At 31.9% G+C, this 262,396-nt stretch overlaps 11 protein-coding genes and 1 long non-coding RNA gene across 21 annotated transcripts; 5 read left to right on the plus strand and 7 right to left on the minus strand.

Moving 5' to 3' along the window:
- Nucleotides 1-7,460: 7,460 nt before the first annotated feature.
- LOC140040253 (centrin-3) lies at nucleotides 7,461-10,258 on the minus strand. 2 transcript variants are annotated; one of them, XM_072086045.1, is made up of 5 exons: nucleotides 10,144-10,258; nucleotides 9,502-9,637; nucleotides 8,873-8,987; nucleotides 8,584-8,775; nucleotides 7,461-8,008 (listed from the first exon to the last, which is right to left on the minus strand). In XM_072086045.1, exons 1-5 carry the CDS (start codon nucleotides 10,158-10,160, stop codon nucleotides 7,965-7,967), a joined length of 504 nt encoding a protein of 167 aa, XP_071942146.1. In that variant the 5' UTR covers nucleotides 10,161-10,258; the 3' UTR covers nucleotides 7,461-7,964. The 2 variants fall into 2 exon arrangements, with proteins under 2 accessions (XP_071942146.1, XP_071942145.1); XM_072086044.1 differs by having other exon boundaries at nucleotides 8,584-8,787.
- Nucleotides 10,259-11,086: 828 nt separating this feature from the next.
- On the plus strand, nucleotides 11,087-32,917 carry LOC140040251 (uncharacterized). Its single transcript, XM_072086041.1, has 13 exons — nucleotides 11,087-11,203; nucleotides 13,668-13,732; nucleotides 13,999-14,053; nucleotides 17,481-17,555; nucleotides 19,436-19,530; nucleotides 21,906-22,070; nucleotides 25,561-25,687; nucleotides 26,270-26,344; nucleotides 26,595-26,725; nucleotides 27,014-27,119; nucleotides 27,476-27,532; nucleotides 27,964-28,176; nucleotides 28,815-32,917. The coding sequence occupies exons 1-13, from the start codon at nucleotides 11,174-11,176 to the stop codon at nucleotides 28,920-28,922; spliced, it is 1,302 nt and encodes a 433-aa protein (XP_071942142.1). The 5' UTR covers nucleotides 11,087-11,173; the 3' UTR covers nucleotides 28,923-32,917.
- Nucleotides 32,918-34,158: 1,241 nt separating this feature from the next.
- Nucleotides 34,159-40,894, minus strand: LOC140040252 (methyltransferase-like protein 27). 2 transcript variants are annotated; one of them, XM_072086042.1, is made up of 6 exons: nucleotides 40,497-40,894; nucleotides 40,010-40,161; nucleotides 39,497-39,619; nucleotides 39,006-39,141; nucleotides 35,650-35,742; nucleotides 34,159-34,893 (listed from the first exon to the last, which is right to left on the minus strand). In XM_072086042.1, the coding sequence occupies exons 2-6, from the start codon at nucleotides 40,121-40,123 to the stop codon at nucleotides 34,706-34,708; spliced, it is 654 nt and encodes a 217-aa protein (XP_071942143.1). In that variant the 5' UTR covers nucleotides 40,124-40,161; nucleotides 40,497-40,894; the 3' UTR covers nucleotides 34,159-34,705. The 2 variants fall into 2 exon arrangements, with proteins under 2 accessions (XP_071942143.1, XP_071942144.1); XM_072086043.1 differs by lacking the exon at nucleotides 39,497-39,619.
- Nucleotides 40,895-42,257: 1,363 nt separating this feature from the next.
- Nucleotides 42,258-49,051, minus strand: LOC140039569 (methyltransferase-like protein 27). Of its 4 annotated transcripts, none has more exons than XM_072085187.1 (6): nucleotides 48,940-49,051; nucleotides 46,271-46,405; nucleotides 45,760-45,882; nucleotides 45,105-45,240; nucleotides 44,696-44,788; nucleotides 42,258-44,393 (listed from the first exon to the last, which is right to left on the minus strand). In XM_072085187.1, exons 2-6 carry the CDS (start codon nucleotides 46,379-46,381, stop codon nucleotides 44,203-44,205), a joined length of 654 nt encoding a protein of 217 aa, XP_071941288.1. In that variant the 5' UTR covers nucleotides 46,382-46,405; nucleotides 48,940-49,051; the 3' UTR covers nucleotides 42,258-44,202. The 4 variants fall into 4 exon arrangements, with proteins under 4 accessions (XP_071941288.1, XP_071941287.1, XP_071941285.1 ...); XM_072085186.1 differs by having other exon boundaries at nucleotides 46,271-46,424; nucleotides 48,940-49,043; XM_072085184.1 differs by lacking the exon at nucleotides 48,940-49,051 and adding an exon at nucleotides 48,079-48,195 and having other exon boundaries at nucleotides 46,271-46,424.
- Nucleotides 49,052-51,037: 1,986 nt separating this feature from the next.
- Nucleotides 51,038-53,430, plus strand: LOC140040257 (uncharacterized). 2 transcript variants are annotated; one of them, XR_011842699.1, is made up of 4 exons: nucleotides 51,038-51,376; nucleotides 52,127-52,228; nucleotides 52,495-52,604; nucleotides 52,876-53,430. It is a non-coding gene; the product is annotated as an uncharacterized lncRNA (long non-coding RNA). The 2 variants fall into 2 exon arrangements; XR_011842698.1 differs by having other exon boundaries at nucleotides 52,556-52,604.
- Nucleotides 53,431-54,869: 1,439 nt separating this feature from the next.
- LOC140039570 (uncharacterized) lies at nucleotides 54,870-64,064 on the plus strand. The gene is made up of 14 exons (XM_072085188.1): nucleotides 54,870-55,011; nucleotides 56,096-56,287; nucleotides 56,440-56,763; nucleotides 57,225-57,362; nucleotides 57,895-58,140; nucleotides 58,487-58,636; nucleotides 58,940-59,206; nucleotides 59,675-59,812; nucleotides 60,054-60,419; nucleotides 60,910-61,047; nucleotides 61,500-61,745; nucleotides 62,166-62,321; nucleotides 62,709-63,079; nucleotides 63,448-64,064. The coding sequence occupies exons 1-14, from the start codon at nucleotides 54,921-54,923 to the stop codon at nucleotides 63,481-63,483; spliced, it is 2,859 nt and encodes a 952-aa protein (XP_071941289.1). The 5' UTR covers nucleotides 54,870-54,920; the 3' UTR covers nucleotides 63,484-64,064.
- A 9,129-nt stretch (nucleotides 64,065-73,193) lies between these two features.
- LOC140040254 (unconventional myosin-Ib-like) lies at nucleotides 73,194-112,986 on the minus strand. 3 transcript variants are annotated; one of them, XM_072086048.1, is made up of 27 exons: nucleotides 112,835-112,986; nucleotides 95,897-96,078; nucleotides 95,335-95,450; nucleotides 94,964-95,058; nucleotides 94,621-94,725; nucleotides 93,574-93,620; nucleotides 91,555-91,618; nucleotides 90,760-90,858; nucleotides 87,431-87,537; nucleotides 86,720-86,867; nucleotides 85,961-86,166; nucleotides 84,127-84,153; nucleotides 82,033-82,098; nucleotides 81,653-81,820; nucleotides 81,289-81,483; nucleotides 80,446-80,616; nucleotides 79,841-79,906; nucleotides 78,153-78,220; nucleotides 77,727-77,943; nucleotides 77,252-77,557; nucleotides 76,962-77,036; nucleotides 76,681-76,812; nucleotides 76,341-76,447; nucleotides 75,980-76,115; nucleotides 75,125-75,277; nucleotides 74,723-74,850; nucleotides 73,194-74,172 (listed from the first exon to the last, which is right to left on the minus strand). In XM_072086048.1, exons 2-27 carry the CDS (start codon nucleotides 96,053-96,055, stop codon nucleotides 74,052-74,054), a joined length of 3,282 nt encoding a protein of 1,093 aa, XP_071942149.1. In that variant the 5' UTR covers nucleotides 96,056-96,078; nucleotides 112,835-112,986; the 3' UTR covers nucleotides 73,194-74,051. The 3 variants fall into 3 exon arrangements, with proteins under 3 accessions (XP_071942149.1, XP_071942147.1, XP_071942150.1); XM_072086046.1 differs by lacking the exon at nucleotides 112,835-112,986 and adding an exon at nucleotides 101,914-102,040 and having other exon boundaries at nucleotides 84,127-84,155; nucleotides 85,960-86,166; XM_072086049.1 differs by lacking the exon at nucleotides 84,127-84,153.
- Nucleotides 112,987-114,733: 1,747 nt separating this feature from the next.
- On the minus strand, nucleotides 114,734-173,950 carry LOC140040258 (thrombospondin type-1 domain-containing protein 7A-like). The gene is given in 29 exon segments (XM_072086050.1): nucleotides 114,734-117,141; nucleotides 117,615-117,699; nucleotides 117,830-117,957; nucleotides 118,231-118,357; nucleotides 118,499-118,594; nucleotides 118,776-118,865; nucleotides 118,954-119,056; nucleotides 119,389-119,538; nucleotides 119,632-119,777; nucleotides 119,935-120,052; nucleotides 120,186-120,431; nucleotides 120,773-120,926; nucleotides 121,134-121,267; nucleotides 121,511-121,686; nucleotides 124,650-124,901; nucleotides 125,365-125,556; nucleotides 125,986-126,299; nucleotides 127,077-127,305; nucleotides 127,977-128,166; nucleotides 129,422-129,503; nucleotides 129,505-129,628; nucleotides 130,049-130,213; nucleotides 130,620-130,768; nucleotides 131,071-131,325; nucleotides 134,173-134,905; nucleotides 140,960-141,290; nucleotides 149,251-149,314; nucleotides 167,133-167,245; nucleotides 173,828-173,950. Coding segments are annotated over 26 exon segments (4,644 nt in total). The 5' UTR covers nucleotides 141,045-141,290; nucleotides 149,251-149,314; nucleotides 167,133-167,245; nucleotides 173,828-173,950; the 3' UTR covers nucleotides 114,734-117,020.
- Nucleotides 173,951-179,442: 5,492 nt separating this feature from the next.
- On the plus strand, nucleotides 179,443-181,666 carry LOC140040260 (huntingtin-interacting protein K-like). Its single transcript, XM_072086054.1, has 4 exons — nucleotides 179,443-179,610; nucleotides 180,064-180,122; nucleotides 180,276-180,327; nucleotides 180,609-181,666. Exons 1-4 carry the CDS (start codon nucleotides 179,455-179,457, stop codon nucleotides 180,702-180,704), a joined length of 363 nt encoding a protein of 120 aa, XP_071942155.1. The 5' UTR covers nucleotides 179,443-179,454; the 3' UTR covers nucleotides 180,705-181,666.
- A 36-nt stretch (nucleotides 181,667-181,702) lies between these two features.
- LOC140040259 (long-chain specific acyl-CoA dehydrogenase, mitochondrial-like) lies at nucleotides 181,703-192,013 on the minus strand. Of its 2 annotated transcripts, none has more exons than XM_072086052.1 (9): nucleotides 191,854-192,013; nucleotides 187,588-187,731; nucleotides 187,366-187,503; nucleotides 185,602-185,766; nucleotides 184,938-185,004; nucleotides 184,181-184,345; nucleotides 183,329-183,544; nucleotides 182,821-182,948; nucleotides 181,703-182,348 (listed from the first exon to the last, which is right to left on the minus strand). In XM_072086052.1, the coding sequence occupies exons 1-9, from the start codon at nucleotides 191,940-191,942 to the stop codon at nucleotides 182,168-182,170; spliced, it is 1,293 nt and encodes a 430-aa protein (XP_071942153.1). In that variant the 5' UTR covers nucleotides 191,943-192,013; the 3' UTR covers nucleotides 181,703-182,167. The 2 variants fall into 2 exon arrangements, with proteins under 2 accessions (XP_071942153.1, XP_071942154.1); XM_072086053.1 differs by lacking the exon at nucleotides 191,854-192,013 and adding an exon at nucleotides 190,123-190,511.
- A 13,215-nt stretch (nucleotides 192,014-205,228) lies between these two features.
- Nucleotides 205,229-213,159, minus strand: LOC140039571 (uncharacterized). Its single transcript, XM_072085189.1, has 3 exons — nucleotides 212,438-213,159; nucleotides 210,727-210,887; nucleotides 205,229-206,721 (listed from the first exon to the last, which is right to left on the minus strand). Exons 1-3 carry the CDS (start codon nucleotides 212,898-212,900, stop codon nucleotides 206,239-206,241), a joined length of 1,107 nt encoding a protein of 368 aa, XP_071941290.1. The 5' UTR covers nucleotides 212,901-213,159; the 3' UTR covers nucleotides 205,229-206,238.
- A 20,359-nt stretch (nucleotides 213,160-233,518) lies between these two features.
- Nucleotides 233,519-245,651, plus strand: LOC140039573 (uncharacterized). Its single transcript, XM_072085190.1, has 3 exons — nucleotides 233,519-233,981; nucleotides 238,011-238,015; nucleotides 244,895-245,651. Exons 1-3 carry the CDS (start codon nucleotides 233,519-233,521, stop codon nucleotides 245,156-245,158), a joined length of 732 nt encoding a protein of 243 aa, XP_071941291.1. The 3' UTR covers nucleotides 245,159-245,651.
- Nucleotides 245,652-262,396: the final 16,745 nt, after the last annotated feature.

The following is a 262,396-nucleotide window of genomic DNA, read 5'->3' on the forward strand; positions in this document are numbered from 1 at the left end:
GCCCTATAGTACTGTATTGTATAGGCCTAGTGCCGGGGTACAAATAGAGAGTAGGCAGGCCTAGCTAGGCTAGTAGGCCATCGAGGCCTCCTAGCCCAAACAGATCGTAGGCCTAGGCTAGGCTACATCCGTTTAGGGATTTTACGCATCACAATTTATATTTGAATATTTTTGTTGGTTTTATGAAATATAGGCCTAGCCCTAGTAGGTAGGTAAGTAAATTAAAACCTGACGATATGTCAATATGTGAAATTAAAGACGCCTCCATCCACAGTGACAATGCCATCGCGTCAACTGTGGTGTGTAACGCGTTACTGATTTACATTAGTGTTTTCTGGTTTAAAGATAAATTGTCCTGAAAAAATGTTTAACATTTTTAGTTGGAATATGCAATTTTAATGTCACATTATTAAATATTATTATTGTTATGCGCGATTTGAACGATTTGCGCAATTTGAAATTGCGCAAGGATTTTCTTGCGCAATTTAAAATTGCGCAAAAAATTTCTTGCGCAATTTGAATTGAAACATGTCTTTCAAATTGCGCAAGCAACGTATTAAATTGCGCAAGTAATCTGCAAATTGCGCAAGGTTTTTCGACAGATTGTGAAATCATGCACAGTAACACCCATATTTTTTTAGTAATTTCTCTAAGAATGATTCAAAATTGAAGATAATATCGCATTTCCTTACCCTCCCGGGAGTCACCCTCCCGGGAGCCCGCCTCCCGGGAGCCAGCCACCCTCCCGGGAGCCTCCCCCCCCCCCCCCCCCCCGAATTTTTTTTTTCGAATAAAAAAAATCTCGAATTCCCAATGGTTCTATAAAATACCATATTCACACATAATATGAGGAGAAGGCATAAATAAATACCAATAGATAATAATTTCAATTCAAATATCAGTACTAATGACGATTAATAAGACTAATAACGATTGGATTTTTTTTAGAAACAATAATTATTATGAATTATTAGACGTTTACTATTTAACTTAAAAATTAAATTTAATGACAAAAAAGATCGACCTTTCGGTACCATTCTCAACAACAAATGAGTACAATAACAAAAATAACAAACAGTTCGTTTTCAAATTGCGCAAAGGTGTCATATTGCGCAAGAACTATCTTGTGCAATTTACAAATTGTGCAGCACAATTTGAAATTGCGCAAGGATTTTCTTGCGCAAGTTGATTGCGCAATTTCAATATTGCGCAAGAAAATCCTTGCGCAATTTGAAATTGCGCAATAATTCTTTGCGCAATTTTAAATTCCGCAAATCGTTCAAATCGCGCATAACACAATTATAGTTTCACCACAAATTTGAAAAAAATGTTAACCCGAATTTCAGATAAATATTTTTTTTTTTCTTAATTCAAATTGTCTATCATCAGGTAATGAGTTTTTTTTGTTGAATTAGCTTATATAATATAATAATAATTGTTATTATTATTTTATCTTTATGTGAAATCATAATTTCTTTGAATATTTTTTTTTTACAAAAGTGAATAATTTATTATTAAAAACTGCAAAATTGCCTATTCAAAGTTTGATTTATGTTATTTGGGTACAATATAATTGTTATCTTTATGTTCAGCAAAAACAAAAAGTTTTACTTATACTATTAGTCGCGTGTGCAACGTGGCTCTACTGTACCAGCTCACTATGTTGGCGGTTGGTCGGTAAACACTAACTTGAGCACGCGACTGCAACCATGTATATGGCCTTGTTAATGTATGTACAATTAGTAGAAGAAAATTGTAGTGTGAAACACATATACAATCGGTCATGCACCACATACGTTAGTCTAGGTTCTAGACTGAGGTTCGACTTAACATTAGTAAAAAAGATAAACATTTTGGCACATATGGCGTTTCATACATATACTACCTTCAGACAAAAATCAAAATGCTGACTGATTGACAAACAAAAAATGACAAATACTAAATAAAGATATGGTGTAAGTCTACATCTGTCTGAGTATTTAGAGCTAAAAATGACCTCACCCTTTTCACCCATGCCAGGGTACCGTGAGAAAAAGTGTTCTTTATTTATTTACATAATCCCTTCAAATATCAATTTAACAAAATAATTGTCACTTGACATGGAGTAATTTTAAATTTAATTAGCATTTAGTAGGAGAGGTTTGCCTGAGAGCATTTGGAGAAATACTGCCCTACTGTACTACAGTATATGATGATTTTGATGAACAAATTTAAAGGGTAGTTTCAGGTCCAAGCCCCCTTTTAAGTGGCGCCAAAGGACTTTCTCACATTTATTGACGTACAATTTACAATTTGTTTTTTTCCCCCTGATTGATTATTCTTTCGATTTATATGCTTTTTCCATAAGAAAAAAATGTTTCCTTTTTACAATGACAGCCAATTCTGTTTTTTCTTTTAAAAAGTCATGAAGCACCACTTGTTACCGTTGATGAAGAATACAAGGGGTTATTATCAATCTTGTTGTAAAGGCTTAGATATTATTATATAACAAACATTTTAAACCTGGAGCTACCCTTAAAGCTAAAAACATGAAAGTGGCCACATTAGTAATTGGCTGATAAAAATTACTGCATAGGCAGCCAGGGCAACACTGTCACTTTAAAAGGTCCTTTCTGAAGTCGAAAAAAGGCATGAATATTTAAAAAAATTGAGACTTTTTTTCACATACAATCTTGCAGAGTTCAGTCTTTTAAAAATGATGTTCAATCGAGAGAAAGATATTTTTCCTTTCTGAACATCAGTACATTTGGTATACAAGATATTGCAGGCATATTAGTACAGATATTATTACTAAACAAAAGAAGAAGAAAATTAAGTTTTCAATTTTAATTGTTGATAAATTTTGTGTAATGAATATATATATACTATACAAACTTCTAGATAATAGTAACTAATTTACATGTACATCTCTTTTATTCATAGGAACATGGCTACTTTGGTGAAAGCGGCCAAAAGTTTTGGAAAAAATGAGGATCTGGAAATGACTTGTGTTGATGAGGCGCCAACTACAAATCAATTAAATAAGCATTTTGAATCTTCTCAAGTTATTACAAGTATTGAAAGTCAGTTGCGTCAACTCGTAGAGAAGGTAACCAAGCCAGATGAGTCGGTTAACTTGTCCGTTACAAACAAGAATGGTTTCCAAGAGTTCCATTCTTCATTTGTCCGACAGAATGGGTTGGTACAAAGTGCACCACCCGCCACAAACAGTAAGCCGCAGGTATTTCCACGTATTCAGTCTGTTACATCACTAGCACCCAAAGTGCTTCAAAATTATATGATTATTAACCAGAATACACAAAATCCTCCAGTATCATCACAAACTATCCAAGGTGTTGACTACCGGTATGTAATTCCAGCATCACAACAGACGACATTGGTAAGACCAGCTGTACCAGGGCAACAATCTATCATATTCCCTTCAAACTCTGTGATTGTACATACAACCAAAGCCAGTGCACCTATTAAAGTATCTTATCAAAATGTAGTTGTCAACCAAGTAAAAACCACGACAACAACGGCAACAACGGCCAAAGCAAGTACCGCTGTTGTATTATCTGCTGTACAACCTCCAAGAGCGGCTGCTGTTGTTTCTGGCACGGCAAACACTGACCTCCAAACAAACTATTTCTACAGTTCTAAACAGGGTGATTTAACATTTTCTCAGCAGAGAGGAAGTTATCCTTTTAAATGTGGCTTAAGTACTTGTAACAGAATTCTTGAATCAAACATTGTATATATGAGTCATATTAAGGGTCACTTTGAAGTTCAGCGAGTGAAAAATAGCAATCGTTCAAAACTTGATTGTGAACATTGTTTTAAAGCTTTCCCACATTCAATAGACCTAACCACACACAAAGAAAAGGTGCACCAGAGTAGCGCATTTAAGTGTAAGACCTGTGAATACACCTTCCCAGATAAACCATCCTTGGTAACACATCTTGGTAAAAGGCACAAGCCTCTTCAGATGCCTTATGTATGCAAGTTATGCGGATTCATGACCTCTATTTACCAGGACATTCTGAGCCACTTCGCGGTAAAACATGATCGTACAAAATACGTCCTCTGTCATTTGTGCTTAAAAGTTATGACTGACGTTCGAAACTTCTTTAAGCATTGTCAAATGCATTATCAATCTACAAACCTTTCTAAAGGCCACTGCAAGATGTGTAAACTAATATTTTTAAACAGTCAAGATTTCAGAGACCACACAACAAACGACCACAAGATTCACACTCTGTCGGTGAAGATACCACCTAAAAGACAGCTACCACAGATACCAACCAGTTCGAATGAGATGTCTGCTGCGAAGAGGTTGAAAACAATACAGGCCAGCTCTTCAAACACACAGCCAACGACACTTTCCTTTTCAAAATGCTTTACGGATTTCAAACATCCTCTGCGTTGTTGCGAGTGCGGAGCTCGTGCCAACATTCAGAATCATTTTCGCACACAAGTTCTTAAGTGTAAACAATGCCGTTATCAGACGTATTGCCAAAGATCGTATGGCTCGCATAGTAACATATTCCATAACAGTCAACGAGACCCACCTGTTCTTCATCCGGTATCTAAAACATACAATCGTAAACTCGTAACTTTAACATGCAACCGTTGTTTTTTCACGACTCAATCTGCATCATTTATGGCATGGCATGTGGTTATATGTCCAAAGGGTTCGTCGATTGTCGAATCATTTTGTTACAGAAAAAACCCAGCTGCCATTACTGAACCAAAAAACGTTGCCGGAAACAAGAGTGATGATCCTATTGTTATTATAGACTCTGATGATGAGGACGAAAAATCCAAAATTACCCCTACTACATCAACAAATGTTGCAGTCAATGGTGTTCATTAAGTTGAAAATAACAATGATCCTGCCCCCGCAATCCACCCACCCTTGTGTGTATTTATTAATATATTACTGACTCATGCTCTTGTTTCAAGGATTTAGGCATCTATGATGCAATGGAACATTTTTTTTTGCCAGGGCTTCCATCAATGGAAACATTTACCCATTAACCTGATTCTAGACAAATTATTTTTTGTTCATTGAATTAAAACAGTAGTGGTAACTATAGAGAAATTGGCTGCTACAAACAAAAGTATATTAAAATATGTATAATGTATGTGCTCCCGTTTGTCTAATTACAATATTTATATAGCTACAGAGAAATTGTCTGCAATGAGAAAAAGGGGAAACCTTCACTATATAATGATGTGTACTGATAGATAACATTTTTGTAATACTTATACAAATAATATTGTAGTTCTTTTAGAAAATTAGCTAGCCAGTATTTTACTAATAATAATAGAATACAAATTGCTTGTTATAAATAGATTAGATTACTTAAGCTATGTCTACACTATCAAACTTTATGTGACAAAAAAATGTGATGTGGACATGATGATGTCATATCTACCTTATTTGGGCACATCACACTTTGTTATCAAACTAGTTTGATAGTGTAGACAGAGCTTTAAAATTATTATGATTGACTAAAAAAAGTAAATTAGAGGTAGTGATATAGATATATAATACATACTGCTATCGTATTCCATTTCTTGTGGAGTATGTAATTGTGAAAATATAGAAATAATTTACACTAAGCAATATATTAACAGTCCAGGGACAAGCATTTGCTACTTGTGTCTGGAATAATTGCATAATCTGCAGCAACAATAAGTACAGAATGTTTTTTAACATTTGAACACCATTTTATGAGATTGATACCAACCTTAATTAAAAAGTAATAACACTTGGATAGATTGATTAAAATATTTAGTGGAATTTGTTTATTTTTGGAAACTTTCTTGGGTGTAAATATTTTTAATCATGTTCCCTTTTAGTGTGCACTTGCCAAGTACTTGTAAGTAACAAAGTACAGTACAGTATCCCCTTAATATGGATGTCCACGGAATAACGGCTGGCTGTAGTTAAAAAAAAATATGATTGTCCCTCTTTCGTTTCATTGAAAAGTGCTCCTTAATAGAAATTGGCTGTAGTATTAAAACATACGTTACCCATTACTCATTTCATGGAAAAGTGTCCCCTTAATAGGGGGTGTCCCAAAATGTATTTTGTGTATCTGAGGTTGTTGTACTTAAGGTGATCATTTACTGATTTAGATAGGTTATAAGCATGCTATTCATACAATGCTTTATTGCTGTGTAAGCAATACATCAAGATGACAGAGACCAAATAAAGTAGAATAACCCCTATAAGGGGATACATTCAGGACTCGAAATGATGTCCAAATAATAGGGGTGTCCCTTTAATAGTGGTTGGCCATAATGTAGTGCATTTCACAGAAAAGTGGTCTCCAGAATAGGGGTGTCCCAAATAAGGAGTTCTACTGTATAATATAAAGCAGCTACCGAAAATGTTTAGGATATACAGTTCAGTAGTATGCATGATACAGATAATAGCCAATGAATTTGTGTGTATATGTATATGCAAAACAGTTTTAAAAAAAAGTAAAAATATTTGTAAAAAGTACAATAATTGTATGTACTGTATATATAATGAAATGAAGAAAAAAAAAAGTTTCTTCAAATAAAAATACTGCACCATAAAGTTTTAAATTTAGTTAAAGTTCAATTTTTTCTTTCTTGTGATATTAATCCAATATAGTAATATTAAATAACTAAAAATTAAATAAAATAATTTTAGTATTTAAAAACTCCAAATACAAATTGTGTGGTATTTACTAAAGGAAAGTCATTTATTTATTTTAAGAAATTGTTTTTGTTTGAGTTTGATAGGTGTATAAAGAAAATGTTTTTTCCCCAAAAATGGTGCTGAAGCTTATTCATATATAATCCCATCACATTTAAAGGTAGTATTATTTTACAATACAGAATTTGAGTATCGCTCCTGAACAATAGAAACAGGCACACATTAACCATACAATAGTTGGCTTTGTAAACATTAAAGCTCTATCTACACTATCAAACTAGTTCGTTTGTGATGTGCCCAAATTTGGTAGTAATATGACATTTTTCTGTTGCATAAAGTTTGATAGTGTAGACAGAGCTTAACATAAGATAAGATACTGTATGACTATGCTATGCAACGCTATAGTATAATTTATGTTCTGTATTAATACAGTAAATAATTGGCAACAGCTCTCCCCAAACATTTAGAATTTTCTAATAATCCTTTTTTCACTGTAAATAATAGGAATCTTTCACTGTAAATAATTATACGGTAACATTAGGAGTGGGGTCATGTTAAAAAGTGATCAGATTGAAAGCTGTCCAAGCATTGTAACTGGTGGCTGTGGCCAACGAAGCTCCCTTCGTGAATCTCATATAAGCTGTTGACCACTAAACTGTACTAGTGTAGGACATTTTCTGTGTGTCTATTAATAGACTTAAATCATTTTGCTGATACAATAATTTATTCTATAACACATGTTATTGGAAAAGCAATTCTTTAAGAAAAACAACAAACAATACTGTATTTTCCAATAGGTATGAAATATTTATTTGCCAATTTAGCAAAAATAGATAATGTAATCATTAAGTTGTATAAAAACATGAAACAAAAAAAAACTAGTACCATACATATTATTTACAAGAGAAACATTTTTTACAACAAAGAATACAATATAAATCAAAAGAACAGTATAAGTATGTCACAATTATTAAGAGGACAGGGACACTTCTTCAATTCAGAGTTTATTATTTGTCTTGTTTTTAATCCGATGGAATTACTAGCCATTGTTTTATCCAGAGTGAGAGACTATTTCAAAGACTCTGCAAAGATCAATATAATAGGTGTGATCATTAACTTCTAACCAGTCTCAAAATGTAAATTTGTACAGTCATTTCTAGTATTGTAAGCTACTACATGTGTATTCTGAATAGATAAAAATAATTTTAAGTGTGTAAATTAAACAATGACATGTCTCTTCTTAGCACCTGCTATGTATTGTTTCCTTGCTTTGTTCATCTTTGTCTCTTCATGTATCTCCGGTCATTATACTTAGAAATTCTTCCGAATTTACTGTAATAAACAAGGAAACTATTAATATCTGCACTAATACAAGTCTCAGTTTTTGTTATGAACAGCTTTGTTGAAGGCAAAGCAAAGATGTCTGTCATGGATGTGCCATAAGCTCTCCCATTTATGGGCAGATCCAGGAGTGGAGAATGAAGTACAGACCCCTACATTTTACAAGGTATCCATTTTAAGAGGTGGTGATAAATTAAGAGGTACTGTGATAATAATAACACTACTACTTTTTATATTGTATAAACCAGTGAAGTTTGGCTGATTTGCACCTGTTCTGGCACGTTTTCATGACGCTTCACGTGACTATGCACCAATTGGTATGCGTATAGCGATGTGAAAACTGAACATTAAAGTTTAATTTGCTGGCACTGGACCAGGTGTGAAAGGCCCTTTAAGCAGACTTAAATTTTGTTTGAGATGTTTTTTTTTAAACGCTATGCGAATATCTACATCACCTCCCCTTTTTTTTAACCCTTCCTCTCCAACAAAATTTCCACCAGCTATTGCATTCACGTTGTTGTGTTGGTGAACTTGATATTAAGGCTTTTTAAGAATTTTCCTCTTACTTTCACCGTCGCCATCTTTATCAAACTCGTCGATCATTGCACGTAGCTCCTCGTCTGTCATGTTCTCGCCAAGTTCTCGAGCAACTCTGCGCAAGTTACGCAGACTTATTTTTCCTGAATCATCGTCATCAAACAATTTAAAAGCTTTCAGAATCTCTTCTTGCGGATCTCTTTCCAGAATCCAGTCCGTCACTATAAAAAAAAATGTTTAATTAAGTACAAATGTAGAGCCTTGGATAAGAGAACAAGAAACTGCAAAAAAATGTTTGGTATTTATACTGTAACTTACTGACTTCGTTGAAATCTTTAAATGATATTTTTCCAGTATTTTCCCTATCATAATCTCTTAAAACCTTCAACACATCTGCTTTTTTCACTTCAAAGCCCAGTGCCTTCATTGCTACCTAACAAAAACAATTATTTACAACAACATTATTTGTACTATCTATTTCTATATATAAATAAAACAATTTTTCGCAAATTATGAGCCGCAACATTTTGTTGAGGTGCCTTTATTTTAACATGGTTTTATCTTGCTGAAAATGTTGGTAAACATATCAAACGCAATTGATATGTGCGGCTAAAGTTTCGTCACGATGTACTATCCTGTGTTAACTGTGATGCGACACAGTGAAATGTGGACGTTATTTAATTATTATTATTATATTTAATCTTCATGTTGTATTTTTTTTTGGGTCCCTATTGATCAGCTTTGGCTAGATGGACCAAACAAATAATCAAGGGGAAACCACAGGCAAACATAGGTGAGGTATTATGTCTACGTTGGTCCAGCTGGGCCGTTTCCTGGTTTTGGGAACAGGATTTTAGGCCGCGAAATAAAAAGTTTGCGGAGCTCTGACATAAAGATGGGTGGTGAATTAAAATTAGGTCCAAGTTAAGTTTGAAACTTTGAATTGCCTTAAGTTCATGATAATCAATTGCTCCATCGTAGTCTGTGTCAAATAATTCAAAGGCTTCTTTAATTTCCTGTTTTTGCTCATCAGCTATTTCTCGTCTCTTTCGTCTTCTTCCTTTGTCTAAATTAAATTCTGATCTAAATATAGTAAAAAAGATACAAAAAAATCATTATATTATTTACTTAAACAATCAATACAATATGAAATATCGGCTAATCTACCTAACTAAATAAGTAATTAGGCCTACTACTAGGCTGGAATAATGCATGGCCTAATAAATAATAGTAATAATAAGCTATACTAGGCCTAGTACTAGGCCCCACCAGGGCCTAGAAAAAGTAAGGTCAAGAAGGAGTAATAAAGTAGTCTCTAGCTAGGCCTAAGCCTGGACTTATACAGAAAAGTATGAGTAGCCTAGGTTTAGCCTATTTCAATCCCATTTAGCATGGCATTTCTGGCCTAGGCCTAGAGTGAATCCGGGACGATTCATCCCAGGTTTGGTGGTGGGTTCAACCTTCCAAGCAAGCCAGCTCTCTCATCTCATATTGCTGACAGAAAGATAGGGCCTCTATAAGCTAGGCCTACGCCTAGCATAACTCTAGGACCTTATGCTATGCACATGCGTTTTTATAAAAATAAATACCTCAAAGATAGACTCATTATAACTAGTAGTACAATAATTTAAGACTTTTAAGCTGCTTTTCTTGGTAATCTTTTCTCCAAATAAAAAATTATTACCGCGTATACTTTGTTTATTTTGAAATTGAAACTTATATAGCGCCACCACACAACTGTATAACCCCTGGATTGAAAGTTACGGAGGTATATAGATAACACTGGTAATAATGTTATTATTATTATTATTATTATTATTTATTGCCAAAAACCAGTTACAAACATACAAAAACACAGAAACTAAGGGAGTAGGCATGAACCTAAAAGTGAACCTAATCCCTATAACAAGAGTTCAGGTTCCGTACTCCCAAAGTAACAACAATGATATATAATAAACTATAAAAAAATATTTAAATAAAAAATAGACGAATCAACAGCGTCAAATAAAATAAAAGGATAAAATACATTATAGTCGATTCAACAAAGTCAATATAAAACATGTGATTTTTTTACTGTATAACTTTTCCAGAATATAATATATATAATTGTTATTTATATGAGAAGTGTCGAATTCTATAAAACTATCTTTTAAATAGAAACTGTATAGAAATACAATTTATCTAGGGCGACTCTCGAAGCCTACGTAGTTATGTGTTTTTTTTTTATTGTATGAGACAAACCGAAGTGAGATATAACTACTGTTATGAATGGCTGATGTCTTCCTATAGCCAAGCCAATATTTCTAAGATTTGTAGGAGTTAGATGTGTTTTTAGTGAATAACATTCACATCAGTAACATAGTTTGTTATATATAAGCTGAAAAAAATCTACTTATAAAAAGAAATTAGTTCAAGTAACGATAAAATTGCGGTGAACTATTCTATTCTGGATGTTGACATATTCCAATTGGACCAATAGTATCGCTTGTTTACCTACTCTGGGTCGAATGTTTATTAAAATACAGAGAGCCATGTTTATGTGAGTTGTTTTTGTGAGTCGCGGCGGAAGGAGGACTCCAATAAATTCTCCTCTTCCAAGTCTCATTTCGACTTTTAAACATGACTAACAGCATAAGAAGTCGTAGTGATGTAAGTTTATTTCATTGTATGATACGTAGTTCCCGTAGTTCTACAAACCCAGACAAATTAAGATAATTTGTACCTGCGCGAAAGGTCGTGAACAGCTGATATCGTGTACGCAATTCATTGTTTTTGTTCGCGATAGGTTTTCGCAGTCAAGAAAGAGCCACCCTGTGCCCGATTCAATTCATGAGGTCCATTTAATTCTTATCTAGCTTAAAATTGTTTTTTAATTAGGCCTATGTGTTCTTTTTGTGCCGTCATCGATGATCCTTTTGGATTACAATAATTATACTAAACTAAACCTTCATATTATTAAAAAAAATATTATTAATCTATTTTCATTCGCATTCAGTCAGGGATTTATACTAGCCTAGGCCTAATTTAATATTATTTTAATAATATATATTTTCTAATGGAATGTTAGGTGTACAGCTATCATGAATGGTGTATGTGTTTTATATACTGCCTTTGACTTGATGTTACCAGCAATTGTGTAAAAACACAAACTTAATAAACAATGCTATTTTTAAACAAAGTCATTTTTTTTCAAAACACAAACTCTTCAGTCTGAACTTATTAGACTTAGAGATATTATTTTTTTCTATGATCTGACCCTTAAATTCTATTTTTCAGGGCCTTGATGAATTTGTGATGCATCAAACATTCATTTCATTGACCAACTTATGTTTCCTACAGAATTCTATAAAATAAAATATGAAAATTGCCCATCAGAAATCATTTATCATCATCTTCCAAACTACATAATCGTGTTCGAGTGTAGTTGCATTATAGTTTTCCAAGACAGGAAGGGTAGTCGATATGTTCAGTTGAGGAAATGAATAAAAAAAATTATTTAAAAAAAGAGGATATAAAATAAATTTTGAAAGAAAGCTGTAAAAATAAAATGCAAGCATATTTTGTGAAAAGTCCCATTTGTAGCTAGCAAGCATGTTGTTGAAGAACAAAGACAGCCTTTTGATACGTTACCTCACAGGTCACATATATTGGTGGTTCAATGGATAGTTTTTATTAGATTGTTTGGAACTATTTAAAGGACACCTCAATTAAGTGAATAAAGGAGTAATATACTTGCACTACGGCCAACCCACATTTAAGAGACCGTTTGTTACTATGCTATCAAAATTGTAATGAATTAAATACTAGATTTGTTTATTAATTTGATTGATAAAACAAATTAGTTCTATATAATATTTGTGGGTTTATCACATCCATTAAATATAATCACTACCTATTTAAAAAAAAATATCGTTTTATTATCAGAATGTTATCATGTCTACAGTCAGTTACTAATTTCAGTTTCAGAGTGTTAATTTCTTTATCACAGCCTGAACAAGTGTCTATCAAGTAACAGATGAATTTTCTATCACAGACATGACTAATTTTACTGATAGAACATAGGTGAAACTGTCAATAACATTTTAGGCTTGTTATTCGAGCTATGCTATATAAGGAAAAACATTATGGATTATATGACCATAATGGATTCACAAGATTGTGCTAACGTATCATATTATTTAATGTTTTCTTATTGAATTTTATTAAATGGATACATGCTCGATTTCAATTATTGTCTCGCTAGTCAATACTGGACTAGGTAACCTACAAAGAAATTTTATACAACTCGAGTCAACTCATTCCCAGCTCAAAAAGTAAGTCAACATTGAGAGGGCTATGTCATCAATTCGACCAATCAGATAGAGTAGAAATTGCGGCCACTATTCAGTTACGCACAACTACACCTGCATTGCCCACATTTTCAACAACCGACACAAGTGTATTCTTTACAGTAAATAAGTCTTTCTATGTTATTAGATATGGTGACCATTTAGAAGAGTTTTCGCATCACTAATCTGGTGGCCAGACGTACAGTACTAATCCAAGCCTACACCCTCCTTTCTCATCTAAACAATAGGGAGGCTTCGCAATCTTACGAATACGATAATGAAAACGGATACGTCACGCACACGTATTCGTTTTTCGTAAGCCAGTAAAAATCTGTTTCGCATGGCAACAAAATATTGAGAGCGCCGTCCAAAATATGACTGCGGTAAATTTAAGCGAAGCGCAGGTACGTGTTGCTTGGTGCTTGGCTGCCTAGGCCTAGCGTAACATCAAAGCGAGTGAGGACTTTAAAAACTGCTATTTATCAAAATTGACCAGGCATTTTAGTCAATTACTTTCAATAAATCTATAATTATATTATAATCATGAATAATTCCTGATTCAAATGCAAAATGTGTAAAATAGATTAAAAACTATACTCGTTTTGTAGTTACGAATATGACTGATGATATTCGTAAACACGAAAACGCTTTACAAATATGAAATGGGGATCAGCTCAAAAGTTTCACAAATGTGTGACGTTTTCGTTATCGTATTCGTAAGGTTGCGAAACCTCCCTAATAAGTGATATATACTGACCATAATGTTTTTTTGTTTGTTTTTCCAGCATTGGAGTTTATCTGCTGACGAGTCGTTAATAAACAGAAAATTACCAAAAGAGTTGACGCTAAGGTAAGGTATTATTAATTATCAAATCTTCAGTATTCCATTTATCCCTGTTAATTTGCAACTACGCAAGACTATAGTACTTTATGTAGTCACCTAGACCTAAAACCATGTCAAAGAATTAAGGGAGGAAACATGTCTAAATGTCCCTGTAAGCATTTGAATGTTGTGGGGACACCAGGCTCTCTAAAAATGCAGGGTCTGCAACAGTGAACCCCTGTCTAATTTACTTCTTTTACCTGAACATTGTAATCATTTTGGTTTTTTTACAGAATTTTCTCTTACCTGGATTTTGTGAGTTTATGCAGGTGCGCTCAGGTGTCAAAGGTAATTAATGAATAAACAGTTTTTGACAGGAAGAATGATGAGTTGGAAAATGGTTATGACAAGTAGTGTGTTGAAGGCATCCACAATTTGTGTATACTCCTTTCAGACAAGTATTGTATATGCCGTTATTGTTGCGGTGGTTTAATGTTCGCAAATTTCGCGATTCACAACCTTTCCGCAAAAATTTCAACTCGTGAAAATTATGCCATATACATTGTATTGTATTACGATCATTTGTATACAATCAGTCCAATTCATCAACCAGGGGGGAGAGAGGGGGGGGGGGGGTAGTGGGAGAAACAATAGATTAGGTTTTTAATTTTAGTGCTTCATTTACTTTTTTCAAGACTTGCACCTTACCCTTTATTAAATAATTTGCAATACACATGATCATGTGTACAAGCTCACTAATGGGTAATACTACTATATTTTTACTTCTTGCTAATTTGTAGTATTACCAAGACGCTGTCTCTTATGGATGTGTTATACAGTGTCTATGAAATTTATACAAAATTTAATAGTACTATATTCTGCATTTTTTCCATTAACACATGGCTTCCTGAAATCACTCAGTAGCAGCAGATTAAACCATAAATTGATTTTATATATTAAAATTAAAAAAAGAATGAATATTGTTTTGCTGTGTATTTTTACAGTAAGCTTTAAGAGTAAGTAACTGGTTATCCTAAATCTTATCTTCTAAATAAAAAAAAAATTAATACCCATCATATTTTAGTAAATTCTGCTCATTACTGTACCCTTCATTGACATACCTAAGCTTAGATAAATTGTCAAAAAAAATTAACCGTCAATGAAATAAACCAGTCCAACAACCAATGACATTGGTTTATTAGTCGGATCAATAATAATAAAAATAATAATATTAAACATGAAATAATAATTACTTTGTACTTGCATACTGTACTTAGATATGTTTTGTTTTGGTAACTAATGTGTGTTTTTTCCTAAATTTTAAAAATTAATATTTTAAATTAACATGCAGTAGACTCAATAGATTAAATTAGCGCCAAAAAAAAAGACCCAATTTCCTCGAAATAATAACTCCTTGGATAATTATTCAAACTCAGTTATACATTGATTAGGGTTTTTTTTTCAATTAATTTTATACACGTACCTTATTACAATCACTTTAAGTCTTGATAAATAATCATTCACTGCAGTACATCAATCATTATTGTGTCTACTACAGTGCCTTCCTTCTAAAAAAATCAGAGACTAGTTATTTATAAAAGAGAACATATGTCCTAATTTATAGTGGGAAGGAAAGAATGTTATTGAGCATCATCCACACTTAAGCTCTGTCTACATTATCAAACTAATTTGACAAAAAAAAAGTGTGATGTGCCCAAATTTGCTAGTGATATGCCCAAAGATGTTAGTGTGGACAGAGCTTAAGAACCGATACATAAAATACAGTTTTAATAAACCCCAATTGATTCTGTTATCGGTCACCAAAACCGTTTTAAAGGGTGTTTCACATCACCTGTGCTCCAGTTCAGGTTTGTGTCAGATGGCAAGTACAGCATTAATTGTACCACACAGCTTTGTGCATATCGAGTAAAAAGAATGGCGCATAGCCATGTTGAAAATCGTAAAAATGAAAATTAAGATACAATTTTATTTACCAAAACTGTTAAAAGATGGGGCTTATAGAATAATACATTTGGTTTATACACAAAATATTAATTACTCTATAAAATCCAAGGTCCAAAATGTAACCCATATATTTAATCTTATCTAAGGGGCTGGTTTCACAAACTTCAAACTTTATTGATGGGCTTATGCCACAATTAGAGCTTATACCATGTCAGTATAAAATTATGCACTAGTTCATAAAGCTATGTCTACACTATTAAACTTTACGTGACAAAAATGTGCCCATATATGGACATGATGATGTCATATCACTACTATATTTGGGCATATTACTACCATATTGGGCACATCACACTGTTTTTGTCAAACTAGTTTGATTGTAGACAGAGCTTCTATGGAAGACATAGTTTATTACAGGTTAGGTTTAAAGATGTATTGTCCCTATGAAAACTAATTTTTTTAAATTTTTTTGTTGAATATGCCATTGTAATGTCACATAATAATTATTGACTTCGACCAAAAATAGGATCGGAAAAAAATGTATTTACCTGAAAAAAATAGAATTTAAAGCAAAAAATGGTCAAATTGGCTGCCAGCCATTGGATTTTTGGTTGAATTTAACCATTTATCATGTTATTTTATAAGTGAAAACATTATTTTTCAGGTTTTTTTTTTCTTGATTAAAACTACAAAATAACCTATTCAAAGTCTAATTTAATTAATCTTCATTTTTCCTGTTTTTGGGGGAACAATACATCTTTAAGAGAGATCCCATATTTTATCTGTACTGAAATTGTTCTCATCTAATTAAAAACAAAAGTGTTTATTAGTGATGACTGTGGCTTCACAGACATTTTATATTAGAAATTCACAACTACAGTAATGAGTGTGTACATTTGTCTGGTTTTTTCTTTATTGCATTAACATTTTCATTTCAAGAAATTTTTAAAACGTAGTTATTATATTATTGTATTGTCAATGTAATTGACATCAATTATCACACTACTGAAATCTAATAATTATTATATGTCCGTGCGTTATATGCTGGTACTACTAATACTATACTACAACTATTATGTGAACATGTACAGTATGTTGTTAATGAATAATTTTTGTGCTTACAAATATTTAGTAGGATAGTTTAGGTTTGATTATGGAAAGCAATGAGAGAGTTTATTATGTGTTTAATAATGTACAGTATAATACACCAGACACCAAATTCAGTTTTTTTTGCAAAATAGGAATTTTGTTTTATGCGGAAAATAATTTTTGTTAAAGGTGTAATAATTTGATAATCGCACAACTTTTGATTGAACAGTTAACTGTACTACTGCAATGAGAATGTATGCTTCTAGGTGCAGTCAATGTAGGCGGTCGAAAAAGACATTCTAACAAGAGGATGCTGAACTCTGGAGATCAAAGAGTTTATCTGTGACTGCAACACGATCAGTTCCACGCCTCTTAACTTACAATGCGCGCCATGGAGAACATGTACCTCTTAACAGACACCACGTTGCGAAGAATATGTACATAGTACAGTACTCTTGGTTTTTGTCACAGCCAGACATAAGATCAAAGGACTGTTTTGTTACGAGTTCTTATCTTGGCAAAGGCGAGCTCAGTGTTCTGTTAGATTGCCTGGGTTGGAAGACATTTACATACTGTAGCTTACAGAAATTTTGGATAGACCCCTCTACACTCAATCTACAATTTTCTGAGCTGAGTCTCTCAACTCAGTCTACCCGTAAATAATGTATATCAATATCATTATTATTGATGTAATATATGCAATATTTTTTTCTTTTTTCAGTACTGGAATGTTCTTGCTTTGGATGGCAGTAACTGGCAGAAAGTTGATCTTTTTAACTTCCAAACGGACATTGAGGTTAGTATGAATAAATATTTTACACCGTTGGCCAATTTCCACCTACAGTCTCTGTGTTGTTTTCCAGGAATGAAGTATAAGCTTTTAACACACTAGGTTACATTCAGGAAGTCTGTAAGTAATTTGGTAGAAGATCTTCCCCAGACTGCAAGAGATCGTGGATTCAGTAATAACTATAAATCATTTTTTTGTGTGGATTTTACGGAAAACTCATTCTATAGACAAGAAAAGACGGCAACCAGGCTATTAATTGAAGGGGTACATTTTCTGGGTACATTTTCTGGCTGCCTTAGACATGTCCAGAGTCCTCAGTCTTGTAGAATTGGTGGCATTCTGGCTGCCTCGGACATGTCCACATGCCTTTGTCTTGTATTCACTAATCAGTCATGAATTTGTGGCATTCTGGCTGCCTCAGACATGTCCAAAGGCCTCGGTCCTGTATTCACTAATCATTCATGAATTTGTGGCATTCTGGCTGCCTTGCACATGTCCAGAGGCCTTGGTCCTGGATTCACTAATCAGTCATGAATTGGTGGCACTCTAGCTGCCTTGAAAATGTCTAGAGTAAAAGCTTCTATGTTGACTGTAAACTGTGAACCAGAAATTGATTCAGTTCAATTTGCAGTAAGAATAATAATTAGTACTTCTAGTATTGTAGACTTTAGATTGAAAGGTTAAATCATTAATATAATAAATTGAAAATTAAAATGATATTTCTTATGTTGTGCATTCTAAAAGAGCGTTATCTACAGGAACATGCCTAGCCTGTCAGTGATATTATATTAATATTATTGGTCCACACCAACTACGCACAGATGCGAGTGAGGCATTGGTAAAACAATTCCTTACCATTATGACAATTCTTAGCAGATCTATAGCATGTTATTTAACATGCAGCAGCAGCATCTAGACTATAAACATACAATTGATCCATATAGTGCATGTATGTCCTTACAAATGATATATGCAGTCAAATTAAGATAGTCATTAAACACAGCAAAATGTTAAATAGCAATCAGTTTTATAAAGGTAAAAAAAAGAACATTTCCATTCAAACAGTTGTTTTAACAACAGTTATATTTTTCCACAATTTTATTATCTCAAATTTATAACGTGGATCTATTTATTTTTTTTCATTTATATATAAAAAGTAGCAAGTATTTTTTTTGTAATTCTACATCTACATTAAAGTTCATTGCATATTTGAAATTGTAAATTTGAAATGCAATATACTTATAGTATTTCTTTACTATAAGTAGTAAAAGCTTATCACTTAAATGTAAATAATAATTGTTACTAAAATGAAAGAATTTGAGAATAATTTTGTTGCAATAGTAATAATTAAGAATATAGATTAGAATATACAGTACACATATATCCTGGGCTATGTGAACTTTATTTACCCTGGAATATTCTGATATTTATTTATATACAGTATTTAACAGGTCATTGAATACTTCCTGGAATACACGGCTTTGTAGATAAAATATACTTTACTTACACTGTTAGTTCACCCATCTTCTATTCTTGAACACATTTCGTACAACCAGTGGCATAGCTAAACCCAGGGGCTTATGGGCCCCTAAGCAGTGCCCCGAGGAAAAAACAGGCATTAAAATATGTTGAAAGAGGCTAAAAACGTCCGAGGCCTCCATTGTTGGAGGGCCACTTAGGGTTCCTAAACCAGGGGCCTCTGGTCTCTATGTTAAGATCTCAGCACAGAGTTTTTTTATAGCTGAAATATACTGTAAATTAGACATTTTATTCTTCTGTAAACTGTAAATAATAATAATAACATAGTAAAAATCACTTTAGGCCTATAGCAAATTTATTATGCAAAAGTAATTAATATTTGTTTCATTATTTTTTTAAATGCATAGGGTCCTGTAGTTGAGAATCTTTCCAAAAGATGTGGTGGATTTCTGAAGCAGTTGAGTCTACGAGGATGTCAGAGCATTACAAATGATGCCATGCGGTACGTTAATCACCTCCTGTGTCCCCTCTAATCTGTGTCAATACAGTGTTTCCAGTGGAATTGCTGTTGAATTTGAACAGTTCAAGAAAATGTCTACACTATCAAACTAGTTTGACAAGAAAAGTGTGATGTGCCCAAATATGGTAGTGATATTCCCAAATATGGTAGTGATGTGACATCACCATATCCATATATGGGCATATCACTATTTTGTCACATTAAGTTTTATTGTGTAGACAGAGCTTTAGAATAATATGAGGGTACATTCATACTGTATTATAGAATATTGAGCCATTTTGGACATTATTTTCTAAAATTTTAAAAAATTGTGTGCATAACATTTCTTTTCAATATGAAATATCTCACCTTTCGCATATCTTAATATTCCATGGCTTAAATGTCAAAGTTAAGCCTATTGAATTACTGTCTTTCTTTACTTTAAATCCATGCCTTAATTATCATATTCTTTTATTCCGTTTAATGCTACGAATCTTGATGTTTTTGTTTTTCATATCCTTTTTAGCTTACATTTGTTAGTCTGCGGTTATTGTACATAGTTGAATTAATGAGATACATTTTTCATTTTATTCATTTATTTAGTCAAATTATGTTTCTAGCATAGCATAACATTTTAATTCTTATGTCCAGGTGAAATTGTAATGCTATCTCTAAACTAATTAATTGATTCTATGATAGAATTGAAACTTCTTTCTTTATTCATTATTTATAATTACTTGGTTAGCATGAACAGTTCTGCGAAATGTTTTTTTCTCAATATTAAATTAGTTTTCTTAAAATGAATGGAATCATGTTTTGCTTACCTGGAAAAATAGTTGTCTTTCTCCCTTCAGTGAAGGAGATTGAAGAAATTTGGCTGTGGATCATGCAATTTTCTATGTGGATGTTCTATTTAAATACAAATTTTTTGTTTGTTCAGGTGGCATGGCCAATGTTGGTTTATCCATGTAATATAGTGATACTGTACTATTAGTTGGCTAGCAGCAGCAGCATCACTTTCTGTAATTTTCAAAAACAGCGTCATGACCATGGTTGATGCCCCTTCCTTTCTTTGCCCTTTTCTACCAGCTATATCTTTCAGTAAATATATATAGGTCGCAGGTTCAAATCCCGCAAGAGACATTTTTTCATACAACTAAAAATATAGAACTTTCGTCGATGAGCTATGCTCGACGCAATCATGAGATCATGTTTCGAATATGAGCACTGTTTAGTAATTTGACAGTATTATATGTAGGACTGTATCGATATCTATCTTTAGCTGCAACACAATAATCTTAAATAGTTCTATTTCTATGTACTATATGACATTTTGCACAAATAGTGAGAATTTCATGTATCATTTGTAAATTAGTCATTTATACTATTAGTTGCCGTGCTTTGAACCTTCCTCTAATAAAAATAGCTCATTAGCATAAACCATTAGTCTTCCGGGATTATTATCAACCTGATCATTAAATTTATCTAGTCACATCAAGGATCACATAAACTTTCAAAATCATTTCTAAAATAGAAATTCAAATAATATTCAACATTTTTTTTGTATGCTTAATTAATTAATAACAAAATTAATAACTTTTTGTACGTGAGAATTGAAAAAAATAGTAGGTTGCTGTTGTTAAGTTGGTATATAGACCAACTGTATTGCTCTTAGGATTGCCTCATTTGCATAAGTGCTTTTTGTTGTAAAATTGAAAGCTTGGTATAGTATTATCATCAATAACAAGACTCATTTTGCTCAGGGTGTAAGATAGTAGAGTCTGATCACAGAAGATAGGATGGGTGTTAACTGTTAGTTCATTATTTAGAGAGGAACATTTATGTAATGACAATATGTGCAGGACATATTATGAGGAAAGGTATTTGACACTAATGATTCTGGACTATGCTCATATTGTATTCATAAAACAGTGATATTTAAAAAGAACAATGGAACCTATATACAATACTAGTAAGAGGACACCTTCAGGATCAAACAAGTGTCCCATAATAGAGGTGTTTCCTGAATAGGGGTTGGCAAAATGTGTCCCCGGAATAAAGTTAGGGATAGGGATGTCCCCTAATGAATAGGGATGTCCACTGAATAGGGATGTCCACTGAATAGGGATGTCCACTGAATAGGGATGTCCACTGAATAGGGATGTACCCTGAATATTGATGTCCCCTGAATAAGATGTCCCCTGAATAGGGGTGTGTCCTGATGAATAGGATGTCCCTTGAATAAGGATGTTCCTTAGGGTTGTTCCAATAAGTTTCTACTGTAATAAGTTAAATAATGATAAATTATTTTCACTGATACACAGTTTCTTCATTAATCATATCGAAAAAATCAATTTCTATTTTTTTTGCTTTTTCAGAACATTTGCGCACAATTGTCCAAATATAGAAGAACTAAATCTTGAAAACTGTAAGAAAATTGGTGATCCAACGTGTTCTAGTCTAAGTAAATATAGCAAGAAGCTAAAGTACCTTGCATTGGAGTCGTGTACGTCCGTCACAGACACAGGGTTAAAATCACTAAGGTATGTACAGTAAACTCTATCCACAAGAAAATAGCAAAATGATTTTTAAAAAGATCTATTTTTTTTTTATACAATAACACGTATGCAGTGCTTCCTTGTATACCTAAGATGGTAAGTATAAATATGTAAATTACTTGTACTCAGCAACCCAGCATAAATCAAATTAAATTCCGAGAAACAGACATTTTAAAAACAGTATTGATTTATGGTTATTATAACTTCATACTTTATCATATATTAATATATAACGCACCTACTTACTTATTGTGTGCCCTGCATTATTTGGATCCATTCAAAATAATGTACGTCGGGAATATGATACTCCGTATCGAAATTCTGGGCATATTTTAAAAAATATTTTTAATGTACAGTACCTTTAATATTCACAGTAGGTGTGTTATAAAATGTTGTTTTTTTTAAATATTTCTTTTATGAAATTACTGTGTGTTTACCAACTAGTTAAATATACCAGTACATCTTTTAACGAATGAAAATATTCCATCCATTGCACTCGTAAACATTTATTATTTATATACAGTTTCCTTGTGTATAGATATGTCATTAAAACTAATATCAATACATTTTATAGCATTTGAATTCTTAAATTTTAAATTTTCATTTTTTTAATGTTTTTTTTTTTAAATTTTAACTCGCAATTATTCAACACAAACAAAATTGTTAAATAAGAATAATTTGTAAACCTCTCTCATGAAGTTTACAGTACTGTGTGTGTTTGCCATTGTAGATGGAAACCCAGACATTTTGGATTTATAAGCAAATTTGTTATGCAGAGATTCTACCCAATAGCTGCCACCAAAGAAGTTATAACACAAGAATCTCCTGTTCGTCCGAAGCGCGTAACAATTTTGAAAGGCATTGTGGGATAGAATAGAGCTAATGGGTGGCGCCATTGAGCCATGGAGAAGCGCGCCCGCATCAAATTAGAAAGTCAAAATCATAGAGGGGGTCTGCTAATACTATAGGGGGGATAGAGTAATTGACTGAGCCCTCTATAGGAATTAATAGTTTCGACTTCCTAGTTTGGAGGGGGCGCTGCTCCATGCTATGAAATGGCGTCGCCCAGTTTGACCTTTTAACCCTGTACTTCCAATACTGTGTTTTGAATGCAAATTGAAGAACAGGAGATTTACTCCACTTCCACTTTAATAATTTCAATATATGCCAAACATACATAATGTAATAATACAGTCTACAGGATGTAATAAACAGTGTATACTAATGTTTTTTTTAAATGCTGAAATAAGATATTGTTTATTCGTTGTTGCTGTCATTTAGAAGATAATATAATGGCTACTGGGCATATTTCAACTTTAATTTCTCAGAAAAGTATTCGGAAAATATGCTTAAACTTTGCCCTATCTTACCTCAGGTGATGTTATTTTCAAGGATATTAATGTATAGAATATAATATAAAGTGTATATTAACATTTTATTATAACTAGATGGCACGCTCGCTTCGCTCGCGTACCATCTAGGTCGTGCCCACAGATGGTTCTCGAATACACAGTATTTCCAGCGAGAAAAAAATGGAGATTTCAAATGTACGTACCGCAGGACTATAATACATTGTCGTTTACAGAAACGAATAAATATACACAATGATTTATGTAGTCAACCAAAATTAGCACCCTGGGAATTACTTCCGAGAGAGAAACAAAATGAGTCAAATTTTTTTATTTGGACTCATTTAAACAAACCCAATTTGTGTTTTGTATGTAACATTAAGGGTTGAGGGATGGGGGAAGAAGATAGGTACAAAGAGGAAACATTTTAAAATATATTCTTATCCACTCAGTAACGAAATATTGTTTTTAATGTTTTATAGGCCTATAAATAATATACCACTAAATACAGTAAAACATTTACGATTTAATACGGTACTTTGTTAAAACTCTCACTGTCATAGTCGATTGAAATAGTAAAGTACATGTAACGATACACCACTACGACGTTTATATAATTTTAAATTATTAATTAATACAAACGTTGAGAAGCAACTGTCAGTAATAACGTTTATTTATTTGTATATTATATGTTTATAATCTAACAGTAGGGCCTACCCACACTCACAGTAATAAAATTTATTTGTATATATTTTTATATTACATCTAACAGTACCAACACTCACAGTAAGAAATTTGCGATTCAAATTGGGATCAAAAGTGGTTAATACCTTAACAGTATTGTACAGCATTGCAATACTATTTATGTTTATTCTCCAAGGGGGCCCATAAATCTAAATCTATACCTCTATGGTTAAACCAAATAATTTGGAATGTTTATTTGTATATTATATGTTTATAATCTAACAGTAGGGCCTACCCACACTCACAGTAATAAAGTTTATTTGTATATATTTTTATATTACATCTAACAGTACCAACACTCACAGTAAGAAATTTGCCATTCAAATTGCGATCAAAAGTGGTTAATACCTTAACACAGTATTGTACAGCATTGCAATACTATTTATGTTTATTCTCCAAGGGGGCCCATAAATCTAAATCTATACCTGTATTGTTAAACCAAATAATTTGGAATGTTCCATTCATCACAAATCAATACATTTGTAAAAACGTATATTTAATGTATCAAAATAGTATTTTTTAAAGAAAATCGGCCTGTCTTCAACATTATGATGCTGTACTCGAACTGTTCAACCGGTTTTCAGCTATTAAAAACAATTATCGTAGGAGGAGATAGGAAAATGCGAAGCCTCCTCGCATTTTTGTAGCGGGTATTTTTCAAGATGGACATCCATTAGACAGTGTATACCACGATCGGAAAACACCCCTATTTGGGGCAAATCGTTGAACCTAAATTCGTTTTAATCGTCAATAACTAATTATCTAACTTAATTTAATTAGTAAACAGGGTTACATCAGGTGGTTAAAATCAGTACCGAAAGTACGAACCAACTTTATATACCATCGAGTAAAAATTCTAGAAGTAAGGCGCGATTTACCGAATTTTGCCCTTACGTAAATTTATATATAGATAATGAAATTAGTGTTACAAGTATTTAAAAACCAATCTATACACCCAGTTTCTGTTCGGGGATTATAGAGATTCTCAATTGAAAAAATCTCAATTCAGCAATAACGAAACGTTAAGACCTTCCCAACCATATTGTATTGACTTTTGGAAACACATGGCATTCCACAAACTTATTTGCCATGTAAAGCTCTGTCTACACTATCAAACTTTAGGTGACAAAAAATGTAATGTGCCAATATATGGACATCATGTCAGTTATTTAGGAATATCACCTCCATATTTGGGCACATCACACTACTTTTTCCAAACTAGTTTGATGGTGTAGAGAGAGTTTTAGAATCGTTTTTCTGGTAACCTTTCTTCTTGATACTGTCACACACAATGTTACAGTCTTAGAACAGAGTAAAGATTTTATTCTCACTTCACTAAAAAGAATGTTGCTTACTTCCAATTTCGTTATTTTTTTTTTCAGTGATGGAAACTCAAATCTTATTCATTTGAATATTTCCTGGTGTGAAGAAGTAACAGATAATGGTGTTGAAGCTATTGCCAGGGGCTGTACCAAACTACAACACCTTATTTGTAAAGGATGTTTTAAAGTAAGACGTTCACCATACTGTTATCCAAATATAAGCCCACCCCTGAGCTTAGCCAAATGTGTATTCACCATACTGTTATTCAAGTATAAGCCCACCCCTGAGCTTAGCCACATTTGTATTCTTGTTTCATTTAAACAAATTATAATAGACAATAATCAAGGAAAAGGCAAAAATCGAAAGTTCATGCCCGCATCTAAACCGAAATACGGGGATACGCCCTTTTCGCTAACCATGGTTTGAACTAATGAACTGCAGTTAGCACCAGTTGAGTCCTGGCCTTCTCGTAAGATTTCTCTCATAAACATCTGATGCTCGTTTATTTAAGGTTTACAGAAGTTACTCACAGTTGATTACATTTATAAATAATTTTGTTATTTATACATTTTGTTTTATGTTAAGCTCTGTCTACACTGATAACAAAATGTGATGTGCCCATACATGGACATGATGATATCATATCACTACCATATTTGGGAATATCACTACCATATTTGGCACATAACACTTTTTTTGTCAAACTAGTTTGATAGTGTAGACAGAGCTTAAGACAAATAAGCATCTTTTATTCTTCAATATTCACAGATTACAGATGATGCTATGAAAAGTTTAGGAACATATTGTCAAGACTTGACCACATTAAATGTCCAGCAATGTCAGGTAGGTATAGATTTTTTTGGAAATTGTTGAGTTTTCTGTCATCTGCCATCCCCTCAAAAAATGAGAGCAAGTGAATTTAAACTTTTTAAAACAATTTAAACTTAATTTTAAATTCTTTAACCATATTAATACTGTTAATATTAAGCCTATAACTAATTACGATCTATTACTAGGCTAAGGAAGCTGGGCAAGAGTTTTGTAAAATTTTATCTTGATGAATGTAATAAAGATTGAAATTATATTGTTACAGCAACTAACAGATGAAGGCATGCAACGATTAGCAAGCGGAGCCAAACAGTTGTGTTCTTTATGTTTGTCCAGTTGTTTACACCTAACAGACCAAACACCAGTAGCGCTTAGTAACTATTGTCCAAATTTAAGGTAGAGTATCTATCTTTATCTATACCAAATAATAGTAGTGCCTAGTATATATTGCACTACTGCCGAAAATGTTATTGTGCAGGTTACGGAAAGGGCTATATACCTATACCCAACAAGACCAGTGGCATGTGCTAACTTTGGTGATTTTCCAGTTTTGTCCAATTGTTTTATAGTTCAATTCAATTCTATTAACTTATTCCGTCACTTAATCTCCAAATTATTTTGTTATTATTATGATAGCTACTATATTTCTGAAGTCTCTATAAAGTTTTCTTTTTCTTTTGACAGGACATTAGAAGTAGCAAGTTGTTCACAGTTTACAGACAACGGTTTCAGTGCATTAGCAAAAAAGTGCAAAGATTTGAGAAAAATGGATCTTGAAGAATGTGTCTTGGTAAGCTCAATGAATGAGAAATGAGAATTAATTCTTTTTCACATACAAGATAATTCTTGAAGAACTCAAAGCTAGAAATAAAAAAAGCTAGCCAAAATGGAGAGCCCAAAGGAGAGCCCCAATGAGCCAGACAGTGGCGTGTAGTACATTCAGATAACTTGTACTGTGCGCTGAACAATGTATTTCATCGTTTTCATCGTGTGTTCCAATTGAATACATGTCGTAAGATGGCTTGTAGAAAGTCTGTAAAAAAAAACAGATTATAAAATATACAACAAGGTACTGTATATTGTTAATTAAGAGAATGAATAAATAAATAAATCATTAAACATTTCTTTTATATTTATTACACCTAGATAACAGATGCTACGTTAAGTCATTTAGCAAGTGGATGCCCACTCTTGACCAATCTTGTAAGTTTTATTATGGTCTATAATATGACCCTTGACCTCAACCACAAATAGAAACACCCAGACCACATCTAAGTCTTAAAAAATATCCAGGAGTTATAAAGGGAGGTATATCGCTTAATTTCGCGAGGAACGTCATTGCACAATGCATGATGGGAAGGGTTTGGAAGCAATAGCACCACCGTATTATAAAAACTTTATATACTTGTGGTGGTGATACTGCTCCTAATTCCTACCTATCACCACCGCTAATATTTATTATAAAACAAGACTACAGAAAATGTTTGAAGTAACAATAGGGTCCAATTATTTATTTTTCTATTATAATCAGAAAACCTTCTATACAAAATGGATTGTAAAATCTGTATTGTACACAAACGAGCTACTGACCATAATATCTGAAGCCATTTCTTTGCACTATTAAATTTTTTTAGAGTTTATCGCACTGTGAATTGATTACAGACGAGGGCATACGACATATAGGAACGAGTGCGTGTGCCACCGAACACCTTGAAGTCATTGAACTGGACAACTGTCCTTTGATTACAGATGTTTCGTTAGATCACTTAATGGGCTGTCAAAATCTAGAACGTATAGAATTATTTGATTGTCAACTTATTACAAGAGCCGGCATTCGTCGTCTTAGGGTAAGGTTGAGTAGATTTGACAGTTAACATGCTTGTTTGTCAAACACATTGTCCTGAGTTCAAACCCTGTATGAGGCCAGGATTTGTTAGCCTAGATAACTATTTTCATTATGAGATGAGGTGGTTAATAATAGGGGACATAAAGGGTGGAAAGTCCTGTTACAAATATGTGATTAAACATATACATAATAAATGAAATATTAATTTTTATATTAGCACTAACCAAAAATTTGTTATTCTGTCTTCTAAACCGCAAGACCGTTGCTCGCACTTTTCAATTTCCCTTTATCTATTCAGCTATGTTATAATGGAAATTTGTTTATAGAAATGTTTTTTTATACCAATTTCTTTGCGACGCCCGAATGCCATGTTTGGTAATTCTCTCAGGAGATTTGAATGGGTAAAACAGCTAGTTAATTTTAATATTTCTGTACTGGATTATCCAAAATATTGATTATATCATTGTATCAATTGTATAGTGGTCACAATATGTTGTTTATATACTGTACATACTACTACTACTACTTTTTGGTTCCAACAAATCCAACAGCTCAATACCATTTTCTGCCATCAATGGTATAACCTGTAAAAGTCAAAATAAACAATTTTGAATATTTTCAATATGTGTTTTGTTCTAGAGCCAGTTACCAAATATTAAAGTTCATGCTTACTTTGCACCTCTGACACCGCCCCCGTCAGTTGGTGGTGGACGTCAACGGTATTGCAGGTGCTGTACAATTGTTTGATATTGGTTGAACGCGTCAAGATGCTTATCAGTGTGCAAAGGTCAAGGTAATTGCAGGTCATATCAGTAAGGTCAGCTTGTATCCACTAAGAAAGGTAGTTGCTATTTCATTCGATTATCAATTAGATATATGTGCATTGGAAATTATAGCAGGTAGGATATGCAGATTGTAAGGAGTAAGATGCAAATTATCACAGGTGAGATATGCTAATTGTAATGGGTGACATGGAAATTGTCACAGGTGAGATATGCTAATTGTAATGGGTGGAGAAGCAAATTTGTACAAGTGGGTTTTGCTAATTCTATATATTGGATCTTGCTGATAATAACTATTTGCACATGCGTTAGATAATAGACTTTCGTGTATGTTGTAATTTAAATATGCTTAAAAGCAAGGAAACACTTGTATGCAAAGTGTGTGACATTTGAAACGCAACAAATCATAATATGTTTGACATACATGATTATTTCTACTGATATAAACCTGGCTAAGAAAATATAAAGCACGTCTTCATTTACTTTAAAGATGAAACTTGGTTCTCATTTCTGATTGGTGCTGGTAATGTTACGCATTGATACGCATCAGTGACTCTGTGGTATGTAAAAATTAATAAAAAATGCTATACCCATTCCACTTGTAGTAATGTATTTCAATATAGATTTATAGAACAAGCGCTTATTACATTCGGTAGTATCTTTCCAGATGTGTAAAGATTCAAACCCACACCATTGGTTTCTTTTTCCGAGCACTTCAAGATGTTAAATATTTTAATATGTTAATTTTATATTGGTTACAAAATACATTAAAGCTCAGTAATGATGTGTAGTCAATTTTGTGCATCTGCGATTTGGTATCCTATATCATGTAATTCCTTTTGTTCTGGACAATACCAAGCTTTTCGATAAAACACAAATCAACATCTACTATTTATAATGTAATAACAAACCAGTTCATCTTTGTTTAGTTTCTTTCTACTTCGGTATAAATAAATTAAATTATACTTGTAATTAACAAGACTAACTTATAAACAGTGGACCAGTTTAAAAATTAACTTTTATATTGTCATATATTTAATGTGTAAAGTTTGAAGTTTAATTTATTATTTAAAACAGTTGCTTCATTATTGCAAAGATATCAGTAAGTTTTACATGTCACAATATGTCCTGTAAAAGTGCCTCGTTGTAAAATATCGATTGCGGATTGCTTATATTATTATGAAATTGTTGGATTCATAGTTCTGGATTTTTATACTTTTTAAATGGATGGGTTAACAAATAACAGAGGCGGATCTAGGATTTTGAAATAGGGTGCCAAGAGCCTAAAAATGGCAAATTTTAAGTGCCAAACTGAAATTAGTGTCCTATCTTTTGCATTACAATTTTCAAAATTTAGGGGGCCCCGGGCCGGCTGTGCCCTCCTTCTATCCACCTATGAATAAACTATTAGTTTGTGTTTAAATATTTAAATATTTTCTAATTACAAACAAATTTGTATTGAACAAGCATGTTAATTAAAACTTACTAATAACCATAAACTTAAACTGAAAGGTAAATTTTAAATGGGTACAGAAATTAGAAATGATTACATTAAAGGTCCATTGCAGCCAATTTCAATTCTTTCACTATTTTACATTTAGGAGATGTGTATAAATGTAAACCTATTATGTATCCAAGATTTCTAATTCATCCACTTCATAAACCCGTCTAAACCTAATGGGGCTATTTTGGTTAGAAGAATTCTGGTAATGTGGTAATGGCAGAATTTTAACCCAATACTTTGAGTTTATAAGCAAACATGGGAACCACCAAACTATAGTGCCGTTAAATTGCTACTTAGGATATAGGGTGAAATACTAAAGCGCATCGGTCTTGCTACATATTTATGTTCAGGTCTGTAGTATGGTGTTAAATAAATTATATACTGCTATAGTAACACAGTTGAGTATTATTGTATACGTGTATGTATAATTTAATATTTTAATGTTGTATATATCTACACTGGTTGATAATATATATATATAAATATATTATGTATTTGATAACTTTTTACAGAAATGAAGACCAATTTATGAGTATATGATCATGATAACCAACATGAGAATAACCATAATTCTGACTGTATTGTTAAGTGGTAGATATAAGTTAACATATTTATGCAATTCAATCAATTTGTATTGTCATCATTGTTGAGTGTTATTCAACTTAAACAATAGCTTCAATCTTATTTTCCAACATGCACCTGCTGAGATCCGTTGAACATATTTTTTCAGATAATATATCATTCAACAAATTCATTTTGTCAAATGTCTGGGAATGTCTGCGTTTAAAAAAAATAAAAATTCAATGCATGCTGTGAAATATTTTGAAGTTACTGTTTGTGTTACACTTTGAATACTCCAAAATGATGGTACCCATTCAGGATTTGTTACCCTGATAAGGTGGTTCTCACAAAAGTTATTGTTCTTAACTTACCTGGTATATAATTAACCCTTAACTCCATTAACATCTTTTTAAAATAATATTTGAATGGATTATTATATAATTTATTTATAGTATAAATGATTTATTACCAGTAAAGTATTTATATGAATAACTTGATTGCAATTAAATTATGACCGACAAAATGATAATGTAGCCAAGACCATATTCTAAAAATATATGGTAGTGATATTCCCAAATATGGCAGTGATATTCCCAAATATGGTAGTGATATGCCCAAATATGGTAGTGATGCCCAAATATGGTAGTGAAGCCCAAATATGGTAGTGATATAATATCATCATGTCAATATATGGGCACATCACATTGTTTTGTCACATAAAGTTTGATAGTGTAGACAGAGCTTTAGGAAGGTCAGTAACAATAGTAGCCAGTCCCCATGCTATAAAATTGAATTTGCTTTAGTAACTTTTAAGTGAAAGTTGGAAATTCGTAAAGCAATTTCACATTATTAAGATTAGAGGAAATGCCTTTGATTGCCATAAAGTTTTAAAAAGTTTATCATATAAAAAAAAAACAACTATGAATTATCCAGAAGCAAATATAATCATGTTTTGATTTTAAATCAAAAGTATTTATATAAAAGTAATAATGAGTCATGTTAATTGATATTAATTAACATGTTTTTAAAGCAATTGTATTTTTTGTAGCTGAAACCGAAAGTGTGTACATTGAATGTACACATGTAAAAGTACCTGTCTATATGAACATTATTTGTGTCATTTAGTTCAGTTTAGTGCTCCGGCCATGATTGAAATGAAATATTTGTAAAGCATAGCGATATTATATTATAAAAAAGTCTGTGGTAACTGTGCTGTGTCAATAAGTATTGTGAATAAGTTATTTTGGTTTTAAAAAAAGAAAGAAAAATGGTTGTATTGTACATTATTGTACAAATTGTTGCACTGCATTGCTAGTAGCGAGTGTAGTGCTACGCTAGTTATGTACGTGTAAGTTATTTTGGTTAACAAAAATAAAAAAATGAATTTTGTGGTTAGGATGCTAATTCAAATGGCTGTTTACTAAAGATATATTTAATTGTGTGTGTAGGCCTACTCCTCTGTATGTTCTTTTGAACGTTTCCAATGTTACGTGGCGCCGTTTGAGACAATTTAAAATATATTAATTAGATATGTCCCAAGCGGCGCCCCGTACTTGTAAGAAATCTATTCTTCATTTTGTTTTGTTTGCATTCTCTCGCAGCTTGTCATTCCAAACTACACTGTGATACAAGCCACCACTACTGATATAACCGTGTATATCTTTAGATAACCCATCGTTATTATTGTACAAAAAATATATATTTATTCTTCCCTCTGCAATGCGTAGTTTATATATTTGTAAGTTAATTTGCATATTTAGAAAAAAAAACTATTTATAATAATCGTTGAAAAAATGCATGCTTTTTGTATTAAGTATTAGTAATTATTTTACTTGTACGTTAATTTTATCCAAATATATTTTAATATTAAATTCTTAAGCAAGACGCTTTGTATAATGGAATACTATGTAGTTTGATTCGTTACTATTCAGTTTTATTTTATTTGAACAATAATTCTGTTTTCTGTTATCATCTCATGAAAATAGTTTTACATTGGGAAAACATCTTATCTTAGGCCTATACCAAAACTATGTTTCATAAAAGTCTTCATAATTTGTGTCACCATCGTTATTTATCGTATGATCTTTAATTTATTCATCATGTATATTGTATCGCAGCGGCAAAGATATATTTTATTCACATCATGCATGCAGTCATCAACGTATCAACCGCTGTAACTTGCCATTGTCACAATCGGTATCATCGTCCATTGTCACAATCAGCATTATTTTACATTGTCACAACCGGTATATTATATTGCCGGCCCATCGTCACAATCGGTATCATCGTCCATTGTCACAATCAGCATTATTTTACATTGTCACAACCGGTATATTATATTGCCCATCGTCACAATCGGTATCATCGTCTATTTGTCACAATCAGCATTATTTTATATTGTCGCAATCGGTTTATTATATTGCCCATTTTCACAATCGGTATTATTTTCTTTTTGTCACAATCGGTAATATTGCCCATCACAATCGGTATTATTTTATATTGTCGCAATCGGTTTATTATATTGCCTATTGTCAAAATAATCGGTATTATTTCTTTTGTCACAATCGGTAATATTTCCCATCACAATCGGTATTATAGTCTATTTGTCACAATCGGTATATTATATTGCCCATTGTAACAATCGGTATATTTTCTATTGTCACAATCGGTACTATAGTTTATTTGTCACAACCGGTATATTAGATTGTCCTTATCAAAATCGATATTATTTTTGTCAGTTTCCATATAGTTTGTGATGTTTGTGTAATGTTTTAAGGGAATTTAATGAGCTTAAACGAAGAAAACGAGAAATAAAATGAAAGATTTAATCCAATATCTGGTAATCATTATTTTAACGTTCGTCATACGGAGCAGGCGAAACACCGCAATGATAATCTAGCCGACACAAATATGCAACAGTACTAATAACGTAGCCATCATTCATGGGGGTATGGTTGTTAGGTCAGTCTCAAATCAATGTTGGGTTAAATAATGATATGTTTAGTTATTAGGCCTGCTGAACTTCACATTCGCAAAAAGTGACGATACGAACAGACGTTTGTACCGACTAAAGTTTCCGGTCTCTCTTCTTGTGGCGCTTTGACAAATCGACACCTGTATGATGAAATGAAAATATTTTGGAAATTAACAGCTGTAGGTCTTTCGTTGTTTCACTGTATTCCACTGAACTGTAGACAATTATCATCAGATACACATAGCATTTTTGTGATTTATCTAGGTGCTTTATTGGAATTGGGAATATACACAGTAACATGCATAATTGGATTCTACGGCAGTTCCGAATTTCTACAGATCGTCCTGACATGCAAATGCCATAGCGGTAACAAACAAAGTAGGATGCGGAAATAGTGTAGTGGGTTTAAACACTGTGCTCAAGGAAATGTAAACACAATAATGTGACACAAAAGGTAATATATAAATTTATTTATTAAAGTGCGTTATACAAAATATAGCTATTTTCATAACTTGTTTTCACACATTGAGACTCAGAGTAACTTCTGGCGATTTCATAATGCCCAATTATTTATAATTGAAGTACTATATTTGTTCAACTGTAAATCTAAATATATGCTGTACTTATTGCGCTATTCTTTGTTTTGGGTCAGCGACTGTTCTATGTCTACATTTTACATACTTCAATTTAGGCCTATACCAGATTCTTTCTACAGTACTTTATGTATAAAAACTGCCATCTTCCATTGTTGGTCTCCTCCATCGAAGTTACCTCTTTGAATTAGTTCCCATTTCATCGAACGTTCTTTTTGTTTCATGTCATCTTCTAGTTGGTTGTTTGCATATGGTTCATACTCGTCTAACCATTGCTGTCTCAGCACGTTGACAATAACACCACCTGTAAATGTAAATTTAACACGGTATTCAATTTTACTCACAATAGCTTGTTTCATTGATATTTAACAGGCAGAAGTTAGAACGGGTGCATTATTATTTCGCCGTGGCAAAAGATTATTTTAATTTTTTTTTTTTTTTAAAGTGTTTTTTTTTTCTTTTTTTAAATTTATATAAGATATGAAAACAATAAAAAAAACAGTTGGCAAGTTAAAAGACCTATCTATAAAATCGTGTCATTGTACAACCAATATAATTTATTTTTATTTATTTGCGCTTTTAAGAGTAACTGAAGCCTGGTTTCCATTAAAATCGCTACAGCGTTTCCATTAAAATCGCTACACGCGCAGATGTCGCCGACGCAATCGGGAAGGCTCACCCATCGCAGTCAAATCGGCAAAGTTCAACCGGACCATGTTCAACTTTGCCGATTTTGTCGGCGATGAATCGTATACGCGCGGCGTACCAAAGAATATTTAGCGCTCGCGTACTAGATCCCCGATAAATTCTCAATTCTAGCGTTTCCATAGAATCGCTACGTTGACTTGTAGAATTCAACAACAATACACAAATCCACTTTATTTGATTGCACTTTTATGGAATGAAGAGTAACGGCCTATACAATTGCCATCTACGATAACACATTATATCTATAGAATTCAACCATTGACAATAGACACAATACCATACTTTATAATTATTGTTTACACTTTTAGAATAGTAAAATGAAGGTCAACTATACAACAGTAATAGGCTATACCTGGTTTAACTATGCGAATCCATTCATCGAAACAATCTGAATGAAGGTGGCCAGGGACAAAACCTCCAACGCATATAAGCCCGTCGTAACAATCTAGATGAAAACATAAAATTATATATTATCAGCCTGCACGATTTTTTAATTCACATTTTTGGTTGAATATGAAATTTGAATATCACATAATAGTTGTCGGTCTGTCGCCTGTGTGATTCAATTATTTTTTTAAAATTTCATACGCATCCAACAGCGAGTAACTATTTTATAATTGCTTATTTGATATGGGCGGCCATTAGGGCCAAAATAGACAAACGTTGCCGTACGAACAATTCCGCTCCCGTAAGGCAAACTAATGTCGTTAAAGACATAATTCCTCGAGTGACAAACAAATATTGCCGTACGGACACACAAACACATTGCCATATGAACAAATTGCCGTATGGTTAAATTGGCGTAAGGACAAAAATTGGCGTAAGGACAAAAATTGCCGTAAGGACAAAAATTGGCGAAAGGACAAATTGGCGTACAGTCTAACTAAATATAAACGTTGAGGGCAGCATAGTATTTTAAAACCACGTGACTGAAACCACTCTGTGTCCAGTCCTGCCAGGTATATAAAATATACCAAATTGACTATTGAGAATTCTCAACTATTACCACAGTACGACTGTACGACGAAGTCTACTGGTATATTCGGATAGCTAGGCTGATTTCCTTGTTAACTTAAGGGGTTCATTCATTTAATTACTGAATTCTGATTGGCATGGTAGTATGCCCTAAAGGAAATTTACTGGAATCCCATTGGATGGTAAGGTGGTAGTAGGACCATGTCCATCCTATTGCAGTAATAAATAAAGTTGAGCCACCTGCGACCATTACAATGTCCTACCATGCTAATGTAGGAGTGGGGAATTATGCTTACTACTGTTTCTTTCTTAATAATTTAGTACAATTATTAAGAATAAAGAATACACTTAACAATATAACAAATAACATTAATGTACGATGTAGTTTAACACTGTTCTTAACTATAGTCATTTTGGTATACTTGAGAACATTGATAAAGAATAGGATAAACTTAACAATATACAAAAAATAAAATTAATGTACGATCCCGTTTAACACTGTTCTCAACTATAGTCATTTTGGTCTACTTGAGCACAGTGATAAAGAATAGGATAAACTTAATAAAATACAACAAATAACATTAATGTACGATACCGTTTAACACTGTTCTCAACTATAGTCATTTTGGTATACTTGTCCAAGTCATATTCATCTAAAAGATAAATGCTGAGTAAACGGGACTAGTGGTCCTACTCTAACATCTGGACGACTAAGGAGGTACCGTACCCCAGTATAATCCAACTAAGTGACTACCAGGAGCAATTCGCCGTTTTCTCACAAATACAGTATCGAATTTCACTATAATATTAATAAATCGTAATTGAGTTACACTCAGATTTAAAAGATGAGGGCTGAGTAAACGGGACCAGTGGTCATACTCTAACTTTTACTGGACGACTAAGGAGGTACCCTAGTATAATCCCACCAAGTGACACCCAGGAGCAATCCGCCGTTTTCTCACAAATACAGTATAAAATTCCACTATATATAAAAAATCGTAATTGAGTTACACTCAGATTTAAAAGATAAATGCTGAGTAAACGGGACCAGCAGTTCCACTCTAACTTATACTGGACTAAGGAGGTACCCTAGTATAATCCCACCAAGCATGGATTAAGGAATATTATTCTATTCTTTAATCCATGCACCAAGTAACTCCCAGGAGCAATCCGCCGTTTTCTCACAAATACAGTATCAAATTTCACTATAATATTAAAAATCGTAATTGAGTTACACTCAGATTTAAAAGATGAGGGCTGAGTAAACGGGACCAGTGGTCATACTCTAACTTTTACTGGACGACTAAAGAGGTACCCTAGAGTATAATCCCACCAAGTGACTCCCAGGAACAATCCGCCGTTTTCTCACAAATACAGTATCAAATTTCACTATATATATAAAAAAACGTAATTGAGTTATTACACTCAGATTTAAAAGATAAATGCCGAGTAAAAACGGGACCAGCGGTCCTACTCTTACTTAGCCTATACTGGACGACTAAGGAGGTACCCTAGTATAATCCCACCAAGTGACTCCCAGGAGCAATCCGCCGTTTTCTCACAAATACAGTATCAAATTTCACTATATATATAAAAAAACGTAATTGAGTTATTACACTCAGATTTAAAAGATAAATGCCGAGTAAAAACGGGACCAGCGGTCCTACTCTTACTTAGCCTATACTGGACGACTAAGGAGGTACCCTAGTATAATCCCACCAAGTGACTCCCAGGAGCAATCCGCCGTTTTCTCACAAATACAGTATCAAATTTCACTATATATATAAAAAAACGTAATTGAGTTATTACACTCAGATTTAAAAGATAAATGCCGAGTAAAAACGGGACCAGCGGTCCTACTCTTACTTAGCCTATACTGGACGACTAAGGAGGTACCCTAGTATAATCCCACCAAAGTGACTCCCAGGAGCAATCCGCCGTTTTCTCACAAATATTTATTTTCTAATACCATAAAAACCATAAATAAGACATGGCTTGACACAGGCCTTCAATGATCGATTATGTTGTTAATCCCCAGGACTGGACACAGAGTGGTTTTAAAATACTATGCTGCCCTCAACGTTTATATGTAGTTAGACTGTACGCCAATTTTTGTCCTTACGTCAATTGTTGTCCTTACGGCAATTTTGTCCTTACGGCAATTTTTGTCCTTACGCCAATTTTTGTCCTTACGCCAATTTTTGTCCTTACGCCAATTTAACCATACGGCAATTTGTTCATATGGCAATGTGTGTGTGTGTCCGTACGGCAATATTTGTTTGTCACTCGAGGAATTATGTCTTTAACGCCATTAGTTTGCCTTACGGGAGCGGAATTGTTCGTACGGCAAAGTTTGTCTATTTTGGCCCTAATGGCCGCCCATAATTTGAGGGTTAGGAAGTGGAGTTGAAAGAGTCGTGAGTTATAACCCTGACACTAGGTCAGGATTGAACCCTTTGGATTGGAGGGCAAGCATGTTAACTACCAAGCAAGTGTGTGTGGAACTCTTTCATGGTTTTATGAACAATGTTATGTTATGAAGACACAATGCATAATACTTTCATAACAAAACTGTCCTAAATAAATTAATAAATAAATTAATAAATAATAATAAATAAATTAATTCCAAGTTTCCAATGTAAACGATACTGGTACGAGTCCCGGTACGAGTATACTAAGAACTTTGGATGAATGAAATTGTTGTGAAGTTGAATTTATCCTACTGCAACATACCTGACGCTATTTTAATAGTCTTGTCGTCAACCCAAACACAAATTAGTTCATTCATGATATCCTTTCTGGCAGCTACATCTAAACTCTTCTGAGATGCATCCAACCCGTCAATGTTTCGATAACCGAGTTTAGAAAGCTACAAATAACAGAATATACTTACCACGCACAGTACGTTAAAGACAATTAAATATTTAATTGATTGATTTCACAGACTCCCAGCATAACATAAGATAATTTGGCCAAGGACTCTTGAATAATGTATATATCATACTATAAATCTACTGTTTGTTAATAATTGTATAAAAGTATTTCCTATTTATGCAATTTTGTAAATTTACAAAACCGTATTAACATATAGAGAAATGATTTCTGATTGGCCTTTTCGGATGTTCTGCTTAGCTCTGTATCATGAAAATTCCGTAATACAGTATCTCATGTTTTTCACATTTATCGCACAGTTGTATGTAATGTTTTAATAGGCCTAAACATACCTCACCCGCTACTCTCCCAGTACCACAAGCAAAATCCAGAATACGTGCATCGGTGTTTGGCAAGTAAGATGACAGTATACTTGCAGATTTTACTGGGCCATTGTAGCCACTACTTATTTGATTCTATGCAAAATATTGTTTAAATACCAAGTTTAAAGAATAGTTTATAATTCGGATTGTATCTTTGGTTGTAAACTCAGTACTGTAGGCATGTAACAACTTAGAAATCGCCAAGAGTAGGCCTATTCTCATTTTTTAATTTTTTTTTCTAGTTATTTTTTGAGAGAATAATTATGTAGGTGTGAGTTGGGAAAATGGTTCTTATAGAAAAACGTGAAACAATAAACAGTACACCCGGCGGGGTTGGAACCCATTGAGATTCAATCGTCCAGATTGGCTTTGGTAGACAATCTAAGAAGGTGAGGGTTATTGTGGTGAATAACTTATCCATTTATTTATCCACTAGTTTGTCGTACAATATTTATATATATACTTATATGTTTATGTTCGTACCTCATCAAATGTTTCGGCCCATTCGTCGTAGAATTTAACATTGTCTTCAGGCTCGGTAACTACTGACGTCACATGGTGTAGTTTTTCTTTTGCTTGAGACTGAGAGGTCATCATTAGGACAATCAACGATAATGTCTAATCTAATTAGTAACCTATGTGTATGGGTATAATGATTAAATTAAAACAAAATAATATACTTATTTTACATTCTTCTCATGGTGTCGATGTGGAACTGTTGAATCACAGAATTTATTATTTAAATATTATTATAATTATTCTGCCTTATGTAGAACAAACCGGAAAAGGAATTCGTTTTTGCCAGTGGCTATCCGACTCCTTAAATTGTTGAACCTTGACTCTTTTTTTTTGTACTGTGTATTGTGTCGACCTTGATTTATCAGGATGTGTCCAGTTGATAATTCTCGTCTATATTTTTTAATATAAATATATTTATTTTATAAAAAGAATAACAACATTTTAAACTTACCCTGGACTGAACGGTGCTCAGTAACAATTAGAATATAACTATTATACTACTGTAACTTTAAGTGGGCTCACTCCGATCTACCGGGCACAGCTCCGCAAGCCGAATAGAAGCATTCACAGTGATTAATATCACAATCCTTCAGGAAAAATATTTCACGCTTCAAATGTCAAATTAGAATGACAATTATAGGCCTACAATCATTGATTGAAGGCCTATTGTCATAGGCTACAATACAAATTTTTGATATCGTTTTAATAGAATTATTATAGGGGATGCACAGGTATTTGGTATAATCAGTGGGCTCTAAAATAATACATATGTGTAATGCAAGTAGAGCAGATATCTTCAAAAGGGACACTGTATTGCCTGCTTTCAGTCACCTTTAGGGTAAAAGCTATTATTTTAACATCTCTCTTGTGTATAAAAAAAAACAAAACAGTGACTGAAGAGTTTTACTGGATGCTCTATTATCCATATCAACATGGCGGCTGAAATAGAATATTTACAACTTTAATAACAATATATTTGGAATCCTCAGTATCACAAACATAGGTACTGTATAGACATCATTTCTAACCTACTATGTTATTTATATGTCAAGTTATAAGCCAAAATACGTTTTAAATGGCGACCATCTTGAATTCCAACATGGAGGCTGAAATTGAATATTTACAACTTTAATAACAATATATTTGGAATCCTCAGTATCACAAACATAGGTATAGAAACTATTTTTAACTTGCTATGTTAATTAAAAGTCAAATTATAAGCCAAAATACGTTTAAAATGGCGGCCATCTTGGATTTCAACATGGCGGCTGAAATAGAATATTTTCAACTTTAATAACAATATAGTTGGAATCTTCACTATCACAAACATAGGTATAGACACCATTTTTAACTTGCTACGTCACAAGTCAAGTTATAAGCCAAAATAAGTCAGAAATGGCGGCCATTTTGTTTTTCACATTTTAAGGGTGAAGATCTAAAAATTGAGCTGGGTAAACAGCAAATTTGAATTCAGCACCCCAAAATTACCCTAAAACACATGTTTATTCGCTTTTAACACAAAATGCCTACAGCATTTCATTTTTCTCAAATCTGGACTAGTCTAAAAACAAGGAATTCTATTCAGAATGGAATGTGATATAGTGTATAAATAAAAGAGAGGAAAGCATAAAAAATGGGAAAAAGTAAAAAATATTATTTTAGCAATGTAAAATTGTATAATAACAGGCTAAAAACTCGAGAAAATATTATTACGACACAATACTTAGTATTCTAGTATGGTTTCTACCTTACTAGTTTTATTTACTGGTGCTATATTATGAGTTACAGTATATTTTATTTTGTGATGTTGTAATGGCAATTGTGAACCTATATTATGTGATGTATATTTTTATATAACTTTTGTCTATTTTTTAAATGCTTTAACTTTTTATATATGTAAAATACTAAAAATAAGAAAAACAAAAAAAAACTTTAAAGCTGCAGAGATAGTTTTCTACTGAAACAAAATTGATATAGATTATTGTAACAATTGTAAAGAATGAAATAAAAGTGAGTGAATCTCACAAAAGACAAAACAAAATTGCACCATAAAGGTCAAAAGTTAAAAATGGTACTTCCTGTAATTTTTTTCAGAAATACTTTCTTAGAGTAAATATAATTGTTTATGTTCTGAACATTTTGAGCTAAAATTCAACTCTCTATGTCCAGTAATTTCAGAGATATTGAGTGTTTAAGCGAAAATGTCCGCCATTTTAAATTATGCAAATTAAGTGACCCAATTGAATCATTTTGCTTGATGCCCATCAAAAATTGAATTCGTATATGATGGGCAACCTGTATACCAAATTGGGTGTTTTTGGAAAAAACTGAACCAAAATATCCACATGCTAGTTATATTTAGTTGTTTATTGTGCTAATTTAAGGCCAACAAAAGATATGTTAGTGTCACCATGGAGGTATTTTTTACCTCCATGGTGTCACGTCCTATTAGAGAAGCATGACTTTAAAAAAAAATATTTTTGTAAAATTTATTTATTGTTCATTCAATTTTCTATCAAACTCATCACGATCGTCATATGTTTCACGGTATATACACTGATACTGTAAAAAATACTGTAAAATCAAATCCTGCAGGTTAAACTATTTCTTTTTAGCTTACAAGATAATACAATTTAATTAGATTTACACAAATAATACATTTTTCATATGTATTTATTATCTAACATGACTTTTAAATAATTAATAAGGAAGAAGGTTTAATTATCTATAAAATAAAGTATTTAATGAGTTACATCCGAAAATAGAGTACTGTACCTGTATCTTACTTAAATAGCTCCCTCAACTTCACAATTTCACTAAACAATATTAAATCCCTGCTACAAAGTACCCAAACGTAATTGTTAATAACTTATGTTTGCCTACTCACAAGCACATGTAGTTTATACATTATTTCTAGTATATATTGGGACAGTTTTTTTGCATATCTGAAAAAAAAAATAATTATGGCTTCTTGCCTTAATTAACATAATAAATATCGTATATCACAGATTTTGCTGATTTTTTTGCTAAAATTCTGCCTTTTTGCTTAAAAAAAGTAATTTAATTTCAATAAAGTTGAAATAAAAATATTTTATTGAATAGATAATTTAATTAGCTATTAATCAACATTAATGTCAACAAAATACATCAAATATTTATTAAGTTATGAACAATAAAGTGCATCACTATAAAATGGCGGCCATTTTTGCCGCCATCTTGGATTTCAAGGTGGCCGCAGTAAATTTGCAACGGCACACCTCGTGATTATTGTGTCTAAGGGTATTAGCTAATAAAAAAAGTTGGTGTGCTGAGTGTGTAGAAACATGGCAATGGGACATGTTAACGAAGCATCATTTTGGCACTTGGACCTCCGCTTAATATATAAATTTACGTAAGGCCAAAATTCGGTAAATCGCCCGTTATTTCTAGAATGTTTACTCGATGGTATATAAAGCTAGTTAGAATCTCGGTACTGATTTTAACCACCTGATGTAACCCTGTTTACTAATTAAATTGAGTTAGATAATTAGTTATTGACAATTAAAACGAATTTAGGTTCAACGATTTGCCCCAAATAGGGGTGTTTTTCGATCGTGGTATACACTGTCTAATGGATGTTCTCTTTAAAAATACCTGCACACAATAATACGAAGATGCTTCGCATTTTCCTATCTCCTCCTACGATAATTGTTTTTAATAGCTGAAAACCGGTTGAACAGCTCGAGTACAGTATCATATTTTAACTGCCATTTGTCACTATACCTCCTCTATAAACCATAATAATTATTCTCTCGAAAAGCTAGGTCTAAGTCGAGGTGCATAATATGTTATTGCAACAATAAAAATATCTGTACATTTTGGATCCTCTATGCGCCCAAATACTTTTTTTTTTGTCGCTCGGTCTCCATATTAGCATTCACATCAAGTGTGTATGTATGCGTTCAAAATAAGCTTGTCGATAATCAAATCACCAATTTTTAACAATAATACTGAAAGTAGGCCTAAGTTTAAAAAATGCAAATTTTATTATATCTAAATATTATATTGTAGTCCTATAAAATATATACTTAGTATACTACACACAGTAATTAATTATACAAAATACTACAGACAAGACAAAACATGCTTCATGAAAACATCGAGATATAAGGGAGAATCTATAATACTTTATGAATAAACACTGCCATCGTCCATGTTTTATCTCCACCTCCTTCAAATTCATCTCTTTTAATTAGTTCCCATTTCATCGAACGCTCTAGTTTTTTCACGTCATCTTCTAATTGATTGTTTGCATATGGCGGATACTCGTCTATCCATTGTTGCCTCAATACGTTGACAATTATACCACCTTAAAATACAGAAATGGAAAATATGGTTTAGCGCAAGTGGAATTGTTCTATTGAAGTTACCATACTCCTATGCCTAACAGCCGAACTAAATAAAAAAACGAAAAATCGTTAGGCCTACTGTACGAATAAAGTATACTATTATATTATAGAAACATTTTCTTCTGACGAAACTGTCTTCAAACGTAAGATATTAGTTATACTGGTTTACAGTCAATGAACCACCATATCATAGGCCTACCATTATTATATTGTTACGTACTAATTGTGCTTTACCGTCAGTTGGGCAGTCAAGATAACTTACCTGGTTTAACTATCCGAATCCATTCATCAAAACAATCTGAATGAAGTTGGCCTGGCATAAAACCTCCAACGCACACAAGCCCATCGTAGCTATCTGGATGAAAACAGAAAACATGCAGATATAAGTTCACATTACAATTAGAATTTTATATAATACTTCTTTTGGCAGGGTATCACGTCCTCGTCCTTCTGATGGGACGTTCAGAAGAGGCGTTATTGGCGGACGGGCCTATATCATGGTCGAATGTTTGGAGGGCTGTGTTTATGAATACGTTTCACAACGCATTTAATTAATAATTACTTGCAAAATGTGTAGATTATTGAGGCTATGTCTGGAAATAAACTTGTTCGCAGTCCGTCTAGGGTAGGCCTTACGTACGGCGGATACCTGGCATAACTGATCGGTTTACCTGAGGCTATTTTAAGGGTCTTGTCGTCAACCCAAACACAAATTAGTTCATTCATGATATTCTTTTTGGCTGCTACATCTAAACTCTTCTGAGATGCATCCAACCCGTCGATGTTTCGATAACCGAGTTTGAAAAGCTAATAACAAAATAGAATATTAAGAACAAAAATTAAAATATCGATATCTGGACAACCTTCCTGAATAGGCCTATCAACCCGGGCGGGGAAAAGATTACTGCATTTGAGAAAATGGGGCACAATACTCATATTCCATCGGAAATAAGACCATGTTAGAAATAAGGTCACTGTTTTTTTAATTCTATAATAAAGAATAGAAAATTATACCTGGATTGTTGGTAAAATAAGTATGTCCTTAATTTTGTTTTAATTTCATTTTTGAAGAACATTTATTAATTTCATTAATGGCAAAATAACAATACATATAAAATAATTTATACATTTTAAAGACTATTTTTGGGATCCTGTATTAGAAAAAATTCAAATGCAGAATGCCAAAGAAATGTATTTGTCCAAAAGTAAATTCATGTTGACATACATTTGTAAAGGGTCGTTCACACCTGTTCCGACACGGTTCCGGAACCGTGTCGGAACAGGTGTGAACGACTCTTAAGTATAATAAGGATTAAATAAACATACCTCACCCGCTACTCTCCCAGTACCACAAGCAAAATCCAGAATACGTGCATCAGTGTTTGCCAAGTAAGAGGAAAATATATTTGCAGCGTTTTCTGGGCCTTTGTATCCACTCCCGATTTGGACCTGTAAAATAGTGGTGTTGTAGAATAGCAATTGTAATGCAATTGTGATGCCTCCCAAATCGTTTGCTCTTAATTTCGCTAGTGGTGATGTATAGCCTTACTCCCAACTTTTCACCAGCAACGGAAGAAACTACAACAAATCTAGCATGTTTATCAGGTTAATGATGATAACATAATCTGGCATTATTTGGCATACTACAGCCATTTTAACAAATTGACAAAAAATATACAATGACAAAATGTTCATCAGGATTAAAATAAATGACAAATACAGATTTATTTGTTTAACAATAGCATGTGATCGGAGATTGAACCCGTATTCCGTACATCCGTTACGTGTGATCGAAAAACATAACGAAGTTCAGAATTTTCTTTTAAACATACCGTACCTCATCATACGTTTCAGCCCAGTCATCGTATATTTTCACTTTTCCGTCAGCGTCAGGAACATCTGAAGTTATGTTGTTCAGTTTTTCGCATGCTATATTTAGAAAGCTCATCGTACAGTCGTAACTATAAAGATACTGGTTTATAGTTGGTACCCTGGAAAGAAGAAGAACTTAGATTGTAACTAAGGCAAACACAACTATAGGTGGTATGCACGCCGCCGTTCGAGCTCCGATCCGGCAGGGGTTACTCTTAAACTGGGTTTGTGGTGGGGGGTTTTAGCGAGGTATTCAAGTATCAGGATTAAACTGGGAAGATTTTAAAAATGTCTGAACCACCCTGGGGAAGGTATTGGTTTCGGTGGAGTAATGAAGTATCATGGGAATGTTTCAATACCGGGTATTGAAACATTCCCATGATACTTATTACCGTCAGGGAGGCGTTGTGGTTTTAATGGGATATCAAATCAATATGAAAACCAGAATTTGTTACAAGGATTTATTTATAGTAAGAATTGTTATTGTTTCCAGCTCGATATTTGTGCCAAAATGGATTTTTTTAGCTAATTTTTTTATTCTTGAGAATCTGAATCCCAAAAAAGTGCCATTCTTTCGACCACCCGTTCAGCCGAATTTCAAAATGGCCGACGTTCCATACTAAATTTGGTCATCCATATGGTATAATTTTGAAAGGCCAGGGGATGTACGGCAGGCCTATAGTAATCATTTTATTCCATTATTACAACCATAAATAATAAACGCATAGTTACATTAAAATGGAATAGTATAGTAAGGTTATTAGATTACTTATATACACATTTTCCACATGTTCATCTTAATTCTTAAATATTATAGATATATTGTTGTCTCATTTAAGTATATATAGTGAAAAATATATATAAAGTAAATCATATAAAAAAACTCGTTGAATGTTTATTTAAATAAATTGATGTAGGCCTACACTGTATTTGTATAATAATTGTGTGACCATGAAAGGCAGGATAGAAAACAGCTCATCTAATGTATATGATAAGTAGTTATAATAATTATGCATTAGGCATATACGCTAATACTCATTCATAAGAATACAAATACGAACAACAAACGGATGCAATGGGATAAGCCAATGACTTTACTTCGAAGGACAAACATTTTTAGCTGCGAAGCAATGGTTGTTTGATCTTATTGTTTTACTTGCAATGCGAAAACCGGGGTGTTATATCGAGGATCGAGGATCTTGATACTTAAACTTAACGTATTTTCACACACTGTATTCAGAATAAAAAAAGCTTTCAAAAGATACCAAAACAGTATTTGAGAAAATTAAATGTTGATTAGATGTTGTTAAACTTACATATATAGGCCTCCATTGTTTCAATAGAATGTTTAAAGAAAAATTATTATCTAAAATCAGGTTTCGAACCTGGTAGGCCTATTAGCAAATACGACACTTCATTGATCCTGTTGTTTGTAATGTTTGAATCCGAGGTGTAAATGTAATTTAGAGAATCATTTGTTATTATTTATTTAAATTTGCGGAGAATTACATTTGCGCAGACTCAATATAACAGCCCCTAACGTACGTACATAGCTGAAACATATTTAGTATCAACAGGGAGTTGTAAAATAATTTTATCAAGCTGTACTGTACCAGTATTAATGTTTCAAGAGTCGACATTGTGATATAATAATATGCAAAGTCATACGCTTAATTCAATTGATTATGCCTGACTGGTCTATATTCTTAAATACTATTTACAATTGACAGTTTGAATTTTATTTTATAACAAGAATAACAACATTTAACATACCCTGAACTGAACGGTGCTCAGTAACAATTCGAATATAATTATAATACTACTATTTTAGTATGATGGTTTACACTTTTTCTCCCTTCTACTTACGAAGCATCTTGAGAAGCAATTAAATGTCGAAAATAGTGCCAAACAAAATGAAAAATGCGCCCTCTGTAGAATCTGAAACGATTTCCTTTAACTACAACTGCTGCTGATCGGCCGCAGTATTGACTCGCACATCGTGGTAAATTTCTATTTTTGTTTTTGCCCCTTTGTGTTAAAAAAATTTAGGTGATAGATCCGCCCTTGGTTAATCCTAATATAAATAGAACTTCTATACCGAGCTCAACTTGCCCTAATCCGTCTTTCACGCTTTAAATGTCCTAAATCCGAACGTAATCCATACATTTAGGCCCTAATGTGTTTGATTTAAATTTAAATGAGAACAAAAAATGTAAACTTTTTACTGAAATCTTACTGCAATTTTCATTCTCAGAGAAATGTAATTTTACAAAATCATGAAATGAGAGAAACATTTCTTTTATATTATAATCTTTTTGAGTTAAATTATTTCGAGAATCATTATTATTATTTATTTATTTGCGAAGAATGTTACATTTGTGCAGACTCTATAAAATACAGAGTCTAAATAGCTGCCTTAATAGTATCAAGTGTAGGCCTACCGTACTAAGTGTCGACCTTGATTATGCAGGGTATAACATATTTCTCCATATGCCAAGTCACGCTTATAACATATCGTTTTAAATCAGGATGTGTCCAGTTGATATGCCTAACTGGTCTATATTCTTAAATACCATTTACACTTAACAGTTTGATTGTCATTTTATAAAAAGAATAACAACATTTAAAACTTACCCTGAACTGAACGGTGCTCAGTAACAATTAGAATATAACTCTTATTATGCTGTAACTTTAAGTGGGCTCACTCCGATCTACCGGGCACAGCTCCGCAAGCCGAATAGAATTTGCATTCAAATGATTAATTCATGCTGCGTATATCAAATTTCCATTGAGGAAAAATATTTCACGCTTCAAATGTCAAATTATAATGACAATAGGCATACAATCAATAGGTCTACAATACAAATTTTGATATTGTTTTAATAGAATTTATTATAGGAAATGCACCGGTATTTGGTGTAATCAGTGGGTTTAAAAATAATATGTTACAACTCCCTGGTGTAATGCAAGTAGAGCAGATATTGAAATGCAGCCCCAGTCCCACTATCATTTTTTTCTTCCGTCTTCAAAAGGGACACTGTATTGCCTGCTTTCAGTCAATAAAATCTATTATTTTAACATCTCTCTTGTGTATAAAAAAGAGAAAATAGTGACTGAAGACTGGATGTTCTATTATTAATTAATGTTATTAATCAGATGGGCAAGAATTTGGCTTTTAAGGGAACCAGTGTGCAATACGACGAAAGAAACTCTCTATGGTGACTTTAGCTGGGTCCCCATGGAGATCAATCAAATTATTTACAGTTGTAGAGAATTATTAAGATAAATATGCATAGGTGGCTACAGCTAATGTTGTTTACAATGATAAGCCAAGGATGTAACTTTCGAGATTTTCGATTCAAGTTTCTAAATTTAGCAGATAAGCTTTTTCCCAGAATGTATACCTAATGTAGTTATGAAGTTAAGAGAAGGTAAAGATTACTTAATTACCTCCTAAACTACCACCGATTCCCGTTTTTCTAATTTTCGTGATCAATAAGTTGTGAGGAACCACTAAGGCCTTTGATCAATCAAGAAAGATTGCATGAACATCAGGAGGCCGTGCGAAGTCAAGAGTAGGCTACATGCCCATTTACCAAGGATAAGATTACAGGAAAACCAGGTCTAAATCCAAGTTGCTGGGGGAGATAGAGATTTTAAAGAGCAGAGTTACAGATATGATCGTTTATAAGTCTCTACATAAGTTTACAAATAACAGGAGTTAAAGAAATAGGACGATATGATGTAAAAGACCTTGTAGACCGGTACAACAAGAGCTTGTTTCCAATTTTCAGGAACATGCACTCAGTTGTAAAGAAAAGTTAAACATATCAGCTAAAGGTTTAGATATTGAAAAAGATATTAATTTTAGCTGCAATCTTGTCAGGTCCTAATACACTATTTCTTAATGTGCAAATGGATTTCTGGACATCGAAAGGAGTAAAAAAAAGGTTATCATATCAATTATATTTTCAGGATAAGAAATATAATTTAAATTTGGCTCAGATGGATTAAAGCATCTTTTAAAATAATTATAGAATTGGGCAGAAATTTCTGCCTTGGAAGTGTCACGATTAATATGGTCCGGGGCCAAAATCGGTCCGGCCGGACCAGTTTTGGCTCTAAAATTGTGGCCAAAAGCAGTCCGCCACTGCCAAAATCGGTCCGGGCTTTTCTTCTGTCGATTTTAATTGAATGACTAGGCCTATGATGCTGTTTTAAATTGTTTATGGCTATAAAAATATCCCATGATATATATTAGTAAGTTATCTTGTCGGATAAATACTATAAATAAATGTATTTTATCTAAAAACATGACTTAGGTGTTCACTCATATTTCGGCCTGCCACACACTCACATGAACGGGTATGAGACGCTGATATTGCCAGCTAGATTTGATTTATGATTGAGGCCTTTTTCCTTCCTCAGCCTAATCAATATTGGATAATTTTTTTTCTAATAATTGTATTGAATTGATATATTGATTGATTAACCATAAATAATTAATAAATTAAATTGTTTTTAACATCATGGGGAAACGAAGATGTTAAAAAAGAACAAAATGGATTAAAAACAGGCAGAGATACATATTGTATACAAAAAGCCTAACAATTAGTACTTATTATTGATGAGTTACTACTAATAATGATAATAAAAAAAACAGGCTTAATTTATAATATTAAAATAACAAATAAAATCCCATAGTTTTCAATATAATGACTACTCTCTTAAATTCATCGATTGGAAATTTCGATCGTATTTACGTTTGATGATTAAAACCAAACTTTTTAGACTGAATATGGTATTCATGAACGTGAAATACGCTCCAGTTGAAAATAAAGTTTCAACTGATAGAAAGTTTGATTACAACATCCAATCAGCGCCTAATATATTGTGACGTGAAAGCGCGCGGACAACAAAAGTTTGTCTTCCCTCTCCTCGCTTCCCGCCCGCCTGATCTTCAGAGTCAGTGTCTTCATGCTCATCGATCGCATTTTAGATTCTTTGCCGACAATTTACGAGCTACCGTATTCGTAACATATACCAATTGAATCAATATCTATTTTAGAAGGTTGGTAATCATTTATTTTAAATTGAATCTAAGGCATACGCTACATTGAGGCCTACATTCACACCACCACCACCGCGCACATTTTCTGGCCACAGCACAGATCTAGGCCTAGGCCTAGTTAGTAGGCTAGTTGACGTGACAGCAGCGAGTGTGGTGTACGGTGGTTACGGCTCGAGTTTATTTTTGCCGGTTACCGAGTTAGGCTATAGGCCTAGACCTAGTTAGTGAGTAGCCTAGGTTAAATTTACTAAATCAAATGTGTTATGCCTTGAATATTATTCTATCTAGGCTAGGCCTAGCCTAGTTGAATAGGCATTTCCATTGTATAAACAATTTTAATGAATACTAAAAAAACGTTACTTTGTAATTCTTGTAATGTAATGTAATGACGTTCTCTAGCTAGGCCTACCCTACTACTACTAGCTAGCATAGGCTAGTACTAGCCTAGTAGGCTAGGCCTAACTAGTAGGTCTAGCTGGAGAAGAGCTAGGTCTAATAAATAGGGCTAGGCTAGGCCTAGTTACTAAGCCTAGGCCCTACTTTAATACTATTTCCTAGACTAGGCCCTAGGGGCCTAGGCCTATAGCTAGAGCCTCTAGTAGGGCCTAGCCTAGGCGTCCTACGAATAAATTATGATATAATTAATAATTATAATATTAATAAATAATGACGATAGGCTATACTGTGTATACTGTACAGTACTAAACTATAACATTTAGTAGAAACATATTATTTCTATCTATTGCACAGGAAAAATGCTTGACTACACAATGTCAATGATGTTTCGGGCTGTAATCATTCACAATAACAACATGGACATCATCTTGAACGATTTATATTTATTTTTTGATAGTAAGTAATAATAATATGTTGTATATCTGTATTTAAATCACTGTATTTATACATGTCAATTGTGTATAAATTCGTGTTTTTTAAGCTTTAAAACAGGGACTGGATTAAAAAATATTTCCAACCTAGAAGAAACTACTCGACATACCGACCTGATGCTAGAAAAAGATTGCCTAATTATTGGTGGCTTGACTGAATCTGAACTAGCCTATTATTTTTACTATTTGTGTTACTATTATTAATGTTTTATAATTTATTTTGTGCACTAGGCCTAATGGTCTTGTTATGTTGATTTATATGAAGCATACTATATGTCTCAATCTTATACAGAGCATGAACCAAATCAGAAGCTGTGAATTTGTTCATTCAACATATCCATGTAAGCATATTAATTAATAGTACAGTTTTTATTTTCATTTTAAAAATTACGAATGTCAAAATTTACTTAAATTAGAGAAAAGAGTTTTATATGATACTCTTTTCTGATAATATTGAATAGCAAAACTATTCACCGTTGCTTTTTAAGACCATATTGAAAATAAAAAATTATCAATGATAAAGATAGTACAGTACTACTACTAAAGATGCGTACATTTATCAAATATTTTATGATAAATAACAGTTTGTTATGCTTTTTGTTATTCTTACAGGATGCAACAGATGTTAGAAAAGAGTATGCAGGACAAAAATTTGCACAGCCATATTTATTGTCAATTGGACGGTCATCATAACTCAACATGTACTTTCATTCAGACACATTATAGAAGCCATGGTTGGGATTTTATTTAGGCTGCACTATATTTTCCTGAATGATATTTGTGGACTTTGTAGATGCCCTCCCAAGAATTAGGGTATATCACCAAGGCATATAAGATAGTTTTTGAATTTATAATTATACTACTGAAAGACAAAGACTACAGCAGTGTCTTGACTATTGTAATATACTGTTGTTATGTTTTCAATAAAATCAAAATGGAATATATATAAGAAACGTATCTTTTTTAAGCATCGTATTTAAACAAAAAAGTCAATCGATTTTGGTTGAAAAAATAATTTTTCCAATCTTCTTAGTTTGAAATTTTTCAATCTTTGAATCGATTGAAAATCTTCAATCGTTATTTCAATCAATCCGATTTGTCCCTACTCACAGTCGGCCAAAAGTTGAAAAATCAACCGTATCGATTGAATATTCAGTCGACCAATTTAAGAGAGTAATCATGGCCTTTTTTTTTTTTTAATGATATATACATTATGACTCATATTGCGCACCATATATTTGTAAGACCGGACCATATTTGGCGGCCAAAAAACAGTCCTACTGCCCGGACCGATTTTATCCAGGCCGGACCAGTTTTGGCGGCCAAAATTGGTCCGGCCGGACAGGTTTTGGCAGCCATAAATGGTCCCCCGGACTGATTTTGGCAGCCAAAACTGGTCCGCCGGACCGATTTTGGCCCGGACTGATTTTGGCGTGACAGGAGTAAACATTTTGTCATTTACATTGAAGCAATGCATTCCTATTGCGACGTCACTTACATGAATGATTTTCAGATGAAGCTGAAATCTATTTACTTCAATATTACACATTACTTATATTTAAGCCAGATATTTTGTTTACCAGATTTTATGGCTTTTACGATGGATTTTTTTGGCCAGGGGTAATATACATGGTTTTCTAGGCTTTCCACAAATAAATTTACTTGGTATGGCACTATCAACACATATTATACAAGGAATTCCATGTTTTTCATTTACATTATTATCTTTGAGCGTGTTTGACCATGGTTACAATCTATATGGTATATGGTAACATCAACTTGGTTGATATACAGTTTGCGGTACACCAGTGACGTATATTAGTTCTGAAAGGAACTCTGTTGAGTTTCTCGACGTTTCGATCAATACGCTTTGATCGTCCTCACTCCTGAGGACGACGATCAACATTATATCAACATTTGATTTCGCCATGCAAACCTTCAAACAACACCAACTTTACCATAGCAATACAGTTTTCGTTTGATTTGTTTAAGTTTCAACTTAGGTAAATTAAAAGTAGTTAAAATTGATAGAGGATCTGAATTAGCAATGTAATAAAAAACCATGCATTTCATGATTGCATGAACATTACCAACAAGTACAAGCTAGTTCCCAATGATAGCATTTTGTTGAAATTATATCGGGTGAGTGCTTTTACAATTTGTTTAAGACCTGCACTGGAATAACAGTTTACTATCAATAAAATAAACATTTTGTGCATTCTAGCCAATATATTCCCAAAAAATATGCTAAAAACTTATTCAATTTTAATATTACTTTTTAGGATCGTTCACCTTTAAGAAAAAAATATTTGTTATGAAAATGTCGTTCATAGAATTCTACTAGGCCTACTGAACGAATCTAATACAAACTGATAATACGGGAATTCCAAATAAAGACACACAAACAAAATAAATATACAAATGAAGAAATTATATATATATATTTATAATTGAAGAACTTTACTTCTCATCAAACTTCATTTGTTATAATTGTTAATATTCTAATGACGCCGATTCGTAAAAATAAAACTTTTTGGCACATATGGCGTGTCAAACTTGAGCTGGGGTGGAACGCCCGCTGGTGGTGGTTCTTTTTTAATCTGTCGTGCTTTTTTTCAACAATTCGATCGAATATATATTGGCGATCAGATAAAAATATGGATGATCACAGTTACAGCAAAGCTCATTCAAGATCGAAATCTATACTTTTCACAGCTCAAGTTTTTGGGGAAGCAATACCGGATGAAGGTTAGACTATACTATGGGATGTTATTAAGCCTTAGGCCTATTCCCGTCTTGAATAAAAAAGTTTCTAGCAAGCTACAGCAGTGAGTAGAGCTAGGCTAGGCCTAGCCTAGCTAGGCCGGATTAGGCCAAGTTGAGCCGCCGACAAGTTGAGCCGCCGCCAGAAAAACGTTATTTTCTATGAAACGCCAAATGCTAACTTTCGCCGGTGCTCGTTTTTTATTTAATAGAAGTTCTATTTTCATTAGGGATAACGAAGTTTATATATCACACTTTTTAGTATAGTATTAAATATTACACTTTAAAGAACTATAATATGAAAATCTGACTTGTACTTGTAGATTCCAAAATAAAAGACCTAAAACATCACCGAAAATGATCGTTTTTAGCCAAAAATGACGTAAACATGTTGCCCCCTCAGGTTAAATAATTACATAAAATCACCGTTTTTTAGGAAAATATTTTGTGTATTAAAATTGTAAAATTCAATAAAATATGATATTAAAAGATAGTAAATAAAAGATATTAATTATTTAACATCATTTTAAGAATATCAATACTCTATTAGTCTTTTGGGTAGGCCTACACGTCCACGCCAGACAAATATAGAGTGCACGGCATTTTTACCTTGAAAGATTACTTTCCTTTGCTGTGTTGTTTATGGTGGTTCAAACCAACATTGTAGTATGTAATTATATATTATTTATTTTCATGACACAATACACATAAAGACCATGAACTTGTACTAGGACACCGCTCTAATCACTACGCGAAATGTCGTAAAAGACGCGCTGGGCGTTTCATAGAAATTACCGGCGGCTCAACTTGTCGGCGGCCCAACCGGTCATATGCCGCTAGGCCTAGTCTAGCGTCGGACAGGAAGGAGGCCTAGCCTAGGCATATAGGCCTAATACTAGGCTAGGCCTAGTTAATAAACCGGTATAGGCATTATAGCCTAGTCAGTGGCTAAAAAAGCTAGGCCTAGTACCTACAGTAGGCCTACCTTAGTTTATTAGGTAGGCCTAATTCAAATTTAAAAATTGCATATTTTAATTTTATTCTCAAATTTTCTACGGTCTCTTTACAGGTTCACCCCAATTCTTAAACCCAGAAAAGCACATAGGCCTACGTCAAGTTAATGAATGCTGCATTATTAAGTGTGCGGAAAAAGAGCATTGCGAAGGATGGCATTGCCCCCTCTGTAACATGACTAGATCAAGATATCGAATGAGGAACCATTTCTTCACAGTTCATTGGGCGTCTCGCGTTACAATTGGTGGTAACTATTTTTCTTACATAATTGTTATTAACATATTTTTAGATTACAATCAAACTATTTATAAAATGTAATTATTTAGTTTTCATCATGTTACTTTGAAACATTGCATCTATTTTTTACTTGGTTATTTTTTAATAATGTTTTTGAAACAGAAATCAATTCGTTGCTTTGCAAGTGTGAAATCCCGAATGTGACGACACCTCGCCATTGGCACTGTCCATTCTGCAACACTAAGCCGTATTTCAAACTGAAGTATTTGGTTTTCCACATTGGCCGTGTACACAAACCTAACAAAACAGTGCAAGGATATACTCAACGAAAACTTGCTTACACCGTTGATTCTACCACCAACGCTGATGAAACGAGTGCTGATACGACAACTAATGATAATACCCTGGATGTCAAAAACATTCGTTTATTAACTTGGACACCCAATAGTAAAGACACCAAAGATATTTCTTTTCTTGGTTCTCATGGTTAGTATTGTTCAATATCTATTACCGTATATCCTCTGGTATAATCCCGCCCCCTAGAACAGGAAACTGGGCCAACTTTGGGTGGTGGGACTATACCTGCGAAAAGCCTGGTTAAGGAAATCAATGATTGGTACAGTATTAGCATTTCTTGTAAAAACTCAACTGGCTAGAGAGGTCTACATTCAGAACAAAAGTCAATACTGGGGCTATACCTGGGGATATGCCTGTTTGTGAAATCAGACATAAAGTAGAGGGTAGAGATTAGACCCGAAGTGGGATTATACACGAGGATATACGGTATTATTATTCATAAAGAGGTCCCCCAGTATAAAGAAGAAATAAATAATACAATAAAAATATTTTAAAAATGTTAACCATACTTGTAACCTGTCACTGATGACATGTTTTATTAAACTATATAAACTAGCTTGGTTTGACCAGTTTAATCTATTTGACCACAGGTTGCAAATTGATTCGTTGTACAGACCCTGGTCACTGTGCTGGCTGGCATTGCTCTCTATGTCCACATGCTACACAAAAACATAGAGTTAGAAGACATTTACTATCTACGCATTGGGCATGTAGGATTGAAGTCGGCGGTAAGTTAAATGATATTATCCCTATAAAAAGGGGATACTTTTTTTGGTTCCGAAGGTGTCCCCTTAAAGATATATTGTCCCCCTTGGAAAAATATTTTTTTAAAATTTTTTTTGTTTGATATGCCAATTTAATGTCACATAATAGTTATTCACTTTGATCAAAAATTGGATTGGAAAACATTTTTTTCTGGAAAACTGTAATATAAAGCAAAATATAGTCAAATCGAATGGAAGTCATGTTTTTTGGTTGAATTTAACAGTTTATTTAGTCTTTTTATGAGTGAAAACATTGTTGTTTTAGTTTTTTTTTCTATGGTAATGTGATTAACTTTATTGAAACTGCAAAATGGCCTATTCAAAGTCTTTTTTTGTTAATCTTATCTGTTCATGTTTGTGAGGGACAATACTGTCAATTACACTGTATATATGGGCTGTATTGTAGAACAAACCTTACATTATTACATACAAATAAGTAGATTGTTTACAAAACAAATAATACATTTTGCATGTATGACATTTTATTGGTTTGCAGATAAAGTGGCAGTAATGTGCAAATGTGATCAGATTTCAAGATCTGGCTTAAGGCATTGGCATTGCCATTTCTGCAATAAGAAAATATCTCGGCCTAAGAAATTAATATTGCATTTGATGAATGTCCACAAACCAGACGAGCTTGTGAAAAGATATTCAATGGGAAAACTTCACAGCTCTTTTAACACAAGTGGTATTGTTACAGTACCACAAGCAGTGGACGACAAACAAGAATTTCCAATACAAGGTATAGACATTTTGAATGATAAGAATGTTAACACACAATTTGGTGATCTAAATGTTCCCTAGTTTTATGTGTAAGTTTTGTTGTGTATTTATTTGTTGCCAATATAAGAATAAGAAGTGAGTATGCCTGTATATGGAATTTATCTAAGTTTAGCAAAAAAAATCATCTTAAGTTTGTTTGTTTTGTTTGTAAAGTTGGTTTTAAAATAACCTCACTAACTAATTTTACATGTTTCCTTTTTAAAATAAAACATCAGTTTTTTCACTTAAGCACTTCTTAACTATCTTGATTAAAGTAAAAATATAATACCATCTAGGGTTTATAATTAGTTGTTTTATAATTTCAGTGCCTTCGTTTGACTGTGAGATTATTAAATGCCTTGAATCTGGTCATTGTAAGGGATGGCACTGTCCCTTGTGTACCGTAAATGGTAGAAAATATTATATAAATACTCATCTGCAGACTGTTCATTTTGGTTCCAGATTGGAATTTGAAGGTAAAATTCTTTATAGTTAATTGTTCTTGTCGGGAAATTAAATATCCCACAATATCTCACTGTCACATCAGTAAGCATGAGTTGTGAAACATGAAATTGAAATTACTTTTAGAGAAATTTAGAAGAATAGTAACTTGCATTCTTCTAGTATGTACTATAATATTTGTTTCTGAAATCATTGGACAAATTGGAGGCAAGTCTCTCAGAGAGACCACATAGTCGTTAAGGCCAGTGGCTAATTAAGCATTCTCCCTTAAACTAATCTCAATCACAACAACAAACAAATCTTCTTGATTTTGACAGATAAAGTCTCAGTTATGTGCAAGTGTGGCTCAAATGGAAAAAAAACTCCCAGGCACTGGCACTGTCCACTATGCACGAATACACCATACGTCAAATCCAAAATGCTTATGAATCATGTTTTATCTGTGCATAAGCCACAAACAACTGTGAGACGTTATTGTCAAGGAAAGTTAGTGACAGTTATTAATCAAGGTGAAAAACCTGATCCACCAAAAAGAAAGAAAGAGAAACCAAACTTGACAGAGTCACTATTATACAATGGTTCAAGTAAGTATGTAAAATGATGATGATTATAAATACTGTACAATGACCTTGATTAGGATGGCTTTATTTCAATGAAATACATTAGTTGAGTTCAACCCTTTTATTTAAATATAGAGGCACCGCAATGTTGAATCCCTTAGCAAGACCCTTATCCACCTTCCTTGCTCTTTCCCACAAAGGTGACAATGGGTACTGGTGTGTAAAAATACTGCCTAATCCTCCTTCAAGTCCCTCCTCCCCTACCAACAATAATACACATTTAGTGGAGTCTGCGCACAAACATTAAGAAAATAGAGTTGGCACCAAATTGACCTGACCTGTTGACCTTGGTAGATACCTCTACCCTCTGTAGCTGCTATGGGCCTGTACAGCCATAATCAGTGCATCCATGATTTGTCGATGTCGATTGGTTGATGAATTAAATGGCGAATCAATATCAATGTACTATATCTTACTGTTTTTATATTTCAGCGATTGACATTATTCCGTGTGAGTTAGACGTTCACTGTGAGGGATGGCATTGTCCATTGTGTGATAAGGCTGCTAGGAAATACATCATTAAAAGACATCTATATGCTGTCCACTGGAGTTCTCGAGTGCAAGTGGGAGGTAACACTAATTGTTAATGATTTAATTTTTATAGAATTCATCATCATCATTCATCTATCATTTTATTTGCACAAAATAAAATAAACTCTTATGAAATATTGTTTTAGGTGCAGCTCTTGTGTGGTTGAGAATTTTTACTAGCCCTAATTTTTCATCACTCCTACTTTTGCACTACCCTAAACTATACTATTATTGTGAATTAATATATTTAATTCAGAATGTTGTTTTATTATCTTTATAGATATGAAAGCACTGCTATGCAAGTGCCTAATGACCAAGTTAAAAGCATCACGCCACTTTCATTGTCCACTCTGCGAAAACGTAGTATATTCTAAGTCTCTGCAATTGCAAAAGCATATTCTACGTGAACATTCGCCGACTGCTGACGTCTACCAGTATTTCAAGGACCAAGCCATAAGCATTCTAAAAGGCATACCTCAGCGCGAGTCATTATTAATGATGGATGAAGATGAAGATATACAAACCGTTGATACCACAATGGAAACAACAGAACTTGCAGAAGCGACAGAAATCTTACAAACAACAGAACCAACAACGTCAGAACCAATTACCACAATTGTTAGGAAAGACCAAGATTGCCAAAATGGTAAAGAATATACATTTTAAAATTAAATTTTTGGAAGTATTCATATAGGCAAGTAACATTTACACATTTGTATAACCAAGCCAGAGACGAGGCATAGATGCTTTAAATGTAATTATTAATATCAAATATGATGATCTGTGTAGGGGAATTGGGGTGGATGGTTAAAATTGAAATTTCAGACAAGGTGAGCCCCTCGTCTGCCTCATATTGGCTATGGCCCACTAGAAGTTTGTCTCACAAGGACCCCAAATAAGGTATATTATATGACATTTAATAGCAAAAAATAAATTAAACTAAAATGAATATACTTTACATATAATATATAAAACTCCTCATAACTAAAATGTGTATGTAGGTTTCGTTTTTTGACCACTACATTGTTTGGTCAAAGTTTACAAGAAAAGCTTGTAAAGAATTCACATGATCAGTCACAAATATGCATTTTGAAATAGAATTTGGATTTAAAATTTGTATATTCTTGCTTTCTTAGTGTGGGATATGGTGAAATGTGCTGAAACAGAACATTGTGAGGGATGGCACTGTACCCTTTGTACCATGACTGGGAATATGCCAAAATTAAAGAAACACTTTCGTATTAATCATCGTAGCTCTCGTATTGAAGTTGGTGGTGAGTTTTTATTGTTTACTGTTTGTAGCGTTGCACTAAAGTATATCCTCAAGTGCGTGAAATATATATGAAAAATTGAAAAGATCTAGGGAGTCAACTTTGTTCTTCTCGGTTAACTACACCTTATTACTAAAATTTGTCGGCGACGCAACGAAGTGATACTATGTGGCTACAGATACTACGCGTGTGAAATGGATTTAACCGTAACATACTATTTCATTAATTAACAATAAAATTACACCTTTGAATAGCTGAATTGTCTAGCTTTACAGGGTTGTAAATAAATCATATAAATGAAAATTTCTTTAAGCTAAAATTATGTGTTTTGTAGAGCTCTCTACTAATTCGAGTTTTTCACAAACGCATGGTTATGTCAAATGACTACGCGGTTAGTATCTCTTTGTGGTGTGGTTGACAAATTCTATTTTATTTTACTGTTATTCTATTCATAGGGATGGCCATTATTGCATGTATGTGTAGGAAAGTATCCGGGCTTGGACATCAACACTGGCACTGTCCTTTGTGCGTTAATCGAAGTTTTTCAAGAATTCTTAGCCTTGAAGATCACTTTGTAGCCACACACAAGCCTATAGCTGAAGTGAAGAGGTTTGCTAGGGGTAACATTATAACTGTAAAGGACTATGCCAATCCAACGAAATTCAACCAGCAGTTTAGCAACGATGATGACAAAGTTGATGGTACATATGCTTTGTTGGTAATTATGTATATAATACAAGGAGCCAGTCAGCCCGGACCCCTATAAATTAAGTTCAGCACTTTATTTTACACTACTTTAGGCTCTGGGGCTCCATATTTCAAAATCCTGGGTCCACCCTGGAATATGGTTAGCAGATTCTCGGTATTGTATCTAACTTTCCTCATTATCCTAGGAAAATTCTGTGATACAGCCTCACATGTGATATCACATATCATAGACTCTAACCAAACCTTACATGAAACATATGAGCGGCTGTATTACAGAGTTTGCAAATGATACTGGACAAATATTGTTTTTTTGTAGAGATACAGCATTGAGAATCGGGTGCTATTGTTTAGATGTTCATTTCATTCATCAATCCTACAATAATAAATTATTTATATTTTTTTATCAAATTTAGAACCTCCACCAAAACAGGATTGTACTGTGCTCAAGTGTACATTGGACGGGCATTGCCTTGGATGGCATTGTCCATTTTGTTCTGTAAATGGAGAAAGGTTCCGAGTAAGGAATCATATTAAATCTGTGCATTGGGGGTCTCGTATAGAGATGGGCGGTAAGTTTCCAAAGTAGTACAGTACATTTGTTTTATTACAAAGGATAATATGCCTAGCCATTTTTCCTTCTATTTTAGGAATATTGTCAAGGATAACTATACATGATTACATTCACTGTCCCCAAAGGTGCTAACTGTGTTCATAGTACAAATATATAGGCAGTTGTTTGATTTAGATTTTTCCACTTTATTTTAATTTTTTATAATACAGTCAACTTTTCCAATACTGGACACCCTTCTTGGGCTGACCTAATATATCTAGTTTTCTGGAAAGTGTGGTATACAAAATGCGTTTTTAATGGTATAGATCAATTTTCCGGTTTTCAGAGAGGTATTTGAAGAGTTTTCTGTATTAAAGATCTTATAATGAATAATTGTAATTTTTAGATACATGGTCAGTTTTATGCAAATGTAAAAACGCAAATAAGACAACGCCACGACACTGGCATTGCACTTTCTGCGCAGACTCTACGTTTTCAAAGTCACACATCCTGGAAAAACATTTGATGCACATTCACAAAGTCACAACTGACGTAAAACGCTTTTCAAGATGCAAGCTTGTAGCAGTGAATGGGGTACCATTAAATGGCGAGACAGCTATGTGTAGCACTGTTACAGAAGAAGACGGTCAGCTTTCACTGATTCCCGAGAACGTTGACCTAGTAATACCCAATGAAAATGTAGTCGTACATGAAGAACAACCAATCGGAGAAGATGAACAACCCACAGTATCGGAGGAAATTTTAAAATTTACCTGTGTAAGACAATTGTATCATACCATTTTATAAAATGCATAAATAATGTCAAATAAGAATTCTTTTCCGTACACTATTGCATGAATTAAAATAGTTATTATTCATACTCACGTAATTATTAAATTTAAACCCTATATATAGAATAAATAAATACAATTATATATCAGGTAACACTTTTGTATAAAACTGATATGAGCTTGGAGTCAAATGTTTTAATGTAACGGTTAATTCGTGCAGGAAAGAGTTAAATTAATTTCCTTTTTCCTGATTCGTGTGAATATTTAATATTCTTTAAACAGGTGATGAAAAAGTTGTGGGAGGATACGCTAAATACGATAAATAATCATGTACTATTCAATTATTCTTTTCAGGCTTGGAAGCTTTTAGAAGAGATTGCAGAAAACTAATTTTACCACCAGTTGAGAAGTAAATACAGCCTGCTGCAACATGTTACATATAGCTGAACATTATTCTTTGAGGAAACGCTAGTCAAGATTTATCAATTTCTTAAAATGTTGACTAATTCGTATTGTGATACACATCTAGTTGTATTCATGCAATTTGATTGGTTAATTTCGCATCATGTGTCATTTGGTATTAGTTCTACCTAATCTAACTATTTATTCTCAAATTATTAGTTGTTATTGTTATAAGTTAATAGGTATAGAGAAACTCTAACCCACCCAGTGATATACTGGAAAATTTAAATTGTTATACTAACGTAAAAGTGATGATAATAACATGCTCTAATGCACATTCAGCTTTCTGTAAACATTATTATTTTTTTTTAAATGGCTAAAACACCAAGTTTTTAAAATGTAATTATATGCAATAATGTTGCTATATATAACCATATATTGCGTTATCATCATCTTATAGTGCCATAGAAACCAGCTTTACGGCGAAAAATAAAAAGGTTGAAATTTGACCATTTCTGAAAAAATCCATGTACTATACTGCCCCGTCATGAAAGAACGACTCAACTGCATAAAGCAAAGTTTTGAGATAATCAACACAACGTGTTCTTGTTTTAGTTCTTCACGTGTGTAGATAATATTATTTTGATTAGCATAATAAACATGCGCAGAGGTGAATAATGGGTTCTGAGCATGTCCATTGTGCTATAGTAACCAGTTTTATCGAAAAATAAAAATGTCGAAAATTTGCCATTTTTTGAAAAATCCCTAGGGAAATTTTCGAAAAATTGCCGATTTTCGACCCTTTCATTTTTTGACATAAATGGTTACTATAGCATAATAAACATGCGCAGAGGTGAATAATGGGTTCTGAGCATGTCCATTGTGCTATAGTAACCGGTTTTATCGAAAAATAAAAAGGTCGAAAATTTGCCATTTTTTGAAAAATCCCTAGGGAAATTTTTGAAAAATGGCCAATTTTCGACCCTTTTATTTTTTGACATAAAAGGTTACTATTGCATAATAAACATGCGCAGAGACGAATAATGGGTTCTACGCATGTCAATTGTGCTATAGTAACCAGTTTTGACATAAATGGTTACTATAGCATAATAAACATGCGCAGAGACGAATAATGGGTTCTACGCATGTCAATTGTGCTATAGTAACCAGTTTTGACATAAATGGTTACTATTGCATAATAAACATGCGCAGAGACGAATAATGGGTTCTGAGCATGTCAATTCTGCTATAGTATAACCAGTTTTGACATAAATGGTTACTATAACATAATAAACATGCGCAGAGTCCACTAATGGGTTCTGCGCATGTTAATTGTGCTACAGTAACCAGTTTTGACATAAATGGTTACTATAGCATAATAAACATGCGCAGGGGCGACTAATGGGTTCTGCGCATGTTAATTGTGCTATAGTAACCAGTTTTATCGAAAAATAAAAAGGTCGAAAATTTGCCATTTTTGGAAAAAATCCCTGTACTATAGTACTGGGAAATTTTCGAAAAATGGCCGATTTTCGACCCTTTTATTTTTTGACATAAATGGTTACTATTGCATAATAAACATGCGCAGAGACAAATAATGGGTTCTGCGCATGTCAATTGTGCTATAGTAACCAGTTTTGACATAAATGGTTACTATAGCATAATACACATGCACAGAGACGAATAATGGGTTCTGCGCATGTCAATTGTGCTATAGTAACCAGTTTTGACATAAATGGTTACTATAGCATAATAAACATGCGCAGAGTCCACTAATGGGTTCTGCGCATGTTAATTGTGCTATAGTAACCAGTTTTATCGAAAAATAAAATGGTCGAAAATTTGCCATTTTTTGGAAAAAATCCCTGTACTATAGTACAGGAAAATTTTCGAAAAATGGCCGATTTTCAACCCTTTTATTTTTTGACATAAATGGTTACTATTGCATAATAAACATGCGCAGAGACGAATAATGGGTTCTGCGCATGTTAATTGTGCTATAGTAACCAGTTTTGACATAAATGGTTACTATAGCATAATAAACATGCGCAGAGTCCACTAATGGGTTCTGCGCATGTTAATTGTGCTATAATAACCAGTTTTATCGAAAAATAAAAAGGTCGAAAATTTGCCATTTTTTAAAAAATCCCTGTACTATAGTACAGGGAAATTTTCGGAATATGGCCGATTTTTGACCATTTTATTTTTTGACATAAAAGGTTACTATTGCATAATAAACATGCGCAGAGACGAATAATCGGTTCTACGCATGTCAATTGTGCTATAGTAACCAGTTTTGACATAAATGGTTACTATTGCATAATAAACATGCGCAGAGACGAATATTGGGTTCTGCGCATGTCAATTCTGCAATAGTAACCAGTTTTGACATAAATGGTTACTATAGCATAATAAACATGCGCAGAGTCGCTAATGGGTTCTGCGCATGTTAATTGTGCTATAGTAACCAGTTTTGACATAAATGGTTACTATAACATAATAAACATGCGCAGAGTCCACTAATGGGTTCTGCGCATGTTAATTGTGCTACAGTAACCAGTTTTGACATAAATGGTTACTATAGCATAATAAACATGCGCAGAGTCCACTAATGGGTTCTGCGCATGTCAATTGTGCTATAGTAACCAGTTTTTGACATAAATGGTTACTATAGCATAATAAACATGCGCAGAGTCCACTAATGGGTTCTACGCATGTTAATTGTGCTATAGTAACCAGTTTTATCGAAAAATAAAAAGGTCGAAAATTTGCCATTTTTGGAAAAAATCCCTGTACTATAGTCCAGGGAAATTTTCGAAAAATGGCCGATTTTCGACCCTTTTATTTTTTGACATAAATGGTTACTATTGCATAATAAACATGCGCAGAGACAAATAATGGGTTCTGCGCATGTCAATTGTGCTATAGTAACCAGTTTTGACATAAATGGTTACTATAGCATAATACACATGCACAGAGACGAATAATGGGTTCTGCGCATGTCAATTGTGCTATAGTAACCAGTTTTGACATTAATGGTTACTATAGCATAATAAACATGCGCAGAGTCCACTAATGGGTTCTGCGCATGTTAATTGTGCTATAGTAACCAGTTTTATCGAAAAATAAAATGGTCGAAAATTTGCCATTTTTTGGAAAAAATCCCTGTACTATAGTACAGGAAAATTTTCGAAAAATGGCCGATTTTCAACCCTTTTATTTTTTGACATAAATGGTTACTATTGCATAATAAACATTCGCAGAGACGAATAATGGGTTCTGCGCATGTCAATTGTGCTATAGTAACCAGTTTTGACATAAATGGTTACTATAGCATAATAAACATGCGCAGAGTCCACTAATGGGTTCTGCGCATGATAATTGTGCTATAGTAACCAGTTTTATCGAAAAATAAAATGGTCGAAAATTTGCCATTTTTTGGAAAAAATCCCTGTACTATAGTACAGGAAAATTTTCGAAAAATGGCCGATTTTCAACCCTTTTATTTTTTGACATAAATGGTTACTATTGCATAATAAACATGCGCAGAGACGAATAATGGGTTCTGCGCATGTCAATTGTGCTACAGTAACCAGTTTTGACATAAATGGTTACTATAGCATAATAAACATGCGCAGAGGCGAATAATGGGTTCTGCGCATGTCAATTGTGCTATAGTAACCAGTTTTATCGAAAAATAAAAAGGTCGAAAATTTGCCATTTTTTGAAAAATCCCTGTACTATAGTACAGGGAAATTTTCGGAATATGGCCGATTTTCGACCATTTTATTTTTTGACATAAAAGGTTACTATTGCATAATAAACATGCGCAGAGACGAATAATCGGTTCTACGCCTATCAATTGTGCTATAGTAACCAGTTTTGACATAAATGGTTACTATTGCATAATAAACATGCGCAGAGACGAATATTGGGTTCTGCGCATTTCAATTGTGCTATAGTAACCAGTTTTGACATAAATGGTTACTATAGCATAATAAACATGCGCAGAGTCGCTAATGGGTTCTGCGCATGTTAATTGTGCTATAGTAACCAGTTTTGACATAAATGGTTACTATAGCATAATAAACATGCGCAGAGTCCACTAATGGGTTCTGCGCATGTTAATTGTGCTATAGTAACCAGTTTTATCGAAAAATAAAATGGTCGAAAATTTGCCATTTTTTGGAAAAAATCCCTGTACTATAGTACAGGAAAATTTTCGGAATATGGCCGATTTTAGACCATTTTATTTTTTGACATAAAAGGTTATTATTGCATAATAAACATGCGCAGAGACGAATAATGGGTTCTACGCATGTCAATTGTGCTATAGTAACCAGTTTTGACATAAATGGTTACTATTGCATAATAAACATGCGCAGAGACGAATAATGGGTTCTGAGCATGTCAATTCTGCTATAGTAACCAGTTTTGACATAAATGGTTACTATAACATAATAAACATGCGCAGAGTCCACTAATGGGTTCTGCGCATGTTAATTGTGCTACAGTAACCAGTTTTGACATAAATGGTTACTATAGCATAATAAACATGCGCAGAGGCGACTAATGGGTTCTACGCATGTTAATTGTGCTATAGTAACCAGTTTTATCGAAAAATAAAAAGGTCGAAAATTTGCCATTTTTGGAAAAAATCTCTGTACTATAGTACTGGGAAATTTTCGAAAAATGGCCGATTTTCGACCCTTTTATTTTTTGACATAAATGGTTACTATTGCATAATAAACATGCGCAGAGACAAATAATGGGTTCTGCGCATGTCAATTGTGCTATAGTAACCAGTTTTTGACATAAATGGTTACTATTGCATAATAAACATGCGCAGAGACAAATAATGGGTTCTGCGCATGTCAATTGTGCTATAGTAACCAGTTTTGACATAAATGGTTACTATAGCATAATACACATGCACAGAGACGAATAATGGGTTCTGCGCATGTCAATTGTGCTATAGTAACCAGTTTTGACATAAATGGTTACTATAGCATAATAAACATGCGCAGAGTCCACTAATGGGTTCTGCGCATGTTAATTGTGCTATAGTAACCAGTTTTATCGAAAAATAAAAGGGTCGAAAATTTGCCATTTTTTGGAAAAAATCCATGTACAGGGAAATTTTCGAAAAATGGCCGATTTTCGACCCTTTTATTTTTTGACATAAATGGTTACTATTGCATAATAAACATGCGCAGAGACAAATAATGGGTTCTGCGCATGTCAATTGTGCTATAGTAACCAGTTTTGACATAAATGGTTACTATAGCATAATACACATGCACAGAGACGAATAATGGGTTCTGCGCATGTCAATTGTGCTATAGTAACCAGTTTTGACATAAATGGTTACTATAGCATAATAAACATGCGCAGAGTCCACTAATGGGTTCTGCGCATGTTAATTGTGCTATAGTAACCAGTTTTATCGAAAAATAAAATGGTCGAAAATTTGCCATTTTTTGGAAAAAATCCCTGTACTATAGTACAGGAAAATTTTCGAAAAATGGCCGATTTTCAACCCTTTTATTTTTTGACATAAATGGTTACTATTGCATAATAAACATTCGCAGAGACGAATAATGGGTTCTGCGCATGTCAATTGTGCTATAGTAACCAGTTTTGACATAAATGGTTACTATAGCATAATAAACATGCGCAGAGTCCACTAATGGGTTCTGCGCATGATAATTGTGCTATAGTAACCAGTTTTATCGAAAAATAAAATGGTCGAAAATTTGCCATTTTTTGGAAAAAATCCCTGTACTATAGTACAGGAAAATTTTCGAAAAATGGCCGATTTTCAACCCTTTTATTTTTTGACATAAATGGTTACTATTGCATAATAAACATGCGCAGAGACGAATAATGGGTTCTGCGCATGTCAATTGTGCTACAGTAACCAGTTTTGACATAAATGGTTACTATAGCATAATAAACATGCGCAGAGGCGAATAATGGGTTCTGCGCATGTCAATTGTGCTATAGTAACCAGTTTTATCGAAAAATAAAAAGGTCGAAAATTTGCCATTTTTTGAAAAATCCCTGTACTATAGTACAGGGAAATTTTCGGAATATGGCCGATTTTCGACCATTTTATTTTTTGACATAAAAGGTTACTATTGCATAATAAACATGCGCAGAGACGAATAATCGGTTCTACGCCTATCAATTGTGCTATAGTAACCAGTTTTGACATAAATGGTTACTATTGCATAATAAACATGCGCAGAGACGAATATTGGGTTCTGCGCATTTCAATTGTGCTATAGTAACCAGTTTTGACATAAATGGTTATTATAGCATAATAAACATGCGCAGAGTCGCTAATGGGTTCTGCGCATGTTAATTGTGCTATAGTAACCAGTTTTGACATAAATGGTTACTATAGCATAATAAACATGCGCAGAGTCCACTAATGGGTTCTGCGCATGTTAATTGTGCTATAGTAACCAGTTTTATCGAAAAATAAAATGGTCGAAAATTTGCCATTTTTTGGAAAAAATCCCTGTACTATAGTACAGGAAAATTTTCGGAATATGGCCGATTTTAGACCATTTTATTTTTTGACATAAAAGGTTACTATTGCATAATAAACATGCGCAGAGACGAATAATGGGTTCTACGCATGTCAATTGTGCTATAGTAACCAGTTTTGACATAAATGGTTACTATTGCATAATAAACATGTGCAGAGACGAATAATGGGTTCTACGCATGTCAATTGTGCTATAGTAACCAGTTTTGACATAAATGGTTACTATTGCATAATAAACATGCGCAGAGACGAATAATGGGTTCTGAGCATGTCAATTCTGCTATAGTAACCAGTTTTGACATAAATGGTTACTATAACATAATAAACATGCGCAGAGTCCACTAATGGGTTCTGCGCATGTTAATTGTGCTACAGTAACCAGTTTTGACATAAATGCTTACTATAGCATAATAAACATGCGCAGAGGCGACTAATGGGTTCTGCGCATGTTAATTGTGCTATAGTAACCAGTTTTATCGAAAAATAAAAAGGTCGAAAATTTGCCATTTTTGGAAAAAATCCCTGTACTATAGTACTGGGAAATTTTCGAAAAATGGCCGATTTTCGACCCTTTTATTTTTTGACATAAATGGTTACTATTGATTAATAAACATGCGCAGAGACAAATAATGGGTTCTGCGCATGTCAATTGTGCTATAGTAACCAGTTTTTGACATAAATGGTTACTATTGCATAATAAACATGCGCAGAGACAAATAATGGGTTCTGCGCATGTCAATTGTGCTATAGTAACCAGTTTTGACATAAATGGTTACTATAGCATAATACACATGCACAGAGACGAATAATGGGTTCTGCGCATGTCAATTGTGCTATAGTAACCAGTTTTGACATAAATGGTTACTATAGCATAATAAACATGCGCAGAGTCCACTAATGGGTTCTGCGCATGTTAATTGTGCTATAGTAACCAGTTTTATCGAAAAATAAAATGGTCGAAAATTTGCCATTTTTTGGAAAAAATCCCTGTACTATAGTACAGGAAAATTTTCGGAATATGGCCGATTTTCGACCATTTTATTTTTTGACATAAAAGGTTACTATTGCATAATAAACATGCGCAGAGACGAATAATGGGTTGTGCGCATGTCAATTGTGCTACAGTAACCAGTTTTGACATAAATGGTTACTATAGCATAATAAACATGCGCAGAGACGAATAATGGGTTCTACGCATGTCAATTGTGCTATAGTAACCAGTTTTGACATAAATGGTTACTATTGCATAATAAACATGCGCAGAGACGAATAATGGGTTCTGAGCATGTCAATTCTGCTATAGTAACCAGTTTTGACATAAATGGTTACTATAGCATAATAAACATGCGCAGAGTCGCTAATGGGTTCTGCGCATGTTAATTGTGCTATAGTAACCAGTTTTATCGAAAAATAAAGAGGTTGGAAATTGGCCATTTTTTGGAAAAAATCCCTGTACAGGGAAATTTTCGAAATTGTGCTACAGTAACCAGTTTTGACATAAATGGTTACTATAGCATAATAAACATGCACAGAGACAAATAATGGGTTCTGCACATGTCAATTGTGCTATTGTAACCAGTTTTGACATAAATGGTTACTATAGCATAATAAACATGCGCAGAGTCCACTAATGGGTTCTGCGCATGTTAATTGTGCTATAGTAACCAGTTTTATCGAAAAATAAAATGGTCGAAAATTTGCCATTTTTTGGAAAAAATCCCTGTACTATAGTACAGGAAAATTTTCGAAAAATGGCCGATTTTCAACCCTTTTATTTTTTGACATAAATGGTTACTATTGCATAATAAACATGCGCAGAGACGAATAATGGGTTCTGCGCATGTCAATTGTGCTACAGTAACCAGTTTTGACATAAATGGTTCCTATAGCATAATAAACATGCGCAGAGGCGAATAATGGGTTCTGCGCATGTCAATTGTGCTATAGTAACCAGTTTTATCGAAAAATAAAAAGGTCGAAAATTGGCCATTTTTTTGAAAAAATCCCTGTACAGGGAATTTTCATAATTCAATTATGCGCTCATTTCGTTATATTTACACTAAATATATTTCCTTATAATTATGTTATGTCAAAATATAATGGGGGAAAAATGGGCCCTTTATTTACATATTTACTGAGACTGAAACATCCAAAATAGGCAGAGCTGATTAATAAATATGATTCTATTATCAAACACTATAAAGAAATCAATAAATATTCACTATATAATTACATACATTCTTTATAGAAAGAAGGTTAATCATATCCCTGATTATTATTTAAAAAAAAAGTTATACTGTACATGATAACAAGGTAATCCAAGAAAGATAAGCCTTTTTACAGGCCTTTTTATGATTTGAGGGAAAATAATCTTAGTTAATTATGTAGTGCCTAGCATAAGCAAGATGATGAGCTACATAAGGTGGAGTAGAATAAAAACATTAAATAAATGAAAACAACTTGGAAAGGAGAGTCTTCAGTTAAGAAAATGTTAATTTCGATATAAAGAATGATATGCCAACATGATGTTAATATCTCATTTGTGTATGTACAGTATTGGTTTAATTGGAATGATTTTAGAGTAGGGGAAATATAAATTTGGTAATGTCCAATACAACACTGGCATGGAACAATAATATGGCATCAACTCATTTTTCCTAGGATTTTCATAGTCAGACATATATATTATCTATTATAACACACCTGCTTGTAATCTTGTCTTTCGATTGGTTAATTACACATCATGTGTCATGTGTGCATTGATTGAACGTTTTAGATTCTTTTAGTTTTCAAAAGTTAGGGTGTTGACACACTTTTTTAATGGCCTCGCTTCCCGGCCTAGCCTTTGAAAATGATTCAAAATGGATTAATTGAATATTTTAGGACATTGGGTGTGTTATAAAACAAATAATGAATGTTCACTATTTGTTTGAATGGTGAGCTCTATTTAAAAATATGAAATATTCTCACCATCCAACTCATAACCATTCATTATTTGTATATTTTTACAGTAGTGGTAGACAGTGTATTTAATTTATAAAATCTCTCGACTGTTGAACTTAACAAAAATATTATAAAATAGAGAGAGAACATTTTGTTACGCCCCAGCACCAACAGGATTTCAATATTAATCACAGAAAGACATATTTTCAAATATATTTATCATTCATTATTCACTGACATACCATTAATTTATCTGGTCAATATTATTATACATATATATTATTTAAATAAAAACATTTTTCTGATAATATCAATAAGATGAATAGAATAATTTTGAACAAGAGTGTAAATCATTCTGAACTAATCATTATTAGCTGGCCCACTGACTTTGCTGTTATAATGTTATATACAATGGAATTTATTGGTCAAGATATTAGGCAATTAATGAGACAGTAATGTTATCTTATATAAAGCTTGGTTCCCACTAGAATGTAACGCAAGGACGTAAATGCAACGCAAGCGTTTTAACCAATGACAAGCGAAGTTATAGACAGTTAGCAATCACAAGCGAATAAGCCATCGCTTGTGATTGGTCAATTCACTTGCGTTGCGTTACGTCCTTGTGTTGCGTCGCTAGTGGGAACCACGCTTAACAATCAATGAATCATATGATTGTTGTCTTTTCTATTCTGCTAGCTCCTTCACAACATATACTAATGTTACACAGCAAATATACTAAATATAAATTTAACACAACACACAGTTGCTACAGTCAGTCCTTAATTTTCATTCCATTTTTAGAATCATTTGTTTCAACAATTTTTTTAAGAACATTAAAAAATATAATACTTATAATTATTATTATTATGTACATAAATGTTGTCATGACGGTAAGCAAGTTTTAATCAGGCAAAATGTAATTAATGTTTTACAATTTATACTTGTCTTGTAAAATTACAATCATTTCCAAGAATTACACATCAGTTTTTACTGCGTACCTTACTTTGATTTTTACTGGTTACCTTATTTGGTTTTAACTGGTTATTTTTTATGTAAGTCACGCCATGATATCTAAGCGCTTGCCTTTCCTTTTACATTGTGGGGCTGGATTAATTTCATGAATGTTTTTGGTACAGATAGTTGCTTGGATACTACTGCCATTAAAATCCAGATTAAACCTTGAAAAAAAAAATATGATACAATAAATATTAAATTATAAAATTACTAATATTTTTCTGACAGCTATTTATATAGATTCATTATAATATATACTTAGTCTATCACCCATTATTATAAACTTTGCGCTGAATCCTAGCTGTCCTAACTATAGGACTATGTTTCCATACATGTATGATCCAAAAAATGACCAGGGTAATAATGTGCAGTGCATTGAGAGCTTCTTATATGCGATATAATGAATAACTATTATTATTATTTATTATTAAAAAGTTCAAATTTATCTTTATTTAAATATATACTTAAAACCAATGTTCTTTAAGTGATCTTTATCAATACAATGCTTTCTTACATTGGTATCAAATGTTTTGTGGCAGCAAAGTATATTAAATCATTGTGTTGATTATCAGAAGGTGTGATAACATACATTGGTAACCTTACTAACACTAAATAAAAATTCTTAATAAATTAAAATGGCTTTCCTAAAATAATCCACCTACCCTTTCTTATCAAATACTTTATATAATAAAACAAGGCTTTAAATGAACTTACCTATCTGCTATTTGAACGACATTTTGTTTACTGGTCTCCATTTGTAAAGCTCGACTAAATCGTGTCAGAATTTCTATAACCTTCAAGGATATGAATACAAAGTCACCCTTCTTTGTAAATTCTCCACCCTGAAAAGTAAATGTTTTTGTTTTTAATATTAATTAATAAAAGATATTTGGTAAAATAATAGTCAATTTGTTATTACAACTCCAATATTCCTGAACAACAAATTGTCAGCGATACCTAACTACACAAAATGATTTATTTGAAGAAAACTATTGCTATTTATAGTTTTGCCGATATATTTGCACTTTATTGCTTCAGTCTGTATGCTAAACTATGTCTTTTCAACATTTAATTATAATAAATGTATTTGATTTGTTCAAATAAAATATAGCTTACTTTAGTAACATGTACAACAAATACGCCATCGCTGTATGGACTGCACGTGATCCTTGTAATCTCATTTAGTGGAATACGATATTTGATTGCTAGCGTCTTTTGATCCATTATGAGGAATGACTTGGAACTTAGAACTAGTAACGTGTGTGTCGTCTAAACAATAAATTTGTATACAAGTTAATAAACGATTTAACAAATGAAATATTTCAACAATGCATTTTTCTAAAAAAACCTATATATATCCCGTTCACATTAAACATCATGAATAAAGCTTGGTTCCCACTAGAACTTAACGCAACCAATTACAAGCGAAGTTATTGACAGTTAGCAATCACAAGCGAATAAACCATCGCTTGTGATTGGTCAATTCACTTGCGTTGCGTTACGTCCTTGTGTTGCGTCGCTAGTGGGAACCACGCTTAAACTCTGGAGAAACAGCGTGTCTCTAGAGAACTAGTACTACATTGACTAGAACGCTGCAGAGATCCTATTCACATCAATCCTGAACCACTGCAATTTAACAATAACAAAATAGCTTAACTACTGCCCTATATGTCACTATGAATGATAAACATAATATAATAAAAGAATTTTTGGTTGAAGGTGGCTTCTGACCATAAAAACACCAGTGTCGGTACATTGCACATTGTATCTCTGGTTCAGAAGAGGGTAGCCTTCTGACCATAAACACACCAGTGTCCGTATATTGCACATTGTATCTCCGGTGTGTCTTTGGTACGTTCCAGAATTTTCAGGTGTTCAGCACTGGTGAATTTAATTTTTGAATTTACACCTAAACAGAACAGTAGTGTTGACGTCCTGTGTTTGGGTTTTGGATAATAGTGTGCCTATTACCTTGCCATTGTTTCTGTTAACCTTATCAACGACATCAGCAAAGTGAATCTTTTGATCTTCAGTTTGCACGGCTATTTTGCTATATTTGGTGTTGTTTCGTAACCGCACATAGTCGCCACGGAATTGCACAGATATTCTACAAGAGTTAGAAAATAAAATATAATGGATAGGTGTCTATCTATTAATTTGATAGGAATTGGCTGTGATTTCTGTATGTAAATAAAGTTAAACCAAAGAGTCGCAATAAATTCACTAATCCAAATATCTAATGTCTCATTATATTATCAATCCATCATCAATTTCAATCGTCACTCCTTTCAATTCACTTTTTATGTTTTATAATAAATTCAAAATAACTTACGAGGCTGGATAACTTGATTTCTTCTCTTTAAATAGGTCACTTGCAGTGACCTTTGTCCCAAGAATTTCTCTTTTTTGCTCATCAACTTGGCTTCTGTATACGGTTGCCTATATAGCAACAAAAGATTGAAATATACAGTACAGTATTACTTTACATTATATTCATTAAAAGTGGGTAATTGTATGTATGTTCTATCAACCATATGTCCTAGCACTACATAATAATATTTATAAACAGTCATTGCATAAATGTTTATTTGAACCTACACAAAAACTGTAACTTAATTATGTTAAATCTATTAAGTCATTGGCTGAAATACAATAAGCACAAGAATTCATACCCTCCATCGTCTGAATACATCTTTCAGCTTTAAATGCGCTGACTTGTGAATAGGTGAACATGGTGGCCAGTTCTTGTCTGTTGGCGACATGGACGGTAACTGGGTTTTTAATTTCAACAAATACTTTGAAATCTATTTATAAAAAATGTACATATAAATCATTAATATTGTAAACATTTTCTGATCTAAAGGAAGAGGCACTAAATAGAGAAGTATATAAGACTGGAAAAAGACAATTGGCATTGGTGTACTGGAAAGACAAGGTTTATCTTTATACATACCACATATCGCCGCATAAAGGCAACAATCTTTGGAGCTGCATTGGCACTGAATAACTTTCTGTATTCTCTTCGTACCTATGTTGAATTAAAACATGAAAAATAATCTACAAATAATGAACGATTAGGAGATTTAATGGTGAGAATTTGTTCATGAATTAAAAGATTGAGTGGTCTATTCGAGAAGTTTGTGCTCGAAATTTGCAGCAGTGCAGCGCACACATTACAGAAGTAAATAAATACTTAATTTTGTGTGCAAAAATGTTACCATTCTGACATAAAAATGTACTCACTCGCCAACCAATGAAAAACTTCTTGATAATGCCAACAGCCCAGATACACTTTGCCTCGTAACGCAAACGTTTGTACTCTTTCCGTGCAAGGTATCCACGCCATAGAGACGTTATCAAGATACATGACATTCGCATTTTGAGGTACTTTGATTTGGCTTTGTAGCCTTTGTAGTGTGCTGCGATTTGCGTCACACTCGCTCGCATCTTTTGGTATTTCTTACAATCTCGATGTCCTTTGTAAATCTTCTGTATTAGTGTGGCGAGGTAGTGCATGCGATGGTGGCGTCGTTTTTCTAAGTCAAAGAGCTGTAAGACAGACAGATTATTAATTGTTATAATAAATTGTATTCCACATGTTTGAAATGTATATTATTATTCGCTTACTGTACTTACTATATACCATATTAAATCATTATAGTAATGACAACATGTTTATTTAAAATTGTAGAAAAAAGGCAATAAATAAACAACTTACTGTTCTTGGATTCCTAATGAAAATTTTAGTTCTTCCAAAGGCATACTCCTCCTTCTTGTATCCAAGATGTTTGAAGAGTTGGACCATTCCTTCTCTGGCCGGGCCATTCCAATTCGGCCAAGTCTTTGGACAAAGCATCTTGTATCGTGAGAGACACAGCTCATACGATTGTCTGAATGCATAGCCTGCCCTCCTTACTCGTACATTCTCCATTAAACTATAAGTAGAAAGATATTGTCCAATGGTTACTAGGTTGCGAGACCTTCTTTAATTTGGAGAGATGTTTGTGTTTGGTTGTTAATAAACTTAACCACTTAAAGCGCACATCTATTTTACTTTCCTCTGTACATAGTTGCATATGGCTTTTGATTTAATATTATAATTATTTTTATAGATTACAATAGTGTACATTAAAAATATAATTACCCTAAATATCGGACTTGGTGTCTTACTAGTGCCTCATTAAAATCATTTGGTGCTTTGTCATCATTTGGCTGTTGAAAAAAAATAAATTTATTAATTGCAATGTAATATTTAAAAAAAGAACAAATATTTACAAACCAATCAGCTTTATACTTTCAGCAACAAACACATATTGAAACGGGGTAGTTATGAAAGCTATCACAACTGGTTGGGTATGTATTTACATGTTACTTAAGTTCCTTGGTAGATCTATCAGTTGATACTTATGGATTACGAGTCCAAATGTAATGATGTTGAATTGCTTGTATACATAAGGACCAAACATAATAGTACACCTATGATCAATATTTTGCAATATTCTAGGGCCTCTTTATTTTTTAGCCATTATATTTAATTAAATTGTTTTTAAAATATGTTAATAATATAAGATAAAAATAACATCAATATGATTTTCTGTATTTTTCTGTATCTGGTATATAAATAAGACCCCATTTACACTTCAGCTTTTAGCGAGCCCGAAGCCGGCTCGAGGCCGGCTCTGAGCCAAAAGTGCACAAGTGTAAACACTCTGGGAACAACCGAGCCGGCCTCGAGCCGGCTCAAGTTTGAGCCTAGTCTAGAGTAGGCTTCGGGCTGGCAATTGCGGGCTTCGGGCCGGCACTTCGTATAGTGTAAACACTCTCGGTAATAAAATGAACGTTCTAGGTCAACTATAGCTTTAAGTTTACGAAAATTATTGCTGATGAATCGGAAATTCTTCATTGAAATTAAATTGGTGAAGATAGTATACGCCTTTTTCACGAAACGAAGACATCTTCGATCTATGACAAACAATGCCGTGCAACGAAGCGTAACCAACAGAAATAACATAGCGTTTTCATGGGATTTCAGGACACCATGCGGCGTCTATGCTTATAAACTGTGGTGTTTTTTTCGATGGACTTAAGAAGTGAAAAAAACAATTTTAATTTTTTTTTAATCACACAGTTATATAGGCTAATCTTTAAAGAACATTTTACAGTACAAATTTTGTCCATACGACTGTCCGTTGAGGAGTTACGAATTTTTAAGTAACTTGTCCTCCGAAAATAGGCTGAAAACGCTATGTTATTTCTGTTAGTTGCGCTTCGTTGAACGGCATTGTTTGTGTTTTCATCGATCGAAGATGTCTTCCGTTTCGTAAAAAAGGCGTATTATCTACTACTATTCTTTAGAAAACGAGACGCAAACATTAAGTAGTAAAGCAATAATACAATTGTTTTGATCCATATTAAATACCGTTATTTGATTCTTTTTTGATAAAGTTGATAGGCCTAGGCCTAGTGTAGATCGACAACTTTTTAACTTTTTAAGACGCACATAAGCGGATATGACGTGAATGTAGCGAAATCGTATCATCGAGCACTCTTCCGCGAGAGCAAGTGTAAACACAATAGTAGGGGCCCGAGGCCGGCTTTTTGGGTAAGTGTAAACACATTGCAGGCTAAAAAGAAAGCCGGCGTCGGGCCGACTTCGGGCCGGCTAAGAAATCGTCGATGAAGTGTAAATGGGGTCTAATTGTATTTGTGTGTACGAGAGGTTCAAACAGATGAAGAGCAATGACCATCCGTCATATAGAAGGTGTCCACACAGTGAGGTTCAATACTGTATATATTGAGTTCACTGGGTATTAATTCAAATCCACTACTCACCTTGATACATCGGATGTAATTAGGATCCTTACATACTAGATTCTTCATTAACTGTGCTATAGAAGACTGAATACAAATATAAATAAATGATAAATAATAAAACTATGATAACTAAAATCTGCAATATGTATAAAATCAATTCAATATAACATTTATTCAATAATGGTAAGACAAATAATAAAAGAATAATAAACAATAAGAAACAGTAATACAATACAAAAACAAGAAGAGGTAAATAAAAGTTACTACATTGGCCAAGGTTTTCATGATGTATTTAATAGCCTTTCACACTGGGACGCATTTGTGTCATCAACCTAGTGTGTGTAAACTTGTTTTGACTGCGTATGGAGAATGTTTATCAATATAAATATAAAAAAAATACATTATACACATGTGCAGGGTTAAAATAGACTAATGAAACCTATTTTAAAACCATGTGATCAAGTAAGTAAGATTTATTGCTTTCCAAGAACAGAACAATATAGCATAAAATATGAATGAAAATACATACGTAGAAGAATACAAATGTTAAACTTGAAATTAAACATGGAAAGCAGGCGATCAAGAGATGGAAAAGCTGACACTTCCAGAGTAAGTAATCTCACCTTAAATTGGAACGCAGTCGTTGGTGGTCGTTTCTGTGAATTATGTTTGGGGTTGCCTTCTGGAAAGAGAGTCTTGAGTAATAGATGGTCACACTTGTACATTAATTGAGATAGATCACGGAATAACAGATCGTTGTTCTTATCAATGAAACCATTTACACAATAGTTTACCTGAAAAAAACAAAGTATATTCAGGAATTATATATAACAAAGTTATTTTGCTAAAATCATAATAAAACAATTACAATATTGCAGCAATAAATACATCTTGAAATAATTCATCTGGTTTTCAAATAAATGTTTGAGAATTATTCTTTTCAAACTAGTTTGACAAAAAAAGTGTGATGTGTCCAAATATGGTAGCGGTATTCCCAAATATGGTAGTGGTATGACATCATCATGTCCATATATGGGCACATTACATTTTGTTATCATATACAGTTTGATAGTGTAGACAGAGCTTTACAGACATCAGTATGTTGACTTTTGTATTTCAATATCTTATAATTTTAAGGGTAGACTACCATCAGGCTCAAGCTACCATCATCGAGTTTGTATGTGTTTCCTTTTTATCTCTTTATCAATCTGTTTTTCTTTTCTGATGTTTCTTTATATTTTGATGATAACGATAATGAATAAAAAAAAAGGCAATATTAAGGCAGAGAAGGGCTGATCAATCCCAGTCAAAAATGACTGGTTGCACTGTTGCTGTTTACATTAAAAAGTCGCTGTTTCGTCAATTAAACAGCACTTGAGAATGTGACCTGAGAGTGTTGGTAGGTTTTACCAACATTTTTACCTAGAAAAATTCTCAAAATAAAAACATCTCCTGTGAGAACTTACATTTCCTGCATAATGCTTTAGTCTGAAAGACTCATGGTCGATGGTCTTGTCTGATTTGCACTTTGACCTACTCTCGTAATGAGGATGTTTTATGATTGACTTTGTGGTATTCATCTTGTTTAAGAATGTGCTGTCTGAGACATCACCAGGGCGCAGGCACTCCTCATCCAGCATGGACAGGATTCCTACATTACTCTGCAGTAAAAATAATGTATAATATAAATTATTTTTCATTTAAAATGAAAAATTACAATCTATTCTAAATCAAGATTTTTTATACTCGGATTGCCTCACATCATTAAAATAGGACTTTATGCCATTGATTTGCTTAAAAGTGAAATATGTATATAATGTTTAAGGTTACCTTTTCAATTAGATCACATATTGCAATGTTATTAAAGAATTCAATGTTGGTCCATTCAATGCCTTCCACAATGTACTCTTCTTGTTCCTCCTTTAGCGTCAACTCAATGAAGATTTGTTGAAGCTTCTCATTGCAATAATTGATTATGAACTGTTCAAAGCCGTTTCCCTAAAGAAAAACAGTTGTTTATGTTAATTCATAAGAGATGCATCCAAGATGAAAAACTAAAACCATACAAATTAGCAATTTGCCCACTACACTTAAAACCCAGAATAATATTTTACCATGGTGTTCTACTGTATAACATAGGTTGGTGACCAATGTAAGTAAAAGTGTTTGCAGAACATGGAGGAGCTAACTGAACATGCAACAAAACTAACCTCAAATATTTCAAATCCATAGATGTCCAGAACACCCATGACTTTCCTTCCTGAACCATCACGAACCTGATGAAAGAAGATGAAAATATTTAAAATACTATTATTATTTTATACATATCTTTTGTAAAGGTAAAGATATTCATTATCGTCCTCCTCATAATTAATTGGAAACAAAGGAAATTCGGAAAGAGATACTTTTTTCCCCACACAAATTGTTCTCAATGCACTGTACATTCAGTCAAATTATGAGTAGTGCAAAACATTCAACTTTAAACAAGTCATACATATGATGGATATAACTGGTTGGTTTGTTTCAAAATTGAAATCGCAAAATTCATTGAATGGACAGAAAAAGAAACTGCTATATATGTGTGGGAATTTTTGGTTTGGTGTCTATAGTGCTTACAAGTTACATGAGAGATTTAGGTTCAAATCCTTTTGAATCCTAAAATCTCTATCACATGCCAACACAATTACTAGCATGCAATAAGACTTTGACTAGACTTAGCTAGCCTTGGTTGACATAAGTGAAAAAAAAAAGCCAAGCGTGCTACCAAAGAATAAAGGTAAGTGTTCACAACCAGGAAATAATCATTTTTAAAAATTGCAAATGTGGTTCTTCATTAATGATTACAAAATAATTCTATAATTGATGGCCAATTATGGCAATATAGAATCCTTTTTCGAACATAGATTAAGGGACTTGCTTAAGCTATGTCCCCACATCATGTTATATCACTACCATTGGCCATATCACGACCATATTTGGGCATATCACACTTTTTTTTCCCAAACTAGTTTGATAGTGTATACAGAGCTTCGGACCTTGGAACAATAACTAAAAGTACATGGTTGATGGTGATAATGTGATGGACTTCAGGCATCTACAATACATGCATTTAAGTGTGATTTTGGGGGGATACAGTAGGTCAAAGGTGAAATAACCCATAGTTAAACAAGGTGAAAGGTCATTGTTGTGAATATATATTTATGTATGTGTGTATACCTTCTTTCTTGTATAAGACTGACAGGTAAAAAGATATATAAGGAAAAGTATTACAATAATGATAAATATTGTTTGAAGGTTTGCATGGCGAAATCAAATGTTGATAGAAATTTTCTACACCACGTATATTAGTTCTGAAAAGAACTGTTGAGTTTCTCTCTCAACAGTTCTTTTCAGAACTAATATATTTGGGTACCGCAACATTTATATCAAAAATGATAAATGTATGATACCTAATACAGTAGAATATATATATGTAAATTTACGTAAGGGTAAAATTCTAAAATAATAATGTATGTATCTTAAACCAATCATGCATTTGTATTTAACTATTTATATTATGATATCTGTTTATCAGACTAAATCCTTGTAAAATAAAAATTTTTTACCAAATTGTAATAAAATTAATTTATAGTGTAAGAAGCAAACACCATAACATATTAAATAGTAGATATATCTTATCTATTTAATAAAATATAAGTAAATAAATTATTATTAGATTCTTCCACCATTTAATATATACGTGCATACAATATGTTTCCATAGTTACATAACTTTTTCAAATGTTTTGCTGTAAAGATTTTAATTATATAACCTTATATATTATATTCATAGAATTATATATATTTATTATTTTTTTATATATTATTATACATCCCAAATATTAATATGTTTTATTTTACCAAAGCAATATAATATTGAACTATCATTATGTATTATAACACACCTGAGTGTATCCTTGCAATTTGATTGGTTAATTATGCATCATATGTCATTCGGTATTAGTTCTAACCTATTTATTCTCAAATTCTCTTAATTATTATTAATGTTGTTATTGTTATACGTTAATAGGCATAGAGAAATTCTAAACCGCCAAGTTGATATACTGGAAACTTCTATTGTTATATATACTGTTATATATAATATATAATTACTATGTTTATTACAATACAACTAAAAATACTAGTATTTTCATTACAAATTGTTTTATAATAATGGGTTGTTATATATATTATATATATTTGTTTGTATAATATTAAAGCACCAGATTAGAGTACCAAATTAGAGTATTTTTGTAATACCGGTACCTTATTTTTTGCATTGTCTTTGGATTCCTGTGTTTAAAATAAATAAATTAATCAATGATTACTACTAAACTTGATTCTTTACAAGGTTACAACAAGTGGGGTTAATATTAAAGTTTGCTTGAAACACAATAAACGATACAGAAAATATAATTAAACAAGTTAAAAACTTATAAGATATAGTACAGACTAGATAAACAAATAAAAACTGAGTAAGTTCAAGACTGGTTAGTATAACGAACGATAATGACACTTTCAATGACTGTAAGATGATCGGCACATACGATTGGTAGTATGTAGATGAAATTACATATCTTTAAAAGTATAGACTAAAATTTATAAAGGAAAATGGGCATTTTAAACAGGTATTGAAAAATCTACAAATGAACTCAACAGATTTCAATTGGGACACAAGATGAGAAAGGGAAGACGAAATGGGAAATATATACAGTATGTACAGTATGTTAATAATAATCCACCAGTAATTCTTTAAAGCTCTGTCTACACTATCAAAATTTATGTGACAAAAAAATGTGATGTGCCCATATATGGACATGATGATGTCATATCACTACCATATTTAAGCATATCACTACCATATTTGGGTACATCACACTTTTTTGTCAAACTTGTTTGATAGTGTAGACAGAGCTTAAGAAATGAATAACAATTATTTAGTAAATCACAAATTTCTTATTTTAAAAGCTATAAAGTCTTACAAATTTTATTTTACAATTTGATTATTATTGTCGTCTGAAAATTATGACGTTTATATAACTCATAAACATTTATTCTTTGTTTAGGTATAATAATATGTACCAGTATTTTTATAATGGACATATATGGCAACAGCACTCAAGTACAAACAAGGGTTGTAATGAAATCTTCAACAATTTCATAAGCTCTGCTATGCTTGTATTTCCAACTGGAGTACTCAAATTGAGGTTGTGTTGTAGTTGTTAGGTTGAACAGTAAAAATTGTTGTTGTCAATACATAAATGTAATAAAATTAACATTAGCTTTTACAAACAAGAAATTTGCCATCTACTAAATAAGCTAAAACTAATCTGTTTGATAATATTAGTATCAACAATATATGTTAGGATGATAGATAATTACTACATAAAGAAAGAATTAGTTATTTGGAAACATCTAAAAATGATATACAGACACACAAAAATATACACAAGTAAAATATTAACACAACATTGTGCTATGCAAACTCTCACCTCCTATTTTGTAGCCAAGAAAATCCAGCATGAAAAGAATTAAAACATAAAAACAATAAAAACCATAAAAAGAAATCCGCAATTAAGAAATTAAGTAAAATGTTAAACAACCATATTTTAATATTCCTTTTTTAAAAATTTATTTAAATAACTTTTTCATTTATTTTTGGCAAAACAGAGAATTTCCAATTGAATGTAAAAAACATTGAAAGTTTTAAAAAACCATACTAATCCATTATACTCCCAATAGCCTATTAAATATAAAGATGTATTTTTTCTCAATGAAAATGACAAAAAACAATGCAACTCAAAGCCTCATGGTCAAAGTAAGCTCAATTTAATTTTTATGACTTTATTTTTGCAATTTTCAAGAGGTAATACATCTTTAAAATGTACATAAATAATTTATCACTATATATAAAAGAAAAAATTATTCCCAATTTTAATATTATAAGTATAGTTCATACATTTTGTTGCATGAAAAAATGTCTCCAGCAGGATTTGAACCAGTATTGTGTAATTGACAGGCTAAGCTTCATACATTACTTTCAATGATTTGAAAACCACAGAGACATTGTTTTATACAACAAACGCTAGTTTATACATACCCGTATACTGCTGTTGATCGTTTTGATGGCCCAAGTAAAGAGTCGGTCGTAGATAGCCTTACAGAGGGCATCACGGGCATACGATGCTTGCGATGGCGTTAACGTTGTTGTAACCTTCTCACCCTTCTGTCCGATAGTCCGTTTAGTTAATGCATGAATCATGTCCTGTTGCGAGCATTCCAGCTGATCACAAACATCTAAAAGTTCTAAAAGACATCAATTACAATTCAGTATAAAAATGAGATACATGCAAATGAAAACCAAATGACAATCATATGTAGTACATGATGTATTTCTTATACTTTCCATAATATAGAATTCTAGTTTTATAAATCAAATTCAACTCCAAAATCAACTTTAAACCTATAATCATGATCATATTCATTACCACTGCAGTGTTACATCAAGGCAACCTAACAACAGAACACTGAGCTCGCCTTGCCAAGATAGGAACTCTTAACAGTCATTTGATCTTATGTCTGTTGTAAAATACCACCAGTACGGTACTATGTACATATTCTATGTGACACACAGTGCCTGTTAAGGGGTGTGGAACTGATCGTGTTATAGCAACAGATAAACCCTTTGATCTCCGGAGCTCAGCAGCTTGTTGATAGATTTCCTTGGTTATATATTCTGAAATCATCTTGCAGAACCTTTATACCATTTTTGTTATTGTCACCTTTAACCAGTTATCTCACTGAAGGCAGTAAAGGACATTCAGAATTGATATAGCTACATTAAAAAATTGTAACTTACCATTTTCTCGTTGAATTTTGACTCCATCTGTTCCATTCATTGTATTGAAGCTGTTAAATTCAACATTACCAAGCTTCAATATACTACCTAAAAGTTTATAAACTGAAAGAATTTCCTCATCTGTAAAACCAAGAACTTGCATTGCTTTCTGTAGATAAATTATATACAAAACAGTTAGCAATTTGTGCATTTAAGGGTACTATTGACATTGGAGATGTTTCATTCATCAGTGTTCATAATGTGTACTAGACAGTCTTTAACAAAAGATGCAGAACTAGAAATAGAAGTATTTTACTATATTACATATACACTGTATTGTAATATTTGAAATAAATTTGATGGTTCACATTGGAGAAATCATGTATAGCTATATATGTTTGATGAATCAGTGTTCTAATGTGTACCAGACAGTCTTATAAAAATATGCAGACCTACTGTAGAAGTATTTAACTATATTACAAATTGACTGTATACTTTATTAGAATTTAAGTTGATAACACTTGCAAACAAATTATAAATAATTCTTGTGTGGGACTCAAACCAACAACCTCCAGGTCACTAGCCTGGGGTTCATACCTAGACCACCGATCTGACGTTGAGGGCTAGGGGCCAAGGAAGTAGCGAGTACACCAACAATGTTTCTTACACACGTAAGGGCACCTGAATATCAACTGGTATTATTCTGTCCAGATGGAAGGGTTACTTTCTAACCTGTGTGACTGCTAACTGCTCTTTGTCATTGATGTTGTCTATTTGTTGCGTTCCACTCTGATTCAAATAATGGTAATCATTTGGATTTCTGGTCAAATCTAACTCATCTGTGGACAAATATTAATACCATAAGCATTAAAAAAACGTGGTACTGAATGTTGGCCTTAACTATAATGCTTGGTACCCATCAGGCTTCCTCTACCACTCCAAACGTTATATACAGGTTTGTTACTGTTAAATAATTCATAAATACATATGCCATTGCTGCAGAGTGTAGTTCTTTTATGGTTAGTTTCGGTTACGTGTGCACATTTTGTTTAATACCACACAAAAGAACCAGAGAATTAGGATATATATATTTATATATATTTATATATATATTTCAATTAAAAACTCAATGAAGGTTTGTATTGTATTTAAGTTGAACAAAAGAATAATTGGATTTGAAATCAATTTAATTATTAAATATTTTAGATTAAATATATTAGAGATTGAAGAAAATTAACCAACATACCATCCAAAAAGGAAAGCAACAAAAGAAAATAAGAACTTAGACAGTAAAAAACGAAAATAATAATAATAAAAAGAAAATAAAGTATCAATCATAAACATAATATTAATAATGACTAATTTTACATTTCAAATTTCACAAGTTTTCAAGTTTGAATCTCAGTTAGGTGGCTTTTTCTCATTATCCCAGATCAGTATATCAGAAGGCAGTTTAGATTTTTAATCAATTTGATCTTCTTAATTCACTTTTTTGAATTGTGGATGCTGGACCCAAAACAAGTATAATGAACAAACAGCAATTTATTTTAAATGAGCATTTTAAAAAAGGTTGTAGTTGTATATTTCAACCTTTCCAACCCTCTGAATAATAGCAGAAAACATAAACAAATACAGACTGACTATTATTAAAAACTAAACAATATCTACATCATTTCAGTAACTAATGATAATTAATAGCAGAACACAATCAAAAAGGGTACTAATCAGCTATTGTCAAATAATGATGGTGAAATCTTTATTGTACTGTATAAGCATGTTAAAAGTGACGTAAGATTTTAACTTTTATATATTAAATAACACAATATTGTATTAGTACATATATTGTGCTATCTAAGATAACACAGTAGACAGGCCTTCTGTCTTAAGGCATAGTGCGAACACACACACCTAATACACACAGAGAAAAGGCGATTGAGGTAAACTTCTACACACCAAGATATGACAAACAGTACAACTCTGAATGCGTTGAGTACCATTTAAAGCACACCTGTCATTTTTAAAGGACTAGGCATAAGTAGGCCTCTAACATTTCTAGAATTTTGAAGCAAGCCAATGACTACAGTATCAATCCACCAAGTGTCACATTAACACCACTTCTTTTATAGCCTATTTAAATAAAATTTCATTTACATTGTCTACACACTATTGATTTATTTCAAAGCCTTCTGTTAAATTTCATATATCTAAAAATAACTCAACTTATTACAGTTTAAATATGGCAATATCTGCTACAGCATTTAACAAAAAACTATTCTATGATGTGGATTCAAATACTACATTATGAAATTATAATTAAAAAGCATAACAGTATTAAGGCGTATTGTGACTAAACCTATGATTACATCTTGACGGAAGCTCGGAAGACAAAGAGCAGAAAAAAGCTTAATAACCAAACAAAAGATACTGATATTTTGTTAATACACAACTATAGCGTACGCTTTGTAATTTTCCAATCTATTTTAATTCAAGCATTTGAATCTGAGCTAGAGTATTCTGACATCGATTTTGAGTCAATTTGAAAAATACACATTCATTTAACTGATTTACTGTCAAGTTAAATCTAATTCAAATATAAATATTTGATAATGAACACTATAATTAGGCGTGTGTATGCTACAAATTGGGCGTGGCCACTTATTATACATGGTGACAATCCTATAATGAGTGTAAAATTTAAAAGTTTACGAAGCAATATGAATTATTGTGAAAAGTATGTTATGAATGTGTTATATATTATGAGTTAATTAATAAAAGAAAAATGTAGACAAAACCACAAATAATACTAATGTTAACAGAAAATGAACAATCTTCTATTAATGTATTTTGAAAATCGTTATGTAGCAAATAAAATGGAACAATAAAGCACACATCTTAAATAGAGCCAAGTAATCATGAGGTTGGAATTATGAAATAATAGTAGTACAGTATAAGTAGTTTCATTTTTCTTTACCTCTATATAAGAATAAAACATGTTTATATCACAAGAAAATTTATAAAAGCCCCATTTTTTTATAGAAAAGCAGTAAAATAAACCACACAGCAAAATAAATCAAATTATATAGGTAAGTAACTGCAATTGAAATCAAACATAGAAACAAAATAAAGATTTGATGTATATTTTCAAACCCTGCAAATTTAGTACCAAATCATATTTAAAGAATGTAGAAAATGTGTGAAGACGAAGTGATTGACTGCTTTTGCGTGCTATAGCAGCAGATATGAATTACAGTGGACTAATATCTCTTCATTAAAATTGTTTGAGCCGACTAGCCCATGATAGCAATCAATGTAAAAAAAGAAAAATAGCAGAAAATGGATCCCAGCTGACACACTTGACTGGTATGTTGTACTTACCCTCTGAAGAAAGGACAAGTGTACAATGAAAGAGAAAATAGACAAAAGGGATGGTCATAAAATATATTCCTCAATCACTCAGAACACAAAACAGATGCATGTCTGACTTTGCAATGCATAATTATGGATTTTTAGGAAAGAAAATGGTTTATAAATTTGGAAATAAGAGAGAGGTATAAAATAAATTAGTATAAACATGTGACGGATGTTTATCTATTTAAGATGCAGTGTATTTTAACATTTCAACATGGTTTGAAAGTTAGTGATGGTAGAGTACAGTATTTAATATACATTTGACAGTTAAACTCTTTTCCATTAAAATCTTATATATTGTAATGAAGAATCGCTTTTAAACATCCTTGCATCATAGCAAGATATCATCAAAGAAAAGTATTATGACATCATCAATGCCAATTAGTCAGACATAATTATTATAAATACAATCACATTTTTTATTAATTAAAACCTTCACAAAATAAAGAAAACCAGGTTGATTAATCATCATATTCATGAAAAATAAAGTAAAACACATTTATCATAATACATATCTTTCTAGAAGTTGTTTAATGAGAAACAGACAAGAATAAATTATTATGGAATTAATTAAATATTATTATCTACATAATGTCTGACCTAAATGTAGTTAATCAGTCACCCAACTAATTTGCATATTGAGTCATACTTACTCATCAAAACATCTGGGGCACCTGCCAGCAATTGATAGAAGATGTGAAAGTTCCTTTCTCCTGGAGCTTGTGTTACCACTCTGGACTTCTCTAGTAAATCTTCAAAACAGATGAATTGACAATAAGTTGGTTTATATAATAATAATAATAATAATATTTCAGTATGCGATTATATTTTTGTCCAACAGTAACTTTTTAATCAATTACATGATGGATAAACTATATCATACTTAAAAGTCTCATTTTAGGCTTAAAGAGTGGAGTAGAAACAGTATTACCGGTAAACCTAGCACCTTTGGATTTGAAGGCAAGGACATTAAAGAGGGTTTAATGCACCACAAAGACAGATGGTGGGGTACCAATTTGTTTTCATATTAAGATAGTTAAATATAATAAGACTTAAAATCAGTTTCACTATCTTAATGCACATAATATTAAAAAGTGAGTATTCACAACATATCTTTTATGACTCACTCATCAATGTTTTCTTACGCATTGTCAATGATACCAGGAAATCGGAACAAACTCTATTCATGTACAAACATATATTCCCATTGTACGTGCAAGATTTGCGTACGAATATGCAACGGTTTGATGCTTCCTGGTGCTAGTATTTATATACAGTATTACATTAAAGGGACACTTTCAAGAACAAACAATGAGTCCCCTTCATAGGTGTGACCTAGAATAGATTTCCCCTCACATAATTCATGGGAAAGTATCCCCTTAATATGGGTATCCCAAAAAGAGGGGTTCATTTTGTTTGTATTTAGGATACATTTCTAATAATCTTACAGTTTGTGATAACTCCACCCATTGGGTCTCCTTTAAAGTCAAATTCAATGTCCATATACTTTCCCTGAAAGAAAATAAATATAAAACACACGAGTGAAAATCCATAACTAATTTTCAACTTAATAAAGTCATTTATTTTTTTTTTTTAAATCATGAAAAGCAAACAATAAGAGATTAAGTGATCTTGTATTTTATTAATTCAATCCTATTGTAATTAATTCCGTCTTTGAAGTAGTTTGAGTTTAATCTCAAAATGTCTAGTAGGGATAACTTAACCTTGTCTTTAAACATGGAAATTGTATATTTGATACTACATAGTCTTGCAGGCTTAATATCACTCCTTATTTAATCCAATAAAGCCATTTTGAGTGCTTATTTGAAAGTTAAGTGATTACCCATAAATCAGATGTTAAAGAAGTAGAGGGGCTAAGTCTCAACGCAAGTCTGTCAACGATCCAAGTATTTTTAAGAGAACATTTAACAATGTCAAAAGAATGTTATTGATTGATCACTTTATTTCAGAATAAATATTCCATACATATAACAAATACAAAACGGAAAATCACACTAAAATAGGACTTTCTCCCATTTAGTGAAGAGATTTGAACATTCAGCCAAATAATTTATTTATAAGTTATACATAACGGGTAAATAAACAAACAATACAATATCAATATTGAAGTGATAGCCAATCATAGCTAAGGGGCAGCAGGTGAAGAAAATACTGAACCAAACATTGAAGGGATAGCCAAGAAAAGCTATTGGGCAGGGTAAAACAAATATTGAACAATTATTCTATGAAAATAATATTATTAAATTAAAAATGATATGTAAGCAGAAACAATATGTTTAGCCAAGCTAAACTTGCATTAGCTCGGCAAGTAGCACAGAAGCCTACAGTGTCACATAGATAAATCACACAAAACAACATAAATGGCACTTTTTAGCCTAAGGATAAAATGATATTCGTATTAAATGTACAATCTAATAACAAATTTCATACATTATTACTATTTTTCTTCCACAATGAAACATTTTAGAACCATGCAGGTGTGTTCATTCAAAATAAAAACTAGGCTATATTACTCAAAACCAGTAGGACATGCTAGGCTGTGTTTTCTTAGGCCAAAGCAATACCGAGAGTTGTATACTACAGGCCTATATGTTGACATAGGTAGGCTACTAGCAGAGCAGTATCGATGCTGAATGGACACTACTTGTCCCTGTGGATCTTAATAGATGACAGAGTGCCATAGGTACTTTTTTTTTAGGTTCCTGATAAGCACATGGGTGACTAACCTAACGTTTTTTGCCTTAGTAGTCGAGTTATAGATAATATGAGGTATTGGATGGTTTTTCAATATGATAAGTTTCTATTGAGTGATCTATTTTAAATCTTGTCCACTGCTGGTCAGCGATAACTATCAGTACCCTCTGTAACATGCACTTAATGTACAATCTATGACTAGATAGGCAATCCACATTCATCATAAACTAGAACGGCACTCCGAGAGTGCATACCTACCGCCTACTGTAAAATTTCCATACATAAGATTTCTCTTGAAAATATATATATTTTTTTCACTTTACTTAATTTCACTACAACTTTGTGAATGTGAGTTTGGTGTAATGGTTATATATCCATGGTTCAATTCCTGCTGAGGATCCTTTTTCTTCCATCATCTTTTTTATTTATTTTTTAAAATTTTATTATTATTATTATTTTTCAGCACTAGATATCCATGTTTGAACACTAGCAAGTCTTGAAAATAATAAAACTAAGTGGTCCAGAATTGGGATCCTGGTCCGGACTGCCTCCAAAATTTAATTAAGTGGCCCTTGACCAGATATCTACCTGTGGTTACAATTATTTGGTAAAGATCTGGCAATAACTTTTTGATTAATCCTACTAACAAACAGACTCGCACACACACGATCAACTACATGGTGGTAATAATGGAAGATTCAAACTTTTAGAAGTATCTTTTGTCAGTAGGTATAATAAACATTTATACTTACAAATCGTGATGAGTTGTCGTTTCTATTTGTTTTTGCATTTCCAAAAGCTGTAAGAAATTTTCAAAACCATTTTCTTTGTCAAATATATGTGTATAATATTGAATATATATGAACAACACTAAAAGAATTATTTCATTTCTAGGGACAATAAAATTCATCTTGGAATTTTTGGGCTATTAAATAATGAAAACAATCTTGAGAATGAAACATGTAGGTATGAAAAATTTGAAAGTTTGACTTCATAAATTTTATAAATTTCTGAATTTGAGTTTCTTGAATTTTTATCAAATCTAATTTTTTTCTTAAATGATATAATTAAAGACAATTTCATCATCATAAACAATCCACTTGTAACAGGCGTATCTTGTTTCGAAACACATGAATTCTTGCCACGCAAGCATCGTTTCATTGATAACAAGTGCGTAATTGAGTTGTGAAATGAGACAACTGAATGCTTAGCCCTTAGGCATGGAGGCTAAGATATCAGAAGTGGATATCCATCAGCTAATCACTGCTCAATTACCTACTGATTCAGGTAGATCACGCATCTTAGGCTGCCAATCTCAACAAGGCCAAAGGTTGCATGCAAAATCACACAACATTACCGTAACATATTACAATAATTGGGTATACTATGGTATCTTAGATATCAGCAGAGATATTGTGTATTGAATAGTTCATATTTTGATATCATATTTCAAGGCAAAGTAGGCCAAATATTTATATAAGGTGAAACACATTAAAATCTAAGTAGAAAGTACTTGTGGAGATACAGTATAAGCCCATGTTGAGATATAAACCAAACTCTTGTCCCATCCTGGGGTAAAGCCCAACCCACTACTGTATACTGTTCCTCAGTTACAAGTCAACCCAATTTCAATTTCTAAAAACAATATTTAAAAATTCTTGTAGACAACCTATATTTTAAATAAGTCACTGTTACTGCTCATTTCTACAAACAAATCTATTAATTAGCTCTTATCTTTGTCACTTTCAATGTTACGTCAAAATAATCCTCTTGATACTCATTCACCTTGTCTAGCTTACCTTCGAGCACCGGATTACTCTGAAGAAGTTGCTCTTTGACTGTATCCACATCCCTGCCCTTACCACAAACTGCAGCGACATACTGCATAACAATCTTACTTGCCTCTGTCAAGATCAAGTCAAAATAGTGTTAAGCTCTGTACCCAAATATGGTAGTAATATGACATCATCATGTTCATATATGAGCACGTCACATTTTTTTATATCTAAAGTTCTGAGAGTGTAGACAAAGCTTCAACATACACAAAAATGCTAGACAAAGATCCGATTAAAATCGGAGTGGTTAAAGCCAAATACAAGGATCCTCCATATGACATTTGATTGCATTAAAAAAGATACTGACCTGTTTTTCCTGCGCCAGACTCGCCAGAGATTATAACGCATTGATCACGGTTTTTGTCCCTCATTGCCCGGTATGCATCGTCTGTAATCGCGTATCTAAATTGTAAAAGTAATATTAAATTTGATTACAGTATAAGAATTAATGACACTGTACTGTAGTTAGGAATTAATTTGCATGGGCGTTGAGTGCAATTCTAGTTCTAGTATCAGGACTTTGTCTGTACCACAATCTAAATATGAGGCATGCGAGTGCGATCAAAAGCCTAACACACACGTAAAAGCGCCTTCAGAGCAAATGAAAATTTGGTTTTAGTCGTGATATGTTTTTAGTATCAGTATGAGATAGTTAATAGAACATAATGTTATACTTACATATGGGGAGGTAACTCATACAAGTTCATTCCGCGATACTCGCTAATATTATTTTGTGAAAACAAAGGCAGAGGTTTGTAGGGGTTCACTGATACTACAACTTTGCCAATATACGTCTGAAAAAAAGGGAAAAAAATTGTTTTTAATTATACATTATAATAGTAAAGGACACCATTGGAATTAAGCTGTTTCAGCTTTATGGGTCATCCTGGTATTTTTGTTGTATTTCTTGAGTACCGAATGAAACAAACAAACAAACAAATATACCATAAGCGATATCATGAATCACTCAGCCTGAATCGTGTGGTCAATAATTTAAAATCTTTACGTCAAAAATTCATGTTTTTTTTGTTTTTTTTTATTCTATAAAGTGGTACTGCAATTTTTACCAGTCAATAACCTTTCATGTTACTCTACTTTTTGATATTTTACATGCAAATAAAATCTGTTAGGAGACAGTTATTTTTTATTAGTAGTTATCTGCTGTTAACAAAACCTTTGAAACTTTATTATATAAAACAAACAATACATTGAGATCTTTATCTAGATAGTAGATACTCACATATATCTCGTTTGCTTTAAATCTTTTTTGCAAGTTTTCAACAAACGCGTCTTCGGTCAATGGTTCAAGGAGGACGCAGTCACTGACTCCAATCATATTGTCCAGCAACGACATCATCTGGCTGTCCCCCGCCCTTGACGGGCCGTTAGAAAGCGCCATTTTCTAGTTGATAAGAATCAGATCTGAAAGATAAAATTATTAAATAATTTCACTGAACAAGAAAAAAGTCATATTGTTTAACAAGAATAACAATTTTAAATATAAAACATAAATAAGAAACGAGAAATTGTTTCAAATTTAATACATACGGTAATACAAATAAACACAATTTTAAAACAACATCATGATGTAAAAAAAAAACAATACAGTACTGTATATCGTTTCATTTGTAACAAGACTTTATCAAAATACAGCTGCTTGTGTTATTAAATTTGTTTTGGTACTATTATACTTGAATTCGATTACGGTACTTTATTTCTGTGAAATCAACAAATTGTTTTCTTAGAAAAATGGAACAATACAAAATTCTATGAAATTTCACAAAAGTTGTATTTCTAAAAATACTTAGTTTGCTGTTTTTCTAACATAAGATGTCGAACAACAAATTTTGACAAAAATCACATTTATTTCTCATAAACCCACCCGCCAACTCAGAATGAAACGACTGTGAATTTGTGTGCTCATAATACCTACATAATGTATCATGTTTATAGCATGCAAAGTGTAATAATTCAAAAGAATGTGTTGCTATAAAGAAAGTGATTTGGTCGTGGGCTGCATTGGTCTAGTCTAAGAGAAGAAGGAGACTCCTAACACATTGATATTACTCACAGCAGGTCCTAAACACAGCACTAGCTTTATCTCATGAAGGGAGCACCAAAACATTAACTGTCACAATATAGGGGCTTACCTATCAATTACATGCTACGTCATACTGACCTACATTCAATGGGTATAGGAAGGGCATGTTATTAAATGGGGTGGTGAATGTTTGTGTTCACATTAATGTTGGCTTGAAGGGGGTGAAATAATAATTGCCTAACATACATTGGAAAGGTCTCATTCATAACCAATTGTGTAACAGCTATACTTTATAAAATAAAAATATAATAAGTTTATAAAATAAAACTTTAATTCCGTGCCCCTTTTTTCATCAAATTTTTCAGCCTTATTACTGTACTTTTTTATATATTATTTCAATCTTTTTTCCTTTATGGTTACAGTATGGCCACTGGATTTTAACAAAAATATTTTTGTCTTGTCCTCAAGAATGATCAAAAACTCAAAACATTTGAATAATACATTTTAGACAACTTGGCCGATACTGTAATTTTTCCAGATGACATTACATTAAAAAAAAAAATCCTGAAACATAGTTTTTCGTATTTTACTCTACAAATAAAAGTATAATAGCGTTAACCATCAGGTTGATAACCCTGAAGTATCATTCAATCAGTCCCAATATGGCATTCCAAAATGCTGATATCATATTCATATCGTTTGAAACAAAACACTCCCCCATATCTCATACAGAAATATTTGTATCAAATGAAAATTAAATTTGAAAGAATCAATCAAAGAAAGGGTATTGACTTGCTAGCAAATTAACTACAAAAAGTATAATAATATCTATTTTCTAACAGTTTGATTCAATTTGGTGGAATATGAAAAATGGCAGAAAAACAAGAGAAAAACATTTACAATTACCCAATTAGCGCCAACTTCTTTGCAAATGTTAATGTGTTAAACAAATCAACAAACAAAAAGTAGAATTGTTGTATAATACCAATAACTGAAATATTTACATAAATTTATATAAACAATTGCTGGAACTTAGAGCCTGTTCAGGCCTACAGAGGAAATTTTTTTGTATCATATGCGGTGTAGGTCTAAATATATCCTTAGATATAAAATAAATATGCAAAGATTTTAACAAAATATGTATAAAGTCAGAATTAACTAATTTTTCTTACTCTCTGTCAACAAAAAATTACACAATCAATCAAAAAAAAAATTATTAAAAAAAATTCCCCAAAAAAAAAAATTAAAAGCAAATACACATAGTAGGTATTCCACAATGTTAATTGATAGACACCCAAGACACCTACTGTAGTGTGTGTTTGTTGATATAGGTGTAAACCACTGTGTCCTACATACACAGGTTAAATGGAGTCAATCTCATTTGCCAATGAAGACACATGATAAATGATTAATGGAGATAGTGTATCATACAATATAGCACAGTTCCCTTTCTTTCTTTCATTTCTTTCTTTCATTTATTTGGCATCTCAATACATAACATTAAAAATACATCAATAATATATATAATCACCTTAAATATTAAAATACATCAAAAAAGCAAATAAAAATGGCGGGATAAATGAAGTCTGACGATGCACGGGAAAACACATAAAGTCGTTTAAAGTAAAACAACTTAATTCCAATGTGGTCCCTAAAAAGATAGTAATTATAATTTTAACAAAACAAACATTATAAGATGGGGTTCATAAATATATAAGCATATAAGCAAAACATCTGATAAAATGGCACAATAATAATTTATCTATGTTTAATTTTGTAATATTGTTTCAATTCAGTTTTAAATTTAGATGTGTTGGAAATTTGTTTAATACACAATGAGTACTAAAGGCTTTGATACTGCTTCATGGATCAAAATTACTATAAACACATATATATATACATTGCATTACACATTTTAATAAATAAATTTTGTCTTTTGGCAACCATCATTTCAGATCTAAAGTGTTCATCTAATGGTAAAAGTAGTATTTTGTGGGATTTGTGATGGAATGTACCATTATATTTTTTTACAATGGCATTTACTGTATTATGGAAAATCTTACTCTCCTTGAGGTGGTCAATGGTAGTTTATTCAGGTAAGTATTCGGATAATAGACATTGATGAGATACAATTGTTTACTGTAGTTTATAGTAGGTGCAGTTGTGAAGGAGCAGGTGTTTTAAAAGTGCATAAATTATAATCAAAATAGATAAATATTTTGTGCATAAAATCTATTACATTTCTTGTCTATAGTACTTAAACATATCTCAGCTGGCTGAATGATTTATAATTTTAACTTCTAATCTCTTCTTTAGATTCATTTAATTCTAACTTCTTCTAACAAGTTTCACAGTTAAAATCGGTTGTAATTCAACTCTGATAGGTTTCAGAATGCAACATTAGGCAAGCGCTTTTCAGGGGGAGTGGGGAGGCGGACACTGTACATATTTCATACTGTTGTATTTGAATGTAAAACTGGTTAAACCACAATTTAACTCTGATTTGAACTCAAGAATTTATAGAGAACTGTTTACTACTACAGTACTATATCTGTGGTTGGTCTTCAAATGGAAAAGATGTGGTTTTAAAATAACTAAACAAACATCACCAAAACCACAAACATAAGAGTGAGGCATCCTCACAGGGCGTGGCTAGTCTTTCCATACATATTGTATACAATTAGAACTGCTATTAGATATTCTAATCTATGAACTATTACTTTGTCTACTTGAGAATTATCATCAGATAAACTTAAACTATCACATTAAAAATTTATATTAAGGCGTGTCCAAGGTTCAATTGATAACAATAATAATCGTATGGCGGCATAATTAGTCCACCATCTTGAAACAAATAAGCCTTAGACTTAGAGCCTGTTCACACATACTGTAAGGCACACTGTACATAGAACTATGTATAAATATTTCAAAAGGAAACTAAATACTGGAAAAATAAAACTACTAAAGTGTACACGATTCAATAATTTATTAGAATGTTATATTTTTGTAAATAATTATAATAACTATCATTTATAATACACACAACAAAGCAGGAAATATCCCTCATGAATATTAAAATATGTGTTTTTTCAAGCACAATATTGTACAGTAGGATAAATGTGTTGATGTTTGCTATATACCCTAGATTTCAGACATTGTTTTGATTAACTTCACTAAATTCACTAAATTCATTCCTCCAATGAATGTATGTAATGAAACATCAATCAAAAACATATAAATAAACAAGGCAATTACTGTACTAGGTTTTAATTACAGTAGGATTAATTGTAAAATAAACTAATACATAATGATCAATTAAAAAAGTTATAATTGTTACTTATACTGTATAAGACATGCAATTAAAAAATGTAATAATGATTAGTAATAAGGTTACATGTTGAAATAAAAACATGATTTATTTCATCTACAGTGTACTGAACCAATAAACATATGCTTCAATCTATGGTATGAGAAAATAACTTGTGCTGCATACACAGTATATCATAAAAATCTGGTTGACACAAATTTCCATTTTTAATTTGAGGCGATGCAACTTGTGGAGAGTTGACAAGTTGCGGGAGGTGCCGAACAAATGTGTAAAACCATATGTATGCAAAAATGTCAATGTGCGCATAACAAACTTGTGAATTGTGCGTAACCTAATGTTCCAGAGCTTTGCCTGCCATGCAGTTGTTAGTCGATTGTATTTGGCTATACAGTAGAATATACTTTACTTTCTGCATGGATTTAGAATGATAGACCTACTGTATGCAGAACATGTGGATAACATAGCGTATACAGTAATATTGTGTAGTGTTTACACAAGGTGTAAATTATTCATAAAATATAAATACCACCTAAATGCAGAGCAGTGTGAAAAGAATGTTATGTGTCAATGGGATAATTAGTACATTATAATCCCTGCATATGTCACATAAGGTACTGTAGGCAAAACGATTGAGTATTCCTGAAATCATGACTTCAAATGTTATCATTTGGTGTTTTGTCACTTGATGGACAAGACAAACTCTTTGCACACGTACATGAACATTGGTACCAAAAATGATGTTTCAAAATATTATTTATTAAAATGTATTTATGATTTATTACTCAAGTTTTTGGGAACAAGAGGTTTGTGGAAATGTTATTACTTGATTAGAGATTGTATGTACATAATATCATTGGTTTCCGCTTGAAGGCTATAATGATCCTGTAGCAATGAAATGAAACATTTTCCTAACTACCTACCCACGAAGATGCATTAAAATTCTTCCTCCACAGGAAGCTCTGCGGACTTATTAACCTTATCAGGGTTCGTCTCGTCTCGCTACGTAGCTACCTACAACCTACTGGACATCAGTCGAGGTCAAGTGTCCAAATTATCTGATAATGGTGGTTATGAGATTGAGATGACCAACTGAAATTGAGCCAGGTGGTCAGAGGTTTTTTTTGCAAATTATCCACCTGTCTTAATTAAGGTACATGTAAATGAATAAAACCAAGATGATTGATTTAAACACGACCACCTGTAATCAAATTGACTAATATAATAGATACTTTAGTAGTTACTATAACTAAGTACAGCTATGCTATTTCAAATTATTTAATTCTGATGCCAAGACTTAACCCATTTAGTTTATCACTTCTATAATAGGCTATAACATTTAGTTGTTGTAATAATAGTTATTTTAATCTACTGTAGGTACAACATATTAGTAGTATGAAAAATATTGTATTTATGTGATTTACAGTTTGAAGTCAGATATATCGCATAATTATATATATTTTAGGCTTACATTACAGTACAAGTTAAAAAAAAAAATATGTTTTAGCAGCAGAGAGGTTAAAATGTAGAAGAAATTTGGATTCAAATGGCAAACTCAAAACTGATGAAAAGAGAAATATGTTTACAGTACAAAGGAAATGATATTTACAGTGTCTGGCTTCACATATGTTTACCAGTACCAGTTCATTTAATTGTTGAATATTATATCGGCGCTAGTACTCAAACCTAACCATAATACATTCCTACTTTGTGTTAGGGATGGCATTAGGGTTAGGTCACCATCAACACCTACTAGTATGACCATGCACATGGCATATGAACCAGGGAAGAGTTTCACTTGTCCCTGCTATGAATGTATTATTTCGGAATAAAAACTGTTCATTTCTAGAATATGTTATGAATTTTTATTTAAAAAAATACTTTGAATTACCTGTTATACTTTCACCCTGGCCGACTAAAGAGCAAATACACCTACTACCTGTAACCGTTTCCTGTACAATATTTGACAATTAAATGGTTGTACAAAGAGGAGTAGGATAAAGGATAGACAGTGGTAAACCACAGGTACAATAGTGTGGTATTGTGACGGCCTGATGATTCATTATCCAATCATGCGAGGCGACACAGATTGGTGGTTACATACCATACATTCATCTACAGTTTATTATGTTTGACTGGTACTGTACCGTACATCCAAGAATGGATACTAAGGGGCACCCTTAGTTACTGTAAAGACGGTCAAGCTACGTGATGGTGGTTTTTTAATATACAGTATTTTGCAGTGTATACTGTACAATGTTTATACCAAGATTAGTGATAATTACAATTACTCGTTATATCTAAGGATTGTGGTATTAGGGACAACCTAATGATAGGAGCTTTAGCTGGTGGTCTAAAACATAAACGCACATAAAATTCTACTATTGTAGCATTCAGTGGCATAACGGCTATGAGCGCTCACTGGCTAAACCCAGGGGGGCCCGGAGCTTATGGGGTCCCTGAGCAGTGCCCAGACGAAAAAAAACAGGCAATAAAATATGTTGAAAAAGACTAAAAACACCCGAGGCCTCCAGCGTTGGAGGGCCACTTAAGGTTACTAAACCAGGGGCCTCAGGTCTCTATGTTACGCCACTGAGTTATACATGTTAATACAGCAGTTATGAGGTAATTGTTCCATTCACAAACCACCAAGTATAAAATTGAATTCAAATGACTTTTACAGTATGATAGGTTATGAACTTGAAAACAATAGAACAGGAAGGCATGATATTTACAAATAAGATCTTGATTATAGCTTATATATTGGTTTAAATGAAGCGTAAATGTAATATTTTAAACGAAAATGGAGTATTCTACATTGATTTTCATAACATTTCAGTCATTTACACCTTCGTCACTCTTTCTATTTAAAAACTGGGTGTATGTTTACAGTGGGAAAGCCACTTCGCGTTTTGACCGTTAAATCGTGTAAAATCGACTTACTTCCGCATTGACGATTTAGAAGCGCCACCTATCGTTGAAAACTGAAACCACGATTTTTCGTCGCCTAGCAAATAAGTGCTGTTTTATTTTAAGCTCCCAACATTACCTATTATGGTAAAAGCATTTGCTAATAAGTATAATTGAATAACCAATCGGTTTCCTTCAAAGAAACCGAAGCTAATACAATACATTCGGCGACTGAAGTCGGGACTCGTGAAATTTATAAATGTGGTACGATTTGACTACTGTTTTGTTGTCCATTTTCTGAATAGTCGGAGGTGCATCCCAACAAATTAAAAAAATTATAATCAATTGTTTTATCAAGAATAATATTAGTTTAATCGAGTATGATATATTTCTATCCTGTTCAAAATGTGTTGGTGTATTCTCAGGCCTCGAAAGGTAGGTACATTTTCTAGCTGTGAGCGTGGTTTCGGCAACGCGAGACACGTGTGTCAGTATAGGCGATAGCGAGACGTGTGTTGTACTGTGTTGATGCTGATCCGATAGTCGTTAGTTGTACTGGTTAAGAGTATCATTGGTCCTGGCCGGCCTAGCCTGGTGATCTGATCCCCCCCAAAAAAATACTTTTTTTCAATGAGTATTAATTTTATTTTTCATTTATTATTTGATTTATTAGGCTCAATAGATGCCTAGCTAGGCTACTAGTTAGTAGGCCTAGATTATATAAATAATAATAGTAAATACTGTAATATTAATTAATAAAATACAGCTTCCATTTCCCTTACTTTTATGTCATCATATAATATATTATAATTATATATACAACCAGACATTAACATTTTTTTAAAAATAATATTTATTATTTTTTCTGACACTTTCAGGAAGCGTTGATGATGCAGAGTTCTTTGTCTTTGTGACTTCAAACTGAGAGTGAAGTGGATAAAAAGATGACACCGGTACCTACCGACATTGTCATATACCCAAACTATAATTTAATTATTTAAAACAAAATGTTGAATTACAAATATGTATGTTGCAGAGGATTTAGATGAATTACAATACAAATATTTATGTTGAATGCAAACCTACTACACTATACTCTGTAAATTATGTTATTGTCATGTGGTAGACCTTAAAAATTGAATATTTATTGTATGTTAGGCCTATTTTATATTTTATTAATACTGTATTAATAATAATACTATTAATTTATATTATACAGTACTAGTTTGTACATGTTTTTACCCCAAAAAAATGAATAAATAATTTGTTATTCAATCTAATTGCTTGTTTGTTCATCAATAACAAAACAATTGTAAGCAAGTATATAACAGTTCTTGTTAGCCGCTTATTTCAGGTCATATTATTAATATTAGCTAGGCCCGACGCGCCCGATCACAACGTCACTAAGTGACTTTCCGCCCCTGGAACAATCGCTCGCTAATAGGGCTAGGCCTCGGACTCGTATAAAAGCTATTATAATAGTTATGATAAATATTCCTCAACTAAAATGTATACTGTGATAAATAAACAAGTAAATAATATACGTTGTATTGGAATGTATTTATTTATATGAATTCTTATACGCGGACAATTATAAACATCGCGTATATCGTTCGCTATAAATAAATTCATAAACACGATGACGATGTGTTTACAAAATGGCGGTTTCGCTAGTTTTCGATGGAACAAATAGTGGTACCTTTAGTTTGAATAGTCGGAGCTGCATCCCAACCACCGAATTTTGTATCTTAATATCGTATTCTGTAGATTATTAATTTTTCTAACAGGGATTTTAAATTCAGGACTGTTCAATTTTTCTAAATATTTTATTTTAACGATTTTCTAGGGTACAATTTCGGAAAAAAGACATTGGTTGATTTTGCCGTTAAATTACAGATTATCGTTTTGTTCAAATACATTTAATTTTACATAACAATATATTAAAACCATTTATGAATTCATTTCACTAACAATATTTTTCCGATAATCAGCTAAATTTACAAATATTGTGTTTTTCCAACACCCTAAAATTTAGCAATTTTGAACTAAATTAGAAAAGTAGGGCGCCCTCTCCGAGTCGAAATTTGACACGATTTGTCGACTGGCTGTCTCACTGTTTATGTTTCACAATATTAGATACCTGGAATATACCATTGAATAGATTACATGGTTTAATAACTTAACACTGGAGTACACCGTCACACCTTTATTAAATCTTTCCTGTACTATATGTCTCTGACAACCATACATCCTGTATTATCTAATAAAACTTTTTTTTTTATTCTTTGGAAATCTAATCTATTGAATTATCTGGAATGTACTGTCATTATATGGTATTGGTACTATCTTTACCTACTGTACCTGAACAAACCTACAATAGCCTATTATTAAACCAGTGAGGAGAAAACCATCTATAAGAATAAACAAACAAAACTATTGTACAAATTGACCACTCACCCACATGTATAGAGTAATGGGTCATACAGTACAATGTGTACATAAAACTCATATAAAGAAACATATTAATATTTCAACTGACAGTACCAAGTAGGCTCAATTTGATGGCCACCTCAAGTACAGATTTAAAGCTACTGTACTGTAGGTATACATACAGTACATCCATTGCTAAAATAAATCATGCGCTGTGAGCTTGTGCTTAAAGCACAAAGTAAACATATCCCAGTGAAAAAAAATTCTCTTTACACAAGGATAGCATCCGATTCTATTAAATAAATAGTAAAGTCTATTTATCTATTGGCCCCTGGATTATATTTTAATAGCAGAACACAAGAAATATGGAGACAACCTGCTCTACCAATGCAAACGATACAGTTATTCCAGTACAATCCAAAAAGAGTTTTGCATTATAAAACACAATTACATATTACATATATAGTAAGGAAAGCTTTCTTTTTCACAAAAACCTATAAAATGTTTATTAATTTTAATCTTACAAAAGATAGTCAAAAGAAATGGTTCTAATATATTGAATTAAAATAATTTTATGAATGGCATTCTACAGTATAATCTTAATCCAGTCTGGGTCAATAGTTGCAGTTTACAATTATACAGTACTATATAACAATATGAATTAGGGCAACCGAACTTCTGTATATTTCCATTACACACCCACTTCACCTGAATACAAAGGAAGGAATTCCTGGACCAGCACACATGTAAATTATATGGACGAATTAACTTTACTGTACTGTAACTGTAAGAATTGATATCTTCATAACAGTGTACACTAACTATTATGAGGACTAATTTATGAATAAATAAGCACGGATTCAGGCTGGGGCTAAACAGGCTTTAGCCCCCATCCCCTAAAATATCTTTTAAAAATAAATTAATGACTATTTCTATATGCAACCCTACATTTTTATCGTTTATGAAATATTAAGCCCCCCAAATCTATAAAGCTGGATCCGCCCCTGTAAATGACTGTCCAATCACTATACTATATGTACCTCCCTGGCCAAACAGAATTAGATCATTTTGAGGCTGACAACCAAGGATGTACAATAATGTGCTGGGCGTGTTTGGACAGCAACCCCCACCTTTAAAGTCTTCAGCCTACTATACCACAGCCTAATTTAACCACGGAGGAATTGTATTTTAACATAGTACCCATCCAAGAAAAATCTTGATATTTAAAAAAGTACCTTTAATACCACCCATCCTACTGTACAGTATTGTTCTTTTATGTTCAAGTATGAAAAGTATGATTCATTTGCAGTAACAAATAATCTCTCATCCTTCTAAATAAAAATGTCAATCAATAACTACATAATATCGCCCTTATAAATATTAATGAATGAAGGGGCAACCAATGGTGTAAATATTGTTTTATACAAATCATCTTCTGTACAGTAAAAAATTGCAAAAAGTAATTTTACTAATGGCATTATGAATTAAATAATGCCTGGTAGATTACCAGCAATATACGTTAGGTCTATGCACTTTATTTATTTGCAAGTTCATTTTAGCGGAATATTGTTTAAATTTTATTATTTATGTTGTTATCTCTGTTCTTATTTCAATCATACACACTGTCTGTGCATGTTACCATTTAAGTTATTGTAAATGTAGAGTATGATTATTCTATGTATTGAAAAGTTTCTAAATAAATGTTGAATGAATTAAAAAATGTACAAATTTGGTATCCATATTTGAAAAGATTGTTTGACGCTGATGGTGCTATGGTATTGTCTTAATGGCGATAGTAATACATAGTCCTTATATTTCACTAGCTCACCAAGCATAAAATGACAGTATGTATACTGTAGTAGTCCACAGGCCTAATGATTTGGACATTGGAATAATATTAAACCACGGCCTGAATAGGATTTTTTCTAAGCTAATTCACAATATCAACCCGGTGTCATACTGTAGTCATTTTACTAACCATAAAACCCAAACAATATTACCGTATATTTCGGTGTATAAGTCGCACTTTTGACACGCAAATTTGACCTCTAAATTAAGGGTGCGTCTTATACACCGAACATAAATGCCTCACCATACAGATTGTACATAGGCCTAGGCCTAGGCTATCGTCACCTCGTTTGCTAGGCCTGAGTAGGCTAGGCCTAGCTAAAGTAACTAACTAACGTAACGGCAACCTGCTTCTGCCTAGTTTTCAAGGCATTTTAGCATGATGTTATACTAAAAATATGATGAAAAGATTTGTTCATTATGGCGATAAAATTTCATTTGTAAACGTTTACGTACGATTGGAATAGTATTTATTTATACAGTAGTTATACGCACGATCGCCGTACCCCCAGCGCAAGCCCTTCTTGGCGGCCACATGGTGTACGGTATTCGACTAGTATATTCTCCAGGTGATTATAGCATGGACCTAGCGTACACACTTCTCGGATACATAGATACTAATCGAATACGATTGTCCGTGAAAACGTCCGCCCTCTCGAAATGATCGAGCGAGGCTAGCCCACATATACGTGTTACACACATGGTCATGCACTCGATGTTGCGGCTGTTGAGGCTGGGCGCGGCCGAGCCTAGGTAAGAAAAAACCTAAATAAAGGACGCCGTTGCAGATATAACAAAATATATTATTACAATAATATTGATTACAATTTAAAAAAACATTGTTTTGATGAAATATAAGGTGCGTCTTATACACCGACGATATAAAAAATACCGATATTTTACTCTCAGTTAGGGGGTGCGTCTTATACACAGGTGCGACTTATACACCGAAATATACGGTATGCATTCAACACTCTAAATAAACTAACGGTGATCATATATGGTTCCTGTCCATCTCATTAAACTCAGATTCACAGGGCAGTATACATTTTATGACTAAACACAAGCACCCTTATAGATTAAAAAAATGACCAACTGCAAAGTATTAAAATATGCAATATGAACAATAGACCTTGTTTCTAGTGAGATCTATTGTGGTACAGTAAAACAGAAAATGTATTGTCTACTAGCATTAATAGGATATTTGTGATTGGTAACGTAATATAATATAGTAACTGTTCAATCCATCATGGGTAGACTAGCACAAACTAATCGTTGACAAATGTTTTCATAAATTGAATTTCACAAATATGATGTACGGTAGACATTAATTCATCAAAAAGAATATTTAAAACAAATTGTCTCACCACTATTGTTATAATATCCTTCGAAATACTGTAGGACGTAATGTTTTACTTATGAATGATGGATGACGTCGTCCCATCAAAGACAGTGGAATTGAATATTCAACAATATTACAGTATAGTTATCACTTATTATACAAAAGCAACGATCAACCAGATTCGTTTTACACCCCCTGCGGCCCTAAAATTTCACCCATGAGTCACCGATTGTGGTATTCAACTGTTGTTACATTGACCTTTATATTATTGTTGGAGGAGACGAGGACCACACTCAAAGTTACTTATTTTACTGATAACAAACAAATTTATAAATTGTTTACACTGTCAACAATTTATCTTTGATACCATTAAATAATATAAATATTGTTTACTATAGATATTAGTTTAAGGAGAAAAAAAACATCATTTTTCTCAGAATATTTAAGTTAAATACTGTTTGGTTTTATAATGTACAGGAGATAATAATAAACAGTAGCCTACTGCACCAATACTGTGCAAACATTATTAATAGTTAAAACTACAGTAATCAATCATTACACCCAGATTAAAGCTATTAAATAACTAATAAATTATCAGAATATCAATAAAATATCATACAGTAGATTAGATTAGAAACTCCAAAGGCCAATTATTTTTCCGCGCCAAAACAAATGTTCTGTAAGAGCCCATTTCCGCTGCAACAAATAACCGATTAATACTGTACCATGTGAATAAATTACTCCCTATTTATTGTGCAGCAGAAAATAGTCAGTTAAAAACAAAGCACAAACCTAGCAGAAATGCGATTTTTGCTATCAATTTTCATCAAATAAAAGTTTGAATTTTGCGTTAGGTAGCAGAAACAGGTACTGCAGTAGAAGAGAAAATATGCAGACATTTTGGTTTTTATACGTTAGTTTTTCTTTTCAATTTTAAACGCTTGTAGCAAGGTAACGCTTGTAGATTTCACAAACTAATGAGGTAAGTCAGTAAAACAAGGCAACCTGAAACTTATCAAACAAATGGCAACCTAGGTGTAGGGTGTTGTGAATGACCCTTTTGCTAATTAGCTTGTCTCTTGCTATTCAACAAGATCCTCCTTGTTGAGAACAAACAGTGCATTAAAATATTTAATTCTAAAGCACAACAAATCATAAATCTAATTGAAAAAGAAGAATGCATGTCATTTTTGTTGATATTTGTTTCTTTACAAAGTATAGGATTTTGCTACAGAATAATACAAGGCCATAGCGCGAGGTTAAAAACAGATGAGGCAAAGATGCTTTAAAAATAATTATTAATATAAAATATGACGATCTGTGTTGGGGAATTGGGGGAGGGGGAAAGCCATGAAAATTAAAAGTTTCAGACGATGCGAGTTACCTTGTCTGCCTCATGCTGGATACGGTCCTGCAATATCCTTATAATAGAGAAATAGCAGGTTCAAATCAGTCATCATTTGTAGATGGGGAAATAAGCTAACTTTTGTAATAACACAAAACTAATACATTTATTGTAGTTTGGCCAAATCAGTTGGTAGATCCAGGATTTTGAAATAGGGGTGTGATAGGCTTAAATAATTGTCAAATGAAGTGCTAAACTCAATCTATTTTTTTATCAACTCTCTCAAAGCAGAGATCGGAGAACCAATGCACTTTTGTGTTTCTGGTCATGTTTCTCATCCAGTAATCTTTTCTCAAATATTCATTACATAATATTGGAAACTACAAATTAATGCACTAAATACCTAACTGTCTATCTTGTCAATATTAGTTGAAATACTGTACATTTTGTATGGTTCTGTTTTTTCAAACATGCGTTAATAAAAAGCTGGATGGATGGAGGTTTTGAAGTGTGATTCAGCCTTGCTTTAGGAATACCACACAATACCTTTGCTAAGGTTCACCTATTGTTCAATTCACACGTACATGACAAAAGACTCAATTGGGTAATCATGGATTATGCAAATTACATGCCTTCTACGGATATCATATTTTAAAATTAATTTTTAAAGCATTTTTACAGTATAGTATTTAGTAAACATATTCAATAACATGGAGGAATTCCCTCCATTAGGCTATAATACATATACAGTATAGTATGTATGTATAGTATGGATATAACATTATGTGTAGTGCTATTATAATGTATTGTAAGTAACCAGAGCCATATTTAAAAATCTAGACAATAAACATATGGGAAACATCAAATTTGGCGAACATTCTATCAAATTGAAAAAGTTGCTTTTGTTTATAAATATTAAATATAAAGCTTTCTATCAATCTTTTTCTAATAACACAATTTCATAGCATATGTTCTAGTGGGTGTGTAACGCAGAATAACTCTACCTTTGTACCAAGAGTCGTTAAATATTAAATTAAGATACAGAGTTCAAGATATTGAGCTGATTATCTCTGTTTACATAGTACCACTGATTGTAAACCTGGGTTAATATTCTATAAGGCATTTAACATACTTAAAATTAATTATTTTGCCAGATTTTTTACCAAATTCCTATGTACGTTATACATTTGGTCTGTTAATTTTTTAAAAGCTCAATGTTGTTTAAATAATTAGAGACTATATTTCAAAATGAAATTTTGTTATTATAAAACTGTGGGTAACAATATTCTATAAGGCATTTAACATTTCAAAATTGCTTATTTTGCACGATTTTTGTGTTGCACTGTATAACAATACCAAGGTCATGTATAAGACTCATTTATAAGCAGACTTCTAATCAATATTATTGCAATGAAACACATCATACAGTAAGTAAATATTTAACACAATTTAACGATACTTTTAAACATGAATCATTCATTAACTAATGTTCCAGTACAATACATTGCAGGCCTGCATTATACTAACTTGGAATGTCTGGGCACTCATTTATCTGTGCAGAGAAAATATTTGTTCAATGAATAATAATCAAACATAATTTTAAAAAATGATCAAATGCGCGTACAGATATCTTGAAATTTGCTATATAAATGAGTTTTTAATTAATTTTGAAATGAATCAAAAGATGGCAGTTGATTTTAAAGAGAGTATGCAGCAAAGAAAAATGTATGCACCGTAAGTCTTAGCAAGTAAACTTGGGACAGCAATGATGATCAGAGGAGTGAAGGGCGACGAGATGGAACAAGTTGGGAAAAATAAAGTTATAAGCTTGAAGATACAGGTTTTTTAATGGGAGGCCAATGAATGCCAATGGTAACCGGAGTGATGAATTACTGTCCCTGATGTGTTATTTTATTTTCTGTAAATGTCCTTAAAATATAGGGACAACAAAGTTATCAGTATAAACTGCGATTGTTTTGTTACAAAAATTAAAAGTTAATTAAAAAAACATCTGAATTCAATTTATTTATCTGAAATATTGATAGAAAATTAGGATTGTCAGTTAAACTCATTAACATTAATATTCAAAATGTGTAGGCCTATGTAATTTATAATCCTGACTGTATTTCAGTAATTCAATTGTAATTACCTCCCACATGAGAATAATAAAAATTGTTTTAATTTTATAATTAAATTATTTATCAGATTTCTACGTGCTATGAAAGCTGACCTACTGTAAGGTCCAATGCAGGACATGGTATGGAAGCATATTATGGTCCCACTGGAGTGAATTATAATTTAAGAGCTGTTATCTGGCTTAATATTTAGTAAACAGATATTATAAACACAACAGGCAAAGAACATTAATTCTAAACCGCCCGGTGATATACTGAAATTTAATTAATTAATTTGAAACGATAAAGATGAGGAAATCTGTGAGATTGAGAAAAAGTATAAATTATATCAAAATAGAGAAATAAAAATAGTGTAGTGAAAATAAAATTCTTCCATATGGTAGGCTTAGCTTAGTTAGCATATCTTATTATGAAGACCACTTGTTGAGTATCGTGCTAAAACTGTATGTACTACTGGATTCAAATAAAAAGGGCTGTTACCATTTTGGTCCTTACAAATAAAATGTGTGTGATGGATAAAATAGCATTGTAAAATAAAACATAATAATATAGTAGTTAACAAAAGAACTAACACTTAACATATATCATCATACACTTAGTATCAGAAGAGAAGTTCCCAGTTTCATTTTCCCTAGCCTACGGGTTTCCGTTACTTACGCGCACCGGAAACAACAACCATCACCTTTTGACAGCCACCCGGTATACCAAAACATGGCAAGTGTGGTGCTAAGCACAGGTGAAACTGGGGGTAAGAACATATAGGCCTACACACTGCAAAACATGTACATAATATCAAGCTTACCTGATTTTTCTACACGGTTTACCGTCTCTTAGTTACTATATACATTCACATTGACCGAAAGTCGCTTGGGAATGACGAGAGATAGCAATATATATTCGTTATGAGATTATCTCCTTCTCTACGAACTACCTATCGCGGTAGAGCTCGCGTCTTCTTCGTCTATGAATGGGCGGACCGACTACCACGGAAGTATATGATGTCAAAGGTTGTGTGATCATACAGGTGTACAAAGGCGGTATTGAAGCGCCTACTGAAATAAATTCGTTTTCACTTGCATTTCCTTCAAATAATAAAGACGCATTCTTAATTAACAATAATATATCTAAGGACGTTTTATTTAAACATTCGATATCTTCATGGACCATTGTTGTAATGTATTGAAGATGAGGAGACCTTTCCGTTTTTGTTAGTGAGGATAAGTCAGAGTAGGCTAGATAAGAGAGGCATTTGGCCATACAACATCGTACTTAAAATACATTTGTCATTGGCAAAGCGTTACTTACTAATAAATCATAAATTAGGCAAAATAACTATATATATTTTTTTGTAGATTAGTAATTTGGCCATACAAAATTTGAAAATGTAATTTTTAATATAATTATTTTTTGATATTAGGCCTTTTTTAAAGCGACTGGGAGGAGCGCGAAGTCAACAAGTCAAGTTAATTAATACTCCTCAATCAAGAAAGCTTTTCTGTGAATTAATATCGCATGCTTGATTATAGCAAAACAAATAATCTCACGAACAAAATCGTTAGTTAATTAAAATCATTTATTACAAAAGAAAAAAAGTAACCAAATATCGTACTAAAACATCTAAGTTTGATTCTTCACGCAATGCCTAGGAGGCGCTATACAAATTATCTAGGAATAAGATTACAGTTATCGTATACGTAATTTTAATTTTATTAATTTTTCTTTTATTATTTTTAACCTATAAACAAATTATTTGGGAAATTCGTATGCTATGCATTTCATCTGTTATTAAAAAAAAGCGTAATATTGTTTCAATAATTAGGCCAATATTTCAAAATGAAATTGTTTTATTCAATTAATCATACCTACATTTCAAAAAGAACTAAACAGTTTTTCTTGGAAACTATTTCTTAGCTTTCGGTTTTGCCCAATCGATATTCGCAATTAACTTTACAATAACATTTCCATATTCCGAAAAATGATAATTTAGAGTTCAAGACAAAATAATGCTTAACTGGGTTTAAGCCTGAACTTATATAAATATGGATTTTCCGTTTTCCATTTATGTAACCGCGGTTTCTTTATATTTTCCAGATACTGTTTTCAAAACACTCGCTTTTGAGAACCGCGAGTTGCTCTGGATTAACTCGCTCAAAAATCTGCATATTCAACAATCTGGTGAAATCGTTCAGCCATCTTTTCGTATATTTTTTTCTTTTTCTTTCGAGTTCAACCAAACTTGCTAAAGAAAAAACAAACGACAAACAAACAAAACAAAAAACAAACAAGCACAAATAATACACAATTGAAAACAAAATAATCTAAAACCGAATCAATCAAGGCAAAACGTTCTTATTCATTCAACTTAGAAATAAATCATATTCATGTTAATATTGTTATTGTTTCATAATCTTACCAACGTTACGGTTTTTGTATTTTACCTTTTTCTTCTAAGCTTGTTTTATGTTATCATTATATCAAACTTTTAGTGGACCATCTAATTAAAGCTTGGTTTTGAATGACACGCGGCGCGAGGGACCAGATTGTCGTTTTTCGTTGGTCAGTTGCGTTGCGTTTACAGTACGTCCTTGCGTTGCGTCTGAAGTAAAACCAAAATGAAAGGAGAGGAAAAAAAACTTTCGCTTTCTTAAATTTTGCCCGAAAGAAATTTGAAAGAAAGATAAACAAATGTGTTTTTAATTGTTTGACTGATTTATCCTGGTCAATGTCACGAGAAGATATAAATAAACAAAAATTATATTTATAATGTTTAATAAGTATTTATATCAATAGAACAATTATTTTATAAAATGTTTTTATTAATTCAACGAATCTGTTTAGACACCATAACAATGACAAAGAAAATATTTGTGTAACCCACAGTACGATGTATACGCAAAACTCTCCAATTCGTTTTAAAATAAATTAAAACAAAGTATATTTACATTTAATCACATTAACAACACAGCACTTCAAGCTTCACTGTTACCCTACACCTTATGCAAATTTTTATTTGCATAAATTTAAATTGCACGCTTCACTGAGTTTCATAGCTATTTACAGTTTAATAACATCTAATTATTAATACAATATTAATATTTACTAATGCATTTGTTAATGCATGTCAATTAATTAATATAAATAATAAACATTTATTTTATGTATTAAGTAAAATCGATAATTATTAATTGTTAATTCTTGGTTTAAAAATGTAATAAAAGGTATACTTAAATTTAAAACTCAAAATTATATTAATTAAACTGTAATATATTCAAACAATAATAATAATTAGAAAACATTTATTTACAAAACAGCACTCATTTTAAATGGGAGATAAAAAAACTAAATAATAAAGAACATTTGATTTACATTCATAAGGGATAATAAAAAACATATTTACATAATTATAATTTGTATTAGTTTAGGTACATTTTTGGTTAGCAGTCTATCTATATGATATAAAGGCTTTAATTGTAATACTACCATGGCCTTAGAAGATAGTGTTTTTGATGTGCGAGAGTTTTCTTCATCCAATAAGGCCTTATTTCAAATTATACTTGAATCTAATTTCCACCATGGTATTGTGGGTTTGCACCGTGTCTATCCACTCCCCTGGACATTAATATCTTGACAAGTGTACTTTTGTTGCATGAATTTTTACAGCTAAATACAGTAACTAAATATTTCTTTGTTTACTATACTGTACATATTTTACAGAAAATAAATTAATATGACAATATGAACAATTTATTCATTTCTTTATATCTATTTTATATTTATACACAAGCTGTAACATTATTTGTGATTGATCTGTCCGAAAGAAAGTGTGTTTTGGTCAAATTAAATATTGGTCCTAATAAATAAAAATACAATTTTACAAATAATGTATGAACTAATATTATTTATAAAATACACACAATTTTCTTTAAAATTGCCGAAAGGCAAATATGTTTGATTTGAATCAAACAAATAATTAATATGTATTAATTGCTGAGCGATTCAATAGTTTAAGTGTCCATTCTGATACACTCTATAGTTCTATAAATGCATAGGTCACAAAATACCAAACCCACTATAGCAAACATGTATGTTGAAAGTCACAGTGGAAAAGTTCAACAATGTATATTGGTCGATTTATGACATGTCTGCTTGATATGTCACCTTCTATCTATAAAAATGATTTTCAAGTGTCCCTAAGGAAGGGTTCTTCTGTGTACATCTTTGTCCATGTCCTTAGTTGCAGCAGCAGAGTAAATGTTGAATGTAGAATTCCAATAGGATGCAATACGAAAGCTTAGGTACAGTGCTTTCACCACTGACTTGCCGACTAAATTTAGATTCACTACGTCTATGATGGTCAGCGTGTCTTGGTGTATACCATCGACTGTATTAAGAAATTATTTTCTTCACTGTTGCTTAGTTGGTCCTTTAGTGTCTATCTATCATTTAGTGTCTTTAGTATCTAACAGATCTTGACAAATCATCATTTTCAAAAGCACAGTCAGCTTTTAGCCTGGTTTTCAAATCTAATTGTCTGTTCTTCTAAAAGCCTGTCTTGGCATATTATACAGTAGCAAGTGTGAATGATTCTCTTCTTTGTCACCTAATAGGCCAGCTAGCGTCTATCATAAACATATCTTTCAAAGATTTTATTATAAGCTGCGACATATTAAACATTTAAAATTGTAGTCTGGTTTGCAGATGTAATTGTTGTCCTTGCAAATATAACATTTTCTAGCTTTTCTAAAGTGTAACTCTTGTAGTCAGTATTAGACCTCTCAATTACTACAAAACTTGCATAATGTCTTGAGATCAGCACCGTCTTTGTATGACCTCAAGTAGTGTTAATAAACTCATATAACTATAACTATAATAAATGTTAAAAATACAACTATATACGGCAAAACAAAAGACTTGGAGGTCTGAAATATTATCCTCTACCATCACACTTCTTTCAAAAACTATTAAACTGCTCAGCAATCAACCGTATATCAGACATGAACACCATCCATATACTTCCTTTTGGCTGTGTCATCCCAGTAAATAGAGTGATCTAACTCTAAATGTTTCTGTTGTAGAGTTGGTTGCTTGTTTTTCTTTTGTTTTCCACAACTAAAAAAGAAAAAAAAGATTATTCCTTGTTCATTATTTGTGTAAACATGATTATTAAGACCAGATCAGCACACATCAAGGAGATGATCCCCTACACGTTTGAAAATACATTGGAACCCTTAATAGGGAAGATTGAACTCCTGAATAGGAGTTGGCCTATTGTTAAAAAATATATCACCTTTTTTTGTTTTACAGAAAATTGTCTCACTATTTTAAAGCTCTGTCTACACTATCGAACTAGTTTCGTCATTGTGTCCATATATGAGCACATCACCTGTTTTTGTCACATAAAGTTTGATAGTATAGATAGAGCTTTATTCCAAAGGAGTGGTGGTACTGTAGTTTCCTTTTTTTTTACAAGGAACCAAAGACTAATTAGAGGAACTAGGTGATGTGGGTATGACAAACAGAACTGACAGGTCTTGAATAGGTTGTCCCTTCAATACCATTGTGCTAACAAACATTGTACTCACCAAGTGCAATATATTAGAATTAGCATAATAATGATTATTAGAAGAGCACCTCCAGCAGTAGGGTACATCCAAACTGGAATAGAATCTAAAAAAAAAATTGAATTTGTAATGTTCTTTGTACTATACTACAAACAGATATCAGACTTGATCTCCCATGGTGTGATCAAATATGTAGTTTGTACATAAAAATAAAGTTGATAGAATATGTTACAAACCAAAAATGCCTTTCTGATCGTCTGGTTCTGTTTGGTTTTTGACATTCTCGGCTACTTTTCCAGAGCCTGGTTTCTCGGTTATCAATTCATCAGGACTTGCACATCGCAATATGTCCCCAGATGTAGTACTGTACAAAAAAATACAAAACTTACAAGAAAATGTAACAAAAGATTTTAAGGAAGATAACATCAGTACCTGTAGTCTATTAAAACATCCGTGGTGATAGGAAAATAGAGTATTTCAACCTTTTTCAAATGATTATTATACATTCTCAGCATAAAACATGATTAATAAAGAAATACACAACAGTATATTGTATACATTTTACCTGCAAGAACTTTTATTATTTGTATTCATATTAAAATTACATTTTAAATCAAATAGACAATAATTATATTACCTGTAGGAGGGCTTTAGTCCTGTTTTACACTGACATTTGCCATTTTGTGCACAGTATGAGTTCTGCACAGTACAGGGCGGTCCACATTGTCTCATCTCTTCAGGTTTTTTATTTTCTAAACAACCACCTTAAAAAAATAATTAATTAATAATTAGTATTAATCAACTATTAATCATTTTTCTAGTTGAATAAATATTTTATTTTTTTTAAAAAACAGAATACTAAGAATGCTTTTTTTGACTATCAATATTTAATATATTCAAATTACCTGTGACATTAACCCCATCTGACCTTTGACACCAAACTTGTCTGTCTCCTTCATACCATGTACCAGTTTGCCACGTAAATGTATAGCATGTATCACCTGCAATGACAGAACAAAATTAATCAATGCTCTTATTTTCACTCTAAATTCATTAATATCGCTACCATCTCTTGGCTTTTAGAGATAAAATATTGATCACGAAATTTAAAATAGTGGGACACAGCTGAGCCATTGACTGCTTTTTATTCTTGAAAAGTAAGTGTAAAGTTTGCAATATTACCTTGACATGGTCTTGCATCTACTTCATCTGCTTGGCAATTTTTCATCACTGAGATCGAGGCTCGTGACCGTGATTGAATACCAGCTGAACCTAGAAAATAATTAAATAATTTGAAATGTAAATCTATCATACATATAACAAAGCATTATTATATTTTGATTCATTCTCTATTATTTACCTGATGGTTTGCCATTGATACACATGATGAAACATGGACTCCACTTGCTCCATTCTGTCAACTGACACTCGCCAGGGCATGGTACAGTGCATGCCTGCTCTCTCTAAATAAAACACAATATATATTTATAATTGTTTATAAACTGAACATAAAAACAGTGTACAAATAATACATATGTTAATACCTGTAAAGATAGGCTCAAAATGTTAATCTATAAAGTTATAAATTATTTAATTGTCAAAGATATGGCAGTGCCCAATTGACATATTAAATAGCAATGCTTTTTTAACTCCCCGTCGTAAACAAATATGATCAAAGCATTTGGACTAAAATGTTCAAATTATCTGGATCTGTTGACTTATTCAACAGAAGCTATTAGAAAAACTACATAGTATGTTGCAGTAAAGTAAGTAGAGTGCAGTAAGTAAAATTTACCTGAAACGTTTCAAAACCTATTGCTGTAATATTAATATTATTCTTGAAATATCGCTCTGTAACACACTTATTGTCTTTCACCACAGCCCCATTATGCTCCTGGGTACATCTTACTTGCCTCTTTCTTGAACCTTGACCACAATAGCCATTCTGATAGAAAATACAATCAGTATATTAAATTCATCACATTCAGCATGTTTCTACTTTTCTGGATCATAAAATGACTTAGTGAAATCAGTATACCTCTGCCTGGCAATAGCCCCATTCATCCACTACAAGCTTATAGCAAGGCTTAACAGGACATGGTTTTTGCTGGAAGCGTTGTGTAGGACAAGCCTGTCCTATTTCATTTGGTTCCTGCAGCTTCTGCCTGCTTCGGCTCATTATGCCTGTAATAGAGAGAAAAAATGCAGAGTTGTTTTAAAACAAGTGGATATGTATATACCGATTTCATGATATACAGAACATACCATACCATAATCTAGTAATGGTGAGATTAAAACATATTTCACTCAAAGGTGGCCTTAAAATGGCCTATTGGCATACCTTGTAATCCACATGTCTGGGAGCAGGATGTCCACTCGGACCACTCTGACAGAATGCAGTCAACTGGACACGTAACAGTACAGTTTTTGACTAAGTCAGTTGGTTGTTGTAAGTTGTACTGTACAAAAACAAAGTAGAATATTATTAATTTGGAAAAGAATGTGTGATAAGTGTAGAAATCAATGTATTAAAAAAAACACAAACAAATTTTGGTGTAAAATATTTAAAAGTGAAAACACAGTGATCTTTACCTTTTGACAAACTGACCATGGTACCGACACACCCAAATTGCTAATGCAGTCTAAGCTGCGGGATTGCTTTCCCTGCCCACAGATTGATTTTGGATGCAGTTCACAGGCCCCAAAATCTGATTGTATCCAGTTGTATCGTTCGCATTCACAAGCTGCAGTTTCCATTGAGTCTGATGGCGTTCTACCGGTTGAAGGGTAGCGCAACACTGCACGTTCACGTGTCCTTAAATTACCAGGCTTACATTCCTGAAGAATACAATACATACAAGTGAAATCACACAATACTAAGTTTAAAGAAAAATACCCAGCCTAATGCGCTAAAGGGTGTAAGTAAATGTGCCAATACTCTGGTAATACAATAGACCCATCACAGCCATGCAATTAAAAAAGCATAGTGAAATACAGAGATGGCCTATTGTCACTCACTGATTAATCCATCATGTGGTATAAAAGCCTAAACCAACCTTTTGAGAACCTAATATCTATTTAAGAGTAGTACAAGTAAGATTTGCAGAACTACACGGTAAACTGGACACGTGCAAATCTTTCAAAAATACTATAGACAAGTCTATAATGTATTTACATACCATTGGGCATTCTGTCCACTCAGACCATTCTCCTACAATTAGCTCATCAGAGCATGCTATACGACATTGTCTATAGGAACTTGGTGGTACTCCGCTACACAAATTGTCATACGTGGGTATTGTATCAGCAATAGGAGTAGCTTTTGAGTAACACCTGTAAGTATAATACTTGGTGAATAAATGCCATTTTCACTATACACCGTCATCAGCAAGCAATAATAGGTACTTTTTACACGAGTATAGCATGGTTTTAGCAGTTTTGGGCGCCAATTAGTTTACAGAACAGCGGTTTCTAATTAAAGTGCATGTAGCCTCAAATTGAGAGGTTAAGTACCATTTAAAACAAGTAACTTTATCATACCTAACATTTCTATACTGCGTTCCTGAACCACAGTTACCATTGCCCTCAAATGTTTGTAAAGAACAATCGGCCCACGGACCAGCTTTCCAGAAGAATTGATCTGGAGATGTGTAACATGAAACTTCTTCTATAATCTAGAAAATAACAAAAGATAATCAAACATATAATTAAATACAAATCATAAACAATAACTACAATTAAATACTTTGATTTAAGTGGTTTTTACATGACCAATAGCATTATAGGGTATTAAATTATATATCAGAAAACCAGGTTAATTATTACAAAGGCTTTGATTAGCTTTATACACTTTATCACCATTACCAATTATGTATAATTTAGTTATAAAAATGTATCTATTCTATCTATGTTATAACCTGATTTTCATTATGTGGAGGGCATGGCCGTCCTCCATTCTTGTCTGGCTTGACCACATGACGAGTTCTAGTCTTAATACCAGCCCCTACTGTTTTACTACAGGAGCTCCAAGGTGTCCACTGGCTAAGTTCACAATTCACTGGACAAGGAAGGCTACAGTTCATTGTTTCAAAATCTGGAGAAATAAGTATAAACAGTGAAACTGTTAATGAAACCATATGCTTATAATAGTATTTAACTAGCATGTTAAAGCTTGTTCCCACTAGCGAAGCAACGTAATGCAACCTAAGAAACGTAAGAAAATGCCCTTCCGAAAATTGTGTTTACCGCCGTCTGCATGAAATTAAACCTGCAACGTTTACAACACTGTTGCATCGTCGGTTCCCACTTGTGATTACACAATACAGTACTTTGATTCAATATGTCGCTGCATTGCTTTACGTCGCTAGTGGAAACCACGCTTTATGTCGCTGCATTGCTTTACGTCGCTAGTGGAAACCACGCTTTATGTCGCTGCATTGCTTTACGTCGCTAGTGGAAACCACGTTTTATGTCGCTGCATTGCTTTACGTCGCTAGTGGGAACCACACTTTATGTCGCTGCATTGCTTTACGTCGCTAGTGGAAACCACGCTTTATGTCGCTGCATTGCTTTGCGTCGCTAGTGGAAACCACGCTTTATGTCGCTGCATTGCTTTACGTCGCTAGTGGAAACCACGCTTTATGTCGCTGCATTGCTTTACGTCGCTAGTGGAAACCACGCTTTATGTCGCTGCTGCATTGCTTTGCGTCGCTAGTGGGAACCACGCTTTATGTCGCTGCATTGCTTTACGTCGCTAGTGGAAACCACGCTTTATGTCGCTGCATTGCTTTACGTCGCTAGTGGAAACCACGCTTTATGTCGCTGCATTGCTTTGCGTCGCTAGTGGAAACCACGCTTTATGTTGCTGCATTGCTTTGCGTCGCTAGTGGAAACCACGCTTTATGTCGCTGCATTGCTTTGCGTCGCTAGTGGAAACCACGCTTTATGTCGCTGCTGCATTGCTTTGCGTCGCTAGTGGAAACCACGCTTTATGTCGCTGCATTGCTTTACGTCGCTAGTGGAAACCACGCTTTATGTCGCTGCATTGCTTTACGTCGCTAGTGGAAACCACGCTTTATGTCGCTGCTGCATTGCTTTACGTCGCTAGTGGAAACCACGCTTTATGTCGCTGCATTGCTTTACGTCGCTAGTGGGAACCACGCTTTATGTCGCTGCATTGCTTTACGTCGCTAGTGGGAACCACGCTTTATGTCGCTGCATTGCTTTACGTCGCTAGTGGAAACCACGCTTTATGTCGCTGCTGCATTGCTTTACATTGCTAGTGGAAACCACGCTTTATGTCGCTGCATTGCTTTACGTCGCTAGTGGGAACCACGCTTTATGTCGCTGCATTGCTTTACGTCGCTAGTGGGAACCACGCTTTATGTCGCTGCATTGCTTTACGTCGCTAGTGGAAACCACGCTTTATGTCGCTGCTGCATTGCTTTGCGTCGCTAGTGGAAACCACGCTTTATGTCGCTGCATTGCTTTACGTCGCTAGTGGAAACCACGCTTTATGTCGCTGCTGCATTGCTTTACGTCGCTAGTGGGAACCACGCTTTATGTCGCTGCATTGCTTTACGTCGCTAGTGGAAACCACGCTTTATGTCGCTGCATTGCTTTACGTCGCTAGTGGAAACCACGCTTTATGTCGCTGCATTGCTTTACGTCGCTAGTGGAAACCACGCTTTATGTTGCTGCTGCATTGCTTTGCGGCGCTAGTGGGAACCACGCTTTATGTCGCTGCATTGCTTTACGTCGCTAGTGGAAACCACACTTTATGTCGCTGCATTGCTTTACGTCGCTAGTGGAAACCACGCTTTATGTCACTGCATTGCTTTACGTCGCTAGTGGAAACCACGCTTTATGTCGCTGCATTGCTTTACGTCGCTAGTGGGAACCACGCTTTATGTCGCTGCTGCATTGCTTTACGTCGCTAGTGGGAACCACGCTTTATGTCGCTGCATTGCTTTACGTCGCTAGTGGGAACCACGCTTTACACAAAGACATACTTATTTTCATCTCTACTACTCACCTTCTTCTAAATCACATCTTCCAATCGGAGACATTTGTCCTTGTTGATTCTGACAGACGCCGCTATGTCGCTGCTGCATTGCTTTACGTCGCTAGTGGAAACCACGCTTTATGTCGCTGCATTGCTTTACGTCGCTAGTGGGAACCACGCTTTATGTCGCTGCATTGCTTTACGTCGCTAGTGGGAACCACGCTTTATGTCGCTGCATTGCTTTACGTCGCTAGTGGAAACCACGCTTTATGTCGCTGCTGCATTGCTTTACATTGCTAGTGGAAACCACGCTTTATGTCGCTGCATTGCTTTACGTCGCTAGTGGGAACCACGCTTTATGTCGCTGCATTGCTTTACGTCGCTAGTGGGAACCACGCTTTATGTCGCTGCATTGCTTTACGTCGCTAGTGGAAACCACGCTTTATGTCGCTGCTGCATTGCTTTGCGTCGCTAGTGGAAACCACGCTTTATGTCGCTGCATTGCTTTACGTCGCTAGTGGAAACCACGCTTTATGTCGCTGCTGCATTGCTTTACGTCGCTAGTGGGAACCACGCTTTATGTCGCTGCATTGCTTTACGTCGCTAGTGGAAACCACGCTTTATGTCGCTGCATTGCTTTACGTCGCTAGTGGAAACCACGCTTTATGTCGCTGCATTGCTTTACGTCGCTAGTGGAAACCACGCTTTATGTTGCTGCTGCATTGCTTTGCGGCGCTAGTGGGAACCACGCTTTATGTCGCTGCATTGCTTTACGTCGCTAGTGGAAACCACACTTTATGTCGCTGCATTGCTTTACGTCGCTAGTGGAAACCACGCTTTATGTCACTGCATTGCTTTACGTCGCTAGTGGAAACCACGCTTTATGTCGCTGCATTGCTTTACGTCGCTAGTGGGAACCACGCTTTATGTCGCTGCTGCATTGCTTTACGTCGCTAGTGGGAACCACGCTTTATGTCGCTGCATTGCTTTACGTCGCTAGTGGGAACCACGCTTTACACAAAGACATACTTATTTTCATCTCTACTACTCACCTTCTTCTAAATCACATCTTCCAATCGGAGACATTTGTCCTTGTTGATTCTGACAGACGCGTGCTCTGTATTTTAGTCCGATGATCATACCATCTACCTTACATGAGCCTTGGATTGTAGACTGTAAACCTAGCAGGCATTGCGACCAGTTACCAAACGATACTGATGAAAACGTATCACATTCACAAGGTCGCATGTCTCTTGTCGGAAACAATGACCTGTCCTTGCAACGTACATTCACTTTCTTGTTTCCTAGATAAAAACGAAAACAAATAAATACAATATATATAAAAAGCTACACTTTGAAACTAGTTTGACAAAAATAACGTGATGTGCCCAAATATGGTAGTGATATGATGTCGTGTCCATATATTGGCACATTACATTTTTTTGTAAAATTGCAGACAGACCTTAACACACAATTTATTTCATTTAAAATCTAAAATTCTATATTCATCTTCATTTTTTCCTGCTAAAGTGGTAAAATCCAGAAATAAGTATATAGTTACAATTCTAATTGAATATTCAGAAACAGAAACGTAATACGTATTTGGTTTGACCATGTTGTATATATCAAAACACCACAAACATTTTGCACATCTGAACAAGGGTTCATCTGAATGTTATAACCTTTCAGTTATGGCAGTGTTCCAATGAAATACAAACAAACTTGTTAAGAAGATTAGAAAGAAAGGAAAATAGAAAAGCTAAAAACCTTTGAGCTTTCTGGACCTGGTTTGGATGCCTTTGCAATCGTTGGTACAGTCACCCCATTCGGCCCAATTGGTCAATAAACACTCATTATCGCACATTTCATCACATGGCTTAGATTGAACAGGCATTTCTGATGAATACTTGAGACAAAAATTAATATCTGTTGCTTCTTGGCCCTTTAAGCATACAACATCTAGGAAATTCAAAGAAACAAAGAACATTGGTTTTTAGAGGATTTATGATGCATTTAGGTAACACTCAAATATTAGTTAGAGTTGTCCATTGGCATGTCTTTAGACAGCACAGCACATTTACTCCTAAATAATTTTCTCGTTGAGTTTGATATATATGACACCCATTGAGGATGTCTGTAAACAAAATTATCTTTCACCCTCTAAGATCTGCTGACAGTATCATAGTATCCAATAAAGTCTTTCATTCGCTTTTTTCTCTAAAAACATACCTTTTTCTGATTCTTTCTTTTCATTCTCTTTCAAATAGTTTTACTGTCATTTCTTTACTCTCTTTTTGAGTGTATTTTACATTTAGTAGTTAGTAACTGTTAGATTGTTAATAACATATTTTGCTGTCTTTCTCTGAATTAAATGAAACAGTGAACTACCTCTTGTTTGTAGTCCAGGACCACATGTTTTTCTTGATGGTAGCTTACAATCTCCATCCCAGACACCATATGTCCATTTATATTCATTGCAGTGCTCTGGTACTTCACACAGGCGCCGATCATACAGGTTATTTGGACAGGTCTTGCCATTGTTCTTAGATTCTTGTAAAATATAACGACGACGGTGTCGTGTTGGGCTGTCGTGGCATGTATCTGGGCATGCATTAAATTCACTGTAGGCTGATACATGACAGTCTTGAGTACAAGGAATAGTACATTGTTGAGTGGTATCAGGCTTTTTAAAGTCACCGCACCTGAAATTATTGATATTTATTTTCTGAATCATTGAATTTATGATTACATAATAAATCCTAGCCCTTCAATATATTTTAAGATGTTTACCAATTTCAAATTACTAATCCAAGAGATTATTATTGAAATATGTCTGTTTTAAATTTTTATGATGTGGTATACTGAATTTATATCTATATTTTACAACAATATTACGGGTATGTATCACATTATTTCGCATCATGTTTCGTGTTCGTTGAATGATGAGAATATTTCATGAGTTTAAAGATTGACTGCTATTTTTAATGAGGTGGAGCCAAGTGAAGTCAACTCATGAAATATACTCTTCATTTAATGCAAAACATGATGCGAAATATTGCATGTGATACCTGAAATAATAACCAATCAAAGAGAAAGAATACAATCAGGTGTTTATAAAAGATAATTAATAAACTCTCTCAAAAATGGGTTGGCTTGCTTAGAATGATTTTAATAGACATTAAATTAAGGATATCTTAGCAAAGGATTTTTCTGTAATGTATAATTTAAAATTTTTTCGTGAAATTTTTATTTTTGGTTCTGATCTTCTTTCAAATTGTGAAAATGCTTTATTGTTTTATTATGTACAATTTCTTGTTAATTCTGGAAGATTTGATTGATGTTTCTGTTTTTTTTAAAATGTTGTATTTGTTAATCTGAGGCGCAATGAAGCTAAGGTGGTTCCACCTTGTAAGGCGCTTCTGTGTAATATACTGAATAAAAAAAAATTAAAAAATTAAGTACTAATAAAGCACTCTTACCGATCTTCAGAAGCGGTTTTGTTTCTTTCTAGCCTGCTACACTCAACCTTCCTCCTTTGAATGCCCACTTGGCAAACTCCCTCAGCCAGTTCAACGGGTCTGCTTGCGGCATCAGCAGCCTTACATGAACCCCAGGAGTATGTGACCCACTGAAAGAAGAGACAAGGTTCAAGACCGCACGGCTTAGACTGCTGGAGTTCTCTGCGATTTGGACATTGAGAGCCATTCTCTATATATTTGATCAAAATCAATTAGTTAATGTTATTTGTCAAAAGAAAAAATCATACAGCAATAAGATAATTTTGTATTTATATCTTAATTTTACTACTTACTTTATACAAACTGACCTACAATCTTCAAAAGATAAAGACTTGACACTATTATTCTAACAATCTACTGTACCTACAGCCACCGTCGCAGGTCCTGGGGAGGACGGGGCGACATATCCACACCCCCCACATATTTTTAGTGAGGGATTGTCTAGAATATACCAGTGGCGCATCAGGACCTGTGCCTAAAAAGTGCCTAACCCAAAATAATTGTATTCTTCTGGGCGGAATTTTTATGTGCTCAGAAATCAATTGAAACGACCTATAAATTACTCAAAGAGCCGAGCCTCAGGGGGCTACGTCCCATGGAACCTGACTGGGGGCCCTAAGCAGCTCCCTGGCCCCAAGCCTAAGGTTGCTCGCTTCGCTTGCTCACTATTAAAAACGGACCTTTGCCGTTGCCTACAGCCCAATACTACCAATCCATTACATATGGATAGCATCTACCTACAGCCCAATACTACCAATCCATTAAATACGGGTGGCATCTACCTACAGCCCAATAATACGCCAATTGGCGTACAATACATACAACTACTATATAAACACCATATAAAAAGTAAAAACTCACCTGACGGAGCAGCAACAATGGACCGATTACGAAACATTGAGCCTGTACGGTTATTCTTGCCGATACATGTTTTGGAGCATTCTGACCAATTTGACCACTCTCCGAGGACACAGTCTCCAGGGCAGGGGAGCCAACATCCTAATGATGTCTGTGGTTTGTAAGAACCACAAGCACTATCACTTACTGTGTTCTAGAAGAAAAATTTTATTTATTATTATATACAAAGAATATTTTTATCAAAAAATGAACAATCCATGATTTGCCCTGTAACACTAATGGTTTCACTAAAGCTCTGTTTACATTGGGAAGTAAATAACTATTTGCGGCAATGACAAATAATGTACATTATTACAAACTATATTCAATGAAAGTTTAACAATTGCAGATTGCTAATTCTTATACACTATAGACATGCTATATAGTCTTTTTGGCTGTGTTTCCACATCCATACCAAATATTATCGCATTTATATAATATTTATCTGATTGGAATGAGGTAATTATCTCGAGTGGAATCGGTTAAGGCTTCTTTCCACAAAAACTTTATCAGGTCATTTTTGACTGCACAAACACGGCTATGATAAACTATAAGCGAAAACAATTACAAATGCATTACGAATATTGTCAAAGTGTAACAAAAGTGCATACTAATAAAATAACCCTCATAAAGAATTTACATTCAAATGAGCTTATATAAAACAAAAATTGATTTTCAATAAAGATAATTTAAGAGTATATAAATTTTGTGATGAAATAAATTATAACACTCATAAATATAACAACATAATCAATTAATCTTTCAATCGTGACTTGAAATTAAATGAAAAAATTGCATTTTTGTTATCTACCTATCAAAATATGCTATTAACAGTATGTATAATAAAAAATATCTTGCTGTACCATAATCATCGATATTTGTTTTCAATATTTGAAAAAATATAATTTAGGCTACCGTAATAATTACAAAATTTATTTAGTATCATTACAATTTGAGCAAAGGCAGTCTTAAAAAATTCATTATAAAATTATTTCCAATATTGATTTGTTTTCAGTATTATAAAATGATACGTTCATTTTATAATTGCTATATACACATTTTCCTGCTTTTTTTATAACTCTTATGTTGCAAAATTGTTCTCAATATTGATTTTGTTTCAGTATTAAAATAGTAATTTTCTTTTGTAATTTTTCTTACAGTACTGTACAGCATCACACAAATTTAAATTACACATTAGTTGTTTTATGTAAAGCTCTGTCTACACTATCAAACTAGTTTGACAAAAAAAGTGTGATGTGCCCAAATATGGTAGTGATACGCTTAAATATTGTAGTGATATGACATCATTATGTCCACATATGGGCACATCACAATTTTTTTGTCACATAAAGTTTGATAGTGTAGACAGGGCTTAAGATATTTTTTCCCAATAATTTCAAAAGTTTTACCCCATCATTATCGATGCAAAGAACTGTTCTTGTTTTGTTGCCCACACCACACAGTTTAGTCGTGTTTGATGGAATACAATCCCGTTTTGCCAACATCCCATTGGAAGCATCTTCCGTTATCACAATCCATGGCCTCCGTCAAATCTGGGCATTTTGCTCCATCTGATGACGGCTCAACAAGAATAACACGTTTTCGTTCACGAATTCCTATATAAAATACAGTAAATTTAAATAACATTGGAAATGGGTAGGACTATATAATCGTCAATATGTGGATTTAGTATTCAAAATAAGGTCTAGCCTATTGACAGCAAACATTAATTTTCCTCCAGTAGGCATATGATTTTATGTCCTAGATCATTATCACAAAAATTACTTATTTATAGAACTTGTAATGTCACGTCAAGATATTATACTTTATTATATGGATTGTGATGCGTATCATACTACAATATAGTAACATTGAGAATTGTTGTGTTGAGTAGAATTATTATGGTATATAACATTGTAATATCTTGTCCATTGCACTTGTATAGTCTTTGATTACGAGGAATATATACAGTACACATAAAGAACAAGTTGTTTTTTTAATACACAGCCAAGAGGCTAGTAACAAAATGACTATACCATTGCTCGTTGCATTAGTTCCTACTGGACAGGTTGTTGGTATGCATTTACTCCAGACACTCCATGGTGATACCTCACAATTCATGGTGCAGGGCACATTGCACTCTTCTACTATGTTTGGTGAGGGGCTTCCACTACACAGAGAGTTCTCAACTGGGGCGTATGCTGAAAAAAAACGCATGATACATACTTTACTTTATTTATGTTTCTAAACTAACAAATAAATACAGTTCCTTTATAATGAAAAAAAATTGAATGATTTCGATTTATTATCAGAAAGCTTAAAACTAATGTACTAATTTAATGCCATTGTAAATACTAGTATTCACACTCTAAACTCTGTGTTGTGCAAACATTTACAATCTACTTCTAATTGTTGGATATAGTAATCCAACCTTTGTCTTTTGCGAGTATCTGAGCAGTTTCTTTGTTATGTTGTTCATTCCTCCTAAATCTAGATCAAAATACACACTGTTGTTGATTTTTTTCATTGAATGATTAGGAATGAAAGAATAAAAAAGGATAAATAATTTTCCCAATTCATAAAACATGGTTGTGTTTTTGTCCTTACTTGTGTCATTCTGTTTAACACAGAATGTATCCCGATAACGAACACCTCCGCCACAGAGGTTACCACTAACTGTCAGATACTTCAATTCATCTGCAGTCAGGAGTTGCGTTACACTGCATTGAGACCAGGCTGAAACATGCCATATAAATCTAAACAGAAAATTGCAAAATAATTTAATAACATTATGGATGTAACTGTAGTTGTGTTGGGTGAAGTCGTCCATACTTAAATGTCAGTGTTCAACTTCAGCTAACGTTTATTCTAGGGTTAATGTTACTTAAATTTAGTTTAAAACTGTTCAATTCTGGACATTGTGATGTTCTGGTGGTGTATGAGTGAGTGCAATATACAAATGTACAAACGCTCTCTCTCTTATAGTATAGCTTATATGATACTATACTTTTTGCATAAAATTATCGTTAAATACTTTATCTTGAAAATATATGCCTACCTGGTTTCTAATTTTTGTATACCTCCCCCACAAGTTTTAGTCTCTTGTAATGCGGGACAGCGATCCCCACCTCCCATAGGTATCTTGAGAACAGCTCTAGTTCTTGTTAGTGTGCTACTTTGTAAAAACTCCTGGAATGACTTAGCTGGGCACACCCTCCATTCACTAAAGTCCTGGGTTGCTTTGCAGTTTGTGGGGGGTACGCAGGGCCGGTATCTGGTTGGTACATTCATTCCTTCTTGATCAAGACATGTTCTATTTTAAGGAAAAAATGTACACATCGTTAATATAGATACTGTATTTAATAAAGAAAATATACAGTAATTATTAATCATATTACATTATATCATGGCAGACCTCTGACTACAGGATCTAGAAACTATTTGTATGTCTTTGTATAAGACACACTTAATAGTAGGCCACGGTTCACTTTGACTGGATGGGAAATTGTGTGTTTATTTGTTATTTCAATCTTCATATTGATGATGATATCAAAGTAATATCTTACTGTATGTTATCCCCATAATCAGTGCATCTATTGGGTTTTGTAAATAACTTTCTGAAATAAATATGCTACTAATAAAAGTAATGAAAATGTGAATGCCTTGGTAGTAATAGTTTACATGCCAGTGGCAATATCTTGCTTATACTGTATAGTTACAAATATGTTTTCCTTGTTCTTGTAGGTATCTTCGTCTCGAATTTCACTCTTTCTTATTAATTGATGCTTTTGACAGTGTATGAACTAGATTAATTGGTAATTTGGATGCTGTTTGCAGACAAAGCATTCAACGTATGGCACCCAATACATCACTAGACACTAATCAGTCGCCATCTAACCGACAATTTACCATTCTGTTTGTCTTAGTAACAAATTATGAGTGCATGTTATCTGGTTACAGACGATGAATTTGGTATGTTATAATGTAGAACTTCATTATGAATGTAAATAGAATAATTAATGAATTTAAATGAGCTCTGTAATATGTAATATAATGCCAAAAGGAATACAGGTAGATAAGTAATGAAGCTAAAGTGCAACATATCCACATGTCACCTGACTTGAGATTTTTTTTCTTTTCAAGAGTTGTTGTCAACAATCCAATTTGGATACCTACTTTCTTTAATGTCTGTTCATCTTTAATTATTAAGCCAATTTTTGATAAACCAGCATCAAGATATTGCTGGTTAACATTTATCTGATAATTAATTGATACCTGCTGATCTAACGATCAAGTATAGTAGCCGAAATAGAGTTGGTAATTATTAACAACATTGATGAAACAGTATTAAGGATTGCTGGTTATAAACAATTATTATCCGATAATTGATTGATACCTGATCAGGTACAGTTCCAAAGATGTTCCAAAATATAGTTGTTAATTATTGTTGATAATTATAAACATTGATGATAAAAACATTGATGAAACTGTTAATTGTTTAATTGTATTAAGGATTTCTTGTTATTAACATTTATACGATAATTGATTGATACCTGATCAGGTACAGCAGCTGATGTTCCAAAATAGAGTTGTTGATTATTGTTGATAATTATTAACATTAATGATAAAAAACATTGATGAAACTGTTTGTTTCATTAAGGATTAAGAAAGATAATGTTGACCTGAAATATCATACATTACAATTTATTTGCTATTAATATTAATTCATTAATGTACCGGAATTTCTTAACATAGAATTGTGCACTGTAGCATTACTCCTACAGTAGGTGTGAAGAATGATAAATAATGATTAATTGATTTTCCCAATGGAAAGACAATGAATCCCAATGGAAAAATAACCATAAATTTGTCTTTTCTCGATAATTTATCATTGGACTACTTTTACCATCATTTCAAGCCTTCCTATCAATATTCAGCAGAACCATTGAGCCCTACTGCCTACGGGCTTAGTTAATATTGTTATATAGCCCTACTACTAAAGAGAATTGTTGATGTAGTAAAAAGGGGTATTGCTAAACTGCGCAAAAAACAAAAAAAGCTGCGCAAACCTCCTTCAAAACAATTATTATTGATTAGAACACAACTAGAACTATATAGGGAGACGATTTATGAGAAAAAAAATTTGAAATTCCTTTAAGTTTGCCTTTTTTTGGGTTAAAAACTTCAATTTTTGGGAAAATTACTGATTTCACAGCGCAAACAACAAAAAAAGCTGCGCAAACCTCCTTTAAATCTATTAATATTGATTAAAACACAACTAGACCTATATAGGGAGACAATTTATGGGGAAAAACATTTGAAATTCCTTTAAGTTTGCCCTTTTTTGGGTGAAAACCTTCAATTTTTTGGAAAATTACTGATTTCACAGCGCAAACAGCGAAAAAAGATGCGCAAACCTCCTTCAAAACAATTAATATTGATTAAAACACAACTAGACCTATATAGGGAGACAATTTATGAGGAAAAAAAATTGAAATTGCTGTCAGTTTTTTTTTTTTGGGACAAGGGCTAAAGACAATTTACTTTAATTGTTTTGAAGGAGGTTTGCGCAGCTTTTTTTGGAGGTTTGCGATGTGAAATCAGTAATTTTCCAAAAAATTGAAGTTTTTCACCCAAAAAAAGGCAAACTTAAAGGAATTTTAAATTTTTTCCCCATAAATTGTCTCCCTATATAGGTCTAGTTGTGTTTTAATCAATATTAATTGATTTAAAGGAAGTTTGCGCAGCTTTTTTTGGAGGTTTGCGCTGTGAAATCAGTGATTTTCCCAAAAATTGAAGTTTTTCACCCAAAAAAGGGTAAACTTAAAGGAATTTTAAATGTTTTTCCCCATAAATTGTCTCCCTATATAGGTCTAGTTGTGTTTTAATCAATATTAATAGATTTAAAGGAGGTTTGCGCAGCTTTTTTTGTTGTTTGCGCTGTGAAATCAGTAATTTTCCCAAAAATTGAAGTTTTTAACCCAAAAAAGGCAAACTTAAAGGAATTTCAAATTTTTTTTCTCATAAATTGTCTCCCTATATAGTTCTAGTTGTGTTCTAATCAATAATAATTGTTTTGAAGGAGGTTTGCGCAGCTTCTTTTGTTGTTTGCGCAGTGTTTGCGCAGTTTAGCAATACCCAGTAAAAAGAGGTTTCTTACTGAAGTGACACTAGGTTTCCGTTGCTGTTCACGCAAGCAAATTCTCGCAACTGTTGACCAACTGGTAATCCTGGTGTTTCATCTTTGTCAATCGCTTGAACACTACAAGCACTCCATTCCCCTATCTTTAAATAATAACTTGGAGAATGAGAGGGTGGACATTCTTTAGTATTATCACATGGTTGTAACTCACTCAAAGAAGGACATGATTTTCCTGTAAGCTGCGCTGGTATGATCACCTCTCGTATACGAGTCTGTGTTCCGTTCCCACACGGATTGGAGCATTCTGACCAATCGCTAAATGATGAAACAATGCAGTCTTGTTTACAGGGCAATAAACATGATTTCAAAGTCAACGGCTTTACGCTGAATAATTCACAAATATAATCCTGTACTATTCCATCAGAGTCTGTATCAACATAGTTTGTTACTTTTTCTTGGCATTTCACAGGCCGTTCTTGTTCACCAACTGATTCAGGGCCACAATAAGCATGTTGGTTCTCACTTAAGCTGTCTTTTTTTTTGCTACATTCATTCCACTCACCAATCTCCCAATCAAATAAATAACTATGTTGTTCACAAACTTTGAAACAGTCTCTACGAATTGGAGGCTTGTCATCAATGTTGCAATTTTCATTTAGGACAGTCCATCCTTCAAAGTCTATGCACCACACAGCTCGGTTTTGCAGGCCTCCATGCCCACATCTGGTTGACTGGCATTTTCCCCAGGGTCCTAAAAAATGAAAGCAATAGAATAGAAAAATAAATAAAATAATAAAAATAATGTAGGTTTCCTCTTTAATTTCAATCAGATTTAATTTTTTTCAAATCATTCTAAAAATAGCATTTATGTGAGTGAATTTTAAAAATATTAATGATATTGATTTTATGCGATGCCGGCAGGCCAATAAATTATGCTATAAAGTCGGTCAATGAACGAATGCTAGGAGGAGGCTATAGGCAAAAAATAACAGTCTGTTCAACTGTAATATTCATAATTAATGTGAACTGTGAATTTAAATTTTTCTTTATTTCTGTCTTTAACTCATTTACAATTAATTTTAAAAGTTTCCATACAATGGTGTCTTGATCTTGATTTTATACTGTTCAACCTTTACATAATGTCTACCATTATTTGGAACAAAATGATAAAAAAATTGTAGTTAATTGAAATTGTTTTGCAGACAAAATAGGAGCTTAGTCAAATATATCAACGTAATCCAACAACTAAAGATACATAGTACTGTAATACCGCTAATAAATTAAACTCATTCCTGTGGCGTCCATTATCGCACATGTATCTGCTTTCTTGATCTTTTAGTTTGTCGTCTTAAAGGATTTCTAAACCTCTCAAAATGATGTCTTTGTGTTGCTTAACCTCTGGTGTGAATCAATTCACAAATCCACAGAATTAACACACACTTTCATCATCAATTTTCAGTGCAGATTTCATTCAAATTACCTTTGGGCAAGGAAGGGTGAGTTATGGCAGCTTTCAAACAATTTAAACTAAAATGCAGTGTATGAAAGATGACGATTTCTAATGAGTTAATTTGCGTATAAATCTGAGTAAATTTACAATAAAACAGTATAATATATCAAACTAATATGATTTTAAAACATCATAAAAAAGATGAGTTGAATACTGTATACCGACTGAAAGTCTAATATCGTTTGCTTGCTTACTGATCCTGATATAAGTCCACTCTGTGATATGCCCAGAGTGGGGTACATTTTAGGAAAAGGTTGATGTGCTACTGTACTTTTCAGTTCTCTCGCTACTGTATAACTAGACAGTTTTACAATAATGTAAACTTAATGGCTATTAGCACTGAAGATCTTTCAATACAAAAACAAAATGTTAGTTTCTTAAAGATGAAGACCAGTATTACTGTACTGTTGACAGCTCTTAATTTATTGTATAATCTTAGCAGATTATAATTGCTTTTAGTAATGGTCAGAAGTACTTAGACTCAAGACTTGTGTATATTTTACTGATTATTCAGATTCGTTAGCAGAGTTTACTTCAAAGATTAAATTGTAATTACAGCTGACAGAATAATAAGATGATATATTTGATGTTTTTTTTTCTACAGAAGCATTCACAATGCAATAAACAGAGATGTGTTCAACATTTAAAGGTCAACAATAAAGAGAGGTCTTTCAATACTTTGAAGTTTTCACACCTCATTTTGAACTAGGATTTATACATTTAGACATGTTTGATGGAATTAGTTCAGGCTAGTGTGCCTATGCTTCCATGTTTACACATTCTAAGAATATGAAATTCACTTTTCTATCTTGATATTATTCATATTAATATGAATTATTTTAACCGAAAAATAAAATAATATTCAACTACAGAATCAAATAAGCATGTTTTATTTCTTAAACATGTGAGTTTCTTACATATTTCAAAGGCGACAGAAGAGAAATTAGTCTAAGAGAAGACAGATTAGAGTCAAAATCTAGATGACAGCAACAGGATCATTGTCAAATTCAGTTCCATTCTGTAATTTCATTCATTTGAGAGATTTTTTGTTATAGTCTACAAACATCATTCAAATTTTCCTCATGTTATCCATGCCACGCTATACCACTATTCCTCAACCCACCACCCCTCTTCTTTTCCCTTATTGAATTATAAACATCGCTCTTCCTGTTCACATCCTCTAATAATAGATCATATTTCAATTATCACCATGTATTTTACATAGCACTTAGGATTGATTACCTGTTTATGATTTAATATTCAATTTCATAGCAAGCAATTTGAGTTGCAATTAGTCAAGAATGTAATTCAGCATATGGGGCCTTTAGCCTCTTGGCCATTCTCATCTAGTGCACTAATTGCATAATTGTCTAGCCTAGGAACTTAGTAAAGCAACATAAAATTAATAATGTATATTGATACTTTCGAAGTATAAGTTAAACTTAGGCTACTACTGAAGTTTTGGTAAATCCCCAAGAAAATATAACTGATGACAATGATTTTTTTTTACCTATACTCAATGATATTCTAAGAAGTGTTTTACATCAGCTTCTTCAATTTTATATTATATTATTATTATGAAAACAATGATAAAATATTAAGGTTAATGATTGAGATAATAAATATAATGATGTATCAGTGTTTTAGTAAAACTTTGATAAAGCAATCAAGGTAAAACTAATGATGTTAAATTAGGCAACTTTCTGGCTGGCATCATAGTCACTTAGCATTTCAGGAGCTTCAGACGGGATCCGATATCACATAAGGCGACACACAAATTTTAAGCCATTTAATTAGACATTGCATAGTTAGGATAACAGAAAAAAAAGACTTTACAAATAATAATAAATCAATCAAAAGCTGCTTGGTAAAAATATCTCTTAATTGACTTGAATGATGAAGAGGAATTTTCTGTTGTTTTGAGATAGAAAACCTGTCAAAGTTGCTTCTAGCAATAAAGATTTCATCAATCAAGGCACTGGCTAAATCAATAGACTTTTGTGTTTAGAAAAATAATTTTTCAAACACCTGTGTCATCTAAAAGTAGCTTTTGCAATTCCGATTTTTACTTTATATATTTACTGTATGGATTATGTATCTATTTTGAAAATCTCATATTAATTTAAAAAACTTCTGGGTTCGCTCCTCCTACCACAAACTATCTATTCTTAATTTACATGGTCTAGTTCTCTTTAGTTCATAGAAAACTTCAATCAAATAAAACTTGAGAAATAGGTACTTTCTATGATTATGAAAAACTATTACAAAAATATAATAGTAATCTAGAAAAGCAATATTTTTATTATCTTTAAAATTTAAACGTTAATTTTATTTAGTCTAGTCCACACAATCAACTAATAGTAATAATAAAATTTAGTTTCTTAATGGTCAATCTTTAAAGAAGTCTAGTTAATACTAGAAGTATGTCATTTTCTTCAACCTTTCGGCTTTTAGCCGCAGTTGAGTCACTTCTGTTTCTACGTTCATTCCATAACCTCTTAAAACATGTTCATAAATTGGAAAAAAAATTAACTTCAAGAACAAAAAAAAATGATTTAGGAAAGAATCATCATTAGATAAAAAATTCCTTCCTACAGGTGCCATGGCTTATTGGATAGGTGATTATAGACTTGCTTTAGCTAATATCAACGACATTTCTTGCTAAGTTATTAATTCTCATTTTAAAATTGAAAAAAAAAAGAAGAAAGTCAAATGTAGAGCAAAATAATGTAATCTTCAGGAGCCATAGCATTTGGCTTGGTTACCATTAAACTGTTAACTTATCATGAAATTATGAATTACTTTATGAACTTCAATCTAGTTTTAATGGCTAACTGGATATTGTCAATTATTCAAAACCATTTTAAATTATACTTGCAATCTATGATCAAAAAGTCAGAAAGTTAATATCAGGAATTATCTAATTTATTTAAAAGAAATCATGATCTCTTTTTCAACTACTTAAAATTAAAGTATAGACTAAACGAGGACTTATTTATACGCTTAACTTTTCCTAATAAATACATTTTAATTTCATGGTTTTTAAGTGCACATTATTTATAGTATGTACCATATTTCAACTAGTGCAGCCTATCTTGTAATGTAGTGTGTGATAAATGTGTGTTATACCTCTAATAGTTTTAATAATGGCAAATAATAATAATGTATTAGATAATGACTATATTAGCCCATTGGACACAAAATTAGGTCAATATTAGTTCAAGCAAAGGAGGGTGTGTTTATGCTAAAAATGTAATTGGTCGTCCTATATCCGCACAGATTATGTTTCATTACTTAATACAATAATGAAATTACTTTAACTAATTTTTTTTTAGAGGGACAGTGTAGTAGTTTCACATTTCAAATAACAGTGATTTTCAGAACTGAACGTCAGCTACAAAGGTAATGACAAAGATTAAGTGTAGATAAGCCTTTACGTTTAATTTAACAGATTTCTGAATCATCCATCAAAACATGAGAAAGCAGATCACATCCAACACATACTGTGACAATTCAAAGATATTACATTAAACGTACTGAAATATATCACTATAAATATTAATAATTAATTCTGATTTAATTATTTATTTTTAAATTTACATACATGGAAACCTCTATAAAAGGGGAACTTTTCCGAGAAATGAATGAGAGAGCTTATTTTAACAATAGCCAACTTTTATGCACAGGAATCTCGGGAAATGAATGAGGAACAATGTTTTAACACAAGATCAACCAAATTCTGAGAAAAAATGTCTTATATTATATAGGTGTTCTACTGTATTAGAAATCATGTATCTATTTATGATCAACTATTGGTAACATTCTATTTGCTGTTGGAAAAAAAATTATGATTATTATAATTATTTTAATTAAAAAGCACAGGAAGGCACTTTATGGCAGTACAGTACTAAATAGTGGGTGGACAGGATATCTTTAAATTATCATTTCAATTTATCACATGGTTTCAGAGCCTTTGAGGACCATGATGATATAATATTAATCAATTATTTTTATGAATTTACTTTGTATTATTTTTCAAGAAATATGATTACTATTCAATGAAACATTAATGAGAAAAATTATAGTTTTGTAAAATGCTAATTCTAAATTATTATTTCTATTTTAGATTGGTATTCAATTTCTGTCCTCAAATTTGTCCGAATAACAATAATAAATTCAAATGTTCTTGATGAAACTGACATAAAGCTTCAAATGTTTTACACGCGCACACGAGCATGACATACACACGTGTACAAATATATGAATGAAACATTGCTGACTGATAGGCGAATGTGTAATACAGTTCTTATCACTGAATGATTTAAAGGATGAATGAGATTTTTTTTATACTCGTTCTTCCTTTCTTGACGTGATGTAATCCATTATGACTAAACTAAGGAGAGCCATGTTAAACATCTTGAAATTATATGTGCACAGGTGATGGTAGTACGTTAAGTATCTCCTTGGCTGCTCGTAAAAACGAAAAGTAAAACATTCCTAATGGCAGAAATCTGTTCACATTTTTTGCACATTAGATTTTAGCATATGTGTACTGTATGTTTAAATCTGTTACTTTTTTTTAATTTATAGTCTAAAATCAAATTTGTTGTAGAGCATAATATATTATTATTGCTGGGTTGGATATATTTGGCCTAATCTTCTTCTATGCTTATACTTTGGAGACTTTCAAAAGCACTTGAAAACTGAACAAAGTTGGCAAGGGATTTGTAAATTGAATATGTTTGACAAAAATATGACATTGAGTTAAAACATGGTTATGCATTGTTTTGAAAAATATGGTACGTTGTGAAAAGAAATTTCATATGTGCTACCAAATACTGATATACATGTAAATCCACAATAACTTTTCCTGAGGGAAGTGCAGACAAGTTGGTTATTAATTATGAAGATAACATTATAATTATAGTATTATTGTAAATTTATTTAATATTTGTTGATCTTTTATCTGTTAACTAAACAAATCTGTATTAAATTAAAATTGTTTAGAAACACCTTAAAGGCTATACATATCAAGACATTATTCTGCAAAATAGTACAAATTGAAGATCATGACTGTATTCTAAATTGTATGCAATTTAGATGAAATTTTCATAATTTGTATGTAATTCTCATCAAAAATAGTCTAGTTTTCTCAAAAGCTTTCTAATAAGTTTCATTATTTTTTCGGTGATTGCAAGGTTAAAGCTTTTTATCTAGCAGGTATTCAAAAAAAGTTGGTAATGATGTTATAAGTAGAAACAAATTGGCTAATCAGTATTTTTTAATGAAACTTACCGGTTTCCCAAACATATCCCTGAGCTTGTACGTTGTTGCAGCATTTGCAGAAAATTACAAACAGCAGAAACATAAGCCTCTTCATTCTTTGTTTATGTCTTGTCTGCTTTAAGCGTAAATGTAGATAGCACTCATGTCATGAACCCAGCAAACAATATACAAGGTACTGTAGGTTAGAACGTTTATTTGACAGTCTTCTCTGGTGACTAGCAGATTATGAATAACGGACACACTTAACATGGAACACTTCTCTGAACTATATCTTCAGGCATCTAAACTCAACACGGTTCATAATAAAAAATAATCACAAATTCAATTCACCTTTGACTACCTGAAAATTGAGAAAAATATTTGAGTCAAAATTATGTATTGAAGAAGAATTTGATATAGTATGCAAAAAAGATATAAAATGTGGTACAGTAGATCAGAATGCAGCAACCAAATGTGAAATGTTTTACAGTATAACATAAATCAAATCAAAGTACAAATATAAAATATTTATATTTGCAATATGTTCCTGTAAAACAAGGGAATAATATATTCTAAGAAGTAGTTACAATTATGATGTTACAAGAGAGATATGTAGATGTTGTTTGGAAAGCAAGGAGAAAAGAATAATTGAGGAGAGAGGGAAGAAGAATGAGTGTATAAAGAAGAGGAAAGGATGAACAAGAGTAAGGAGAATGAGAGGAGGAAAGAGAAAAGAATGAGAGGGGGAAGGAGAAAAGAACGAGAGGAGGAAGGAGAAAAGAACGAGAGGAAGAAGGACAGAAGAGTATAACAATGTTGGACTACTGATTTGACATCCATTTGAATTTATATTATACAAGTTTCCATTCTAGATGTCTTGTTTCAAAAGTTGAATTGCAAACAATTATCAGTAAAGTTACAGTGCATTTCACCATATACTGTAAAGAAGTATTAGAAAAAAGAAGAAAAATAGTGCAAAATTGGGGCAGGGTAGGCCTACTAATATCCATTAAGCAAAGGCCATGGCATTTACTATATGACTATTTTAATGAGTTTCATGATTTATTAGCATTTCATGGCAGTTATAGCAAATTAACAGTAAATTATTATTATAAATGCATAAAAATTAAAATATGCATGAGACATTCAAGAGAATCGCACCTATTAAGCGGCCACAATGGAATTATCTTTAATTAGTCAGCAAATTGTGTTTACTTACGCACAGATAGTTCTTAAATGCATATAAATACCGTAATATGTTTAGTAACCTGAAAGGTCAACGGAAATTGTTATTATTATTATTTGTTGTAGATTGGATATTTTGTTCCGAATTGAATTTGCAAATTATACAGTTTACATAAAACCAAAACTGAATAAAAATATTAAAGAATAAGAATGTTTTAAATCAAAATATGATTACGGATTCTTTATGCACTGGTCTTCTAAAAAAATGGGGCCGATACTTCTTCAAGTTATTGATCACCTTCGACCACCCTTTCCCATCCTTGTTTAGGCTATGTTAGAACGGCGATTTTTCCCCAAATATTGTTTTTCAACCAATTTCTTTGAAGCGACTACACACATATTCTTGGTCTTTTGACATGCCACATACTCAGGTCGCAGAATGTCAAAGATATCTGTCTAGCGCTTTAATTGTGATAGTCAGTATTGTTACTTCTCGCTATCTGCTTCCGAAATCGATCGTCTTTCTTTCTCATTTCAACTAAGTTAAATTTAATTGTAATCATACTTGTTCAAAAGGAAAAAAAAAAACAGAAATATCATCAAGTTGAAATTTGATATTTTGATATTTTTTGTCAACTTCAAGTCTGAAAATAATAAATGTTTTCTGATGATATATACGGTATACGATTCCTTCAAGAATGTATGGTAATTAGATCTACGATCGTGGAGACAAATTTGTACGAAAGTTGTCACATATTTAGTGAAATGTCAAATAGTCTTGTCGAAAGACTACAACAAATTTTGTGAGTCGCAGATAGCCAACAATTTAACAATTTAGTTATAGTTTGTAGTTTGTATACACAGGTGTTACGTCTCTAAAGCTCTGTCTACTCTATTAAACTAGTTTGACAACAAAGTGTGATGTGCCCAAATATAGTAGTAATATGCCCAAATATGGTAGTGATATGACATCACATGTCTATAAAACATGGGCACATTTTTTTGTCACATAAAGTTTGATAGTATATACAGAGCTTTAATCAATATCTTAAAATCTTGATACCACATATTGTGAAATGGGAAAGTTGCAGTTCTATGTTGGGTTTGGATATACAGTATATGCAAATATTATGATCGAAACTTGGCGTTGGGAAATGTCAACGTTTATGATGGAAATTGCTTTTTAATAGCACATAAATCATACAAACAGGGAAATGAAGTTGTTAATATGTATTTTTATCATTAAATAATATTGATTGAAATGTCCCTTCAAGGATATTCTATATGCAATATCAATAAATATCAATTATTACCAAATGGCAATAAAATGCAATATACTATTACTGTCAATCAGTGGAAAAGTTATGAATATTAATAATAAAATAATTCCTTGAATATCAAAGCTTGTCTATCGTGCTATACGTACTACGGTATACAAAATACCAATGTTTGGTATTTTGAAATTAACATTACCGTAAATGCAAAAATTACATTTAAAAGAAATCATACTACAATTTTGTTTTTTGTGGATCACCAGAATATATTCATTTCATTTTTTTAAGAGTTATAAAATAAATAAATGCATGAACAGAAAATATAATTATTCTCATAATAGTAATGATATAATATTAGATATTTACTTCTGGGTTTATCAATTGTTTCTGCAAATTAAATATTATTCTCTTTCAAAACAAAAACAATTTCTTGATACATACAAAATCTTTTAATCTGATTTCAACACATTACAATGTTTATTATCATCACAAACGAGAGATGGATTAACTAATAGTTTTATATTAACTTTCAATGTCTTTTTCATTTAATCTGATAGGTATGAAAAGGGTATTATTGTTAAATCATGCCAGGGGGCAGTGCCGGTATGTGCATCGGAATATTAAACACTAGATCACTTTGTTATTAAAAAAAAGTACATTTTTTGTAAGGTTTACATAGGATGATATGCCGGAGGCATCATCAGTTTTTAAGTAATTTCAAACATAACAATGCATTTTAAAAGTAATACATTGTATTAAGTTTTACAGTAATAAATATTTATTATGAGTGATCAGATTTATTCGTGCAGATATTAAATTTGGGAGTGCCTTATATACTATCTCTTGGCAGGTATATCCATAATAATGTTATAGATGGTATCTTTTTTATTTAATCTGAAACTGAAATCTGCAATTTCAGGAAAGTACAGTTAAATACACCCCTGGATTGTGCAAGGTACTATTGCGCAAGGTTTTTGGTTGGTTGTGCTAGGTTTGCAATACACTTCGCAAAAAGCCTAAGGATTCAGAATTGGTGCATTTTATAAGGTATCAAATGATTATAATTATTTTAGTCAGAGTAGAGAATGCTCAAACCAATGTCTCATTGGGCATGAAGAAATGTGTAGTTACAGTAGTCCATTTGAAAGGTATATTTGACTATTACTGTTACAGTATGACGAACCAGCAAACTAGATATTGTCTAATAAAAGAAAATAAATATACTTTTAGAAAATTATGTAAACGATATATTGAAATGGTGTATTAAAAGTCAGAATAGATATTGCTACCCCTCCTATGAATTACTGTTATTTCACACTTAAATGTATAATTATCTGTAACTAATAAGCCCTTCTAACTCTGACTTGATTTTTATTTGTCTGGAATTACAGTGTAAATAGGGAATTTATGCTGTTCTACTTATATACGTCTCTTCCCTTTGGTTATTCTAGAAATCATGCTTGGAAACAAACACTTTATCGCATCATGAGCATTTAGTATGCATAAATCAGATATTTTGTAGTGTAATTTCTATTGAGATAAATTTGAACTGGCATGCTTGTATTATTGAGGGAATGATAAGAAAATACTAATGAAAACTATTAAACGAGAAATATAGTTAGTTTAACAAAAAGATTTTTAATTTGTATTCAGAGGCACTATGTATAAAACAATAAAAATGAGTAAGAATACTTTACGATGCTAAATTAAATGTAAACCATTCTTAGAATTACTTCAACGAAATCTACCCGATCCCTTGCAGGTACAAAATGTGTTCAGACTAATACAAGATCTGTATTATGAATGTTGAAAAAATATTAGATTAAAAAGAAACAATGGCATTGCAAGAAATTAAACCCACATAAAAATAGTTTCTTATTAAATGAATAACCATGCTCCATAAAAGTTAATTCAAAAAGTAAAATGCTATGAAGATCAGGTTGCCTTTTAATCAGGTGGACAGAACGAATGACTTCTTAAAAAATAAAACGTCTTGCTTGATTAAACTGGTTGCAGAAAGGGAAAGGCGGTAGGATACTTACAGATGTCATTGTCAGTCAGTACAAAGACTTACTGCCAAGACATTTGGCGACTTCTACAAGTATTTTGATTTGATATAAAAATTATGAAATACATGTCATATTACAAAATCCAATTTGTTTTAAAAATCATTTCTAACACTTAAATGGAAATGTCTACATTGTCTTTGTTTTATTAGACACTTAAATGAAAACGCACGACAATGCTGGAAATGAGGATGCATTTTGAACTGCTAACTCACAAAACTAATGATTATGGACATACTAAACGTCTTTTTCTCACCAACATGGATATAAAACTCTTCTATTGATTAAAGAACATTAAGATAATCTGTATTTGAACAGGCAATTGGACATTTACATTTCAATCAGGACATTTATTCAACCTGACCATTATTAATGGTCATTTGTTTGACCATAGAGAATACAAGTTTAAGTGTACATTACGTTACATACCCTACAATGACTCACAGAAAATCATTATCGTAATGGATAAATATTCCCTTAGGAAATTTTACTTTTCTTAATAAAAAGTAGAAAAAAAATACTATTTAATCTTAAGTAAATATAGTATTGGTTTAATAACTTTTTTGCTTTTCATAGCTTAAAATTCTGGCAAGAAAGTAAAGCTTGGTTCCCACTAGAACGTAACGCAAGGACGTAAACGCAACGCAAGCGTTTTAACCAATGACAAGCGAAGTTATAGACAGTTAGCAATCACAAGCGAATAAGCCATCGCTTGTAATTGGTCAATTCACTTGCGTTGCGTTACGTCCTTGTGTTGCGTCGCTAGTGGGAACCACGCTTTAGAGTGCAGACAGAATTTCCCTTCTTGAGGTCTTGTTAAGACTTTTAAACCAGACCAGTCCAGCTTAAATTGTCATATTTGTTTTTTCAACTAAACAAGGCAGAAAATTAATATCAACAATTCTATGACAACTTTATCAAACATTATATATCTTACTGTATGATTATATTCTAGTTTGTATTTTGTATATATTTTTCTATAGTAGAATTACAATCAACAAAACTACTGTATAAATCATTTTTTTTTTTATTGAATTCATAAAAACTAGATAAAAAAACTATGAAAATGAATATACATTTGAACTAATTTAGTTTTGTATTTTACCATTTCACAGGAAATATTTGTGTTTTTAATATCTCCATTAAATTAGAAATAAAGCCAATCTTAATCAAGAAAGCGTATTAAAAGGTCTTGCTTAAAGGCAATAGCTAAATCCACACCAAAGCAGTTATAAAGATTTCTAAAGCCGATATGGCCATAACTTTACATTAATGTCTGTATCGAGGAGAATAACGGTATTTTGTAATAGTTTATTAGAGGTTGATGGACCAATAATAGAATGATTCATGAAATAATAAAACTGAAAATGTCACAAAAGTGGGTGAAAATACCCAATAGTTGCATAGAACCGCAGAGAAAAATAAGAAGTTGGTATTTGCATAGTTACGAGCCTGACTTAAAAGATAAGTATTAAAAGCAAGGTAATGGATGATAAAAAGTGTAACGTTCAATTTCAAAATAAGTAAATCTTCTCAAACGAAACAATATAAACATGTTTTTCTAATGGGTAATGATTAATAGGAAAATACAAAATTATTATAAGAAAATGGAAGATACGGGGTGAAATTATGATGTGAATGATGATGATCTTTTCTATTTAAGATTAATATTTGCCAATACTGTAGTTAAACACTCAAATAGGATTTGAACTATGGACCTTGGAAATGGTAGGTAAGCACACTTACCTCAATCTCACCAGAATTATAATACAACCAAATACACAAATATCTTAACTATTTAAAATTGCACTGCAAAAAAGTTGTTCTTTTCTATTATTATAAAGATCACTATTTATAAATAACATAAATAATTCTGTATGATATACTTTATAATTCTGTACAATCCTGTTTCTTGTTTTCCTACTGTATGTATTCAGATCTTTTAAATAAATGTATATTGAATTGAATTTAATTGAAAAAAAAGAAATTGAAGAATCACTTTCAGTAGAAAAAAAATTGCAAAAATTCTTTGATAATAAAAAATTCCATAGAAAATTCTGAATGTTAAGACCGTACACACCTTTTGGCGATTCAAGAGGTGTAATTTAATTATTAGCTTTCATCTTCATCCCCTTCAGCAGAACACTCAATATAGTCATTTGTCATTTAATCGCTACTGTCTTAACACCTGCATATGACACGCTCATATAAAGAATGTTAACGATACAATACTTGGTTATTGTTTTGGATCTCGTAACTTGGTTACACCATAGTAATCTCCAATTTCAAGCAATAATTTTGTTTGTTTTAAATAACACATATGTCTCTTCTTCAAGTAAATAATAGAAGAGTTATCCAACAGTCAAATAATACCATAGATATAACTAAACATCCATATTTGGGAATTATGAGTGAGTGAGTGAGTCAAAGGGGCAGGGATGTTGTTGGGGCCCTATTCTACAAAACTGATTTTTAATAGAATTAATAATTGACATTGACAACCTAAACAAGTTTTTCACACTACAGTACTATTATATGCCAAAAGAAAAACTATTCAAAACATATGTTTTACATTGGTCAAATCATAAAACCTCCAAATTTCAAATATTTTAATCCGAAAACATGTGCACATATGCTTGCCACATGAGGAGAAATCGATATTATGACTGGTATGATACAAACAAATATATAAAAAACTTGTAATGGAAAAATATTTTGAAACAAGCAACAAAATGACAAAAATTCAATAAGTTCTTAAATACTTTTTCCAAACATTCGTTGTTAACATTCATTTTAGAATGCTAATAATGTAATTAAATGAATAAATCATTTTGTCAAATACAACAATTATTTATCAAATAAACACATTCTGAATTTTGCATATAAATTACATATGATACTACAGGCCAATGTTTAAAGTGTAAGAGATATAATTACAATCCAAAATGAGGTTGATTTGAGATTTAGTCCTCTGGTATCACATTTTGTGATCGGACAAAGAAAAAACTGCCTCAGGCTTGCCTTTTATAATCTAATACAAAGTCCAGAGAGATATTAGGAAGATAGAATTTCAATGCAAATACAGTGATTACGAGCAAAGATTCTTGTTAAAATGACGAATTTACGAGCCAAGTCTTCCACAGTTCAACAGTAATGCTTGTTAAAATAGCACTGCAATACTCTTTAGGGTAAAATGAAATATGCCGGAAATAAAGTAAAATTTCGCTGAGAATCTTTGCTACAATTTAACAGCCATGTTCAACTACAGAACCTGTAGTAATGATAATATGATGAGAAGTTGAAACACAAACTTGAAAGAGTTGTGTATTAGCGGTCATGTAAAAAGTATACTCTATAAGCTGCTTATAATTAATTATTTAACCAGCCTTTTCTATGTAAGAAACACACCGTATATTGTGCAGACTGTGCTGTTATTGCATTATGACCCCTGATGTAAATGAACACGCCAACTCAGCTTGTTACGCAAATGAAAATCAAAGTTTTTTGAGTAATTTTGATTTGAGTTCCCAGATAAAACAAAAATAAAAGAAAATATCAAAATGAGTGGATACCTTTTATACCAGATTCAGGGGTGTATTGATAGAAGATGGAACTGAAACTGAATTAGCGGTGGCTAAGAGTTGTTCTCAATCGCAATTCAACTGAGTCTATACATTATTTGGAAAAAAGGGAGTAGAAAGAAGCCTCATCCAATCAGTGCCTATGAAATTCTATGGTACTGTATTGGTGATAATAAATATTATTTTTCGTTGAGCCGAATACTACTTACTCTCACCTCTAATAAAACAGGGCACACATTCAGGTTGCAGAAGTCAGCAGATGTAATTCAGAAAATTCAACTGTAAAAAATTAAAATTCATAAATAATAAGATTATTATTCATAATTTCCCAAGAAAATTGTATTCACATATTATATATTTTAGCCAGAAATTATTTTATTATTATTTTATCAATTGTGATTAACTAAAAAAAAAATTACTAATCTGTTATGGTAAATATCAATTATTTTATGAATTTTTCCAGGCATCAGATATATGTCACATCTTCAACAATAAAACACACAATATCATTTTACTGCTTTTCATTTTGGATGATATGTTGTTTGTATGCTAATGTTAGCCATAACAAATTACATTCTCTGTATATTGTACACAACTCCCTTTTTTGCAACAACACGCTAACGATAAAACTTCAAAAGGTACTGCTTATATCATGGCAAATGAAAACAATGCAATTGGAAATGGAATTCCTCAAGAGAAACCTCACGTTAAGTGCAAAAATCGCTATAAACGTTGAAACCTATAAAAAATATTGAACAACTATCAAATGGGTTACACGTACCTAAATGGGTTAACCATCAATAATTCAAGCTCATGATTAATGTTAAAAACGTATATATATATATTTGAAATTTAACCGCTGAAATTTAAGCATCGTTTTTTCAGGTAAATTGAAGTAATATCTTTCAAGAATGAATGTCAAGCTCTTTCAATCCTTAGAAAGCCTTTTATGGAATCCGATCCAAATGTATGCTTAAGAAATACATGGTTATATCCCAGTGTTTTAATGTTTTCCCATTTATGATGGTCAGAAAATTTGTTGAGGAGGAAAGAACATTTAAAAATTTATGTATGAGAATCAGTAACTTTGAAATAAATTCTTCAAAATAAAGTACACAAGAACTTCAACTCTGATTAGAAATCATTTTTGTACCCTGAATACACGTAATTATACAATATTATATACTGTATAGCTATGTTTTAAATGATTCAAATTAGAAACCATTTCTGGACCGTAAATAAACATAAATTATACATTAGATATGTACAGTAGCTATTTGTTAAGTATTAACATTGGAAATTACATACAGACTATTAAAAGTTTAAGCACGGAAGAGTGAAATTACAATAATTTCAATCATCCCTGGTTTAAGTAAACCGGCTTTGAATGGAGGGAGCAAAATGATATCAAAACATTAACATTCTTTTATAATTTTTCTAATCTAGTTTATAATAAATGTATGAGAAGTGACCAAAAGGGCAAGTACAAATTGATTTGGCTGTTTAACTGTTCAGTACATTTTAAATAATAACTTTATTATACATCAAAATCTAAAACCTCAAGAGAAACAGCGCATTATATAAAGTAACACCGAGCTAAATCATTCATGCGCTGTTCATTCACATATACGCATTGAGGCTGCTAATGATTACAGTACATTATTCAAGGAGATTGAACTCATTAGGACGTTTAATAATTGATGGATGCATTTTAGGCTTCTCGTAATACATTGCTGGTATAATTTAAGACAACAACTGTAAAGTAGGCTAAACAGGCGGTTACCTTTCAATTCTGCTTAGAAATGTAAAAGAAGTCAAAAAAATATCTTGTATAAATAGAACACAAATTGGTTGCAAAAGTTAAGGTGGTCTGAACTTTAAATACTGTACAGTACCATGAATTAACCAATACCTTGCGTTATACTTCCCGTTAAACGCTGTGTGTCTGAACACAGTCTAGTGAAATTCACCAATTGAGTATGTCATGGTTTTATTGAACTTGCAAACATTTTTTCGACATTGATATACAGTTAAGTAATCAATAATTGATTTATTAAAAGTCAAATTGAAGTTGTAGTCTTTTGCAAAATTGTATCTAAATTGATTAAATATATATTACTTATGGTAAGCAGAGTTTATAATTTATTCAAGCATGGAGACACGATATGCAAATTTAATTAAATGTATACCAATCATGCATAATTTTACAGGTAAGCTGTAAATTATTATTGACTGCAAAGTTAAGCAGAAAGTCTCGAGACTAAATCCTGTACTTAATTTAAGGTGATGAGTAGGGGTTACCCCTGTGTTCTGGTTCAATGACATTTCCTGTTGATGCTCCAGCAGATATGGGAGGGGGGGGGGGCTGCTGTTTATATCAGGTTCACCTGCACCCAATCCCATATAGCTTTGTTTGAGCTGCAATAGAGATTATCACACCAAGAGCTCTTACATTACATTTAACAATAACTGCTCCATTGAAATTTGTCAAACAATTTCAATGTAGTTAAAAAAGGAAATCAGAGAGAAGCCGACTGGAAGGCATAAAATGAAAATAGGCATTCCCTTTTTTCAGTCTTAATTGAATCTTACAGCTATGTATAGATATACTAAAGAGGTGTTGTTTGCGCATAATTATTACTGATGCCCTGGGCTTTATTATCATTAAATATCATGAATACATCAATATTGTATTACTTACATTAAATTCGAATATACACTATACCCATGTGGTGTTCCCATTAAATCCAAGTGTAATACAATATGACCTACTTTTATAATGTTATTATTAAAGTTGAAATTTAATTTAAGTTTGAATGAAAAATTAATTATTCATAAAAATATGTAGGGTATTATAAACAAATTAAAAAACAAATTTCAACAATTATGAATCTTTAGCATACTTTCAAAATATTCATGATGACTATGTAAGAAATATGCCATTAAAACGGAATTTTAGGAAAGGAAGAAGCAAGCGTGGGTTAACTATTTCTGCATATTGTGCACTTTTAAAGTTGAAGAGAGTATGATGAAATAGCCAATGTTATCATCTGATAATTTGCATTTATAAAATACAAGAATACATATGTAAGTAGAACAAATTATCATATTAAGAATATTTCAAAGTTTAAATCTATTCACTAAAAAGTTACTTGGGATCTTGCTAGATTTTAAATTGATCTTTATTGATATTTAAAATAGATTCCTGAATGAGGTACATAATAATTGTTCAAGAATTGAGAACACTTTTAAATTCATGCCTGAATGTTTTCCAAAGTTAATTGTTATCTGTCTGATGGTCTTAATGATGTCTCTTCTAATTAGAGAGAACACTTTCTTTAATAACTTATACTACTTTGTGGTACTGATACAGTTGTACAAATTATTATTATGATCACCAACATGTCGCTTTCTAATAATTTAGCAAGCAGTGTTTGTGATTATCTTGAAGTCAGTCAAGATTATATAATTAAGGCATATTGTATGACTTCAACTATGTCCGCATTTCCCTTGAAAGGTTGTTTTTGTAGGTTGCAGGCTATAAAAAATATGGTAAACAAGAGGAGAGAGAAGGTAAACTGAAGTAGAATATCTATTATAACTTAATGGTTTTTTATTGTAACTTAGGAATACTTTATATTCTTACTATAGTAATATAAGTTGAGATTATATATTAAAACAAAAATAATCTAAGCTTAATAAAATGGTTCCTTTTTACCTCATACCATACTATTTTAAGGTACAAATATATTTAACCTAATATTTCAAGCCAGAAAACATACATTATTCTGTATAAATAATGAATGTGAATTAAATGGGCAAAATATTTCACTAGTTGTCCTATTGACCTACAGTACAGTAGTCGAAGAAGGGTAAGCTTTAAACAATGCAAATATTCTTTAAAAGAATACAAAAAAAAAGTATATAGTTTATAAAACTTACTATTCTAAAGTAAATCCATTGCTTTCAACATGACATGTTGAAAGCTATGAGTTGTGGCAAGATCATTAACAAAATCATTTGGCCTGGAGTAGAACAGTATTATAGATGGTGTATACTACAGGTTGCTCTTGGGACAACATTCTCAAAATGTTTACCAAAAGTTGAAATTGTGCAATAGAACCATTTAATAGAGCCATTAAATATCATCTGGGCATTTGAACAAATACTGGAATGGAACGTAATATGAAATTAACCAATCAGACATCAAGGATACACTTAGGCGTGTTATAAAAAGCAATTGCTCAGAATCGCATGATAACTGTACTGCTGGTTGCAGACAACCTTCTTTTAAACATACATTAATCATCTTTTTTTATTATTTAGATCCCTTCTGAATCATAAAATATAACAATGTGTTTTGTTTGCTGATGTGCAAATTTTCTTGGTTTAAAAACAACATGCAGGTACTTATGTAATAAAAATATTGCCAATTCAAAACTTGGTATCATCTTCAAGTCCTTTTGTGCAAAATATGACTTAAAATCCCATCCAAAGGATGAGGTTAAAAATCTATTTGTTTAACTGATGATGAATTTCTGACCTGGTGAAAAGCATATTTAATATTACATTTGAGATTTATAAATTGAAAGAGGATAAATTAACCACATAGACAAGATTAAGTTAAGATTTGTTTGTTAATGTTTCATGAGACTTTTATCCAAAACTTGACAGGAACAAAAGCGTATTTTAAAGAATTTGTACTACCATGATTTAATATTTCCTTATGTACACATGTACAGCACCTTTCAGAAAATTAAAAAAGATTTTTTAAAAACCACACAGCTGTAGATAAGATTATAGGTAAGATATGTTTGTTAATATTTCATGAGACTTTTATCCAAAACTTGACAGCGACCAAAATGTATTCTTAAGAATTCACTATTGCGGTTTAATACTTCCTGCGTGTAGAGTACTTTTCAGGATAAAATGAAGAAATGTGACAAGTTTAATCACTATCAATGCGTCTTTATCTTTTTGCTCTTTTCAATGTTGATAGAATAATGATTTTAAGTCATCCTTTACAGGTGAGAAAACTCAATAAAGTTACAGCTCTTAAAGGTGCACTATCTGTGTGGAAATCCCAAACAAATATTCAATCAATACATGTTTTAAATTGCCATGTCCAATGTTATAATAATTTAACTTTTTATAAAATTTGATGGAGCAGTGTTTGACAGTTAAGAAGTGACAGTATTTCATCAATATCTAAGAATTATTCATCTGAAATGTAAGGCATATTTTACTTATCTGAAAACAAAAACATAAAATAAATAGTTTGCTTTAAAATTAAAATTAACTGTAAATTGGCTTTACATGCAGTAGCTTGTATCGTTAACAATTATTTCATTTTTTAAGATAAAATTATTAAACAGAAACAGGTAGATAACAAAAGAATAATATTGATAAAAATATTCTTTAAGAATAGACCTTGAAAAAATGGATTTTAATATCAATGGTATTCTATTGTTACTGTTCGTAGTTTAACCAATTTGTAACAATATTCCTACAAAAATAATGGATACAAAATTGCACTAATAACACTGTATTATAATAATTTATCCTTTTAGATGCAAATCTTGTCATTTATCTTATCATCTACCTTATCATTTGATCATACTGTAAGGCCTAAAGAACTAGATCCCATAGTTCATCCACTTATTTCTTTGAACTAATTAAGGTGTGTTTATTATGTCCAATAGGTACAGTATTACTGTTATTAACTAATACAAACTAAAAGTTAAAACAAATATATTTTTGTTAATTCAATTTTTGATGCACCACCGAATGGTGTGTGCCGCTGAATCAATTTTGTTTCTGAATAAACTGCTAAAACTATTTCCATAATAACTAAAAAAAAATAATATCTTCAATGCAATGCAATACAGTATAGGAAATAATAATTAATACAGGAGTTTCTTCCATTTCTGTTTTCATAATAATAATGCGACATTTATATAGCACTAAATTTGTAAAGATCAGAGTGAGCTTTGAGTGTTTGTTGAATATTAAAATTATCTAGACTCTCTACTTGCCTTTATACAATAAAAAACTTGATAGCAAACACTTTTTTCTACAGTATTAATAATGAACATTCTTCTCAACTAAAACATAAAAAATTCAAACTGACACCGAGAATAGAATCTCTGTGGTAAACATGTACCACCTTATTTTTGTTGAAGTTACTCATAATATCATATGAAAACATAAAAATGTTATGTCATAATAATAGCCGCGTGAGTTTCAACAATGATTGTGCCGCTACCTAAGCTTATAAAAATAATTGAACTATCATTTTGTATTGTCGCTGTCTTAGTCCCCATGGTGATTGCCGTCTAAGATAACTTATAACTCGTAACGTTAACTAAGTGTTTTTCTCACGTCAACACATTTGCATAGTTTCATGTTGATGTGTATGTTTTAATGTTATGAATATGAGTTCTACCTTTAAATGCTAGAGATAGTGGAACAATAATTGTCTTGTAAACAATATGTAAATACTTTATAATAGGTTGTAAGTTTGAACCACATGTGGTTGGTGTAGAGCAGAATAAAAAAAAAGTTAAAGTTATAAAACTTGAAACTTATTGGGTGTGGGTGTATATAACATAGCCTAATTTAATTTATAACTTGAAGGAATATTGCACTACGGGTTGGTCAATTACAATACGATAAGCTAATCCGGTTTTAAATAGATTAAAAAATTATCAAAAACAAACTAAGCAAACATACGGCAAAGCAGCAATAAAAAATAGGAAAAAAATCTATTATTTATTTTGTCTATGTATGACATATTTAAGAAACAACAGGCGTACAGAAGTACTCTACTAATCTTGCTGATCAAAGTGTAGCGCTATCCATTAATGTATAATGATAAACTCAAGTCGGTGTCAAGAGAGTTCAGAGCGTCTGTTTCGCCTCTGGCTATCATAACGACAATGGCCAAAGTTTTTATCCAACACTTGTCGACTAGCGGAATTTTTCTACTAATAATACTGATCGCGGTCATCGGGAAAATGATGTACATATACACGATATATCTCGACCTTTCAACTGTGAACTATATTTGTATTTTTTTCATGATTCCCAATTATCCTGTGAGCGTGCAAAGGGAAATTAAATGACAAATGATAAAATTAATGATAGCGGAAAATGTAGATAATGATGATAAATTATTCTAGGGATTTGGTGATAAATTATTAGCAATTTAGAGGTTTCGGAGGTTGGTATTGTTAAATAAATGTTGAGAAAGAAAACATTTTAGATGATATATTACTTTATGACAGCGCCATAGAATTGTAGTAGTCCGTAAAATGCTCATACTAAATTCAATGCATAAACACAGACCATGATTACAGTAAATTGAAAACAAAAATGTTTTTACATAGATTATTATATATAGTGTGTGATAATATATTTCTAATAGCAATGATAATATTTGTAAATTTGTATTGCCCTTATGGAGCTCTACTATGGCGAAATTTTGGCATGGATTAAAATTTTAAATAGTACATACTAGAATAGTATGCACCCAATTCTGGAACTTATTTATTTAAGAATTAACATGGATGAATAATCCATTTATTACCATAGTGCATGTGGGTTAGTTTATTCCTGCTATAAGTTAAGTTATTATTTCTTTTTCATTGTTCAACCTTGTTTTTTTTGTAGAAGGGGAATATAATAGTCTCATCCGTCATGATTACTTTATTATTGGCATTGTGAGAGCTTTCATACTCTAATGGTCTAATGAATTATATTTTTAAAAAAATATATACATTTAAAGATTAATAATCCCCTTCTAATATCTCTTATAAATATGCACAAAAAAGCATCAAAGGGCATTAGAATTAAAATTATGTGTATGGGCTATGATTTAATGGAACTGACTCTCTTCCCCTTTTCCCTTGTTTTATGTACAAACAAAATAAGTATTTTTAAGAATATACATGACAGACATCAACAAGGGAAATTAAAGAATAAACATAAACATACAATACAAGTAATTTTAAAATTCAAGAAAAAAAAGAATACAGGCATCATTATTAACGATACTATATTATGTCGTAAAAGAATATTTATACAAAAATGTCCAGCACAATTTTTGCCTTACAATTAACAAGATGATTTTGTAAAGACTAAAGCAGACAACATGTCGCTTCTTGATACATACACAGCGATGGCTGTTCAGGTACAAACATCAATAAATATTTCATGGCTGCTGTCTCTAAAACTTAACAAACCGCCACGTTGTACACGGACATCGTTAGAACTGAATCACGGGTTATAAAGCCGGTCACAAACAGATTACTCTTGGGAATTGACTAGTTCAATTTACGACCACTACGAATTGACGTTCGCGATACATATTTTTCCTCTGCTTTAAATTGCTAGATTTATCAAATAGTTTCGAACAAAAATATGCTGTATACTGTATGAATTGAGAAATTAAAAATACTTGAGGCTGAATTGATATTAATGCATGGTGGTAGCTTAAATTATATTGCAGTTATTGCAGGGACAGTGCTGTCTTTTAAAATCACCGCTTGCCTCTAGATAAAACTCTTCTCATACAGGTTGTATAAACTAATCAACACAGATTTTTAAAAGTACAAAACCACTGAAGGATGCAATGTACGGAAATGGTGAAAATATATAGTGAAGATTGTATTGTAACACTCATCATTACAAGTACTGTTGTACATAGTATTAGTATATCATTAAAACAAATTAAAAAACTGTTACTTATTACTGTACATGTACCTTTTTTTTCTTAGTTACTGTAAATTTGTATTGATGTATTTTGTATTATATAGACATTATCAGTGTCATTGATTCACTGTTAAAATTGAAAAAAATAAATAAACAAAAGTATATAAAAATGTATTAATAAATTACATAATTGAAAATAATAATGATGAAAATACAGTAGTGGTGATAATTTTTTAATATATCTCATTTGTTTGATTGTTATAAATTATTGTTAGAACATTTTATTATCATTTTTAAGACCAGAATAACAAATGAATGTATGCTTAAAATTTATAATTCATTACCATGTGTACAAATTAGATTATCAGATACTAAAACTTAAGTATTCAAAATGTGTAGATAAAATTCATTATTGAAATCAAGAATGAAATTCCTACGTGTTTCAATTATTTTATGTGTCTGTCTAAAGATACTATTGAGGGTAGTGTCTGTCTAACGATACGACGAGGCTAGTAACAACAGAAACACTTAACATAAGCTTTTTGACGTTTAAAAAAAAACCAACTTTAACATATCTGTGCTGACTGTAAAAAAACAACATACCAGAATAAGTAGAGGTATGCAAATTAAACAAAGAAATAAAAGTCAAAATATAAATTAAATGATCAATCAAAAATGAAGCTATAAGTAACTCAATCAAAACTGTAGACATGGTCAAACAAAATGTATTTGAACTGACTGCACAGAATCCTAACAAGATAGAGTTAGCCTAAAAAGACCTAAAGGTCCTGTGAACTGGTGATGTTTAATATGTGGTTTGCATCTATTGCCAATAAACTGCCCTAGTTTGTTCATGTAGACTAGAAAATGTCTTTGGTCAGATATTCACAGACCAGTGTTAGTGGTTAAACTCTTACGATGATCATTTTCTTCAACCACCAAAGTTACTGTATTCTTGTGTCTTTCCGCTATTTTCGACATATAAACCTTTATGTTTAGTTGTGCACCTGACTTTTTTATGGCATCACTGAGACTTTAAAAACCTTAATACGAAGACAAGTAGATAAGATCAAATGTAAAAAATGAAGCAAGGAAAGAACTGAGAGGAACAGAGGGGAGGATCCCAGAGGAGCAGGTAATGAACTTGATTACAATGGCACACAGAAAGAGAAATTCGCTTCTTCACAAATAGGAATTCACAGTACACAAAATTAATTTCAAATTGCACTATAACATTTACAGTAGTATACTGTAGTTGATACACAATTGTAAGGAATATTATAATGAATATTTGATGAAAGCTATATAATATAGTTGTGAAATATTGAGTGACAAGATGAATAAAAAAAAAAACAACTAAAGAGATGCTATACTGCAGAATTAAACCCTAATGATGTTAACTTTGTTGCTTAACCAACATTAGCTTACAATATAATGGATATCTAGATGAACTACTTACAGATATGGTAATATTTAAAAAAGTACGTTCATTTATTATCGATGCGCATTTCATAAAAAGTAGTATTCGATCAATATAATTTTTAATGAAAATCGTTAACACAAAAATGGGTTTCTATAACCTTATAACTGGATATTTAAATGGAAATGCTACTAATGATATTCTCCTATAGCTTTGCCAATTGTGTAGAATTTCCACTGGGGGATAGATAGTTACACAAACACTGTAAAACAGAGATGTCCATTGGGGTGTAATGTAAACTACTATCTAGAAACCTGATCACGCTGACATTAAAAATATACTATATATACTATTTTATTAATATTAGAATGAATTTATTAAAACTTTTAAAAGTTTTAACTCACACTTTGAAAGTTAATGTACTGTATCTGCTACAGTATGAAAGTTGTATAATTGAAGTTCTTAATTTATTATAATTTATTAATTCTTAGGCTGTTTAAAAATTGCTTAGGCTTGCCAGTTTGGTGAAAAAAATTACTATTAATGTGGTCAAAATTTTTATTTATTTTATTTTTAGGCTTCTAATTTAAATTCTCATACCTCTGAAGAGATACTCATAAGCAATCATTTTTTAATACAGGTAGTTTGTTTTAAATAATAACATTTGATATAGACTGAGACTGCAGTATGTTAAAATTGATAATGCAATATACAACACTGCAGTAAGATTGTAATTTAAAACTTAATTGAACAGATATTAACCTACAAAAGTAAAATAGATGATAAAAATCACGCTAAAAACTCTCATAACTGGAGAACAACTGATTAAATGAGTTGTTCGAACTGCCAGCTGGCTTATATGGATCTTTTAGAATTCATTTAGAAATTCAATACAGCACGCAAACTGCCAGATAATCAGGTACAAATTAGATGTGTAAATCTTGTACAGAAACATCGGCTTCTTACAATACACTTGGGGTATACAGTAGAAGATGCGCAAAACAAATGAAGAATCACAGATCCTGGTAAATTGACATAATAAATCACCCATTGTCAAAAGATGCTTATAAAAATGAGAAAGTATAAAGATCGCATAAGTTTACAATTACATAATTCTGCAGAAGCTTACATTGGATTTTTGTTTTTATAGTTTAGAATCAATCTTTCAAACCTGACAAAGAGACGGAAACAAATTGGACAACCGTTAAATTTAAATCTGTTAAACATTTCTATTCATTATCTTTTTAAAATAAAATTGAAATTGCAATAACCATACCGTAAATGAATTCCTTGGTGTACATACAGTAGGATGCAAGAGGAGTACAGTAGATCTCAGATATCCAGTGAGCACCAGAGCTTCTGTAACAATCGTACCTAAGTTGTGTTATGATACCTTCGACAACTCACCAATTTTAAGATACTGTAAGTAGTCATTGAAGCAGTCCGAACTGTAAAGTTTGTGTTTAAAGTATGTGAGTGCTCACTACATTGGTTTATCGATCTAGAAGCTACTGTAACAGTATCTACAGGACAGTAAGAATAGGGCGCACCTATTATCTTATATTACAATGTAATGCTAGTTCCTATTGCTACCTGTACAGAATTTTGATATTACTGCACCAATTCATTAATTAGAGATTTTCTTGTTAGTAAATTATTATTATTATCATTTTCTTTCCTATTTAAAACAATATTTATGTTGTAATCCTTTTTATTATGAAAATGATAGAATTATCAAATATTTAGATATCAAATTTAAATGATGATAGAATTAAAGTAAACTACACAACTATTGAATACATTTAAGATCTAAAGGACAAACCAAGATTCGCTAATGAGATACAGATTGATTCAATAGCATGTTACTTTTTTCATCATCTATTTCAATCGATCTTTAATGCAACATTTTGGAAAACTATTCCATGGAAATGAATTATTTAAGAATCAAATTAAATTACAATTTCAACATTTATAAACCATCTATTTTAAGATTCTAATGAATATCTCAGAGACTTCAAAAAATCATTATTTTACTTAAAACAATTTAATTATTGGACTTTATAAGTAAAGTATCAAAATATTGTAAAGAATTTAGATGGATGTTTCCCCGAGGAATAAATTTCTAGATCAACAACATTTATACAATCCAATTATATGTGGTGTTACGTTCATTTTCCAAATACCAAATTTTACATAATGCTAAACTGTGTCATCGCCGAGAAGTGACAAAACAAATCAAAACAAATTGGTTTAAAATCAAGCATTATGGGTAAATTTCAAGAGCTGTAATCATTCAAATAATATGATGATTAGATTTTACAAAATGAGGACAATTATCTTTCAGTTTTCAAATTTCTTACTTCTTTTTTCGAAGTCGGTTTTAATGATCAATCTGACAACACTTATATTGTACCAGATAAAGACATTTCAAGTTTTCAGGCGATTCTTTTGATTAACTGTTGGGGAAAAAAGAGGTTGTTTAAAGTTCATAGCCTAAAGTATTGTTCAGATAGCATGCAGAGTTTTTAATTGATTTTATATTGACGTAGTAACCCGAGATTCGGAAACACTCTGAATCGATACACATGGCTGATTAAGGGCTTTGATGATAAAACTCAACTTTAAGACCTTTTGTGCATGAACACCTTTAGAAATATAAAATTGATCTAGTTTCGCTCAGACTGTTTACATTAAACATGGAAAGAACATTATTATTATTGTGAAGTGTAAAATATATTTAATATTTGTTGTTCATACAGTATTTATTAATTATACAACCATGATAAAAAGGCGGTTATGAGAGGCTACAGAGGTGATGCAGATGAATTTGGTAATTAATTAAAAACATTAACTTCATGATCTGATTTATATAGTTGGGATATTCGGAAAATCTAAAAGAAATAGAGGGAAAGTAAAAGAAATGAGTAAAGGTATACAGAAAAGAATTTATATAAAAAGGAATTCATAAAGAAAAAGGATAATGTACACTACAGTAGTCTCACTAAAGAGTAGAAAGGATTAATAAATAAAAAGGGAAAGCTAGAGACAATAAGGAAAAGGATAAAGAAAATAAAAATATTTTATAAAGTTGTCCTATTTTATCTCTCAACAATTTTCCTTTGTAGGACTACAAAGTCTAAAGTAGAATAGTGAGAATTAAATATGACAGGACAGGATTTTAATGTAGGACCCTGAAATTGGTGCAAAGTATTTTAGCACGAAGCGATAAAATTAGTAACATGTAACAATAACAATGGCATCTCAACTCTGATGTAATTAGGGGCATGCAGCATCAATTCAATCACTACTTGCTAGTCCCATGTGAACTGTCACTAAGCTGGTTAAGCCTCCATTCATACTCAATGTATTTGCTGATTCAATTAGTAAATGGTTTACAATATCTCTATCATTACTATGGTATTTGCCTTGCTATTTCATGTGCGTATGGCGGCTAGAAATGGGATTGGAAATCACCAATAAAGCATACCATGTGTACGGAATAAATCCTGTTGAGTATTACAATACTTAACAACATGAGTTCTAAGATCATGTTTAATGAAACCATCAGCATTTACAAAATAGAATTTGTACAGTGTCCTAAAACTGGCTCACCTAGAAAAAGTTAAACTCTTCTAAAACCATTAAAGAAACATGTAAAAAAATCATTGGAAGGGCTACAGAAAATTATAAATCAAACATTGAACAATTTAATACAATTGAAAATGGCAGCTTTCTTTACACAATAAAGCTTTTCGCTACAGACAGGTAACAATATTTCCTATTTCAAACAAAAGAAATAATCACCTTAAAAAATAAACTTCAATAAATATCTTCAATAAACAAAGAAAATAATATTTAATAGTTGTTTTGTTGAAAACCTAAATTATCTGAGTATTTCACAACTTAATAAAATAAGAAAAAAAAAATTAATATACAAAAATTCCTTTTGACTCATTAAGCTTTAGTAAAAAACCGGACTTGTGGTGGTGGTGGTTCTTGTTCACAATTGAACAACAGTCAATACATTATTTAATTAATCTGGAAATGACCAAGTTAAATGACAACAACAACCTATTGTTTATTGACAGGTACATTTTGTTCGATCAATTTTCAGCTATGGTTCATTCACCTAGGAGAATTAATGGCATTGTCTGATTTATGCTTATTAATTTTATAATGAAATTTAGCACAATTTCAATTTAAATCTCAGGGTATCCCCAGCATAATTTTCAAAATAGGATTAAATGCGAGAATTCAATTATGTATCAATCTCTTTAAATTGAATTTTTAGATGATCTGACAGAGAATATTACACAGAAAGATCACACATGAAATATTGCTTTGTTTTGAATGTTACAGTAGGTACTGTATGTTTAATATATTTAAGTTTTTTTATAGACAAATTACATTTAAAAATGAAATACTGTAAAAATATCTTAATGTCTGTCTACACTATCACACTAGTTTGACAAAAAAAGTTTGATGTGCCCAAATATGGTAGTGATATGTCCGAATACTGTATGGTAGTGATATGATATCATCATATCGATATATGAGCACATGACATTTTTTTTGTCACATAAAGTTTGATAGTGTAGACAGAGCGTAAAACTATTATTTTTTATTTATACCTAACTGTATTTTCTATAATATTGATGAATACATTTACAGAAAGTATGTTTGTGTCCAAAGTTACCAATATTCCTTTTGGCAAGACATTAAAATCTCATCAGGAGTCTAAATAGGTACAAGAAACTTACACATGATGTAGGAAATAGATAATGTTTTTAATAATGAATTCAGTATGTATTAGATTACAACACATCCATGGTTAGAAGCTGTCCTAAAGCAAAGAGGATGTCTTTCATTCTTAATATTAAATTACTGTGACTAAATTTAAATTGTATTAATAATACCTGTCATATTTAAGTCTACCAGACATTTATCAGTAATAGCATTTAGATTAAAATTTATATCATTTTAAATAAGAACAAAATAATTTAATTTATTAAAGGTTTTCTTACATTACAGTACATAAATTATTGATTAAAAAACCTAAAATGTGTGTACTAAAGCATCTTACTGAATATCATAAAAGTCTATGCCTCCAATTGTCTATACTGTAAAGTATCTATTAAACATTTACTGTAGTCCTACATATTTAATTTTTTTTTTTTCGACTAATTTTTGGTGAAAGTTAATAACTATTATAATACTTCAAAATGACCCACTTTTTTTCGAAATAAAAAAAAAAATATTTGTTTGGAATTATAAGTCAAAGGGACAATACATCTTTAAACATTTACTGTAGTCCTACATATTAAATTTTTTTTTTTTTTAATAATTTTTGGTGAAAGTTAATAACTATTATAATACTTCAAAATTACCCACTTTTTTTCGAAATTAAAAAAAAAAATATTTGTTTGGAATTAGTCAAAGGGACAATACATCTTTAAACATTTACTGTAGTCCCACATATTAAATTATTTGACTGGAGTGCTAAACTGTGCAACCTCCTCCAACCCACGTAATATTGATTTTATCACAAGTTCCAAAGAAATCACTTTACAGTACGTACAGTATTAAAACCCTCTAAACTAAAACACATCGTAACTCCAAGTATGTACATTACTTATTTATAGTAATGATGACAAAAAAACACAGAAAGTTCCTACTAAAAAGACACTGTTACAGGTACTGTAGGCTTACCATTATTTGAACAGACACAGGCAAAAAAAAATAAAAATAAAAATCACACGTACAGTAATGGATTTAAACTAAAACAAATTGACGGAAATTATGTACAAAATACCAGGAAAATAAAATAAGATATTGTATGCAATAATACTGGTATGCACGCCTTAGCGTAAGCTTTGAGTCATGAATATAATTAATATAATGAAAGCTGTCATAGACCCACCCAAGATTTTAAATGAGTCAAACAGTAACCTTACTTATATTATGAATTGTGAGTAAAATTAAAGATGATCTCATTAATGAAACAATAATTAGAATTTCCATTATTTTATCAGTCATTTTGATTTTTAAAACTGCTTATCATAATTATGACAACTCCCACGTACAGAACAGATTGTTTATTGTTGGTACAGTACAAACATGAGGATGTTATGAAATAGAATGGTTAATCTTTTAACTCATGAATCTCGCATTTAACTCAGAACCCGGGGCTCTCAACCGGGGGACTGCGAAGCGCATGGTAGAAAAATGTTGAGAACATTCATTCATTCTATTTTTCACATACAAAATAGTAACTGCATTCTACTTTTGTAAAGAAACTTTTATTTAATAATAACAGGAACTGAACAGGACTTTTAATATAAAATTAACTGTTCAAATGGCAAGGATACAGTACATTCAGGTGTGTTATAAAACTGGCTAGATGGAGTCACTAGTTAGAAAAGACTAATGCATTTGTTATTTCCTATCTACACATTACTGTACGTGGGATGAATGTCGTTAAGGGATAATGCAGATAGAAACTGTAAACTGAATATCTAGTTATGTTCATCGCCCTATCCTTCGCACCACTGCGATTTATAGTTGGGGTATATTAACACATATGGTTGTTCCACCTGTTCAATGTCAAGGTATTGCACCTAATGATCGGAACCTGAAACATGAGTTCTATTCTAGCGAGTACAGTATCAAGTTTAATTAAGAGTATTTTTTGTTTAAATTCCCCTTTCTCTCATTGTTAACTCAATGATGGAAACACATTACAATTTATAATCAACATTATGACGTTTATTGTAAGTCTGTCGTCATTAATATTCCTTAAGCGCACCAAGTGGTGAAATCATTCAAACGTTAATGGTCGGTATTTTCTAAACTCCAGTCTTTTCTCTTTCAGGACAAATAAGTCTTATATGGTGTGATGTCTCTATCCATAAACATTATTTTATAATATTAGAGAATTTCAAATATTTTAGCTAAATAGAGTAAATAGTAGAGCTTGCACAGGTATTTACGAAATGGAAAATTTAATTGAAATGATAAAAATATATAAAAAAGATATTTCATAGAATTAGATATTCAATTTATACAATTACGATGAAATAAAATATTTGTTTCAATGTAAAACTATTTTTTCAATACAGATTTGGTTTACTTTTTCTTAGGATGATTGTGAAGCTGTCTTTCAGTTTGCGAATATTATTTACAAAGCTTGATATTAGAGAAGTAGTTTGATAGTTTCCATATGAATGGGTGTAGCAATTGATTAGGTTTTGATATGGGGTTAATGATGGATTTCACCGATTTCTCTCAATGTTGGTGCCAGGGGAAGAGGACGAATGAGTCATGAAGATGGGAATGCACATTGCAGGCCAGTAGCCAGGTTAGGGTATGGGGGTCTTTATGGTTGGGGCGAACCCCCTATCTACAGCAAATCCACCTTTATACAGCGAATAAAACCATCTCTGACAATCCACATACTTAAAGTTATTATAATATGATGTATGTGCTGTAAGGTATTGCTTTTAATTTTATAGTAATTTACTAATTGAAAATTGGTGTGAGGGTCTGATGCACTCAGTGCCTAAAAGTCCATAATGCCCCTTCTTGGATCTAGCTTCAATAATCTAACAATAAATAATACAGAAACAATAGGATATAATGACATTTTTATTTTATTAGGAAAAATTTAACAAGTACATTTTGTAAAGCTGGTCACCTATGTAGCCCTAATTACACAATATTTTTAATTACACAAGTTACTACTGTAATAAATCTATTTATTTTTTGTTTTTTAAAAATAAACAAATAAATATTCTTTATCTGACATCTATTATACTTACTTGTGGCACTAGCTGAAAAGTTGTGAGTCGCAAGTAGTATTCACAAAGACCTACTGTAATACTACCAGTACTATTTTTACATTTGCTGGTTAATAACAAAATTGTTTTGTGATATGTAATAAAAATCAATTAAAATTGTAAAACTTACCAATGATATGTTATTCGTCCCTAGCGATGCTCCTTTTAAATATTCCGATGTATATGTAAAGTTTCCAGCAGAACTGTATACGTACCTCAATGGAAATCAACTAGCCCTGGACACTGCAACCAATAGAAATGAGACAATTTTATAGCGTATTCAATTCTACAGACCAGTATGAATCATAATAATAAACCACCCTCGCTATGAATAAATGACTCACCAAGTCATTCAGCCAATCAGAGCTCAAGGACAATCCACCAATCTGAATTTAGCTACGCCTTTTCTTTTATTTGAATAAATTGGTAAACACAGACAATACAGCCATTGTAATGAAAACAATAAAGGCATCTGTTTTATTGATGAATAAGAATGAATATTAGAAAAGGAGATCCCCTGTTTAAAAATATTTAAACACAATGTATTCAATACACAGGTGTACAAGTGTTTTACAATAGAATACCACTTGAAGACTTAAAAAAGGACAATGCATACATTTATATAAAGATATTACAATAGGGGAGAAAAAGGATACGAGACAATACAAAATAAACACCAAAGTTGAATGTGGATGACTAATTTATTTTTTATGTAAGCAAACAGTATATTCATATAAAATATAAATTTCCCTTTTAGTCTGAAATTGGTGCCATACAGCCTTTGGATTAACCTAAACACAACAACAAAAATATAGTAGTAATAAAAACAAAGTATAATATAACTCCTTATTTCCAATATTTAATACTGGACAGGTTCGAAAATGGGTAATTAAGTATAAGATATGTTCACATATTGCTAATCTACAGATAGCTAAAACATGGAGGTATCAAATTAGATTATACGTCCATGGCTAAAATATCTATCACAGAACATTACAATTCAATTTAGTGTACTTCGGTAAGGCTATTCTGGAAAGCCATATTATTTTTAAGTTTTTTGAATTTTCCTTAAAAAAAGGTCTATTCTCTAGCCAAAGTAATTTATTTCAGTGTAATTTTATTTCTTCAATACATGATTCAAGATGTACTATAAAAATGTGCATCTTGCATTCCATTCTAGTTTTCCAAAGTAGAGACGTTACTAATACTATATGATATGTGACTTTATCTATTTTTATACCAAAATATAAATTATAAAAAAATTAATAAATGAGTGAAGATTGGAATCCACACACAAACTATCAATGCAACTCAAATTATGACATTAAAAAAAACCTTATGTATTGCCACGGTCCAAAAGGTTGGAATTATAAGTCCTTCTTCTAGTTGGTAATTCACCACATAAAACATGTCGCCAGAAAATCTATGTTAAATCATAAATAAAAAATAGCGTGGTTTTGAAGTGTATACGGGCATGGAAGCGGATGAAAGTTTCACCTGGATCTGACTCGCAGATGATCTACATTTGTGAACTTTAATGCGTACCTGTTTCTCGCTGAAAACAAAACTTGCGACTGACTGAATCGTTTTTGGATTTGAAGAATTGGGACGTTAATTTAACTAATCATTGAGATGGATGAATGAGATATTTTAAAGATAGATTGACTACAATGATGGATCAAATGATGGAGAGTGTTATTACTTTATAATTATTATACTCATATTAATAATAATAACAATTCCATAAATATCTTTTTTATTAGTTTTTATCAAATTGAAAGAGATAAATTGCCAATGAGAGTAAGTTACAATAATTGTTGTATATTATCACTTGTAATAAAAATAAATGCGTCATTCCTAAAAAAAAATGTATCAACTAAAAAGTAGTGTATACAGTATCTAGAAAGAGTAATTATGGCTGCAATTTAAATTAATAAAATATTAATTTAATTCACTGGCTATCAAATTTGATCATCTTCCTGCATCCTCAAATTTTCCTATTTTTTTTTTTTTTAATAATGGTTACAAAAAATATATCAATTTAGCTTGCGAATGCAACACATGTCATCATAACACAGATATAAATGTAGTACAAACAAACAGTGACGTTATGGTGGTTGATGGAAGAAGGTGTTCTAGAAACAACTTTTTGTAAAATATTCTCCACAGGGAGAGCAGAGGCTATGGTCGGTTTATCAAGGTAAGCTAGGCATGAAATAAACAACTTTCCAGAATAACGCCAGGACAAATGAATTTAGCAACCACAGTACTATTAATTCAATCTGAACAAAAAATGAACAAAAAATGAACACAAAATTAAAAGAAAATGGAAATGTCACCAGATAAAAATAGTTAATATCCAAGTAGTTAAATTGAAATCATTAGCAGACTTGATTAATCCACAGTAATTAACGAATGGTTATTTTTGTACTCGTTAGCGTGCCAAATTAATGGAAGGAATCTTAATTAATGTAACATAATAGTATTTTATAGATTTACTATTTTATTACATTTCTATTTTGTGGTACATCATCCATGCACATGTAAATCTAATAATAATCTAATGATAGAAACCTACCAAAATGATCCCTTTACTCAATTGGTTTTCAGAGTTATTGTTGCCTCTCACCTGTCTAATTTGGTAAATGCATTTTTCTGTGCATAATAAAGTGTTCTGGACATTAAAATGTCACTGAGACTTTGGCTGGGAGCAGGGGGCTGCCCAAGACCCTGGTCAGATGTCTCTGATTTGGCTTTCTGAACTATTTTGGTCTTTTCAGACATATAATTATGGTGCATTCTATATACAGTAAGTTGTCATATCATCAGTAAATACCCATTTAAATTATTTAGGTTGACAATTGTAGAATGAGTGACAATAGGGAGGTTTCGCAATCTTACGAATACGATAACGAAAACGGATACGTCACGCACACGTATTCGTTTTTTGTAAGCCAGTAAAAATCTGTTTCGCATGGCAACGAAATATTGAGGGCGCCTCCCAAAATATGACTGCGGTAAATGTGAGGGAAGCGCAGGTACGTGTTGCTTGGTGCTTGGCTGCCTAGGCCTAGCGTAACATCAAAGCGAGTGAAGACTTTAAAAATTGCTATTTATCAAAGTTTACCTGGCATTTTAGTAAATTACTTTAGTAATTACTTTCAATAAAAGTATAATTATATTATAATCATGAATCATTCCTGATTCAAATGCAAAATGTGCAAAATAGATCAAAAACTATACTCGTTTTGTAGTTACGAATATGACTGGTGATATTCGTCAACACGAATACGCTTTACGAATATGAAATGGGGATCAGCTCAAAATTTCACAAATGTGTGACGTATCTGTTTTCGTTATCGTATTCGTAAGGTTGCGAAACCTCCCTATTAAAAGAAAACAACATACTTAAATGGCCTGCAGATATTCCAATTTAAGAAAATCTATATCAACCTTTAAAATATCAAATAGCATAATTGTAACACATAATTGAATCAAGTAGAACTTTAAATAAGTATTTCCAGACATTAAAAATAATGTAAACCGACCAAAAAAAAATAAAAAATTATAATTTTCTTAATCAATAAATGTTTCATTTAAGGAAAGTGCATCTTGAAAGTGAAATCATGAGAAAAGAATTTTAAGTTGATAAACTTTAATATTTTTTAAGATTTATAGCTTGATCTAGATAACTGTATTTCAGTCTTTTTGAAATTCCATCATGAAAGATATACATGTAATATAGAACAGGAATTTAAATTTCCAAAGTATTCAAATTGTCAATTACATAGAGTATAAATGGGAACGGTACACACTGACCTAGATTAATAAGTTTCCTTTATGTTCACAATGGTATATGTTATAAATTAAAGTTCTGTTTCTATGTGTTTCTATGTAGAAGTAAAGTGCCACCAGAAAAAAATGGCCATCAGGAAATAGGCCACCACGAATACGACTGGTGGTAAGGAAAAAGGCCGACAAGATATTAAGGGTAACAACAAACAGAAAATGGCCACCAGAACAACAGCTATCAGAAAAGGCCTATCAGGAAAAATCTACCAGGAAAATATCCACCAGAAAAACTGCAGTCAGAAAAACAGCCACCAGGAAAAGGGGCCATCAGGAAACATCCAACAGGAAAATATCCACCAGAAAAACAGCCACAAGGAAAACAGTCACCAGGAAAACAGACATCAGAAAAAAGGCCACCAGGAAAAAGACCACCAGGAAAAAGACCACCAGAAAAAAAGCCACCACTAAAACCTGCAATAATTTAGAAAGGAAATAAAACAAAATAATAGGGTTATACATCGAATACTTTATTGTTGTAATGACTTAAAGTTATATATAATAAAGAGCCTATAGAATTACAGTTTGAGTGAAGAATGTCAAATAAGAACATACATTAGTATAACAAATTGTGCACATACTCAGCAACACAACAAATAAAAGTAAACGGTATATTTTTTTAATGTTTCAATTGGTAAGAATTCATTGTTTTGATGAACTAAAAACATTCCAAATTACAGAATTTATATAAAAGCACTGCAACACCTAAGATTTGTGATACAAAAAAGTACATCCTGTTTAGAATGTAAGGCGTCACAGTTTTACACTTAAAGATAACTATAAAAAATGACAAGGACAACACGGTAACAGTCTTTGAAATTAAAATTTATAACTTTAAAGTACAAATAATTTCAATTGCAAAACATTATTTTTATAAGTTTGAACTTTAAATCAGACTGTTTACTAGTATTGATCATAGCATTTATGACATCACGTATTCCATACTCATGGATAGATATTTGCAGGTTGTCTAGCCTAGTGGATATCAGCCAGTTGGCCTACTTATTCTGACATAATGTGGCAATGTTCTTGGTACATTATATAACATGAGAGTAGTCGAATTGAACAGATTTATATTCCATTCAATTTTTAGTCATAAAAAATGACAGTGAGTATAATGGCATAAATGTGTAAAACAATAAAACATAAATTAAAAGGTTATTTAACTTGTTGAACTCGTTAAACCACTTAGCTTACTACGGTCTAATGGTTATGATGCTTGATGCCTTGTCAGGGAGAGGTTGCAGGTTCAAATCCCATTGGAAGAATTTGATCACATGATCAATTTAGCTATGCTACTTGGAACCATTGTAACTATGTTACACAGTGAAACAATATTACTTTTGTTTAAATCTATCTAATAATTCATAGAGGGAGGTATATAGTTGTAGATAGTAATGAATTTTAAACTTACAAAGTACTTTGAACTTTTGAATGAATATTGAAAGAAATCCATATATTCCAAAACGTGCCACACATTGAATTACTGTACCACTAATCTTTATTGCCAAATACACTCAAAACGCTGGTAGCATTATACTTTCTTATAGAAAACTGTGTATTTGTTCTTTACTGAAAAAGGTGTTCTTTTTATGGGCTTATTACAATGTACAGCTGTTCATCTTTATTCATGTTCGGTGGCTACAGGCTCAAGTGGGCCCTAAAGCAATTTAGACTGTGGTGTAGTTTACAGTTGCTATGGTTACAAGTTAATGTATGGAATAATCCAAGGTATATTATGAGGGAAATATAATCGTAACAAAGAAAAAAATAAACTGTGACTCATCGAGTTGAATTGTACACAGGTACAGTATATGTACCGTGCTGCCAATTTGCTTATGAATATGATAAAAAAAATTAAATTCAACACTACCATAACCATATATATTCCTATAAGATCTAGTTCAGAGGCTCATTGCATCCATCTGTCAACAAAGAATTATTGGTTTTTATTCGTTTTTTTGGGCCTCTGTCTTCCTTTGGAATTGTTTACTCATCCTAGTAGGGCAACTTCAATTTCTTAAAGGCAGCGTTTAAAAACTCTTTTCCTAGTTTTCTGGCATTTTATCTTTTTACTGTTAAGCACATTGCTGTTTTTGAATAATGCGATATAATCCTGAATATTTATTATTATTATTATTATTAACATTCAAGTTATTGAAGTTACAATTGTACTGTATTACGAATAAAGTTATGGAAATATAAATAAATTACCACCATAAAAAGGATACTAAACCCGAATATTTATCAACATAATAACTTTTATTCATCTTCCAATGAACCCTTAAAGTATATTCTAAATGATTTAACCTACTAAAAGTAATTCAGGTGTTAATGACCGGGTGAGAATACAATCATAAGAGGGAATTAAAAACACAATTGAACCATGTAGGCCCATCACAATCCCATCACTAGCCACTTTTTCCAATATAGGCACATTATAATGTAATGATTATTATTAGCATTACCATGGGAATAAGTTAGCATATAAATGAATGCATACTACTTTATTAGAAATAACAAACAAAGGAGGAAGTTGAACTTAACAAAGTTAAAAGGACCTGTTTCTGTGTAATATCTTTGTAGGCAGAAACAGAACAAATGACAAAATATCTGGTTAAATGGCATTCTCAAAATGAAATGCAATTTAACATTTATCTCTAAACATTAGATGTAATATATTTAGGTGAAATGCAAAATAACCTTTTTTTTCTCAAATAAGATAGAGTAATACAGTGTTTAACTGGGACACTGTGGGTTTAACATATTACAATTTGGTTTTGTGAAGCATAGTTTTCAACAGATATAGTTTGATAGTGCCTTTAAATGGATTTAAATCTGCGAACTTGCTTTTTTAAAATACCTGTATTGGTTCGACTAAGAAGCGCAGCTAGTCACATTTATACAAAATGCTTCGTCTTGTGGATGTTTAGTTAGTTAGGTAAAAACAGTAGTATAATAATAGGCTACACCTACCTTATTAAAGTTAGTTGCTTGAATCTTGAATATTCCTTTTATTTCTAAGATACTTTGATTCAAAGTTTTTTGTATTAAAACACTCTCCTCATTTGAAGTAGTTTGTTTTGTTGTTGTAAGCTGGTAAAATGGTATGGTGATTTTCTGTAGCTTTGACTGAATAAATAAACGAAAATAATAGAACCTGGTTTAAGCATACACAAACAAAGCATGGATAAATACTAAACATGCATTTATTATCCGTAAAACATTGATAAAGTTAAGTACGTTCTTTGCTAGGTAGAAATGAGAGTAACTCAATTGTAGGTGTGTAGACAGTCGATTAGAGAATGCTAGTTCGAAGATGAGATAATCTGCTAGTTCAGTAAAACATACAGATATGAGAAAACAGACATACACACAAATGTATGTCCTAAACAGCAGTTCATGTTTTCTTAAGTTACCATGATATGGAAAAAAAAACATCAGAAAAAATGGATTATGTTTAGGACTTAATATTACACATTAGAGCTCATTTATTTTTTGACTGGCAATGACTGTATGATGTGCATTACAAAAAAAAAGTAATTAACACTTGTCAGACGAATTCACTAAAAATCTTGGAGATCAAACTCGAAGTCGAAACGCGTTCAATCAAACGGACGTGTATCAATGAGATTAATACGGACGTTAAAGATAACGTCCGCTTGCTTCGGTAAATGTCATAAACTGAACTGAAGTTGGAAGTCAACATTAAGAAATGGATTGAGTTGCGATGACTATTAGTGATGTTGACTTTGTCTCATCACAACTCTGCATTAATATTGCAATACAGCTACTCTCAGTTTTTTTTCTGTATGTTAAAAACAGTGATATCTATGCATGTTGCAGTTTTTATTGGAAGAGAGGGATTGAAATTGTAAATATTTGGTTGGAATGGAGATAATTTATTCACAGAAACAGTTCCGTTCAGTTGAACTTCCTCCTTTGTTGAATTTTTTTTCTTGCTGTCCTGTTTACATATTATGTGGACAATGATTTTGAACAAATAAATGAATGAATGAATATATAAAAAGCTGGAAATGACTTTACTTACTGTAACTTTCATTTGCAACCTTTGAATTAAGAAGCAAAAAAATATACCAAAAAATGGGGATTGTTCTAAGCCATTGAATATTTTAAAGTTTTGTATTTTGTTTTAGACAATAATTATCACAATCAGTCTTGATGTGAAAAAATCATAAGGACCTCCCAAGTTTTGACGATATAATAAGTTTTAAGTAACCCTTGAATGCTTTGGAGCATCAACTGATCATGTCTACTATGTCCCTTTTGGCTTACTAAAAGTAGAAAAATGCGTTTAAGACACCTTTTCCCCATACTTGAAGAGCACATGGCATACCCATTGTTCAGACAAATACTAATGCTGAAGACTACTGTATGTTTGGAAGTATTTAAAAAAAATATAGCACCCATTATTGGCCATATTTTATGAAGTATAGTTGGGACTTCTGCATTTTATGCAGTTTATACATGAATATTATAGTTTGATATTAATTGATAATAGGTAAATTATCAATCCAATTTCACAATAATCATAATTGATTTTTCTTTTTTGTACAACAGGTCTAACAGTGTTAATCCATTGTTTCCTCTGAGGCAGCCACTAACCATTGTGTGAAATAACAACAACAATAGCATATCATCAGCTCCTATTTTAACACAATATGGTGTTTTTTGTATAAACTATGAGTACTTAAAAATATGCAAATAAACATATTATTCCAAGTAGGAAGTACAGTACTCAGAATTACAAATTTATGGAGGATGAAACAAAATTAGCATAAAATTAGCATAAAAACAATACAAAGCTTTGAATAAATAATTCAACACAATAATAAGTACTGTTCTTAAGTACTGTTCTTAGGTCTTTAAGGCGATATTTTTCGTAAACTTATTTAGTGGTAAATACATTTTTCTTAATTTCATATAGCTAGATTTCATGATTAAAAAATATTCTAACCAAAATTGTTAAATGTTAAAAAAAAAATAATACATTAATATTAATAATAATTGAAATAACATTGATTAAAACAAATGTCAACAAGCTGGAAAATTACTATAACATTAATAATTTCTCTATTAGGCCATTCTACAGTTGGTATTGATATTACAATTGTGTTTAAAGTTTAATTTAAAAAAAAACTACAAGAATATTATTGTCGCTTTAAAGTTTTGTTTTCAAATAGGTTGATTGTATTATGTACAGTATTGCAAACAAAAAAACAACTAGGCCTAAAAACATGTATCAGGAAAAATGTCTAGTATGGATTTAAGATCAAAGCATTAAAAGGAAGACTCAATTTCAAAATTGGATCACCCAAAAGAAGTTAACCATAAAACTAATTTTACGGCTTTACCTAAAATCAATCACAAACGATGCGAATTGCATCGCTAAGCTTTAAATCGAAATCTCATGTTACTAAAATTACATCACACTATATACCTTGCATTGAAATATAGAAAAATTACATTACAAAAATATACACTTGCTATTGCAATCCACCGTTTTAGAAGTGTAAAATATTACGTTCATTATAATTTGATTTTTAAAACTGTAATTTAATTTCATAAACGAAATATTTAAATTTAGAATAAACTAATTCAATGATGCAGTGTTCATTTAATATATCAAAGTAAAAAGAAAAGCTACAACTAAATGTACAGTATGATGTTAAAACTAAACACCCAGAAAACTGGTATTCATAAACTGAATGTACCATTTAGGAAGAGGGGTTTCAATGAGTTATCTAGATCTTATCCAGGGTATATGGTTTATCCAGATACTATTAGGCTCAAATGGTGTATTTTTTTAAGGGGAAAATTGAGGATTTTCAAATGGAGAGCTCTGGCATACAATTTTATTAGTCTGTCAATAGATCTCCAAAATATTTTATAATTTATTTTTTTCTGTGAAGAGGAAGCAAGCACACCAAGACCCTTGTTATTGAGTTTAGGTTTTGTAAAGGTTCTGACTATTCTCTAATCAATTACAAATGCACCCTGAAGAACATTTATCAAATATTAAAGAGCAATAATTTGGTTTAAATTATAAAGATAAAAATGCAATGACATGAAATTAATAAATATAATTGCTTTCAATTGTGTAGTTTAGCCTTTTGGTAATATAGCAATTATTTATCATTATTTGAAGGTTAAGATATAATATAATATAAATGTTTATTATAAGGAATCTGTCAACAAAAAATCCATGATCACGATTCACATTTGGAAGAATTTGTGTCATGTACAAAAAAAAAGAATGAGGAAGAAAGTGAAGCTAATTTCTAGAAGGAAAAAACATAAATAATATCCAAAACATCCCCAGCAGATTTGGCATAAATAATTGTTATATTCTAAAAAGTTCTGTCTAGTTTGACAAAAAATGTACCCAAATATGGTGGTGATATGCCCAAATTTGGTATTGATATGTCATCATGTCCATATAGGGGCACATCACATTTTTGTCTCATAAAGTTTGATAGTGTAGACAGAGCTTTAGCCAAACTACGTTCAAAATGATAAAATGACAGAACCATAACCCTATAAAATAGGGATTATAATTTCCTGCCATTGAATGCTCACATTTATTATCATAGCCCACTTCCATATTTACCTAGTCAGCTTAAATCTTAATCTAGCTTCACACTCGTTTCGATCGTGTTCAATTTTGCTGCTTCTCTTGCTGTTTTTTTTGTTTGTTGATTTTTTTATTTGAAATTTTTTGTGATTGATGTAAAGGCCTTTTGTAAAAATATCCTCAATCTAGTGTTTGGCTGCTATGGATTTTTATTTGCCTTTGAATTGTTTTGATGGTTTTTATTTAATCGAAATAAAGATACCGAGATATTATATATAGTGGATACAATAGTCTCATTTTTATAGTCTCATTCTAACATACAGTACGTGACAATTTTTGTCAGTCACAAAGTAGTTTAATCTTTTTTATTCATATATTGATTTCAAATAATATTTCCATTTTGAACACGCCCTAATTATTCATGTAGTGCAGTCTAATACTGAGTACTTCATTACTTGACACTATCTAAAACACATCAAAAGCCATCATCTATATGACATCACACTGATGAAGCCAATTTACTATTCTGTCAGCTAAAATATCATGGAAAGAAATGTGACATTAGAAGAACTACCTAATTAAAATATTCATGAAAGGTCAATGGCATTTTTATTTGTTGCATCATTAACTGAAAAATTACTATTAATAATTGCTAAATATAATTCTTGAAAGATGACCTCAAGATGGAGGTTACATAGCCAATTAATGATAGTAATTGCAAAATAATAAACTTATTTTAATGCTGTTGTGGTAGGTATAATTTTGTTAGGCTTCTGGTTGTTTGATTGGTAGATGTCTTATCCAGAAAACCCCACAGAAGGTACACATTGGGGTTGTCACTTGCCCTTGTTCCTTTCACAGGAAAGTATCCCCTTATGAGGGTGTCCCCTGAATAAGAATGTCCTAAAGATGGGGTTCTAGGTGTAGCTGGGATTCATAAATTATACAGTTTTATTATTTTTAGCAAAATTAGAACATCCAAAAAACTAAACATATCATAATTCAAATAAACCGGTAAAGCAGATTTTATATCCAGTCAGTCTACTGAAGAAATTAATTACAAAAAGTTAAGAAAAAAGGTGTTTTTCATTCTGTTTATCCAGACCAGGAGAAGATACAGGCCAGAAAAAATGGCAATCACAATGCAATATCTATTGGATGTTGGAGCAATTAATTCTAGCTTTTCTCTGACTGCAAATGGTTGTTTCTTCAAGCTTCTTTGTATAGGATAATGTTCCTTATCAAGAAATGTGAACTTACAATGAACTCTGCTCTACTTTTGAAGAAATATCACTCAAAAATGATGATGTATAGTTACGAATTGTTATTGGTAATGGAGTTTGCTTAGTGTTCTTAGAAATTATTATAGTTTTTATTTTATCTCAGAATTATCTATTTTTCTTAAATTACTTTCATAATAAACCAGGTCATTTATTACTATTTCAGTATGTTTATACTGTATAATGTTAAAAAAAAATAAGAAAAAGGCATATCCGTGGCACCATTTTATGAGGGGAATAAATTTAATGTTGTAGACAAAACCTAGGCTATAAACACTGAATATTTCATTTGCATGGTAAATATTTTAAAACAATTTTTAAATAAAAATAATTTAATAGTTAATCCTTATGCCTAAAAGCACTGAAAAACAGCTGGACAGTATACTCACGCAAAGATGGAGGGTTGGTAGGTACAGTATATACCAATATATGATGATGTACTTAAGTAAGGTTAAACAAAATTAAGTTAACATCGTTCACTTTGGATCTACTTCACATAATATAACAGCAAATTGGTAAATTCCTTGTTTACAATCGTACATTAGCCAGAACAGTTTTTAAAATATGTTTTCGCTTTAGAAAACGAGAAACAACAGTAATTCTGTACACTGCACTTCGTCTACCACATCTGTTATTTCACACAGCCCGCTGCATATTCATAAAACAAAAACACATTAAAATACGCCCTCTATGTTATAAAGGGGGTTTCCCTATTTTTAAAAAACAAAATGGCCGACAACGTGGATTCCGCCGTTGAACAAGATTTAGAACAAGATCTTTCTAATGCGGCCCCAAAAGTTAAAAAACACGACAGTGGTGCGGCTGATCTCGAGAGAGTGACAGACTTTGCAGAAGAAGCTGAAATATCATCCGCCTTAACCGCTGTAAGCATATTTTTACTAGGCCTAGCCTATAGGGCACGGTTTTACACACACAGTAGAGTAGTCACACAAAGCGAGCGAGTGCCCCCGCGCTTGGCCTACACAGGAAAAACCTCATCACCAGCCTAGCCTATGCAACTTTTCTTGTCAACATACTTATTTATTATAATGAATATCTAATAACCTTTCTCGGATTCCTTCTCTTCTTAATCGTGTTATTATTTAATTAAGAAAGACAATAGGCCTAGCTAGGCCTATATACAGCAGCAGTACTGTAATAATGTATTATCAAGTCCACAACACTACATACTTACAGTATACTATTAGTATTACTAGGCCTAGCCTAATTTAATAATAATATTTAATAAATAAAGTATCTCCTCCTGTCTGATGATAAATAAGTTTAACTTAATGCTACCCAACATAAGTAACATTCAGCATTGTTTGTTTTTAAAGGCAGCAATTGCAGCGTTAGATGACAAATTAGCAAAAGAAAAACAGGCAAAAGCAGAAAGGTAAGAATAGATATAATACAGTAGAATGTATACAACAATATAGAAATGCATAATTTAATTTTTTTTTTTTATTTCCAGCCGAGCGTAATTATTAGATTACATCAGTACATCAAATTTAATATTTGTTACTAACAATGTTTATTTAACTTGCAGGGAAAGAGAACTTGCTAAGGTAGTCATAAGAAAAGAAGATGTTGATTTAATAGTAAGTGCTCCATAGTAATAAAACAAATTATAATATAAATAAAATTGAACAAATAACATAGAATGTCGTGGTTTTTCAATTTTATATTTATGTAATCTTGTAACTTGCAATTTAGCTATGAAAATTTGTTATGTTGTACAATAAAATATCATGATATAAAAAGTATTACACAGTATATTATAAAAATATCTAAAAATAACTAAAACAAAACACATAGTATTTGTTATTTATGTTGTAATAATTTTAATAAAAATACCTTTTTTAAAATATTTTCTTACCAGGTACATGAGCTTGAAATTTCCCGTCCTGAAGCAGAGAAGAGTCTACGAGAACACAAAGGAAATCTAGTGTCATCCCTTATTACGCTCACTAACTGAAAACAAAAATCCAAAAATGCATTTCAATTTCTGATGATTCATATAAAACCAATGAAATGACATTATGGACAATAATGACAGTTTATAAAGTGGTTCCAGTTTCCGATACTTTATGTATTCCACAAAGTTAAATGGTTTATACTGTGTATCTGAACTTTTCCAGAAAGATATTTGTTATCTGCAGTTTTGTAGCCCATTGAAATGAATTGTAAGCCTATTCAGCAGTTTACTTTAATAAGGGAAAGAAGGAATATAGCCTACACAATAGTGATTAAAATCCAATTCATTAGAGCACTCTAGTGAAAATGTGTTATTGTTTTTTCCATAATAAAGCAGTTATTATTTATACCATATTTATATATTTTATTTCTTTGTATTCCATAATTAAATTAAATAAGCTTTTCAATAGTACTTGTAGTGAGAAGTCCTGATATATTTTTAAAAGTAAGGAAATACAAAACAATCGCACCGAAAAGCTGTGAACATAAAGAAAACGCTATTTACCTTAGTGTACAGTCTGGTGGTGGATCTTTCTTGTATGTTCAAATGTACATTTCCACTAGCAGAAATTAGGATATTTGGAAAGTTGTGTTGTGAACACTTGCTGTAATGTCTTGGTTCTTCTATGACCATTTCCCTGCAACTAAAACCAACCCTAGACCCCTCTGCAAACCACCTTTAAAATATGTGTAAAAAATTCTTTTTATCAAACCAATGGTATGAATTACGAGATTAGATGGTAAATACCTTCTTTTCTTGACGATTTCGTTGTTTCTATCACGATCAACTTCTTCAGAAGAATAACTTAAAAATATACAGTAGATACCCTTCAAGGATATCTGTAATAGGCGTGTCCAAAAGGATGGGGCTATACTGTATTTTCAAACCACATTGTTAGATTAATTTTACTTAATTAAAGTAATTATTTAATTTGTAATGACAATAAAAAACAAAAATCCTTATTTACTTTGCATTCTTTATTGCAGAAATAGGTACAGTATGAAGTTGTTATGCTATAGAGGGCAGCAAACTAATAATTTATTACATCAATTTATGTTTTGTTTATACTTATCTGATTTAATTAAATTGAAATAAATTACAGCTATCCCTATTTATTAAAATAAAATCATTTATATTATATACAGTAACTTTTATCAATTTATTCCTAGAAAATTCATATATAATTTTAATTCAAAGCACTAGAACTTTTTTTCCCAGTGGATATAGTGTTTAAATTTGTTCCTAACCTAATGTTTTTCCTTCTTAAATAATCAATTTAGTAGGATTTTAAAGACAATAGTTAATTAATTTACTTATAATGAACTATTTTTATTTTAAATAAAATTATTTAGTTTAAAATGAAAGTATAAATTCCAATTAAACTGCTGTTCATTAAATCTATCATTTCTAGAGTGAAAAAAAATTATTAAAAAAAACAAATTATATATTTTTCACAGATACAATTACTTTCCTGTCACAATCTGTCGAGCTATAAGTTCCTTCATAATCTCATTGCTGCCAGCATAGATAGTTTGTACTCGAGCATCAGCGAAGGCTCTGGCTATTGGATACTCCCACATGTACCCCCAACCACCGTGCAGTTGTAGGCACTGGGCTGCAACTTTATTCTCCAACTCTGAACACCTGAAAATGTAATTATTCAGTTAGTATTATATTATTCTCAGAAAGTTCTGTTGAAATTCTTATTCCTCAGGTTTTAATTTAGTGGCATATACTGATATTGATAATGAATCCAAATAACCAGATAACCGTAACATTCAACAAATCCTCTACTAAATGTTTCTTTGTGTCGAGCTGCTATAATATAATATATATATATATATATATATAATATTATGCTAGCTTCCCCCATTTAAAAAATCCTGGATATACCCCTACCCTTGTAGAGCCCACTCTGAAGAATATAGGCCACTATAATGTGCATCAGTTGAGATGTTAACTCTCTATCACAACATGGGACCTAAAACTCTAGACATATCCTTTAAAACATTTGTTTTATTGAATGATATATACACACATACCTTACAATATGCATTGTTATATAATATACTATCTAAGGTTGACTCATGTTAGCTTTTTTGTTACGTTTTCTTACCAATACTTTGCCATAGAAGCTGTCGAAGAATCCAGACGTCCTTCAGAATGCAGTTCAATACACTGATCAACAAAAGCACGTCCAATACAGAGCTCGGTTTTCATTTCGGCTAGCTTGTGTTGAACAGTCTGAAATATATATCAAGTAAATCATAACAGTACTGTATTTCTATAAATAATCCAACGTTGTCAAACTATACTGCAGGACATTTTCCAAATGTTCTGTTGAAGTGAAAATTATTTAAAACGTATTACGTTAATGTATACTGTATGACTCTATGGAGTAAATTCAGTGAAGGTACTGTGAACTCATTTAGAGTTTGCTTTAAAAACGGGTTACATAAGCTACTGAAATTATCTAGTTATAATAGCCAAAGCATGATGTTTGTTACGAATAACATTCCCTCATTCATAGTTTCAAGAACGGAATTCATGCCAGTTGTAATAGTCTAATTAAAACCACAGTCAATGTACGTCCCTACAATTGCATTAATCCCAAATCATCCTACCTGTAAGTTGGCCAGCGTCTTTCCAAATGCCTTCCTTTCACGGACGTAATTTCTTGTCTCCTCGAACATAAACTCTGCGTGACCGTTCGCCAGATTGGCTACTGTAAGCCGTTCTCTTGGCAATTGTTCCATGAGGTAGTAGAATCCTTTATTGACCTCTCCCAATACATTGCTTTGAGGAATACGTACATCTTCAAAAAACAGTTCTGATGTGTCCTAAAATTAAATTAATCATTTTTTTACATATTATTTTATTATTAAATGTATTATTATATATATATATATATTATATTTAGTATGTCACACTTTTAAAATACCACTACTATTGAAAATATGGATAAAGTTAAAGATGGGGCCTCCATACTACTGGCAGGGGCTGACATTTTTATGTAGTGTATGTAGCCTAATTTTTGTGAGCTATGTTACAAGGAACCATTGCAAAGTAATGTTACACAGTGTCCCAGAAACACTATTACCTTTGTTTGAAATATTTTTTAACTGAATACAGTACCTTAATAATGCAGAGAAAATGTGGTTAATTGTAAATGTATGTATATTTAACTTATTGCAATAAGGTAAAACGAATCCTCCTTCGGTCCTGACAATGGTGTGACTATTAGTATGAATGTCCCTGTGTCTTTTTGCTACGACATCCCATCCACACAACTAAAGGTTTGCATCTACCCTTGAATATCCTGCTGCCCGGTGTCTTTTTACTGTGACAATTCCAGATCCACATTATTAGTGTGGAGCTGGTTGTGAAATAGAAGTTGCAAGGAAATTAATGAATTATGCCCAGGCCCTCTACCTAGGCCTAATTCTGAAATTAAACTATTATTTATAAGGACTTACAATAGCCTTCTGGCCTATCTTTTGCAAAATTCGTCCCTTCTGAAATCCTGGCATGTCAGCATCCACCAGAAATAACGTGATTCCGTGAGCTAGTTTCTTGGCATTTGGATCTGTGATGGCGACGACGATGGCAAGATCACACATGTAACCATTCGTTATGAACACCTTGATATCAAATACTGGTAGTTAATAGTTAATAATAAGTTCTACGTTTAAGTAACTTTTATTTAAGATGTCCCCGAAAAACATAAAAAAATAAAGATTAATTAAATCATCAATAACGTTTTGTAGTTTTAATAAGTTAATCACTTCCGTAGAAAAAAAAAATGTTTTCCCTTATAAAATGACAAAATAAAGTGTTAAATTCAAGTTGACTCCATAATTGTATATTTTGTGTGGTAATAAGTGATAATGATGTACTACACATAATTCATGACGATTGCAAAACAATTATTAACTACGTGTCACAGCACCCTCTATAACAGGTTGTCCATCTATACTTGTTCCCATTGGTAACCAACAGGATTGAGATAAAGCACTTGAATATCACTATTACTCGCAATATTGGTCAGATGTTTCCCCTACTCTGACGTAATTTGTACTTTATACTAAGTACATTGAGATTACATAACACCCTGATGCAAAGCTACTCCACAGTAGAACAATTACAGTATTCTCAGTATATGGCGCAAACTTCAGAGTTTGATTGAATGCAATGTTGAATTTTACAGGATAGAAAATAAAAACTCAAACTAACCTTACTACCATTCAAAATCCAGTCATCACCATCTTTTTTTGCAATTGTTTTTATTCCTTGAAGATCACTGTAAAAAAAACCCCAAAACGTGAGGCCTAGCTTGTAGTTACCTTACTGCTAGTTCAATAGATTTTTACATTTATTTTAATGAATATATACAAAAATTCTATCAATTGAGTAGTAAGAATAATAAACCATTTCCGAGGAATATATCTTCAACATGTATCTTCAAATAGAACAATTCAATGGTTTAGTAACAACATTACACCATGTTGAATCCACGGAGCTATAAATTATATAATTTATAGGTCTATGTCGAAACCACCAGCAATATTTTTATTCTTTGATTTATAGAGAAACTATGAATAACTTGGTTCCGACGCATTAAAGTTAGCGATAAATGTGTCCATCAAACCAACTTATCACTATAATAGATGCAACGCAAGCGAGTTGACCAATCACAAGCTACTGTTCAAATAATCCATGAGCTTGTGATGGTCAAATCACTTACGTTGCATTACGTCCAAGTATAAGTATGCACAGCCAACTGCAGTAATAAAATTAGACTTTAGATATTTAAATAATTTACTATTTCTTTAAAAAAAAATTAATATCTAATATAAAAAATATCTAATATCTAAAAAAATATATATGAGAATTTTACCTTCCGGCAGATGGTTCCGTCATTCCAATTGCCGTGATTATCTTTCCGGATACTGTTCCTGGAATGTATCTCTCAATTTGCTCCTTGGATCCGTAGTTTACAAGGTAATGAATGTTAACATCATTGTGAATGGGAAAACTAGGTCCTGGAAAATTTGCATACACTCTAACAAAAATAATATCAGTTAATTATACTATACAACTGTACACACTTTTTACTCGGGGTACCCGAGTCTAGGACTTACTCATTTTCTCCTCCTCTTCCTCCATCTGGACACTATTGAGTAAAAAGTGCGATTTTTAAAGTACTACTCCTCCCTTATTAGTTGTAGTATTGAGCTGGGATTTGGCATGAATATACTACAGGGACATGTCCTCAAATCTATAGAGCCGGATTTTTAAATTTCAAACCGGATGCAGCCATATGACGTCTCGAAGATGGTACCATATAGCCGTATTTGGTAGGTTATTGATGTGTATGTGACGTCACATCCCGTCTTATGACGTCATTACAGCTTCATTTGCTGTACCCCAAGTATCGCACAATCGTGCTTTTTTGTTAATTAATTTGTTTAATTAAGAAGCCACAATGTGTGACACACCACACAGCGTAAGGTAGTTATATGCGGCTTCTTGGCGTAGTGGTTATCACGTTTGCTTAACACGCAGAAGGTACCTGGTTCGAGCCCGGGCGAAACTTTTTTTTTAAATTTTATGGTGAAAAGTACTGTATATGCAATATGATAATTATACACAGTATATCTTATTTTTATTATTTTTTTAAATAACTATTTTGTGTAATCGGTAATTATCACTTTTACACATGTTTCTTTTGCTTTGTGCTTATTACACCATATTTATTCTGTAATGTAAATGGATTAAAATACTTTGTGTAACCCACATTTTTAGTGCAAGAGGTTTCGTAGTGTAGTGGTTGTCAAGTCTGCTTAACAACACGCAGAAGGTCCCGGTTGTTCGAGCCCTGGCGAAACCTATTTTTCTTTAACTTTATGGTGAAATATACTGTATACGTAATATGATATAGAGTATATCTCGTTTTATTACTCGGGGTACCTGAGTCTAGGACTCTCTCATCTTTTCCTCTTCTTCTACCATCCAGACACTATTGAGCAAAAAGTGCGATTTATAAAGTACTACTCCTCCCTTATTCGTTGTAGTATTGAGCTCGGATTTAGCATGAATATACTACAGGGACATGTCCTCAAAGCTATAGAGCCGGATTTTTTAATTTCAAACCGGATGCAGCCATATCACGTCTCAAAGATGGTACCGTATAGCCGTATTTGGTAGCACGGTTATTGATGTGTATGTGACGTTACATCCGGTCTTATGACGTCATTACAGCTTCTTTCGCTGTACCCCGAGTATTGCACATTCGTGCTTGTTGATACTTATTAAGCAAGTTTCTCTACTCAAAATTTTAATCATTACAGACATTTTATTTTAGTTTTATATACCCGGATTGTAAACGCTTAAGTATGGTTTTTTTTGTCAACCAGCACTATTTAGGAGAGTCTGTTTATAGTGACATTTTTATTGCTTTTTGATAATCCCCCAGAATGATGTCCTGGGTTTTTGTATTGTTATCCATCATGTATACTTTATTTTTTTATGTGTGTTAATTTATGTTTTCTGGAAAATAAATGAATATTTCTCATTTTTGTCATGGCTTGAAAGTGTCCCCTGAATAAGAGTGTCCCAAAGAACAGAATGACTGTATCATATCTAATATTATCAAACTTACTGTTCTTCTAAGACAACATTTGATGAAACATAATCCCCTCCGACGCCACCAAGCTCTTCCGGGACGTCGACTCCGAGGATTCCCATTTCTCCAGCTCGTTCCCACACCCAGCGATCAACATAACCTTGCTTTTCCCACCTAAAACAGGATTTAAAGTTAATTTATAAAGTTGTGAAAAACATGTAAATAGTGTGTAATCTTTTTACGATCTCCGATACTCACTCATCTTGATGTGGTGATATCTCATCCTTAAAGAACTTCCTGACACTTTCACGGAACATATCATGATCAGGAGTCATTATCTTACGTGTACCAATGTCTGTTAGTCTTTCCGCCTGGCCAATTTCTGGACGGGCACAGAATGACCTGAACAATTAATAAGGTATTAATTAAAATATCATTTTTTTTCCATCAAATAATTATATGGTGATACACAAAGATTGGTTTAAAACAATGTTAAAAAGTTGTACAAGTTAAACAGTTTTTTTAGGTTAATCTTTAACTGTTAACATTAATTTGTAGGGTTCAATTCAATATTTGTTAAATACTTGGGAGTATAATATTATAAAATAATAAGATCATCCTTATAAAATAAACCGATCACCATAATTAAATATGGTAAATAAAAAAAAAAAAAGATATATAATATAATTAAAAATAATTTATTGTACAGTACAGTATAAGCAGAATTTATACAGTGAATAAAAATTAAAGGAATATTTTGGTGAATACTGTAGGTAAATAGCCTGCTTAACAAAAATGTTTTTTCCAATTTCACTACCCAAGTAAAGTTGAACTATCTGATTATGATAAAACGACATTCCTACAAATTAAATTATAACTGAAATCCAACAATTAAACTATACACTTGCAGTATTAAATTTTGTGGTTTACAGTTAGACACATTAACTCATTACTATAAAAATCAATAAGATTCAGTTATAACATTTTGAAACCCGACTTTTAAATAATTAAGCATGGCGTAAGATCATAAGATAAGACTGGGCTGTACTGACGAACAAATAGGCTGGGTAAATAGGGAGCTATGCCTACCACGAGCCCTTCATTCAGTGAGCATATGAAGCTGTTCGTTATCTAACCTTCATGAAAGACATCAATAAATACATTTACATAGTGATTACACTGTTTTAAATTTGGGCCAATTTCAATGATAAGATATAAAACATATACAGCCATTGGAATGAATTCACTTAAATACTTTAGTTGGTTTTCAACATTGAATGTCTACATTATGTTATTTAGTAGTTCAAAGTACAAAAATACAAATTCATGTGTATTATGAAAGCTTTATGGAGTAAATTAAAAGTTTCATTAACATAACTTGTACCAATTGAGGTACAAGTTACACAAAATTGTCTATAGGCCTAGCCTATAGTAATTAGGCCTACAATAATTACATTTTGGTTACAGTTCTAACGTCGGAATGCAAGCTTTTGAGATCCAACATTTGGTCCATTAAAAATCTAATTAAAAATAGCTCAAATATTATGCACATTTTGTTTAAATTATTTATTTATTCTTTCTTTTGACTGGATTGCATTTTCAGTAACGCAGCTTTTCAAAATACTGATTGGTTGGATAGTACTAATCTGCGCCGGGATGGGTTTTATGATAAAATGTTAATGTTGTACAAGCTACCATTATAATAATGTTAATTGTGATATTATTTAATTATACTTTTTTATACATTTTTAATGTAAAAAACTGTCAAAATACTAATTAGGTTTATTCCGAAACTGAAGACCGCCCTCTGTGATAAGTAATGTTTTTGTGAAGAAGGTGACGATGTGTTTTAGAATGAAAAGTAATATTTAAACTGATTCTGGAAACTAGAGCATGCTAATAATTGATATAATTTTTATCACAAAACCCTACCGGTCGAAGATTAGTATGACTAGATTGGTTTGACTGCTTGGTTGCCTTGTTGTAGCATTTATTCTGGCTAGATATCAAATGGATGTGGGTTAGGTTACAGTAGACGTAATTAGTGTGCAAGATCTCCAACACTGGGCAGTTGCGTTCCGTCATCTGAACTGAACCATGATGGCATTAACTATAAGTTAAAAGATTATCTAGCCTAGACTTTGAGCCTTCATATTCATAGGTTTTTTTAAATAACAAAAGAAATCGGGAATTTCGGTTGAATAAAAGGGTGCAGGTCAAGTCGGCCCTAAACCGTCTCGGCCAAAGTCAAGTCGGCCCCACGTCAAGTTGGCCCCAAGTCAACTCGGCCTCACGTCAACTCGGCCAAAAACTAATCGGTCAACTCGGCCACAATAAAGTATGGAACGCAAAAAGTGCTTAATATTATTATGATTCTTATTATCCACGCTTTAAAAAAAAATGAAGAAAAAAAAAAAAATATATAATTAAATAATATATAAAAAAATGAACTCATTGCCGATATGAATATAAGTACCAGACGTTCCAACCTAAATGAATTAAAAATCGGGAGGGTATACCGCCACCAACGTTAACACTGTGATGTCTGTCGCCACCAACGTTCAAGAATAAAAGTATACTGTACTACCAACACGATATAATTTATAAAGACAGCTCTTTGCAAATCAGAGTAATACAAACAAAAAGAAAAGAACTTGTTTGGTGATTATAAATCAAACTTTATTTACTAACTTTATATACACTTAAATAAAAAACCATTCACAGTACAGTACAAATCTGTATTTAGTTGTATTAATTCATTAACAAAAATACAAATTAAAACAAACAACTTACTGGAGTGTACAGCAACATCGTTGATTCCTCCCTGTGAGCATGACAATTCACGTTACAAATAGTGCAAAAAAACTTGTATTCACTCTCGGTAACGTGTTGATTACTCGCACTAACAAACGGAAACGTATTTTTCCGTTCATTAGAAAATCTAGTTTTATATTTTTTCTTGTTACAGCTTTCTTTAGTCTCTAAAACTACGCTACTACGTTTTTCCGACATTCTGTAAAACCAGAAAATTTCACGAGTGATTGCAATTCGCGAAAGTATGTACGCAAAATACAGTACTACAAGTACTTTTCCGGTACATGCGCAGTGAGAATACATACAGTACTGTACGATGGTACGATCGATGCCTGGGCATTGGAATTGGGTCAAAGAACTTGTAACTAGCAATTTCAGTACACGCGCGCCTACTACTGATACTGTAGATTCATCGCGTACTGTCGGTAAACACAAAGGACGTCGCCTTACAGTACGCTGCACTATGCTATACAATCTTTACATACATTACATGTTCGTTGTATCATACGGGGTGGTACGTACCGTACGACGTGTGAGATTAAATTAATTTGTACTTTCGTGGGAAGATAGATTTTAATTTAATGCAATAATACTGAATTTTATAGAAATGTGTGAAATCGGGAGATATATTTAAAATTCGGGAGACCGGGAGGTGATGTTAAAATTCGGGAGGCTCCCGGATAAATCGGGAGGGTTGGAACGTCTGAAGTACCCGCGTGTGACAAAAACACGTGCAGGTACCGCATTTTAGTAAATCGAAGACGGAGGCCTACGTTCCACCATTTGGCCATAGAAAAAATGATCGTACATCGTTTTTGTCCATGATTTGCGTTTAAAAAAAAGGGGAATCCCCCGGTCAGTGAAAACACGTAGCAGTTGTAGATATCGAAAAAGCTGCCAAAGGCGCAGGGAGGCGCAGCTACGAATTGTTTTCAATTGTGCAATTTGAAATTTTATTAAACGTATTAATAAAGGAAAGTTGGTGAAATCATTCCTATTTTTTTTTGCTAAATATATTATTATTATTATTATTATTTATAGTTAAAAAATTGTGAAGAAATATTATTTTATCAATCCCCTTCATTTGCACTTTTTGCGTTCCATACTTTAACGGGGCCGAGTTGACTTGAGGCCGAGTTGACTTGAGGCCGAGTTGACTTGAGGCCGAGTTGACTTGAGGCCGAGTTGACTTGAGGCCGAGTTGACTTGAGGCCGAGTTGACTTGAGGCCGAGTTGACTTGAGGCCGAGTTGACTTGAGGCCGAGTTGACTTGAGGCCGAGTTGACTTGAGGCCGAGTTGAATTGAGGCCGACTTGACTTTGGCCGAGACGGTTTAGGGCCGACTTGGATCGAAACCGAATAAAACATGAAATGATTCTCTATAGGCCTATAGCTAGCTAGTATCTAAACTAACTAGCTAGGCTAGACCTAGTCCTCATCATGAAGATATCTTCTGTAATAATAATTATTGATAATCATTAATGGTGTGTAACCGAAACGGCGGCCAGCATTGTTTTAATAATATGGTGGTTCTTATTGGGCCTGCCTGCCTGGGCGCATTCAGCCCGCTGATCGGGGTAGTGTATGGCAACCGGCCTAGCTAGGCCTAGGCCTAGTGTAGAACTAAGAATAGGCTAAGTCAGACTGACAGGGGGCCTAGCCTAGCTAGATTAGTAGGTTATGCTTCTTAGTTAGCTTCTTACGCCTTACCGTTTATTTAAAATTGCATGAACACATGGTATACTACGCCCAATTCCCGTATTCTTCAAAACACTGGAACAAACTGTTCGTAACATCATACAAGTCTAGGCCTTTATATGATAGAATTAATAATAACAAAAAAGTTTACTCCCGTTTTGCCGTCCTTTTAAATTTCTCGCTCGTGTGTTTTTACCACCGTACCTGCTTAAGGATGAGGGCAGCAAACACATTTATCTTACAATATCCAAAGATATCTCTGACAATTTATTCATTCATTCAATCATCCAATCTTTTATTTCGGAACATCTGGTCCATAAAAAGAAAAATTACATAAAATTTATTAAAAATAAACAAACCTGTACTAATTACTACTACTCATCTCATGATGGCATTCAACCTGGAGAGCATCTTTGACTTATATAAGACGTTGCCTATAATCGTTGAGACTAAAACATCACTTGAATACGTTTTTAATAATTTGGCTGTAGTTTGTACACTGTTACTGTGCCTTGTACCTCCTTAATATGATTTTAATCATTATGTATTTTATAATCTACAATTACGTTAGGATTTACATAGTAGTTCCTAGACTATTTATGTTATAAGACATTCTTTTAAAAAATGCGCGTATTATCTCAAAGGCATTTTAGTTACCATTCAGGCCCTTAAGTACCTCACCAAAATGTTTTGATTGAATCGAACCATCTAATCGTAGAAACATACAGAATGGAAAAAATAATACGATGCTTTAATAGACCACGATATATTATAAATGCCAGATATAGGTCTAGGTGAATGACCAAGAGAGTGTGTGAGTTTGGTCAATTTCGGGTTAAGAACAGTAGGCCTACAACAGGAACATCTCATGGGTACCAATACAGATTTAAACAATGATATGTTTTCATGTTGTTTAATCCGCATATGAAGATTATAAACCGATGTGAATAGGCCTAAAACATGTAGATCTAGGCCTACTCAGATTGTTAATCATCGCATTATAATCTCTCTTCAATAGGCCTACAAAGCTTGATAAATAAACTTTCTTTATTGTGTAGGCCTATTGTAGGTCTATATCTCACCTTTAATGTCAATCTTTTAAAACATGTTATATATATGATTTTATAAAATGTTACGTTTTTAATTATAGCGTTTATATTTATATAAATGTATTTTTCAATCTTTTATCTCATGATTTTATCCTAATAATGTTTAACTTTTTTAAAATCACATCACCCTCTTCTTTCTTGTAATCTTGTTGATTTTTTACCAGTGAATGAATGAATGAAAAGCGCCACGGTACGACATCTAAAGCGTGGTTCCCACTTGCCACGCAACACAAGGACGTAACACAACGCAAGTGAATTGACCAATCACAAGCGATGGCTTATTCGCTTGTGATTGCTAACTGTCTATAACTTCGCTTGTCATTGGTTAAAACGCTTGCGTTGCGTTTACGTCCTTGCGTTACGTTCTAGTGGGAACCAAGCTTTAAGCTTGGTTCCCACTAGCGACGCAACGTAACGCAAACTACGCAACGTAAGAAAATGCCCTTCCAATAATTGTGTTTTCCCGCCTGCGTGAAATCAAACCTGCGATGTTCAGCACTATTGCGTCGTCGGTTCCCACTTGTGATTACGCAATACAATACTTTGTGTCGATACGTTGTTGCGTTGCGTTCTAGTGGGAACCACGCTTTAAGAGTTCATCCACAACCAATACCTCTACCTTTAAGTAGGCCTATACCCGTTTTTTTAAAGTTATTCAATTCTTCGAAAATAAAGATGGTTTATTAGCATGGAATTTATAAAGGTTGCATATACAGTGTATCAATGTATGGGTTCGAATAAGCACACAACATGTCCAACAGGTTTTTAAAATGGTTAACCAATTTTCGGTATGGTAACGTACTCTATATCTCTATATTACGAATGTATTAATTACGTATAATTTGTCCACATGTGACGCCTTATTAGGTTAAGTTAGGCTTATGGTCTATTATACAAATGTCACGTGTAGCCTACGTGGTACAAATGTCACATGTGATACAAATGCCACACTGTATCACAACATCTGCCTATGATATTTGGTAAACTTATACATGCCTGCAGTACCAAGAATCGGCTATCAAAAGCATCATTTACTGATGATAATTAAATTCTACATTAGTATTGTATCGATATTACTGTAATTAAAGTATTTGATCGTCTTACGTCCTTCGTGCTATTCATTACGCTATATTCCTATCGTTAAACACCTGAGGTGTTTAAATACACTCTACGTCATATTGTGTTATCTAAACATACCAATTTATTACATCTTATAGTATATTTATGGATATCGATTTACCATTACTTTTTTGTTCATACTACCAGTTAGTAAATAGGTAGATTTAATTTAATTGCTTTCTCTGGTCAACGCGTTTACCGTCGTTTGTAACGCTCCTATTTTGACGTGGTTCAATCCGCATGGGAGTCATTGAGTTGTTCGACTAAAAGTTTTCTCCACCTCGTACTAGTCAAATCTTTTCCAAGTGATTGCGTTCAGTGTTAACACTAGTCGTCAAGACTCACTGTACAGATGTCTTCATTACGACAATTACAAGAATCATCGAAGCATAATTGTCAAATGTTACGACGAAGCACAGATCCTACGATGAAACACGTTCCCCCCAGGTCTCATTATCCCCATGACACTCTCAATAGGTGACAAGTAATAGGATGACTATATTAATTTTTCAATAGTTCAATCAGTCCGACATTAAATTGTGTTGATTCTCGGCGAGGGACTTGTATATTTAGAGATTAATAAGAAAGAGTTAAAAACGATATTATTTTTTCACGTGTTCTTCAACACAATATCATCAACGTATAAAGGCCATTCGTATACATATCCGAAAAACATTTCAATGTAACGAATGCTAATAAATTTAGAAAGAATTTAGCCCCCTGAAGAATAATTCAAACAATAATGATTAAAATAAAACGAAATCAATTTCATAATATTCAGTAATATAAACGTCACATTGCTTAAGTGTACTTTTGAATAACTCTTTTCTTAATAAACACAGTACAGTTGTTGTTTTCGACGCGTTTAAACAATAACTCGATACGGTATAAATCATTGAGATTGTCTGATGAGATACCGTATGTAGTAATTTTCATATTTTATATATTATGCTCAAATGCGTATTTACGGGATTAAACAGGCCCAATGCTCAAAATTTGCAAATTTTAAACTATAAATCAATGATATTATTTGAAGGGAGGTGGTCGCGAGCAAAAGGAAATATTCAGAATGCTATTATATTAATGTATAAAACGAAATCATACACATAAATGGCCAATTTAGATAACGCAGTTCAAATTATTGAAAAATGGTTACAAATTACAATATAAAAAGATCTGTTCTCACCTTTCAAATACAAACTTCAATTGAATAACATTACCTGTATATTATCTGTGGTGTGAGAAATTGAAATTGCCAGTTTTCTCAATTTAATAATATAATTTCTGTCCTTGTTTTAGCACCTTTCCTTAAGTTTTCTCGTCTTATATTGTTTTTTTCTTTTTCAACGACATGTCATCGTAGCCAACGGCTTGTACAACTTGATGTTTCAATCGCGTGTACGCGTCCGAGCGTGACTACTCTAAATATCCACAATAAATTGAAAACCGCCAAGTTCTTCTCGACGGCCTACGTACTCACAAGTATTCCCATTAGTACACGTTAATTATTCACGAGACCGCGGGACTAAAATATACCGACTTACAGAAAATTAGCGGCTTACGAAGCATATTGATGTGAAGATAATAACAAAACGGTTTAATTATTGGTTATCGTTTGAAACAACAAATTACAGAGAAACTGTTGTTAAAAAAATTCTTGGTTTAGAATACTGGTTGTGATTAAGTGCACTATGTGAGATACATTCGACGTAAATTTTTTTTCGGCCCAAACGTGTATAAAATGTACGTTTTTCTTCATTTACATATTACTAAAAAAAGAAAAGTTGCAGCCCACTCCGTAAAAAGTTTTGACTTTGTGGCATGTAACGCGATGGCATGCACCGCGACGGGTTCCGTAAAAATAGGCCCAGTAAACGCGTTCAAAAGATTGTTCGTGTAATTGAACTGGAAGTTCTAAACCGTCTATTTAAACATTATTTTGGCTGATAACTAAATTGACGAACTTAAATCACGCATTTATTGCTACTGAAGGGACAATTCAAACAAAATTCGATTTCATTATTAAAACTACAAACGTTTAAAATACTTCTTCTGCTTCTAATGATGATATTATTTGACCACCCGCAGAAAAAGAAACTTTTCCTGCAACTATTACGTTATGTTTTATTGTTTCAAAACCCGTTAGAAATCGTCTTCTTTGCAATCAGCATTAATAAATAACGTAAATGATACATATTGTTATTGTTGTCCAAGTTCAACAAAACCCCCGAATTAGAAGGACACATGTTTCAATTATTTATTTTCACGTGTCCGTTAACAATATTTTTTTTCTCAAGGTCTTTCATAAAAGATGGTTTACGTTGAGGCCTTGTTATAAGTGAATATTCTTCTTCGGCTTTTTTTGTGGGCAATTGTTGGCCTACTATAATTGACTATCACACTTTCTATTATCTCAATTTTATTTTATCTTGTTCGTCTATTGAATATGTAATAGGCCTATGGACGTGCGCTTTGATAACTGTATCTATAACAATTGAATTTTTATCGGTGTATGATTGAAGTATTAAGTTGTTTTTATAACGAAGGTGTTTGACTAGTGATAATAACTACCAGGCCTGGAGCAAGTGGCCACTCTTTTGTGTGTGCGGTAAGAGCAATATAGGCCTAACGAAATTAATATGTTAATTTTGAATATGGTATATTTAAATTAATTATTGCATTTTCAATGCACATTGTTATTATCTTCAATATTATATAATGTATTCTTCTAAAAGTTAAGGTAAGCTTGTCTGTCGACAACTCTTTCCATTTGAACAAATAAATAAATGAAGAAATAAATATTCGGTAGTTCTGTCCTCAATATGAAAATCAAATATGAGAAGTCTGCCTTTTGAAAACACAATATTGGTCAATGAGAAAACTATATTTGACCAAAGTCCTTCACTTCCTTGCTGGCGGTCAATGGTAATTCCTGAATCTTTGATCTTTAACATCCATTTTCTGACGAATAGGTCTAATTATTCTTATTTAATGAAGATTTAGTACTGATGAAACCAGAATACGCTTAATGGTAAGCAATTTACCCGGCCGTCGACAAGGAAGCTAAATCTATCTAGGCCTAGCTATTGAAAATGTGATAATTTAGTACCGTATTATATGGCCATTCTCGACTCCAACGCGTTGTCGCGTTTCCTCGTTGATGACTGTTGACGGTCTAAACGGATTAATTAAACCAATTAGTAAATGATTTTGATTGGATTTGAACGCATCATTTATACCAATGCCTCTAGCTTATTTTTGAAACAAGCTTCTGTGTGTTAGTTTACAGGTATTAATTACGAAAGAGTTGAGTCAAAACAATATTGAACGTGGAATTAATAGTAGATTAAGGGTCGTCAGTTAATATTACCGCCCTCTCTACGGAGTCATTAGCGAATCAAGCCATTGAGGGTCATTGAGCTAAAGTTATAATATCTTTATTATCTAAAAGTGTTATCTTTCGTCTAAAAGTTTTCCAGAATTAATTTCTTAAAAGAACGCCAGCACTCGAGATTTAATATCAAGCACTTGTTCCGTTGTTTAACGGACCGCGATATCGTGTGAAATAATGGAAAATCATAATATACCGTAAAGGATTGAAAGACGTCTTCCGTTCGCTGAAACAGAACAAAATGTAAGCCTATATGAACAATATTGCACCATAGCCTTGTTTTCAACAAAAACTCATTATTTGACAATTATAACTTTTCCTGATAGTTTTTTCAAGTTTTTGGTTAGATCGGACGACAGCGCATCTGTAAAAGTGATGAAGTTTAAAAAAAAAAGAAAACATTGAAATTTAATCATCTTTCCTTGACACAAATTTAGTCTTCTTTTTATTTGTTAAAAGCCGTTGGAAATTGGTGTGAATTATAAAATAACATGATTCACATCAACAGTATTATGCGCCTATAAGTTAGTTATAAGTTAGTTATGCGCGACACTTGTCGGATGGCTCAGTGATAATTCTCGATGTGTTGAAAATGTTAGGTTTGCGTCATTTCAAAGTAGTTCAACAACCGAGCAGAATGATACTAATGTCGTCATTGGATAAGTAAGATGACGATTTCTTATGACTGTTTCGATAAGTCGTCTTTCTTTTATCAGTTTATTTAACCGTATTATTAATTAATGATATGAATCATTTAGAAGAATGTAACTAATTAGGATTCTTAGATACACATGTTTTCTTAATTCTGAGTACAGCCTAATTAATTTGTGTACAAGGATTTATATTAATCTAACAGCGAAAGTTATCATAACGTTTTTTCTTTAAAATTGATCAAATAAGTCTCGTTTAAGTTTCTGAAATGTACAAATAAATACCGTTAAATGTTGTTCTTTTGTACTTTTTGTACTGAAAATGAAACCATGTTGATTTCTTTTTTACGGTATACGGTATTATACCTTATCACACACCTGGGCGTTCTCTGATTATTTTTGTATAACCCAAAGCATTTACTGCACCAACGTTCTATTTTATATTTAAATCGTTCTATCTCACGTTCAATTAGAAAAAAAAACTTTAAGAAGATTGAGAAACGCAATGAGAATGTTCACCGACGTACCGAGCCTGCCTCGTGTCACTGTTCTTGAATTAAGTACACGTTTACTTTTGAGCAGTAATGTGAACAAAATGAATGTTTTGTATTATTTGTTGAATAGCGAGAATTGTGTCACTAGAGTAATGGAGTCAAGTCATGGAAATAATGTCCCAATCCAACTTTGCATATATAGTATTAATAACTTAAACAATAAAAAACAATAAAACTATAAGAAAATTCAATTCAAATCACACAGTATTTGTTCTGTAGAGGATGATTTAATAATGTTTTTTTTTTACTTTCTGCTGCTGAGTACCGGTAGTGCAACAACTGAAACTTCAAGACTTTCTTAACTTTATTTACTTCTTATAGAAATCATAGTGTACCGCAAACATTAGATAAATAATTTAAATAATAGATTATAATCCTAAATTGAAGACTTTGTCGTCAATATCACCAGTTAGCTGGGTCATAGAAAAGTAAGTACATGGCTTGGCGTATGGGAAGATTGTAAAGGTATTCCACGGTCGGACGCTTTGATCTTTTGTTTGGTATACAAGATAGTAATTATTAAATCTAACGGCCTCCTTGATCATTAACCGTAAATAACAACCTTAGCTATTGTTTAAACTAAATCATGATTACAGGTACATTTTAATTACTCCTAAGCCTGTGAAAATCTACTTGTTTTGTAATAGACCATCTTAAAGTACCGACTAACTTAAGGAGTTTTCCCAACAGTTATAAAGTGAGCAATTCTTTGTACTGGAATCCCATCCTTGATCTTGAATAGTAAAACCGTTTGGAAATAGTTCTTTGATGTTGACAATAGGTAACGAAATGAAATAGCAGATATAATGCAAACTTGCGGTGATTGCTGCCTCTAGAATAATCAATCAAAGTCTTAAATTCTACCGTTGAAGGTGTTCTCTTTCGTCTATGGAATCCTGTCATAGATATTGTTTTTATGACAAAACAAACAATATTAAACACGCTGTATGATAAGGCTTTGTATGTTTGTTTGCTTATATTATACATCCAATATATAAAATATTGAATTATTTTTTGTATAGGCCTACTGTCTTATTTATTTATTTACTTATTTATTTATTCACTGGTGTTTATTGTAAATATTTATTATTTTCTAAGGTTTCTTATTAACTTAAAGATCTGTGATCTGCTCAGATCTTAAAATATGCATCCTCATGTACTGGATTGTGGTAGTTGTAGTATATAAATTGAATTGAATTCTCAACATAAACGTAATTACTATACTAATAATATTAGATGATAAGGTGTTTTAAAATGTTTACACTTATGTCCATTAGGCATTAGGTACATTAATGGACGAAGCTGAACATTAATGAGGATATTGCACGATAAAGATATGTTATCGTGACTTTGTATGAAGGTTATAAGCAGACGATAACAAAATAAAGCTTTGTCTACACTATCAAACTTTTTGTGACAAAAACATGTGATGTTCCCATATATAGAGATGATGATGTCATATCACCACCATATTTGGGCATAGCACTAACATATATGTGCACATCACACTTTTTTGTCAAACTAGTTTGATAGTGTAGACAGAGCTTTAAGGAAATATGATGTTGATATTTTAGGCCTACTGTAGTCCTGCTGATGAACGTATCAATTCAGGGCTCATCGATTATACTTAGTTGTCTCTTATTGTGGTAATTACCAAAATAACTTGACAAAAAATAAGTAGTAGGCCTATAATAAATATTCCAAGCAATCATAACAACTATAATAAGATAATAAGACTGACCTACTGGTATTTAATTAAAGGGAACAGAATAATGTGAATGAGAAAGATTGTAAAATAATAATAATATAGTAATTCTGTGTCAATCACATAAGCATAATAAATCAATAGAAATAACAAAAATGTACCGTACATAGCGCCATGTTTACAGTTACAAAGATCTTTTCAAATGTAAGCCAATTACGCCTAACAATTGATTTAACTTGTAATTCATTATAGGTTTATAAATCTTAAATACAGTTAAATATGTATACATATTTTATTATCATTTTATTAGCATTTTATTCTTATAGGCAATAGCCTAATGTTGTTATAAAAAACAAACAAGCAAAATACATTGATAGATCCAAATAACGAAAAAGATTACAAAAAGGAACAAACAATTTATAGATGACCAGATTTCGATTCTCATTTGGATGAAATGTTTTATGACTCAAAAATAAAACGATAAGTTAATAATAATTAGGCCTATTTATGTGATATCGAAATATAAGATAAACTTTTAAATATATATATATTATTGATAATTTTTAAATTCATAATTAAACTGAACATAATAACTATTTTAAAATGTAATGATTAACCAAAAGAAAAATATAGATTTAACATGTTCCTGAAGTAATGAGTAGACAACAGTTTATAGACGACCAGATTTCGAATCTCATTTGATGACATGTTTTGTGATGCTAAAATAAAACGATAATAGTAATTAGGCCTATTTATGTGATATCAAAATATAAGATAAACTCTTATAAAACTATAAACTATGTATTATTACTATATTTTTGAATTCATAATTCAACTAAACATAATATCTATTTTAAAATGTAATGATTAACCAAAAGAAAAATATCGATTTAACATGTTCCTGAAATAATGATAGGAAAACTAAATTAATTGGTTAATAATTAATTCGGTACATCGACGAAGTGAAAACCAATGTAAAGATAGCGATATACAAACAGAAAAAAAATAGATAAAAATTAAACATATATGAGTCTATTTGACTGGTTCGTTCACTACTTATTATCACTATGTTACTCCCGTGAGATGTTTGTCGTATTAGATATAAATATTTCAGTAACATTTAGTCGTTTTCTTCACGTCAATGTGTTATGATAATGGGAGACGCAAGATGCGGAAAAAAGTATACGTTATGGTTCGCTAAGTAGTATTAATTAGAAATAGATATCACACATGATACAATTTCGACGCAATGGCATGTACGGTTCTTATAACTGTAATTGAAAATTTAAATACAATTAATCAATTAGGGGACATTCGTCGCTATACTACTATCAACGTCGTTTATTTTGCACGAGATGTAACTGACGTTTTATGCCGTTAATTTGATTTGTGTGATTTAAAAGAAAAACAACATTAGCTAGTCTATAGAGTGTCTGTAATCATTGACATTATCTAATCACGCTGTGATTAGTTGTGCGCTCTTAATGTCCGTTTATCACACATAAAGAGATGACGGTCCATGCAGTAATGGCTGGTTTTTGTGACAGAAAAGCGGTTTTTTAATGGTTGTTGGCGCAGAAAATAGAGTTTTATTACCGATATTAATTTGGGGCCCTTTCTACGTAGAGGAGTTCTTATGAGGCTATAATGGAGGCAATATTTCATAAGAACTTCCAAATCTGTTTTGCTCTAGGGCTTGTTGATATATAAAAAAAAGCACGAGTGTGTTAAAATTGAAAAACGTGTTTGTAAATTGCGCAGTATCGAATTGCGCAGCTTATGAGTTCTATACGCTATTTCGACGCGTCACGATATCATCCGAGTTGGATTAAATACACATCGTATCGTTTGCGATAGATCTGTTGAGTAAATGTGAATAATTAATAGAAAGCATTATCTTGGGAAATAAATAATGATGATAAGACTGTAATGGCACTCAAAGAGCTGTAATACAAATATTACGCTAAGATATGACTATTCCTTCGAGTTAATAGTCTTTCTATAGTCTATAGGGTGTATTTAGTTGGCGACTCTAAGTATTACATCTTTACTAATGATACAATACTCTCGACAAAGTTTTTATTATACTAATCGTGATAGATGAGTCTGGATAACCAGTGTTTATCATTTAGTTACTCCACTGTCGACATTAACAGTTTGCCAATATCTATCTCATTTATTTGCTTTTCGTTTCATCCCAACGAGAATGTTTTCACGTCTATAATGTCTTTTATTACAGATTATAAAAGATAAAATAGTTCTAAAATAAGAAGTTCTGATATTTTATTTTAAGCATCATCAGCTAATGAAGCATTAAGCACACTGAGAGTTTCAGGAAGGATATAGCAAAGACATAAGTAGACCATTGTTGTATAACTTTGGTAATATTGTGTAAAATAACTACCGGTTTCTATTATTATGTTTAGGAAAAAGATCAAATAAACGTAAAACAAAATACACTAGATTATAGCAAAGTATACATTTTTATCTCGATTGATTTTACAGTTTTAATTCCTTTCCTGTTTTCCATACATCCGAAAAATATTGAAAACGTTACTAAAAAATGTCTAAGAAGAAAAAGCAAAATTCTAATCTGTTATCAGTTTTGTTGATTTTCAGATATTTTAACATTCAAGTTCTTAGTTTTTCTGTTTTCTACTGAAAATTTAACCAACTAAATATAAGAATGACATATATAAATTTTAAACTTTTATCAGTTTTTTGATTTTCAGAGATTTTGATATTCTAAAATCTTAGTTTTTCTGTTTTTGATTGAAAACTTCACACAAAAATATATGTATAGATTAAAGAACATAAATTCTAACCATTCATTATAGTTTATTTGTAATTTCTAATTACATTCTGATATTAAAATTCTTAGTTTTTTGTTTGCTAAATTGAAAGAGTCTCAATCAAAAAACAGTTATTGATTTATTAATTTGGAATGAATGATTGGTTTGTGTTGGGGTTAAAAATGAATAACTTCTCAATTTGGATGTTCATTTTATTGAGTCATATTCAATACCAGTAAATCTTTAAAAAATATGATTAGGGCCTATCGGTATACCTTTTATCTTATTTGATTACATAACATTCCATATTTTGAATTTTATTTCTTTAATTTTCAGTAGGCCAATGACTGTGCAGTTTGATGGTAATAATTGTATGGCTTTTCGAATAGGTATTTATAATACATTTTGTCTATTGTTGTTTTAAAAAGATAACCTATAATGTTTAGTTAGTTAATTAAAGATTTTCAACAAAAGACTACATATTTATGTTATTATCATTACTATTGGTATTTAGTTTCTATATTTCTTTTTCAACATTGCTAATAAATGGTTCATTTAACTTGTTAGAAACGCTAAACATTATTTCCGTAGCATCCGTCAAGTCCGAATTCCTATAATATTAGGAAGGACACTGTTGCCCAAAAGTTCTGCAAATTTTACCTGGTTGTTTCGATTTAGCTTTTTGCTTATTAAATTATTTTGTATCTCCATTGAGATCCAACGACTGACACCAACAGAATTGTAATTTTTTTTAGTAATTTGCTTTTGGATTTATAAAAAAAATATAATAGAGAAAAAAGAAAAAGAAATTCAAATGAAAATTCGTCTTATTGTGTTTGTGTTTTTTTTGTTTGACAAATTAAGCTAGATCTTTGGTATAATAAATACAATATGTAACTCTAACATAAAAGATTCCTGCTACAACATTAAAAACAAAATATATATTAAGATATATTACACTATAAATTAAGTAGAATGATAATGAAGAAATAAGCACAGAGAACGATGTAATGATGATGTGAACGTTGACAGAACTCTGATGAAGGACAAGTGAGCAATAAAACATATCTCACATCATAATTAATAGAATATTTTCATAATGACTATGAAGATTAGTTTGTACTATCATATCAGTATTTTTCAAATTACTGATATACAACAATTCTTTCAATCAATCAAGCAGCGTGTAAATTTGTTCACGGTCTAGCCTCATTACCTATACTGTTTAGATTGCAAGGTGTTAATTTACACGCAGCAATACTAACATTAATGTTTATCTTATAATTTACAACAAAAACAGTTTAATCCGTATTTAAATGGATGTATTATAGTAAATTTGCTAGTAAGTGAGAAATATCAACTTTTATGTAAAATATCATTTTCTTGCCGGGAAATGTTCTAACAGCTTGGCGGCTTGTCATTCGCGAGTATAGTCTCGGTTGTGCGTGTGTTCTACTTGTACGCGGAAATCGTGGAGTTATCGGTTCCATGAAGCATGTTTTCATGAGTACCTTATAAATTCACACCATTACATCATCTACTTAATTATTTCCTTAACATTTATTTAGATAACATTGTAATAAAAAATAAATAAAAAATATAATTTACTATGTAGGCTGCTTATAAATCAAATTTGGCAGTTGGAATGCTCTCTTTCTTCTATCACATTGGAACACTATCAATGGGAACATAACAACATAACAACAACGGCTATAATGTTTTTACTGTACTGGAGTAAGATGTATTCGATTTATTTCGTTCGATCTGTTTGTTGTGAAGTTTCAGGACATTATAATAAATATACAATGTTCTGTTTTGTATTGTTTTTATAACCGTTAACCGCATGACAATGACAACCCTCTCAGACCGCGCTTACAAATAAACGAAAAAAGATTGTTAGAATGCCATTGATGCGATAGGCCTATACTTATATATTAGATTACAAATGATATTTCGCCCACAAAAGATGTATTCACAATTACACACAGAACAATTTGCAAGACGGAACCAATTCAGCTATAATAAGTATTTATTTATTGAATACAAGATATTCACAAAATATTTACAATAATTACAGATAAAATTTGTAGTAAAGCAGAAGCTCTTAATACTGAAGTTACAGTTTAATTCGACCCACGGGATACACCTCTGCTGAGTGTATTTTACAATATGTCAAGGGGGCGCTAGTTAGTTAGTGACCATGACGAGACAGAAAGTTGATGTTATCATTTGCCTCTGGGCGTCACAGCACATCATACCGTCTTAAATTGGTATCATACAATATTGGTAATAAATTACAATATAACTGAGCTAAACTAAACCTTCAATTACGATTCTTATCATTATGTGCTTAAAACATATTTAAGAAAATTATTTTCATTAGTTGAAGATTGTTATCTTGTGTCTAGCAATCATCAGACGAAAAAGTTGACTTATTTCGAGAAATAATGAAATTTAAATACGACCTCGTGTGAGAATACATGTATATTTTCTAAAATAGTAATTATGAAAATTGTGTTATTTTGGTTTTCTTAAGTACCTTTATTTCTATCTTCCGATGTGTGTTCTGCTAGCGGTCATTGGATGTCCCATCTCGCCAACAATATAGCATTTATAGTTAGGCCTATAACTTCTACCTATTTATATCACTAGCAAACTTATATTGACCTGGGCGATGTAAAGATGTTTTATTTATATTTCGTTGGAATACCTTTCGGAAAGTTAAGCACCCATAATGGATTTAGACCAATACTAAGTATTTACATACTATTTGTAATTTATCGAGATCGATGTATAACTTATACTCAATTAATACTAGTTTGCTAATAACCAGTATCTTTTGATCGACCTTTATGATTGAGGTCGCCTTTTGAACATTGTTACAGTTTTATATTCGTTAAAGGTTTTATTGAGAGCTTACTTACATCCTACATATCAACTTTTATAATGAATAACAATATTATCGCAAATATTATACATTTTAAGCATTTTCTAAAGCAGAATAAGTCTTACTTATTACATGTAAATGAACGCTATTTACAGTTATTGTTTACAATCTATTAAACACAATAATATTCTTAGAAAGATGATGAGTTGAGAGGATGTCGACTTGGCGTTAATCGTGATTCTAAAGTTGGTAAACCAAGTGAAGATGGACTGGTATGCGAGTGTCCACTACACCCATGATGTACAACACACGGGGTTGGCACTGCAGGGCTAGGGAATATGATACTACTTGTGCTACTACTGGACGGGCTAGTTGTATGCTCGGTGGTTGGTGGTCCGGCGACTGGAAGCTGAGGGTAGGGATAAGACAGACATCGAAGTATCTCAGCTCTACTGCGAAGTTGCATGGCATAACTGCTGTATAGGTCTGTTGTCGCTGGACTTGGGTGTAGGCCAGGATAATAGTGAAATGCTCCTGTGGCTGATGGGGTGAATGGGGGTCTGGCTGCAAGTAGCATTGAGTAGAGGTGGGGATCAAGGTGATGGTGTGGCCATCCACATGTCATCGACATCCTTTGTCGCTTGTCCTTCATCCGCCGGTTTTGAAACCATACCTTACAAAGAAAAAATTTAAATACTAATTAAACACATCAGAGTGTGCTTAAATATTGCAAGATTCACTGAAATAAACAACCTGTGAAACATATCGTTGTTATTTTTACTAAGGAAGAGAAAAACACTTCCCAGTATATTTGAGCCATGGAGGTAGTTTGAGCCCCATGGCCAAAATATCCGTAAAACCATACAGTCGTTCGTTTTGTTTTAAGAACTGGAACGGTTGTTTATTAAAAAATTTTAGTTTACATTTTGCCTTATTTTAGAAGTTTAAGTTGATATGATAAAATACATTTAACACTGAATTACAATAAACAGCACTCATTACACCGCTTTTTATTAAGCCTTGTAAATATAGTTATAAATATAAATCCACATTTTAATGGTAAAGACTAACTAAGCAAGCTAACCCTTAACACACACAACAATGGAACATGTTAAAATGGTAACTGATATCAGAACAGGAATTGCACTTGAAACAAAATAACGACCATAAATTATGTTATTATTAGAATCTATTAACTATTGTGATAACTTCGGTAATGACGGTTGATTGTTCTAAAGCACCGTAGAATTCTGGCTAATTACACGTACACGTGCCACTAGCCAATCTCTTCGCACAGCTAGTGGCACTTTGATATGAAACCCTTATCAACTACTTCGTCGAATTTAAGATCCTTGGCATTAACAAAGTCAATTAGCCTAAGAAGTACGAGAGTAAGTTTTGAACGTTCTGGGGGTCAGACAAAGACGAATAATTTATAACACACATCTGACAATGTACTAAGAGCTGTCTTGCTTTAGTGAATTCAATTATTTAATTCTAGCATTTTACACCACAGTCCTTATTTCAAATTTAAAATTTACCAAGCATCCACTGAGCAAGCTACGGTATGTCATCACAAGATGAAATCATACTTTCTATAGCCCTGGGCTTAATTGGTGAAATTAGTGTATTCCATTTTAAAAACATGATTTGTAAAAGAAAAAAAAATTCCAAAAATGGAGAAAACTGTATGCCTAAAAAACACCCCTCTAATAATATTTAATTAGAATTATGTTATTTAAGTAATCTTCGGCCATGATTTGATTCAAACGTTATTTATCTAATTTGATCACATGGACGAATCACATGATACTATCATATATTGTATATATTAAAAAAGAAAAGAAATTTTAGTACGAAACTATCAACAAATTAAACTATAAGAAAACTAATGAAATGATCAATGAAGAGGATAACTGAATATGCAAAACTTGAACATGATAGTTCATCAGAGAAAGAGACAACATGTTTGCGCACACGTACACATTTCGTATGATTTAACAGCTTTTAAATGCACGGGTCAACGTTTGTGTCACTGAATAATTGTATGGGACTTGTGACAAACAAACCATTAATTATTATTATTCGTCAGATCAACTATACACCTTCCGTTTCAACGTGCTTTTTTCTATTATGTTGCGTATAACATAAATTACATTATTCGATATCATGAGGTGGCCTTTTAGAAACGTCTTTATTATAGTCATTATGAAACATGATGGTACTAATACCTATAACGACTGATAATGCATAACGCCTCAGGTTTGACCAAAGACAGGCGGTGACATGCACCTTATACTATCTTTATTACCGCCACGGGCAACCTAAACTAAATCTATAACGAACGAGAGTATTTTATTGGCTTATATACATACTAAGCACCATATTAAAAACAATATTACAGTAAATTAATTATCATAATCGTAATGAACGACATAATAATTGAAGTATATGTTAGAGCTTGTCTCCGCTTTCTTCTATTCTATTAAAACGCGTGTGATGAAAAGGTTTCGTTAACGAATATATATTTCTCTGTTGTTTTATAATTATACACTAGTGTATGATTATATTATTTATAGAATAAAAAGGCAAAATAGATACTAAAAAATCATGTTTATCGTTATTTATAACTTTGATGTTTTTTTAATTATCAAAAAGTTATGATATTGATCACAATGAAGAGCTAGTGTTGCACGAAAGCTCTGCTAATTTTTTTGGCTGTTTTACTTTATCGTTTTGATTTAGCTTTTTGCTTATTTTATTTTGTATCCCCATTGAGATCCACCCATTGATATCCACAGCATTGTCATTTTTCCCCAGTAAATTGCCTTTGGATTAATATTGATCACAATGATATTATATTTGTAGACCTGATGATCGGAATCATAACATTGGAATGGATGGGCATAAATTAAATCACAAAAAAAACACACCCCGTTTTGTTGTGATATTGGCCGCCCTACTACAAATTGCTCAAATTAAATGTTATTTCTTTTTTACCTCTTTGGTGGAGGTTTCCCACATTTATTCTCAAATGCATAAACTATATATACAGACTAAATAAAATAGGGTTAGTACACTATCTATCTTCCATTATATTACTTTTCTATAAATTTTTTTAATTTTTTTTCTAAACAGCATTTGCATGAACATTTTCTCTTTTTTTATTTTATTTCTTTGTCAATGTATTGTTATTAGTTTACTTTTATTATTTGGAGGCGTAATTTGAATAAAATGTTATTTGTAGAAAGTGCGAAACACTTATAACAGAACATGATAACCTCAGAAAAGTAGGTCTATTATGTGTATGTTAACGCCAATACAAACACTTGTTAGAGAATATTAATGTAAAACAATATTACCAGATATTAATGAGTATGTGTCAACAAGAAAAAGAACTATCAATCTATTCATTCCAGAGATAACATTATTATTGGCACTTTTGTGGTATTTAATTAGGCCAATATATTAATTTTCTTTTGTGCTTTATATCGATTCGTTAAGTTTTTATTTTTGCACTATGTATATTCTACAATCAAAATAATTTTATTGCACCACATTACGAATTAATATTATTGTTAATCATAGATAGCATATTTGAACATCCTTTTAGTATTTATTGTCATGAATTTCTTCGAATTAATTTGCTTATTATTATGTTAGTATTATAGTCATAATTTTGTTAATTAAATAACGGTATTCATTCACGTGCATGAACAAATCATTGTCGTATTTTTATATGTGTTTATCGTGTATTGTAGGTCCCTATAAATAATTTAATTGTATATTAATATGCATATAAATGTTATTTTTATTCCACAATCATGATATTGGATTAGGCCTAAATATGTTTTATATGGTAGCCTAAGGAACGTTACTCTTCGCCCACACTTCCTTGCCAAGATGTCATTTAGACAAGAATGGTTGCTAGGTATAAAACAAGGGTAACACACCAAATACAGTACTTCATTCCAATCAAAGTATCAGATTTTAAATCGTTATGTCATTGAAAAAAGGGACATGTCCTTCCTACAATAAGTCTAAACCAGTGATGTGTTAATGAAGTTGTTATTCAAATTATATTATTTAAAAGATCGAGTCCAAAAACTGCCCATGATGATTATTATCACTTATTGTGACATAGGGACAAACACCTTGCATGTGGCCAACGTAAACATTTGAATTAAAAACAAAATCAACTAGAAAACTATGTATTAATCTATAAAAATACTACTTTTCTTATATTATTCTCATTTCTTTAACCAATTTAAAACATTGTGAAACATGTATGCAAACAATAAGAATCATAGAAACTGTGTATTGAGAGTTTGAACATTTGTGCATGTTAAACAACCTTGTTTTAAAGATATATACAAGAAAAAGAAAAGGAAGCAAATAATTATAACTTTTCCAGTCTATAACAAAATTTGAACAAGATTCGTTTGAGGATCGAGATTTTAGAAATTGTAATAAAACTAAATATAATTCGTCTGGATTTTTTATTCTAAAATAACAGATAGAAGAAAAAAGGAAAAAGAATGCTATACATAGATAGGTATAGTACCGGTACCGTTTAAAGCAATTACATATTTGTATGAAGAATTGGAGTAGTATTTTGCTGAGGACATTATTATTAAATTACATTGGTATGAAAAATTAACAAGTTAACATTATCTACCTTAATAGTTGTCTCTGGAAGGTTGAGAGAGGCTGCTAGTTCACATCTTCGTGGTCTTGATACATAGTTCTCACGGCAAAATTCCTTTTCTAGCCGCCCGATCTGCTCCCTTGTAAACGCTGTTCGATAACGCCTAGGCTGCCCATCTAGTAGATCACTTGCTGCAACAGAATTTACACAAAACTTGCTAACTTTTGAATCCATTTAAAGTTGTATATTGTATAAATTTAGCCCTTTTGGTTATCACAAACCTTCTTAAGAAACTTTAGTAATCAAATCTGACAATTTTTTAAGGACAAACTGTTGAAATGTTGGTTGTAATTGTTTGAGTATTCAAATGAGACATAATTCTATATTTGGTATACGATGTAATAATGAGTTTGACATTCACTTTTTTAAGAACCCGAACGAAAGAAAACCACGAAGAAACGAAAAACCTGCATCGAGATTCTACGATGAACACTTTAAAAACGATTTATCATTGATAAAATCTAAAGTGGGCGTTTATGTAATTACTACTTAAACAATTATACATCAATTAAAATAATTATTTTACACCAACGCATATTTATAAACTTAATTTTCATGAGTTATGTTAATTCAATGTGTACTAGAAAAGCCACATGTTGGTGTAACAAGAGATTTACTCGTGATTATGTGGAAAAATGATTTAAAATACATTAATGAGTATGTGATCATTAAAGATACGCCAATGTGGTCTAACCAAAATGGCTTAATTACTATTAAAGTATTTGTAAATTAGTGAATTCCAAAGAAAAAAGAATTAATTTGAGAAAATAATGATTCGTTGAGAATAATTTAAATGATATCAAATAATTATATATTTTCAATGTCGATAAAATATATATATATATATATATATATATATATATATATATATATATATATATATATATATATATATATATATATATATATATATATATATATAAATTAGATTAAAGATCTAGACTAAATTTGGATTGAAACATTAAAAATTGTTATTTATTATACACCAGTAGGCCTAGGTAAAAACAAATATATAAATCAACTATTATATTAAATGCTTTAAGTTTTATGAAGTAGCTTTAAGTTTTATGAAGTAGCTATAAAAATAATAATATTTAATGAAAGGAATGATCATTTAAAAAATTTGTTAGGGAATCGTGATCATAACAGATATCTATTAGCCCTACATTTTATTTGCGATGTACATAAAACTGGAATTTTGTTCCCCAAAACATTCTATAATGTCATCATAACACAACTGTTTGTATAATATTAGTAGGCCCAAGTACAATTGTCTGAAGTTATTAATAAGCCATTACCTTTTGTATAATATACGTTTCCTATTTTTACTTTCTCAAAACATTATTTACAAACTCTCAAAAACAGGGAAAAAATAAAAATAGCAAATCAATAGAAAAGTGATTGAATAAGTATATCACAAGATGACAACTTTTGTTTTCTCTCACACAAATGTAAAAATATATTTTTATTATGCAGGAAGATTGAAATATAAATATGCATTTTGAACATTCTAGAACTTACGGTACAGTAATATTTCGTATTACAGCTTTTCTATTAATGATAAGTATCGATATAGGTCTTTGGACAATATTCAATAAGCTGTAACAAATTGTAGGCCCTACTTAGATAGTTCTAGAATCAGTTTTTAACATATAGAAGTGGTAAACTATTTTGTACTCACCTTTTAAATGTTGAGATGATAACTCTGAGTTGTTATTATCAATATTTGTTTTAAGTACATCTGAATCATCATAATTAAGTTCCAGTTGTTTCTGTTTACAAGCGTGTGTCTCTGTCATAAAGTCCGATTCAGAGATATTCGAGTTGGTTTCAGAAGCGTCCAAGATAACCGAGCTAGGGGAAGACCTTGGAGATTCAAGAGGGCACGGTAGCCTAGGGTCGGTGTCCAGGTACACAGGCATCGGGGCGACTACTGGCATTGGAGCTGGCTGTGGTGGCGGTGAATCCAAGAAAGGTCGATGTAAAATCGGAGCTGACATAACTGTGCCTTTAGACTGGGACGTTGGCTCAATTATTTTTTTGTGTGCTTCTCGTTCCCGTGTTTCTGAAATTCTCCAGCCAGAAGTTTCTTTAAATTTTAATGTTTCCTTTGTTAAAGTAACCTGTCCAATACCATCCGACATTGTCCTGACTCTTTTAAAAATTATCTTGTATCTCGTAACGATTATCGTTAAAAAGTTGGAAAAATGTTCCAAATTTGTGCGTTTTATTGTTTAAAACCCTAATCAAACTTTGGTAAAAAAGTAAAATAATTCGTTAGATTTATTCCAAGTAAAGCGGTTGAATTTATCGTTATGCGTAACACAAGTCAACTCGGGAAGTGTCGATGCTTCGGCGCTTTGACTCATAAGTGAGTGTATTCAACGAATCTCTACCGTAATAATGGATTTAGTTATAGAGTTTCAGAAGACAAAGTCAGGTCCCGCGAGAGTCATTTAGCCAATGCTGGAATATACACAGGCATCGCACAATTCGCAGACGTAATTATAAAACTCAATACATACTTTGTAAGATGAGTTGAAAAAGCGACCCCAACGATTAAGGTTGTTTTAGTTGAGCCCATTGTTGTAAAGGGATTGTTCGCCATACGTAACAATACAAATCTTTAGTGCGGGGCCCTTGATGTTCATCATAGCACCTTTGTAATTCACCGAATTCTTTAAATGGAATGATGAGTTTTATTACCTAATTACATTAAGTACCTATTGAGAAGGTTCGATAATTATATTTTCGCTTTTGTGCCAAACATTGATTAGTGTCGCTTGGAATCCGCACCCCGATCCAATAGTGGACCAGTATCAAAAGTCACCATTAAAATCATATTTTTTAAGTAAAACAAAAGAAATTACAACAGTTTTCATGCAAGAAAATAATATTTTCACACGTCCAATCAAATTACGCCAAGGTTATATAAGAGCAATAATATCGTGACGACAAAACGATTTTATTTTTCTTATTGATCATGACGTCATTTAATTGGATTAATATTTTTTTTTTATTTTATTATCAAAGACCGCATAAATGGTTATCATTTCTAATTTCTAAAATGTATATTTATCTATAGTTATCTTCCAATGTTATTGTACTATGGGGTGTGTAGCAGCCTTTTAAAGAGTAGCAATGTTGAGAATGAATTTATTTATATATAATACATCAATTCAATTTTTGTTTACTACAGCATCGATGGAATACCGGTTACCATTTTGTAGGCCCTACGCATTGGAAATACTGAGTGTCATAGTGCGTTAAGTTATGTAATTTTTGGTACCGTTACTTTTATTTCTTGTATATGTTAACGGATGAAATCAAAAATACTTTTAAATGACGTCGTATGACAACATACATACAAATTTAGAAACGAAATATTAGAAATATTCCTAAATATTAAGATTAATAATTAAGATTAAAAAATAATTAGATAAACTTACCAAAAATTTCCTGTAGCTAAATTTACAAATGGAATTAAGATATATCAATTATATATATATATACATCTATCCATTATACATATATCTAGCCATTATACCCAAATCACTGATAAAAATAGTGGGTGTATGTTTTTCAAAATACATTCAACCTGCAGGCAGAAATGATGAATATCAGTTTAATAGCCTCATAGAAAGCATTCATTAGCGGTATCTGAAATAAAAAAAAATGATATAATACTGGTAGTTAGGCTTAGTTCCTGTAATGTTACCGTATGTGTTGGTCTCTGCTTCAGCGACACACAACAGTGTGTTCCCTCCCTATAGCTCTCGATGCGAACGCATTTATTTTTCTATGAATATTATTTACTCGAGGTAGTGTTTTCCAGTGTTTATGCTATGATTAGCATATTGGGCCGTGAAGTGGTACAGGTCGTTTCAGTCCAAGTATTTAGTGTTTTGAATTAACCGTTTTTCTGCAGATGCTAAATGGTAAAGTTATAAATCTTACACTGCCGGATGTACATTGCAACGGATAGATTTTAAGGTAAGCTGACTAAAAATCGGAAAATAGGACGGTTTGGAGTGGCTTCTTCATCATACCTTCTTATAACAGTGATTACAAACTCTATGGACACCTGCCATGTAGTAGAGTAACCCGTCATCCTACCGGGCTTAATTACTTATAGGCACGAACGTGCTCAGTCGCTAACTTGGTACTCCCCCAAGCGTTGCAAGTCCACGTGTAGATACAGAAAGTTTAATACATATAGATGAAATGAACTAACTTTACTTGCGACCAACTGCTTGTGGATTGTAGCAGGCACCGTATTATTCAACTGATTCGGTTGATAATACCGGAGGAAAGCTATAGTTAAAAATGTTAAAGCACACATAGTCTGAAAATGGAAGGAAGGAAGACACATTATGTAATAATAATGCAGTAGATTTAGTTCTAGGCTTAATTGACCAGAAAGTCGAACAGAATCATCGATCAAAACATCATAAACATATTATCATGCATTATAGAATTAAATCTGTATCATAAAAATCAACATACGTCTAAAGTAACACGGATGAAAGGAAAGTAATTGGTTAAGGAATTTGTTTAGAATGAACGAAACATTATAAAATGTAACAATATTAATTCTTTTGCAAGTATTCTCATTATGAAAATGAATAATGTTTTCCGAAAGCTGGTCACTTCTTTCTGGTTGTTATCGTTTTTATGTGAATTTTCCATTTTTTAATATTAGTTTTTGTGTTAATATGCCTAAAGAGGACAAAACATGAACAATAAAGATTAAACAAACATCGACACATCGACTCGATCATTTTAATTTTGCCCCCCCCCCCTCCCACCAAAAAAAAAAACAAGAAAAAAAAACAATGTATAAACAAATATAACAAGGAAAGACAAAAATTAAGTAAATTTATTCTTTCTTCTTTCCTGATTAGATACAACGACTTCAGTCAATGGGCATCCGATTGTTTTTTTTTTCTTTAAATGGCGGTTTTATCAGGTAATTATTTTTCCTCATTCAATATTTGTTCAAACTTAAAAATTATTTTGTGACATTTAAATGTCCTATTCAACAATTTCTTTAATCCTTTTATTTTTATACAGTAATTTCTTGTTTTATCTTTGTTTCATCGTATAGGCCTACTCATCTTCTCATATGAAACTGCGCAAGTACGGTAATGGTTCAGTTAATAAATAACATAATTTATCTTTCCAATTTCTCTAACTTGAACCCACTTGTGTGTATCTATCCAATTTCGCTGAATTTCACAGTATATATATTTTAACATCATCGTATCTCGCTCAAGCCTCGTGAATGTGAATTTAAATAAATTTCTAATATCTATCTATTATCGACAAGATATAACATCTCCTTGCTATCATTAAATTAATTTTAAATTGATCAAATTCAAATGCTAGTCTCTAGCTTGTCAAATAGTTTGTTAACGTAAACTGTATAGCAACATAACGATACTTAAGGGAGTATTATTGAACTTGTATTTTGATCACCATAACAAATCCACAAAGGTGTGCCGAGAGTTGTTTTAAGTATTCCATTGTCGGGGACTTTTGAGAGCGTTTTGTTTAAAAACGGAAATTAATCTTTTGTTTTATGTTTTATTGCGTCTATTATACGATCTCAACATTTTATTTCTTAATTAATTACATCCTTTTTTAATCAAGTACTAATCACATTGTGTGACGGATACATTTTTTGTTTGTGTGTTTAATCCTAGTTAACAGCTTTTTTTTATATGCATGGTTATTTGTTTTCAGTGCACTTCGTTTTAGTTTAGTTCATGTAAATCCCCTCATTGTATACAAACAAATACAAAATTTAATTCGTAAATTAACATCCGTGTAAATGATGTATTTTCCTATATATTGTATAAGAATCAGAAGTACCAGACCTCCCTTTGTTTTCAGTTGCTCTTTTAGCCACCGCAATGGTACAAAATATTACAAAGGTAAATTTAATTACCTAATTAACACAATCTTTTCGTGTGAATACATTTTTTGTTTGTTTACATCTTGCTATCAGTGCGATTTAATTTGTGTTCGTCTAAAAATTGTATAGGCCTAACCATTTACAGTCGGCGGCGTAATTTTCTATTTTATTTCGGAGTTTGATTTATATTATAATTACGTAACACAAATTGTATATGATATTGGAATGAAAGTTCTACGTGCTGTAAGTTTGTATATGATATATTATCTTTCTAAAAATTAATTTGAAAAAGCTCTCCTTATTTTTTTGTTTCGTTTTTCAATGATGATGTTAGTTGGATTTCCATCGATAGTTAATGAATGAACTTTGTCAACACACGGTGCAATGATTTGGTGCAATGCGTTGACAATTTCATCATTGTCAACTAAATATATAAGCTATAGTTTTTAATTCCATTCATTTTGTTTCTCAGAGTTGCTTTCAAAGATATTTTCTGGTAAATTGTAAATTGTAAAGTTTGAATTACTGACATGACAGTATAACTCATGCATAGCGTGTCCCAAATCATGGACGTGTTTCAACAATAATACAGCCTTATGAATAGGCCTACATGATTATAAACATTATGGGGAAAGGTAATTACCGTAATTTATATCTTTAGTAATGATAGTAATTTCGAATGCAACTTAAAAAACTCTAATAAACTGTGTTGGCATTTCAGGAGTTAATTTTCGTATTGCCAAAATCGTATTTCAATCAGAATAATTTTCATTATATATGTTGGCCTATTTCCACTTAAACATTACATATCGCTTAATGTTACGTTGTGGAAAAAATGTTTTTATATTTTGCATATGATTTCAATATAAATATTGATATATATAATCTGGTCATATCCGTTTTCAATGAGACGTACTAGTTTTATTTGCTTGCTTTGACTCTGGAATGCACCAGCACAGAATCAAGGAGTTATTCCATTTTCGTCGAGGAAAAAAAACTAAAGAGATGATAAACGTTAATATGAAGTAATTTCTTAAACCAACTAAAACCTGTCGTTGAAGTAGAATATGCGTTGCATTGCTCTACTCTGTAGACATCGCGTCTCTTCATCGACCATTATGCACGGTGCTCACGGGATGGAGTTTATAATTTACACGAGTATGTAGTATTAATTCCTATTGCCTAAACTAAAGCCATTTAGATAGCAAGAAACATACATTTAACGATAACTAATTTGACATTTAATTAGCTGATCCCCTTATCGCACCCATTAGCTGTATCTAAGTAGCCAACAGCAGTGAACGTAGACAATACTGAACTATCCGAAAGCATGATAATAATATTTATGAAGGACACTAGCATAAAATAATCAAAGCCGAAGATAGGTGTCTCTGTGCATTTATATAATATAATCATGACTGCTCGTTAAATTGGTTTTAGTGTGCCATTTCGTTATTCACATGCTAGTATAAAAAAGTGTCTATACGGTAGCAATACCAATACTTAATGTTGTTGCATCTATGCGTATACCTTTTGCGTCATGACAATACCGTGTACTGTTGGGCCCCAAACCATGGGCGTGGTCGGGCATCATACACGTCCTACTAACAAACATTGCTGGAAAACGTTGATCAGTTAAAGTAATACAATGTAATTTCGATGCGAAAGTACGATTTGTATTTCAAAAGAAATTTTTAAGCAACATTTCTGTTACTTGGGTAAGGTACCGTAGCCCTACATGGTATCAATTCGGAAAGTAGTATATGGTCTCTTTCTGAATAAATACCAATGAATAGAACCGAATATATTCGAGGTATTTCTTCAAATTAAGCCTAATGACAATGTTTTCCATATTGAATTCACCGGTCATTTAATGGGCTCAATTCGGTACCGATTTAAAATCTTGTGAAATTGGCAAACTTTCGCCTACGAAGGAAAATCCCCACAGTAAACCAACTCCCCAACTCGTTACTACCTTGAACTAACAAGTTGTGTATATATCGATATCCATATATCAAGATATAACGACTTCTTTCTCTGAGATGATGCAATTATAAAGAAATATATTCCATAAAACGTCTCCAGGTTCATATAATATTCATTAGTGCGGCTATCCTATTAAGTAATTTTACTTAAGTAATTACTTGAGTAAATCAGATAACAAGTAATAAAATCACATCACTCTTCCAAGTATCTATATACATTTTCTTATATTTTATACCCGTCGGCAAATGCATAATTAAAATTGACAATCATTAGGCAGCTATGACAACATAAGTACGCAATGTTTGTCTAATATGTTTTCTTTTTATGAGTTTTTAAGGTTGTTGTGTGATGGAATTCGAAAGGATTAATAGAGTAGACGTAGTTGGTGGCGTCAGGCCTGTCTGCAGAACAAAGCCGAATTGATTATTATTGATATGAGAAATATACATTTTAATAATATTGAAATTATTATTGTAATATTAATGTTGGTTGGAGAGGTCTAATAGGCCTAAATATCTTCCATTTATTATGAAATAATATTGTAATTGAAAAAAATGATTACGTTTCTTTTCGTTTTTGTAATAATTAGGGCATTTGTTGTTATAGAACAGACAAATCTATCCATTTATTGAGTTAAAGTATAAGAGTAAAATAATATTCGCTTATAACGAAATACAGATGGTAGGTCTACAGTTAATCAATCTGTATCGAGATGATAACTTTCATAAAAGATATTCACTAAGAACATATTGCAAAACATATTTTTAATTATTAAATCATTATTTGGGAATTGTTTGGTAAAGTTTATCAGTAATATTGTAAGGTACTAAAAATATTTTTTATTTATCATTTTTAGTAAAAGCATTATTTAAACCAAGTAAAATTATTCGCTTTCACAATTAATATACGGAATCCAAGAACCTCAAAAATACAGTACTCCAGCCATGCATCAAAATGTTAGCATAAATCTTCTAATATAGTCATTATCACCTTTTACTGTTAAAATAAACATATGTGTATGTAATAAAATACAACTATCACTATAATGTTAAGAACGCTCGATCATAATAGGAAATACTATCAATTGTAAATTTGGTTGACAAATTTCTTTGTAAACTTGGTGAATTAAACGAATAAACAAGTTTCACCCATTTAACGGCAACCTTTTGAACAGTTCAGTAAATTCGTCTAAATGTACAAAAAATATAAACTTACAATGTTCACTCGCACGATGCACGAATTACGTCATGAATACATTTACCTATTTTCAATTTTCAATATTGACATATTATTCTGGGGGTGCGAACAAGAGTTGATATTGTACGTACGCGCGCGCACAATAAACGTCACAAATGGTCTGTATATCTACACTATCAAACTTTATATGACAAAAAATGTGATGTGCCCATATAAATGGACACAATGATGTCATATCACTAACATATCTGGGCATATCACTACCATATTTGGGTATATCACATTTTTTTTGTCAAACTAGTTTGATAGTGTAGACATTAAAACATGGTACGTCACACATGGTTTGGGAAACATCACACGCATTGCTAACAAAATATTTCCACTAAAATCTCTTTAACGTCATTTTAACTAAACGAAAGGCGATGACAAATGTGAATAGCAGAGAGAAAATTTGTCTGAAAAAAAACCACCTGAGGGGGACTGGAAATGGCAGTGAAATGATCACGTTACACCTCATTTCGTCATAGATTATTGAGTATATTATGAGGTACTTAGAACCCAAAGAGCGTCACATCATTAGGAAAATATTACATGTTAACAGAGAGATAATCAGTGCTCGAAATTTGTGAAAAAATAGCTTATAAACGCATAGAAATGAATATGATAGAATGTACAGATGTGCTAATAACGATTACATGCTTTGACAAAGTGTCTGATTCGTAACCCATTAAATGCTAATGACGAGAGATTCATAAATCATCAAATGAACAAAAAATACCAAGTGTAACAAATATTGGGATACATTGTTTATAAATACAACGTGGAAGTATTGTTATGTTTAAAGAACATCATTAGGTTAGTTAAAACTTATTTTACCGTTGGATAATATACCTGAAAATAGTAGGCATACTATATTGAATTACTGTTCCTTATTTTTATAATAAAATGTACATCTCAATGATTGTTTTATGGACTGGTGATGAACATTATATCCAAGTTTCATTACTTACTACATCTAGGAAAAACTATAAAGTGACGTGTTAAAGTGAATTTTGCTTAACCTGACATACAAATTGCACAGAATACTTAGTATTACGTAAGGATAAAACATGTGAGGAGGAACTCGCACTTATAATCATATGTATAGTGTTTTTCTATATTGCTTATAGCTTAGACGATTTATGTCGCAGGTTGGTTTGATTAAACAACAATAAACAAATACAATTATAATTATCATATCACAATGTCTTTCATTTGAACAGTTCAGTAAATTTGTAACAATTAGTAATATTCCGTACTTTTAGAATTATAGTAATCGTGGTAATGCATAGTTACATAACGTAAACAAAGTTTTACCACTGTTTAACATCTCTCTAGATCTACTCAGAATGTGTCTGATAGAATAACTAACCATCGAATCCGAATGTCCACAACTCCAAATGTCGACAGCGCCGAATGGTCCATTCATTTGAGCCGTTTTTGATTGTTCATCAGTGTGAGCAAGCATTAAAATTAGTAGGCCTAGGCCTACACATGATAAAAACTTTAATTAATTCGCAATTAAATATCAGGAAATTATGAAGCAAATGCAAGATAGTGATTGATTGGATGGGTTGTTGTTGTAATACAGTAACCGATGCTGAACACGTAAGGCAGTATGTGCAGATTATAGATGGCTCACTTCATTTATTGATTCGTTCAACAACGACCGAATTAGGTCTACAGTACAGTAGGACCTCTGCATTGTATGTCCCGTGTAACACCCCATACTGCTTCGGTAAAACTCTTATTTTTATACCAAATTGAAACCAAATAGGCCTACTTACCCCTGGATTAATTAGTTCCCTCAAGCTAGACTACTGTACTTGTAAATTTTCCTACAAAAAAAATATATATATATATATATTTATATAATTAAAATATAATTATTATATTATATTGTTGCTTTTATTTGCAGTTTATGTTGCTATTGTTACATCAATAAGCCTATTCTTCCGTCATGCATTGCCTACATCTTTATTGCATTAATTACTATAAGTTATTAAACAAAAAGGATATATTATATTTTAATACTGCATACAGTAATTAGTTATTACACTTGTTTACAAAACAAAACAATCGTAAAAGAAAACAAGTGGGGTAAGCTACTGCATTTCTCCCTCTCACAATTTTTTCCAAATTATGTTAGAATTGATAGATACAAAAAGTAGTTGTTTTTAGGTGTCATCTGAATTTAATATTGACATAGCAAATAATGCGTTTTGAAAAGGAAGCAGGGGGTTAGGTCCTACAAGGGGAGGAGAAGGGGGTTCATTAGTCACGTGACTTAAACCGTCTTGCGAATTAAACCGTCACGTGTCCCAAATCAGGCTATTGTAGGCCTTTACTCTACTGTGTACTAACAAACGTTATCTGCTGCCCTCTTTAGCTTTAGAAGTTTTTTAGACTCTATGATGTCGTTTTCTAATTTCATTTGCGGATGTGACGTATGAGAATATTGTGAATAATTGGCCTAGTGATTGGAATAAAAAGCATATATTAATATTTTAATATAGAAATGACAAGGCCAATATATTATTTTATTTCCCATTTCCCCTACATATTTTCGAAAGTAAGAGGTTATTGTAGTTCTAATATCAATGCAATGTGTATACTTGACTTCTTGTTTTTGTTTGTTCTTCTTTATAAATTAATATAGAGTTTTAAATTGGTAGTAAGTTATATCATTTTAAATATCTTTATCTTTATTTTCTATCTATCTATCTATTTTAGATATTTGTATGCACCTTTCATAAGCATTGAGTGCCATAATTGATATGCCCCTAAATTATTAATCTTTTTTAAAGATTGTTATCAATTTTTCGGTGATTTTATCCTGGCTATTCCTTAAACATGTTCTTAAAAATAAAAAGGGTTTGGTTTCCCGCCATTCTACTGTTTCGTTGTAGATTAGTAATAATCATGTTTTTTTCTTTCAGATGAATCAGTCAGACATATTGAACTCTTCAGAACGATTCGTGACGAATATAAAGACACCAGCATTGGTTGATCAACAGAACAGGCGGACCACCATGTCACATAAAGGGCAGAGTGATAAAACCATCTATAGTAGCGTTATTTACGACTTAAGGTTTGTGGGGCTGGTCGGAAACATCAAAGAGTAATATCGTCATAAACCAAGTGTCTTACAATCAACGCAAATGGGGCGATTGAGTGTAGTGCGGAAACTACGTAAACAGATTGAATACTGGGTAATTACATGTCAATGAATGATTCTAGGCGTACAAACATTCGAGATCGACCTAGTTTGCTATTTTGCGAAACACAGCAGTTTTTAACAAGTCAATGCATACGTATTATTACGTATTATTACGTATTATTACGTATTATTTTAACGGCAGACTAGACGCAATTTTTATTTTAAACGTTTATTTAAAGTTCTTCTACCTTTTTTTTTTCAAAATCAAAGGCAGAATCTTAAATTTTTTAACTGATTGTAGTAAAGAATATACAGTACTCACAATACAATCTGAAATATAATAGCGCCCCCAATACAAAACGAATTATTAATTTTACACGTTTCGATCTATTCTTTCTATAATTGTGTTCTTTGTTTAAAAATTACTAAAACCTAAACCATATATTTGCTTCGCACTGTACAAATATATCTGAATTATACACTATTTTTATCGACGCTTAGACTAGCTTACACAAAATAATATGCCATAGTGCTGTGTAACGCGGTGACATTGAATCCCAATAACAACGTATATTCCAATTAGGGAAGACAAGTAAAAATAAGAATTATAACATAAAATTGTATAGAAATTAAATAATAGGCCTATCACAACTAAAGAGGCAACGATAGCCTAGGTATTTACCAGGTATTATATTAGCTAATTTAGGTAAGATAAAAACATTCAGTAAATTAGATTAGTCTATACTTACACTTAACTATAACCTAGTAATGTCTGTTGACATTAATGCATGTATACACTAATAATTTATCTTTAAGTGACTGTGGCACATAACTTGTTTTTGAAATTGACATAAAGCACACATAAATTTACTCTCTACTCGTGTGAGTGTATAATGTTTAACGCTAGCTAACTTAACAAATAGGCCTAAAAGAAATGTATTTAATCGACTGGCTGAATAAAATATGATTATACAGATAAAAATGTGCAATTGTAAAACAATACATTTTAAATATCAGTCCTCTTATCGGAAATGGTACATTATTTATAGTAAGAAATCTAAACAATCATAAAAACTTCCTCAAGTTTCTCGATCAAATAAAACAACCTAGAATAATTTCAGGTGGGCGGGCATATTATTTTATTTAGAAATAATATATTATGTGAGTGTAGTGAAAATGGGCCAGAGATATGCCCTAAATATGCACCCTAGAGGTATAAAGGTCTATGGTATATATGAATCTGGCTTTGTATTGAGGTGCTCTCGTCCCATTCAAAGTGACCACGCGTGTTAGTAAGACCAGCCATGCCTTATGGTTAAAAAGAAGAACCTACTTATTTTAAACGGTACAGAGAAGCGACAGTACTCTTGTGCCAATGTAAGCACCCTGTTTACATATTATAATGTGGTAGGTATAAGGCGGTAGGTTATCATACATTAGGCCTACACAGCATAGAGTGTAGGCTACATCGCAACATACGGTATAAGGCTAATGGTTGTTAATACACACATGTGTTTAAACAATCAAAAAGCCATGAACTCAATAATAATATAAGTCCTATAAGTTAACCAGTTAAGCAATTATTCTTCGTGTAAATATCATGTAAAGTTTAAATTGTGTAAGGCTATGTATAGGCCTGGGTATTTGGAGGCGAATGAAACAAACATCTCAACCGGCGTCATTTAGGCCTACGAGTTGTTTCACATTTCATGTTATGATCGTGATGTTTTAAGGTTTAGTCTTTTAAAATCATAAACCATTTTAACAATTCAAAATAAATAACCAACCAACCAACACTCATACTAAGGGGACACTTTGCTGGTCTGGAAGGTGTCCCCTTAATAGGGGTTCTATGTTTAACTAAAGTACGGTATACTAATTGTTGTAAAGTAAAGTTATCCGGTAAAAATAATGCCATGGTACTAAAACTAGCGGGCGCTATTGACTGCGAGTAGAACACTATATCAATACACAAAGTATAATTTAAATTGTACATGATTGATTGATCGAATTTGTTTTGTGAAATTCTACTCTCAATGCACTGCGCCTGATAATCTTGTTTCAAGTACGTACAGGGGCGGATCTAGATGGTAAGAGATGGGGTTTTTAGAGCAGGGAAGTTGGTTAAAAACCAAATTATATGTTATACTGATGCATATGAAGAGTATTTAACGTTAAATAAATTGAATCAGGAAAGAGTGAAATTGTAATATCACTCTTTCTTGATTGAATTAATTTTTGTTTCTTTTATTGAAAATCGATGTTATTATGTTAGGATAAAAACCGAGGATATATCACTGCCTTAGCATATGAAACGATCTAATCACCACTATCCTCGTGTTTTTTGTTTAAAATCATAATTTTAGACAATATTATTATAATATTATCATCATCATCATTCACTTCGTCTTCTTTGTCCGCATTGGCCATTGCCAATATATTAATAGCATCATCAGTATACTATTTTTTCTTCTCATCATAATTATCATCCAAATTCTATATTTCGTTTTTGCCATCATGCATATCTCTTTATTTTTTAAATTTATATCAACTTTAAAAAATCAATATATGATTACTGCTTTGGCATAAGCGACATCAAAGATAATGAAGAAACTCTGTAAAAAGAAAACAGTAGGCCTACATTTTAAAACATCTCAACGATTTCACGATTTGAATGGTATGATCTTGATTTCCAATTCAGTGGCGAATCTATGATTTGTTTTTTTAAATGAGGACAAACATTGTGGAATGAAATGTTGAACTTACACTATCTTTTGCACTTTGCAGGATCTGCCTGTGTAATTAGGAATCCTCGTTAACTAAAGGAAACAATAAAGTTAGAATATAGGACGATTGAAATGTGAACGGACGATTTAATTAGAGCCGAAAACGACACTGATGAATAGGTTGTTATCTCCAGTTTCAACATTAACGCATTTTTGTGCAGACCATATATTTATTCATGTACGGAAATATCATTATCATTGTTATAGAATTGTTGTAGGCCTAGTAAGTATTAAGTTAATTTTTGTAAAATAAAATGTAAAAACTTGATCTGATCATTTTGCTGTATGTCTTACATTATAATAGTCGAGAATGCACACACATCCCGTTGTACTATAGTTTGCACGGCCAATCTACTATTGTCTCGTCGGGAGATTAAACGAATTTCTGTTTATGAGGATATAAATACCACTTATGTTGGATTGCAGAGCAAATATTAATAGTTAGTTGTAAATTTAAAACAAATAACAAACCCATGTTCAAGGCCAAATTTAGTTTACTTATAGAATAATTATCAATTATATTTTCAGACGACGGCGACGAGCGCGTAAACTTCTGTCGACAGACAGCTGCCTGACGTGTACACAAACATTGTGACAAAATATCGGTCGTATGGTGAACTTCGCAACATTTCTATGCATTAGATCGTGCCAATTCGGTGAATTTAATGTTTTACCAATTATTGGATATAGTAATGTCTCGCATGGATTATTTATTAATAGTGCACTATTATATATCTATTTATTATAAATATCAAATAATCCCATTGAAATATAAGCGTATTATTATAATATTTATATTTATTGAATGAAAAATAGATGAACATTTTTGAAATAATCTTTTTAGTATGAATACTTATTTGTATGATGTCATTTAGTATAATTCACGGGTAGGTATAATAATGTTTTTTATCTTGGTTTTCAATCAATCTTTAATTTGAAAAGTTTATTCGATAATGTTTTTAGTTATAGTTGAATATTCCCTTTTATAGACATTTACTATCATGATAGTCTTTAACTCGGTGATTACGCGCTTTTTGATTAAATAGATACTAGGGGCCTATAGTTTGTGAATCATTTATTTTAAAAGTGTGAATGCGCATGTTTCTATGAATAAAGCCTTAGACGCCCAGGAAATTAATAGATTTGTGAAAACAAAACAAAATTACATGTAAACTGCTGTTTGTTTAGGTTCATGGCAGTATCCGAAAGGGTAAGACATCTCATGTTGATATTGTATCAGTGATACATTAAAAAATAAAAACTTCTATTCCGATTTACAAAAAGCATTAACTAATGTTAGTTATAACAGCATTAGTAGAAATACATAAAAAAAAAACACAACGAAAATGCAAAAATAGAAAACTAAACTACTAAAAGTTTGACCCAACCGAACTATTTTTTATTCGCGCGCTTGATTCTCGCAAGAAACGGTATTTTAAGATGTTCTTTTTTCTTATAATTCGCCGAATTTAAATTAATCAATTAAAAAATGTTATTAAATTACAAACTGTTAAATAATTTATTAAAAAATAATTTCAAATCTGATCCATAATTTCAAAATATAAAGACGTTAATCTACATGTAAACCTTAGTATTGAGTTCCATGTTTTCTGATGTTGATCGACTCTTTTATTTGCCTTTTTTGAGTGTTGCATTCTTTCTCAAGGATAGCAGCGTTCCAATCAATGATTGGAACGCTGCTATCCTTGAGAAAGAATGCAACACTCAAAAAAGGCAAATAAAAGAGTCGATCAACATCAGAAAACATGGAAAAATCATGAACAGAGATGAAGGAGCCCACGAATTGTCACACATTTATGATCAACTATTGGAGAAGGGGGCACGTCCTTTTGGACCTATTGGTGGCGCTATATCAACTCATCGTCGTCATGGGATTAACAACGCTAGACGATGAAACACCAGTTGAGAATGAAACCTGATAGGTTTCGAAACGTACTGTAAGTTCGCTTATACTATTTTTGGTTGTTCAAAAAGAAATTTTATGTAATACTTAGTATTGAGATACGTGAACTAATAATTATCAATTTGTATGACAATTATTATTTTCAGCAAAGGTCATCTATAAAAACATTATATTACTTGAAATTTAAAACATTTTAAAAATCAAATGCGAGATTTATATACGGAATACAATCTATCAACTTCAATCAACATTATAAACTTACAGTTTTCAAATCATAAAATCCATATATTCATCGAACTGGGATAAAACACTTTTAAAAATAGAAAATAGTTGAGTTTGATATGAATGTTAAAAATATGACTCTTTAAAATGACGAAGGTACATGACAAAATTGATTTTTTCTTGGTTTATGATGGTTTTCTGTAAAAAGAATGACGTTTTGAAAACATTCTTTGAAAGGTTTGTGTATCAAGGTTATGATATAAAACATTATCAAATTATTTTACAAATTAAAATTTTAATATTCATTAAAAATAACACAAGATGCTTTCAAACTATATTGATTTTGTAAATGACGTTTAAAAAATATATAAGATAATTTAACTTTCAAAACATCGATAGTGATCTTTTATTTAAATTTAAATGTAGTTGGAGTTTTTTACAATACTCCAAAATGGATTTATTTTACGGTGTGTTCTAAATACTCAATACTTTGCTATCAAACAATGAAAGCTTGAATATAACATGCATAAAATTGTCTAAAAACATTAAAGATCATCTCAACATCAAAACACATGAAACTTACACAAGGCCTACATAGATCTTTCTCATAAGTTAAATTGCCTCATGGCTGGAAGGAAGAAAAGTCTTTCAAATCCGTTCAGTATGTGGGTAGGCCTATTTAACTTATTGTGAAATATTTTGAAGGGATTTATATCATTATTATTAATCATAGCATTTAAAAAAACATCAGGTTTCTTAATCTCAGTTCCTCTTACATTTTTAGCAGAATCGCTAATCCCTTGTCCAACGTCCAACACTGCGCCACATGCCCTTACAATAATAATAATAATAATAATAATAGTCATTAGGTTCTTCAGCCTACGGTAATATTATATGAATTATGCTGTCTACATAACTATGAAACTAAGTTTGACCCCAACAAAGTGACCAAATATGGTAGTGATATGCATAAATATGGTAGTGATATGACATCACCATGTCCATTTTCTCACATGAAGTTTGATAGTGTAGACAGATCTTGATTCATATAATACCATGTAGGCTGAAGAACCTAATCAAATGATTACTATTATTGTAAGCAAGATACTTTACGTACGTTTGCCCCTCTCCACCCAGGTGTATAAATGGGTACTCGGTTAGATCAAGACATAATTTGCCCTGATTACTAGCTGCATTATGGGAGTATGTTTCCATCGTGTTTGGTCCAAAAAAATTACGGGGTAAAAATGTGAAGCGCTTAGAAGCATTGTGCAATAAGCGCTATATAAAAAAAGAATAAACGGAAACGAACTTCTTTATAATATAATGTAAAGATTTGATATTTATCCTCTCTTATTAATGTGTTTGCGTTGAATAATTGAATGTATTAATTTGGATTTTGTAAATGGATTAAAGATGGGATTGAATTGAACCGACCAGCATACTAACGAGAAGTGTATGAGAAAAGACAATATATTGCATCAGACTTTAAAACAATTAGTGAATCAATCAAATCAATTAATATTGTATTGTTATATTAATGTATGCATTTTCTACATGAATGAATCTAGAAATTAGAAAGTACATCGATGGATTTGTTTTTTTTGGCAAATTATTGAAAACACAATTTTATTACTAAAAACATCATGATTTTTTCAGTTTGATTGGAAACTAAAATTGATATAACGCGACGAAATTTTAATCTACAGTTAAGTTTTAATTACAATTAATTGTAACATCATAATATTTAAATACACGGTTAAACTGTACTTGTTAATTTAATGTGTGAAAACATTCATAAAGACCATGTATGTTTTAATAGGTCCTACTAAAAATAATACAAACAGTTTTGGCTGTTAAGTTCTGGTGGCAAACTTTTCTAAAGCAGAGAAAGCCTCAATGAATAGTTTTGGTTTACCAATAACTGTGTTTACACTTACATAATGTAAATAACAACATAGATTAGGCCTATTAAACTATATATTTATTATTAATTTCTCAAGGGTTTGTCTTCAATCAAACATTTAATCTGATATCAAAAACATTTTGATAGAAATCCAAGCAAATAATTTCTCATTTATACGCAATTATGAAAGCGACTAAATAGGATTTTCCCAGAACTGGGTTTCAACACATAACGATATTATACGTGAAGATTTCACACATTTAACGGGCTAACCACGTAAATTAATAACAATAAAATTCAAATGAAATCGAATTCTATGCATTACCAAGTAGGCGTAAGAGAGAAATTTTGGATAATATAATATATAACTATTGTCACAAAATATGGGCCTTTTAGATAAAAAAAATTGTAAAATCTCAGTAAACTATTAAGTGTTACCTAAGTTCACGAAAAGAGGAGAATCATATCGTTTTAAAGACATTGAAAATAATTAAATTCAAATTATGTTGCAATAACAGTAGTGTGTGAGTAGTATTGAATCAGAGTAATATGGAAAAAACAAGACCGCTGAGAAATCCTAGTTCCTGATGTATGTTATTTATTTCAGTGTTAAAAAGTTTACTAGTCTCGGTAACATTTCTGAGATCTTATAAGTGAAATATTGTAAAAGAAATTGTTCTTTAAAATAAACATTAATAGTAGATTTTATGAAATATAATCATTACATTTAAAAAAGAAAAACATAAACAAAAATCATTGAATTAATAATAATATGCAATGCACACAGTAGAAACCGCTACAAGAGAACACTATGGACCTAACAAAGAGGTCCCTTAATAGAGGTATCGCCTAATTAGGTGTTGGCCGGAAAATGAAATTTCTTTTCATTCGTTTAACGGGATAGTGTCCCTTAATAAAGGTGTTCCGAAGGAGGGTTTCGTATATATGCGTTGCCAAAATATTAAAAAACCCCAATTTCCGGATAAATAGAGATTTTGGAAAGTACAAAGAAAGGTTATAAATATTATAGCTACCTTAATCTAAAATTTAAATTAAGATAGACAGACCATCTGGTATAGACAGTCGATGTCACTTAGGCATCAATCATTAATTCAGGACCCTACTTCTTACTCTTAAGTCTTTCACAAAATATGATACTTTCCTATCACTTAATATTTGTTAATTTACTTTTCCAAAATAAATGTTTTGCGTGACTGTAACATTTTTACTCATCTCATTTTTTATCTATTTATACATGGTTAAACTCTTTTAAGTAGTCACGAAAATATCTACCAATTTTAAAACTGTTTTCTATTGTTGCGGCAGATAAGGGAATGAACTTTTTTTTATATAAAATATAAAGCGGAACCGTTCAGGTGAAAAGAAGAAGGAAAATTGCATTTGGGTTGGTTGATTTGAATGGATTGGATTATAAAAAGAATACCTTTTGCTCATTGTTCGTATAGATAACAGCACGATAAGTTTTTGTCAATGCTAAAAGTACGGTACTGTACTTCTACTTCAGTTTTTTTCGACCGGAAAAATACCGAAAATGCGAAATTGGCTTACTATCTTATCAACAGAATATCTAAATGTAGAGTGCAACTATAATATAGTGGACTTGTTACTCATTTTTTTTGTTATACAAAGTATACTTCTTACCTAAAATACTAATATGAACAATAGAAGGAACTATTAAGAACGAATGTACTAAGTAGTTCCATAATTATTTCTAAGGCAGTTCTATGTAAAAAGTCTGATACTTTTGCTTCTCATAGTCTTTACCGAAAGTACAGTACAAACATGGAGTGGAAATTGTGGTTTATAAGCTGAACTCATATAAATAGTTTATAAATATAAACACGTACCATCAGCAATATTAAATATTTTAATACCTTGTAATAATTATTATCATGTTTCAACTCTATGATAGAAATGTAAACTTCGAAGCACTTAAGTAAAATCAATTAGCTTACGGCATCAGTTAAAACCCCTGATTTCTGTTGTGAAACTGCTAAGTAAAGACGTTATAAATGTTTTAGTTCCAATAGATGCGGCGAAATGTGTATGCATTTCAGTAAAGCAATGGCCTGATGTAAAAGTCTTAATGTATGAATGTTATAGGAAAATGTTTTTATCAAATTCATTTTATTTTCTTTATAAACTAAAAAACTAAAGAAGTACAGTCTTGTAAACTAAGGAACAAATAAGTAACACAAAATGTTTCTGTTCTGATGATGAGAATAGTTTCTCGAAACATGTCAAGACATTTTAGGGCAGTTTGCCTATTTATCAAATGCCTCACAATCGTTATTTTAACTCAAAAGTTCGGTGGAATCATTCATGATTTATTTTACATAAAATCCTATTGAAATGCAATGAGAAATTTAGAGGAGAATGATCATAATTAAACAATTTCTATATTATTAAATAATATATTTTGTTTCAGAAATTTAACAAATCTTTAGCAAGCGGAAACATCCGAAACTCTTCTTATTATTAAACTTATTTTACAATTCCTAAAGAGAAATTATTGAAATAAATCTAATTATGTTATATCGATGTACTGATCTATTTAATCTACAGTTTGATCACTAAAATTTGGAGAGCAGAATTTGACCAAGATTAAATTTGGAAACAACCAACTTTGGCAATTGTGATTGATAGACAATGTTTTTATAATGCTCAATGAATATAATCAACAAAAGATTTTAAGAAACTTTATTTAAAACCCCCCCCCCCCAAATTTAAGTTTATTAGATTACATATCTGTTTAAAGCAAAGTCTAAGATTATTGAGACAAACTTACATAATGCGATGATCACTAAAATCAATATTTCTTGTAATTCCACTAATTATTTCAATATAAAATAAAATCATTTTCAAATCAATCAATCAATCGACCCAGTATAATAAACCAGTGCACCACTTGGTATGGTTTTGTTTAAATATTTTAAACAGCGGTCAAGACATACAGTACGAACGCAACTATATGTACTTATGTCTTCTTCATGTATTGATAGTAAAATTACTTCCTAATGAACTCTGACCAGAACTGATTTACATAAAGTTCACATACGCGCATAATATAGAGCCCCGAATCGGTATTAGCAAATTCGAATAGTTTGTTCACACCTTTGTGCAAATTTCACCAATAGTATTTGTAGTTATATCTAGATCTGTCCAACTAACATTCAATATTATTTTTAGAGAAATACTTTCGAGTAAACGTTATGATTGTATTATGTTTTTTATTGTATTAATAATAATCTCTGGGTGTATATGAATCTAGTAATACATAGTACGGGACTTGACAATGACCGCACTGCTGGAGAGTTAAGGGATCATAAATTCTATAAATTTGGTCGTTATTAACTTAGATAGGCGTTCACAAACAGATGCCGACAATTTCCTGAGAAACCCTAGCAAATTACGAGTGGCGATTAAAACCACAGCTCAGACCAAGTTTTTGCATTGACAGCATGGCGATTGAAGCCCGCTGCGATTCCATAAAGTTACCTTAACTCATTGCGCGTGTTATAAATTCGAATTATCAATGAATGTTATTATTTGATGCTATTTTTGTGGCTACATAACTGAGATACGATATTTTTTGCGAGTTCTAATGCAGCAGTTAGGAAGAAGTACATTTTATGATCAATCTAACATAAACGTAATGGACACCTCACCATCACAAGCGTTTGGGACAAAAACTTGTAATCTACCATCTCCGTATCAGTCAAGAAACGCCAGTAGTTTTATGCAAGTTTCCGCAGGCAGTGAAAGAAGTGGACCTTACCATGCGTCTTTTCCATATACCCGACCAGACTGCCGTTTTATGCAGTCATCAAGTGACGAGCACAAGGCGTTTCGTTCTAGCTCTCTACCTTTTAACGCCAGCCTAGAGATGTCAAGTTCTAGTCATGATCGCCCCAGCCCCATGGATATTGGAACGCCGTTTAGGTATCCTGGTGGTATGAACGGCGCGTCAGCGATGTACAATGGGGGAGCATCTCAGGGGCAACACCATGTACCGTACCTTAACTATTCTCCATGTGCAACATCAGCAAGCTATTTTAATATGGCAGGTAAACCTATTTTGTTATACTATTGAGCTATATAATGTAGATTCTATATAATTAGACGCTTTCACACGTCTATTTTAAGAGCGTTTAATGCTTAACTTGTAAAAGACATAAAACGAACAATCGAATATTTTGCTTTCTCTAGATTGGTTTATGTAGCCTGTGTGTATACTTTAAAATGAGCAATTTCAGTATTATGTTTGATTAAAAGGACGTCTCTGAAATATTATAATCAATTATTATTGTTAGACATACAGATTTAACGTCACTATAAATATTAAGCGTTTAGTATTAACAATATCGATACCAAGTTTGTCCAGATTTCTACACATTATGGTTATGATAAATTCCTTAATTTAACTTGCTTCAAATTAAAATTTAATCTGGGGTACAGACATTGGTATTCTATTTGTGTTGTTTTTTTCAATTATATAAATAGATGCTATTCTAACATTGTTAGTAATATTTAAACGAAAAAATACATACAGTATATAACAGTTATTCTTGTATCTCTCTAATAAAACATGCTTATCTATTGGTGTACCGTACTTAGACAATGATATATTGTTATAGCTTACATTTAACTTGCTAGACAAATTGAAGGATAGCTATTTCCACATTGTAGGCCTATTTACAGGCTTTAAAAAAAGTCTAAAACGTTAAGAACAATGGATAAACTATTCACTATAGTCATTCAGAAGTAACGTTAATTGATATCTTGTTATATTGGTTACTCATTGATATAATCCTTATTACCGACACATAACTTAAATATGGCCTATATTATATTTTCTCGTAAAGTTGTAATTTCGTCTTTGTCGTTTTGTGAGAAACGTCAAACGTTAAAATGATGCGCAAAAAATGACACGAAACAAAGATGATGAGAAAATGTTTCTCTGTAGGAAAATATTACGATTTTTTTTTCTTCAAATGTACGTATTTGTATTCAATTAAATGGATGATTTCAGCAAGAACCGTTTCATAAACATGTTAAAAGATATTAAATTTAATAGCGTTATAAATTCGTAATATATATCAATATCGCCATTCCCCAAATGCTCTACACGATGAGATTTGAATCGCTGTGCATTTTGTTGTACGCTATAAAAACATAAAACTATAAAACGTCATCGTCTATGACCTAATGGAAAGAGAGTCTCAGACAAATTCAACATAACTGAATAAAGTCCAGGACAATTAAGCCTAAGTCGGTGTATGTGAGCGACATTCTAATTAATGTTTACTCAATTATAAGTGAGGGTGATTCCTCTTCCAATGCTCTTTCACACGTGATTCAAAAGCAAGCGTTAATAATCATTAAATTAAGTCTTAGTTTACACAGTGCAAAATGCAGCGGGCGTAGGTTGAGTAGAATATAAAGGTAGGATGACTAAAACAAATTATACACCATTTTGTCAATCGCAGCTACATTTTTAAAATTCATTTTAAAAAGGGAAAGAAGCTGCAATCCTAGCAAACCCACAAAATAGTATAGTTACAGGCCTAGCTGAATGAGTGTACCTCCTATGTTCAATTTATTATCACGGGTTTAACAATATGTGACCCTCCTCATGTGACCATGTCGTCTTGGATGGCTGTGATAAGCCATATAAAAACGGAAATGCTGTTTGTGTTGCTTAGTTGTAAATAAAATTCATTATTGTATCTTAAAACCGTTTCATAATTCTACTAATAATGCATATTTGGTGTACCACTCTATATTATTGCTATATTTATACTTCATGTTTAGTACCAAAAAAGAATTTTAATTAGAAGTTCTTACTTAATTGGTTTCTTACACAGAGGAAACATCTATATCATGTGAAACCTATTTTTAATATTGCTGCACAGTAGCCATACCCTAACATAAACTTAATTATTATCATTTTAATAGATATTTTGTGCATACAATTTATAAATTCAATCTAGCTTTTACAGTTCATTGCGCTACGGTGAATCACGTCTGATGTGTGTGCGTACACTTTGGGAATTTAAATTTTAGTTTTCTTACAGAATGTATGGACGAAGAGATATCATCGTTACTTCATAGATTCATATAAGTGTTTTAGTTATTTTTAAGCTTTGAAACTGGGCATATCAGACAATAAATAAGTGTATAAACCAAAACAGTAACATATAACAATATAGCTAGGGAATACAGATAACTGCAAACTCAGTGAATGATGGAGGTTTTTCAAATCATACAGCCTCAGAGGCAGGCCTACATATGTTGTAGAAATACGACATAAAACAGGCCCTACTTGGTTGTTTCCAAACATTTTAATTTTTTTACACTACTATACTAAAAAAAAAGAAAAAAAAAGTGCATTAACAACTGAACAACCGAAAAAAGATACATGAATTTAGAGAGAACATGGTGGGAGGTACTTTGACGTATCAAATACCAATTCAATCGTAGGAATTGATTTATATTACACAAACCAACAGTGGTGTTGGTAGTCTATGAGTGAGATACCTACCTGTATAGCATATGTAGAGGCTATACAGGTAGGGATCTCACGAAATAGACTGGTATATTATACTCATATGACTTTTTAACGTTTTGTATAATATACCTAAACTTTTCTTCTAACTCCGTAATATTTTAGCATTTTTTTGCTATCCAATGTTTTAACATTTGTGATAAAGTAACTTTTGGTAAGACTACCGTAATTGTACGACGTTGGGCCTCTCTTTTCCTGCCTAAGTTATAGCTTGAATACTATCATACTCCTCCGTGTTTCGTCAGCAATGGAACTATATATTTCAAGACGTATAACACAACGCAATTTAAGTTAAAAAACAAACGTTTGCAAAATTGAAACAAAACTAGTTTCTTTACTTATCTTCTTAGTGAATTCAAATTACAATTTAATCCGCAATTTGCACAAATTGAAACTAACATAAAATTGAAATTTCCATACAAATTAATCAATAATACCAGTATTAAGAAGTTGGTGGAATGGGACAACCCAACCTGGACCTTTAAATCAAAACTTTTCATTAAGAAAATTATATTTAGTAGAATTAAAAATGATGATGCTTAGTAACTTTTCTAATTCGCGAATATATAATGTGGACACAAACCGCCATTGAGAGAAATATTCCCACCATGTTGTAAATTGTGGTAAAATGAAGTAACATTTTCTCCGGCAATTTAGTTTTTTTTTATAGCACATAATTTGTTTTTACATGATGCCTTTCCATAAAATTTTGTGAAAACAAACATTTTAACGATTAGTCCTAACTTAACTACCTTGGACTTTTACTAAAAACTTTCTAAGAATTTTGAATACATTGGTTAATTATTAATAACAAAATAGCAAAGCAAATAAAAGTTATGTAACACAAAGCCTAACACTTGTAACTGAGGGTAACTTTGTATTGGACCATTAGAAGAAGATAATAGTTCATTTTTACGTTTAATTTATCTGATTATACATGCATAAGGTATCATTCATCGGCGTAGAAAACGCTGTCTTGTAACTCGAAATCACCATAATACCACAACATTATTTTATTGTACAAGGACAACACGATATCTTGGTTTATTTGGAACAACATATAACGCTAAATAATTTGCTTATCTGAGCATCTAAAATGTAATTGTAGAAACGGTATATTCTATTTAATTTTAGATTTTAGAAATCGGTGACTTGAATATTGGTTTTGAAAACCCGCTCACATCGCCCACATGCACCATGAATTATAACGAAAAAAGTCCGAAACTTGATCGAGTCGAATGGAGTTACTCGGTTCCTCTGGTACTACATGGCCATATGGGTTTACTTCAACGGCTCCAAAAATCATTTAATGGGAAGGAGAAACTGGTTGTAAAGTTTGCAACCAGTTCTCTTTGAACATAAGATGATCTGATGGTATCAGACAATAAGACCATGAGAAAAAAGATATGCAAATGTCTAGAAGAATATTAGTGGAATTTGAAATCTATTACAATATTATAAAATTAGTAAATTGTAACATAATTGTTAGGATTGATTATGATTACATCCCTGAATTTTTAAAAGTTAGGAGATGTTCTGTATTTTTTCATTTACAAACATTTGTTGGAATACTTCTGTATAATAGGCCTATGTTTGGTAACGAACTTTTTCATAAATATCTTCAACATTCGATTAAGCATGACATCGTTATGTATTGGGTTTTTAGTAAGCAATGTTTGGTGAACTGTGTTAAAACGGATATATTTCGGATATGAATAAAGTGACGGTTACATTTCCTTATAAAATTTTAAATTCCAATAAAAAATACAATTTACCCTATTTCCCACAATTTTATCTGAATTTTATAAATGTACCTAAACATCTTACATGTGTTAGTTATGACAGGCAAAACAGAAATAAATAATAAATAGAATATATACTTCTTGTATCATGTTGTTGACTTGTACTTTCTACAGACGATAGTGTTAGCCAATTTACACAAATTATAGATGTAAACTATTCCTTTTAAATATAATCATTATTTTCATATTTTTAATTTTGTGTTATGTTTCTTCGGCCAGACTGTAGCGATACCAATGTTTCTTATTATCTGCCACAGTATTTAGAATAACCTATCAACATTAATATATAACATCAATCTGAATACTTAAAGTAGTTTACAATGATATAGTTCAATTAATCCGCTATATACATTTGTCATTTATAACCGACATGATGTTTCAGTATCAGTAGTTAAATAAACACTAGTATATATAGTAGGCCCATTTTTTGTTTTATCCTCCTAACATTTCACAGTACAGGCTTTTCCCTAATTTTTGAATTTCATACTTTTTATACCAATTTTACTCAATTTCATGTGTATTGCTTGTTCTATTTTTCTTGTATATGTTTAATTTTTTTTCAATTTTTTAATGAAGGACTGTTTTGTCTATTTATAAATTACATAAAAAACAATATTGTAAACACCTTAGTGAAATTCAACACTTGCTTAATTACGGTTTAATGGGAAGCAAAAACAAATTATAAGAACAGAGGTCTTGCGGTTGAATTTTTATTACATTCCTTTAAATTAATTATAACAAAATACAAAAATCAATATATTTCAAATGAATTAATCTCGCTACTGAAAATAAACATTCTACACGGATCCGGAATAACGGATGATTCTGTACTTTTGACGAGTTTACTGCCACGGCCATGTTGGGGCTCAATTACCATCGGTCTGGTCAATTAAACGTTCCGTAAAGTAAGTGTACTTTTCTCTTTTCTGTCGGCTTAATATTGCACATAAAATATTCTATAGCGGTAGTCAATTATGGCTTAACCATAACTGTAACAAAAGACATGGTGATGAAAGAGTGAGATATGATTATAATATCAAGAACATTTGTTGTCTACTTAGTGTACTTAATGATATCAAGAAAGATAATACTAAATTAGTAATCTGCATAATGTTTACGTAATTATATCTATGACCAAAGCGGCAAAAATTGATTTACATATATTTGTCCATTGCATGTATTTTAAAAATGGTAAATGACAAAAATAGATTACCGTTTTTATTAGAAATAGAATCTTTGTTTACACTTTCTATTAAATAAATAAATACTTATTAGTGATCTAATTCTAAAAAAACAACACATTGATAATCTATGGATTGAAATTAAAAATTTATAAAGCTAATTTAGCATGTCAAACGCGTAGTGACGGTGTGCGCAGAAGCAGAAACTTACAATAAACTTTGGAAAGAATGCCACACCTCAATTATAAACCAATTTATGCCGGGATTTGTGCAAAGTTTGCCATTGAATAACTTCGACTTGAGACCAGATTTTATTTCATCCAGGCCACAGAAATTGATTTGTAATTGGAACGTTGTTGATTGAGAATACGTACAGTATGCTACGAATGTATTGTAATGTGTCCATTTTATTTTGCAAAGATAGTTTTTTAGTAAATAAATTTAAATCGAATAGTATTGCTATCCCAGGAAAGAAAAAAAAACACAATACATTTATTATAGGCATAATGTATACTTTTTGAAGTAAATAATATTTAATAACACATGGCTTATATCATTTTAAAGATGTGTAATATAAATTCTTGTAAATTTCAAGAAGTACAGTGACTGTTGCTCTTGATAATAATCTATTAAATATGTAATATAGTGATGACCTACTCTTCTTCAAAGTTCATAATTATCATCCGGTTTAGAGATCTTGGTTTTAGATTAACTTATCATGAAAGCTCCAGCACTGTTGTGTCTTATACTTTTTTTCAAAGTTATTAAATGGGAAATGGTATTTGAAAGTCTACTGTATTATCTAAAATACATTTCAGTTGGTTACCTTGGTTACCTATAGGATATCCAATCGGACATTAACCTCTATGGATGAAATTAAAATCAACTTAAACATGATTCAGTCATCTAGTCTTGTGGTAAACAGTTTCCCAACATTTTCTACCAAACGTTTTAAGGAGAAAATAACTTTTAAACAACAAAATAAGAAATGAAGCATGCACTATATTGAAAAAGATTCGTAAACAAAAAGAAACAACACGCAATAGAATAAAAAAAGATAAAATCAACATGTCACAGTGTGTTATAAGTATAAAGGTGAAGTATAATAAGCTTATAATACGAATCTATTTTCTTGTATTATTATTGATGCTCCTTTGAAGTTGCCGAATTAACTTGTACTGTTATAACGGATTAACATAGCGGTTTTCCGTTCTGAGGTCTATATTTTCAAGGACTTTGTCGCGGCACTTTCACCTATATTTCTCAAATATAATATAGGCCTACACATTACTGTAACGTTTAGTCTTTATATTATGATAATTATTTCATAAATAGTCATAAAGTTGTTTTTAATGCATTTATCTAAAAAACAATCAGCAAGGAATTCTCATTCTAAGTGAAAATCTACAAGATACATCATAGACTTTTACATTCGGTCCAGTTTGCAGTAAAGAATAACATTTATTTATTCTATTAGGGCATAGATCGCAGAATGTAGGCCTAATACTTTAAATCGATGAGGAGAAAGAGTAATTTTGTAAACTGTGTTGATAGAGAAGTACAATTGTCCATTCTTAATTTTTAATCCATCATTGTTTTAATTATAAATAAAAGTATGAAATTAAAAATATATTGGATTTACTGCAAAATATACTAATTTATAAAATGAGTGTTGTGTGTATAAATATATGTTTATCTACGATTATTACGTTAATCATGTCTTACTAACAATTGATTTATATATATGATAATACTAATGAAATGGTTTATTCACGTTGTTATGTTGGAAAACATAACCCAAGCAATCAGTAAAATGAAAGGAAAAATAGTATCAAATAAAACGTCATTTTAACGTGACAATTGCTATTATAATTTTCTTTTGTTTCAATAAAATATTTACATAATGTGTGCAGAATTCGTAAATCTGTCCAAATCTGCGTATAAAAAGATGCGAGATTAATTTTTATGTGTCGGAATTGAGACTTCAATTACTTGAAGAAAACACCTAAATACGTGTTTAGTTCAATGTGGCAATCCCTTTAGTAGTACAATAAGTTATATATGGCTATTCGCTCGTTTCGTCGTGTATTTATCAGACATATCGTCAACGACCACGAAAAGAAAACGCGTACAAACTTTGATATTGTATGGATTGTTACGCGCGCATCAAATCTCTCTCTTTTTTTTGGTGGCATATCACAGAGGATTTAAGATAGTTTAATGAGATTTATCAGGGGTTTATCCTGAAAGGAACCCTTGAGGTTAAAACAAATCTAAATACGATGGCTTGAATACACTATTCTATTCCAATCCAGCGGAATAATCAATCAAAATAACATTTATTTCCTTCATTCATAAACAAACATAAATATAATTTCTTACAAATACAAATATGAAGGAGGCACAGATTTCAAAAAGCAAAGCTTGTGCTGAAAGTGCCAACAGAAAATAATACTCAACAAATGCAATATGTGTACACAGAGCATAATAATAATAATAATAATAATAATAATAATAATAATAATAACAATAATAATAGTTACGATTCAAAATAAACTGAAATAAACATGTTTTAATCGGGCAATGCTCATGGTAACTATAGCCAAAGTTTAGTGATTGCATAAGAAGAAATAACTCTTCATCATGTTCATTTGAAATGTTTTTCTAGTTCCCGTTCAAAACTTAGCCAGAACAAACTTGGTTGAACAGGAAAAACACACCGATATCATAACAAAGCTAGTACATGGGGATCAAATATGGAAGAAATAACTTCTCCTATTCTAAAAATTTCGTTCAAAACATAGGCCTAATATAATTATTTAACTTGCGCACGAAATCAACATTAGAAAGAAATAACTAATAAATCGAGGAATTGCTACATGTAGTGACTAAGGTGAATATGAATATACAAAGATAGACATTCTGAGTGCTGTATCTCCACATACTACAATATTTGTCCAGTATCATAGGAATATTTGTTAATACAGCATCTCATTTGTATTACATGTGATGCCCGTAGTATCAGTATCAGTCAGTTTAGGTTAAAGGTTTGGTGTATGTATATATAATACATGTTGTATTATCCAATTTTCATGATTTTGGAGATTCTAGATACATTACAGTTAAACAGTGTGCACAACCCTGTTTATAATTTCATTACCTAATACTGTAATAAAAAAAATTAGGCCGAAATAATGAGAAAATTATAAGGATAAAGCAATGTTACCCTCATCGTAATGTGTTAAGGAACCACGTACATTATCTTTTATGGTAGGCCTACTACTATAAGGATCGTAAAACAATATAATATTGTTATACTTAAAAGTGCTATCACCATTTAACTTTATCTATAGAGTTTGTATTGGAGAAATATTTCAAAGATATGATATTTAATTTTAATTGTTTTACCATCAATATTTTAGTTAGCAGTCTGGGTAAAGCAAACGCCGACTTTGTACTTGTCCCGGTTAGTATTTTATATGTCCATGTATACATCAAGTTCACGGCTCACAGTGTCCAGAAGGGCAGCGTACTTTTCTTCATGACGTTGTACTATGTATAAACCAATCACAAGCGACGTTCAGTGGTATCTGATGTGTCGGTACCCTTTGAAGTTCTAAAAACATCGATCATTATTATAGTTTAGGCGCATAAACACATCAGTGTTATATTTTATTACATCACGAAAGGGACATTGATTGGTATTGATTGGTTTGGGGTGGTTAACGTTCGTTTTTGTGGGTCATCATGGCGAAAAAAGGAGATTTAATCCGAAAACAATGTTATAACCGAACATAAACTAAAACTTGATTAATATAATAACAACAACTAGGTTTTATTGACATTGTGGTTATATTCGTGGATTACCTTAATTTAATTAATATAAAAAATAATTAATTTTTGAAAATAATTGTGAGAAGGGTGAATGTAAAGCGGTTGATTTGAAACAAAATGTGTGTTTTTTTTTTATAGAAATAGAAATATTTCTTATTGTTTTAAAGTTATATAACTACCCATACAGTTATCCTCAAATTCGCTCATTCAAAAACTCTCAATCCTTACTAATTTTTAATCATGTACCAGTAAGAAAACTACAAAGACATATTGACGAACCATAACATAGACAAACCTGATATTTATGATTTATGGTCAGTTTAATATTTTTAAAATACCTTCAACAAATTTAATATTAGTACTTATAGCCTAACATAAGTATAAACAATTATAACTTTGCTGATTAAACTAGCGATATCAAATGTTATAGAAGTACTTTATCAACATATGTTTTTTCAATACTTTTTTCAGTAAGTTTTTCCAACGGTTTCTAAATGTTTCTTTCTTACTGTGCTTATTTTTAAAATAAAATAACTGGCATATTGTGACTCCGTAATGTAATTGTACTAAACGTTGTTGTTTTTTATGTTTTATTAATTCACTTTTAGTATAAAATCAATTGTTTTGCCCTATCCTGCCGAAATTGTATACTCAAATAATTAAGAAACTTATATATTGCCATTTGAAAATTTCTGGAATGGGTTAAATTTAAATAAATTTTTGAAAAACGAAATCATTACTATTGTTTATTTTGTTGGAAAAATGAAAAACTTTATAGACACTACAACAATGGCATGTAGGCCTATTCAAAGCTTGATTTTAATCATTGTATTCCCTCAAAATGTGGGTGACAATATAAAGTTTTTTTTTTTTCAAAAATGGTTCTAAATGTAATAAACAATTGTCACGGGTAATAATATAAAATCAGAAGTTTCTTTCTTTAGGCCAAGAAGTGCTGTATATGTATAAGTTTCTGCTATAATGTTACCGCATTTTTTCTTTATACCGCAAGGTTTTAGTTTTTATCTTAGCCTACTTAAGTAATACTTTAGATACTTTAATTTGTTGTGTTTCGTTTATTTTGTTAACTTTGTTAAAGGTGGCTCATGACTCAACAACTTGTTACACTGCTATACAACAATTTGTGTTTAATTGATTTCTATTATTTATATTCTGTCTTTTCTGTATATTATGGAAAATAAATATTATTACCACTACTGTACTATCTTTTCGGATTTTGGTTTTTCACTTACTTAATGTGATAAACTCAACTGAACGAAATATCTTACTAAAATAAATACCTTACTATTCAAGTAGGCTTATATACTGAGAAGTAGAGAAAACCTTCAAAGAACAATATTAATTTGATAACATTATAAATATAGAGCTATTATTAAATGTTAATAAAACTTGTTTGCCAATTTGTGTTTACAGGACGCCCTCTAGTAAAATAAAGAATGTGTGGGAATTTCTTCTGCAGTGAGTTACGATCGGGCCTACTTATTTATATAAAATTATATTATCGTGAACGTAGAGATTTATATTATTATTGAAGTATAGATTTATATTATTTTCTTTTCCTTTTTTTAACAGAGGGAGGTCCGCCGGGATGGATGTTCACATTCGCTACATTTCCACGACGGACTAAAAGAAGGCCGTACTCAAAAGTTCAAATCTTTGAATTGGAGAAAGAATTTCAACTGCATCAATACCTAACACGTGATCGACGCGCCAGACTATCACAATCGTTAACGCTCACAGAGCGTCAAGTTAAAATATGGTTTCAAAATCGCCGAATGAAACAGAAAAAGTTGAATGAAAAAGAAAAGAAGGAAAAAGTTTCATCAGTGACGTCATAATTTGATTATGATTTTAGCGTGATTGAATCAAGTAAAACTTTAATGTAAGAACACTGCGGTACACAAAGTGACAAAAATAATTGAGGTCTGTATTACATGAGTTAGGTATACTTCGAAAGTAACATGAGAATGTTACCTTGCTTATAATATTGTATGATTAGTTAATAGAGTAATTAATTATTCATATCACATGATGTGCGATCAAACGAAATCAGTAAATTAATTGGTAACGAATTGTTAGACTGGATTCAAGTTGGGATAGATTTCTACCTCACTCGGACCCCATTATTAAAAAAAGGTTATGAGTACAAATCATGCTCCTGATAGTTTCAGAAACGATAGTAATAAAGAGGAAATAATCCTGATCACTATTTAGTTATTATTAATTAATTATTTTCATAGAAGAGGCTTAATATACAAAACGCACAATAAACTGATTTGTATATCTGGGTTTATTGTAAATAATAGTTCCAAACGACTGCAGTGTAGTGTACTTTACTATTAGAAACGTGTTGATATCAAAGCTTACGCGCGCGTAGATCTATAAGAATTGCATTCTGCGTAAGGTTTTCATAATCGCTATTATGATTGGTACCGTAACGTAATTCCGGGAAAGTTTTGAAATTCAATCTTACATGATAGTAAAACCTAATTTCTTTTCACATTATACATAAGACAAACTAACAACAAACTAACGTATTACTGTATTAGGTTTATTTTGTAATATTTACAAGGAAAGATTAAATTTCGTTCTTCCATATTTATAATCATTGACAAATTATAGAAAAGTAAAAATCAACTTTCTTGGTAAAACCTTCTTTTCGTAGACAAGCCATGGCAAACGCACAAAAGTGATATATGGTATTGTAGGCCTATGGGTGTAGTTTATAATAACAATCATCAATTGTATAAGACTTGTACATTGTAAAAGCAGGATATAGAATTTAATGCTGTCAGATATAGGACCTTCCTTCAAGCCAGTTAATGATAAGCCAACAGACACGAAACACATATCTGGGTTTATAATAATTGACAATTTTTGAAAGATTACCATTATTGTCATTTCATTTTTATCTGTTTTATATATGATATGTCAAACGTGTTTATATTGGAAAATTTAATATTATTTTGTTGTGTATCTCTTTCTAACCGTTTATACAACATTGTTGAAATATCAATGCTATAAATAAAAAAATACTATAAATATTGAGCACCTTTCCAAAAAAAATGGGAGAAGATATGTTCTAAGAATTATAATGATGATGTGTTGTATTGTACCTCCGTGTAAAATGTTTTTTCAGATTAACTGATGATAGAGTTTGTGTTTGTGTAGATCTATCGGCCGAACTTAGCCCTAATTTACTTTTGCAAGTTGTAAATTCACATTTAATGTATTGTAAATAAACAGTGCTCCAATTGGCGCGTTTTCGTTTATATTTATTGATGGTAAACTTCCATGTGTCATTCGTATAAGCATGTGTGAATTATTATGAAATGAGAGTTTTAAATCATTGCCAATTACACTTACAGTGTAACGCATGCCCACAACCTAATCGGCGTTGTGATAACTTCCAAATTATAAAATCTGGTTGCAAGCACGCATCATGTTTGTTATTGATTCGTCGTCTTTGGTGACGTCAAACATTGGCTAAAATTGAATGGAAGTAGCCACAATAAAAAAAAGAGTAGGCCTACAAGGTATAGGAAAATTTATAAAAAAAAGTATGTACTTATAAGTTTTGAAGGTTTTTATTTAAGTAATAGTTTTGTTTAAGTTTTATTTGTTCCGCTTAAGTTTATTTAACTCAAGGAATAGGAAAACCTTGCTTTTTAAAAAACAATTTATTTAAAAGTTGTTAAATAAAATATGATGATAAAAAATGTACGTTTTCCCTACACCTTGAATTAGCATGCACCTAATAACTATTCAAATTATTTAGGTAAATATGTACGGTAATGATAAATTTTGAAAAGTGTTTATTTATTAACACTACTCATTTAACTAATTGATAATGGTTACGGTATCGTCCTTTAGAACATATTGTACTTATAAAATAAAAGTATAGCAGGTTGGGTGACTATGCTTCATCCGCCTATGTTTGCAGTATTCTCTTTGTGTTACAATTTAATATGAATTATCACAAACTAAGGCAAAATATACGTTATATGTCTAAGCAGGGAAGAGTTAATTTAACTCTTCCCTGGTCTAAGTGTCTAGTAAAATATATCTCTAATGTTTTCAAAACAATGCTGACAAGATATAGATATTTTAACAGACGGTCTACAAATTATGAGTGAAAAAGCGTGGTATTTTATTAAGTTTTAAGAAACTAATTTAAAATGTATAAATATTTGTTGCCAGTAAACAGACCATGCCAGGTGACTAAACGTCTTTTGTTGTATAATTTACAGGGTCTGCTATAAATAAATGTTGATACCACAAGCGTTTTCAATTTGTATTTGTGTAATTTTATTTGTACCGATGTACTGTATAGTAGAGTATGTACAACATAAACCTCTTTTGGCATACCACTATTTGAAGGACACTTTGTTGAGTCCCACAGTAAATTTATTCACTGTCTTATGGAATAACACCTACAAATTGAGTTTAGTTACCGGGGATATCGTAACCGTATTAAAAGAAGATTGAAAGAATAGTTATACAAACTAAAGGAAGATGCAAGAAAGTTATGGAAAATGAAGGGGTCAGTGATGAGGAAACAAAACACATACACAATGATAGTATTTAATCAGGGAAGATTTACTCTTCCTTGATTTAATGAAGCTTCTTATGTACCGTATTCCTATTAACCTTGTCCTGTAGATTGGTTTGTGACACAGTAGGATAAATGTTAATCAAAAATTACCATAAAGTGACCAGAAGTGATATAACATAGTGAAGTTACTAAGTGTAAACGCATTTAAATTTGGGCTTCAAGGACTGAGCAAAAGTATTATTGTATCTTAGTTATTCCATCTAGTCTAATTGGTTAGAAGTGGATTAAACGTCAGATTCCCCAATAGATAAATAAGTCCTCTACACAATTAACTCGCCGATCCATATACGCTGTTTAAGTCATATTGTTTTATATAACGCATATTTAAAACTTAATTGGGTAGAAGGACCATCATTAATTCATAAATTAATTTTATTTAGTTGCTTAGCAGTTTGTCCTCTTACAGTCGTTGCAAACTTTAACGTACCTTGGTGGCGCTATTTCAATTGCGATAAAGACGATAACATTGCACTGTCATTGCAAACTGGAATCGTAGTACAGAATCGCTAAACATTAAGCTGAGTTGAAGGACAGCCCACGGAAACGTAAAAGTTTAGGCTACCGTTCTAGACTTATAGTGTCAAAATTCATGATACTTATTTAACTCACAATTATTATTTTTTCCATCAAATGCCTAGCGTCAAATTAGTATAATAGACATAAAATTATGACTACTGTATTGCGCGAGAGTAATGGGTAAATAAAATCAATTAAATTAAGTGGTAAATTCGCTAAGTTACAGACTCATTCATCCGTAAATGTGTCATCAAAACTATCTTTCTGGGTCGTGGATGGGTTACTGTTGTAAATGGTTTATCAGGTGGTCCAGTTGAGGGGGCGATGGGTGTGCGTACACGTAGGTAGTGCCTGCACCGTTTCCAACGCACTTTCATTTCTAAATACATAATTAAGTAAAATGATTCATGATTAAAAACAAATATTTGTCGAGTGAAATTCTCCGTAGCTGATTTCAACGAAAGGTATTTCTATCTTTCGCTTTGGTTAAAATAAGAATAAATTACTAATCCTTTAATAAACCATAACAAAAAGCAATAACTAAAATAATTTAAATATAATGATCTAAAAAAATACAACTTGTTTTATTTATTATAATCCTATATTTTCTTTTTATTCAAACACATGTATACATCAACAGTAGAATGTAGTGTAATGATTATATCAATTCCGCCCTCTAGGACTAAACTTTTTATTTGTTGTCATAATAATAGTAGTTTATATCTCTATGTCGTCATAACAAACTAAACTTTATGCATCGAGAAAAAGAAATGATTATGATGTTCTTCTAAGTATAATTAATTGTATAAATTCATTTTAAATGAAACTTTCGTTTATATATAAACGTATTTTTAAAACTAAAATGTAAATTACAACGAAATTATAATGTATTTAAATTTATATTTCAATGTAATTCTCAAACAAAGTTTAAGGGCACGAGGCCTGGTGAAAAGGTCATATCTTTATTACAATTATCACCATTTCATCGCATAATGAGTCAATTTCAGTTGTGAACCTTAATTTTTTGTGGCTTTTACATTGTGTAATACCGCCCCCATCGTTAGCTCTATGATTTTTGCTTACATACATAAATATTAACCTATTAAGTATAGTATTAATAAGAAACCAAATTACCCTACTGTCTGTACTTATTATACTTTAATAATGGCATTAACTGACGACGGCTAAGACGATGTTAAAAAAACAATCGTTCCATGCGATCAATCATTAACCAATTGTGTTATACAATGTCAAGTCCATTAATTTCATATTAGTATAAAATGTATGCCTGGAAGAAACCATTAACTAGTAAGTATCTGCTGACGAACACAAGACCGAGTACATCTTCAAGATTCATTAGTAATAAATTATCTGCTAGTTCTCATCAATTAAAGGCAATTAATCAAGGAAAATGGTCGTAATATTTTGATTAAATCGACGAACGTTTGTGTAACTAAATTAGGTTTAGAGACCATTGTATTAAAATTGTAATAATAACTGTAGAAATACTTTAGATATTCGATTGTAATTATTTGTGTATATAAATGGATGTTATATTTCATTGAGCCGCTAAGTAGTTGCTAACTAACTAACTAACTGACCGACCGGAGAGACTGTTTCTATCTACATGTTACTGGATTTCTCAGTGGGCACAGTTGAATAACTTTGGTGGGTAGGAACCAACTTACACGGGGTAAATAACTAAGCATGGACGTTTTTATGATTTACTCTCATGGAAGGCCTAACAGTATAACACGATAAATGTCTCCCTCTATTATGCCGTACTTTTTGGTCATAATTATTATAAATAAATTGTTCTCGGGTATCGAACCAGTAATTTCACTAATAGGCGTTTCCAATGCTTTTATGATATTCCCTTAAATGTCGAGCTTAGCAAGAGCTAGAAAAGCTGTACCGACAAAAATGTATACGGTACTTGCCAATTCATGACTACCAAGTATTATACGGTAGGCCTATGAAACTTTTGTAGGGTCGTGACATGAAATTCTGTCCTTTATTTATTATTTATTTCACTCCAAACCAACAGCGGAACATTGCCACTAACATGCTGGCTAAAAACTACTTTAGATAAAAATATAATTGATTGTACAGACAGAAAAACAAGATGACATCGAAAATACAAAAAAATGATATTACAGGTTAACTAAGTGATGTAAAATAATGGAACGTAAAGAAGCGATGCCATGGTAAAAAAATATCGATATTGGTGTTATTACTCAACAACAATTTTGCTGGTTTTTCTCCGGATTTGTAGACTTATATATCTAATTAATTTTGAATTTGAACGTTTTAAAATATATTAGCCTATACAGAATAAACAATTCTATAAGGTTAATTGGATTTTAATACCATTCATTATAAGCAACTCGATGAGTTATTATATCTATATTCCGTTCACCACCTGTTAGGTCTTTAATTAATTTATAATCTTATACACATTATTTTCTCTTATACAATAACAAGATTATGTCTACTGATATGCCAATTGAACAAAAAGACAAAGACTGTAATCCATTCTGCAAAATCATAAACAGAAATTGTACATCATCCTATTTCTGCTCAATTACAATTCATACTGAAAAATTCACGTCGATAGGAATTGCATTGACCGTTCTGGGAACTGCGCAAACATGTTTCAGATACAAATCGTCATAAACAAACGATTTTTAAAATACAAAAATGTGGACTTATAAAGTGTATTGGTCTGGTTCTGATGAGACGTACAAATCTACAGAAAAAAAAAATTGGAATTAATATTCCCCTATGGACAAAGTTAAGAAAATGTCAACGCCTCAAACCTAATAAAAAGAAGGGTCATGTTGTCTAATGACACCAAAACCACTGGAGATCTGACGACGATTTTAAAATTATACACATCGTACACATACTAAATTGTGAAATATTGCTCTATAGAGTCGATGTCTTCGATGTCCTGGGAGTTTAGGGTGCAAATATATGAGTTTACTGACTGTTAACGGGATGAATCTAAAACTTACTATTCGGACGCAACGCAATTGCGTAAGTGCAACGTAAGTGATTCAACCAATCACCAGTGGCGGATTATTCAAACTGTTAGGTTGGGTCTACTGCGTCTAGAGTTAACACGCTTAACCCTCAAATCCCACCTACATAATGTAACGAATCAATAACATAAAACAAATTATTTCCGAACAGAATTATAACTAGGACCTTTAGTATCGGTTTTTAAGATGTTATCCGACGTCGGTATTGGAACTAATAATCGATATGATAACAAGTTATTTTGACGTCGAATTTCTGCAGACCTGCACATTTTAAAACGGTTGGGACTCATTTTTCTCTTTTATTTGTTTTACCACTTAAACTAGCATGTATAAAAAGGTGACGATTAGTTATAATTAAAACCAGTCTGAGGTACAAACACTTAACGTGTCTGTTGGTCAAATTATGAGGCCCTCGATTCTAATGGTCACTCATTAAAGTCATTGGGATGACCATTTTGTGGTCACTTCCAAAAAACTTAGGCGCCTATTTCAAATTATTGCTGTCGCCTTTACTCGAATTCTTTCTATTGTTATGGGGTCAGAATATTTAGTGATTGTGAACTGGATTTAGGAGATGTTTGTGTAAACAATCCACGGGCTCTAACTAGACCCATAACATTGGCATATATACAGTACATTAAATACTATATTATTTGTATTAGTTTTAAATTTGTTTATTTACTGGAATGTAGGAGATTTAAGCGAACAAATCTACAGGCTCAAGATGGGTACAGAAAATTGAAATTAACCCATAAAATTGGAATATATTAAACATAAATTATATAATTATTATTTACATTAATTCCAAATGTAAAATGTTTAAGGTATTTGTGCATTAAAAAAGTAATTACACTTATGAATCATTAACCTAACCAACAGTTGGTAATACAATACAGGTTATAATAATAATACGGATACTCGACGGGACTTTCCATCAATACAAAAGAAACAGACAATTATTTTGTATTTTCTACTATACAAATAAATTATCAAAATTATATCATAGGTCAATAAACTGACAGAAAGGTAAAATCATATGTATTCTTTTGAAATGTAAATTCACCACACATGTTGGTTGAAATATTTGACATCAATAGTAATTTTAGTATAAATCAATTTTTGTTTTTTAAATATCATTATTAATAATGTCAACATTTGTAAATTTGTTCAAATATATATTTTTTTAAATTTTCAATTCAACTAAATAGCAGTTCATATCAAAACCATATTGAAAAACAATATAATATTTTGTGTAGATAGAACAATTATTGTAATATTTTCTTTTTACTCGCCGATGGGGTTCAACTCGCTTATAACCCATTGGCGACGCTGGTTATACAACAAAGGACAAGAAACCAGACACTATTTAGAAACATGGGTTGGTATACAATATCCTACAACAATAACCCAACTTCAAGGGTGACTTTCTGTTGATCCAAAACAGATAACAAAATAATATTATTGAATCAGAAATATTGTGTAAAAGAATATTAAGAAAGAAATAGACGCCGTATTGTAGAAAAAGTTGTTTTCCTCGGAAGCCAGAAAGAATAAGACAACTGCTTGGGTTCAAAGTGCTGAATCTGCAGCCAAACACCCGCAACATTTCACACATATTTTCAGCTCTACAGTTTTACTATCATTTTGTAAAATATAATATACAATAGAATTATACAATAATGGAGAAAACGATTAGTAATGATGAAGATGATGTTTTTACAAATTTAGAATGTTATATAACTATAGGTTACAATTGTGAGAATAAAGAAGAGAAGGAAGAAGAAAGAAATTATGGCGAGTCTATCAATAGGAAAAGAGAGACTATACTCATAAAATAAACAAACGATTAAAAAAAACGTCTAAAAACTTATGGAGATCGTGCTAGTTTGAGCAGGGAAAGAGTAAATGTCACTCTTCACTGAAGGTATACGTAATATACCAATCTCACTTACTAGCAAAGGATTTTGGGACCCTTTGGTTGTAAGGCAAGCCATGGTCTCAAAACCGCCCCATTAGGGCCGAGAGTCAACAATGTAAGATGTAATAAATGGTAGGCCTACTCTCAAATTCTAAATCCCAACCCCCACTATAATTATTTAATACAATTTTGTCGCTGCCACAAACGATTCATACCTGTATTTTGTTTGCTTGATGATTCATTCTATTGTTAGAATGTACGTTAATGTAAAGCGTGCACAAAATGTTGGATACTATACCCATTCAATCATTGACCGACATATACCTAATATCTAGGGACGTCCTTGGTCCAAACCACTATAACGCCCTTTGGTTACTGACCTGGACAAAGGCTTAAATCAGGTCAGTGTGAAGTTTATAATTGTAAAAATAATTAGATATTTGCTAAAGAATATAATGAAAGTTATTGAAAAAAGATTTTTCAATGGTTAAGCTAATAGTTCTTGTAATCTGTAAGGTATTTTCTACACGCTATTAAAAATAATCTATATGGTCCACTCATCAAATTTGAAAATAAAGAAAGAAAACAATGAAGCAGAAGAGAAAAGTGACATCTTGACATCAAGACATCTTTTAAAGAATCACAGCATTGTGTTTTTATTATAGAAATGTTATAATGTAAAATAGTAGAAACGCCAACAAACGAATACTATACCAATATTTTTAGTTCTATCTCAATTTAAGGTTTAGAATACTGTGCACGGCCTAGTCTACATACACTTTTTTTTCGGAGTTTACTTCAGTTTGCAAGGTGTAGACAAAATGCAGAAAACTAGTTTGCAGAAGTCTACAATTATAGTTTTCTAGTGTAGATCAGTTGACAAACTTTGGAAACATGCAGAAATTTGTAGAAGTCTACAACAGCAAATTTGTTATTGAAAACACAAATTTATACCAGGTTAAAAAAAAATAGGATCATGTTTTGGGAACTTAACCCACACTGACGATTTGAGAGTCTTTTTAAAACTACACATACTCAATCATTCTATCATGTTGCCATCCTCCAGAATAAAGCATACCTGATGCAAAAATTAAACAAAAGTCCCTTCAGCCAAGTGGCACGGAGAGTAAAGAGAAAAACAAATTGGGACTCACTATAACACAGAAGCACATGGTAAGGTGAGTGGGAAATTAATAATATTTTCAAACCTAATCTGATGTGGCTGGCATGGATAGCAAGGTATAAATATATGGTGCGCCAGCCATGCAAAAAACGAATTATGAAAACCAATAATCAGATTTTCTTTAAGAGGTTCGTCAGGTTTGGTTGAATGGCTATTTAAAATGCTATGCGCATGCACCAAAACCCGGGTGACGAAACACATAAACGTCAGTCTTTTTAAATCTAGATTAGCAGCAATTATTTTTGGCCTATTCGATTTTCAATTATTTCAAATTTTAAGTTTGTTCGGAAGGGTTAAATATAAACATTACGGCTCATTTTTAATCTGGCAAACCTAACGAAGTAAGCAAATTTGAGGCAGAGTAGACGCCTATGGTTATTGTTTGATCACAAATAAAGTAACGTACGTAAGCCTCTTAGAAATAAAAAAAGTTTAGTCATGATGGAGGAAAAATAACAACCAACGAAACACCCGCGTTGGTCTAAGTACAGATGACCCTTGGGTTTTTTCTAGGTCCACAAATAGTGCACCAACGATCTTCCACCAGTAAGATTTTAATTCTTTTATTTCGTAAAAATATCACTATTCAATTCTTTTGTTAAGCGCATGCTAATCCCCTGTCTATATGTAACAATATATGACCTTAAGCATACAAATTGTTTGCTTGTGTGTATAACTTGTTAACGACGGAGATATTACAACTTGGTATCATCACTAACTTATAATAAATACACACTAACAAAAGCGAATTAAATAAAGTGAATCATTACGCATGTCATTAATGTTTCAGAATAATTTAAGAGCAATGCTGGATATTATAACACGTTATTAAAGTGATTTCCTTATTAAGTTTAGAGACAGTCATTGAACGAATAAAAAATCTAAACGTATTTATAAGTATTGTTAAAGAATACAATGGTATATATAATAGAAAAAGACTCGCTTGACCGGTAGTACCCTAGTCATTGTCCGTTAAGATAAATCCTCGAGAATCTGTGCCAAAAGTCACAATATTATATATTGTGCTTCAAACTAAAATTTACACGAAAGAATATTAAACATTTCCATGGCAAAGTTTATATATGTATAGATTCGTAAAACTTGAAAATACCTGATATAGGCCTATACTATCCACAATTGCATATTAAGGCTGTATAGATCCATTAATTATAATATAATAAAGATGTACTGCACTATGAAAGACGTTGTTATTTTATAGACCTATAAAATTTAAGTACTAACAACAATATATACTGTGTCCATGGAAGTTAGCATAACAGTCTTAGTGGCTCTCGTCTATGACACAGTTTTTATATTTCGGTGTACTAAACTATAATACGTCATTAATTTGTTACGTTAAAACATTTATTTCCATTAAGATTCAGCTAATTCCGCACATTTCATAAAAAACCCGAATAATTTAGAAATTCAAGTACAGTAATCATTGACGAATGTCAATTGGAGAAGAAATTCATCAAAGTTCACCAAACATATTTTTGTTTATATAGAAAAATAACACAACAAGGAAGATTACAATACACTATTAATAACATTCATCATAGGTTTGTGTCGATCCGAGAACAACTTTGGGAAATAAGAACAACATCGAGATCTTCTAGTTCAGCTGAAATCCACTTTAAACCTTTTTTGCAACGTTGGCCTGCAAGGTACTTCTACATTGGGTAAAATCTACCTCATTATTCGATTTTCTTGACGTAGAATTAGGCTCATCAATAATAAATAATATTGGTGTAACCAATGATGGTACTGAACTTAATTCTTTTCGAAATGATAAAATTTAAATGTGATTCAATTATAGGCTGTCCGTTACTTGTAAGCTGGACTTGCTTCAACGAAGATTTTAGGAAGCAAACATAAATTAGGCCAACATCCGAGTGGACACGTCCTAACAGTTAAGATAAATTGATCTTAGTTGTTATATAAATTAACATCAAAGAATCCGATCAACAAAATACAGTGTACAAACCTACAGGAAGCATTCATATAGGTGATGATAAACATGGTCCGTATAGTATTTTACCTTAACCATGAAGAAACATCTAAAAGGACATTGAAGTTTGGCCCGACTTTCACCATCACTCATAAAAATCTATAGACCTTTTCCCCACACAAGTAGCCTAATGTTCACCAGATGATCGCTTCTTGTAAAGAGCTTTCATTTTTGTAAAGAGGCTATAAAATGTTGTACAATGTTAATGTATTCAATTAGCCTATCTTCGTTTTCTGTTGCATTTCTGTCACATATTTCATTACTATGTTGTTAGATACACTTGAACCTATTGTACTTTTCCTTGATTAATTATGTTAACGTTATTTATACATAATAATTCTGTTATATTCTATGTCACTGCAAAATGACATAGGTTAATGTGTTCGTTTCTACAAAGCCTGCAATATTTATTTTTGATAAATTTGATCATAAACACATTTTCATAACGTTGAGAAGAATAATTCAACAATATATACATCATCAGTCGATTGCATATCCGTAACTAAAAACGTTTTATTTTTCAAAATGTTATTATTTCATGGTTCTTACGGAGGAAAGTATTAATTCGTTATATTTACAATTGTCCTACGCTTTCTAGAATTATTATTAGACTGCACTACCGGTACACCGGTACTTCTTAGATATCTTGACAGTTTTAAGTATTACTAAATTCTTTTACATCACCAATTTTGTTTTGTTTTTTCAATATACTGGACTGGACTAATAATCATTAAATACTAGGCCTGATAGAGGACTTATTTAGTAGATAAATCACAAAAAATGTCATTTCACATCTATCTGTTGTCCTATCATATTGCGTGTGCGATATTTGAATTTTAATTTCACACTCGATCCCGCTTTAAGTTGCCTATGGCTATACGTATATATTTAAGATTTTTACTAAAATTAATAGTGACCATTTAGCCAAAGAAATTATTTTTAATTGGACAAGTCAGCTTCTTAAATGTTATGAAGGTAATAAAAATATGGACTTTTCAAAGTGATATTGGAAATGTATTTACGTGGTCTGTGAGGAAGATAGGCAAAGGAACAATCGCTTAATCCTTTTACAGAATACTCACAGTATTGAACCTAAAAAATGGTACTAAAATGACTACAAAAATGACCTAAAAACGTATGACCTAATATGAGGTGTGCATTGCTTTTAAATTACATTTGTACTAGTTTACATGATTTAAAACAGAAATGATTTGATCTTGTTTTCCTTGCATTAGCAATATACATGGATTACATTGTTTTTAAATGCACAATTTCTACATAGAAACAAATCTATCCATATGTATTTCAGTATTACTCATGGTAGATGGGATAAAATAAAAAAAAAACTTAAAATGATCTTATAAAATTACTTCTTTTACTTATAATTTTAAAATATTTTTAGTTTAGGAATCAATCAATTCTATCTATAAACATTTTTTTATTTTATCCTACACAGGTATTTTTTCAATGTTCAGTTAATTATTTGAGATTGTATTGAGACGTTTACAGTTTACAAATACACCATTATAATATAAAGACTGAAAAAATGACAATTATGTGGGTAATCAGTGTCTGGATCTCAATGGAGATACAAATAAAATAAGCAAAAGCTATAACAAAACGTTAAAGTAAAACAGCCAGAAATAAATTGCAGAGCTTTCGGGCAACACAAAGCCTTCCTCTGACATATTAGGCTGTGTTTATACAACACCCTAAATTTGAACACGTCTTAGGATTTTAAATCTGCTTTTAAAATTTAAAAAAAAGAACGTTTCAAAATTAGGATAAAACTATGCTACATTTTTCCAAATTATGCCAACATTTGATTAGCGTTTATATTAAGCGTTAAATCGGTTAAAATAGGCCTATGCACTTATTTACATAATACACAACAGCCAGCCAGTCCGGCCAGTTTAACCAAGAAATAACAATACGAGGTGTTTGAGGTATGACATGACCTTGAAATTGTTAATTTATTTATAATAATTAAACAGGCCCACCTCTTTCAAGATATATTTACTAAAAGTTCAGTTTGTACCTCACGTCATTTTTTGTTGTTGTTTTCGCACTCTTGAAGTATTTCAATTACCTTAGAAATAAGGAAATTATCAATACCAATTCTTTGAACAACCTTATAGTAACTGGGTCGAGTCAACATACTTATTAAACTATATGATAGTAATACCAATAGAACTATGGTATACCATTTTAAGCTTCCAGTATACCACGTTATTAGAAATCCGCCTCTATGGGGACACCCACAATGAGACACATTTCCCTTAAAGGAACGGGAGGAATTACACCTTATTCAAGGGGCATCCCAATCTCGAAGGTCCCTTAATATGGGTTCTATGGTATTAGAAATCGAGAAAATTACATCGACCATCTGGTAAAAAATACAGACACTCAGCACATGATGAGATGGGAGAGGAAAGGCAAACAATGAAAAGCTGCAAAACAATGGATGAGATAAGAGAAAGGAAAATTGTTGGAAAATTGTGATAGAAGGAATATATGATGAGGGGGAGGGGGGGGGGCGGGAGGGTGGAGAAGATAGCTATGACAGATAGACTTAAAATAACAACAATACGCATTCTGAACTAAAAAGGGAAATATAGACCTGATAACAATGTAGACCCAATGTAAGGTGAGGTAGGCGGTAATATGGTTTATGTTAAGATTTTTGTTTGTTTCATTTTTTTTTAAAACCCTGATAATAATTATGCTATTTAAGGAAATCAGGTCTACCTCATTTTCAAGTTCTATGAACGAAAAGTACAATGTAATTATAAAGCTATTCTTATGACGTTATAATGGGGGTGGATTTGTCATTCTACCTCACGTAGGTCTAGCCTATAACGTAATTCTTAGAAGCAATTCATGTTTGTGATTCATAGTAAATAGGAACAAAAGATATTGTTTATTACCTTATAGTATAACAAATCGTGCCAATTATTATATTGATATTACCGGTAGGCCTATTCTTATTTTAAGGGAAGAACATCAAAAGCAAACCCAAAAATACTGAAATAATTTTGTTTAATATATTACTTGTAAAGGAAGAAAGTAATCTCTAAACGAAAATAAATAATAAATAACGGCTTAGTTTCTTAATGTGATTCTGATACTTTGAATATAGAGCCTCTAAAAGGGGACTCATCAAAGTTGGCTCTGACGCTTCACGTCACGTCACAATCACAGTTTAGGTTCGTTTTGTGCAGTAAACAAGTACCAAATAAATGTCCCCTAATTAATTGGTCTCCCTAAATAATAGGGAGGCCATAATGCTATAAAGTCATTACAGGTCTGTTATAATAACGCACTTAGAAAGATTTTAAGACGCTCAAGGAGCTGTAGTGCTAGTGCTATGTTTGTTGATAACCATGTTCCCTCCTTCTATGAGTACATTCGGAAATCAATTTTTTGTTTCAAAACAAAAATTGAAAAAAGCTGTAATACTTTAATTACATGTGTTTTTTCTCGTATTCTAAAAGATTCAAAGTTGCATAGAAAATGGACAGAACTTTTGTATATTTAATCTCATGTATACTTTTACGTGTGTTATCTAGTATCGGTATAGCCATAATAATGTGTTGTTTTTGTAAACTTTATGTGTTTCATATGGACAGTTTGTCTGAAATAAAGTTGAATTGAATTGAATTGAATGCCTCTCGTTCGTTTGGGAAGTGTCTCCTGGTTAGGGGCCTGGTTCTCTACTGTATTACATTTTGAGCATTCAGTGACTTTTGAATGCCGATGAACACATTTACGGTATAATCACAAATCGCTCGATAGACATTTTTAATCTTTATATTTTGCTAAAATTTGTATATGAGAACACATCCATGATTCGTGTATTTTAATCATTTCTGTGTATTCTAATTTAGTCTTAAACTCTGTCTACACTAACTAGTTTGACAAAACAAGTGTGATGTGCCCAAATATGGTAGTAACATGCTCAAATATTGTAGTGATATGACATCATCATGTCCATATGGGTACATCACATTTATGTTGTCACATAAGGTTTGATAGTGTAGACAGATCTTTAGACATTCGTATATAAAATCTGATTCGCGTTATCTTGAGCTATTGTCTTTTAATCATTTCTGTTTATTTATTTTCAAATATTTCTTCAATTTATATGCTACTTTTTAATTTTAATTTGTTTAATAAAGATGCCACAATTATATTAGCCATGGCAAAGTTAAATTTATAAATTTCTAGCCATCTTTTACATAAGAAAACAATCCATCAAAATGCTGAAATGCTAAGAATCAGATTTTCCGTAGTTTCCGTTCAAATAGAATTTATCCATCAATCATATGAAAATATGTTAGTGCTATTCTTGATATAGTACCTGGTTACCGACCATTAAAGCCCTTGTCTAACACGTGTAAGCCCTCTTTTTAATGAATACATGAACCTCAATATTCGATCTATAACGGAATTCATGCTCTGTCGGTCTTATAGAAAATGATAGTGATATCGTCTTTGTATAAATGGATACAATACAAGTTCATGGTAACACAACAAGTTCCATTTCTTGAATTAGTGTCTTTACATTATGTTTAGATCGATATTTACTTAAACGGGTTCATTCATTTGTAACTTTTATTACATTTTGTTTGTAAAAAAAAAGTAATTGAATGGTTTGTTCCCTTTGTAACACCCAACCTGATTCTGGATTTTGTCTGCCAAATTTTAAACAACCAGCTGCCCAAACAGGTTTTTTTTTAAAGAAGCTATTCTTTTGTCTATCATATAATTGTTTTAATCATAATTCATATAATTTTAAATATTTTTAAAGTTCACGTATTAATATTTTTCTGTTTCTATGGAATGTTTTTTTTCCGAAGTAGTTTTGATGAAACTATGAAAAGTTCATGTACGCCTATAATGGCAGAATTAAACAAAATGGCTAAATATAGAATATCTAGAAATGTTGCTAACATTATTATTGTGTAATAAAAATAAATATATTATAGGCGTAAGTCTTATTAGAAAACCTCCAATATCACCATACATTGTTGTTTTTTAATTAAACGCAAATAAAACGGAGAGGAAACGACTTTGAATGATGGCCGGTTCTCAATATTCATGTATCTATATATAAATGAATCCAAAGGCAAATTACTGAAAATAATGACAATGCTGTGGGTATCAGTGGCTGGATCTCAATGGAGATACAAAATAAAAGCGAAAAGCTAAATCAAAACGAGAAGTAAAACAGCCAGAAAAGTTAGCAGAGCTTTCGGGCAACACTAGCCCTTCATCAGTGCAAGTGAAGGAATTTGGATAACGTCATAGTATAAAGCTGGCAAGTGCTGCCTGGGTGGACAGGAATAAAAGAATATAAATGATCTATATAATTTGTCCAGTATCATAGCCAAGTTATGTAATATGGTATCACATATTATATATCACACGTGAAGCCTGTATCTAGGTCATAAGCATAACCTGCCTAGTCACATTTGATCATATATGACACGATATTACAGAAATTGCCTAATTATTAATTATTAATAATTCCATAATTGGAGACACAGCACAAAATCCGGAAATAATAACAGTTATATGACAAAATGTTTATCTATTCACAGTTTAATAACTTGATTGAAATTCGATTATTATACAGAACGCGTGGGGACTCTCTTCTGTTTTGATCCTCTTCAGCAATTTCATTAACAACATCAACAACAACAACAACAAGCCTATCATCAGGGGAATAATCGTTGTCATCATCACAATCATCATCTTCTTTCATTGTGTTCCCACTTTCCAAGACC

The sequence above is a fragment of the Antedon mediterranea genome, chromosome 2, assembly GCF_964355755.1.
Source record: "Antedon mediterranea chromosome 2, ecAntMedi1.1, whole genome shotgun sequence".
Classification (NCBI taxonomy): domain Eukaryota; kingdom Metazoa; phylum Echinodermata; class Crinoidea; order Comatulida; family Antedonidae; genus Antedon; species Antedon mediterranea.

What these genes read in the sequence shown, in the direction of transcription:
- LOC140040252 (XM_072086042.1), bottom strand. Translation starts at nt 40,123, where the DNA reads ATGATGACCTCTCAGTCTCAAGCAAAAGAAAAACTACACCATGTGACG. An exon ending in CTGGGAGAGTAGCGGGTGAG is followed by an intron (nt 39,142 to 39,496) that starts GTATGTTTAGGC and finishes TGTTATTTGTAG; the next exon opens with CTTTCTAAACTCGGTTATCG. An exon ending in GACTATTAAAATAGCGTCAG is followed by an intron (nt 35,743 to 39,005) that starts GTATGTTGCAGT and finishes GTTTTCATCTAG; the next exon opens with ATTGTTACGACGGGCTTATA.
- LOC140039573 (XM_072085190.1), top strand. Translation starts at nt 233,519, where the DNA reads ATGCAGCAGTTAGGAAGAAGTACATTTTATGATCAATCTAACATAAAC.
- LOC140040259 (XM_072086052.1), bottom strand. Translation starts at nt 191,942, where the DNA reads ATGATGTTACGAACAGTTTGTTCCAGTGTTTTGAAGAATACGGGAATT. An exon ending in AGACGCTGGCCAACTTACAG is followed by an intron (nt 182,949 to 183,328) that starts GTAGGATGATTT and finishes TATATATTTCAG; the next exon opens with ACTGTTCAACACAAGCTAGC. An exon ending in GCTTCTATGGCAAAGTATTG is followed by an intron (nt 182,349 to 182,820) that starts GTAAGAAAACGT and finishes TTACATTTTCAG; the next exon opens with GTGTTCAGAGTTGGAGAATA.
- LOC140040254 (XM_072086046.1), bottom strand. Translation starts at nt 96,055, where the DNA reads ATGGCGCTTTCTAACGGCCCGTCAAGGGCGGGGGACAGCCAGATGATG. An exon ending in TATGTGATCTAATTGAAAAG is followed by an intron (nt 81,484 to 81,652) that starts GTAACCTTAAAC and finishes TTTTTACTGCAG; the next exon opens with AGTAATGTAGGAATCCTGTC. An exon ending in AAATCAAGTTATCCAGCCTC is followed by an intron (nt 76,116 to 76,340) that starts GTAAGTTATTTT and finishes TAACTCTTGTAG; the next exon opens with AATATCTGTGCAATTCCGTG.
- LOC140040253 (XM_072086044.1), bottom strand. An exon ending in TTGATTATCATGAACTTAAG is followed by an intron (nt 8,988 to 9,501) that starts GCAATTCAAAGT and finishes TGTTTTTGTTAG; the next exon opens with GTAGCAATGAAGGCACTGGG. An exon ending in TAAAGATGGCGACGGTGAAA is followed by an intron (nt 8,009 to 8,583) that starts GTAAGAGGAAAA and finishes TGTTTATTACAG; the next exon opens with TAAATTCGGAAGAATTTCTA.
- LOC140039570 (XM_072085188.1), top strand. Translation starts at nt 54,921, where the DNA reads ATGGATGATCACAGTTACAGCAAAGCTCATTCAAGATCGAAATCTATA. An exon ending in AGACCAAGATTGCCAAAATG is followed by an intron (nt 60,420 to 60,909) that starts GTAAAGAATATA and finishes TTGCTTTCTTAG; the next exon opens with TGTGGGATATGGTGAAATGT. An exon ending in GTCTCGTATAGAGATGGGCG is followed by an intron (nt 62,322 to 62,708) that starts GTAAGTTTCCAA and finishes TGTAATTTTTAG; the next exon opens with ATACATGGTCAGTTTTATGC.
- LOC140040251 (XM_072086041.1), top strand. Translation starts at nt 11,174, where the DNA reads ATGACTAACAGCATAAGAAGTCGTAGTGAT. An exon ending in TAAATGTCCAGCAATGTCAG is followed by an intron (nt 26,345 to 26,594) that starts GTAGGTATAGAT and finishes ATATTGTTACAG; the next exon opens with CAACTAACAGATGAAGGCAT. An exon ending in GCCCACTCTTGACCAATCTT is followed by an intron (nt 27,533 to 27,963) that starts GTAAGTTTTATT and finishes AAATTTTTTTAG; the next exon opens with AGTTTATCGCACTGTGAATT.
- LOC140039571 (XM_072085189.1), bottom strand. Translation starts at nt 212,900, where the DNA reads ATGTCGGATGGTATTGGACAGGTTACTTTAACAAAGGAAACATTAAAA. An exon ending in ATCATCTCAACATTTAAAAG is followed by an intron (nt 210,888 to 212,437) that starts GTGAGTACAAAA and finishes ATTCTGTTGCAG; the next exon opens with CAAGTGATCTACTAGATGGG. An exon ending in TTCCAGAGACAACTATTAAG is followed by an intron (nt 206,722 to 210,726) that starts GTAGATAATGTT and finishes TTTCTTTGTAAG; the next exon opens with GTATGGTTTCAAAACCGGCG.
- LOC140040260 (XM_072086054.1), top strand. Translation starts at nt 179,455, where the DNA reads ATGGCCGACAACGTGGATTCCGCCGTTGAACAAGATTTAGAACAAGAT. An exon ending in TATCATCCGCCTTAACCGCT is followed by an intron (nt 179,611 to 180,063) that starts GTAAGCATATTT and finishes TTGTTTTTAAAG; the next exon opens with GCAGCAATTGCAGCGTTAGA. An exon ending in AAACAGGCAAAAGCAGAAAG is followed by an intron (nt 180,123 to 180,275) that starts GTAAGAATAGAT and finishes TTTAACTTGCAG; the next exon opens with GGAAAGAGAACTTGCTAAGG.
- LOC140039569 (XM_072085187.1), bottom strand. Translation starts at nt 46,381, where the DNA reads ATGAGCTTTCTAAATATAGCATGCGAAAAACTGAACAACATAACTTCA. An exon ending in GACCCTTAAAATAGCCTCAG is followed by an intron (nt 44,789 to 45,104) that starts GTAAACCGATCA and finishes GTTTTCATCCAG; the next exon opens with ATAGCTACGATGGGCTTGTG. An exon ending in GATTCGGATAGTTAAACCAG is followed by an intron (nt 44,394 to 44,695) that starts GTAAGTTATCTT and finishes CTGTATTTTAAG; the next exon opens with GTGGTATAATTGTCAACGTA.